The following is a 203,645-nucleotide window of genomic DNA, read 5'->3' as shown; positions in this document are numbered from 1 at the left end:
AACTACTGACGGCCTTGGAAGAGCCAGTCCTGACAAAACTCTACCATCTGGTGAGCAAGATGTATGAAACAGGCGAAATGCCCACAGACTTCAAGAAGAATATAATAATTCCAATCCCAAAGAAAGCAGGTGTTGACAGATGTGAGAATTACCAAACAATCAGTTTAATAAGCCATAGCTGCAAGATACTAAGACAAATTCTTTACCGACGAATGGAAAAACTGGTAGAAGCTGACCTCGGGGAGGATCAGTTTGGATTCCGTAGAAATACTGGAACACGTGAGGCAATACTGACCTTACGACTTATCTTAGAAGAAAGATTAAGGAAGGGCAGACCTACATTTCTAGCATTTGTGGACTTAGAGAAGGCTTTTGACAGTGTTGACTGGAGTGTTCTCTTTCAAATTCTAAAGGTGGCAGGGGTAAAATACAGGGAGCGAAAGGCTATTTACAATTTGTACAGAAACCAGATGGCAGTTATAAGAGTCGAGGGACATGAAAGGGAAGCAGTGATTGGGAAGGGAGTAAGACAGGGTTGTAGCCTCTGCCCAATGTTATTCAATCTGTATATTGAGCAAGCAGTAAAGGAAACAAAAGAAAAATTCTGAGTAGGTATTAAAATCCACGGAGAAGAAATAAAAACTTTGAGGTTTGCCGATGACATTGTAATTCTGTCAGAGACAGCAAAGGACTTGGAAGAGCAGTTGATCAGAATGGATGGTGTCTTGAAGGGAGGATATAAGATGAACATCAACAAAAGCAAAACGAGGATAACGGAATGTAGTCGAATTAAGTCGGGTGGTGTTGAGGGTATTAGATTAGGAAATGAGACACTTAAAGTAGTAAAGGAGTTTTGCTATTTGGGGAGCAAAATAACTGATGATGGTCGAAGTAGAGAGGATATAAAATGTAGACTGGCAATGGCAAGGAAAGCATTTCTGAAGAAGAGAAATTTGTTAACATCGAGTATAGATTTAAGTGTCAGGAAGTCATTTCTGAAAGTATTTGTATGGAGTGTAGCCATGTATGGAAGTGAAACATGGACGGTAAATAGTTTGGACAAGAAGAGAATAGAAGCTTTCGAAATGTGGTGCTACAGAAGAATGCTGAAGATTAGATGGGTAGATCACATAACTAATGAGGAGGTACTGAATAGGATTGGAGAGAAGAGGAGTTTGTGGCACAACTTGACCAGAAGAAGGGATCGGTTGGTAGGACATGTTCTGAGGCATCAAGGGATCACCAATTTAGTATTGGAGGGCAGCGTGGAGGGTAAAAATCGTAGGGGGAGACCAAGAGATGAATACACCAAGCAGATTCAGAAGGATGTAGGTTGCAGTAGGTACTGGGAAATGAAGAAGCTTGCACAGGATAGAGTAGCATGGAGAGCTGCATCAAACCAGTCTCAGGACTGAAGACCACAACAACAACAACAACTAACATTCCAGGATGCTTCAACAAATTTCACTGTACAGGATGCTTTAACAAATTTCACTTTAGCAGAACTGATAGAAAAGCAGGACACAGATACATTGGCTGTCGCAGTTTTTTTTTTTAATTTTTTTTAATGTGATACACTAAAAAGAATGTTTTGTAGGTAAATTGTGAAAGATGCCCCAGATAGGGTAAAGTTAAAATTTATTTTAAAAAATGAAAAGAGTGACAATGACAGGAGCAAGGACTGATCGTAAGTGTTGGCAAAGACATTAATTATGAATGCACGGCAAAGAGCAGACAAATGAATAAAACCCATCATTCACTTTTTTTTGTACATGATTTTGTTTCACTCTCTTGTATATAGAAAGATGGATAAAATGTATTGCTCAAAGTATGATGTGCTATGAGTGTTTTGTATTATATGTGATTCTGAATAACAGGAGACATAACAACAGTATTAAGAATTTTTATTGAAGTGAAGTGGAGCCAAGTTGGGAGGATTTCCTTCATCTTGAGAGGCACTGGCATCCTTGGAGTCGGCTGCCTGCATCCACAATTGAAATGTAGGAGAGGAAGTCCATGGTCCTATTTCATAAGATTAACAGACGTATAAGAGCTTTATCCTTTAATTTTTTTTTTTCCATTTCAATTATATATCATTTTTTTTATTGTTATAATACAATTGGTGACCTAAGTACCACGAATTCAGGGCACCAGTAGTAAGTAGGGTTTATTAACTACTGTTATGGTAAGAAATTTCTATGACATTGTTATTAGTCATAAAAACTAATTTTCTGTGTTTTCTGTTTGCATGAATCACAGCTAGGAGCAAATAAAGCAGAAAGGAAAAAAATTGAGGAGAAAAGTTTGGAAAGAAATAAGAATTGGACCGAGGTACATAAAATTTTTCATGGTAAGCTGTTTTGTTTGGCACAGCAAAGGTAGGATTGCTACGCAAGTTGCTTGCAGAGTTATGTTTGATAGCACCTCTTTTGATGTAGATAGAAACCTTTTCCTCGTTATTCCCTTCCTTGAATTTTATTGTTGAAAATTTACAGGAATTTTTCAGTGTGATACACATTGTCAGTAAAACATAAAGAAATGAGACACAATAGTTTGCGTATCATAACAGACATAAAACAGGCTTTGACATCGCATAAATTACAATTATCAAGTTTAACGATTAGCATACGAAAATTTTCCATTTTTTGTGAAATTATTATTTTTGCATATTCACACAACATGGCAGAAAAATATATGTCCATTGTTGATAGCAATAACAAAAATGCAATCAGCCAAGATGGTGTAGAACAATTGAAATTCAGTTGCCATGCATGCCTACTGCAGAAAGTTTAAGTAGGTCAGAGATGAGTGTTGTAGGTGTGACAAATGATAGTGACATTCCACAGCAGAATAACCTTGATGACACAATGTTTAGAATTGACAATACAATGTCACACATCTCCCAGAGTGATATACCACTCATGAATGAAACATTGGAGAGCGATACAAATATGAATCTTGACAACGTTACAAACACTACTTGTTCACAACACAAACATTAACTTGGAAAGTACAGCTGACAGCAACCACAGTAGTACAACTGATGCACTGCTATGACAGTTATTATCTAATATAAACACAAAATTAGATAATATGAACACCAATTTCAGTGACAGGAAACAAGACTTGAATACCAAAATTGATAATTTGACACAAGATATGAACACAGTAAAACAGCAATAAAACACTGTTACACAAGATCTAAATACAATGAAACAAGACCAGAAACAAGTATTCAAGGATTTGCAAGGCATGGTCTCACAGAAGTTCAATGACTTAGCCTAAAGTTTTTGCACTGAAATCGACAAAAAATTGAATGATATGAAAAAACAAGTAAAGCATGAAGTACTTTCTGAAATTAACAGTAACATTACAGAGTTAAAACAGAAGGTTGATTCTTTTAATGACCACCACGATCTAGTAGAGGAAGAGATAAAGAAAATCACAGGCGCGAACACAACTATTGAAGCCACACAAAACCAGTTGTGTTCGACAGTAAAAAAGCTAACCACTGTCATTAATAAACTAAACAAGGACTATGAAGGTGTACATCTACCTGTAGAGAAGCTTACTTTAAGGGCAGCAACATTAGAAGCTGACTCAGCATGTGCTGAGAAGGAGAGAGAGAAGATCAATGAAAATCTAAGTGATATCATTAGTCAAGCTGAAGTAGGTATGTTAGATAAGAGAAATACCAATGCAGAGAAGTTAGTAACCAATTGTAAGCTATGCACAGATACTAAAAGGTCTGCACTAGTAGAAAAAGCTATTCAGAAAAATGAAAATGAAATAGTGAACAAGGCAAACATCAACATACAAGCCGTGAAAGCTAGGATCTGCAATCTTTTAGAGGAAAATATTACTGGATCTCAAAACGTGCATGTAAATAAAACACAGGCAACAGTGAACAAACCACAGCCTGTCAGTATTTATCCATAAATTGTCATGAGTCCTACAGCAAGCACCAGCAACAGTTGTAGAGTTCAAAATGTAAACATACCCATAACTCTAACACCTGAGCAGTTACCAACTATACCACAGCAACAGATGAACAGTGATGCATTACTCAATTTACTATGAAAAAATAGGCCTTGGTTATAGGATTTTAAGTATCAGGAGGACTCTAATAACATTAAGCAGACATTAGTCAATGCAAACATTCTTAGCCACCCTGACATGTCCAAGGATTTTTGTCTATGCACAGATGCCTCATCTCAGAGTCTGGGGGGCGAGAGGAAGAAGGTACAGAAGTACCCAAGGTCATCAGTTTTGCTAGTTGAACATTATCAGAAGTAGAAAGACCTCACTCTGTGTCAGAATTGGAAAATTTAGCTGTAATATGGGCATTTAAAAAGTTTGAATATTTCTTATGTGGTAAGAATACCAAAGTTTAATGTGACCATCAGTCACTGTTATTTCTTTTAACATGTCAACTATTGCACTGTAGATTAGCTAGGTGGTGCCTATATTTACAAGAATTCAGTTTCAAGATCATTTATATTACAGAAAGTCAGAATGTTATTGCAGATGCCTTGTCTAAGTTACCACAAGTTTTAGAGGAACTTAGTGAATTAACAGAACAAGATGCAGAAATTAAAACATCATTAATACAAGGTAAAACACAACAGTCTGAGTACCATAAGTTTTGTATGTAAATGAAAATTATACAACAGCTAGATCACAGATGGAGAAAAGTCACGCAAAACCTTAAGCAAGATGAAGGTGGAAAGGTAAGTATATGGTATCAGGAGTACAAGGGCGTTTTGTTTTATAGGAAATATGAAAACTATGATCAGTGGTGTGTGTGTATTCCTGAAGATTATATCGATGAATTTATAAGACACACACATGAAGTATGGGGACATTATGGAGTAGGCAAATGTACTGAAAAAATTGAGGTATTAAGCAAGTGTGCAATATGTCAAAAATCAAAACAGTACAATGTGTCAAAAATAAACTGAGCTATGCCCAATACTCACAAAAAACCCTCTAGATATAGTATCCCTGGACATAGCTGGTCCATATCCAAGAAGTAAAGGAGGAGTAAGATACATAGTGGCACTATATGATATATTCACAAAACATACAAAAATGTAAGCCATTAAAAATGCAACAGCCACAAATATAAAAAAAGAATTAAGGAAGACTATCTGAGCAACATAGGTAAACCAAAGGTACTATTAACTGATAATGCTTCATGTTTCATTGGGCAAAAGTGAAAATAATTTATGACCTCACAGGGCATAAAACATGTGTTAGTAAGCTTTTTTTCACTCAGAAGCACACCCAGTAGAATGAGTCTTTAAAGAATTTAACCAGTTTATTAGGACAGACACCCCTCACAAACACACCCGATGGGTAGAATACGTAACTTCTTTCATGCAAGTTGTCAATAGCCTTCCACATTCTTCAACAGGTTTTACTCTTAGCAAACTGATGTTCTGGACAAAACAAACGAATGAGTGGGAGTCATCCATACCCAAGGAACCCACTAAAGAAATGACACTACAAGACAAAATCAAACAAGCTATGATTTCACTCGAAAACAGGGCCGAGTATAGACAGAAAATTTATAATAATAAACTGAAACATGTTACACAATTTTCTGAAAGGCAATGAGTTCTCTTATAGATGCACCCTAAATTGACAAAAACTGGCAAACTGAATAAGTGGCAATTACTCTATTCAGGACCATATATAATTTCCAAAATACCTTACCCTGGAACATACAGATTATTCTATGAGAAAACAGGGAGGGACAAGGTTCTACACCCTCACAAAGATATAAAAGCTTTTGTAGAATGATGAAGCAAGGTATCATTTTTCCTTCTATCACAAAATAGTGTATTTTAGGATAAAGTAATGTGTATAGGTATAAGTAATTCTTTTGATTTGTACATGTAGGCATAAAATTGACAGGAATGAGAAGTAATACACTGCTTCACAAGAAGCGAAAGTATAAACAAAATTAGCTTATGGCTCAGCTGTGTGCACTCAACAATATGTGCTGATGTCAGTAGTAGCAGAGGAGGCATTGACCTGGGTGCATGCACGACAGACTAGCAGAGGGGCAACCAAATAGGAATGCGATATGTACAAGTAACTTTAAATACAAAATAAACGGAAATACTAATCAATTACATCTACTGTCTAAGAACTAAGGAACCTATTGATATATGTACACACAGATTTAATTAAATACTAAGCTATATACAACATATTTACAAGCTAAAGGAAGCATTATGAAGAAAAATACGATATGTGTAAGCTAAGGAGAAATTATAAAATACTGTAGGAAATGTCAAATAGTTCTCTTTGAAGGGTAAATGATCATAAAGGGTAAGAGAATAAATGAATGTCTATGAATTTAAACAAAGTATGGAAATATCTGCAGACGGATGTAATGACCAAATGTATCAGTGGCCACTGAACTACATAATGCAATTAGATTTAAGTTAGATTTAAGTTTTCTTCTTTCAGCAACCAGTGCATCATCACAGCGTAGAAGAAGAGAATTACGTTGAGAGTAGCAGGTACCAAATGAAGAAATGGGCTGCACCTCAAGTAAACAATTTAGTTGTAAGGTTATTTATACCAAGATCATAAGACAATTAAAAATGAAACTATGCATTGTCACAGAATACTCCATGACATTTACCAGTACCTATTCACTGCAAAGTACACATAAACATTTAAGCATGTGATTATACAAAAACCAATTAATTTTTATTGTGTCACATGAAAGCATAAATAATGACATTTCCATGTATTAGAGAAAGATAAGTCTATGATGGTTGAAATTCTTTATAATTAACACTAAGCTGCATGTGAATTGCATGTGCTTGAAGAAACAACATGATAGTACATGAATGATTTGTCGGCACATATCATTTCCTTGAGATAAAAGTTCCTTGGCAACTAGTCCATGATTGTATGAGAACATTTCCACATCAATCCTTGAACAACTAGATGAGTATTTCCTCCCCCCCCCCCCTCCAAACAAAGGAGGCAGTGCCAAGTGTAGTTAGACCAGCAATGCGTAGTGTTTTGGTTTTGTTTTGAATGTTTTTCTTCCTCCTCTACCTAAGGAATAAATGAGCTCCCATAAGTGATAAAAGCCTACCTATAAAATGAAGTATAAATGTAGCATATGCTTGTAACATCCCATAATAATGCATTATGTAATTAATTTGTATATGTGATGTGAATGAAGATAAATTAAAACACACAAACTGTAGTAACAGAACCCAGTTAATGAAAAACTTATTACATTTTAAAACTTAAGAAATTTATGTTTGTAGTATAAGTGAAGGATGGAATGTCAGCCATAGGTATAATCTCTCATATTATATATTGTTGTAACTCAATACTTGTTTGAATTTTCATTGGAAACCAAACCATGTAAAGGAGTTAACTTTAAAGACAAGCAATTTATACAGTGTTTTGGAACTCTATATGTGTTTTGCAACAAAATGGACGGTGAATTATGGCGACATAAACATGCATGTGCAATGAAGTAATCTCTGAGTATTGTGTCTCACAACACTTGATACATTAATAAGTGTACTATAGTTGTTCAAGCCAGTACTTACCTTGTCAACAGATCCTGTTGGCCAGGGTTCTCTCTGCTGAAAATGTGAGTACGATGAGTAGTAACGATGCCCAGGCTGTAAGAATGGAGGTCTTCTGCCACAGCCCCAGATTTTGAACAATAAACACACACACATGGCACCCAGAATTAAGACATACGCCATGCCAATTATTTAATATGTAATACTCAGGTGAAAGTGTGACACTCAATATGAAATTACTCTAAGAAAATTAGTGCACACACATGCGATGGAAGCAACTAGTATGTTGACCTTTAGCAGCTCATGTTTAGCCACCAAACCTACTAGTGCCCAAGTGCAAAACCCAGCAGTGAGGCTGAAGCAAACTGAACATTATTGTCAGCATGCTAAATTCAAATATGTAGTTAACTATCATATTATGTATATAATCTTTCAATTTCTTGTAGAACTTTAATATACAGGGTGTCCCAGCTATCTTGTCCACCCAAAATATCTCTGGAACAATAACAGCTATTGGAAAACGACTTTCACCGGTATCAATGTAGGGCTGGGGCCCATGAATGTACATATTTGGAAACATTCTAAAACGAAAGCATATGTGTTTTTTAACACAAACTTATGTTTTTTTAAATAGACCTCCTATATTTTTACTTCAGCAATCCATAGCATGACAAAGCACATACACAATGGCATTGATTGCATCGCAATATTCCCATTACATCCTGAGATATTGAGACGTGAAGTTCACGCTTGAAACACCCGACATGCGCTTCTAGCGCACGTCCTGAGGCTCAAGCGTGAACCCCATGCTGCCCGTAATCGCGATGTGATTGACATGTGTAATCACACCTCCATACTTATCAAGAGGTCCGAAATGAATAATATGGTCTGCTGCCATCAACTCTCATAAGCACATAATGGTTTCCCTCTTGCACGTTTCACGTATCTACGTACACAATATGAACCAGTACCGATCGGTGTACACCCGTCAGGTTGCCTTATTTATCCTGCACACCCAATATAAGGTTTATCTAATGTGTTATATGACCCATTGTGCCTGTCGCGCAGGAATTGGTCTACCTAGTCAAGTGTCCAACGTAGTTCCCACTACTGCCACAGTTACCACTTCGCCTTGTTTATGATTTGCGACCCATGCAAACTCCTGTACTCCACCACCCTCCAAGCATCCCATTTGTTGTTGCTTTGGCGTGCAGTACACCGCTTGCCAGTGTAGTCATGCATCAGAGTAATTTAGTGACGGCTTGGAGGTAGTACACATTGTGAATAAACGTTGCGTTGTGGAACTTATACTGTACAGTATAATGTACACACATGAAGATATGGTAGAAATGCTGCTGATCTATGGAGAATGTACGATGGCGGGAAATACGTTATGAGATTGCTTGTTTGTTGATAGTAGTGTTAGCGAATATTATGATTATTAAGTTAATATGTCTGTTTTCTACCCTACTCTACATACCTGTACTGTACCCTGTTGTAGGTGGACGAAATGCTGTTCAGGCAGAATGACTGTACAGAAGACGATTCCCTGACAAGCCATCGCCTTCACGCTGGATGTTTGGTCATCTCACATCTCGTCTATGTGAAACGGGAATCTTAAATCCAAGACCTCGACATTGTCCTTGAACACGCACAGATGAATGTGCTGAAGTTTCTGTGCTCGCTACCATAGCTGTGAATCCTCAAATCAGCACACGTCAAATTGAATGTGAAGTTGTTGTGTCGAAATCAAGTGCACAGCATATTCTTAAACGTCATAAATTTCATCCTTACCATGTTCATGTACACCAGGACCTTCATAGAAATTACTTCCGCAATAGGGTAACATTTTGTCGGTGGGCTCAGCAAAAACTTCTGACTAATACAAATTTTTTTGCAGATGTTCTCTTTACTGACGAGGCATCATTCTCCGACAAAGGAATTGTCAATATGAGGAATATGCATTATTGGTCCGCAGACGATCCAAAATGGCTCCGTCAGGTAGAGCATCAACGTCCGTGGAAAGTTAATGTTTGGTGTGGGATTATTGGAGATACCATTATCGGACCTTTCTTTATAAATGGCATCCAAAATGGCAGGCAATACTCCAGATTTATACGACACAATCTTCCTGTTCTCTTGGACACCATACCTCTGAACCGGAGAATGGTCATGTGGTATCAGCATGACGGATGCCCTGCACATAACATCTTACGAGCACGACGACTTCTGAACCGTAAGTTCCCTGGTAGGTGGATTGGACAAGGTGGCCCAGTTAGGTGGCCTGCCCGATCTCCGGACCTTACACCGCTGGATTATTTTCTTTGGGGAGCAGTGAAGGATGCTGTTTACCAACATGAACCAACAACACCAGAGGACATGAAGCAACGCATTATTGATGCTTGTACAGCCATCAAAGAGGAAACAGTAGCACGAAGTAGGGCATCCTTCATCCGCAGAGTGACCCTATGTATGCAAGCCAATGGGCATCACTTTGAGCACTATGTTTAGTATGTAGTGCTGGTATCACAGTGGAAGTTTCTACAAAGGGCCATTTTACCCAGTGATGTCCAGAAACATTTGTTTGCAACAATTTGTCATTTAACGCATTAGATAAACATAACATTGATAATTATCTGATAATAAAACTAATTGGTTAAACATATTTACATTCATCTTCTATGTCCTACCTGAACTTCCCAAATCAAAACATTTTTACCTAAACAATGGTAAAACTTTTAGTCCACTTGCTCATTTCACTAAAACCATCAACATGAATTTTACTATTACAAGTGAATGATTAACTGTCACTTGCGCTAGATCTACAGTAAAGTAAAGTTTTAACGTTGAACGGCATTACCTTTTTAGTAACGGATTAACAATAGGCAAAGTTAACTTTGTGACTAACATTGCAGTACACAGATATGTTACAGAAACACATCACCCCTAGCCTATGGGATAAATACCTGCTGGAATGTACGACATTAATGCAGGATGGCAGCAGACCGTATTATTCGTTTCGGACCTCTTGATAAGTATGGAAGTGTGATTACACATGTCAATCACATCGCGATTACGGGCAGCATGGGGTTCACGCCTGAGCCTCAGGATGTGCACTAGCAGCGCATGTCGGGTGTTTCAAGCATCAACTTCGCGTCTTAATATCTTGGGATGTAATGGGAATATTGTGATGCAATCAATGCCATTGTGTATGTGCTTTGTCATGCTATGGATTGCTGAAGAAAAAATATAGGAGGTCCATTTAAAAAAACGTAAGTTTGTGTTAAAAACACATATGCTTTCATTTTAGAATGTTTCCAAATATGTACATTCATGGGCCTCAGCCCTACATTGATACCAGTGAAAGTCGTTTTCCAATAGCTGTTATTGTTCCAGAGATATTTTGGGTGGACAAGACACCCTGTATATATAGGGTAAGCTGACATATCCATTCCATTAAGTAAAAGAGAAGCCCACAAATAAAGGGCATCAACCCCTATCAGCAAATGTAAATAAGAATATGTACATGCAAAAACACTGTATGTCTCCATGCCATGTCAACATACAGTGTGGGGGCAATTGTGTAGGTACATGGTGAAAGACACCCTGATATGGTACAGTTAATATATATATATATATATATATATATATATATATATATATATATATATATATATATATATGTCTGCTTGTGAGATGTCTGCTTGTGTCTGTATATGTGTGGATGGATATGTGTGTGTGTGCGAGTGTATACCCGTCCTTTTTTCCCCCCTAGGGTAAGTCTTTCCGCTCCCGGGATTGGAATGACTCCTTACCCTCTCCCCTAAAACCCATATCCTTTCGTCTTTCCCTCTCCTTCCCTCTTTCCTGATGAGGCAACAGTTTGTTGCGAAAGCTTGAATTTTGTGTGTGTGTTTGTGTTTGTTTGTGTTTGTTTGTGTGTCTATCGACCTGCCAGCGCTTTCGTTCGGTAAGTCACATCATCTTTGTGACTTACCAAATGAAAGTGCTAGCAGGTCGACAGACACACAAACAAACACAAACATAGACACAAAATTCAAGCTTTCGCAACAAACTGTTGCCTCATCAGGAAAGAGGGAAGGAGAGGGAAAGACGAAAGGATGTGAGTTTTAAGGGAGATGGTAAGGAGTCATTCCAATCCCGGGAGCAGAAAGACTTACCTTAGGAGGAAAAAAGGATGGGTATACACTCGCACACACACACATATCCATCCCACACATATACAGACACAAGCAGACATTGGTCTTTAAATATGTCTGCTTGTGTCTGTATATGTGTGGGATGGATATGTGTGTGTGTGCGAGTGTATACCCGTCCTTTTTTCCCCCTAAGGTAAGTCTTTCCGCTCCCGGGACTGGAATGACTCCTTACCCTCTCCCTTAAAACTCACATCCTTTCGTCTTTCCCTCTCCTTCCCTCATTCCTGATGAGGCAACAGTTTGTTGCGAAAGCTTGAATTTTGTGTCTATGTTTGTGTTTGTTTGTGTGTCTGTTGACCTGCCAGCACTTTCATTTGGTAAGTCACATCATCTATGTTTTTGGATATATTTTTCCTACGTGGAATGTTTCCCTTTATTATAAACAGCAATAATAACAGAAGCAAGGACCAACGGTAAGTGTCAGCAAAGACGTTAATTATGCATCCGTGGTAAAGTGCACAGACAAATGAATAAAATCCATCATTCACTTTTCTTTGTACATGATTTTGTTTCACTCTCTTGCATGTAGAAGGATGGTTAAGATGTATTGCTCAAAGTATGGCATGCCACGACTGTTTTGTATTATATGTGATTCTGAATAACAGGAGATATAACAACAGTATTAAATATTTTTATTGAAGTGAAATGGAGCAAAGTTGGGAGGATTTCCTTCATCTTGAAAGGCACTGGTGTTCTTGGAGTCAGTTTCCTGCATCTACAATTGAAATGTAGGAGAGGAAGACCATGGTCCTATTTTGTAAGATTAACAGAAGTATAAGAGCTTTCAGAAGATGACAAAATAATATATATATTAGTGATGGGGACACACACACACACACACACACACACACACACACACACACACACACACACACATCCAGAAGTGACGCAAGGTAAAGTGAATGAAGAATAGCACAATCTAGTACATGCAGAACATTTAGTAATAATGCGATTGTACTATCCTCGACTACTTTGTTCCATTTTAATTAAATATCATTTTTTATTATTATAATACACATACAGCATGCAGACTGTTAACGATTGGTAGGGTACAGACCTCCTGTTATCATCCTCAATCGAATGGAGCATTGGAAAGGTCACACCAAACTATAAGAGAATTCCTGGGATACTATATCAACAGCGCTCAATCAAATTAGGATGTACAATACTACAACCCATATAGCCACAAATTATACACTTCATGAGTTATTTTTTGGTATAACATGTAGTATATTGGGTATATTGCAGAGAGATCCCACAGGTGTTCCTTATAACTATGTACTTGAACTAAAATAGAAAATGAGTCAGATGTATCAATGTGCCAGGGATTATAATAAACAGTGTACAGAGAAGAACAAAGAGTACTACACTGAAGCGCCAAACAAACTATTATAGGCATGCATATTCAAATACATAGACATGAAAACAGGCAGAATACAGCACGGTGGTCAGCAATGCTTATATAAGACAACAAGTGTCTGTCACAGTTGTTTCTGCTGCTACAGTGGCAAGTTATCAAGATTTAAGTGAATATAAATGTAGTGTTACAGTTGGTGCAAGAGCAATGAGGCACAGCATCTCTGAGGTAGTGATGAAGTGGGATTTTCCCTCACAACCACTTCAAGAGAAAACTGTGAATATCAGGAATCCAGTAAAACATCAGATCTCTGACATTGCTGCGGCTGGAAAAAGATCCTGCAAGAATGGGACCAATGATGACTGAAGAGAATCAATTAACATGACAGAAGTGAAACTCTTCAGAAAATTGCTGCAGATTTCAATCTTGGACCATCAACAAATATCAGTGTGTGAATTATTCAATGAAACATCATTGATATGGGCTTTTGGAGCCATAGGCCCACTCATGTACTCTTAATGACTGCACGACACAAAGCTTTATACCTCACCTGGGCCCGTCAACACCGAAATTGGATTGTTGATGACTCGAAACATGTTGCCTGGTCAGACGAGTCTCTTTTCATATTGTATCGAATGGATGGATGTGTACCAGTATGGAAACAACCTTGTGAATCCATGGACCCTGCATGTCAGCAGGGGACTGTTCAAGCTGGTGCCTAAGTTCCACAATCATACTGCAACCATTGGTGAAGACTTTAATCATTCAACAATTAATTGGGAAAATTAAAGTTCTGTTAGTGGTGGGCATGATAACACATCCTGTGAAACTTTACAAAACACCTTCTCTGAAAACTACCTACAACAGATAGTTAGAAACCTATATTGGATCTAATGGTAACAAACAGACCTGACCTCTTTGCTGACGTCCACATCCAAACTGGTATCAGTGACCATGACGTGGTTGTGGCAACAATGATTACCAAAGTATAAAGGATAATTAAAACAAGCAGATGTCCAGGAAACTGGGTGTCATATTTCAATGAGGAACTTGAAACTTTCAGAACAGGGCAGGAGCATGTAAAGGAACTCTGGCTCAAGTTTAAAAGAATTGTTGACCATGCCCTGGACAGATATGTACCCATAATGAGAGGGAACCTTCATGGTATACAGTCACTGTAAAAATTCTGAAGAAACAGAGATTACTGCATAATAGGTGTAAAACAAAGAATATGGCTATAGATAGAGAGATGCTGAATGAAATGCATTTGGCTGTCAAGAGGTCAATGTGTGATGCCTTCAGTGACTGCTGTAGCAGAGTATTGTCAAGTGATCTTTCACAGAACCCAAAGAAATTCTGGTCATATATAAGGACAGTTAGTGGCATCAAAGTTAGTCTCCAGTCCTGGTAAATGAGACAGGAACTGAAACTGAGGGCAGCAAAGCAGAGACTGAAATGCTCAACTTTTTCAAAAGTTCCTTTACAAAGGAAAACCTCAGAGAATTGCCTCAATTTAGAGCTGTACCACTGAACTGATAAATTAAATTAGGTATTAGTGTCAATGGTGTTGAGAAACAGCTGAAATCGTTAAAGTTGAACAAGGCTCTAGGTCCCAATGGAATCCCTCTCAGATTGTACATTGAATTTGTGGGAGTTAGCTCCTCTTCGAACTATAATCTACTGTAGATCCCTCAAACAAGAAACTGTACCTAGTTCTTGCTGTAAAATCTTAGAACATATTCTGAACTCAAACATAATGAGGTACCTTGAACAGAATTACCTCTTTAAAGCCAACCAGCATAGACTATGAAAATATTGATAATGTATTCTTGATTTCTGAAAGCATTTGACTCAGTATTGCACCTACACTTAGTGTCAAAAGTATGATCATGTGGGGTATCAAATGAAATTTGTTACTGGATTGAGGACTTTTTGGTAGGGAGGACACAGCATGTTATCTTGGATGGAGAGACATTGTCAGATGTAGAAGTAATTTCAGGTGTGCCCCTGGGAAGTGTGTTGGGATCCTTGCTATTCATATTCTATATTAATAACCGTTCAGACAATATTAATAGTACAACCAGGCTTTTTGCAGATGATGCAGTTATCTATAATGAAGTGCTATCTGAAAGAAACTTCATAAATATTCACTCAGATCTTGATAAGATTTCAACATGGACCAGACATTGGGAAATTGCTATAAATATCCATCATTTTGATTTGCAGCTCCTTGTATTGGCCATGTTTGCGGTTAAGGACGGTTTCTCAGTACTGAAAAAATGGTGTTTTGCATAACTGGTGGACCTCACATCCAACAATTGCTCTAAATGTTCAGAAATGTAAAATTTTGCACTTCACAAAACGAAAAAACATAGCATCCTACAACTATAATATAAACGATTCACTGTTGGAATCAGCCAATTCATACAAATACCTGGGTGTAACACTTTGAGGCATATAAAATGGAATGATCACATAGGTTCAGTTGTGGGTAAAGCAGGTGGTAGACTTTGGTTTATCAGTAGAATACTGGGGAAGTGCAATCACTCTACAAAAAAGACTACTTACAAATCACTCACGCAACCAGTTCAAGCATATTGCTCAAGTGTGTGGGTCCTGTACTAGATAGGACTAACAGGAGATATTGAACATATACACAGAAGGGCAGCATGAATGGTCACAGGTTTACTTAATATGTGGGAATGTGTCACAGAGATATTGAAGGAATTGAACTGGAAGACTCTTGAAGATAGACCTAAACTATCCGGAGAAAGTCTACTAACAAAGATTCAGGAATCTGTTTTCAATTATGGCTCTAGGAATTTACTACAACTGCCTATGTATCACTGACATAGGGATTATGAGCATAAGATAAGAATAACTGCTGCTTGCACAGAGGCATTCAAACAATCATTCTTCCCGTGGTCCATATGTGAATGGAACAGGAAGAAACTGTAATAACTGGTACAATGGGATGTACTCTATGCCACGCATCTCACAGTGGTTTGCAGAGCATATATATATATATATATATATATATATATATATATATATATATATATATAAAAAGAAAGATGATGAGACTTACCAAACAAAAGCGCTGGCAGGTCGATAGACACACAAACAAACACAAATATACACACAAAATTCAAGCTTTCGCAACAAACTGTTGCCTCATCAGGAAAGAGGGGAAGGAGAGGGAAAGACGAAAGGATGTGGGTTTTAAGGGAGAGGATAAGGAGTCATTCCAATCCCGGGAGTGGAAAGACTTACCTTAGGGGGAAAAAAGGACAGGTATACACTCGCACACACACACATATCCATCCACACATACAGACACAAGCAGACATATTTAAATATGTCTGCTTGTGTCTGTATGTGTGGATGGATATGTGTGTGTGTGCGAGTGTATACCTGTCCTTTTTTCCCCCTAAGGTAAGTCTTTCCACTCCCGGGATTGGAATGACTCCTTATCCTCTCCCTTAAAACCCACATCCTTTCGTCTTTCCCTCTCCTTCCCCTCTTTCCTGATGAGGCAACAGTTTGTTGCGAAAGCTTGAATTTTGTGTGTATATTTGTGTTTGTTTGTGTGTCTATCGACCTGCCAGCGCTTTTGTTTGGTAAGTCTCATCATCTTTCTTTTTAGATATATTTTTCCACGTGGAATGTTTCCCTCTGTTATATATATATATATATATATATATATATATATATATATATATATATATATATATATATATAGGGGAAAGCTGATGAGACAGAGAGACTGACACATTTATTGGTAGGATATTGTAAACAGAAGTTAACAAGCTTGGGAATAAGTGATTAAGAAGGTACAAATGTAGAGCAAGCTTTAATTGTCAACAAGAACCAGACTTTGCAAGGGCTAATTGGAGATTTAAGCAAACATGAGGTACAAAGGAAACGAAGTGCCTTAAATTTTGTGGGTGAAGTCAGTAAAATATTATTTGGGACATTAAATGAACAGGATGCCTCCTATTTCAAATCAAAGATTGAATTAACTGAAAATGAACAGAGGCAATTGCTTAAGTTGACCAAAGAGCAAATAACAGTAGTAAAAGCAACTTTCATGAGTTCCAATAATACAGCAGCTAAATTTGCACATTATGAGGAAATGACTCTTAAAAACATAGAAAAGCTCCATAGGTATGTGAATGAATGTGCTAAAAGTACTGATTAAAATATACAGCACTTAGCTGTGATCACTACAGTTAATCAATTATTCAAAATGACAGTCACAATTGCATTATTTATTTTGCCGCCAACTGGTTTCAACCCACAATGGGGTCATCTTCAGGGCAATTTATACCATTTGGTCGCTCGCTGGAGTCGCCACCCTGCCTGTGCACGGCTGGTACCAACCAAGAACACAAACTGTGCAAATCCAAGTAATGAAATACACACACTTTTAACAGGGCAATGTACAATGCAGCGCAGTTGTGTGTTTGTGAAATGAAAAATGCATCTTTCCATTCTATCTTGTGACAAGTAATAGTGATAGCGCCTGTGCTCAGAATGGTATCACAGACTTAAAAAATGTACATGCAAAGGTGAAAAAACACAGTTCCAGTAAAAAACATGTAAATGGTTTTAATGAATTTTTAGTGCTAGGGAAAGTGCACATTATGTGTCAAGTAGATAGTAATTACCACCTTAATGTAAAGATATACAACAAAAACATGCCAAACACTCGTATATCTGAGTAAACTAATAGACTGAATTAAATTTTACAGCAAATTCAAGCTTGCCTTAAGAGGTTTTGATGAAACAGAAAATTCCAAGACTCCAGGAAATCTAATTGATTTGATGTCAGAACTGGACTGCAACTAGAAGAAGCACATTAAAAAATTTAAAAACCAGGTTTTTTTAGTCTGTGCAAAGCAATTCAAAACAAACTGCTGGAATTAATTTGTGAGGTATGCTTCAATCTCATCAGGAGTGAACTACCAAACACAAATACCCAAACAATCAAAGTTGATGTAACCACTGACTGTGAAATTTGTCACAGCTGTTGTAATAATTCAGTATGAGCTACTGGGAAAAATAAATGAAAGATTTATTGCCTTTGTACGACCAAAAAGTCAGACTGCAGCTGTTCTCAGTGAGCTAGAGAAAATGAACATAAATGAACACCTGAGAAACTGTTAGCTCAGTGTTATAGTGGTTCTCCATAAATGGCCACAAAAGTGGAGTTCAAATCAGGATTAAAGAGGTGCATGAAAATGCTCACTTCATTCACTGTTACATGCACCAGTTAAATTTATTTATTGAATGTTATGTGAAAGGCGATAAGTAAGAGCAGATCTTTTTCAGAAACTCTCAAGAAATTTCTAACCTATTTTCCCCACTCTCTTGGCAGAATGGTGAAGAAACATATTCCCACCTCTCCTCAGGCCTTCAGATTCATTTTCAAACCAAAGAGCATGAACACTATATCTGAATACCAAAAGAAAATTATTGAATGTATGGAGTAAATGACTGATGATGATACTAATGATTACAGGACAATAAATAAGGCTAAGGGACTGAAGGGTTTCCTGCAAGATGACGACATCCTCTTCTGGTATTTTTATCTCTCTCTTTCTCTTTTTAATAAATTCATGCCTCATTGTGGCATTCTGTTCAGTCAACAACAGCATAGGAACACTGATACAGTGAAAGTCATTGAATATGTATCTCACTTTGCAGCTTCTGTCCTGCTTGTCAGTGCCTCACTTGACATGGCCATCAGTGGAAATAGGAATAACCAACTGCAAATTGGGGATGTTTCACTGAATCAGGCCGTGCGCGATTAGCCGAGCGGTCTAAGGCGCTGCAGTCCTGTACTGTGCGGCTGGTCCCGGCGGAGTTCGAGTCCTCCCTCGGGCATGGGTGTGTGTGTTTGTCCTTAGGATAATTTAGGTTAAGTAGTGTGTAAGCTTAGGGACTGATGACCTTAGCAGTTAAGTCCCATAAGATTTCACACACATTTAAACTTTTTTTTTTTTTTTTTTCACTGAATCAAGAATGGTGTGTGCACAAGATGTATGCAAATGCATCATGACTTAGATGAGTAATTGATTCAGTTTTAATGATCACTTGTCATTGTACAGCTATTTGAACCATCATTGTTTTCAAAACACAAAATTGTTTTCCCCAAAAATGAACAGAGAGGTGCTATTAATTTGTTTAAATTACAGTCCTCAGACTTATGTCATGAACAGAATGTGTCATACACCCAAAAGGATTCTATGTGAGTGCCAGGTGCTTTGACCATGTTGAATTTTCTTTATGAAAGTAATTTTCCTGAAAGTGTTAAACTTCTGCAGATAATAGTAACCTCCCCAGTGACAAGAGGGGTGGAAGAATGCTGCTGCTCTATGTTAAAGTGGGTGTCAACATTTGTGCATTATACTATGAATAAGGACAGACTTTGCACATTTACAACATTCAGAACTACTGAACCATCCAAATTTCAGTGAAAGAGTCATCTCCCATTTTGCAGTGCAGAAGGGGTGACAAGCTGATTTAATCTATAAACAAATCCATTAATGTAAGCATAGGTGTATTAATAGACAACAAGAAACAATTTTTTAGTTGTAACCATCAATTTAGCTTAACAAAGTGACTGAAAAAAAGGGTGATGACATATTTAGCCACTGATGTCACATTTTTCAAAATGCATCATTCTTACTATCGTTTTTTGTGTTAAAGTGTCATATTTTATGAGGCTTTAGCACAAGAAACCATACTAAAAATAACACATTTTGGAGAGATCTTTAGTGAACTGAACCACCTATAATGCATATTTTCACAATACATAAATATAAATATGTCAAATATGGTATGTAAATTAACATTTGGGTCATTCATGTCAACCAATCACAGCACAAGACCTGTAACATGACAGAAACATGACTGTTTCATCACACAAACTCATCAGCACCACAGTTTGAGCATACAAAACATTAAACATATGAAGCTTAGAAATGAAAACACCAAAAACATGAAGCATGCAGTGAAGCTAACATACACCACATTAAAGATCTTTCTGAAATGTGCCTTTTAGTACGATTAGTTGTTGTACACTGTCAAGAAATGTGATGTCGGGGGAATAATAAGTTACCTATAGATTTTATCTTGGAGTTAGCTTTTGATGATATTTAGTGGTTGATTCTGAAAGTCCAGTATGTAAACATTTGTTGTCCCCCTCCCCTTCCCCCTGAAATTTTGGTAGTGGTGACAAATTAATCTGTAGGGTAGCCTGAGGTCTAGGTTAGTTCCGATTGATAAATCTCGCAGCCTTCCCCAGTATGGAAACCACAAACCATGCCTGATTTAGGATGTATGCTGGCCACATCTGTGGCTCACCAGTCAGATCCTACTGCATCACATACCACATCCAGACCGTCAAGTCATCGCGATGGTATCAGATTCTGACCACTTCAGTGATTCCCTCTTAGGACACACCAGTATACTTAACTCAGTTACTGCAACTTGCATCAGTGGTACAGTTTGTACCTTCTAAGAAACTGTTACTGTATTAACTCAGGAGACTAGTACATTTCCATTTTCTTTGGCTACCCGAACACCTTCTTTCACTAGCTGTGTGCACACATCTACAGCATGACTTAACACTTTTAATAGAGAAAACCTGAACTCTTGAGTTTACCCCCAAAACATTGCTGCCATCATAACAGTGACAAGTGACTTGTAATAAGGAATGTAATAGACAGGTTATGAAAGTTTAGCAGATCAGAATACTGCCAAAGACAGAAATCAGAGCTGTGTACTAGTAACACTATCTGCATTTCTCAAGTTGTTTTTGATATCCAACTTTTTGAAAAATTGTAGAGTTTTCTGTGCCTTGAAGTCATTTAGTAAATTTTGTGCTTTAGTTTTCAGCTGATGTTTCTTCTTGTTTCTAGTGAAATATTTTAGTAAAATTTTCCTTCAGTGTTTCAACTTCATTGAGTGTTCCAGTGGCTGCTTGAATTTTTGGTTTTAGCTAATAATTTTGTGTAGTTTTGTTGATATTAGTTGTAGTTTAGTAGCATTAATATAAGTAGTTACTTTCTTAGTAGAGAGAGAGTGTTTTGAGATCACTATTGCTAGTTCTATAAATAGTTCTACCCGTGTTACTGAACTTAGGTAACGTAGACTTATAGTTTTTTCCAGTAACTGTAAAATTTCACCATGGGTGAGAAGTATGGGCTCTGTCATAGGTTTCTAAGAAGTGGGTTATAGTATGGGATTTGTTCAAAGTATTTTCATTGGTGGGAATTCAGTGGGGAAGCCAGTGGGCATTCTAATGAGATCCTCTCCTGGGAATCCAGAATCTGTAGTGGAAATAAGTTGACAGAGGAGCAGGAGCATAAGATCTGTGCCCTTCAGGTGCAGTTACAACACGCAAAGGAGGAACTACATAGGTTGAAGAGGGTGAATGGTGCTGGGGAATGGGAACTGGCAGTTGGCAAGAAGGCAGCTAGGAAGAGGAGGTATTCAGACAGTTGTACTTTGTGTGTATGCAATAGATTTGGCCAACTGTCAGAGTTGAGTGGAGATGTGCCTCTTGTAGCTGTAGGTGTACGAAACATCCAGCAGTCCTCTGCAGTTAGGAGGCCTAGGTTAGTTGCAAAGTCTAACAGAAAGAAGAAGGTTCTGCTGATAGGTAGTTCGCACAGTATAGCTATGACCCAGAAGTTGCAGGAAGTGTGGGGGAATGAGTACCTGGTCACCAGCATTGTGAAGCCTAGTGCAGGATTGGTTCAGGTGACTGATAGCATTGGGAGTTGTGTAGGAATTTTACAAAGGAGGATCAGGTAGTGATAATGGGTGAAGCAGGGAACAGTCTTCATAGGGCTGGGGAATATGATGTAGGTGCTGACTTGGTAAAGATAGCTACTCAAACTGCTGGCACTAATGTGTCATGATTGGCCTCATTTAATGCAACTGTTAGGTGCATTAACATGGAGCTGGAGAGGGCACTGATGGCAGAAGGCATGGGTAACATTTCAGTGGTGCCAGTTGAGTCTATCAGTAGATCGGGTTTCACTAGGCATGGCCTGCACCTAAATAGGTATGGGAAGGAGAGGCTAGCAAAGCTTATAGGTGACAGTGGTGGGTGGTGGTGGGATTACTCATGAAAAAATTCCTGCAGTAGTTGCAGTTAGAGCTGCATCTATTTTAGATTGAAGTCAGCTGATAGGTATACCTGCTTAAAGGAAGTCCCTCTAACTAATGTCTCACCTTAAGAGGACATAATGCTTCTATGTAGAGAAGGAATTAGCATATTTCATCAAAATATAAGAGGTATTAGAGATAAAGTTAGTGAACTGCTTATAGATGTTGATCCTGAAATTATTGGTATATCAGAGCACCATTTAAATAATTTGACAATTCAGAGGCTTCCTTTACCAGGCTACAGATTAGCTGGCTGTTTTTCAAGGAGTTCCTTGAGGGGTAGGGGAGTGGCCATGTATGTAAAGAACAGTATTCCATTTGAGTCCATAGGCGTATCACAGTGCTGCACTGAACAGGTATTTGTATGTTGTGCAGGGGCAGCTGAATTTAGTGAAACTAAACTTCTAATTGTTGTTCTTCATAGGTCCTCTAACTCTGACTTCAGAGCATTTCTGCTCAAGCTAGAGGGGATGTCTTGATTCACTTTATAGGAAGTATCAGAAATTAGTTATATGTGGTGACTTCAATATAAATTTTGTATATGATGGTGCAAGAAAGAAGATGTTGGTAGATCTCCTAAATTCATATGATCTGATGCAGACTGTGTTTCTCCCAACTAGGGTGCAGGGAAGCAGTATTTTTGTTCGTTCTTCATTACTAGATGGGCATTCTGATAGAAGAAGTGTGAATGGCCTTTCAGACCATGATGCACAAATTTTAACACTAAAAGGCTTTTGTACTCAAACAAGTGTCACATATAATTACAAACTATGTAGGTAAGTTAATCCAACAGTAACACAGAGTTTTTTAAACCTCATCAAGGAACGAGAGTGGCAGGATGTTTATAGTGCCGACAACATAGATGACAAGTATAATGTTTTCCTTAATACCTTTCTCATGCTCTTTGAGAGTTGCTTTCCATTAGAACATTCTAAATGGGGTACTAGCAGTAAAAGGCAGCCTGGCTGGCTGACTAGTGGAATAAAGATATGGTGTAGAACAAAATGGGAATTATATCAAAATGTTAGAAGTAGCCACAATCAAGCTACAGTAGCCCATTACAAACAGTACTGTAAGGTGCTTAAAAATTTTATTAGGAAGGCAAAGGGTACGTGGCATGAAAATAGAATAGCTAATTCACTGGATAAAATTAAAACATATGGTCAGTTGAGGAGGAAGTGTCTGGTCTGCAGTACAAGGTTGATGATATAAAGTCAGTTCATAGTAAAAATATTTCTGTTATTGATAGTCCACCTCCGTAGCGTAACGGTACAGTTACCACCTACCATGCAGGGGGCCCGGGTTTGATTCCCAGCAGGGGACTGGGTGTTGTGTGTACATCATTTTCATCATCATTGACTCACAAGTTGCCGATGTGCCGTGACCTAAGAAGGACTTGCAATATGGCGGCCGAACTCCCCCTGAATGGGGCCTCCCGACCAACAATGCCATATGATCTTTTTTTTTTTTTTTTTTTTTTTTTTTTTTACTGATAAGTGAGATTGATGTACAGTATTTAACACTCATTTTATAAGTATTGCTGGTGAATTAAATAAAAACTTAGTTTCTACAGGGAATCATACATCTCTCTTCGAAAATGCCTTTCCGAGATTGATGTCTGAAATACTCCTCTGTGATACAGACAAGAGGGAGATGGAGTCAATAATTAAATCACTGAAGACTAAGGACTCTCATGAATATAATGGAGTGCCTAGCAGAATATTAAAGTACTGAGCTGCACATGTTAGCCCTGTATTTAGCCATATTTGCTTTAGGAATGGTCAGTTTCCTGAATGATTAAAGTACTCAGTAGTAAAGCTGCTTTATAAAATGGGAGAAAGGGATAATGTAGACAATTTTAGACCTATTTCTATGCCATCAGTGTTTGATAAAGTTATTGAAAATGCTCTGTATGTAAGGATAATTGATCATTTTATATCACACAATTTGCTATCAAAAGTACAGTTTGGCTTTAGAAGTCGTTTAACAACTGAAAATGCTATATTCCCTTTTCTCTGTGAGGTAATGGATGGGTTAAACACAAGGTTTCAAATGCTAGGTGTACTTTTTGATGTAATTAAGGCATATAATTGTGTTGGTCACAAAAAAATATTGCTCCAGGAGTTGGACCAATACGGAATATGGGGAGCATCTCACAAATGGTTCACCTCTTACTTTAGCAACAGACAGCAAAAGGTCATTATTGACAGTGTTGGGAATGGCTATGATGTGGGGTCTGAGTGGGGTACGGTCAAGTGGGGAATGTGCCCTGGATCAGTGTTCGGGCCACTCCGGTTCCTTATTTATATAAATGATATGCCTTCTAGTATTATGGGTAACTCTGAAATATTTCTATTTGCTGATGACACTAGCTTGATAGTAAAGGATGTTGTGTGAAACATTGGCTTGGGTCCAAATATTTCAGTTCATAAGTTCATGGCTTGTAGAAAATAAACTAATGCTAAATCACAGTAAGACACAGTTTTCTACAGTTTCTAACACACAATTCAACAAAACCTGATGTCTTAATTTCACAGAATTGGCATATGATTAGTGAAACTGAATAGATCAAATTTATAACTGTTCAGATAGATAGTGAACTGTCATAGAAAGTCCACGTTCAGGATCTGCCATTTTTACTATTCGAATGGTGTCTGAAGTGAGTGATCATTCAACACAAAAAAAGTCTACTTTGCTTATTTTCATTCACTTATGTCATATGGTATTATATGTTGGGGTAACTCTTCCCATTCTAAAAGGATACTTTTGGCTCAGAAATGGGCTGTTCAGACAATAATTGGTGTAAGTCCATGAACCTCTTCTCGATCCCCTGTTCACAAGTCTGGTTTTTTTATGTAGGCCTCTCAATATATATATTCTTCACTGTTATTTCTTGTTAACAATATTGACTTATTCCCAAGAATAAGCAGCTTTAACTCAGTTAACACTCAGCAAAAATCAAGCCTGCATTTGGCTTAGACTTCCTTAACTCTTGTGCAGAAAGGTGTGCAGTATACTGCTGCATCCATTTTCAATAAGCTACCACTAGAATTCAAAAATCTTAGCAGTAACCCATGCACTTTCAAATTGATACTGAAGACTTTCCTCATGGGTGACTCCTTCTATTCTGTTGAGGAGTTCCTTGAAAAATTAAGCTGATTCTTGTTGTATTGTTGATTGTGTTTACTTAAACTTATGACTTGACTTTTTTTGGGTTCATAAACATTTTATTTTACTTGTTATTACTTTTATGTTGTAATTTCATGTACTGATATGTTCCATGACCTTGGATAATTGCTCCTCGGTTTGGTCCTACAGAACTTGATGTGTAAATAAATACATATACCAAATAACAAGCAAATTAGGCACAAAAGAGTTGATCAAAACAAAACTTTTGACCTGAACAAAGACCCTAGAGAATGAAAGTCACTGCTAAACATGAAGCAGTACTAACAAATTTTGAGTGCAGTCTCTTACTGTCTGCAAGAAGCCAGTATTCTTTTGGATTTCATGATCAATATTCATATGAAATTCATATAAAATCTGAACCTCTTATATATTATATGCATATATTTTTAAATTTTACTTTTATGCTTCAGTCTATCTATGACTATATTGCAATTAAAAAATGCACATTCCATACTTGTTCCACCATTTATTGGTGATTAAATATTTTCATTTCCATTCATGGTTTTATAAATTATACATTTGTGTCTACCACAGAAATTGCATTTATAATAGCAAAAGAACAAATCACTTCTCGTTCAGACACAGCGTCCAGGTTACCATCACATAAACAATCTTAAAGAACTACACACTCTCATCTTACAACAAATCTTTCCATGTATCTTAAAGCTATACAAGTACAAACATATAAAAGAATAATATAAAGGTAGAGATAAAATTAAATATATTGATTATAACGAAAATTATAAAATCTCTGAAATATATTCATAGAGTAAGAAGCTGAACACTCTAGATTATTTTTATCATTATTTAAGATATATGTTATTCAGTAATTGTTTTCATTTTTGTAATCTGTTTTTCTGCCTTATGAATGGTGTACATATGCCAATTTAAATATTTAAAATAAAACTCACATTAAAACAAATAACAAAGATCATAGCACTTTCTATTACTTAAACAGAGTTTAAAATTGACTATCAGGTACAGAGCATTAGCAAAATTATAACATATAAATAAGCTGAAAATACATTAGATCAGATTAATTTTAGAACTAAAGTGACAGTCCTAATATATTTTACAATCAAAACACTGAGAAATTATCTCTCTGAAGTTTTATGATATTTTTGTACTTGAAGCAAAGAATTATGTCTATAAATACAAAACAAACATTTTGTAATTATCAACGAGTGGCAAGACAGTCTTACAATACTGACTCCAGATCAAGAATTTTAAATTTACTTACAGCAGAAACAATAAAGAAGGGGAAAACACCATTCCAATGGCAAGAAAAGCACATATATAATTCAGGCATATAACATTCAGTTTATGCAGGACTAGCCCAACAATTGTACCAACAAGTAAAATTATATTGACAATCATGGCCACAAAGTACAGTAAAGTGAAAGTATAAAATATGAGTTTAAGATAACAGGTAAAGCAGATATAGTGATATGTAATGATAATGCCTGTAAAGTGGACAACAGTAAGAATTTAAGGTGTACTCGAATATGATATGAATTCAAACTATGAGGTCTCAATGAATTTTCAGGTGTAAGACAAGTTTGCCATAGAAAACAATGTAAGTAGAGGTCATTTATCTATAATAACAATCTTTGGTAGGCGTGTTGGAACCAACCAGAAAAATAAAAAGGAAGAATAATATATTCATCTTCCAACTAACATTTAAGATGCTTATATGCTTCCAAAAAGATAATTTGATCAAAGGAACAAAAATAGAACTACAAACACTCAATAGAAAGTGTACAAACTATTTACAAAATTTCAAAGCTGAGAATAATATTCTTATTAGTAGAAATATGGACTGGAATATCATTGGCTGATACTGCAGAATGTTAATATTAGTGCTTAAGTCAATTTGGATGCTTCAAAAAGTTCCTCTCACTGTGAAGAAGACATTGTAAAATAGCAGTTCTTTGAGATGTGTGGACTAAGAAATTGAACAACAGCAAGGTAATGATCAGAAAGTTAGAAATAGATCAAACAGTCATGTGGAAAAACAGAGTTAAGAAAAGAATCTACTAAGATTATTGAATAATTACATCCATACACTATTTGGCAAACATTACAAACAATGCAATGGACAAGCAAGACTGGAAATTACTGTTTGCCTAGAATGAGTTGATGGTCAAGTCATAATACTGTATATTGACCTGACAAAAGGATAACATAAGTTCAAGGAGAACAAAATTCATACTGATGTAAGCAAAAGACAGTCATAATAGTTTAATTCTTTGTTGATATCTGCATGAGTTGACTAAACCATTGTGACAAATTATCCACACAGACCTCATATACAAGTACAGTTACACCATGAAAATAATCTCCAGTACATAGTATTCAAATGCTATGAAAAAGACGTTGGTACTCTTAACAGCACAAAAAGCTGAAGTGCATGACTGATTGTCAAAAATGCAGTAAAACCCCAGTTTTATGTTCCTGGATTTATGTTTTACTACTTTTTATATTCATTTTTGTCAGTCCCAGCAGAAGTCCTATTCTCTCAATGCTTTTCCATCATTAATGATTCTGCGCTACAACATTTCCACCATTTTAAGTTTTTTGACATTATCATCAACATTGATTTTCATACATATTTCTGCAAAAAGTGCACCGTATTCCCATTCTTGAAACAAAGCAGAAAACATATGCTATATGCAGAGTTATTGATCATGTAATGTAGCACACATGTGGTAAGCCAGATTTTCACTGTCAGCATGCTCGGTCATGGCTGCCTGTATTATAGATTTGCAGTGTTTGGAAGGGTGGGAAATGCAGTAGCCACCAGAAAGATCGTTGGAGGCACACATTGCCACGGCGCATCATGGACAGTAGTTGCCACAAGTAAAGTCCCGTCCACCAGAGGGCACGTGAGAATTCGGCCGCGCCCTCTGCCGGCGGAACAACAACGACAACAACTCAGGCAGCACGGGCTGTGCCCAGTCAGTTTTACATTGGACGTGCCTAGCAGACAGTTCCCAGTCTACACTATGTGAAGTGTGACGGACAACGTGAATCGTGTTAATACAGGAAAGTATGCTCAGTCACTGGATTAACTTCAATCATGACGTAAACAGTTGCTCTAGTAGCAACCTTCCTTCTGCTCATTGCATTGTGTTACAACAGCTTTAAGTTAATTTACCAGCCATTTATACAAATAAACACCACTTCTGAAGATAGCTGTCTCTATAATGGGTTTTCATGAAAGGTTTTTGCTTCTGCATGAAGTACACTACTCCATACCAGATGCACAGTCTTAGGATGGTACAAATTGATGTCAGACATAGACATTCCTCCTCAAGATGCTACGCAGCATGACAACAATTTCTATCCTCTTTCTCACCAAAGACATCCCTAAACCGAGTGACCTCCTTGTTGGCAACAGGCTGTAGATTTCGTGCCTATTGTTCTCTATTTACAAAAACTGCTAACTTTATTGTTCTAACCAATATTGTGTTATAAGTTTTGTTTATCATAATTTTATAATGATTATCAGTACTACATCTCACATTAGAACACATATATCTTTTTACAGTGGTTTCATGAAAGACTTTTGCTTCCAAGTTGCTGATTTTTTAAATGAGCAAACTTTAAATTGTTTTAATTTCATAGTTTGAAAATATAAAGAGAATGACAGTAAGAGTAATTTATTCATTTTTCTCTTGTTGTGTTTCCCATGCTTTCCTGTATTTTACATTTTCCTATAGTTTACAATTTTCTGGGTCAGTCTGTTGGAAAGTTTAAAAGGGGAGTTTTACTGCAACTTAAATAATTCTGTTAACCATGGGTGATTGCCCCTCAAATTCCATACCTCCAAATAATCCTTAATGACTTTAATTGCATGACAATCACAATGATTTCAATGAAAGAGAAATTTTGTGGCAATAACTTCAAATTAGACTGCAGACTATTATTTGATGCAGTAAAGTAGTAAAGAGATGCTTGATTCAGTCAGCATCAATGTATGACTTGATATGCAAATAATTTTCCATCTATGACAATAAAGGAAACTGCGGGATGGAAAATTATATAAAATAATGGGAAGTATAGTGGACTGGTGTGTGGAGCACAGAAACATGTAATAGGAAACATTTAACACTAGCCTTACAACTCTTGCTCTTTTTCTAGCATGCTTGTTTGTGTAGATGTGTGTGCCCTTACTAAGAAAAGAGCTATAGCTCAAAACCTAGTGTTAACTGTTTTCTATGGTGTGTTTGTGTGTGCCTAGCTCCAGTCTGGTATGGGTAAGCTGTTGCCTTCCCCTCATTTTATGGAATTTTCTGTAGAGCAGTTCAAAAGCGAGAATGTAAGATATAAAAACTGATGATAGAACAATAGAGATAAAAATAAGAAAATTGTGTGGTAAGATTGTTCAAAGTAATTTCATGTATTGTGAAATCTTTATAACAAGAACTCTACGATGGATAGAATAATAAAAATTAAGAAAGACAACCACTCATATGAAAATAATAGATCAGAAAATCATATAACAAACCTATTTGGAGGGTGAAATGAATATATACCATAGTGTTACCTGATCAAGAATAGTTGACAATACATCCCTGCTTAGTGAGCTGTTTGATTCCTTTCATATTTTGTTGATTTTTTTTTTTTTAAATTGCATATCTTGTTTCCATTATAGGAGTTTTCAGTATCATAATGTTGTCTGGCAACCATAATTTGAAATTTCATTATTCTTAGGATTAGTTAATTGTTATTTCCTCCATAAAATATGTTTTTGTGTTGGTCATTGTTTTCCTTATAAACGTCATCTCAGAACTGCTGTTACATTATTTTACAAACTCTTTGGACCAATGAGGTCGGCTATCTTTGTTTCCCACAATATAACTTTTTTGAAAGAGTCTCTGCATTTGCTTTGAGGGGGACAGACGTGGGAAGCCAAGTCTGTGAATTTCTGTTTTATAAGATGTAAGCCATAACATCAAACTGTATCAGGAATGTTAATGTTTGTATTACATCAGAACTCCTCTCCATCTGAACAGGCCTTTGAAGGCCCAACGGTACTGACTGGCTGCCATGTCACCCTCAGCCCAGAGGCGTCACTGGATGTGGATATGGAGGGGCATGTGGTCAGCACACTGCTCTCCCAGCCATATGTCAGTTTACGAGACCGAAGCCACTACTTCTCAATCAAGTAGCTCCTCAGTTTGCCTCACAAGGGCTGAGCGCACCTCATTGCCAACAGTGCTCAGCAGACCAGATGGTCACCCACCCAAGTACTAGTCCAGCCTGAAAGTGCTTAACTTTGGTGATCTGGTGGGAACCAATGTTACCACTGCGGCTAGGTCATTGGCATTTTAAATAAGAGAGAGCAGTAAATATAAAATCAGTGAACCTTAAAAGCAGAGTCTGATTGGAAAGTCATCATTTTAACCAGTGTCATTTATTACATAAATGAGGAGAATCATATTATTATCCAAGTTTAATTCAAGAATATGATCGTCCAACATTAACAGATTTATGTTCTTTTCATAAATGTGTCAAAACCAGGAGCTCTGAAAGAATCATAATCTGAATTTCACAGGACAACAAGCTGAGTGAACAATTTCTATGAGAAATCAAGATGAGTATATTTATTGACTGCTGCTTACTGCCACAATCAACTTAGGTTGCCCTGTCTCCAACTCTGTTTTCCTACTTAAAATATTATAATTTTCTATGTTAATTGATGCTAACAAATATGTTGAAACTTGATTATCTTCATTTAATTATGATCATGGTTATTGAATTGAGGAAACAGAGTTTTACAAGGGCAACAGAAGTCTGCATTATTGTGGTTTGGTGTGTGAGTGTGTTTTGGATTTGATGCAGAGAAAAAGCATACTTATGCCGTAAAATAATAATATTGTAGCTCAAATGATATTGTGATTTTCTTGATCTGTTACACATTACACGTATCACATATTGATGTGCCACAGACTAATTACTTGCAGATGAATGGTTGCCTTTTGATATAATAATTTGTTCACAGAAGCTATAAAATTATTGGTAATGATTTCATTTATTTGACATTCTGAAGATGTTACTTAATAATAAGAAACAAGCAGCATCTACGACTTTCATAGAAGTTGGTAGGAAATTGAAAATAAAAGTAAACATCAATGCAACAAAATGTTCCTCATGAACGAACAAAAATGTAGGATGAAGGAAAACACAAGGAACCTCAAAAAATTCTCAAGAGAGCAGTACATTTGTGCTGATAAACATATGTACTCCTGGAGTGATGGACATGAAAAATACTGAAAAACACTTTTTCAAGAAGTTAGTGCACAGAATGTACACACAAAATTATAAATATCACTGGATAAATTTCCAATATGATGCCATCTTACATAAAATCAATAAATGTCTTATTATTTGATTATTTTTAATAAATTGTGGGAGCAGATGAGGTTCCATTTTGACAGGAACAACATTTCACACCAGAAGAAAGATGAGGAGGTTAAATTGGAAATTACAAGTTTTATTTATGGCAAGATGATTTTGTTTGTAGAACTAAAAGCATGAGTGGCTGATCACTTGAATGCAACAATATGAAAAGAAACAAGTCATTAGACACAAATATATTTTCCTTGGAAGTTAAATTAACAAAGAGAAAAAGAATGAAATGAAAAACATAATAAACTGTTAAGACCCAAACAAACTTCTTCCACTGGCAGCAAGGCAACATTATCTCACACAGCCCTTGTTTGGAGCCAGTTCCCTCCATCTGATTATTATCGATTTTTAAACAAAGGTATCAACAGAAATGTCTGAAGTGGAGAAAATAAAATAATGTAAAAAAGATACATTACCCCTATAATAGGTATTTTAAAATTTTGTGAAAGACTTTTTAAACCTCTAAGATCAATGCTTCGTCTTGCAGATAAAGCAAAACCGCTTCTAAAGGTAATATCACAACAAAGATACTATTTTAAAAATAAGCCTTTTAGTTTTCTATTATCATTATTATTATTATTATTATTATTATTTTCACAGACTGGGGATCCAAAACAATGATGTGTGGCTCCATTTATTGAGCCCACATTACTAATACAGCTAAGTAAATGTAGAGACTCACATCTACAAATCCAATAGCTGATGAAGACTGAGGAAAAGCTGCTTCCATTTCAGTTCTGCTCACAAAAGGAAAAGAACAGTTCTGATATACGGAGAAAATTCTACGAAATTCTTCCCGAAGGCCTATAACTATCCTGACACTGGAAGTGGCATTACTGGGGGCAGTCTCTTGAGAATTACTTGAATGTAACATTGAAATAATTTCAGCCTCTAAGCCAGCATTTACAGCCTCTTTTAAGTTTTCAGGAATATTCTGAAAGATATAAGAGAATCTTAATGTTGGTTCTTGTCTTGCAAGTGCAGCAGTATCTATTTGAGGAGCAGGTCCCCTCTTGTTAGTGGCAGTGCCATGCTTTCTTTGGTATATATTACCCAACAAATGTATAAAATGCCCAACAACTAGGTCAATGCTAGACCCTAGTTCAGAAGACATGCCAAAGAAGAAACAGTTGCTAATAATATGTGAAATATTTCTTGGTTCCAAAAATGTGTGGTTGTCTGCTATTGCTTCTGTTAATTCAACAAACTCACTCAAGTCTTTCTGCAAATCAGAAGTGGTGCATACATTACCATAGGTACAAAACCACTCTTGTAAAGGTGTTCCCACAACTTCAGGTGGTTGCTGACAAACTGGCCTTCCTGCCACTGCCTCTTCACGGACCAAAGTCCAGCCACTTAAAGGAATAATACTGCAGTTACAATTCCACTCGTTACCGCGTAGATCCAACCTATGATTAACATGGAAATTAAAAGCATTTGTCACATAGTAATAAGGTGTTTACATCAAACAGTTGAACATTACACAACCTTACAATTTAATAGAGGAATGGTACTGTACATGTGATATCTCACACATGATAGGAAAAACAAAATTAACTTTTGGGGGGGTAACACTGCTTTTGAGATTCATCAGTGCAAAACCAGTTTCATAAATTGCTTGTATGACATACTGCTACATGTCTCTTTGCAGACAATATTACAAACTGTAAATATATAATGATTAATAAAACTGAAATAACTTCAAGAGCAGAAACAAAATACTCCATAAAGCACAACAAATGAATCAAAATCAGTAAACTGTGACCTATATCAAGTATCTCATTTCAAATAAAATTTTGTCACAGTGCAAGTAATGAAAATTCTAAGATGGAATAACAACAATAGGGAAAGACCAGGATGGAATAATGACAATATTATGAAGTGGATAGTTGCTACTCAGCATATAGCAAGAAGGCTGAGTTGCAGACAGGCACAACAAAAAGACTCTCAAATAAGAAAGCATTGGATCTCCCTCAGAGTAGGAGAAAACACACATTTACACAAGAACAACTCACACACACACATGGGCACTGCCTCTGTGTGCGGAGGCCAGATGGTGACTGTGTCTGATGTGAACAGTAACCTATCTGTGGTGGGTAGCGAAGAAGTGCGGAGATAGGATGAGGAGGGATAGTAGGATAAGGGTGGGGAAAGATGTTAGTACTGCCTGTGGGAGCTTGAAGGAATGTAGTGAGGACAGGACAGGACTGCTAGATACAGCATCAGGAGGCAGTACAGGGGGGTAGGAGAGGGGCAGCAAGGTTTGCATGAGAGCTTCTGTGAAGTTTGGAAGGTAGGAGACAAGATACTGCCAGAAGTATGTGAGGATGGGTCGTGAGTCATGCTTGAGTAGCTCAGTTGGTAGAGCACTTGCCTGCGAAAGGAAAGGTCCCGAGTTCGAGTCTCAGTTCAGCACACAGTTTTAATCTGCCAGGAAGTTTCAAGGATATTATTTAGGTTGTGTGGGTAGTAGAATACCACTGTGGCATGGGTGGGGAGGTAGTCAGGAGAACATTTCTCATTTCGGGGTACAATGAGATGTAGTCAAAACTCTAGTGGAAAATTTGGCTTAGCTGATACAGTTCTAGTAGTACTAAATCATAATGTAGTTCTGCTTCGTGGCTGTACAATGGGTATAAGGGGGTTGTTAGATGATTGATGAGGTAAAGCAAGGGATACAAGGCTGGGATGGTAATTATGGACTATGAAGACCTTAGTGAAAACTATGGCATACTTGGAAACAGACTGCTCATCAACACATATGCAACTACCATGGGTGGCTACTCTGTATGGAAGCAACCTCTTGGTATGGAAAGGGTGGCAGCTTTAGAAGTGGAGGTACTGTTGGTGGTTGGTAGGATTCATGTGGGCAGAGATACAGATTTAGCAATCCTTAAGACTGACATCAAAGAAGGTGGCTTGTTAGGCTCAGGAGGACCAGATGAAGCAAATAGGAGACTAGGGATTGAGGTCATAGAGGAATGTGGATAGAGTATTCCCAGCCTTGGGCCAGATTACAAATCTGAACCAGGATGGTGTTTAGTATTGTGGGTTATTAGGAAGGGTTCCTCTAGATGGCCCTGAATAGGCTGGCATAGGATGGTGCCATTCGCACACTGTTCCACCAATTTGTTCGTAAGTTATACCTTCATGGGAGAAGTAATAGTCTGTGAAGATATAGTTGCTCATGGTGACCAGTGATGTGTTTGTAGATTTGGAGGAAAATTGGGCAATGGGAAAGGGCATCAGGTCCTAAAGGAACAGGAGCTGTTGAGAGTCGGTGGAGGAAGTAGTTGATGTTTTTTATATAGGAGGGTAGGTTAAAGGTAATAGGTTGAAGGTAAGATAAGATAAGATAAGATATTTTGCTGTCACATAACATGTTTTTATACAATCCTTTGATTGAGAACATTGGTGACTCATCAGTCTTTAACCTAAGTTGTTACAGTATTTTATATACTAGAGGAAATACGTCATACATACATTGCTTATTATAATAAAAATACAACATCATATTTTAAATCTTTTCGTAACTCATCGAATCATTACTATAGCCTTCACACACCTATATGAAGTATGGATGTACTGAACGGGATACAAACCGCCATATAATTCTATATATAAACATGAATGTACAGTGAACTTGTATACTTTGTATCTATATGGCTTCGAAAGTATACCATTTTTACTTGCATCTTTACTCCCTATTCCTATTTATAAATTCTTCTAGACTATAACATTGCTTTTTACTCATTTAGAAATTCTTCTAGACTATAATAACATTTGCTTTTTAGGTATGTGCCAATGGTCTCCAATGTGGATTCCCCAAATATTGACCTTACCTTATTTCTGATCTTCAGAGCCATGTAATATGGAGTATTTTCATATACTGTGAGTCGGTGACAAGGTAGCATGTATTTCAATTTATGTCTAGTTTCATAGGCATGTGTGAATGTATTTCCTACAAACAGATGTGAGTTTTTCTGTTCAAAGAGAAGTATTTCATATATGAAGATGGAAAGGATTGTCATGAAGTCCAGGCTTTTGAATAGTGGTTTGCATGAATGTCTACTATTGGTTCCTGTCATTGCTCTGATTATTATTATTATTTTTTTTTTTTTTTTTTTTTTTTTTTTTTTTTTTTTTTTTTTTTTTTGTAGTTTGAAGATTCAAAGGAGGTTTGTCTTTCCAGCACCCCAAAATATTATTCCATATCTTATAAGTGTTATGAAATATGCGTGGTATACAGTTTTCTTCACTGTTAAATCCATTAATTTGTGCATAAACTAAACTATTTAATCTCTTCAGTAAACTGTCCACATGGTCGGTCAATTGCAAGTTTTTATTTAAAGTTATCCCAAGAAATTTTACAGAATCAACTGTGGTCAGTTCTTTACCTGAATATTCTATTTGTGATATACATTCAGTAGTTTGTTTGGTCCTGAAGTGTATGATTTGGGTTTTTTCAAGATTTAATTTCATAGCATTATCTTTTATCCATTGTTCAAGTTCTTGTAGAGTTTGTTTCGTGGTCCTTACTAATTCATCAGCATTTTTGCAGCAGACTACAGCAGCTGAGTCATCTGCGTAAAGTATTGTATCTGTATTTACTTTGCTACGCATGTCATTTATGTGATATAAGAACAGAAGTGGTCCTAATATCGAGCCCTGGGGCATGCCTGCTTGAATTTCTTTCCAGCTAGAGCAAGTTTTCTCTCCCTTTTGATGTAACACCACCCTTTGGTATCTGCTTTTGAGATAAGATGAAAACCATCTTGTAGATTTTCCATGGAAGCCATAGGTACCCAATTTTTGGAGCAGTAGCTTATGGTTTACTGTGTCAAACTCCTTTGAGAGGTCACAAAAAATACCAGATACACTTTGTTTGTTGTCAAGGCATTTACTTACTTTGGAGATTAGTTCATTTACAGCTTGTAAAATGTTTCGTCCCTTCCTAAACCCATATTGGTTATTGAAAATAATATTACCTTCTTTATTGTACTTTTGTAATTGATTACATACTATTCGTTCAACTATTTTAGAGAAAACTGGGAGTATAGACACTGGGCGGAAATTTACTAAATCATCTTGTTTTCCCTTTTTGTAGATTGGACAGATGTCAGCATATTTCAGTCTGTCTGGAAAGCAGCCCTCATCAAATGATTGGTTTATTATTTTACAGAGTTGAGGTGCAATGCTGTCGCTTCCTGCCTTTATGATATTTGTTGGAATTTCATCCCAGCCCACAGATTTAAATTTTTAAGGAATTGTATGATGTTAGCTACTTCATGCCATGATACTGCAGTAAATTTAAACTCTCTTGATTCCTGCAGTACTGCATCAGGTCTTATTATTCTCTCTGTGGGGGCACAATATCCAACCACAGTATGTCTTACCTTATGTTGCTGGCCCTTATGCCAAATGTACATTGGTGGCATTAGGATCATCCTCAGTTAGCTTCTCTAAATTTCCTCAATAGTGTTCCTCTAAAAGAATGATGCCTTCCTACCAAGGATTCCCAACTGAGTTCTGGAAGCATCTCTGTAATACTTGAGTTGTGATCAAAGCTACTGGTAACAAATGTAGCAGCCCGCCACTACATTGCCTAGATGTCTTCCTCTAATCCTTACATGCTTGTTCCATTTCATATCACATTACAACAAGTAGCACACAACTAATGCTGTATTCATACATCACAGGATTGTTTATCATACTCATCTGATTAACTTACATTTTTCTAGATTTAAAGCTAGCTGCCTTTCATCACATCAACTAGAAATTTTGTCTAAGACACCTTGTATCTCCTATAGCCACTCAATGATGACACCTTACCATCATCACTGTGTTATCAACAAACAGAAGCAGATTGCTGCTCACCCTGTCCATCAGAATATTTATGTGTATAGAGAATAATAGTGGTCCTATCACACTTCCATGGAGCACTCCTGACAATACCATTGTCTCTGATGAACACTTGCCATTGAGGACAAGATGCTGTATTACTTAAGAAGTTTTCAAGCCACTAACATACCTGGGAATCTGTATGCTTGTACCATCTTTAACAGTCTTCAGTGGTGAAGTACGACAAATGCTTTTTGGAAATCTAGGGATATGGTATCCGCTTGTTGCCCTTCATCCATAATTCATAGGACATCATGTGAGAAAACGGCAAGCTGCATTTCACACAAGCAATGTTTTCTAAAACTGTGCTGATTTGTAGACAGGAGCATTTTCTTGTCAAGAAACATTATTGTATTCAAACTGAATGTTCAAGAGTTCTACAGCAAACAGATGTTGAGAATACTGGTCTGCAATCTAGGGAGTCATTTCTTTTACCCTCATTATAAACAGGAATTCCCTATGCTTCTTTTCAGTTAATTGGGATTTTGCACTGGGTGAGAGATTCACAATAAATGCAAGCTAAGTAAGGTGCCAGTGGCATAGTGTACTCATTGCAAAAGCAAACTGGGATTCCATCCAGACTTGGTGATGGTGACTTATTTGTTTTCAAATATTTCAGTTACTTCTCTACATGAGGGATGCCTATTACAATGTACTCAATACAGAAGTCTGTGTGATATTCAAACTTTTCCACTTGCAGCCTGTAGCTGAGAAAAATATTTCATATTCCTTAGAAGTAAGAGTAATTCAACCTTTTTTCAGTTCCTGGGCTTCACTTATGGTGATTGTTCCAAAGAAACCAGTAATGAAAAAAGGGCTTTTTGCTTCTGCATAGACACGAGTGTGCCCAATAGTGTCACAAAATTGGATACATATCTCCTCCAAGGATCAATGACATTTTGGATCACCTTGACAAATACAATTCTTCCAATTGTTACATTCCATCCTGGATTTTCGATTGTTTGAAAGATCAGGAAAAGGCATTATAAAGAGCTAAGTATGCCCTTTGGCCTCTGACACACTCCTCCAACTTTTAAACATTTTGCCGATACACTTTTAAAGGATGTAAGGCTGATCATGTGTCTAGTATACTTGGGTGATGTAACTGTCTTCTCATGTGCAATGAGAGAGAATACAGTACAACTGAGAAGTTTCCTAACTCATCTTACTGACACTAATCTAAATTAAAAATTGGAAAAGGGAGTTTTGCGCAGTAACAAGTGCACTACCTATGCCATGTATTTTCAGCAAATGGTGTAAGACCAGATCTGCAGTTAACAGAAGCAGTAGACAATTTTACAGTGCCAAGGAATGTTTAAAAACTGCAACTATTTCTGAGGTTAACACATTACTACAGATGTCATTACTTTATCTTCATAGAAATAGCAAGACTGTTTAGTAAAGTATAACATGAAGCACAAGGAACTTGTTGAACTGAAAAATGAAATATTAGGGTGAGAACTTGTGTAATTATGTTATTTAGCAGAAAATTAGAGTTTTTGGAACTAAATGTTTACATTTCATATTTTACAAAATTTGACTTTGGAAGACTTTACCTTTTACAAAACTATTTATGTAAAATATGTCTATGTTTCTCCTGAGCGTATTGTCATGCATAAATAATTCTGTAGAAGGTTTTTCAATTGTACATAACACAAAATATTAATTATCACAATACTGTAAGTATAGTGTATTGTTGAGATATTATATAAGTGACAGTGGCTGCAACCATAGTGGTAGTTGTAATAGTTAATATTATTTGAAGAAAATAGGTTAACACAATGCCAGTTGGTAATGGCAGTAGGCTGTATTGAATAAATGAAGAAGTTATGCACTATGTGGTGTCTGAATTTTTCATTCCAAAGAAGTTACCCTATGCGAATTGCAAAAATAATGAAGCATTTCCCAAAAGCAATGACAACAGAATTTTGCAATGAAGATATATAGACAGCAATATACACCCCAATTCCCAACTGGTGCTGACTCACATGCAATCTAAAATCAGGTATTTCTCTCCCTCTCTTTCTTTTAATTTAAGTTTTTTATAACATGCATGAGAACAGAAACACTACAAGCTCAGTGTCGGAAACTCAAAGATGATGAAGCATGGGTAGAGCTGCTAATAAACATTATTTCAACTGAAAATGTGAAATTTTTCAAGCACAAGATTTTGTAATGATTTTTATGTGAATGATGAACAGCAAAGTGAAATATTTACGAAATTTGAATTTTAATTTACATCAACATTAAGAAAAGCTGATTTCTTGCATTCTGGATATTTCACGAAAACTCCTAGGACTAGGGGAAAGAAAAGGAAGAAGGGAACTTGCACTGCAACACATCCTTTCATCCCGCCATCCCCCTGGACTGAACCTATGTTAAATATTTACTCTTCTCTTTCCCTTTCCTCTTTAGCCATTCATGCATCTTTTCATCCTACATAGTTGTGTTTATCTTTATACTATATACCTCTTTACTTCTGTATGCATCCTCTTTGGTTGGAAGCTGGCACAGTACTTACAGTAGAATATCTTTGGCTTCCCTCTGAGAACCACACCTCCATCCTTGCTTGATAACCTGGGTTGTGAGTAACTGAATCTACTTTCCCTTCTTCCCTTTCTTTCCCCTCTCTGCTCCCTGATGAAGGAACAAAGTTCTGAAAGCTAGGAACGTAAATTTTCTGTTCTGTTTTGTGTATCTATTGGCTGCACTGAGCTGAGGTAAGTACTGGCCAGCCCCTCTATCTCTTTGTTAGTGTTTGTTTCACATCTTTATATGAGATTTTCATTAATCAATAAGATACAGATGAACACATGCTGTAGAAATGTCTTTCCTCTTCTTTCATTTCACCCTCTTTGGGGTACACTGGATCAATCATTTCTTTGTGTGTTTTTCTTTTCTTAGGGCCCAGTATTTCTTCATTCTTTCTGTTCTTCTTTTCCTCTCTTCTTCCGAGATGAATGGTTTGGACTTTTGTGTAGATTTGTCTTGGAACCTTATGTTTTCATCTTTAGTAATTAATTTAGCTGTTTGATCGATAAGTGAATTTTCTGAAATCTTTAATTCTACTAGGTCTTTCTCAGTTTCTATTAAACCAGTTGGGTTTCATTTTGCGGTTATGAAAAAAGTCAAAGATTTGTTTGGTTAATCTGTTGGAATTCATTCTGAGAAGCTGACCATAAAAATTTATCCTCCTTTTTTGCATAGTATCTGAAAGTTTTTCAATTTTCTTGTAGAGAGTTTCATTTTTGATGTATATAATCTTATTGTCTAGAAATTTTGGTCCAATGATTTTTCTTAAAATTTTTCTTTCCTTTAGCTCAAGTTTCTCCATTTGGCCTTTGAAATTCATTTTTAGTGTTTCTGCTGCATGCAGTGCTTCTGGCTTAATCACTGTCTTGTAATGTGTAATTTTAGATCCCCATGAAAGTGATTTTTTGTTGTATGTATTTTTTGTTAGTCGAAAGGACAGTTCAACTTTATTTCTTCTGGATTCCATTGCTTTGCTTTCCCAAGCATTCCAACTAATACATTCTCCAAGATATTTGAATTCTTTTACTATTTCAACTTTTGTTCTTGAACTTTGATGTATTTACATGAGTGCTTGATGTTTGTCAATATCTTAGTTTTTTCAAACGAGGTGTGAAGACCTATTTTAGCTGCTTATTTCTTTAGTTCAAGGATTTGCTCTTGTGCTTCTTCCATTGTTTGAGCAAACAGGGCCACATCATCTGCAAAAGCAATGCAATTTACTTTAAGGTTCTTCTTTTTGCAACCCTGTCTCGTACCACTCTTAATATTTGTATTCCATTCCCTGACTACTTTCTCAAGTGCACAATTGAACAGCAGTGGTGAGAGCCCATCCCCTTGTTGCACTCACACTTTTATTTCAAAGGGTTCCAATAATTCGCCCATAAATTTAACTTTTGAAAATGTGTTTGTAAGGCTTGCATTTATGATACTAGTTGTTTTCTTATCCAAAATCCATTTCTTCCAGGACTGATAATATAGATTCTCTATCAATTGAATCATATACTTTTTTTGAAATCAATGAAGGAGATTATATATGTCTTTGCCCTTGATTTTTGGTATGCCATGATGTTTTTGAGGTTTAGTATTTGTTCTGAACACGATCTACCCTTTCTAAAACCTCCCGGATATTCCCCAATTTGTGGGTCCCATTGTGACTCTGCCCTGTTCAAAAGGACTTTAGAAAAAATCTTGTATGTTATATCAAGCAGTGGTATTCCTCTGTAATTGTTGGGGTCTGTCTTCAAACCTTTCTTGTGGATAGGGTGGATGAGAGCTGTTCTTCATTCTGTGGGGATCTCTTCTTCTTTCCAGATTTTATTGAAAACACACTGAAGGGATGTAATTGCATTTTTGTCAGCTTTTTCCTGTAGTTTGGCCACTATTTGGTTTTCTCCTGATGCTTCGTTGTTTTTAAGTTCTGAAATGACCTTCTGCAGTTCTTCAGCCATCAGTGGTTCTGAATCTGGCTTATCATGGTTATTTGGGTTGGATTAAAATTTTTCAAGAAGTTCTCAAAGTAGCCTGCTGATATTTTGCAATTTTCCATGTTATTGTGAGTGATGGTCCCATTTATATTTCGAAATTGGAGGGTGGGTGCTTTGTGTCTTGATAATCTTTGTTTGAAAGTTCTGTAGAAACTTCTTGTGTTGTTTTTAGTAAATTCTTCATCAATTTGGAGGAGAGTTTTGTTTTCATCTGTCTTCTTAATCCTTTTTATATTTTTATCTACCAGTTTTCTAACTCTAATGAAATTCAACCTGCTTTCCTCTGTTTTCTGTGATTGCCAGTTTTGCCATGATTTTTTTCTTTTTTCAATGAGGGCATCTCAATCCAACGACCACCAGGCATGTTTTTTACTTTTTATGTTAGGTGCTATCTGTTCGGCTGTAGTAATGAGGTTTTCCTTGATATCCTCCCAGCTTCATGTCTGAATGGTTTCTGCTGCTTTTGTGAACTCATCTGCTTTTAATATCTTTTCCGTGCTGTACTTCTGACCCTTAATTTGTTTCATGCTGCATTTCCTGTTTGTGATGACTTTGAACTTAATTTTAGAAAGGTTGTGGTCTGAATCCAAGTTTGCACCCCTGAGTACCCTAACATTCATGATTTCTTTGCAAGAAATCTTCTTGATTGCCACATGATCAAGTTGAAATTCCCCAAGGCTAGGATTTGGGAATATCCATGTCTTTTGTCTTTGTGGTAGTTTCTTGAAAGCTGTGGATTTAAGAATTAAATTGTGTGCTTGGCTAAGTTCTATTAGCCTCACATCATTTCTGTTTGTTCTCTCGTGTGCAGGATAGTCTCCAACTATTTTCTTATAGAGTTCTATAGAGTTTCTTATAGAGTTGTCTGGTATAAGTGTTATACTCAAGAAAAATTTATTTGAGGATTTAATCAAAACCATGTAAGTGTGAATTATCACAACATTTGATATGGAGGGAAAAAGAAGAAAAAAAAAGCAGTTGACCATGACAACCCGGTCAATGACCAGGATTATTTATGTACTGCAGTAACATCTCAGTGCATAAGTCACACGATAGCACTGACTGAGCTTTGTAGCTGCTAATACAATGCATTAAGTGATCTGTTCTATGCACCACAGCCAGAATATATGTAGTGCTCCAATTTGTGACACTTTGTCAAAATGCTTTTACTAAAATTGTGTGGCAGTGTAAATACATTTGTTCTACTAGGGAATCACTGCTGAGTGAAGTGATTGTTAGTTATACTCTATGCCAGTCACTACTCAACAGTACAAATACCAATACATTAGCAGAAATATAAGAAAAATTAAAACAATTAAGATAAATTAGACAAAATGTCTAACAATATAACAACACTTAAAACTATAGTGAATCTCAAAGTCAGATGATATAGCTGCTGAAGTCAATAACATTTCTAAAACAAGGGAATTTCAACCAATATACCAAAGGAGCTACAAACTGAAATACATTAACAATGGTTTTTGGTCTGGAAGGAGGTAATTGAGCAATTCAAAGAAGTGATGGTAAAATAAAAAAAATGGAAGTATCCATACAGAAATCCGACGATGTACATAATCAAATCGAAGAGGCACAAAATCAAGTAGTAGTACAAGAGCGGAGTAAAGATTTTGGTGAGGTAATTGGTGGCCAAAACGCTTTGACTAGTTTGGATGAGAATCTACATCAATTAATTGAATGGAAGGTACAAGAAAAGATTGTATTACATAGTGTTCAATTCTTTGAGTGACACTGTAGACCAGCAAAAGGAGATTCAGAAATTATGTAAAGCACTAGAAATTAACCAGAAAGAACTTAGTAAGAAAACAGTTCTAAACAAAACTGAGTTATCAAATGATGGAAGTAGTATAGATTTATCAATACAGTTTCCAAAGTTTAAACTTGATGAGGAAGGGTACTTATTTTGTGGGAGTATTTTCTAAATCATTACCTAAGAAGGCGGAATATCAGAAAAAAGAGACTTTGCCATTGATAATTTGGTAGCAGATTCTGCTGAACGGGGAACAGCACATGTGGAAGAATTCATATCTTGGGATGATATCCAAGAAAAATTTAAAAGAAAATATTGGTCAACTAGTACACAGGAGAAATTAACATTGAAATTGCTGGGCCCTAAGTACTGTAATAGTTTACTGGGTGCTTACAAAAACAGTGTATAGAATGGCATTTAACTAGATATAAATATTTAGACAACCCAACAGAGAAAACTTGTCTTGCTAAGATATTGGTACACTACACATCTACCTCATTATGAAAGAGAAGAACTTTGATGCAGAGGATGGATAAGTGTTAGTGATTTAATGATCTGTGCAAAGGATTAGACACTTTAAGGAAAAAGTGTAATGGAGATGTTCAAGTACACAATTGTGGAAATGCAAATTCAGAAAATTAACATTATCCTAACAATTTTGTAAGAAAGTGGGAAACTAATTTAGGTCAATTAAGAAACACTGGTTACAACAAAAATAATTTACAAAGGAGAAAATGAAGTAATACACAGTCACAATTGGTAGTATCAAGAGTAGATAATGACAGTACTAATCATGCAATACACATGAATATGCCCATAGCTAATAACAGAATAAAAATGGAAACTTTCCTGTTGTCATAATGGGAAACACAGAACATCCTGGGAAAGGAGCCAGGATCCAGGACATGGCAATACAACACTAGTAACATGTCCACATATAGAACACATCAGAGCAAGTACCCATAAAATAAAAATGGCTCTGAGCACTATGGGACTTAACATCTGAGGTCATTAGTCCTCTCCTTCCCTCTTTCCTGATGAAGCAACCATTTGTTGCGAAAGCTTGAATTTGTGTGTATGTTTGTGTTTGTTTGTGTGTCTATCAACCTGCAAGCACTTTCGTTTGGTAAGTCACATCATCTTCATTTTTGGATATATTTTAACCTAAGGACGTCATGCACATCCATGCCCGAGACAGGATTCGAACCTGTGACTGTAGCGGGCACGCAGTTCCAGAATGAAGCACCTAGAACCGCACGGCCATACCAGTTGGCCCATAAAATACCTACATGTGAGTGGTTGTTAGACAAAAATGAGGAAAGTGTTGAAAACTACACAAAACTGATAGTTGGGGAACTATATGGAAAGAAAGTAGATATTTATGTAGACTCAGGTAGTGAGGTTTCCCTGATTTCACAAGAATTTCTACAGATAGTTTGGAATAAAGACCTGTGTCCTATACTATCAACTGCTGGTGTGTATATTGTAGGTATTACTCTCAATAAAGGGAAACTCCACATAATGAAATCAACAGTGTAGGGAATGACAGGTTACTACTTACCGTGAATAAGAAGCATTAAGTTGCAGACTGGCACAATTGAAAAACACTTACATAATGCTTTTAGCCACAGCCTTCATCAATAAAAGACAGACACACTCCATTAATACACACAAACAATCACACTTCATGCACACATGGCCACCAACTCCAGCATCTTAAGCCAGAATGCAACTATCACATGGGATGCAAACAGTGATATCGAGGGGGTGGAGAAGAGGAAGGGATAGTAGTATACAGGCAGAAAGAGAGAAGAGTGCTGTCTGGTGGAGTGTGCAAGGAGTACAATGCCAATAGACACAGGGTCAGGAGGTTGTGGGGCAGGGAGGTGGGGAGAGAAAGAGCAAAAAATTGATAGGAGTGGGGAAAGACTAGTGGATGCATTGGCAGTGGGTGGCAAATAAACAGGGTGGGAGCTGAGAATGTGAAGGAGGTGATGTGACAAACTGTTGGTGGAGGGTGTGGGGACAGTACGTTACTGTAGGTTGAGGCCGGGATAATTACAGGGGTGGAGAATGTGTTGTAAGGGAAACTCCCATCTGTGCAGTTCACAGATGCTTGTGGTGGAGGAAAGGATCTACATGGCGCAGGTAGTGAAGCTGCCATCCATGTTGTACCAAAGGTTGGTCTACTTTCCTCATGGCCATAGTTTGATAGTGGCTGGTCATCCTGGTAAAAAGCTGGTTGGTAGTCATATCAATATAAAAAGTTGTGCTATGATTGCAGTAGAGTTGGTAAATGACATAGCTACTTTCGCAGGTGGCCTGGCCCCTGATTGGGTAGGATAAACATGTGACAGGACTAGAACAGCAAATGCTGTGTGGGTAGATTGGGAAAGTGTTGCATCTGAGCCTTCCACAGGGATATGATCCTTATGGCAAGAAGCTGGGATTGGGAGTGGCATAGGGATGGACTACAATGTTGTGGAGGTTGGATGGGTGAAGAAACACCACTTTAGGAGGGGTGGGAAGTATCTTGGGTAGGATGTCCCTCATTTCAGGTCATGATAATAGGCAATCAGAGCCCTGTAGTAGAAGGATGGGGTTCAGCTGTTCTCAAGTCCATGGTGGTACTGGGTGATGAAGGGGACACCCCTTCGTGGCTGGTTCTTGTGGTTGGTGGGAGGATTGGGGTACAGGGGAAATGGCATGGAAGATCTGTTTGCAGACTAGGTCAGGGGGATAGTACCTGTCTGTGAACACCTTGGTGAGATCCTCAACATAGTGAGCAATAGATATTTTGTCACAGCAGATACACTGTCACCAGTTGGCCAGGCAGTATTCCCTATCCGAGGGATATTTTGGTGTGAAAGGAATGACAGCTGTCAATATGCAGGTACTGTTGGTGGTTGCTGGGTTTAATGTGGACAAGGTGCAGATGGAGCCATCAGAGAGAAGGAGGTCGACATCTATGAAGGTGACTTGATGGGTTCAGAAGGACCATGTGAAACAGATGGGAGAGAAGGTGTTGCAGTTGTGAAGTGACAAAGATAGTATGTTCTGGCCCTGAGTCCAGATCATGAAGATACCATCAGTGAACCTGAACCAGGCTAGGGGTTTGGGTGTTTTGGGAGGCTAGGAATGATATAGTGAGTTTGGAGTCTGAAGAACATTGTGAAAGGTAGTGTTCAATAGCAATAAGACCATGGGCATGAGGGATGTCAGCATATATGGGGTGGCATCTACAGTGATGAGTATGGATCCAGGAGGTAAAGGGCTGGGTATGGTGGAGAGTTGGTGAAGTTAGTGGATGGTGTCTTTCATGTGGGATTCTCGATTACGGGCAACTGGTTGGAGATGTTGATCTGTCAGGGCAGAAATTCTTCCAGTGGGGGCATTATAGCCAGCCACAGAGGGTTTCCAGGGTTGTTCAATTTGTGGATTTTTGGGAGCATATAGAAGATGGGTGTGTGGTGTCTCATAGGGGTGAGGAGGGAAACTGATTCTGGGGGGACATTCCAGCAAGGGTCTAGGGCTTTAAGCAGGTATATGAGGCTGTTTTGGTCTTCTGGGGGAGGGGGGGGGGGAGATCCCTCTGGCAGAGTTTATAGTTGGAGGAGTCAGATAATTTGCAGAGCTCTTCAGGCAGGTGGTCACTGTGATTCATAACAACAATTGTGGAACATTTGTCTGCAGGTAGGATGATTAGGTCAGAATTTGTTTTGAGGTTGAGTATGACTGTTCTTTCTTCTACTGAAAGGTAGGTGTTTTGAGGAAGGGACCTAGGGAAGGAGGGTGAGGCTAAGTTGGAGGTAAGGAATTTCTGGAAGGTGATCAGTGAGTGGTTAGGTGGGAGGGGGGAAGATTACAGTTGGATGGTGGTATGTACTGGAAGAGGCAGGGTTCAATGTTGTAATTAGGTTGCTTATGGTAGGAGGGATTGGTGCCAAAGGAGTTTTTCCATTGCAGGGATCAGGAGAAGGAGAGTAGGTCTTTGAAAAGCCCAGCAGGGTTAATTTTGGGTGTAGGGCTAAATGTAAGGCCTTTGGATAGGACTGAAAGTTCTGTGGAGCTGGTCACCTTCCAGGAACTCCTTACCTCCAACTTAGTCTCACCATCCTTCTCCAGGTCCCTTTCTCAGAACATCAACCTTTCAGTAGACAAAAGAACAGCTGTACACAACCTCAAAACAAATTTGACCTAATCATCCTACCTGCAGACAAACATTCCACCAGTGTTGCTATGAATTACACTTACTACCAGGCAGAAGGCCTCTACCAATTATCTGACAACTCCATGTATAAAGTCTGCCAGTGTGATCCCATCCCAGAGGTTCAACACAAACCCCAGTCCCTCCTTAAAGTCCTAGGCCCTTCCCAGAACATCTCTCCTCTATCCACTTTCATCCTCACCCCTATGACACCTTGCACACCCACCTCCTACATGCTCCCCAAAATCCACAAACCCAACAATCCTGGACACTCCATTATGGCTGGTTATCATGCCTCCCACTGAAAGAATTTTGGCCCTGACAGACCAACATATCCAACCAGTTGCCCATAATCTAGAATCCCATGTCAAAGACACCAACCACTATCTTCACCAACTCTCCACCATCCCCAACACTTTACCTCCGGGATCCATACTTGTCACTGTTGATGCCACCTCCCTAATATGTCAATATCCCTCATGCCCATGGTCATATGGCTATTGAACACCACCTTTATCAATGTCCTTCAGACTCCAAACTCACTACCTCATTCCTCATACACCTTACTAACTTTATTCCAACCCACAACTACTTTTCCTTTGAGGGGAATGTACCGGGTGATCAAAAAGACAGTATAATTTTGAAAACATAATAAACCATGGAATAATGTAGATAGAGAGGTAAAAATTGACACACATGCTTGGAATGACATGGGGTTGATAGGTGTGACCTGAAGCCAAACTGTTGTTCATTTAAAATTTTGTTGGTTTCAAAATACCTGTATATCTGCTTACACACACAATTTTCTACTAACTTGGATATGATTGGTACTATTGAAATGGGTCTGTAGTTATTTGGGAGGTTTCTTTCGCCTTTTTTATGCACAGGCAAAGCAACTGTGAGCTTAAGACAGTCAGGGAATATTCCTTCATCAAGTACTCTGTTTGAGAGTGAGAGAAGTGGCATTTCAATTTCTTTTGCTATACATTTAATGATGAGATTACTGAGTCCATAATAATCTTCTGTTTTGGAATTACTTAATTTGTTTATTGACTTATGAATATCATTTAATGTGATTCGGGTCCAAGTGAACTTCTCACTTCTTGTCTGTTTTGCACAAGTGAGCAATGCTTATGCATCAGAGGCAGAATTGATGGGTGGGGTGGTGACGCTATTTACAAAATATTCATTGAGAATATTGTAGTCAATAGGGATACTCCTTTCTTTATTGGGATTATTAATTTCCCTTTCAATCACAGTCCAGGCAGCTTTACATTTATTTTTAGAATTTAAAATATATTCATCATTTGCACAGCACTTAGCATTTTTTATTTCCAATCTGTAAAGATTTCTCATTTTAATGTAATTTTCCTTGTCCCTATCACTGTTATGAGATTTGTCTTTCATAATCATCAGTAGTATTCTGAGTTTGTTAAGTTGTGGGGTGTACCACTTGTTGGTATTTTGTTGCTTATGAGTAATATTACTCTGGTACCTTTTGGTTACCAAGGGGCATGTCATTTCTACTATATGCTTGATCTCTGTCATGAAAATGGAAAAACATTTATTAATCGTTTTCTTGTTATCCATTACATGAGTCCAATCCATTTCTTTTAACTGGTTTATCATTTTGTTTACATGTTCCACTACTATAATCAGGCTGACAAAAGATGCTCATGATAGTAGGAATGTGTTATAGATAGTTAGTAGATAGCAAACACAGAACTGTGCATGTTTTGTGTTGATACATGTAGAAATGAAATAGAAAGCATGCAACAGGACATCACAAAGTGCAACAGCCACTGAGTATTTCCAGCTGCTGTGAAGGGGTCACTTATGCCTGGAAATTGTGGCTTAGCAATGTTTTGGATGGTGGAGAGAAAAGGGCACTGGGAGGAACAGGAGATGAATTTCATCACTGGAAGCCTCCTATGTCTCAAGAGTTCACACCTTGTGAGGGTAAAGTAAAAGACCACATTTTTATCCCTCATACCTAACCCTCTTTAACATCTGTGACATCACATTGTTGAAGCTGTGAATTTGATAACAAGAGACCAACTGCTTTGTGTGTGGCAGGAAATGAGCCACTGTTTTGATAGTTGTTGTGTAACACATGATGCTCATATTCAATGCATAAAAATTTGAAATTTTTCTCATTCCAGGAATATTGGAATTGTTTCTCTATGTTTTGTAGTTTGGAAGCAATAAATGTTCAAAATCTGTTCCATCTTTCTGAATAGCCCTGCAATTAAGAGTCTCCATAACATTAATGGTGTAGACACTGATTGTTTCAGAAATGTGTATCAGCAGGTCCTTATGTTGCGTAGTTGAAAAAGACTAAAAAACTTTTATGATATGCTTATATTGCCGACAGTTATGATGTAACACAATTGTCAACACAGTTATTTGATCATCAGTAAAATATCAGAAGGATCTTTACACTTAAAGATTACAAATGACTCATGAATAATCTGTGACATGTCAACATTTCTTTAACAGATTTAACAAATTATACAATTTTTCCTTACCTCTGAAGACCTATGTTATGCTGTAAAAGCAGCTCCACGTCAAGATTTTCCAGTCTGTTGCCTGTAATACCAAGACGGTTGAGCTTCTGACAGTTTTGAAGTGCAGCTGCAGGTAACTGCTTTAAGTAATTATCAGACAAATCAAGCCATCGTAGTTTTGTTGTACTTTCCAGCAAATTTACATTTAGCTCAGAAGATTGTGTGTCTTTCATCAGCAACACTCGAAGTTCTGCATTGTGGCTGTAACATTAAATTTTGTTTAAAATTATCACAATATGTGAATAATTAATTAAGCTTTATTTGTACATTATATTTAGCTGTTACATTTACAGTGGCTCTGTATTACTGGACAAGTTATCTTCTACATGAAAAATTAAAACATTGTTTGCTATAAACAATTAAATCTTCACCAACTGTACTCACAAATTTTTATTTGCGCATAATTTTATATAAGTAAAATCATTAAAGATCTTCACACTACATCTACAACTACACACATACTTCACAAACCACAATACAATGTATGACTGTAGGTACCTTGTACCACTATTAGTCATTCACTTTCCTGTTACACTCGCAAATGGGGCAAGGAAAAAAACTACTATCTAAATGCATCTGTATGAGACCTAATTTCTCTTATGTTGTCTTTTTGGTCCTTACATAAAATGTACATTAGTAACAGTAGAGTCATTACTCAGTCAGCTTAAAATGCCAGTTCTTGAAATTTTCTCAATATGCTCCTTGAAAAGAATGACATCTTTCCTCCAGGGATTACTATTTGAGTTCACAAAGCATCTCCATAGCATTCACTTGTGGACTGAATCTACCAGTAGCAAATCAAAAATCTAGCAACATACTTCTAACTGCTTCCTTTAAACTGACCTCCTGGGGATACCAAACACTTGAGCAGTACTCAAGAATGGGTTGTATCAGTGTTTCTACACATGGTCTCCTTTATAGATGATCTACATTTTCTTATTTCTACACATAGTCTCCTTCATAGATGAGCTACATTTTCTTAGAATTCTCTCAATAATCTGAGTCGACCATTTGCCTTCCCTAGCACCAACCTTACATACTTGTATCACTTCATATCACTTTGAACCATTACAATATTTTGAAAAGGATAGCAGCTACTCACCATATAGCAGAGATGCTGGGTAACAGATAGGTACAAAATAAGACTGTCAGAAATCTAACTTTCCTACAGTCTTTTTGTTGTGCATGTCTGCGACTCAGCATCTCCACTATATGGTGAGTAGCTACTATTCTTTTCATGATATTGTTATATTACATCCTGGATTTTTCATTATTTCGTTTTACACACTTACACCCAGGTATGTAATTGGTATGACTGTGTCAAGTAGCATACCGCTAATACTGTATAGGAACATTATAGGATTATTTTACCTCCTCATCTGCATCAGTTTCTATTTTCCCACATTTAAAACAATCTGCCATTCATCACATCAAATAGATATCCTAAATCATCCTGCATACTATGATGTGCGGCTGTTTGCTGATGATGCTGTGGTGTACGCGAACGTGTAGTCGTTGAGTGACTGTAGGAGGATACAAGATGACTTGGACAGGATTTGTGATTGGTGTAAAGAATGGCAGTCGATTAAATATTTGGGCGTAACATTGCAGAGCGATATGAAGTGGGACAAGCATGTAATGGCAGTTGCAGGGAAGGCGGATAGTTGTCTTTGGTTCATTGGTAGAATTTTGGGAAGATGTGGTTCATCTGTAAAGGAGACCGCTTATAAAACACTAATACGACCTTTTCTTGAGTACTGCTCAAGCGTTTAGGATCCCTATCAGATAGGATTGAGGGAGGACATAGAAGCAATTCAGAGGGGGGCTGCTAGATTTGTTACTGGTAGGTTTGATCATCACGCTAGTGTTACGGAAATGCTTCAGGAACTCAGGTGGAAGTCTCTGGAGGAAAGGAGGCATTCTTTTCGTGAATCACTACTAAGGAAATTTAGAGAACCAGCATTTGAGGCTTACTGCAGTACAATTTTACTGCCTGCCACCAACTTATATTTCATGGAAAGACCACAAAGATAAGATAAGATAAGAGAGATTAGGGCTCGTACAGAGGCATATAAGTAGTCATTTTTCCCTCGTTCTGTTTGGGAGTGGAACAGGGAGAGAAGATGCTAGTTGTGGTACGAGGTACCCTCCACCATGCACTGTATGGTGGATTGCAGAGTATGTATGTAGATGTAGATGTAGATGTAGATGAGCAGTCATTGTCTAAGAACAACTGCTTCTACAGCTTAAGAAGTATTTGAGCCACTCGCATATCTGGGAACCCATTCTTTATTCTTGGACCTTTATTAACTATCTGCAGTGGGGCACTGTGTTGAATGTTTTCCAAAAATCTAGGAATGTTGAATCTGCCTGTTGCCCTGCATCCATGGTTTTCAGGATACTGGGCATGAAAAGTACTAGAATAAGTATATACAGAATTTGAAGGAAATTTGCTTAAATAATGAGATAACATGAGAGGTGGGCTTTATATATCACATTCTTGGAGACATACACACATTCTTAATTTAAGTCATAATATTATACATATTTTTGACACAATACATTTATTGATTACCATGCAAAATAAGATGGCTGACCTGATATTTTGCTAATATTTAAGTTGGCATATCCCAATGGTATTTCCTTATTAATTAAGTTTAGCAGATGATAAAGTCTAAGTGACCTAGGTGCCTGAGGGAGGACATTCTTTGAAACATCCTCTTCAGTGATGACCACTACAGAATCTCCTGTTTTCTCATTATTCATTATGTTTCTTTTCCCCCTGCAAATTTTCCTGGCATGAAGGAGAAATATATCAGTCCTTTGCCTAAATCAACATTGGTTAACAAAAGATCACAACAAAATTCTTAGCAAATTAGAGATCTATGCTGTAGCCAGTAGCATCTGTATGTTGTGGTCTTCAGTCCAGAGATTGATTTGATGCAGCTCTCCATGCTAATCCATCCTGTGCAAGCCTCTTCATCTCCGAATAACTACTGCAACCTACATCCTTCTGAATCTGCTTACTGTATTCATCTGTTGGTCTCCCTCTACAATTTTTATCCACCATGCTTCCCTCCAGTACTAAATTTGTGATCCTTTGATGTCTCAGAACATGTTCTATGATCCCTTTTTCTGTTCAAGTTGTGCCACAAATTCCCCTTCTCCCCAATTCTATTCAGTACCTCCTCATTAGTTACATGTTCTACCCATCTAATCTTCAGCATTCTTCTGTAGAACCAGATTTTGAAAGCTTCTCTTCTCTTCTTGTCTAAACTGGTTATTGTTCATGTTTCACTTCCACACATTGTTACACTCCATACAAATAATTTCAGAGAAGATTTCTTGACACATAAATCAATACTCAATATTAACAAATTTCTCATCTTCCAAAATGATTTTCTTGCAATAGACAGTCTATATTTTATATCCTCTATACTTCGACCATAATCAATTATTTTGTTCCCCAAATAGCAAAACTCATTTACTACTTATGTGTCTCATTTCCTAATCTAATACCCTCAGCATCACCGGAAGTAATTCAACTGCGTTCCATAACCCTTGTTTTGCTTTGGTTGATGATCCTCCATTCAAGACACTTTCCATTAAGTTCAGCTGCTCTTCCAGCTCCTTTGTTGTCTCTGACAGAATTACAATGTCCATGGCAAACCTCAAAGTTTTTATTTCTTCTCCATGGATATTAATTCCTACTCCAAATTTTTCTTTTGTTTCTTTTACTGCTTGCTCAATATACAGATTGAATAACATCGGAGATAGGTTACAACCCTGTCTCACTCCCTTCTCAACCACTGTTTCCCCTTCATGCCCCTTGACTCTTATAACTGCCATCTGGTTTCTGTACAAATTGTAAATAGCCTTTTGCTCCCTGTATTTTACCCCTGCTACCGTCAGAATTTCCAAGGGAGTATACCAGTCAACATTGTAAAAAGCTTTCTCTACGTCTATAAATGCTAGAAACATAGATTTGCCTTTACTTAACATATCTTCTAAGATAAGTCATAGAGTCAGTAGTGCCTCTTGTGTTCCAACTTTGCTACAGAATCCAAACTGATCTTCCCAGTGGTCGGCTTCTACCAGTTTCTCCATTCATCTATAAAGAATGTGTGTTACTATTTTGCAACTGTGACTTATTAAACTGATGGTCCAGTAATTTTCAAATACGTTGACATCTGCTTTCTTTGGGATTGGAATTATTAAATTCATCTTGAAGTCTGAGGGTATTTCACCAGTCTCATACATTTTGCTCACCAGGTGGAAGAGTTTCGTCGTGGCTGGCTCTCCCAAGGCTTTCAGTAGTTCCATTGGAATGTTGTCCACTTCCACAGTCTTGTATTGACTTAGGTCTTTCAGTGCTCTGTCAAATTCTTAACACAGTATCATTTCTCCCATTTCATCTTCATCTATATCGACTTCCATTTCCATAATATTGCCCTCAAGTACATCGCCCTTGTATAGACCCTCTATATACTCCTTCCACCTTCCTACTTTCCCTTCTTGATATTCATAAAGGTGGTTCTCTTTTCTCCAAAGGTCTCTTTAATTTTCATGTAGGCAGTATCTATCTTACCCCTAGTGACACATGCTCCTACATCCTTACATTTGTCCTCTAGCCATCACTGCTTAGCCATTTTGCACTTCCTGTTGATCTCATTTTTGAGAAGTTTGTATTCCTTTTTGCCTGCTTCATTTACTGCATTTTTGTATTTTCTCCTTTCATCAATTAAATTCAATATCTCTTCTATTATCCAAAGATTTCTACTATCCCTTGTCTTTTTGCCTACTTGGTCCTCTGCTGCCTTCACTATTTCATCTCTCAAAGCTACCCATTCTTCTTCCACTGTATTTCTTTCCCCCATTCTTGTCAATCATTCCCTAATACCCACTCTGAATCTCTCTACAACCTCTGGTTCTTTCAGTTTATCTCGGTCCCATTCCTTAAATTCCTACCTTTTTGCTGTTTCTTCACTTTTAATCTACAGTTCATAACCAATAAATTGTGGTCAGAGTCCACATCTTCCCCAGGAAATGTCATACAATTTGAAACCTAGTTCCTAAATCTCTGTCTTACCATTATATAATGTATTTGAAACCTTCCAGTATCTCTAGGACTCTTCCATGTATACAACCTTCTTTCATGATTCTTAAACCAAGTGTTATCTATGAGTAAATTTTTCTCTGTGCAAAATGCTACCATGAGGCTTCCCTTTCATTCATTACCCTCAGTCCATATTCACCTATTACTTTTCCTTCTCTTCCTTTTCCTACAATTGCATTCCAGTCCCCCATGACTACTAAATTTTCATCTCCCTTCATTATCTAAATAACTTCTTTTATCGCATCATACATTTCCTCAATCTCTTCATCATCTACTGAGCTAGCTGGCATATAAATTTGTACTACTGTGGTAGGCCTGGGCTTGGTGTCTGTCTTGGCTACAATAATACATTCACTATGCTGTTTGTTGTAGCTTATCTATGTTCCCATTTTTTTATTCATTATTAAATCGACTTCTGTATTACCGTTATTTGATTTTGTATTTATAACCCCATATTCACCTGACCAGAAGTCTTTTCTTCCTGCCACCAAACTTCACTAATTCCCACTTTATCTACTTTAACCTATCCATTCCCCTTTTTAAATTTTCTAACCTACCTGCTGAATTAAGGGATCTGACATTCCACACTGCGATCCGTAGAATGCCAGTTTTGTTTCTTCTCATAATAATGCCCCCCTGAGTAGGCCCCACCTGGAGATCCAAATGGGGGACTATTTTATCTCTGGAATATTTTACACAAGATGACATCACCATCATTTAACCATTCAGTAAAGCTGCATGCCCTTAAGAAAAATTACGTTGTAGGTTCCCCTTGCTTTCAGCCATTCGCAGTACCAGCACAGCAAGGCCATTTTGGTTGATGTTACAAGGCCAGATCAGTCAATCATCCAGACTGTTGCCCCTGCAACTACTGAAAAGGCTGCTGCCCCTCTTCAGCAACCACAGGTTTGTCTTACAGATACCCCTCGATTGTGGTTGTGCCTACGGTATGGCTATCTGTATCACTGAGGCACACAAACCTCCCCACTGATGGCAAGGTCCATGGTTTATCGAGCGGAGCTTTTGTATAAGGAACAAAAACGTGGGGGTTCCTGCATACTAATTAAAAGTTCTTTAACAGATTATTTTCAATTTCTGTTTGATGAGGATGTATTTGAAAGTTGCTATATAGAATTTGAGAGACAAAATATTCTTATAATTTCAATATACAGAATCCTAGGTAAAGAAGTGACAAAAGAAACCAAAGAGTCACTGATAGTAACTAGAAAATAGCAAAAGAAAAGAATTATAATAGCTGCTGATTTTAACATTTTACTGTCCCTGCCATTGTACACCACAATAGGGGCATACAAGCTGGACATAGGTAGCACAGCAGGATAGTGTGGAATTATGCCATGTAGGGTGCACGCGACATGTAGTATGCACAGACCCATTGACAGAGATGCTTTCCTGTGCATGATAGTAGACTGGACAGGCTAATGGTTACTCGGAGTTTGACCCTACGGATCTCACCTAATGTGTCATACCATGTGTTGTGCCAAGGGCTTAGCTGTTGGTCACCCACACCAGCCACACACTGAATTCCTCCCACGCTCATCTCTATGAGTGTTTTTACTCTCTGCTTCCCCTAGATCAACTTGCACAATGCAAGTTTGTTTCTCTCTCATGGGGTTTAGTTCCTCAGCTATCAAGCCTGTGAAGTATCTGTGCCAATGGTGTAGTGAAGTGGTGTTTTCCTATTGTTCACTAGGGCCACCATGGACCTGGCATTTCTGCGATGCTGGCAGAAACAGTTGTGCCCCGAGAAGGAGCAGCAGTAGCAGCAACAATAGGAACAGATGCAGGTACTGATAGCCCAGAATGTAGAACTGCTTTGCACCTTTGTCTTCCTGGGGTGGGGCAGGGGAGGGTGGGGAGGGCAGGCATTCACTGTTCTATTTTCTATGTCACTGACACCATCCCCAAAGGCTTTGCCAGTTTTGATAAGTCGATGGAAAGGTAGGAGAATTACCTGTGCCAGTTCCTGCTGCAATGCCAGATAAGGTGTATTTTTCATCCAACTGATAATGGTGCCTTGTTGTTGTCCAGTATCACATGTTTATACAAAGCTGTCCAAAATCTGAAACCCACAACTGAGCCCAAGAAACTTCCCCTTGATAAACTCTGTTGGTTGCTTATGCAGTATTTTGGCTATCAAACCCATGCAGTGACAGTGCAGTTGTAGTTTAAACTGCACCACAAGCTCCCTCAGCAGTTGTATGTGGCCAGGATCGCCAATTTGCAAGGCTTCTACCACAGGTGTCATTTTGAGTATCCCAAATGTGCTACCTCTTATGCAAAGTTGCTAATTTAGGACATGATTGTCAGGTTAGCTTCTGAACACAAGGTTCAGACTAAGGCACTGACCTTATCCAACACTTTTTTAGCCAATGCTGTCCAAATTGCAGAATCGCATGGGATTACAGTGGCAATGGCAATGGATGCATTATGTGGCAGGTGGCACAACTGGGCACGCATTCTAACCAGCCCCTAGTGCCCTGCAGGATATCCCAGGTGGCCATGCCTCCCACCAAGTCACCATGTCTTGCTGCCATTGATAATTCCCATGCAGTAGCATCATGCTGCTGCCTGTCCTCACCCATGCCAAGCTTAGTAGGTTCACGCCACTTCCGGTGTTGTAATGCCCACCAGCACTGTTTTTGGGTACCCAGTATCATTCTCCCTCCACTCATCTGATAAGTCAGTGGTCCTACCTCAATTGTCATTTGTTGGGTGTTCACTGCGACTGCCCAAACTTGGAGGGTATGCCAGCAGATAGGTTATCCAGCAACTGTTTGTGACAATTTCTTTGCAGGGGCAATTCTGGTTCTCCATGTGTTATAAGAATGTAGAATGGCAACTCACCTTGTTAGTAGTCAATTCACTGTCGGCATAAAATATCATTGAGCTCAATATATTTTCTGTTTTTGGCTTTTGGACATTGATGAAGTGCATTTAATTACAAGCAGCAATAAATAAACCCCTATGGTAACATAGTGGCTGAGCCTATATAGCCAGACAAAATATCATGCAAAAGCAAATCAGTATCTGCACCAGCATACACAACATGTACACTTGTAAACAATCTAAGTACAGCACAGATTGATCAGAAATACGTAAATCAATCTGGAATTTTTTTCTACCATCAAATGAATAATTTGTCACTATGTTATCTATACAGGTTGAAGTTTGTCTACTCTCTCTCATGAATTGTGTGAAGTTTAGCATGAAACCAAATGCTTGAATCAGATCAATAAATTTTGTTAATTCACTAGATTTGTTTATTATTTTATGTTTTTTGTATCTGCACAGGCCTGACAATGCTGCTTCTGTACATAGTTAACACGGATGTTACACAGGATGATGGTGGTGTGATGGTAGCTGGGGAACAGACCCTGTGAGAGAGAAATGAAGTCATGCAAGTCAATGTACGGCAGTCCAAATGCATGTACAGGCAAGCACAGGGAGAATTCAGTATGTGGTTGGTGTGTATGACTAATGACAAAGCTCTCGGCACAACACATGACACGATACATTACGAGAGGTACACAGCAGTCAAACTCCAAGTAAGCACTGGCCCAACCGGTCTACTGCTGCCTGCAGGAAAAAATGTCCACCAGTGTGTTCAACCATACCATGTGTTGTGTGCACGCTCCATGCCAGGTTTCCACACTTTTCTGCTATGCTACCCACACTGGCTCATCTGCCTCCATTGTGATGCCCACTGTTGGGAATACCAAATCCTTCACCCCTGAAAGGGCCATATAGGACTGAAAATGACCAGCATTAACTGTGACATCCAGTGCATGTATCTGGGGAAACCAAGACCAGACCAATCACCAAGGAATACAATGCCAAGATCGCTCACTCAACCGCAGGAGTGCTGAGCTATCAAAAATAGATGAACCAGCCATCAGAAAAATGTGCATCACACAGTGCTTTAGTAATGAAAATACATTCTGAGACAAAAAAAAAGTGATTCGCCATGCAGGAGTTATGGAAATCGGCCACAAATTGATATTCATACAATTAGCAATGGGAAATTCAAAACTGTAAACTTTTGCGGCCGATGGATAAATGTGTGATGCTGCAGTGCAGTTTCACCACACAGCTGGCAAGGATAGTAAACAGGAGACATGTTCATACCAGGGCATAAAGTGTTTGCGGATTTCATTCCATGTTTTCAGTTGGATAGTAACTGTGCCTCACAGACAGGTGTGTGAACAATATACACAAATGTCAGCATTTGAGAGGGGTCATGTAGTTGGGCTCGAAGAAGCCAGCTGAAGTAACTGGCGAATCACTTGACATTTGAATATTAACAATGCCACTATTGAACATTGTTGGCAGGAATGGATGAACTGTGATGAAACACAGCATCAAGAAGGTTAGCAGACGACCTGGAGAGATGACAGCATGTGAGTGCCAAGCAATGGTCTAGGAGGCACTCAGAGCCCCAGATTCATCATTATGGTCTATCTGATGTGCAACTGGTGCTTCAGTGATCACAAGACTATTAACAGGCAACTAACAGAAAGGGTTCCGAGCTCACGGTGCCCCTTGCGCTGAATACCACTGATCTTTGTACACCGACAAGCCTGTTTGCAGTGGTGTTGGGTGTGTGCAGCCTGGAATCTCATTGACTGGAATAGAATTGTCTTCAGTGATGAGTCCCACTTTAGACTGAGTCCTGATGAACAAAGGAAGACATGTCTGGAAATGCCATGGACAGCTGTGGGATGCCAACCTGATTGTCACCTGGCATATGGGCCAACAAACAGGTGTGATGGTCTTGCGTGCTAGTTTCATTTCATAGCAGAACTCCTTTGTTTGTCATCTGCAGCAACATTACAGCACAGCAGTATGTCCACTTCCTGTTTTGTTGTCCTTCTCGGCAAGCCATCCTGGGGTTACATTTCAGCAAGATAATGCCTGCCTGCATACAGCAAGACTTTCTACTACTTCACCAGCTGGGAAGAATCTGGCACGATATCCCTAAGGAAGAAGTCCAACAATTCTGTCACGCTGAATAACTACTTGCATAAGGGCCTTATGTGGGCCAATGAGTAATTGCTCGCGTAAGGGCCACTGGTGGAGCAATGCTCAATTTGAGAAGCTCTCCTCTTGAATAAAATCATCCAATTTTTCTGAAACTGTCTGAATTGTTTGTCTGTACAAGTACATCACATCTACTGATTTCCATCCCATTCAGATAATTCCTTTGTGGTGTGTCTTTTTTTTCCTTAGAGTGTATAAACTTGTTTTATCATAGGCTTCATGAAAAATACTGGGCAGTGGACCATTCTACAAAAAATTCTAAAAATTTTGTCAGATGTCTTCAAAGAATATTGCATGTTTTTAATGAAATGTTGCCCCTACAGTCTGCCACAAAAAAGCAAGCAAGCAGAAATGGATACATAACTGTTGGTATAAAGGTGTCAAGTGCCAGGATATGCATAATTAACTAAGTAATGCAAATATAGATTTTATAAACTATGTAAAAAGGTCTAAAATTGTATTTGGAAGGAAGATTCTGAATCACACAAATAAATCAAAGCCAATATGAAACAATGGAAAGTCCAGGATAGAATAATGACAATATTGTGAAAAGGATAGATTACTACTCAGCACATAGTGGAGATACAGAGTCACAGATAGGAATGACAAAAAACTGTCAAACAAGTAAGCATTCAGCCAGAAAGGCCTTCATTGGAATCAGACAACCTCCTCCCCCCCCACACACACACACACACAAATGCAAAACACAAACACACATATGACCATAGACTGGCTCCTGAGGACAGAACTGGCCTCATGGAAACAGATTCTGTCTACCTCTTGGGGATATTTCTAGAAACAAATTATCCTTGTCTTCTCCTATAAGCTAAGTGGTGAACAAGCTAAACAGTCTTGCATTCACAATGACAATGTTGTCCTACAATAGTGACATGGGCACTAGGAAAGTTGTTTAGCACAACGATTTTGAATCCACTGTGAGATATTGAATAATCATTTGAGGGAATGCAAGTACAGCAAATAGGATATTGTAACTATAAAAAATTTAACTGGTATTAGAAATATGTTCATTACTAAGCCTAGGGATTCATACTGACTGTTATTTATGGATCTAGATATTTTAAGTATTCCGTATATTTACATTTATGAGCTGTTTACCTTTATATGTACCAATCCACAATTATTTATAGAAAACCATTCTCAATATGTGTATGACACAAAAAACAAAGATAATTTCATGTTACAATCACAAATTAAAATTCATCTCCCAAATTCCTCAAAACAGGACTATGAAAATTTATAACAAATTAAAAGTTAAAAACTTTCACAATATGTAACTAGGCTTATTGAAGATAAAATTACATGCCACACTAGTGCAAACATGTTATTATTCAATCATGGAATTTTTAAATGATGATAAACATTCCTTTGTGGAGTGGTGTAACAAATTAGTAATTATGATTTTAAATTAAGATCAATTACAGATTTTTTTGACACACTGAATGTTTAAATTATTTGTATTGATGAGTCTCCTGCACATTAAATCAATGGTTTAAATGATGGGAAGACCAGATTGGAATATCAATAATATTAGGAAAACTCATGCATGTCACCACAAATCACCAGCAGCTCAGACCGGAATGTAACTATCACAATGCACGAAAGCAACAATCTGGAATGGAGTGAGGAGGGAAAGCAGGAGGGATAGCAGCTTACGACAGGAGGTGAGAGGAACCACTGCTACCTGGCAGGGCATGCAGGGATTAGATGGTGGCATGATAAGACTGCCAAGTGCAGTAGTGGAAGGCTATGGGAAAGTGAGGCAGGGGGAAGAGGGGACAGTGTGCAGAAAAGGAGAGGTGCAGGGAAGGGGAAAGTATGGGTGGATGTGTTGGCAGAGAGCCACACACAATGAGGGGACGTGTAAAAATGGAGAAGGGGGCAGAAACTGTTGGGTGGAGGCCAGTGTAGCTTCAGGAGCACAGAGTGTGTTGTAAGGATAACTCCCATCAGTGCAGCTCAGAAAAGCTGGTGGTGGAGAGGAGGATCCAGATGGAGATGGCCCAGGTTGTGAAGCAGCCATTAAAATCAAGTATGTTATGTTTGGCTGCATATTGTGCCACAGGGTGTTCCACTTTGCTCTTGGCCACAGATTGGTGGTGGCCATTAATCCAAATCCTTGATCTGGACTTAGGGCCAAGACACTTATCCTCATTCTTTCACAACCTCACCACCTTCTCTCCCATCTGCTTCACCTGCTCCTCCTCAACCCAGTGAGCCACCTGCCTGGACACTGAACTCCTCCTCTCTGATACCTCCATCCACACCTCCATCCACATTAAACCCACTAATCACCAACAGCACCTGCATTTCAACAGCTGCCATCTCTTCCACACCAAAAATCCCTCCCGTGCAGCCTGGTTACCTGGGGATGGAATATCAGCAGTGACAAGAGCTCCCTTGCCCAGTATGCTCAAGGTCTCATCAAGCCCTTCAGACAGGCACTATTAACCAGACTTAGTCCACAAACAGATTTCCCATGCTGTTTCCCCAGACATTTCTAATCCTCCCACCAACTGCAAGAACCAGCTACAAAGGAACATACACGTCATTATTACCACACTGGACTGGAACACATCCTTCATCAGGGCTTTGATTATCTATCATCATGCTCAGAAATGAGGGACATCCCATCTAAGATTCTTGCCACCCCTTTTAAAATGAGATTCCATCACCTCCCAAACTCCACAACATTCTAGTCCATCTCTATCCCACTCCCACTTCCAGCCCCTTGCATTAGGGATCATATCTCTGTGGAACAACCCGTTGCAAGTCCTGCCCTATCCACCCACCCAGCACTTCCTATGCCAGTCCTGTCACATGCTTATCCTACACCATCAGAGGCCTGGCCACCTGTGAAACTAGCCAAGACATATACCAACTCTGCTGTGAATGCTGCACAGCTTTTTATGTCAATATGATTACCAACCACCTGACCACCAGGATAAATTGCTACAACTGTGAGCAAAGTGGACCACTCTGTGGCACAACATGCACTTAAACATAAAATGGCTGCTTCACAACTTGGGCCATTTGGATCCTCCCCTCTACCTTCAGCTTTTCTGAATGGTGCAGATGGGAGTTATAATTACAATACATTCTCCAATTTGGAAATGATCTTGGCCTCAACATACAGTAAGCTACTGCCCCACACCCTTCTCCCAACAGTTTCCACCCCCTATCTCCATCATCTCCTCTCTTTTATACTTCACATGTCCCCTCAGCCTCATTGTGTGCTGCCCTCTACTAACACATCCATCCACCTTTTCCCCTTCCCTGCTACTCTCCTTTTCCACTCCCTGTCTCTGCACTGGCTCCTCCCCCCCACCTGCACCATGCTATCCCCAGTCTAAATTGCTGCTTTCATCGAACATGACATTTGCATTTTGGTCTGAGCAGCCAGAGCTAGCAGTCATGTGTGCATGAGGAGTAATTGCTTTTCTGTAAGTGAGTGTATTTTTTTCTGTTTGGCCAGAAGCTAATTATGTAACCATCTTTTTGTAATGCCAGTCTGCAACTCAATGTGTCATTTTTATGGTGAGTAGCAATTTACCATTTTTCCAACATTGTTAAATCAATTATTTATTTATGTATGTTATGAGATAATAAAATTCTGATTCTGATTCCAACATAATCAAGTAAATGTCAAGTTACTAATAACAGATAAACAACAGATAAATAATAAATCTGAGGAGGCAACAGCTCTTTTCAATGAAGCAGCTTTCTTATTAATTTAATTCATTTAATTTAGATGACACAAGTGTGAAATGCATCAAGCAGTATAGCGATGGTTTATTATCAATATAGCACACATATTAATTCTCTATGATGTCTTCTTTGTCTCATGTTGATGTACACCTTAATGAATGAAGTTGTGCTGATGTACATTTAAAAAGAATACTACTTCTACAGAAAGGAGCAATAAGACACATACATGGGATGGGACATAGAGATTCATGTCATGAAGTGTTTGTGCAGCACAAATATCTGACAATATATTCTCTGTATGTCTTCAAAATAGTTGTATTTTTTATAAGTCAACCAACAGAAGCTACCAAGGGCAGTGATGTACATGATCACAACACTAGAACAAAGTGTAACTATTTCCATAACAGAACAACATTAAAAATGACTGATAAAAGTCCATACATCAGTGGTGTGATTTGGTATAACAAGCTACCAAACTCTCTAAGAATGTCCATGGGAAATGTTTTTAAAACAAAATTAAAATCTTTTCTAATAGAAAAATGTTTATATTCTTTCAACAAATTTTAAGATAGTGATAGTAACATGAGGCATTAGCATATCAGTTGCAATATGATAAATGTAAAAAACTGACATAAGAAGCAACAACTACAGAATAGAGTGTATTTTATAAGTGTAAATATAACCATAGTATTATGCCTGACGTTTGCAAAAGCCATCATTACAATGGCTCCACGCAAAGAAAATGTAAATAAATAAATAAATAAATAAAGAAGTTGTGTCATACTGGAGAGTAGACACAATGCAATGATTCACACTGAAAGGCTTTGCAGTAAATGTATAACTTTGTTTATTAGTATTAAATAGTTAAATGCTCCAATTAGATTGTTGATGTCATCCACACAGACAGGTTCCTAATCATGATTTCAGTAACTTCAAAATCAAGCTCAAATATTAATTAGAATTTTATGTAATGTTGTCAATAATTGGCTGACTAAACTGGCAAATTAGAAATGTGCCCTGCCCAGGCAGCTACAAAACAGTAACTAGTTTTCAAGCAGTCTAGAAGTAACTTTCACACTGGTACAACGTACTTACTGGAAGTCGATGTTGTTGTTGTTGTGGTCTTCAGTCCTGAGACTGGTTTGATGCAGCTCTCCATGCTACTCTATCCTGTGCAATCTTCTTCATCTCCCAGTACCTACTGCAGCCTACAACCTTCTGAATCTGCTTAGTGTATTCACCTCTTGGTCTCCCTCTATGATTTTTACCCTCCACGCTGCCCTCCAGTACTAAATTGGTGATCCCTTGATGACTCAGAACATGTTCTACCAACTGATCCCTTCTTCTAGTCAAGTTGTGCCACAAACTCCTCTTCTCCCCAATTCTATTCAATACCTCCTCATTAGTTATGTGATCTACCCATTTAATCTTCAGCAATCTTCTGTAGCGCCACATTTTGAAAGCTTCTATTCTCTTCTTGTCTAAACTATTTATCGCCCATGTTTCATTTCCATACATGGCTACACTCCATACAAATACTTTCAGTAACGACTTCCTGACACTTAAATCAATACTCGATGTTAACAAATTTCTCTTCTTTGGAAACGCTTCCCTTGCCATTGCCAGTCTACATTTTATATCCTCTCTACTTTGACCATCATCAGTTATTCTGCTCCCCAAATAGCAAAACTCCTTTACTACTTTAAGTGTCTCATTTCCTAATCTAATTCTCTCAGCATCACCCAACTTAATTCGACTACATTCCATTATCCTCGTTTTGCTTTTGTTGATGTTCATGTTATACCCTCCTTTCAAGACACTGTCCATTCCGTTCAACTGCTCTTCCAAGTCCTTTGCTGTCTCTGACAGAATGACATCATCATCGGCAAACCTCAAAGTTTTTATTACTTCTCCATGGATTTTAATACCTACTCCGAACTTTTCTTTTGTTTCATTTACTGCTTGCTCAATCTACAGATTGAATAGCATTGGGGAGAGGATACAACCCTGTCTCACTCCCTTCCCAACAACTGCTTCCCTTTCATGTCCCTCGACTCTTATAACTGCCATCTGCTTTCTGTGCAAATTGTAAATAGCCTTTCGCTCCCTGTATTTTACCCCTGCCACCATCAGAATTTGAAAGAGAGTATTCCAGTCAACATTGTCAAAAGCTTTCTCTAAGTCTACAAATGCTAGAAATGTAGTTCGCCTTTTCTTAATCTTTCTTCTAAGATAAGTCATAAGGTCAGTATTGCCTCACATTATCCAACATTTCTATGGAATCCAAACTGATCTTCCCCGAGGTCAGCTTCTACCAGTTTTTCCATTCGTCTGTAAAGAATTCGCGTTAGTATTTTGCAGCTGTGACTTATTAAACTGATAGTTCAGTAATTTTCACATCTGTCAACACCTGTTTTCTTTGGTATTGGAATTATCATATTCTTCTTGAACTCTGAGGGAATTTCACCTGTCTCATACATCTTGCTCACCAGATGGTAGAGTTTTGTCAGGACTGGCTCTCCCAAGGCTGTCAGTAGTTCTAATGGAATGTTGTCTACTCCCGGGGCCTTGATTTTGACTTAGGTCTTTCAGTGCTCTGACAAACTCTACACGCAGTATCATATCTCCCATTTCATCTTCATCTACCTCCTATTCCATTTCCATAATATTGTCCTCAAGAACATCACCCATGTATAGACCCTCTATATACTCCTTCCACCTATTTACTTTCCCTGCTTTGCTTAGAACTGGGTTTCCATCTGAGCTCTTGATATTCATGCAAGTGGTTCTCTTTTCTCCAAAGGTCTCTTTAATTTTCCTGTAGGCAGTATCTATCTTACTCCTTGTGAGATAAGCCTCTACATCCTTACATATGTCCTCTAGCCATCCCTGCTTAGCCATTTTGCACTTCGTGTCGATCTCATTTTTGAGACGTTTGTATTCCTTTTTGCCTGCTTCACTTACTGCATTTTTGTATTTTCTCCTTTCATCAATTAAATTCAGTATCTCTTCTGTTACCCAAGGATTTCTACTAGCCCTCGTCTTTTTACCTACTTGATCCTCTGCTGCCTTCACTCTTTCATTCCTCAAAGCTATCCATTCTTCTTCTACTGTATTTCTTTCCCCCATTCCTGTCAATTGTTTCCTTATGCTCTCCCTGAAACTCTGCACAACCTCTGGTTCTTTCAGTTTATCCAGGTCCCATCTCCTTAAATTCCCACCTTTTTGCAGTTTCTTCAGTTTAATCTACAGTTCATAACCAATAGAGTGTGATCAGAGTCCACATCTGCCCCTGGAAATGTCTTACAATTTAAAATCTGGTTCCTAAATCTCTGTCTTACCATTATATAATCTATCTGAAACCTTTTAGTATCTCCAGGGTTCTTCCATGTATACAACCTTCTTTCATGATTCTTGAACCAAGTGTTAGCTATGGTTAAGTTATGCTCTGTGCAAAATTCTACCAGGCGGCTCTCTCTTTCATTTCTTAGCCCCAATCCATATTCACCTACTACATTTCCTTCTCTTCCTTTTCCTACTGTCGAATTCCAGTCACCCATGACTATTAAATTTTCATCTCCCTTCACTACCTGAATAATTTCTTTCATCTCATCATACATTTCATCAATTTCTTCATCAGCTGCAGAACTAGCTGGCATATAAACTTGTACTACTGTAGTAGGTTTGGGCTTCGTGTCTATCTTGGCCACAATAATGCGTTCACTATGCTGTTTGTAGTAGCTTACCCGCACTCCTATTTCTTTATTCATTATTAAACCTACTCCTGCATTACCCCTATTTGGTTTTGTGTTTATAGCCCTGTAGTCACCTGACCATAAGTCTTGTTCCTCCTGCCACCGAACTTCACTAATTCCCACTGTATCTAACTTTAACCTATCCATTTACCTTTTTAAATTTTCTAACCTACCTGCCCGATTAAGGGATCTGACATTCCACACTCCGACCCGTAGAACGCCAGTTTTCTTTCTCCTGATAACGACATCCTCTTGAGTAGTCCCCGCCCGGAGATCCGAATGGGGGACTATTGTACCTCTGGAATATTTTACCCAAGAGGATGCCATCATCATTTAATCATACAGTAAAATTGCATGCCCTCAGGAAAAATTACAGCTGTAGTTTCCCCTTACTTTCAGCCGTTCACAGTACCACAACAGCGAGGCCGTTTTGGTTAGTGTTACAGGGCCTGATCAGTCAATCATCCAGACTGTTGCCCCTGCAACTACTGAAAAGGCTGCTGCCCCTCTTCAGGAACCACACATTTGTCTGGCCTCTCAACAGATACCCCTCCATTGCGGTTGCACCTTCGGTACGGCTATCTGTATCGTTGAGACACGCAAGCCTCCCCACCAACGGCAAGGTCCGTGGTTCATGGGGGAAGTCGATGTAATGTGTTATTTGACTTATGTGAAAGAAATGTTCAAAATCAAAAACATTTGTGTTTCATCTCGTATGGGAATTAAAGTCATGTGGAGCTTTTTGTAAATTTGCAATGGTGCTTAATGAGTGAAGATCAAAATTGTTGGATGTAAGGTCCACTAGTTATGCAAAACACCGTTTTTTCAAAGTTCCCAAACATGTTTCAACAGCTTTGTCCATCCCATCATCAGTGGGTTTCTGTTTTATTTAATCTTTACATTCAGTCTGCATGGTTTTGCAGGACCAATTGCATATTATTTCGTACTGGTAGCTTGTCGTGTTTTTGTGTGGCAACCCCTTTTTCCTCAGCATCCTGATGAGGTGTTGTGAAGCACTCATAAATATAATATATTTTCAAAAAATTGGTCATAATGAGCATTTTACACCTCACCAAAACACACTGTGCACAAAGCACAGAGGTGCTGAAACATGTTTGAGAACTTCGAAAAAACGATGTTTTGCATAACTGGTAGACCTTACATCCAACAGTTTTAAGTGAAAGTACAAAAAATGCAAGAACTGCAAATCCAAATGATGAAGTGAAGATTTGACTCTGTAAACTTACATTCAGGTATTGTCATTATATTGGCCCTAAAGACTATTTTTTCCTTATTTTACAATAAAATAGGGTGGCTTCTTCTTATTTTGAGATTTTCACTGTAGTGGCATCTACACTTTCATCAAGATCTATACTCTGAAACCACTGTGAGGTGCATGGAACAGGATACATCCCATTGTACCAGTTATTGGGGTTTTGTCCTGTACCATTCGTGTTTGGAGCATGGGAAGAATGATTGATTGATGCCTCTGTGCATACAGTAATTATTCTAATCTTATCCTTATGATCCATATGTGTGCTATACATAGAGGTTTGTGTATATACCTAGTGTAATCATTTAAAGGTAATTCCTGAAACTTTGTTAATAGACTTTCCCAGGATAATTTATAGCTGTCTTCAAGGGTCTACCATTTCAGTTTCTTCAGTATCTTTGTGACGCTCTTTACGTGGATTAAACAAACCTGTGACCATTCATGGTGCCCTTATCTCTATGCATTCATTATCCCCTGTTAGTCCTATCTGGTACAGGTCCCACAAACTTGAGCAATATTCTAGGTGATTTGTAAGCAATCTCTTTTGTAGACTGATTGCACTTCCCCAGTAGTCTACCAATATACTGAAGTCTACCATCAGCTTTACCCACAACTGAACCTATGTGATCATTCCATTTCATATTCCTACAAAGTGTTACACCCAGGTATTTGTATGAGTTGGCTAATTCCAACAGTGACTCACTGATATTATAGCCCTAGGATACTACATTCTTTTCATTTTAAGAAGTGCACAATTTTACATTTCTGAACATTTAGAGCAAGTTGCCAATCTCTGCACCATGTTGAAATCTTATCAAGATTTGACTGAATATTTATGCAGCTTCTCTCAGATAGTACTTAATTATAGATAACTGAATCATCTACAGAAAGCCTGATTTTATTATTAATACTGTGTGCAAGGTCATTAATACACAACATAAACAGCAAGGGTCCCAACACACTTCCCTGGGGCATACCCAAAGTTACATCTACATCTGACGATGACTCTCCACCCAAGATAACATGCTACGTCCTCCCCATCAAAAAGTCTTCAGTCCAGTCAAAGATTTCACTTGATATGTAATATGATCATACTTTTGACAATAAGCATAGGTGCAGTACTGAGTCAAATGCTTTTCAGAAATTATGAAACACTGCATCTATCTGGTTGCCCTGATCCAAAGCTTTCAGGCAAGTTGGGTTTCACACACTCGATGTTTTCAAAATCCATGCTATTGGCATTGAGAAGGTCATTCTGTTCAAGATACCTCATTATGTTTGAGCTCAGAATATGTTATAAGATTCTACAACAAATCAGTGTCAAGTATATTGAACAGTGGTTTTGTGGGTCACTTCTACTACCCTCTTGAGGCTTCCCACTTGCCATTCCATCACTCATTGTCAAATGCATGCAGTCTGCAACTGGCAGAGAAAAAAGCCAAGGGGACATTGAGACAGCTTCATAAGACACAAGGTAAGCAAATCTCCTCCTGTTGAGCCAGGAAAATTGCAAGAAGTTTGATGGGCACTCTCATTAACAGTTGACTGATGTAGCCCTCCACAAGCAACAATTTGCTAAGAACAACTTGTACTGTTGACATGTCTGACACAGTAATGTGTCACAGCAGGAACATTCCACATCTCATTATAATTAGTTAAGTATTTAGGAAGGGGAGGATGCACAACAAGGCCTCCTCTTGTACAAATCATCCCTTAAACACACTGAAATTCCCTGGCAGACCTCTTTGTTTGCTGTCTGACCAGGTGGTACAAATTTCTCACAGACAATGCCTTTGCAGCCAAAATACACATCTTGACCTCTGTCTAGTAAATGCGCACTTTTCTGTATGAGGAGACCCTTTGTCCAACCACTGTAACAATTGTGTTCATCAGTTGTTACAATGGTCTTAAGGAAGTGAACATTACCATTTGCAGTAGCAAGCAGTTCCTAGCTGTTTAAACACAGATCTGCTTCCTACTGTTAATCAACAAATGCAGAATGAATTTGTGCTGACATGATGATCACAAGTTTTTCACTCAAAATTTGATGGCATGATCCTACACTGATGCTCAGTCATCTGCAGCTTCTTGAGCAGTTAATTGATGATTTCTACAGATTACACCACAATCTTTCTGTCATAATCATCATCTGTTGACGTGGAAGGTTGTCCAGACCTGGGATCCTCACTGATCTTCATTCCACCCTGTTCAAAATGCTTACACCACTTATAGTACTGTGCAACTCATACCCTCCCCATATACACACACACTGATGGCAGGGTGACAGCAGCAAAGCAGCCAGAAGCATTTGCACCATGTATGAGGATAATTTCATTGGACAGAGCATTGCAAGAAAATCATTTTCTCATTTTAAGGATGGTTGTTTTGACATTAATGACCCTCCACATTCAAGAAGACCTTTGGGGTTTGATGAAAATCATTTAAATGCATTCAACCACAACTATCCACATCAGTGTACGGTACTCAAGAACCTGCAAATGCAATGAACTATGATCATTCCATTATCATGCAACATTTGCATGCAATGGGGAAGGTTAAAAAATCAGGTGTATGTGTAATGTATGCTCTAAGCTAAAATCACAAAAAGCAACAGGTGGCCATGTGCACCTCTGCTTGCTTGTCATCATTTGGCTCATGAACAACACCTTGCAGATGCAATCTAAGAACAATGACCAGGAAGACTGCATGAAATGATGTTACTCCACAATAATGCCTGCCTGCATTCTACTAGACTGACAAAAAATGCTACATGGGAGGTGAGTTGGGAAGTAATTCTGCACACATTTTATTCACCTGATCTTGCACCCTCAGATTTTCACTTCGTTCTCTATTGAACAACCTTCCAGGAACTTCCTTTCTGGATGAAAATGGGGACCAAAAATGGCTGGATGAGTACTTTGCCACAAAACCTTGTGATTTCTACAGTCATGGAATTGAAAAGTTACCCCAGGATTGGTAGACTGTTGTAAGTAGTGGAGGAGAATATATTATTGATGGCTAAATTCTCTGTTATGTTTATCTGTTGTGTCCATTAAACTTATGGAAAAATGCTATGAGCTTATGCACCAACCTAATAATTCACAAATAATAACTTTCTTTAAGAATAAATCATATGATTTGTAAGAGCACTTCATTCGATATTAAGTATTGATTAATGAAGATTATATGAAGTATGAAAATGTTTGCTACCACAGAAATGGAGGTTAGTTAGTTCACAGCCACTATGCAATTGAGATAAATTGTAATAGATGGCTCTTGGATTATATTCAACAAACAGTTTTGTGAACACTGGAGTTACACAAAACTAGTAATTGCCAAGGTATATGGACCTTTTCATAAAAATAAAAACTTAAATTTGTTCAACGGGGTTGTTCCAATATATTTTCTCACTGTAACACATTGTCTCATAAGTAGAGATATGATAATATTACTACACTTGTAATATTAATTTAGCTAATCTGAGCAGCAATTCAATAATGAGAGATTCCTCAAGTACAAAAATTACCTCAGATCTTTATTAATTTAGCTAATTGAGCAGCAATTCAATGATGAGATATCCCACAAAAACAACAATCACCTCAGACCTTCCAACCTTCTCTTAGTCCCAATCTGCCACTGGCTGTTTATTTGAGTGAGCAGCTGGCTGGTGATCATAGCCCCTTAAAAAGCTGTGCAGAAATAGCAGCAGATTTGATGTGTGACATGACTATTTTTGTGAGTAGTCCTGGTTATAATAGTGTAGGAGAATCCTGTGATGGTTGGAAGAGAATGTGCTGGGTGGGAACTTGGGACAGGTCTTATACCTGGCTCTTCCACACAGATATGACCCATGTGACAGGACACTGCAAAAGGGCATGGCATAAGGTCAAACTTTGATGTTTCGTAGATTTGGTGGGCGACAGATTACCCACTTTGAAAGAAGTAGGATGGATATTGGGGGAGGTACTTCACTTTTTAGGGCATCATGAAAAATAGCAGATACCCTGCTCAAAAATTTGATTAAGTTGTTCCAGTCCGCATCAGTATTGGATGACAACATGAGTGCTCCACTGGATCTGGCCAGAAGAGATAGGTGCATTATTGGGAACATGTGTGAATATGGTGGGATGATCCATTTGTGGACAAGATGTGAGCAGTTGCAACTGCCTCTGAGGCACATCAAGACCTTCAGAATATTGGCATAACTGTAGATATACCACCAATGACTGGGTTGATTGTTCTGAAGACACTTTTTGCTATCAAAGGACTGGCCTAGGGTTGAAATGGAGGTACTGTTGATGTTTGCTACACTTTATATGGACAGAGGATTTTAAAAAATCATTGTTTGACACTTGAGGAGGGTGATGTGATGAAGAGGACCACTTAAAAGTATCATCAGTTGACTTAAGCCAGACATGAGGCTTAGGTTTTTAGGGTGGTTATGAAGAACTCCCATAAGTGTTGCATAAAGAGATTCACATATGAGAATGCTACAATGATCATCTGAGGAATTTATTTCCACATATTCCCTACAAAGAAAAAGTAATTGTAAGGTTATAAGAAGTTAGGTTGCAGGCAATGGATTGGAAGTGTTGGGAAACTGGGGTAGAGATACATTCTGTTGGAATACAGGCACCAGCTACTATGAGGTGTTTAGTGTGGTTATGTTTGTGGACTTTAGGAAGTACATGTGAGGTCAGAGTGTGGAAGGTGGCTGACATGAGGAAAGAGTTGGACTTGAGGGTTGGATTGTGGGATATACTTTTGGATTTGAGTGAGAACTAGAGATCTTGTTGGTCTTCTAGCATCAGATAGCTCTGGAAAATCTTACAGTATATGTGGAAGAGTCAGATATCAAAAACTTTTTTTTTTTAATAATAATATCTCATCTGTTTTTCTAAAAGAATTTCATATGATTTTTTACACGATGTGTTATAATTCAAGCTAAAATCTGTAAAATGAAATTACTTTATTTTCTTTATTACAATCGATGTGTACTAGCTCTGAATGTATTTCAATTTGCTGATGATACGAGTGTTCTAATTACAGGAAACTCAGAAGAAACTCTTGTAAAAAACATAAAAGAAACCACTGACAGGCTAACATGTTACTTTGATGACAATGACTTAAAAATAAACACTGAAAAAACTGTAGCTATGGATATACACACAGCACAAACAAAAAATCTGATATCACCCAATCTAGAGCTATACGGACAGACAATTGCCAAAACAGCCTGTACCAAATTTCTTGGACTTCATCTACAAGACAACATGAAATGGAAAGCACATATTGAGCAAATGAACAAAAAATTAAGTACTGCTTGTTTTGTGCTGCGCACATTAAAAAACTGTACCAGCTACAACACCCTTCAGTGTGTATATTATGCAGTTGTATACTCTCACCTCCGGTATGGGATTATGTTCTGGGGAAATTCTGGAGATGCCATCAAAACGTTCAAAATTCAAAAAAAAAATTATAAGAATAATGGAATGGGTAGATAATCGCAAATCATGTAGACCATTGTTTCAAAAAAGGATGATCCTGCCACTTCCTTGTGTATATATACTTGAAAATATAATGTATTTAAAGCAAAATTTACATACAAAAAGACCACTCATCACTCAAAATCACACAATACACAGCTATGATATGAGACAAAAGTTGGATGTACATGTTCAAAGTTCCAACACAAAGTTATTTCAAAACAGCCTTAGCCATCCTAGTATCAAACTGTACAATGCCTTACCAGATACCATTAAACACATACAAAACATTAGTCACTTCAAATCTTCAGTCCTGAGACTGGTTTGATGCAGCTCTCCATGCTACTCTATCCTGTGCAAGCTGCTTCATCTCCCAGTACTAACTGCAACCTACATCCTTCTGAATCTGCTTAGTGTATTCATCTCTTGGTCTCCCTCTACAATTTTTACCCTCCATGCTGCCCTCCAATGCTAAATTGGTGATCCCTTGATGCCTCAGAACAAGTCCTACCATCCGATCCCTTCTTCTTGTCAAGTTGTACCACAAACTCCTCTTCTCCACAATTCTATTCAATACCTCCTCATTAGTTATGTGATCTACCCATCTAATCTTCAGCATTCTTCTGTAGCAACACATTTCGAAAGCTTCTATTCTCTTCTTGTCCAAACTATTTATCATCCATGTTTCACTTCCATACATGGGTACACTCCACACAAATACTTTCAGAAACGACTTCCTGACACTTAAATCTATACTCGATGTTAACAAAAAATTCTCTTCTTCATAAATGCTTTCCGTAAATGATTCAGATCAAAAAATTTCAGCAGTTCAGAAAAACTGCATTCACAAAAATCTGTATTCAAACAATGGTATTGCATGATCCAACACTCCAATCAAAAGTTTTCCATCAGAAAATTTACATCCAGTGGATTTTCTGCACCACTGTGGACATAGTTTTGTGTCATGCATGAATGACAATCAAAAAATTAAATTTGATAAAAGATGTCTTGAAGGTGAAGCTCTATTATGGGTAAATTTAAATTTAAGTCAGTGGGAAACATATCAAAGTTTTGAGAAAAGTTTTTTAAATAAATTTTGGTCAGAAGCTGGACAGGGGAGAATTACCAGTGATTTTTTGAATGGTCCTAATTACAGGAATAGGGACAGTACTTTGAAAGAGCTTCGTAAGGATAAACTTAAAAAATTAACACACCTTGACAAACCATTTGATGAGATGACCATGATTATCAGAAAGGTTGTAGTGGAATTTAGTGCATGGACCTGACAATTGTTTTGAACAATTTTTGTGATATGTTGACAGGCTGGATATGGCAGTAGAAAGGAGTATGTACCGTAATAATCAGAATGATAGATATCACAATGGGAATAATTACAGAAACAGAGATAATGGTAACTTATATCAGGATCAAAGTGGCAATAGAGAGAGAAATTTTGAACACCAGGAGGATAGGAATAATGGGGATAACCATGGGCATTTTAATAGGAGAATAATCATAGAAGTAACTACTCGGGAAACGGCAGTTCACTTCAGTGAAAGTGCGAGGAAACACAACAAGCAAAGGACCCTCAAGTTACATTTGCAATTAGACAATAATAACAGTGTTAATGATATGGAACATGCATCTGAAATTGAACAGGAGTAATATCAGATTTCTCATTTATGTTTTGATCAAAAGTTTTGACTGTCTTTAATTATGGTGATGTAGGTGCTAATCACAACCCAGAATGTGAGAGTAGTGAGAATTTTGATGTAGTGTGTACTGATGATTTCTTCTCTTGGTCAGAAAACAGTGTTATTGATGTATGTAAATCAGGTGATGACTGTATTGGATCTAAACTAGGTGGTATTTTTAATGTAGATGTGAATGAGAGTTGTGAAATAACTTAGGTTGGTAAGTCTGAGACTGGTAGCTTATTGCAAGTGTTGAAAGAACATGATGATGATGATGATGATGATGAGTATCAGGTATTTGTGGAGTATGAGAGTAACGAAGCTTCAGAGTTATTTGTGAATGATGTTGACAATAAGGGTAGGGTGAGTGATGTATTTGATGATGTAAATGAGAATCACAGAGAGTTATCTGCGAGCCCAGAGAAAAAACTTTTTGAAGTTTGGTTGAGACCAGATTGATGATAACATTGGGAAATGTGCATTCTGGAATAAGTTAGCTGTGGTTAGTCATTCCAGATTGGTGGAATGAAGTGAAAGAAGATCTTATCAGGAAGAGTAAATTTTGACAGCAATGTGTTTTGTGTTCCTTCTGTAACAAGTGATGTTAGTTGTGCCATGGAATCCATTCATTGTGTTCGATCTTTACCTGACAACATTGGGAACCAGAGTAATGCTATGATACCAGTAAAGTTGATAAAGCCCTGTAAACACAGTGTGGAGGTAGCATTTGATGAAACTGAAAGTGATCTTTTACATGAAGTGTCTAACAACAGAGGAGATGAATAGGATTTTGGGTATCCTTACATTAAAATTAAGCTTGATCAGTGGGAAGGTAACTGTTTGACTGAAACAGGGAGCCAAATTTGTGGTATATCTGAACAATTTAGAGACAAGATCCAGTATAGTAAGAATTTTGTGGAAATGTCCATTGCACATGTAAAGATAAGAGGAGCTACTGGTAAGCAACGCAAGTATGTAAAAGGTCAAGTACTGTTAACTTTTAACATAGAAAACAACACCTTGGAACATGGATGCATAATGATACCTAGTATGGAAGAAAATATAAACTTTTTGCAGATTCATACAACTATATAATTGTGTGTGTTTTTTTTTTTTTTTTTTTTTTTTTTTCCCCCAGGAATTTAGTATATAAGATGTGATTTCTAAAGTTCTGTCTTACATATTGACTGAGTTTAAATCAATGATACACTATATTTATAGGTTCATACAACTATATAATGATGTTTTGTAATAGATTTGTGGTTTATAACTTTATATATATATATATATATATATATATATATATATATATATATATATATATATATATATATATATATATATATATATATAAAAAGAAAGATGATGAGACTTACCAAACAAAAGCGCTGGCAGGTCGATAGACACACAAACAAACACAAATATACACACAAAATTCAAGCTTTCGCAACAAACTGTTGCCTCATCAGGAAAGAGGGAAGGAGAGGGAAAGACGAAAGGATGTGGGTTTTAAGGGAGAGGGTAAGGAGTCATTCCAATCCCGGGAGCGGAAAGACTTACCTTAGGGGGAAAAAAGGACAGGTATACACTCGCACACACACACATATCCATCCACACATACAGACACAAGCAGACATATTTAAAGACAAAGAGTTTGTCTTTGTCTTTAAATATGTCTGCTTGTGTCTGTATGTGTGGATGGATATGTGTGTGTGTGCGAGTGTATACCTGTCCTTTTTTCCCCCTAAGGTAAGTCTTTCCGCTCCCGGGATTGGAATGACTCCTTACCCTCTCCCTTAAAACCCACATCCTTTCGTCTTTCCCTCTCCTTCCCTCTTTCCTGATGAGGCAACAGTTTGTTGCGAAAGCTTGAATTTTGTGTGTATATTTGTGTTTGTTTGTGTGTCTATCGACCTGCCAGCGCTTTTGTTTGGTAAGTCTCATCATCTTTCTTTTTAGATATATTTTTTCTACGTGGAATGTTTCCCTCTGTTATATTCATATCATTAATTTGAACCCAACAATGACGTTTGTTATTGTCACTGTTACATTTTGAAGTCTTTTCTGTCGTCTTATTTCCTCCTTCTGTTGCCCAAACTCTTTGTCTTTAAATATGTCTGCTTGTGTCTGTATGTGTGGATGGATATGTGTGTGTGTGCGAGTGTATACCTGTCCTTTTTTCCCCCTAAGGTAAGTCTTTCCGCTCCCGGGATTGGAATGACTCCTTACCCTCTCCCTTAAAACCCACATCCTTTCGTCTTTCCCTCTCCTTCCCTCTTTCCTGATGAGGCAACAGTTTGTTGCGAAAGCTTGAATTTTGTGTGTATATTTGTGTTTGTTTGTGTGTCTATCGACCTGCCAGCGCTTTTGTTTGGTAAGTCTCATCATCTTTCTTTTTAGATATATTTTTTCTACGTGGAATGTTTCCCTCTGTTATATTCATATCATTAATTTGAACCCAACAATGACGTTTGTTATTGTCACTGTTACATTTTGAAGTCTTTTCTGTCGTCTTATTTCCTCCTTCTGTTGCCCAAACTCTTTGTCTTTAAATATGTCTGCTTGTGTCTGTATGTGTGGATGGATATGTGTGTGTGTGCGAGTGTATACCTGTCCTTTTTTCCCCCTAAGGTAAGTCTTTCCGCTCCCGGGATTGGAATGACTCCTTACCCTCTCCCTTAAAACCCACATCCTTTCGTCTTTCCCTCTCCTTCCCTCTTTCCTGATGAGGCAACAGTTTGTTGCGAAAGCTTGAATTTTGTGTGTATATTTGTGTTTGTTTGTGTGTCTATCGACCTGCCAGCGCTTTTGTTTGGTAAGTCTCATCATCTTTCTTTTTAGATATATTTTTTCCACGTGGAATGTTTCCCTCTGTTATATATATATATATATATATATATATATATATATATATATATATATATATATATATATATATATATATATATATACGCCATGAGACTAAATGCGTAGATCCTTCTACAATTTTGAAATGGTACAGTGCCATTAAATGTCTAGTAGTGAGTCCTCATTTCCCGTACTGTAAAAATTAGCAATAGTCTCTTAGTATATCTGTGTGTATCACCTTATCAGTTCAATTCTTTCATTGCATTTAACTCTGTTTATTAAAGTTTCATATGTGAACACTTTTTAATCCTATCTGACACAGATCCCAGATACTTGCTTTTGCAACATAAATAGGGCGAGCATATGCCGTGTGATGTGAGGAAGGTATTGAACAGCATATTTAGTACACAAAACAATGTTTCAGGATTTGATGTGAATAAAATGTCTTCTTCTGAAGTAGAAAATGCACAAACAATCACACACTCACAGCTGACACACACCTGATCGCTGTCTCTGGACACTGTGACCATACTGAATCATAAATGAGCCTGATGAGTATAGCAATCCAATGGTAGAGGTAAGAAGGTAGCATTAGGTTGGGGCAGGTGGGGGGAGGGAACAGCAAGGGGCGGCATTGAATGGTGTAGTGATGCTTATGGGAGCATGCAGCTCCATGCTGGGCACAGGGTAGGGCACTAAGGAGGTTTGGAAGCTAGGTCCAATTACATATATTTAGTCTCCTATTGTGTGTGCATGATGAAGTTTGCTGGTGGTCACTGACCAAAACAGGCAGCAAATTAATAAACTGTTCTAATACAGCCAAGTGTCATGAGTTTCCTGAAACATACATCCATTGCTGCCAGTTGCCTGAAGAAAATATTTAAAATATATTCAGAACCACACAACATGGCTTCATATCTAGACTTTTGAGTGAAATCAGGTGAGAACATTTTAAGGAACGTCTATAACTACTCTGTGAATAGATAAGCAATGATGCTACATTACATCTGCATCTACATCTACATCTATACGGATACTCTTCAAATCACATTTAAGTGCCTGGCAGAGGGTTGACCCCAAATAATGAAAAGTGTGAAGTCATCCACATGAGTGCTAAAAGGAATTTATTAAACTTTGGTTACATGATGAATTAGTCAAATCTAAAGGCTGTAAATTCTACTAAATACCTAGGAATTACAACTATGAACAACTTAAATTGGAAGGAACACATAGAAAAGGAAAGCGTTTCTGAAGAAGAGATATTTGTTAACATCGAGAATAGATTTAAGTGTCAGGAAGTCGTTTCTGAAAGTATTTGTGTGGAGTGTAGCCATGTATGGAAGTGAAACATGGATGATAAATAGTTTGGATAAGACCAACCAACCAAAGACTGCATTTTGTTGGCAGAACACTTAGAAAATATAACAGATCTACTAATGAGACTGCCTGTACTATGCTTGTCTGTCCTCTTTTAGAATACTGCTGCGTGGTGTGAGATCCTTACCAGATAGGAATGGTGGAGTACATCGAAAAAGTTTAAAGAAGGGCAGCACGTTTTGTAACATTAGTCACTTCAAATCTTCAGTCCTGAGACTGGTTTGATGCAGCTATCTATGCTACTCTATCCTGTGCAAGCTTCTTCATCTCCCAGTACTTACTGCAACCTACATCCTTCTGAATCTGCTTAGTGTATTCATCTCTTGGTCTCCCCCTACAAATTTTACCCTCCATGCTGCCCTCCAATGCTAAATTGGTGATCCCTTGATGCCTCAGAACAAGTCCTACCATCCGATCCCTTCTTCTTGTCAAGTTGTGCCACAAACTCCTCTTCTCCACAATTCTATTCAATACCTCCTCATTAGTTATGTGATCTACCCATCTAATCTTCAGCATTCTTCTGTAGCAACACATTTCGAAAGCTTCTATTCTCTTCTTGTCCAAGACCGAGAGCAGCGGTATCTGCATAGAGTTGTCAGTGTTAACAGACAAGCAACACTGCATGAAATAACTGCAGAAATCAATTTGGGGCATACAATAAACTTATCAGTTACGACAGTGTGGCAAAATTTGGTGTTAATAGGTTATGATAGTAGACAAGTGACACGAGTGTCTTTGCTAACAGATCATCATCATCTGCACTGCCTCTCCTGGGCTTGTGACCATATTGGTTGCAACCTATGTGGCTGGCAAACTGTTACTTGGTCAGATGAGCCCCATTTTCAGTAGGTATGAGGTGATACTAGGGTTTGAATGTGGCACAAATGCCACAAAGCCATGGACCCAAGTTATCAACAAGGCATAGTGCAAGTTGGTGGTGGCTCCATAATGGTGTAGGCTGTTTTTATGTGGAATCGGCTAGGTCCTCTGATCCACATGCTACTTGGAGACCATTTGCAGCCATTCATAGCCTTCATGTTGCCAAACAATGATGGAGTTTTTATGCGCCATGTCACCAGACCACAATTGTACATGACTGATTTGAAGAACACTCTGGACAATTCGAGCGAATGATTTGGCAAATCGACATGAATCACATCAGACATTAATGGGACATAATGGAGAGGTTATTCATCCACAAAATCCTCCATCAACAACACTTTCACAATTATGGATGGCTATAGAGGCAGTATGACTCAATATTTTGGCTGGGGACTTAGAACGAGTTGTTGGATCCATGCCATGTCAAGTTGCCCCACTACGCCAGGCAAAAGCAGTCCTGACATGAAATTGTGAGGTATTCCATGACTTTTGTCATCTCAGTGTATAGTATGCCAAGAACACAACAATAAGCCTGAAACTTCCTGGCAGATTAAAACTGTGTGCCCGACCGAGACTCGAACTCGGGACCTTTGCCTTTCGCGGGCAAGTTCTGCAAGGTTCGCAGGAGAGCTTCTGTAAAGTTTGGAAGGTAGGAGACGAGATACTGGCAGAAGTAGAGCTGTGAGGACCGGGCGTGAGTCGTGCTTCGGTAGCTCAGATGGTAGAGCACTTGCCCGCGAAAGGCAAAGGTCCCGAGTTCAAGTCTCGGTCGGGCACACAGTTTTAATCTGCCAGGAAGTTTCATATCAGCGCACACTCCGCTGCAGAGTGAAAATCTCATTCTGGAACAATAAGCCTGTTTGATTTGCAGTACAACAGGTCTACATTACTCAAGTATTAAAAATATTTTCCAGTGGACATTAGATGTATTACTGTATTTACACCAACAGAATTATAAAGGCATTACTTCAATGAGTTCGATGTAATGAAAATCTGTAGCTTAAAGAACTATGGGATTCCTAGACTATGCCATAGAAAATTACAATAGAAATTAAGTATAAGTGATAATACGTTAGCCTGCAGACAGAATAATTACAGAGAAGAGGTGAACAAACACATATACAAAGGCTCCTCTGTTGGGGTGAAACTACGTTTACAATGCTTCAGAAATGCACCCTGCACTAGCCGCATACATTTGGACCCTGACTGATGCTTGAAACGAGAAAACAAATTTTTCTGCAGTACTGAAATAAACTCTCAGTTGATAGTGCACAGGTAGGATAAGCAACTTATTACATGGAGTACTGAGACAACATTATGGCAACCATCAAGGACAATTCAGACAGTAGAATTAAACTTATACAGAACATAGTAAAACATGGGACAAAATGTCTATACTAATCTGGAGGGAACAATACCAAATATATAAACAATAATTTCTTAAATGCAGTGAACATAAATCACATCAAGTTGTTCATTAGAAAAATCGAAGTAGGATACTGATAAAGCAATTTAAACATCTGTAGCTCTCAACCTGAAATTCATAATATTAAAAATTCTTTAAAAAATGAAAGTTTATCTAAATTGATGGTATTTCCCATACACACTAAGAAGTAGTGTATGCAAATGATATAATCCTTTTTTAAAAAGGTTCTCACTAACTCTGTGTATTCTTCAAGAGAATATACAACTGTTGAACCCCTTTATAAAGAAAGGATAATTACCTAAGGTGACCTTTTTATATGATTTTAAATTTATTTCTCCTTTATTAAAGTGAATTAAATGCTATTTAACATAAGAAAGAGAGACATAAACAGGAAATGTATGACTTAGTAGCTGTGTGCATCATATTGAGAGCTGTGGGGTCTAGAACTTAACTCTACAACTTTCATTTGGTCATTCCCCTTTAACCAGTTAATAGTTCAACTATAGTAAGTCATTAGCTTGAATTCAACTAGATGTGATTGTGAAAGTTCAGTAATGTCTAGGTAGTGCCCAGATAAGCATAACATATGTACTGCTATTTCATTTTCTCTTTCATTTTCCCGTTTTGTTACTAGAAATTCATGGTATGTGAATGAGTGTTATTCCAGATTGACAGTGTTTTAAGTGGCAGCAGTTTGCCCTACTAACCCTTTCTTTAACCGTAAGCACAATTACTCTCATCCCCTGTCTCTAAGAAATATTGACTCCAAGAAAGGTATTGTGAAACCACTGAAAATGATTATAAGATGATGCATAAGCTACTTTTGTTACAACAGTTGCTTCTGGTAATTAGCTGTACAACTAACTTCTTATCACAGCCTATTATATGGAGACCACGCTGCATTTGATGCAAATGTGAGAGAGATGTCTTATTTATTACAGACATGTGCAAACATCCCTCTCTCCTAGATGGCTCCAATCTCTGGACTAACAAGTTATCTTAACCTAAAGCTCAATAGTTGCATATCCTCATTTTCTGTTTGTTGTTTCCACTGTGAAATTTCAAGTATCATAACATTTTTGGCAATGAGTCCCTGGAAAAGTGGTGCAATGAGAGAAATAATGGGAGAACAGTTCAAATTTGTTGGAAGATTATTGTTAAAACAGAAATTGTAATTATACAATCATATATATTTTATGGAAACATGAGACCAGACTAAAGTTTGGGTGATGAAGAGTTGTACTGAAAGTTGGAAAATTCTTTTTTTCTGTGTATCCACAAGTATCACAAAGCATATTGCATAATATGCAACAACTGATTGTTATTACCTTAGCAAGTGTGGATTGTAACGATTCTTCAAATGGTTTCCATTCAGTATAAGCTCACGTAGTTCCAAATTCTTGTCAAATATTCCTGTTGGCAGCCTTCGGAACTTATTATCAGCTAAGTTCAATAGTCGCAGCTTGGTCAGTGGTGCAAAAATATTAGGAGGGAGAAGCTGGATTCCATTGTTATACAAGTACAAGCTTTCCAATCCACCAAGTCCTTTAAACACATCTTCTGGCAACTCTGGCATGCTCCCATGGTCTTGTATTGCCAAATGTTTCAGTTTATTAAACTGCGAAAACATGTCAGCTGACAGTTGCTGTCGCAAACCCACTTTAGTTAAGTTTAGATATTCCAGATTTGGAGTGTATCTGTAACATATCACATAAAAATATCAGCTTACAATACAGAGTGACAGTCCCCCCCCAAAAAAATAAAAATAAAAAAGGCCACATTATTTTTGACAGATTTTCAGTATGTCACTACCTTCTGGCAATCAGGCATCTAGTAAATACAGATTGTATTTGTTTGATCATGAGTATGTTTCTAGTGATGCTTAAAAATGTGATTCTTGTGTCTTCTTCAGTTTCTTTATTAAATACTGAAAGTAATTTCAACTTAAAAATAAATTGTATAATCACACAATACCTCTTTTAATTATATAATATAAATATTATGATTAAATATTATGATTAAATATTATGATTTGTTTTCATTTAAAATAAAAGTATCATGAATTATCAAAAATTATTAATAAAAATTAAACAAAGCAAACCTTAGTAACTATCCCACACTGTATTTCTGAATTTCTTAGGTTCGCACATCCCGAGGAATCTTTTTACATTAGTCAAGAAGTTACAAAGGACACCTCTAGAAAACTGCTTACTGACTCACAAAAATAAGTAATGGAAGACCACACAGGAAAATAAGATATCATCAAACAGCAACACTATTACAGAGGAAAACATTAATTATTGCCTGATTTGATAGATAACTGGCACTGCACAGTAAATGAAGATGAGAAATGACAAAGAAGGTTAATGTTATGACTGCACTTTAGAAACTTCTGTAGTGACTGTCATTCTTTGTGTTACCTATTTGAAGCAAGGAAGTCAGTAGGTTTACTAATCTTTCATAGAGAAATTTGATTATATTGCTGATTAAAGTTTTATCAATATTATAAACACATAATGCAGCACTATATCCAAAATATTATTCACATTTCAGTTTCATAGACAATTTTCACTTTCATAAATGTATCACCACACCAGATGAAATGAAATGAAATGTTGTGTAGCTAGGGCCTCCAGTCGGGTAGACCGTTCGCCTGGTGCAGGTCTTTCGATTTGACGCCTGATGATTAGGACAACACAACACCCAGTCCCTGAGCGGAGAAAATCTCCGACCCAGCCGGGAATCGAACCCGGGCCCTTTAGGATTGACAGTCTGTCACGCTGACCATTCAGCTACCGGGGGCAGACACCACACCAGATGACATTCCACAGTTTATATTTAAAGCACAAATTTTCTCACATGGCATTAACAAGTGCAGAATGTAGCTTAAAAATTATCCCATTTAACTCAGTCTACAATGAAAATCATCATCATTTAACAGTTCCAGTTTCCCAGGTACTGGTAATGAGCCTCTTCCATTTCATCCTGTCCAAATACATCTGTTCACAGAGAACATCATCCGCTGTCCATCCTCTGGTCACTAGATCAGCCTTAATCAAGTCCATCCATTGGGTTTGAGGTCTTCCACCTGTCTTTCCAAATTTATTTTGGTTGTTTAGTTGGCTCCATTCTCATCACATGCTCGTACCATCGAAGTCTAGATGTGCCAGTTCAATCCAATAGGGATGTCCTTATTCCGGTTTCTTTCCTCATCTCCTCATTCCTTAACTTTCCATCTTGGTCTTCTGGATGGTGGATCTAAGAAATTTCTTCTCTGATGCTTGAAACCTTGATGATTCTCTTTTTGTGAGGGTACATGTTTCAATACCATAGGCCAATATTGGTGTGAAATAGCTATTAAACATCATCAGTTTGGTCAGTTTTGGAATCAAGTCATCCCATAAAAGTGATCTTACTTGTTGGTAAAATCCAGATCCTTATTGCACTCTGTTGATTTCATTTCTGACCAAATTATCACTAGAGATTACACTTCCAAGGTCAGGAAAACTGTCCACACACTCTAGATGGTTGTCTCTTAGTTTTACACTTGCTGGTTGTCCATCTCTGTTGACTGCCATCACCATTGTCTTGGTCTTGCTGATGTTGAGGTTATATTTCTGGAACTGACATTTCCATTCATCGAGTCTGATCTGTACTTCCTCTTCAGTTTTGCCCCATATCATGATGTCATCTGCAATGGCAAATGTATTCAGTTCACTTGACTTCTCCTTGATGTTCTTCATTATAGTATCCATAACAGTGATGAATAGTAGTGGGGACAGTGCACTTCCTTGCTGAACTCCACTATTGGTCTCAAACCATAACGATCATCCTTCCCCAATTTGTACACAGCTAGTACAGTCTTTGTACAACATCTGAATTTTTCTTATTCGTCCTTCAGGCACATTCTTTTTCCTCGGGCATTCCCAGATCTTATCTCTTATAATACTATCATAGGCTTCTTCCATAGCCAGGAATACAATGACCAGGTTCTTGCACTTCTCCCAACACTTTTCCATCAACATGTGGGTGCCAAAAATTAGATCTATTGTTGATCTGTTACTTCTGAAGCCATATTTTTTTTCTCCTCCAGCTGTGATTCTATTATAGTTCTCAGTCTCTTTTCTATAATCTTCTCAAGTATTTTCATCCCATGAGACAATAGGGTTTTCCACAGTGAAAATAAATATCCACTCAGCTTCAAGAAAAATTGCTGAATGCTACACATACATAGTTAATACATAGTTAACAGTAGAAATGACTGCATACTTATATGTTGGAGTGTAGGTGGTGGTGGTGGTGGTGGTAATGCGTTTGTTGGTGAACATGTCACCAAGGCCTTTACTGCTCATACTAAAATTATGTGAGGTGAGTGTGAATAAAAGCACTAAAAAATAAAATTTTAACAACAGTTGAAATACACTACCAGCCATTAAAATTGCTGCACCACAAAGATGACATGCTACAGACGCGAAATTTAACTGACAGGAAGAAGATGCTGTGATATGAAAATGATTAGCTTTTCAGAGCATTCACACAAGGTTGGACCTGTGGCAACACCTACAACGTGCTGACATGAGCAAAGTTTCCAACCGATTTCTCATATACAAACAGCAGTTGATTGGCACTGCCTGGTGAAACATTGTTGTGATGCCTCGTGTAAGGAGGAGAAATGCGTACCATCACATTTCTGACTTTGATAAAGGTCAGATTGTAGCCTATCATGATTGCGGTTTATCATATCATGACATTGCTGCTCGCATTGGTCGAGATCCAATGACTGTTAGCAGAATATGGAATCGGTGGGTTCAGGAGGGTAATACGGAACGCCATGCCGGATCCCAACAGCCTCGTATCACTAGCAGTCGAGATGACAGGCATCTTATCTGCATGGCTGTAACAGATCGTGCAGCCATGTCTCGATCCCTGAGTCAACAGATGGGGACATTTGCAGGACAACAACCATCTGCATGAACAGTTTGACGATGTTTGCAGCAGCATGGACTATCAGCTCGGAGACCATGGCTGCAATTACCCTTGACACTGCATCACAGACAGGAGCACCTGCGACTGTGCACTCAATGACGAACCTGGATGCACGAATGGCTAAACGTTATTTTTTCTGATGAATCCAGGTTCTGTTTACTGCATCATGATGGTCACATCTGTGTTTGGCGACATCACAGTGAACGCACATTGGAAGCGTGTATTCGTCATCACCATACTGGCGTATTACCCAGCATGATGGTATGGGGTGCCATTGGTTGCATGTCTCGGTCACCTCTTGTTCGCATTGATGGCACTTTGAACAGTCGACGTTACATTTCAGATATGTTACGACCTGTGGCTCTACCCTTCATTCGATTCCTGCGAAACCCTGCATTTCAGCAGGATAATGCACGACCGCATGTTGCAGGTCCTGTACGCGCCTTACATGTCTCGGTCACCTCTTGTTCGCATTGATGGCACTTTGAACAGTGGACGTTACATTTCAGATATGTTACGAGCTGTGGCTCTACCCTTCATTCAATCCCTGCGAAACCCTGAATTTCAGCAGGATAATGCATGACCACACATTGCAGGTCCTGTATGGGCCTTTCTGGATACAGAAAATGTTCAGCTGCTGCCCTGGCCAGCACATTCTCCAGATCTCTCACAAATTGGAAACATCTGGTCAATGGTGGCCGAGCAACTGGCTCGTCACAATACGCCAGTCACTACTCTTGATGAACTGTGGTATCGTGTTGAAGCTGCATGGGCAGCTGTACCTGTACACACCATCAAAGCTCTGTTTGACTCAATGCCCAGGTGTATCAAGGCTGTTATTATGGCCAGAGGTGGTTGTTCTGGGTATTGATTTCTCAGGATCTATGCACCCAAATTGCGTGAAAATGTAATCATGTAATCACATGTCAGTTCTAGTATAATATATTTGTCCAGTGAATGCAATTTTAATGGCAAGTAGTGTATAAAGGTGCCCTCCCCCCCCCCCCCCCACCATCCCACACACATGCACACATACACACGGAAATCATTTGTGTTAGATCTAAAACTTATAATAAAAAGTAAAAAAAAAGAGAAACAACTAAAAATTACAACAGGTGGCTGTGGGTTGCTCATTACTGGAACAAAAATTATGTCCCATCCGCCCTGCAATACACTACAATTTCCAGTCTAAATGCTTAGGATAGAATACAGACACCACACAAAATTTTCAAAAACTTTTGCACACTTGTTTCGTCTTCAACTAAAATAGAGGGTTGATCCTCAAATAGATGCTTCTACCCTCTTATCAAAATATAAAATGCACTCAGTTGAAATATGGCATATAGTGAGTTGTACACCGGAGGTATTAGAGATGTGTGTGTGTGTGTGAAGGGGGTCAGACAATCAGTTTCACTGACTACATCTTTATTGTCCCTCACAGGAAGCCACTCTTCCTCCCACAGTTGTGTGACTCCTTGAGTCAACAGCAAAACTGCAGCATGCAGAAGGATGGCACATTTTGTCATGCCATGTACCCTATAGGCCTCCTTGGCTGCTTGGTCTGCTTGCTCGTTTCCCCAGACTAGATTTCCATGTGCCCTGGTACCCAACAGAAAGATACACATTTTCCTCCATGTTGGAGGAGGAACAGGTGCATTTTGTGTCAATTCCTGTGCTGGGTACTCTGCTGCAATGCCAACAGAGCAATAAGGAACTGGAGCAGATGAGAAATTTTTTGCTTTGAAGATGTCTCATCTACCCCAGTGCCAGTAAATATGGTATATTCATTAGGAAGGCTAATCCTGAATACACGGATGAAAAGCCATAGGAAAACTTTTGCTTCAAGCCATCAATGTACATTATTATAAAACCGCAAAGCCTGTCTAAAACATTATAAAACATAGATTTAAATGTCGAATCTGGAGTGCAATCTTTCTTAAAATTTGCCAGATATAAAGTATTTCTGAGCCTCCTCAAGAGCCAAGGTTGAGATATACTCCAATCTTCATGTAAAATTCTAAAATGACCCATGTTCATCTCTAAAAGGCATTCCTTCATGCATATCCCATTGCATTCTGTCAGTTATTAAAAAGACTGTCCATTGGTGACTGAGCAACAGTGTGGTATGCAGGCATCTGTGGCAGTGACATTGTCTAATAGGTTTATCACACCATGAGGATTTCTGGCTGACATTAAGCAGTGGCTCACTAGTGCAGAGGCTCAGTTTGAGGCTGGTTCTAAAGGCCCAGTGGCCAGCATAATTCCTTCATGGAGTATAATGTTCAAAATTTTTAAAAATGCAGACCCATAAATCATGCACTCATGATCAAATCAATCACACATGAATATTCAGTAACACTGGAGCATGCAAATTTGATTGGCTCCCCATGAATTATGGTCAATAAATTTTAAAATATTCAATGCTTTTAACAAATGGGCTTTTAGATCACTAAGGTGTGGTAACCTAGTAAGCTAAAAATCAAATGTGAGGCAGAGAAACCAAACTGTGTCTTTAAAATTGACAATAGTGTCCCTTATTCTCAACTCAGGAAAGTTAAAACAGAATGTGAATTTTTAAAGTGGACAGAAATGAGATTCTCAGCTGGAACATTAAAACCTCTCTTCTCCACTCATTCCTCTGTCCTTCCGATAGATAGCTACAGCTAATTGGTTGCAACACTGGAGGAGGAACAAAAGACAGAGAAGCTGTCCATGAAAGAAAAACACTGGACAGGATTTTTAACCCTTAGTACTACATTATTAAGAGTTATGGCAAAGAAAACCACACTTAAAACACTGCCTATGTTGCAACAGTTCTCTTGTTCAAAGCAGACAGATAGGATATCACCACCTGTGTATTTATAATTAAGTGGGGAGAGGGAGGACTATATAAGGACGAGAAGTTGTCCCCAGAAGCCCCATTTGTAGAGAAGCCCAAGAAATTATGGCTCCAAGTAGGACCACAGGCATTCTTAATGTCCAAGAATATACCTGTTAAGAGGTACCCATGCAGGAAAGCCTATTATACAGCCAACCCCAGGAGGTCCAGGTATCAAAGGTGGAGTGATACTTCCTGAACCCAAACAGAAATTGACTAAAGACCTGTCTGGATTCTAACATCCAGAAAAGGCAGTGGTTAAACATTTGACCCAAGTTCATCTCCACACAGGTAGTGTGGGTAGCACTATAACTACTTGAGCATGTACAGCTCATTTCCATGTTTTAAGAGTGGAATTAAAATGGTTTGTCTGCATGAGTCGAGAAAGAGTGCTAAAAAGGGCAAGGTGGATTACTTTGCTTTGTCCCGTGAGGTGCAGTTACATGCTGTAGTGGATCGTATCATGATCAGACGATGTGTCACGTGCTGCAGATTATGAAAAATTCCAATCCTACATGTGAAAGGGGCAGCTGTACTCTTCATCATTGGTGAAACTGAAGTCTCAACTGCCTCTCAGAGACACTCTGCAGCACCAGAAGCTTGGATTGTGATTGGCAATGGTGATAACTCTGGCAAAATATTCTGCCACTGTCTGGGCAGTGTCTCATGCTATGGTCTGGAGATTCCATTCCACATTACAGTAGCCACCTCTCACCCCTCTCACAGACTTTCCTGATGGTTTCCCATACGCTTGTACTTGTAGTGGAATAGCTATGATATCTTCTTCCTCTCTCTGATGATTTGGTGGCATTTAGCCCTCACTAACTGAAAGGCTGCAAGGTTGTCTACATGGAGACATCTGCCTGCCCCTAAAAGGAGAGTGGTACTTGTTGATCCACCAAGCAACAGGTCACATTTTTAGTTGGCCTGAGGGCTGTGAAATGAATGCTTCAGTGGTGTGGTGGATTGTTATGGTAATGTGGTATTAATGTCTCTGTCAACTGAGCCCCACTCCCATCTCTGCAGGAGGAACACTTATATTGGCTGACATGAGCTGCTGCTATAGAGGCTTCACTAGACACTGCCAAGGGGTGCTACACATGCTACCAGAGGATGGTGAATTCAGATCATCTCACTGCCTCCAATTATGATTAGTCCACGGGGCCTTTTTAAGCTGCCTCACTCAGAGCTCCATCTCAGATTGTCCTCAGATTACTTTCAGATTATCATTGAAGTACTCTCTGATCACACTGAGCATACAGGTAGCACTGCAGTGAGATTTTACAAATGTAGCACAATGCCAGCAAGACTTTACAAACCTAGTTTGATGTTTCTGCTACTATAACTGCTAGTGAATAGTGATGACCAGGAATAGTGGAGCAGAGAAACTGGAGAGAGACTACAGGATAAAAGCTATATGAGCTTTATATTGAATATATTGTAAATCAATATATTTACTTTACAATCCTTCTATAATGTTTCAAGTATTGTAGAGTGTTCATGCACCTCATTACACTGATGGACACAACAAGCATTTCTGGTACTGATTTTGTGACGCATGACTACTTTGACACATGGAAGTTTTGTTATCTCTGCATACTTAACTAATCAGAAATCAATTTCTGGTGCAGGAGTCTGCAAATACTATGATAAATGCAACAACATTTCTCTTCAGAATGGTTTAATTTTAATGCATACTCGTAATGATCAAACATGAGTCATGATTCCCACATCTTTGCAGCAAAATATTTTGAAACTATTACACAGAGGATATTGGGGAGACATCAGAACTCAACTCAACAGCTAGCACACCAGCATTGCATATGGCTCAGGCTTAACAAGCAGATGACCAACCACTGTCATGCAGGCACAGACAATCAGGCAGCGCTATACCTCAAATTTTTCAATTGGCCTCTGCCTTACGGTGCTTGGCAACATATGCACATTGATCGTGCTGGACATTTCTGAATTATTGTCAACATGCACAGTAGACATCAATTTGTAATTCCAATGAATTTGACAGCTATCGCTACTACAATAAAAGCACGCACTTCTGTCTTTTGTTTAGAACGTTTGGACAAAATATCATTTCAGACAATGGTTCACATTTTTTTCATTGGAATTTCTGCAATTTTGCCAAGAGAATGAAGTTCATCATATCCAAATGACAGCATTCTCTCCTCAGTCGAACAGTGAAGCCAAATGTTTCGTTCATGCTTTCATGGGTTAGATACTCAACCTTCATATTTTGCACTAGAGAGCAAAATGCTTTGTTGTTGTTTTTCAGCAACTGCCACACTATACCTTTTCATAATTCTTTAGCAGCAGAATCTCTAATATCCTGATTCAGATGCCAACTTCACAACAAAGTTCTTCATGAAAGACAATGTTTGTATCATGTCTTTTTACAGGCCTCACAATCGGAAATCTGCCATTGTCACTCAGATGATTGGTCAAGCTCATTACACCATTCACGTCAAATCAGGCACCCACCAATGGCACAAAAATCAACTATGTTTTTTGTGATTATTATGATACTGCCATAGAATTTCATATTTCAGAAATGCTGTTTGCATCCCAGATAGTTGTCCTGGGCAGCCCTTGCGACTGCCTGACATTCGGGCACATTTGACTCTGATATAGAGGTTGATCTCTGCCTGACCATGAATCCACTGCACAGAACATATAGTGTGAGCATTAATAAAACCAGAAAACTGCAGGTGTGCATTGCTGACTGGTAATGGAGCAAAAAATAACCTATGAACATGTGGTCGGAAAGGGACGGCATGCTGCATGCAATGACAACAAATCATCCCACTGCTAATGAGACAGATCAACCCTTTCCCAGGGATTGTCTTAGCCCACAAATGACAATTATGCAGATTGGTGATGCCAGTTCTGCTAAAGGTTGCTTTGTTGCTAAAGAGGACTGGTGGCAAAAATCCCATAATTATGATGGTCTGGTGCAAAAGCCATCAAAAAAACCCTTCTTGTAGAGGGAAATCCACTGCTGATAATCCTTGCACTCACTGCAGGTGATATGGATAGTAGCAGTTGTCATATAGGATACACATAATCATGCTTTGGCTTACACCATGTTGGCAGGCTACTTGCCTGGTGCTTGTACCACAGTTCGACTCAATATCCTGTTGAATCCGGTTCTCCAAATCTGGTTACACACAGTCCACCACCTCTCTGCAGTTCATCTGTCTGAAATGATGCATGATCACACAAACACCCAAAAAGAGCTTTAAATGTTTTATGATGTGGCTCGTGTCTGTGAGGGTACTCGTTTTGATATAGCCATGCTGTCTCTCGACCATTACCTTATGCTTCGCCTTATACAAAAAACTACCTTGTTACCAACATGAATACTGTACCATTCTGCTGATTACAGTGCTGCAGCAATCACACAGCCTGCAACACTCGCAGAACACATGAAATGTGGTCAGAGAAACTTTCATTCATCAGTACCATATAATGTAGCAATGATGCATTTGCAGATACATCTTCACAGAACCTTTTTTTCCTCCATTTCCAGTCTAGATCAGTCCCTGCAGCTTGTCAGTTTTATTAATGTTCACCCTGCATACACACACACACACACACACACACACACACACACACACACACACACACACACACACACAAGCGTGCGTGCACTTGCACATCTGTAGTGTTTGCACTACCCTTGCAAACTTGGCAGTGAATTCTTAATAATAGAGATTTGGGTCTCTTAATACTTAATAAATGGTCTTTATTATGTGACTCACTGTATGGCAAATAATTTCAAGATTATCAGGTAATATGTGTATATGATACCCACTAAGCATAATTTAGAGTTATGGTGAGACATAAACAGTAGGAAGAAAATTCTGTTTTGATAACTCACTTAAATGTTTCTGCAGTAATTCCAGAAACCTTTCGTGATATGAGAATAACTGCTGCAGATTTATTCCCAACACATGAGGGTATCTGATTCAGGTGCAACTCATTACATAATGCTGTTTCATCTTTCACAGCACATGTGCAACCAGATATTGTCTTAAATATTGAGAAGTTTTCTATTACTTCTGGAATCTGGTACCTGCAATTATGCATTTAAAAATCAAATAAATGTTTGAACACTGTACACTTGTGTGTTACAAACAAATTAACAAGGTAAATCAAAACTTAAATAAAATTAAGTAACTTCACACAAGAATGACAATAAAATTACATACCACAATAATATCAAAATAACAGGACCTAATTAAAAAATATAATAACCACAATCCCAATAACAATCAGCTTCCTCATTCATTGACAGAGTCCTTCAGTATGTATCTAATCTGATATCTCACAAACAAAAATTACTTTAAAAGCAAATAAACTGCTGCCTGATAAGTAGTTATTACTACTTTAGAACCCTATTCAGAGAAAAGACCGTAGCTGAGAGTTAGGAAACTGGAATTACAAAATATTCCCAACATGTTTATTCTGTGAGACGTCAAAAGCATTTGATTGCACAGTTCACTGTGTTTTCATAGAAAAGCTCAAATATTATGGCATCACACAACCGGCTGGTGAATGGTTTTCATCATGTCTAACCAAAAAAATGGAGAGTATTGCATTAAGAAATGCAGAGAGTGTATGCTATGAAGCAGCTTCATAGTTTGTTTTTGAAAAGATAATATATCTGATCCAATAAGTCTCTCCTGACCCAGGGTTTTGGGCAACTTTTCTAAAATCTCCCCATTTCCTGAACCTCACCAGTCCTTTTTCATCAATCCTCTTCTCTCCCCCTCAACCCTTCTGCCAGAAGAAGCAGATACTGGCTCCAAAACCTTGCAAATTTCCTTAACATTTATATGTGTGTTCCCCTGTTGCTTCTGGGTGAATAGATTTTTGTGTATCCAATTTCTCTATAGTTCATTTGCTAAACTTCGGGAAGTGATTCCTCACAAAAAAAGGGAACAAAAACATTCACAACAATACATGCCTGAAAATGGATAATGAGTCTGCAGTGAAGGAATTAATACTGATACATTATGTTACACATTACATTGTAATAATGTATAATTTAATTAATGCAATTTGCCACCACTGATGGCACTGAGGAACAGTATTATTCTCCATGTTACAGGTTGTGTGATTCCAGTTAAGTCAAGAACATCGTCATCTATGTCTACACTCCTCAACCCACCATGAAGTGCATGGCAGAGAGTACGCCCCTTTGTACCAGTTATTAGGGGTTTTTCCTGTTCCATTCATGTATGGGATGTGGGAAGAATGTCTGTTTAAATGTCTCTGTGTGTGCTGTAGTTAATCTAATCTTGTCCTCATGATCCCATGGGAGAGATATGGAGAGGGTTGCAGTATAGTCCTAGAACCATAATTTAAAACTGCTCATTGAAACATTGCAAGTAGGCTTTCCAGAATACGCTATGTGTATTGCCAAGAGGATGGTTGGTTGGTTTGGGGTAGGGGACCAAACAACATGCTCATTGGTCCCATTGGTTTAGAGAAGGATAGCAAAGGAAGTCGGCCATGCAGTTTCAAAGGAACCATCCCAGCATTTGCCTGAAGTGATTTAGGAAAATCACAGAAAACCTAAATCAGGATGGCTGGACTCAGCTTTGAAATGTCATCCTGATGAATGTGAGTCCAACATGCTAACCACTGCACCACCTCGTTCAGTGTACCTTCAAGAGTGTGTCAGTTCAGTTTCTCCAGCATCTTTGTGATACTTTCCCATGGTTCACACAAAACTGCAACCATTCATGCTGCCCTTTACTGTATATGTGCAAAATGGTGCATTATACATTCCAAGAGCAAGCTAAGATGGTTTTCATTTATGGTCAAGTCAAGAGAGGGTTTGTCATGCCACTTACCCTGGAGAATACTTTTTACCCATTTTTTGCCATGTGTGAGGGCATGAGTCCTTTCAGAGAGATGAACTACACGGACAGCTGGTGGATGTTTGTGCATCAGCTTAGGAACATAATATTGATACCAACTCCAGTACAAACACCATGCATGTGGATTGCCAGTCTGGAGTAATCCAAAGAGCAGTCTTGTGCTTCCTGTGTGAAAATGATACTGTCTTGCAATACATGTAGGGATAAATGGTGGCAAATTTTCCTCCACAAGAAAGATTCTGTCACTAGCAAATGTGACAGATAACAATCAAAATGGAATATCTGTCATAAGTTCCTTTCACTGCTGCAGTAACCTTTGGGAGGGATGTCATCTTAAACATAACCAGTCATCATCCATGTTCTACAGAAAATCCCTGGAAATGGTTAAACTGCCACATCATTAACAATTTAGAATCAGTGTTTGGAAAGGGATTATTGGTGACCATCTACCAGAACATTTGTTTCACCACAACACCTTAAAGGACATTTGTATATGGAATTCCTTCCTCTTTTCATGGAGAATGTGTCTTAGGCAAGGTAAAATGGCTGATGCATGATGGAGCACCACTCCACTTCCACATCACCATCTGTCAACACTTCAACAACACCCTCCCCAGGATGAGGAAGTCATGTGCCTGGCCACCCTGATCACTGGAATTAAACCCTTATGATTTTTATTTATAGAGGTATCTAAAAAGTGTAGTGTACATTGAACCAGTTGTGAATGTGCAAACCCTTGAACAGTGTGTCCATGTGGCCAGCATCAGCAACCACATATAACAATCAAAAGAGTGAGACAGTCCATAATGTGACATGTGAATGCTTCAGTTGCTTCCCATGTGTGCAATTTGAACATGTTTTGTACCATGGAAGAAATTAATACCATGTTATGTATTGCAGCCCAATGTGTTAACTTTGAACATTTTCTGCACCATGGAAGAATTTATTACCATGTAAAGTACCAGTACTGATAACTTTATTGCTGACCTCTTTCTGGACATACTACATTGATATGAATATCTTTATTCCATTTGCTGTCAGAAATCATCTCATGAAATTTATCCCTTTACTTAATAAATAAATACATGACAGGGTGACTCTTCTTTTACAACATTCCCAAACTTCAGATTCCATGCCCTTATTGTGTTCCAGTCAAAAAGAAACAATCTGTACAAAATTTTGCCTCAATAAAATAACTGTGATGCAGCCCCCAATGACCATGAAGTTCTGACATTTTTATCCAGAAGGCTACCTGTTTTTAGACAAAAAATTTTGTTAGTTATTTCATTTGCAATCTCTTGAAGACTCCAGTAACAGAAATTAACATGAGTTTCATTGCTTTAATTAACATTATTTTCCTTGTTTCCTGTGGTTTGTGATTTCCTACTCAATAGTTTATACGACACTACACCAAATGTTTTCAGTGTGATTTATGTTGTGTGAATTTTCATAAATATTATTAGATAAATTTATACAGTTATTATTATATGTGCACTATTATTATTATTATTTAATGAATTTTTTTATAACATCTGTATTTTTATAATGTTATAGGATTGGCTTAGGCCTATGTATTTTGCAATCAAAAATGAAGTTGTGTTCCACAGATGGTGTTCTATGGATGATTTTTCAATTACTGTTTCAAACAATTTATGCCTCTGGTGCAAGGAGCTTCTGAAATTCCTGGATTTATAAACAAGCATCAGCTTCTTCCACTAGTTCCTTATACAAACTAAAATATCTTTTTCCTGTCTCTCTTTGTAGGATATGTTTCCAAACTACCCTGAAATCAAACAGCTTTAACTTTTTTTGTACAATTTAGTTTACAACAGAGGAATGGGCAACATTTTTCTTTTAGTGTTTCAAAACGATTCCATTTTTTCCTAAAAATGTTCGAATTCCTACTAGAAGAGCTGACCATGACAGTGATAAGTTATTCATATTCTATGACAAATGGAAAAGTTTACTGAAAAATTGACTAGAACTGCAGACATAGAATATATATGTTTTGGAGCACAATGAAAAAAGAAGAATATAACAGTTTCCTAATGTTCTAACCCCAAAAAGAATAGCGGGGCTCCATCTTTTGTGCTAATCACTATGTAACAACATTTTGCCCTGCATCAGATGCAGCAAAAATGAATGATTCAACATCAAGCAATTAGATCAACATCAAGCAATGAGAGCAGTGATGCTGGTGACACCACATAAATATTATCAGCCAATGTTCAGCAAAAATCAATTGCTGCAGGAATAGTTCCAACAAGGCAAGTACTTTGTTTTATTCATCATACTTGATGTTTTTGGAAACCCTGTGCCTATGTCATCAATGATTTAACTTTCAAATTAGATACACTGGACAGAAAATAAAATGAAATGATCGTGTGGCATTGCTGGGTGGGAGGACCTGTTCGGGAAGTTTGGCCACTGGGTGCAAGTCTTATATCAGGAGACACCACATTGGGTGACTTGTGCATCAGTGATGATGTGATGATGATGAGACAACACCCATTACATGGGTGGAGAAAATCCCCAACCCAGCCAGGAATCAAACTTGGGCCCGCTGCATGGTAGGCAAGCACATTACCACTCAGTTAAGCAGGTGGACTACACTGGAAAATCAAATGTTATACAGACAACCAATTTACAAAATCAGCAACAGCAAGATAAAAAAACCATTCAAAAAGATAGAACAAAATCTTAAGACACTCCACCATTTCCAAAACTAATAGGCAATGGATTTAATGGAGGAACCAAAATTTTTGTACACCACAAAAAGATACAACAAAAATTCTCAATAACAAACTAGATAGCAAATCGGTTAATTTTTTTTCCATTGTTTCTCCTGCATATGATAACTGTAGTAATTCCCATAAATATGTGCACTACACAGTAGACCTTACTCAACATCCACAACACGATAAGAACATAATTGAAAATTCAATAGCACAGAAAAATAAATTTTATAATTGACAACTTTATGTTTCTAATGTAATCCTCAGAAAACGCAACACCTCTGACTATACACAAACTCTTTCTGGAACAATACTGCCATAAAATCTCTGTAGCACATTTTCATTACAAAAACAAATAGTGTAAGTGATGATTTGCTTGTATGTGTAAGATTCTTTGTAATGGAGGAGGCACAATATTTGTAAGTAGAAAACAAAAATACTATCTCTAACACTAGCATAAAAAAACATTCCAAGATTCATTTGTCCAATTTTCTGATGGCACTTTAACCTCAAAAAGACACATGACAAACAGGAAATCACACATGGAAACATCACATAAAATATTAATGCACACAAATACACCTGAAAATAAGAACAAATTCTTGAAATGCATTGTGCTAAGCATGAAAAAATAAGTAACTGATGCAGATTTCCATTTTTAAATCAAGGCACTTTTCACTACTTTTTACTCCCAGTCTGCCTCGAGTTGCTGTTAGGTGAAGTATCAGTGATAGAAATGGGCTTTACACAGTAATGACAAAAGATCTGTTAGTAAGTCATACTTATTTCCCAAGTATTGGAAATCTTTTTTTAGAAAAATGAGACACGCAAAAAATTTATAAGTTAACCTTTATTAATGGCAAGAAATTACTGTAATGGAAAGATCCTTCCAGTAATCACAGGTGATGAACACATTAACAAACTGGGAATAACAGTAGCACATTAAGACAAGGAGCAATTTCTGTGAGACCATATAATCACAACATTATTAGGAGGAGAGTAAACCATGTGTTTACACATAATGCAGAAGTAATCTACAACTGACAAAATTCATGACAGAAAGAGACACAGATTAGTTAAATGAGGCCTGCACAGTTCTAGGAAAAACATTTAATTGTGACATTTAGCACATCCAAGGCCATTATTGTACTTTTGAGCTAACATTTTGAAACAATTTTGATTCACTTATAGGGCAACTTCTGGCCCAGGCATGACTATTTTCAAAAGCTTAAGGGAAAACTGAACAAAACTCATAAAAAGTTTACATGGCTAACAGCAGTCAAGTGCCTCATGATGTCTGCTCTAGTGCTGGATTTCTTGAACACTACCTCTCCACAAGGAAACAACAGTGAGATTACTACTTTAACTTTTGAGTTATCTGGTGGCATTCAGAAGAATAGGATACCATTTGGAATATTAGGAATGTAAGTAATACAAGATGGGTGACCATGGCTGTTTTCAAATTCAAACTACACATCTTTCAAGGTCAATTTCAGTTATTACATAGGGAGAGAAATTCTTATAAAAAGAATACATAATTTTCTTGGTTGAATGTACACATGAGCCTTTTGTAAACGAAGCCATTTCAGCACCTTATCATTATTTCCTAGTCATGTATCACCTGAAATATTATCAGAATACTGATCTAAAAATCACTAAGGCTAATATGAAAAAAATTCCCATGATGCCTGGCAGATAGTTTCTTAAACTCTAGCTACCATCTTATTGATGTTCCACTTAAGAGATCAATCTGCACCAAAGTGATTTTCCTTCCTTTACAAACAATGTTTCTATCTTTTGTTACTATTGGTAGAAGATTTTTTTATCAGCACTAATTTTATTGACAAAGACCTGTGAAAATGCAAGGAAGACACTGAGGTGGATGTTCGGGTCAGTTACACCAAACAACACCTTATTAACAGTAGTTCATTTATTCACCTCTTTACACAAGCAAGGCTTACAAAGAACTAGCTATGGTGGAAGAAAGCAAAGATAATCCTAGCTTAGCATCCAAAGACGATGCTCGGAGTTTAGAGAAAAACTTATATCGATGCTGGTGTCGACCTCATGGCGCCACATAGGAACCCCCCCCCCCCACACACACACACACACACACTCACACACACACTACGGAGTACTCTTGAGAGGCTGGGCGGGGAGGGTGGGGGGGGGGGGGGGAGGTGACCAAGGCATCGGCAGGGGTGGTCCCCAGGAGCCAGACAACAGTCAGCTCGACAGCGTCGTCAGGTAGCTGCATCAGTAGATGACGTGAAGGAAGGCTCGGCCACTGAACCTGGAAGTCGTTGAAGCACGCCGGGCGTCGTACTGGGCGCACTGGTCGTGCAGTGACAGGTGGGCCGGCGGCTTGCAAGTGGAACGGAGCGATGACGATGATGTCTCCGGTGGGCGTGGCGAACACACAAAGCATGTCCAGGTCGACATCGGGTGAGAGGGGAATGGCGGGGGTTGTGTCATGAGCACCAGATGAAGGGAAACACACAACAAACAGTGTATCATCGCATAGTATTATAGGGATGTTGTGGATAATGTCCAGGGGAACAGGCACAAACACCTCGAGCGAGGGCACATTCAAGATGGGGGGGGGGGGGGGGGGGGGGGGGGTTGTGAGAAACCTCAACAGGGAGAGGCAGGCGATGGGTGAGAGGTCAAAGGGACCATCGTAGGGCCCAGTGGCGAGGGTGTGATCATAGGTAAGCTCGACGTGGGGAGCATGGGGTCACTCGATGGAGTGCGTGAGACCGGAGTAGGGGGCAAGGTTGGAGGAGAGCTCAACGATTGGAGCTGGAAGTCACTTGATTGAGTGTGTAAGTCCGACCTGGAGGGAGTGGTTGGAGCGTCGTGAGCCACGACAGTGAGTGGCGTGGTTGCGGCCTGAAGGAGGGTAGAAGAAGGCTAGACATGAGCAGGCTTAAGTCTGTTGATAGAGACTGTGACAGCTGAATCTTTCATCTGGATGTCATAGGTGTTGGCTGAGCACCGGAGAACTCGGTACGGGCCGGTATAAGGAGGTTGGAGGGGAGCACAGACAGTGTCATCTCGGAGCATGATGTACTCACAATTGTCCAGAGATTTCAGGACGTGAACCTTAGGGCAGGAATGGCTGGTGGCGGAGTGATGTGGAGGTTGATGAAGTGGCGTCTGACGCGGTCCATGAAGGAAGGTAAGTCAGACTGAGGGAGAGAAGCAGCAGGGCTCACGAGTTCACCAGGGAGAGCAATGTTCTGGCCGTATACGAACTCAGCTATTGTGTCTTTGAGGTCTCCCTTATAGATCGAACACAATGGGAAGAGCCTCCATCCAAAGGGAGTTGTGGCTTCGAAGAGCTGCCTTGAAAGTGCAGTGCCAGTGCTCAACTACCCCGTTACTTTGTGGGTGATATGCTGTGGTATGGATTCACCAGATGCTGCAAATGTTACAAATCCTGTTGAGCAGGGCCGACTCAAATTGTCTGCCCTGGTCAGTCGTGATGATAGCTGGACATCTGAAACGTGATACCCATGACTCGACGAAAGCTCAAGCAACAGTTTCTGCTGTAATATTGGGGAGGGGGACAGCTTCGACCCAGCAAGTTGTTCAGTCAATAGATGAGAGAACATAACGAGAGCCATTAGAAGGGGGTAGAGGGCCAGCAATGTCAATATGAATGTACTGAAAACGCCCAGGAGGCATGGAAAAGGCACCGAGGGGGGCTGAAGTGTGCTTGTGTATTTTGCATCATTGGCACGTGATGCAGGAGCATGCCCATTGCTGGCACTCCTTGTTGACATTTCTCCACATAAAGCGCTCTGCTATGAGGCTGGAGGACGCACGAACACCAGGGTGGGCTAAATTATGCAATGCATTGAAGACAGCTCGACGGAGCATGCCCGTACTGTCGTCGCACAAGATCTCACCAGAAATGCCAGGGAAGGTGGTGTGGACGAAGAGTAGTGAAGAGGTAGAGTCTGAAATCAGGTTTTGTGTGTTCTCGTCGGCGGGTTGGAGGTTAGGCAGTTCAGAGAGGTCTAACAGCGAATGGACGGTGTGACTCGTGAAAGGAAATCAGCAACTATATTGTCAGCACCCTATATGTGTCTGACATCGGTGGTGAACTGAGATATGAAGTCCATGTATCTGAAGCGGCGAGGAGGCAGGTCCGCTGGCGGGTTTGTAATGGCTGCAGCCAGGGGTTTGTGGTCCGTTAAAATATAGAAAGGGCATCCCTCTACGTCAGTCTTAAAATGCTTGATTGCTTTGTAGACTGCGAGCGACTCCCTGTCAAACGCAGAACATTTCTGTTGTGCCTTGGTGAGCTTGCGCGAGAAGGACTGCAGAGGCGAAGTCTGGCCATCGATAGTCTGGCTAAGGACAGCGCCGATGGCAGTATCGCTCACGTCTGTGGTGATGAAAAGCTGCACATTGGGATGAGGATGCGTGATGGTGCAGGCCTCGGCAAGAAGATTCTTGAGGGTGGTGAAAGATCCAGAAGTGTGGGTGCCTGCCAAGGCATTCGTCAGTGGAGCCTGAATCTCCGCAGTATCTGAAGCGGCGAGGAGGCAGGTCCGCTGGCGGGTTTGTAATGGCTGCAGCCAGGGGTTTGTGGTCCGTTAAAACATAGAAAGGGTATCCCTCTACGTCAGTCTTAAAATGCTTGATTGCTTCGTAGACTGCGAGCGACTCCCTGTCAAACGCAGAACATTTCTGTTGTGCCTTGGTAAGCTTGCGCGAGAAGGACTGCAGAGGCGATGTCTGGCCATCGATAGTCTGGCTAAGGACAGCGCCGATGGCAGTATCGCTCACGTCTGTGGTGATGAAAAGCTGCGCATTGGGATAAGGATGCGTGATGGTGCAGGCCTTGGCAAGAAGATTCTTGAGGGTGGTGAAAGATCCAGAAGTGTGGGTGCCTGCCAAGGCCTTCGTCAGTGGAGCCTGAATCTCCGCAGCCCGAGGTAGATGTCAGTGATAATAATTAACTGCCCAGAAAGTGCCAGAGCCCTTTGAATGATGCAGGTCTGGGTAGGTTTAGTATTGTTTATACTTTCTCAGGGGGTGGTGAAATGCCGTCGGCAGAGACCCGAAAACCTAGAAAAGTAACAACGGGTTGATGTAGCTGCAATTTGTCCTGGTTGGTCTCGATACCTCCTGCTGCGAGAGTGTTAATCACAGTTTGCACATGTCAAATGTTGTCCTCGATGGAGAAGCTGAACACAAGAATGTCATTGAGATATGCAAAGCAGAATTTTGTGTCGAATAGCACTTCATTAATAAAGCATTGCCAGGTCCGGGTTGCGTTTTTCAGACCAAAGGGCATGAATCGAAACTGAAATAACCCGATTGGTGTGGTGATTGCTGTCTTCTCGATGTCTTCAGGTGCCATGGGGAGCTGGTGGTAGGCCCGTTTGCAATCAATGACAGAGAACGTGGTCGCACCTGCGAGGGAACTGGTAAAGTCGGCAATTTTGGGTATGGGGTTGTGTCCATAATTGTTCGTGCATTTAGTCGACAGTAGTCACCGCACATGTGCCAGGACCCGTCTTTCTTGCGTGTCATATGAATGGGCGTAGACCAGCTACTGGTGCTTGGGACAAAGTCGACGTGGTTTGTCCGCAGCTCGCGGTCGTGCGGTAGCGTTCTCGCTTCCCTCACCTGGGTTCCCGGGTTCGATTCCTGGCGGGGTCAGGGATTTTCTCTGCCTCGTGATGACTGGGTGTTGTGTGCTGTCCTTAGGTTAGTTAGGTTTAAGTAGTTCTAAGTTCTACGGGACTGATGACCATAGATGTTAAGTCCCATAGTGCTCAGAGCCATTTGAACCATCGACGTGGTTTACTGGAGATCGGGGGTCCTGGCACGAGGTGAAGTTTGTGAACCATGCCGTTGGTGATGACGGAAATGCTGCCGGCAGCACGGGAGATGGTTTGTTTACAATGCGTGGTGGGCAGGGCGGGCGAGGCGTGCTCGTGGTGTTGAGAGCCACTCAGCAGATCCGACGGGAGCTGAGGCGGCAAAGTGTCCCAGGAGTCAACGTGACAAGATGGCCGCTGGCCTGAAGCAGTGGCACCGTGGTCGGGTGAGCTCAGTAGAGCTCGTGAGCCGTTAGTGAGTCCATTGTCCGAGGGCATGGCCTATGGCAGCATGGTCGCGGGCAAAGCGCTAGACGCAAGTGCACTGTTTCTGTTGTCAGTGGCGGTCGCACGGCGGCGTGCAGGACCCTAAGTTGTATAGTTTGAGGTGTTGTCCACAAGGGGAGAGGTAGGAGCTGTCAGTTCGGGAACATGTGACGCTCGTTGCGCATGCGCACTTGTGTCTGGCCGAGTGTCAAATGGTGCCGTGTTAGGCGGGGGTGTGTGGCCCTGTGGAAATGTCAGTACACAGTTGTGAGGGGTAGCGGGAGGTAAGTACAGAGAGTCTCAATTTCTGGGATTACACGCAGATTCGGCACACTTACTGAACTTGCTGCAGTGTCTGCAATTCCTCTGCTGCGTCGGAGAGCTGGAGATGAGTTTCATGGAGCCAGAGGGAGAGCTCAAAGTTTTCATTGCATAGGCAAGCAATGTTTTCAAGCTCGACAAGGCACTTGTGGATTGTTTCTTGTAACGTCATCGACAGAGAGAAGCAAGTATGGATGAGATGAGCCCGGACCGATGTGTCACGGGGGGGTTTGCTCAACGGAGCACAGGGGAAGTGAGTCTTGGACAGGTGATAAAAGATGGTGTTTTGCATTAGGTCCAGTGAAAGTTTGTGGTTCCTCAATATCGCACATTAAAAAAGTCCACTCGAGTTTGCAGTTTGCAGAGAGTGAGACGATGTGAGAGGTTGAACCCGAGCATTGCAGTTTAGTTGAATTCACAGCTTGCAGTAAAGTATGATGAGGGCGGATGTTCAATGACACTAAGGACTTAGGCAGCAGCGAAACATGAGTGCCTGTGTCCACTAAGAAAAACTATCCCGACAAAATGTCTTTAATATAAAGTCATCAGTAATTATCCGTTTGTTCCCAGATAAAATGGAGCACTGGGGGGTGCCTGTCATGTTGTACACAGGAGGTGGCACCCAGACCTACCACCGATTGGCGTTAAGGAAGCAGCAGGGTGGTCTGCAGCTCCGTGCAGCCACACCAAACCGTTTGTGGAAGTAACTGTATGGGTAGTGCGTTTGCATTTCCTGCGGAAAGTTCATTGCCAGAGGTGGTGGCCGAGGTTTGGTGGCCGCAGCAGGTTCAGTTGCAGGAGAGCATGTGACTGTGGGTGGAGCTGGTGACACCCAGCTGCTTGTTTACTGCTTCCCGGAGTGAGCGGAACAGTGGGTACAGTGCGGCCTCGGCTGCGTCTGGCCACAGGACAAAGAGCCGGAACCTGAGACTTTCCAGGTAGGCAGTGGCTGCCAAAATAGAGCAGTGATGCATCATGTAGTTTGTCAACAATTGTAATTCATTGCTCGACAGGTTCAGGAGACCTCTGAGCCAAAGCAAAGCAGATGTGAGGAGATAGTTTATCTGACCAGATGGTGAGGAGAGCTGTGTCAGAGAGTAGATCAGCACTGACCAGGCATGTAGCCGTCTCCACAGCTGGGAAGGTTTGTCATTGCCTTGTTGCTCAACGTGGAGCAGTTGCCGTATTGCTGCCTCAGTTGAGCATGCAAGCCGACGTAGAACTGTCTTTTCGGCTAGAGAGTATCGGGTAGCTGAGTCTGGATCATCAACCAGGTCAGCAATCAAGTCCTCCTGGTCGTGCAGGTGGGTGATAAGTCACAGAAATCTGGTTGACTCGCCGAGTTTGTAATGGTTGAACACTTCGTCTACAATTCTGAACTAGGTTGTTGCCCTGTCGGGATTAAACAGCAGCAGCATCGGTAAGCGTTGTAGAATGTTCAGAAGAACAGGTTGAGTTGAATTCATCGGGGCACTGCCTGACGCGAATTGTTGCTGTTGCAGTATTCCAGGAGAGTGTGCGTGCAGGGGATGTGGCAATGAGAGTTGGTCGGGTGGCAGCGTGAAGGTGACGTGTTGAGGTTGAGCATGATCCGACGTCGCGCGGAAGGCCAACCCGGTAGAGGCACTGTAATGTGTCGATTGCGGTTGCACAAGCTCAACACATTGCGGGTGTGTTGGGATTGATGCATCGCAGAAGACCAATGTGCATTAGGCACCGAGATGTGCCGAGAACGGTGGCGGAAGCTCGACTGTAGTCAGCGCGGGGGCGACAGGTGAGAAAAAGTTCCAAGTTTGAAAACACGTGTTAGTCAGCGGAAAGCTCAGTGTACGATCAGAGCTGGAGCCACCTGCATTTCAGGGAGGCTGCGGAGGTCGGGCTGTCCAGAAGCGCAATGCAGAAAATGAAGTCAAACGTCGGATGGAATGTGTGAATGTTCACTGTTCATAGTCACTCCACTCAAAACGGTGTGCAGATGAGGTGAATGTCGTGGCACAAAACACTGAGGCATAGCAGTGGGACGGAGGTGGAGGTCAGGCACAGCTAACAAGCTACTGTTCCTGTTGCAGGCTGAGGTATCGAAGCAGGAAGGTATGTACTGATGCTGAACCAAGGCAGGTGCGGGCATGGTCGGATGCTGAGTAGGTTGACCTGTGAACGAAGCAGTTCCAGCCACGTGTCAGGTATCCGCATGGTACTGTATGGATTTTGGCGTGGCAAATCGTTGTCCTGGTGGTGGTAGGTTGTCCAACGAAGCATTTGCAGAAATCGGCATTGGTTCTGCACTGCATGGAGATCTGTAAGAGGTAACTGCACCGTTGATGAGGGAATACACATGTGGTGGGAACAAAGGCATCAGATAGGCGGAGTCATGCACACTCCTAACATCACTTATTGTTGCAGGCTCGAAAACTTCCGGCGTAATCGGCGTAATCGTCAAGTGAGAGGCATTGTGTTGCAGTCCTGGCGGGTGTACATCGCTCGCAACACGATGCATGTCGATCACAAAATCCGGCATTAGGCATTGGGCCAAAGTCATTGTCTGAATGATGTCTTGATGTAATACATGCGAAAATAACCAACGCAGAGGCTGCGGACACAGTAAAATGGCAAAAATGGAAGACGTTACAACTTGGGGTCACCAGTAAGGTGGATGTTCGGGTCAGTTACACCAAACAACACCTTATTAACAGTAGTTCATTTATTCACCTCTTTACACAAGCAAGGCTTACAAAGAACTAGCTATGGCGGAAGAAAGCAAAGATAATCCTAGCTTAGCATCCAAAGACGATGCTCGGAGTCTAGAGAAAAACGTATATCGATGCTGGTGTCGACCCCATCGGCACCACAACACTGTTAAAAAGGTTTAAAATGTTAAAAGCAAAAAATCAAAGTAAAATTGTGTGCAGAAAGAGGAATCAAACTCATTGAAGATTAAAATAACTTTTTTACAAAAAAATGGAACTTACATAATTTGCTTTAATGAGCATTGCTGGATACTATAAAAAATATCCAACAGTTTCTGAATCCTTTCTGAGGAAAAAAACAATGTTCAGTCTCTGTTCACTCACATCACGTTCTGGTACAATAGAATTCATAAACAGATACACTTTCCTCTTTATGTACATTATCAATGAAGGCAGTTTTTTAATTTCTTTCATTTTTCAGCAAATATTTGAAAATATTTTTTTAGGATATTTTGTTCAAACTACTTTATAACAAGTGCTGCTGTGGTACTATGTATTCACATACATTTCTTAATTAGAAAAATGCAAATGATACACGAAAAGCAAAGTATACCTCTTTTCAATGGAGTTAATCAATGAATGTACTATTATCAACATTATGAAAAGGATAGTTTCTTCATCTGCTATATTCTATCCTGGATTTTCCATTGCATGTACTATTTTCCAACTCCAAGGTTTGTTGGAGTCACATAACACAAATTGCAACCAACCGCAGTAAAATAATGTCATAATAATTTGTAATAAAATAGCCCCTTGGGCATACTTTGCAACCCCTAAAGAAACTACATTTATTTTATGCTTAATTAACTGTTTAATGCTACAATGCACCTATAACAATAATTAGTTTGTTTGGGACAACTTATGTAAAATCTCAGTCTGCTGTTGTATTCTGCACTCAGTAACAAGTTTGTGAACATGTGAGGAATATTGTGCTTTCAATAATCACAAAGTAATTGATGTAAACATGCTACATCAATGAGTACAAAGTGTATTTTGAAGCTTACAAATTTATTTTCAGCAAATCGGCTAGCTATTTTTTATAAACATATTATCTGAAATTCATACACATGGAATACTTTTCATTCTTTTCTTAGACTTTAATTAACTGAAATGCAATATGTATAATTATTTTCTGAAAAACTTTTAAGTTACTTTGGAATTCTTAACAAAATTATGTCCATGTCCATACAAAATTTTAAGGCATTATTTTTGTTATTTTTCTATGAATGTGAATTAATTTTGTTACACGCAAGCCGGTGTTGGTGAGAAGGATCCATTTGGGACAGGCTGTGAAGCAGTCATTGAAATGATGGATATCTTGTATGGCAGTGCATTCAGCAATAGGATGGTCCACTTGTTTCTTGGCCACAGTTTGTCGGTCACCCTTCATGTGGACAGACAACTTGTTGGTTGTCATGCCTACATAGAATGCAGCACAGTGGTAGACCACACGACTGGTTTCACATGTAGCCCTTCATTTGGTGGGGTAGGTGATGTTAATGACCGGACTGGAGTAGGTGGTGGTGGGAGGATGTATGGGACAGGTCTTGCATCTAGGTCTATTACAGAAGTATGGGCCATGAGGTAAAGGATTGGGAGCAGGGGTTGTGTAAGGATGGATGAGTATATTGGGTAGGTTTGGTGTACGGCAGAATACTACTGTGGGAGGGGTGGGAAGGATAGTGGGCAGGACATTTCTCATTTCAGGACACAAAAATCTGGCAGAGAATATAATTCAGTTGCTCCAGTCCCTGGTGGTATTGAGTTACGAGGGGGGTGCTCCTCTGTGGCTGGACAGTGGGACTTTGGGAGGTGGTGGGAGACTGGAAAGATAAGGCACGGGAGATTTGCTTTTGTACAAGGTTGGGAGAATAATTATGGTCAGTGAAGGCTTCAGTGAGATCCTTGGTATATTTCGAGAGGGACTGCTCCTCACTGTAGATGCGATGACCACTGGTGGCTAGGCTGTACGGAAGGGACTTCTCGGTATGGAATGGGTGGCATCTGTCAAAGTGGAGGTATTGCTGATGGTTAGTAGGTTTGATATGGATGTTGGTACTGATGTAACCATCTTTGAGGTGGAGGTCAACATCTAGGAAGATGGCTTACTGGGTAGATTGGGACCAGGTGAAGCAAATGGGGCAGAAGTTGTTAAGGTTCTGGAGGAATGTGGATAGGGTGTCCTCATCTTTGATCGAGATAGCAAAGATGTCATCAATGAATCTGAACCAGGAGAGGGGTTTAGGATTCTGGGTGTTTAGGAAGGATTCCTGTAGATGGCCCATGAACAGGTTAGCATAGGATGGTGCCATGCGGGTGCCCATAGCTGTACCCTATATTTGTTTGTAGGTAATTCCTTCAAAGGAGAAGTATTTGTGGATGAGAATATAGTTGTTCATGGTGACTAGGAAGGAGGTTGTTGGTGTGGAATCCATTGGGTGTTCGGAAAGGAGTGTTCAATAGCAGTCAGCCAATGGCCATTAGGAATGTTAGTGTATGGGGATGAACTATTTTCTTTCTCATTGATATGCTCAATGTCCATCCTCTTTCTCTTCCTACCTGTGTCTCTCTTGTTGCCTTACAAACTGCACTGCACGCTCTACTTATGAGCCACACTGTATCAACTGTCTTGGCCACACACAACAGACAGCTTCAAGACTACCCTGATTTTTGGTGCAGCACAATATTGTATTTCATCCTACCAAACCCTACCCACCCCCACACTTTCTCCATTCTATCCCAGTTCACAACCACTAATTCCACCACCCAGTCACATCTGACATCCCCCTTCTTCACACTTATCCACTCTCAGACCAGCTACCCACAATAATATAATAGAGGGAAACATTCCACGTGGGAAAAATATATCTAAAAACAAGATGCTGTAACTTACCAAACGAAAGCGTTGGTTTGTTGATAGAGACAATAAAAAACACACAAACACACACACAAATTTCAAGCTTTTGCAACCCAAGGTTGCTTTATCAGGAAAGAGGGAAGGAGGGAAGGAGAGGGAAAGACGAAAGGATGTGGGTTTTAAGGGAGAGGGTAAGGAGTCATTCCAATCCCGGGAATGGAAAGACTTACCTTAGGGGGAAAAAAGGTCAGGTATACACTCACACACACACACACATATCCATCCGCACATATACAGACACAGGCAGACATATGTAAATGCAAAGAGATTGGGCAGAGATGTCAGTCGAGGCGGAAGTACAGAGGCAAAGATGTTGTTGAATGACAGGTGAGGTACGAGTGACGGCAACTTGAAATTAGCAGAGGTTGAGGCCTGGTGCGTAACAGGAAGAGAGAATATATTGAAGGGCAAGTTCCCATCTCCGGAGTTCTGATAGGTTGGTGTCAGTGGGAAGTATCCAGATAACCCAGATGGTGTAACACTGTGCCAAGATGTGCTGGCCGTGCACTAAGGCATGTTTAGCCAAGGGTGATCCTCATTACCAACAAACACTGTCTGCCTGTGTCCATCCATGCGAATGGACAGTTTGTTGCTGGTCCTTTCCACATAGAAGGCTTCACAGTATAGGCATGTCAGTCGGTAAATTACATGGGTGTTTTCACACGTGGAACTGCCTTTGATCGTGTACACCTTCCGGGTTACAGGACTGGAGTAGGTGGTGGTGGGAGGGTGCATGTGCATGGGACAGGTCTTACACCGGGGTGGGGGGGGGGGGGGGTGGGGGGGGTGTTGCAAGGGTGGAGCCAGAGGGTAGGGAAGGTGGTGTGGGGATTTCATGGGGATGAACCAAGAGGTTACAAAGGTTAGGTGGACAGTGGATAGACACTCTTGGTGGAGTGGGGAGGATTTCATGAAGGATGGATCTCATTTCAGGGCAGGATTTGAGGAAGTCGTATCCCTGCTGGAGAGCCACATTCAGAGTCTGATCCAGTCCTGGAAAGTGTCCTGTTACAAGTGGGTCACTTTTGGGGTTCTTCTGTGGGAGGTTCTGGGTTTGAGGGGATGAGGAAGTGGCTCTAGCTATTTGCTACTGTACCAGGTCAGGAGGGTAGTTGCGGGATGCAAAAGCTGTTTTTAGGTTATTGGTGTAATGGTTCAGGGATTCAGGACTGGAGCAGATTCACTTGCCATGAAGACCTAAGCTGTAGGGAAGCGACTGTTTGATATGGAATGGGTGGACTTCAATATATTCTCTCTTCCCGTTACCCACCAGGCCTCAACTTCTGCTAATTTCAAGTTGCCGCCACTCGCACCTCACCTGTCATTCAACAACATCTTTGCCTCTGTATTTCCGCCTCGACTGACATCTCTGCCCAACCTCTTTGCATTTACATATGTCTGCCTGTGTCTGTATATGTGCGGATGGATATGTGTGTGTGTGGGAGTGTATACCTGTCCTTTTTCCCCCCTAAGGCAAGTCTTTCCATTCCCAGAATTGGAATGACTCCTTACCCTCTCCCTTAAAACCCACATCGTTTCATCTTTCCCTCTCCTTCCCTCTTTCCTGATGAAGCAACCTTGGGTTGTGAAAGCTTGAAAATATATATATTAGTTATTCTTTACTTTGATCCTTGTGATTTCTCGCCAATTTTAGTGACTTTTCACCTTTCTCTATTGTCAACTCCCTCAGATTTCATCTTGTTTCCCCTTTTGCATTCATTTCATCCGTTTGTGAATTTTCACATGTATTTGGGGGCATTACTGCAAAATTTTTTGGACGTAATTCTACATTATTTATGTAATTTTTCGCATTTTACCACCACCACGGATTCTTGCTCCTTCCATCTGTGTCAGTACAGAAAAGTTTCCTTATCCCTAGCCAGATCCCAGTCCCACAAACTGTTCCTATGTTGTTGCTTGGCTCATGGAATCTCCCCTACTGCCCTTACTATCAAATTACCCATCTCTGACTGCTACCTCTCCTCCACAATGACCTTGACCTGTTCAGAATCCGCCAATCCTTAGCTCTTACCAACATAGTCCTGCAAAACCATACCAATCAAGCCCAAACCTTCTTGCAGTACCTTCTCTCCATCCACAAAATTCTGCTATGAAATCCCAAATTCCTGGAACTCATAACACACAATGAAACTCTTGCCCTGCAGGAACTTGAGCAACATCCACAATGCCACCTCAAAAAGCTCTCCATCCTGCTCACTTCCTATTCCTGCCTTGGAGTACCACTGTCCACCACCTCTACAACAACCTCAGTCACGTCTCCCCCATAGCTGACAAACCCTGTCTCGCAGACCTACTACACTTACCCCACCCTCCAAAACTCCCTCCCACTAACACACACAACCCAGGACCTAAACAGACACGCAACACAGTCATGAACCTTTCCTCCAGAAGCCTTAGCCCCACAAAAATATCAGTCCTTTCCAAAGGCCCCACGTTTTGACCCACTTCAAAATCCAATAATGCAGGACTTGTTAAAAACCTTCTCTCCTTCTTCCGGCCCCTACAGTGGAAACACTTTTTCACCATCAACCCTACCAATCAGACTCAACCAAAGACCAATATTGAACCTTGCCTAACTCAGATCACTCTCCAATCCAACCATGATCCACCCCCAATACCCCCAAACCACCCCCTGTTAACTTTCCATAATTTCTTAAACTTGAACCTTGCCTCACTATCATTCCCCAAATCCCTCAACACGCAGACTAACCTTACATCTGCAGAAAGAACCACAGTCCACCATCTAAAAACTGATCCTGACCATATCCTACCTGCAGACAAAGGCTCCACCACTGTTGCTTTGAGCTGCAAGGATTAGCTGGCGGAAGGACTCCACCATCTGTCAGATACTTCCACCTAAAGCCTTGCCACAGTGACCCCATTTCAATAATCCAGCAGGATCTCCAGTCACTACTCAAATCCTTAAGCCCATCCCAGAACCTCTCCCTGGAGTCCATCTCTCTACTCACTCCTACCACTCCTCGCACTTCTATCCTCGATATGCTTCCTGAAGCCCATAAACCTAACCACCCAGGATGCTCCATTGTGGCTACTTAGTGAGAGGATCTCTGCTCTTGTAGGCCAACACCTTCAGCCTATTACCCAGAACCTAACCTCCTATATAAAAGATACCAACCATTTCCTCCACTGACTCTCCACAGTTCCTGTCCCTTTACCACACAGTGCCCTGCTCATCACTACTGCACTACTGATGCCACCCCCTGTACACTAACATTACTAATGGCCATGGCCTGACCGCTATTGAACACTACTTTCCCCAATGGCGAATGGATTCCAAACCAACAACCTCCTTCCTAGTCACCGTGAACAACTATATTATCTCCCACAATTACTACTCGTTTGAAGGCATTACCTACAAACAAATCCAGGGTACAGCTATGAGCACCTGCATGGCACCATCCCATGCTAACCTATTCATGGGCCATCTAAAGAAATCCTTCCTAAACACCCAGAATCCTAAACCCCTCTCCTGGTTCAGATTCATTGATGACATCTTTGATATCTGGATTGAAGGTGAGGACACCCTAGCCACATTCCTCCAGAACCTGAACAACTTCTCCCACATTTGCTTCACCTGGTCCAAGTCAACCCATAAAGCCACCTTCCTAGATGTTGACCTCCACCTCATAGATGGCTACATCAGTACCACCATCCATATCAAACCTAATAACCACCAGCAATACCTCCACTTTGACAGATGCCACCCATTCCATACCAAGAAGTCCCTTCTATACAGCCTAGCCACCAGTGGTGGAGGAGGAGGAGGAGATTAGTGTTTAACGTCCCGTCGACAACGAGGTCATTAGAGACGGAGCGCAAACTCGGGTTAGGGAAGGACGGGCAAGGAAATCGGCCGTGCCCTTTGAAAGGAACCATCCCGGCATTTGCCTGAAACGATTTAGGGAAATCACGGAAAACCTAAATCAGGATGGCCGGAGACGGGATTGAACCGTCGTCCTCCCGAATGCGAGTCCAGTGTGCTAACCACTGCGCCACCTCGCTCGGTGCCACCAGTGGTCATCACATCTGCAGTGAAGAGCAGACCCTTTCGAAATATACCGAGGGTCTCAATGAAGCATTCACTGACCATAATTATCCTCCCAACCTTATACAAAAGCAAATCTCCCAAGCCTTATCTTTCCAGTCTCCCACCACCTCCCAAAGTCCCACCGTCTGGCCACAGAGGAGCATTCCTCTCGTAGCTTAGTACCACCAAGGACTGAAGCAACTGAATTACATTCTCCGCCAGGGTTTAGATTACCCCTCATTGTGCCCTGAAATGAGAAATGTCCTCCCCACTATCCTTTCCAACCCTCCCACAGTGGTATTCTGCCATACACTGAACCTACACAATATACTCGTCCATCCTTACACAACCCCTGCTCCCAATCCCTTACCTCATGGCTCATACCCATATAATAGACCTAGATGCAAGACCTGTCCCATACATCCTCCCACCACCACCTACTCCAGTCCGGTCACTAGTATCACCTATGCCATCAAAGGCAGGGCTACCTGTGAAGCTGCAACCATTGTGCTGCATTCTATTTAGGCATGACAACCAACAAGCTGTCTGTCCACATGAATGGAGACCAACAAACTGTGGCCCAGAAAGAAGTGAACCACCCTGTTGCTGATTATGATGCCAAGCATGGCATCCTTCATATCAATGACTGCTTCACAGCCTGTACCAAATGGATTCCTCCCACCAACAACAGCTTTTCTGGATTTTGTTGTGCCTATCTGCGACTCAGCATCTCCGCTATATGGCGAGTAGCAATTATTCTTCTCCTAACATTGTTACAGTCCATCCTGGATTTTCCATTGTTTAAAATTAAAATCAGTGCTCCTTACAGAACAGATTTCTTCTGTTAACAATAAAGTTGATACTGTTGGTCAAAATCTTCAGTTAGCTCCAAAGTAGACAATTTGGAAACAAATATGTTTAGTAATGCCTATAGAAGTGCAGCATGTTTGTAAATAATTGTAATAATGTTATATTGAAATTTTTCTGGGAGATATGAAATTGCATCCCATGAGTTTTATATACCAGTGCAAGGACAGCTTCCCATCTGTTACGCCAGAACTGCTTAAAATTAAATTAACAGAAAATTTTCTGGATAAAAGAGCTTTGTCCTGGTCTAATCAGCATCTTAACCCAGAAATGACTTTTGCCAATTTTTAAATATTAAACTTGAACAAATTTTGGTCAGAAGGTAAACGGACCAGAATAAGACAGAATTTCTAAGTGGTAGCTGATACCTTGCAGGCAATATGAGGATGCCTGAATTTTACAAGAGACAGCTAGGGATATTAGAGCACCTAGACAAGCCACTGGATGAGCTCATAAAAATTGAGGGAATGAAATGGTGCTTGCCTACCCATGTTCGCAAGGATCTGGTCAACAGACCAGATGCTTCAGTAGAAGACATTCTTAAATATGTTGACAAACTGGATCATGCCTGGGAAAATACTGGCAGGTCAAATCAACAACATACCAACAACGGAAATAGGCATAATAATAATAACAATAATAATAACAATAATAATAACAATAATAATAATAATAATAATAACAATAATAATAATACTAATAATAAACCCCGTGGAGGCCCGGGAAAAGAATAGGCCTCCGGTATATTCTGCCAGTCGTAAAAGGCGATGAAAAGAACAAACCCCCCTTTTAGTGTGATTAGTTGGTTCAGGACAGAACTAATGAAGCCTCGGACAAGCGCTGTCATGGTCGGGGACGACGCTTGAACCCTATGCCCGTCCACAATGGTAACGACACTGCTAGCCAACTGGAAAATGATTTAAATCCAAATAGAGGTGTTTTGCAGGATATGCTTCCTGCAACCACTCTAGAAGGAAAACAAAGACAGAGGATGAGATGGTCAGATGAAGTTAACCGACACCTCATGTTCTGTTATTACCAAGCAACAAACCTAGGAACCAACACAACTGGATACAGATCACAAGTATACACAACATTTATTACCAGATACCCAGAATTAAAATTTTTGACAGAACAACGACAAGCTGATCAGATCCATGTAATAATCAAAAATAACAGGATACCCCAGTCAGAATTAGAAAACATCAAACAGCAAGTACAACAAATACTGGAACAAAATAATGTGCAATCAGAAGAAGAAGAAAATACAGTAATCAACTCAAACATCCCAGAGCAAACAAACAAAGAACAACACGCATCAATTAAACAATCAAAATCTTAAGACAGCAACCAGAACAGGCACAAATAGAACATGAAGTGACACACAAGCAGCGTAACTTTATATCTGAAACTTGCCTATATACATTTGTTTATAGGCCTAATTCTCGTAACGTTTTTGGAGAATCAAAGTTAAAGTACCTCGTTTAATTGTCATTTTTTTCATTCAATCAAGTGAAATATATAATAAATAGCGTATACCTTCATTGTTTAAATACAGATCTCAGAAAAACAGCGGAATTTTAAATCAGAAACTTGCTTATATACATTTGTGAATAGGCTTAATTCTTGTAACGTCTTTTTTGATTTTCGGTAATTTAATTGATTTATTCTAGCTAAAGTATTATTTTTGCCATGAGTGAGAAGTGCCTGACTTGCCATAGAATTGTTAGTTCCGGGGTTTGGTGTGATGGATGTAGTAGTTTTTTTCACTGGGAGGATTGCAGTGACGTGGGTGTTGGGAAAGTGGATCAGGCTCATCAGTGGTTATGTAGGATTTGCAGCAGAGATAGGAAGATAGTGGAACAGGAGGGGAAAATTGCTGCCCTTCAGGCTGAGCTAGATCAGGCTAGGGAAGATCTGGACAGGTTAAGGAGGGAGAAGGGCAAAGAGAGGTGGGAAGTGGCAACAGGTAGCAGAAGGAACAGGCCTAGAACTAAGTCTGACAGTTTTGTGGTGAATGTCAAAAATAAGTTTGACCTGTTGCTTCAGTTAGAAACTGATGAGCATCAAGCAGAGGTAGTTGTAGACAGGACACAACAAACTTTCAATAGGAAATTGAAAAAGAATGTAGGAAAGTCATCGAAAAGGAAGAAAGTTTTGTTGTTAGGCAGTTCTCATGCCAGAGGTGTAGGCCAACTTCTGCAGGAGGAATTAGGACCAGAATACCAGGTCACAAATTTTTTCAAACCAAGTGCTAGTCTGGATCAGGTGACAGAGGATTTAGGTTCACTCTGTAAAGGATTTACCAGGGAAGACACCGCGGTTATTGTGGGAGGGCCAGGGAACAGCATCGACAGAGATCCTGGGTACAGTATAGAGTGTGACCTGGTAAAGATTGCGTCGGCATCGAGACACACCAATGTTGAATTTGTATCTGTCCTGAGATGCCATGACCGGCCTCATTTGAACTCTTCTGTTGGGAGAGTTAATTTGGAGTTGGAACGGCTGCTTGGGTCGGGTGCGGGGGCTCATATTGGTGTGGTTCCTGTTGATTATCTCAGTAGGTGGGACTATACCAGGCACGGCCTACATCTCAACAGGAAAGGGAAGGGGAAACTGGCTGGGGTAATAGCAGGAAATTTAAGGGGGGGAGGCACTGCCATGAATGGTAAAATACCAGTGGTTACAGGTGTTGGAGCAGCACCTTTTTTAGGATAGGTAAGACAGAAAGATGTCAAGTTCTACGAGAGGTCAGGATTGAAACAAATCTTCAGTTTAGGAAAGAAATTAAACAGCACAATTCTAGCACATTGGATCACCAATCACAGCTATCAATTATAAATTTTCACCAATCACCAGAAATTTTATCTCCACCAAGTTGTATCTCAGTCCTAGGTAATTGCATTGATGAATTAAAGTCACCCAACCCAGTTGACATAATCTGCCTCTCTGAACACCGTGTGACCACTGGTATAGGAACTAGGCCTAAGCACAATGAGAAACTCAGACAGGAGAGTACTGCAAATGTTAGAATAAGGAAAGGTTCTCATAAAAGTATAATTAAAAATAATGTAAGTATATTTCATCAAAATATTGGGAGTTTAAAGAATAAAGTAGATGAGCTTCTGGTTTGTTTAGAAGATTTAGAAGCTGAGAATGAAATAGATATACTATGCCTGTCTGAGCATCACATTGTTACTGATATGGATAAGGTAAATGTAAGTGAATATAAGCTCTCTGCACATGTAATGAGAGAAAATATGGAGAAAGGAGGAGTTGCCATATATGTCAAAAGTTATCATTGTGCAAAAAGTATAGAAACAAAAAGTTTTGTGTAGAGAAACATATAGAAGCATGTGCCTGTGAGCTTAAATTAAATAAAGGTACATTTATAATTGTAACTGTATATAGGTCCCCATCAGGAAATTTTCATCTATTTCTGAAAAATTTGGACTCCTTGTTGTGCTATCTGTCAGACAGGGGGAAGCAAATTATTATTTGTGGGGACTTCAATGTAGATTCTCTGAAAGAGGGTAATAGGAAAAATGACCTTGAAGTATTACTTGGTTCTTTCAATTTGACACCCGTTATTGATTTTCCTACTCGGGTGGTAAAGGATAGCAGTTCACTGATAGATAACTTCTTTATAGACCAAGATAAGTTTAACCAGATAAATGCTCAGCCTGTTGAGAATGGTCTTTCTGATCATGGTGCACAGCTAGTTACAATATATGACATAGCTCCATTCAGCAATACTAAACAGTCCTCCAAAGTAGTACGTTCAGTCAACGATTTAACAATTGCAAATTTCAGGGAAAGCCTACAGCAGTTAGACTGGGATGAGGTGTACCGTGAACCTGATGCCAATTTAAAATATAATTTATTTCATGACATTTTTGTAAATGCATTTGAAAACTGCTTCCCCAAGAAAATAGTTAAATATACTCGTAAGAAACCTTGCTCCATTCAGCAATACTAAACAGTCCCCCAAAGTAGTACGTTCAGTCAACGATTTAACAATTGCAAATTTCAGGGAAAGCCTACAGCAGTTAGACTGGGATGAGGTGTACCGTGAACCTGATGCCAATTTAAAATATAATTTATTTCATGACATTTTTGTAAATGCATTTGAAAACTGCTTCCCCAAGAAAATAGTTAAATATACTCGTAAGAAACCTTGTAACAAACCATGGCTTACTAAGGGTATAAAAATATCTTGTAACTGGAAAAGGGAAATGTACCTGACAGCAAGAAAGAGTAGTGACCCAGAAACTATCAAAAATTATAAAAACTACTGTGTTATATTAAGAAAAGTTATTAAAAAATCCAGGAGTATGTGTATCATGTCTGAAATCAGCAACTCTGATAATAAAATTAAAACAATTTGGAATATTATTAAAAGAGAAACAGGTCAACCAAGAGCAGAGGAAGACAGTATTACCATCAAATTGAATGAAAACTTTACGAACAAAAAGTCAGAAGTTGAAAATATTTTTAATAATCATTTTCTAAATGTTGTGGATATAGTAGGATCCAGGTGTTCATTAGAAGATGCTAGGCTGTTAATGGAAGAGGCCATACCTATGCAATTTGATACAATTGAAATCTCACCCACTTCTCCCTCTGAAATTAGGAAAATAATAAACTTGCTTAAAAGCAAAAACTCACATGAAATTGATGGCATTTCCAGCAAAATACTAAAAGCTTGTTCTCAACAGATAAGTAAGATTCTCAGCCACCTGTGTAATAGCTCTCTGGAACAGGGCATTTTCCCTGATAGACTGAAATATGCTATTGTTATACCTTTGCATAAAAAGGGGGATAGATCTGATGTCAACAATTACCGTCCAATCTCCCTTCTAACAGCTTTATCCAAAATTTTTGAGAAAGTAATGTATTCAAGAGTAGCTTCACATATCTGTAAAAATGAAGTACTAACAAAATGTCAGTTTGGTTTCCAGAAAGGTTTTTCAACAGAAAATGCCATATATGCTTTCACCAGTCAAATTTTGAATGATCTGAATAACCGAACACCACCCATTGGGATTTTTTGTGATCTCTCAAAGGCTTTTGATTGTGTAAATCATGAAATTCTGCTAGACAAGCTCAAGTATTGTGGCATGAGTGGGACAGTGCACAAATGGTTTAATTCGTACCTAACTGGAAGAGTGCAGAAAGTTGAAATAAGTAGTTCTCGTAACATGCAAAGATCAGCACATTCCTCAAACTGGGGAACTATCAAGAATGGGGTTCCACAAGGGTCAGTCTTGGGTCCTTTGTTGTTCTTATTATATATTAATGACTTGCCATTCTATATTCATGAAGAGGCAAAGTTAGTTCTCTTTGCTGATGATACAAGTATAGTAATCACTACTGACAAACAAGAATTAACTGATGAAATTGTCAATACTGTCTTTCAGAAAATTACTAAGTGGTTCCTTGTAAACGGACTCTCACTGAATTTTGATAAGACACAGTACATACAGTTCCGTACAGTGAATGGTATGACGCCATTAATAAATATAGACCTTAATCAGAAGCATATAGCTAAGGTAGAATATTGCAAATTTTTAGGTGTGTCCATTGATGAGAGATTAAATTGGAAGAAACACATTGATGATCTGCTGAAACGTTTGAGTTCAGCTACTTATGCAATAAGGCTCATTGCAAATTTTGGTGATAAACATCTTAGTAAATTAGCTTACTACGCCTATTTTCACTCATTGCTTTCATATGGCATCATATTTTGGGGTAATTCATCACTGAGGAATAAAGTATTTATTGCACAAAAGCGTGTAATCAGAATAATAGCTGGAGTCCACCCAAGATCATCCTGCAGACATTTATTTAAGGATCTAGGGATATTCACAGTAGCTTCTCAGTATATATACTCTCTTATGAAATTTGTTATTAACAACCAAACCCAATTCAAAAGTAATAGCAGTGTGCATAACTACAATACTAGGAGAAAGGATGATCTTCACTATTCAAGATTAAATCTAACTTTGGCACAGAAAGGGGTGAATTATACTGGCACTAAAGTCTTTGGTCACTTACCAAATGGTATCAAAAGTCTGACAGATAACCAACAAGTATTTAAGAAGAAATTAAAAGAATTTCTGAATGACAACTCCTTCTACTCCATAGAGGAATTTTTAGATATAAATTAAGGAAAAAAAAATATTTAAAAAAATAAAAAAATAAAGAAAAACAAAAAAAACACAATAAAATAAAGTTGTTATATTAACTTAAGTATGTTGTTAAATTAACCTAATTATGTCATGTATTGGAAAATTCGACTCGTTCCACATCATTACGAAATATCGTATTCATGATCCATGGAACTAGTATTAATCTAATCTAATCTAATCTATATAGATGAAAAATTTCAGCAGACATATATAGAATACAAAGACACAAATACAGACATTAGACCATTCTTGCATAGACCACCAAATAACCCACAAGTCGAAACAACAATAACAACTATCAACACAATCATACACAACAAAATAAATGAAAACACAACTATGGAAGAGTTACAACTACTGGTTTATATAGGAGCACTCACTACACTAAATATACACACTAGGCAGAGATCAGAACCAACCAACACACAGAAGAAACCCACAAAACCAGCATGGCAACACAGGCTACAGATCAGAATAGAAAAACTGAGAAAAGACATCGGACAGCTAACACAATTTATAAGAAATGAAATATCAGACAAAAAACGAAAAAGGTTAGGTAAAATCTCACAACAAGAAGCGATAGAGCAATTAGATGAAAAGAAGCAGAAATTACAAGCATTGGCCAAGCAACTTAGGAGATACAAAAAAAGTGAAAATAGAAGGAAACAAAACCAAACATTCAACACAAACCAAAAGAAATTTTACCACACAATAGATAACACACACATTAAAATAGACAATCCACTTCTGGAGCAACATATGGTCAAACCCGGTACAACATAACAGGCATGCACGGTGGATACAAGCAGAAACAGACACATACAAGATGATACCACAAATGCCTGAAGTGATAATTTTGCAACATGAAGTCACCCCAGCAATTAATTCTACGCACAATTGGAAAGCCCCTGGGAAAGATAAAATAGCAAATTTCTGGCTAAAAATGTTCACCTCAACACATTCACATCTAACTAAATTATTTAACAGTTACATTGCAGACCCATACACATTCCCTCATACACTCACACATGGAATAACTTATCTGAAACCTAAAGATCAAGCAGACACAGCAAACCCAGCTAAATATCTCCCCATAACATGCCTACCAACAATATACAAAATATTAACTTCAGTAATTACACAGAAATTAATGACACATACAACACAGAACAAAATTATAAATGAAGAACAAAAAGGCTGTTGCAAAGGAGCACGAGGATGTAAAGAGCAACTGGTAATAGATGCAGAGGTGACATACCAAGCTAAAACTAAACAAAGGTCGCTACACTACGCATACATTGATTACTGAAAAGCTTTTGATAGTGTACCCCACTCATGGTTACTACAAATACTGGAAATATACAAAGTAGATCCTAAATTGATACAGTTCCTAAACATAGTAATGAAAAATTGGAAAACCACACTTAATATCCAAACAAATTCAAATAATATCACATCACAGCCAATACAGATTAAGCGTGGAATATACCAAGGAGACTCATTAAGTCCTTTCTGGTTCTGCCTTGCTCTGAACCCACTATCCAACATGCTAAATAATACAAATTATGGATATAATATTACTGGAACATACCCACACAAAATCACACATTTGCTATACATGGATGATCTAAAATTACTGGCAGCATCAAATCAACAACTCAACCAATTACTAAAGATAACAGAAGTATTCAGCAATGATATAAAAATGGCTTTTGGAACAGACAAATGTAAGAAAAATAGCATAGTCAAGGGAAAACACACTAAACAAAAAGATTACATATTGGATAACCACAGCGACTGCATAGCAGCAATGGAAAAAACAGATGCCTATAAATATCTAGGATACAGACAAAAAATAAGAAGAGATAACACAAATATTAAAGAAGAACTAAAAGAAAAATATAGACAAAGACTAACAAAAATACTGAAAACAGAATTGACAGCAAGAAACAAGACAAAAGCTATAAATACTTATGCTATACCAATATTGACCTACTCATTTGGAGTAGTGAAATGGAGTAACACAGACCTAGAAGCTCTCAATACACTTACACGATCACAATGCCAAAAATATAGAATACATCACATACATTCAGCAACAGAAAGATTCACATTAAGCAGAAAGGAAGGAGGAAGGGGATTTATCGACACAAAAAACCTACATTATGGACAGGTAGACAATTTAAGAAAATCCTTTATAGAACGAGCAGAAACTAGCAAAATACACAAAGCAATCACTCATATAAATACACTGGCTACACCACTGCAATTTCATAACCACTTCTACAACCCTTTAGATCACATAACATCAACAGATACAAAGAAAGTAAATTGGAAAAAGAAAACACTACATGGCAACACAGCCACACATCAATCAAGATGCATCCAACACTTGGCTAAGAAAAGGCAATATATACAGTGAGATGGAAGGATTCATGATTGCAATACAGGATCAAACAATAATCACCAGCTATTACAGCAAGCATATTATTAAAGGTCCCAGTACCACAACAGATAAATGCAGACTTTGCAAACAACAAATAGAAACAGTAGATCACACCACAAGTGGATGTACAATACTAGCAAATACAGAATACCCCAGAAGACATGACAATGTAGCAAAAATAATACATCAACAACTTGCCATACAACATGAACTAATAAAACAACACGTTCCCACATACAATTATGCACCACAAAATGTGCTGGAGAATGATGAATACAAATTATACTGGAACAGAACCATTATAACAGATAAAACAACACCACATAACAAACCTGACATCATACTCACCAATAAATAGAAGAAATTAACACAACTAATCGAAATATCAATACCCAATACAGCAAATATACAGAAGAAAACAGGTGAAAAAATTGAAAAATACATCCAACTGGCTGAGGAAGTCAAGGACATGTGGCATCAGGATAAAGTTGACATTATACCAATTATACTTTCAACTACAGGAGTCATACCATGCAATATCCACCAGTACATCAATGCAATACAGCTAAATCCAAACTTATTTATACAACTACAGAAATCTGTAATTATTGATACATGTTCAATTACCCGAAAGTTCCTAAATGCAACGTAACATATACCGTACAGTTAAAAGGAAGTCACGCTTGATCAAGGTCCACGTCACTTTCCATTTTTAACCAGAAATAATGTCTGAGAAAAGGATAATAATAATAATAATAATAATAATAATAATAATAGAGGAAATAACAGTTATGGTAATAACCATGACAATCAGAATAGAAATAATGACAATATTAATAACATTCACAGAAAAATAGAGAGTTTCAGGGAGAGCATCAGGGAACAATTGACAGGAATGGGGGAAAGAACTACAGTAGAAGAAGAATGGGTAGCTTTGAGGGATGAAGTAGCGAAGGCAGCAGAGGATCAAGTAGGTAAAAAGACGAGGGCTAGTAGAAATCCTTGGGTAACACAAGAAATATTGAATTTAATTGATGAAAGGAGAAAATATAAATATGCAGTAAATGAAGCAGGCAAAAAGGAATACAAACATCTCAAAAATGAGATCGACATGAAGTGCAAAATGGCTAAGCAGGGATGGCTAGTGGACAAATGTAAGGATGTAGAGGCCTATCTCACTAGGGGTAAGATAGATACTGCCTACAGGAAAATTAAAGAGACCTTTGGAGATAAGAGAATGACTTGTATGAATATCAAGAGCTCAGATGGAAACCCAGTTCTAAGCAAAGAAGGGAAAGCAGAAAGGTGGAAGGAGTCTATAGAGGGTCTATACAAGGGCGATGTACTTGAGGACAATATTATGGAAATGGAAGAGGATGTAGATGAAGATGAAATGGGAGATATGATACTGCGTGAAGAGTTTGACAGAGCACTGAAAGACCTGAGTCGAAACAAGGCCCCCGGAGTAGACAACATTCCATTGGAACTACTGACGGCCTTGGGAGAGCCAGTCCTGACAAAACTCTACCATCTGGTGAGCAAGATGTATGAAACAGGTGAAATACCCTCAGATTTCAAGAAGAATATAATAATTCCAATCCCAAAGAAAGCAGGTGTTGACAGATGTGAAAATTACCGAACTATCAGTTTAATAAGTCACAGCTGCAAAATACTAACGCGAATTCTTTACAGACGAATGGAAAAACTGGTAGAAACTAACCTCGGGGAAGATCAGTTTGGATTCCGTAGAAATATTGGAACACGTGAGGCAATACTGACCTTACGACTTATCTTAGAAGAAAGATTAAGGAAAGGCAAACCTACGTTTCTAGCATTTGTAGACTTAGAGAAAGCTTTTGACAATGTTAACTGGAATACTCTCTTTCAAATTCTAAAGGTGGCAGGGGTAAAATACAGGGAGCGAAAGGCTATTTACAATTTGTACAGAAACCAGATGGCAGTTATAAGAGTCGAGGGACATGAAAGGGAAGCAGTGGTTGGGAAGGGAGTAAGACAGGGTTGTAGCCTCTCCCCGATGTTATTCAATCTGTATATTGAGCAAGCAGTAAAGGAAACAAAAGAAAAATTCGGAGTAGGTATTAAAATTCATGGAGAAGAAATAAAAACTTTGAGGTTCGCCGATGACATTGTAATTCTTTCAGAGACAGCAAAGGACTTGGAAGAGCAGTTGAATGGAATGGACAGTGTCTTGAAAGGAGGATATAAGATGAACATCAACAAAAGCAAAACAAGGATAATGGAATGTAGTCTAATGAAGTCGGGTGATGCTGAGGGAATTAGATTAGGTAATGAGACACTTAAAGTAGTAAAGGAGGTTTGCTATTTGGGGAGCAAAATAACTGATGATGGTCGAAGTAGAGAGGATATAAAATGTAGACTGGCAATGGCAAGGAAAGCGTTTCTGAAGAAGAGAAATTTGTTAACATTGAGTATAGATTTAAGTGTCAGGAAGTCATTTCTGAAAGTATTTGTATGGAGTGTAGCCATGTATGGAAGTGAAACATGGGCGATAAATAGTTTGGACAAGAAGAGAATAGAAGCTTTCGAAATGTGGTGCTACAGAAGAATGCTGAAGATTAGATGGGTAGATCACATAACTAATGAGGAAGTATTGAATAGGATTGGGGAGAAGAGAAGTTTGTGGCACAACTTGACCAGAAGAAGAGATCGGTTGGTAGGACATGTTCTGAGGCATCAAGTGATCACCAATTTAGTATTGGAGGGCAGCGTGGAGGGTAAAAATCATAGAGAGAGACCAAGAGATGAATACACTAAGCAGATTCAGAAGGATGTAGGTTGCAGTAGGTACTGGGAGATGAAAAAACTTGCACAGGATAGAGTAGCATGGAGAGCTGCATCAAACCAGTCTCAGGACTGAAGACCACAACAACAACAACAACAGAAACACCCACAGTAGTAATAGTGACATGAGAAATGATAATAGATCAAATGAGAACAGGAATAATAATCAGGAAAACAGGTAACCACCTCACTGTGAGCCTGTCAGTTTGACTGAGAAGAAACCAGGTAAACACAGCTAACTTTGGGAGTGAATTTTGGGACTTCATGCCACCAGAGATGAGCAAAGATGACAGAAAGGTAGAAAATCAGTTTTAACTTAATGGTGATGAGCTGAATAGTTGTTCTGATGATCAATGTGTGTTTAGTAGTGAAGCTACGTGTAATGATTTTGATGAATATGGTTTAGCGAGTTTGTTGTCTGATGATGCAGTGTCATCCTTATGTGAGGCAGATGTGGCAGAAATTGGTAATATTGTATCTAAGGAGGATAATGATTTGATAATTGATTCTATCTGTATGCCTGCTGCCACAAATACAAGTGATACTGATGATAATTCAACTCTGCAAGTGCTGGTCCCAAACCCTGGGCGTCACCTTGCAAGTGGTGAGGAAGGAAGAGGGGAAGGAGTAACAACCTCATCAAAAAAACATGTGTCTATCTGGCTCTGGATGGTAGTACCCTGTAAGGGCCCCTCACCAGGGTAACAGGTGAAAACAGACAATGGTTGGAAAGCGGAAGAGGATTTTACACTCCCAATGGTGGAAAAGCAGAAGAACTGTCTTCATATCTTACTTCCCACAGCATCTGTACTCCAGAGGGGTGGCTACAAACGATGTCTGTTCTCCATGTTAGGAGTGGCCTAAACATATTCTGGCAGCAGCTCTAAAATGCCTTTGGGAGTGGCGACCCCATCGTAATACTAGCCTATATATGAAACGGTACTTCAAAAACAACCTCAGAAAAGGTTAGGGTGTTCCCTGCAGGAAACACGAAGTTCTTGGGATGCTGGAGGAACTGTGAGAAGTGGGCTACTAGGCGCCAACACAATGAAGGTGGGTATCATAAATGGGAAGGCAGAAGAGTTGATAGACTTCATGGAAAAGGAGATCACAGAACTGATGGGACTTAGTGAAGTTAGATGGAAGGGAAAGGAAGGAGGAAAATGAGGAAAGGCTACACACACTATTGGAGTGGTGTACAAGAAGCCAAAAATGGAGTAGGTATCATAGTAAAACCAAACCTATATGATTATGTGGAAGCATTAGAATACACAAGTGATAGGATGATGAGGATTCGGCTGAGGACAAGGAATGTAGTGAAGGACATCATCCAAGTATATGCACACAAACAGGAAATAAAGAAGAGAACATAGAGGCTTTTCTAGAGGTACTAGAGAGTATAATTACAGATGTGGAAGCAATACTAATGGATGTCCTAAATGCACAGGTAGGCAAAGAAATGCTAGGGAAGAAGGAGATAATTAGCCCATATGAATACGGGAGGAAAAATGAGGAAGGAGAGAAACTGGTTGATTTCTGTGAAAGAAACAGGTTGATTGTGGACAACACATTGTTCCGTAAAAAGAATAGCCAAAAGATAATGAGATATGGATGAAGACGGTCATTGATTACTTTTTGGTGGAAAAGAAAAATCAGAGACAGTTGATGGATGTAGCTGCATTCCCAGGAGAGGCTTTTGATGGAGACCATTGAGTGGTGGTGGCAAAGATGAGTTTCGATGAATTGAAAGACATAAAGGAAGAAAGGGAAAGGAAAATAAAAGTGTGGAAACTAAAGGATGGCATGGTACGAGAAAAGTTTAAGGAGTTACTTAAGCATGAAATCCGTAACACCGAGTATGGCAATGTGGAAGAGGAATGGGGTAAGTTCAAAGAAGCGTTTGTAAGCTCTGCTGAGAAGACCTGTGGCAGAGTGTCCAGAAGGATAAAGGAAAAGGAGACACCATGGTGGAATGAGTGGGTGAAGGAGGCAGTAAAAGAAAAGAAGAAAGCCTGGCATGAATGGAACAGAGACTGGACAGCTGAAAGTAAAAGGAAATACCAGGATAGTAAAAATAAATGTAAGAAAATGGTAGCAGAAGAAAAGAGGAAAATCTGGGAGAAATTCACCTGAGAGTTGGAAAAAGATGTTACTAGTAGTAAGTGGATGATACATGGAATTACAAAGAGTTTGAGGAAGGAAAATACATACACAAAAGTAGTGAAAGGGGAAAGCAGAGAGCTATTAATGCAACCAGAGGAGATAAGGAAAAGATGGAAAGAGTACTTTGATAAATTACTAAATGTGACAACTATTGAGGGATCACACTCATACCCCAAGTAGCAAAAATAATGGAGTGGATACTGAATGAAATAGTCAAAAAGACAAAAGAAGCCCATAGAGGAAGGGAGATGAAGCCATTACTATTTGAGGATGATACTTTGGTGTGGGGAACAAGCAGTAAGGAGGTACAAAAACAAATAGACATCCTAAATGATAAGGCCAAGAAAAATGGAATGAAATTTAGTGTGGAGAAAAGCAAGACCATGGTGGTAAACAGAGGGGATAGAGAGGTCAAGGGACAACTTCATATTAAGGGACAGGGTATTGAAATAGTGGACAACTTTAAGAATTTTGGAAGGGTATTAATGGGGAATTCTCATTTGGAGACAGAAATCAGCAAAAGAATACAAGTAGTACATTTTACCAGTGAGTGAGGGGCTTGGTGTGGGGAAGGGAAGTGCCAATGAGGTGCAAGCTGGGCATGTAAAGAGCATGGGAGAGGGAAGAATATCAATAAAAATGATGGAGTACAAGATTGAAGGCAAGAGGCCAAGAGGAAGACTGAGAACAAGATGGATTGATACAATAAAGATGAGTTTAAGGAGGAGAAACCTGCTATGGAACCAAATTGTGGAAGAAGAATGGTGGAAAGACTGAGTATAGTGGTGAACTATCATTGATACCCCAACCCAGGTGTTGGATAGAGGGGAAATGAAGATGATGATGATAATGACTGATGATGATTCAGTTGTAGAGAGTTTTGAAGCAGAAGCAGATTTTCATATTGATGCTATTGATACTATTGATAATTTTGATGATGATTTTAGTAAATGTGATGATATTGTTGATGTTGATGCTGGTGAATTGCTCTATGATGAATTAAATGGTATGATTTTTGTTAAAGTGTTGGATGATGAAGTAAGTAGTAAGATTATAGGATTTGATGATGATGCTTTAATCTTAGTGGAGAAGGTACATGAAAGTCAACTAATCCCCATTCTTGTCAGTGAGATCTTGATCAGGTGTAGCAATAAAGATGAACAAACTAGGCAGATTAGTAACAAGATACTTGAAGTTTTGAACAGATCAAATGATGTTGAAGTTAGCTGTAATAGAGTTTGTAATACAGATTTTAATTTTCATGCTAATTTTAAGCACATACAGACAACTTATACTTTGGATATAGATAGATACTTCCACTTAGTCAACACACATCCATATTTTTGGATTTGTCAGTTTTAGAAGATATACAGTCTAGTTGTGAGTAGCCATTGAGTGTGTTACAGCTTACAGCAGCTAGTGAACTACAGTTGAACACTGATTTAAAATTTAAGGAGATTGAAGATGATTTACTACCAGAAGATGAAAACATTGATAAGCATGAAATACCTGGTAGTCGACATACTGAGTTTTCTATTGGTACTTGGGAAGGAATTTGTTTAGTAGACACTGGTAGTCCTATTTGTGGCACTTCCAGTAAGATAAGATATAGAGTGAGGAGCACAGTGTATTGTTCAGAATTTTCTTATCATTGGTGTTAGAACTAAAGGAGCTACAGGAAAATTTAGTAAACTGATTAGCAGACAAGCTCTGATTTCATTCACAGTTGATAATTATATGTATGAACAGGGAGAGGGAGAAGGGGAGGGGAGGAGGAGGGGAGCGGGAGGGAGAGGGAGACAGAAAAACTAACCATTCTCCTTATGCTGTGGTAAATTGAGTAAGCAGTTATCTCGGCAATGGTGGGTATTGCGAATGGCAAGTAGCTAACGCAGGGAGAGGGAGACGAAGGGGGCGGGGGGCGCAGTGGGGTGGTGAGGAGGGGGGCGGCAGGGGGTGGCCAGGGGCGGGGCAGATAGGCGGGAGCGGGAGCGGGAGCGGGAGCGGGAGCGGGAGCGGGAGCGGGAGCGGGAGCGGGAGCGGGAGCGGGAGCGGGAGCGGGAGGGGGAGTGGGAGTGGGAGGGGGAGGTGGAGTGGGATGGGGAGGGGGAGGGGGAGGGTGGGGGAGGGGGATGGGGAGGGGGAGGGGCAAGGGGTGTGTGAGGGGGAGGGGAGACGGAGGGAGGGAGGGAGGGAGAGCGGGGGGTGTAGAGGAGAGAAGGAGGTGGAGGGGGAGGGAGATGGGAGGGGGAGGGGGATGGGGAAGATGAGGGGGAGTTGGAGGGGGTGGGGGAGGGGGGACGGTGGATGGGGGTTGGGGGATGGACGACGGGTGATGGGTGACGGGTGACGGGGGAGCCGGAGCCGGAGCCGGAGCCGGAGCCGGAGCCGGAGAGGGAGAGGGAGAGGGAGAGGGAGAGGGAGAGGGAGAGGGAGAGGGAGAGGGAGAGGGAGAGGGAGAGGGAGAGGGAGAGGGAGAGGGAGAGGGAGAGGGAGAGGGGGAGGGGGAGGGGGAGGGGGAGGGGGAGGGGGAGGTGAGGGGGAGGTGAGGGGGAGGGGGAGGGAGAGGGAGAGGGAGAGGGAGAGGGAGAGGGAGAGGGAGAGGGAGAGGGAGAGGGAGAGGGAGAGGGAGAGGGAGAGGGAGAGGGAGAGGGAGAGGGAGAGGGAGAGGGAGAGGGAGAGGGAGAGGGAGAGGGAGAGGGAGAGGGAGAGGGAGAGGGAGAGGGAGAGGGAGAGGGAGAGGGAGAGGGAGAGGGAGAGGGAGAGGGAGAGGGAGAGGGAGAGGGAGAGGGAGAGGGAGAGGGGGAGGGGGAGGGGGAGGGGGAGGGGGAGGTGAGGGGGAGGTGAGGGGGAGGGGGAGGGAGAGGGAGAGGGAGAGGGAGAGGGAGAGGGAGAGGGAGAGGGAGAGGGAGAGGGAGACAGACAGACTAACCATTCTCGTTATGCTGTGGCCAAAATTGAGTAAGCAGTTGTCTCGGCAATGGTGGGTGTTGGAGACATGTGAGAGGAGTTGGGACAGGGAGAGGGAAGAAAAGGAACTTAAGATCTGTAAAATCATATTAGATGTGGAACGTATAGGTGTGGACAGGGGAAGCAGCTTACACTAATGCAGGGAAGAAAGGAGCACAATGGAGGACACCTTTAAAAATTAGTACACCATGCAAGAAAAGTCATAATGGTAAGACAATTGTAGTCTACAGAGAATGACATTTTTTCCACTTAGAATAATACTTATTTTCAGTTTACTTACGATGAGACGTGAAAGAGTTTGTCAAGTGAGATTGCACTTGGGTCCAGAGATGGCACCATGTCCCCATGCTTGTCAGAATATGATACTATGTTCCAGTCTTGTTTTGGTGGCACATTACAATAAGCTGGTATCTCTGTATCAAGTTTGGATGTCCAGGCTGAGGCAGCTTCTCCATTACCAACTTTTGCCTGTGTTCTCACAACTGAGACCACCAAAAATAAAAATGTCACTTGCACACCCATTATTCTCAGTGCCAACACAGATTACTAGAAATAAACAGGTAAGTGTATCAAAATGAAGCACAGATAACAAAAAACTGTACAACTTAAAAGTCCAGCTTACTTGTTTTACAAATTCAGTTTATTGTACACATTAACACCAACACATCTGTACTGCATACTGAAAAAAAGAGTAATTATAGTTAACAGACATGCAGATGAAAAAAAGAAGACAAAACTGTGCTGAACCTTTTGCGTTGTTCTTTCATTGGAAGAAAGAGGCAGATAAAAATTAAACTGTAGACCAGGAGGGATAATAGGTGTAGGAAAGGAATCAGAAGTAACGGTAGTTGTAACCATGATTCAGCATCTAAAATATGTATTCCAACCACAGATACTAGTCCATTGTTAACTTCTCACAACTTATTTTGTACATATGTTTCCTGTATTCTATCAGCATTAATTTTCCATATCTTCAGCACCTACACACACTGTTTATACTTCCTTTAAGGCTACTTTACCCATTAAGAACTGCTTTCACAATAGCTACAAATCTGAGTTTACACCTTAATGTCAGCAAGACTTGCACCAATTTCTCCAGCTTCAGCAGTAGGTAATAAATATTCTTTTCTATAATACTATGAAAAGGACAGATTGCTACTCACCATACAGAGAAAATGTTGACTCACAGACAGACACAACAGAAATACTGCTATATGTTTAAGGTTTCGGCTAAAAGGCCTTCTTCTAAAGTAGAAAACACAAACACATTTACACAAGCATGATTCTCACACACATGAACACCAATGACCAAGAGTGGTCACAAGTGTGTCAGATGCACTTGTGTGAAGGTGTTTGTGTTTTCTACGTTAGAAGAAGGCCTTTGGCCAAAAGCTTCAATGTATAGCACTCATTTTGTTGTGCCTGTCTGTGACTCAACATACTCTTCATACAGTGAGTAGCAATCTATCCTTTTAATAAAATTATCATTATTGCATCCAGGATTTTCCATTGTTTAATATGTCTTTTCTTTCGGGCATAATGTTAATACTTTCAGCTCATGATGAACTTCAAACTCACTGTAGTCATATAATCTGCTACTATGTTTGGCCTGATTCCCATTACATAAAGGAGACAAAGAAAAGCTATTTACTGGAATAAAATCAAACAATGGAAATTCAGGATCCAATAACAACACACGCACAGGCACTATCCCCCAGGCCTAATCCACAAACAGATCTCCAGTGCCATTTCCTCTCACATCCGCAATCCTCCCACCACCCCAAAAAACCAGCCACAAAGGCGTGTCCCCTTCATCACCCAGTATCACCATGTCTTTCACAAGGGCTCTGATTACCTACCATTGTGCCCTGAAAAGAGGGATGTCATATCCAGTATACTTCTCACACCTCCTAAAGTGGTGTCCCATCACCCACACAACCTCCACAACTTCTTAGTCCATCCCTATGTCACTCCCATGCCCAACCCCTTGCCACAAGGATCGTATCTCTGTGGAATACCAAGGTGTAAAACCTGCCCAATCCACCCACCCTGCACTTCCTATTCCAGTCCTGTCACAGGTTTATCCTACCCCATCATGGGCCAGGCCACCTGTGAAAGCAGCCATGTCATTTACCAACTCTGCCGTAATCGTTGCACAGCTTTTTATTTTGGTATGGTTACCAAACAGCTGTCCACCAAGATGAAAGCCATCACCAAACTGTGACCAAGACCAAAGTAGACCATCCTGTTGCACAACATGCATCTGAACATAACACACTTGATTTCAATGGCTGCTTCACTAACCAAGCCATCTGGATCCTTCCCTCCACTGCCAGTTTTTCTGAACTGCGCAGATGGGAGTTATTCTTACAACACATTCTCCACTCCTGTAATTATCCTGGCTTCAACTTAGTAACATATTGTCCCCACACCCTCCACCCAACAGTTTCTACCCCCTTTGTCCTATCATCTCCTCCCACCCTGTTTATATGCAGCCCTCTGCCAATGCATCCACTCATCTTTCCCTGCTACTCTTTCCGTTTTGTTCTTTTTTCCCCACCTCCCTGGCCCACAACCTCACAACCTCCTGACGCTGCACCTGTTGGCTGTCTAGTCCCTGCCCACTCCACCAGAAGTGTTCATCTCTCTCCCCACCAGTGCGCTGCTATCCCTTCCCCTTCCCCACCCCCTCCAGATTTCTGCTTGCATCCCACATAATGTTGAATTCTGACCCGAGATGTTGGAGTTGGCAGTCTGTGTGTGTGTGTGTGTGTGTGTGTGTGTGTGTGTGTGTGTGTGTGTGTGTACGCGCACACTTGTCTCTTTTTACTGATGAGGGCTGTGGCTGAAAGCTATGTGTGAGTGTTTGTTAACTGTGTCTGTCTGCAGCTTGATGTGTCTACTTTACAGTAAGTAGCAATCCATCTTTTCATACTTTATTGACTTCCTGCCCGGAGTTTCCATTGTTTGATTTAAAATTTAGAATGAAAGACATTAGCCATTGTCCTTACCCACCCATCCCCTTCCCTGTTCCCATTCCATCACTACACAGCCCTCATTCCATGATCACACCAGTCTTTTTACCTATCTCCTTTTCTGCTACACCCCCACCCAGTCACCTCTCCCATCATGCACTGGTGCTGCTGCTCGCAGTGGGGCCTCAGTTGCCTGAGACAGCAGTCATGGTCATGTATGTGTGTGAGAGTTGTGTTTGCATGAGTGTGTATGTGTGTCTGTTGTCTACTTTTGACAAAGGCCTTACTGACTGACAGCTTTATTTGTGACAGTCTTTTTGTTGTGTCTATCTGTAACTCAGTATCTCCAGTATATGGTGAGTAGCAACTTTCCTATTCATAATATTGCTACATTCCATCCTGGCTTTTCCATTGTTTGAATGAAAGGATATAAATGAAATGTTTCACTGATGCATTGTATCCTCAATGAAAGCAAGGAAGAAATGCAGGACATGTTGAATGGCATGAACAGTTTAATGAGCACACACTCTGGATTGAGAGCAAACCAAAGAAAGACACAAGTAACGAGAAGCTGTAGAAACATGAACATCAAAATTGGGGGCCACGAAGTAGACAAAGCAAAAGAATTCTGCTACCTTGGCAGCAAAATGACACCTAACACATAAAGCAAGGAGTACATAAAAAGAAGACTATGCAGGCAAAGACAACACTGCTACCCAAAAGAAGTCTGGTAGAATCAAATATCAATCTTAATTCGAGGACGAAATTTCTGAGAATGCACATTTGGAGCACAGAATTGTATGGTAGTGAAATATGGTCAATGGTAAAAATGGAAAAGAAGAGAGCTGAATCATTTGACATGTGATGCTATTGAAAGATGTTGAAAATCATATGGCCTGATAAGATAAGAAATGATGAGGTTCTCCGCAGAATCAGTGAGGAAAGGAACATGTGGAAGACATTGACAGAAAGAACAGTGAGGAATGATAAGACATGTGTTGTTACATCAAGGAATAACTTGCATGGTACTACAGGGAACTGCAGACTGTAAAAACTGTTGAGAAAGACAGGGATTGGAATACATCCAACAAATAATTGAGGTCATTCGGAGAAAGTCCTATTGTGAGATGAAGAGGTTGGCAGAGGAGAGGAATTCAGAGAAGGCTGCATCAAACCACCCGGAAGACTGATGTCCCCAAAAACATCTGCCAGTAAGTGTACTGTCCGAAAAAGGCATCTGGATGCTTGCCAGTGGGTCTCAACTGATACGTAGAGAAAGTTCTGATGGAGGCTATGTGGTGGACTGGGTGCAGCTGGCTGCAAATGACTCATATCAGCTTGTATGAAGCCTGCCACCTGGGTTCAGAGGCAATCTTCAGTTACTACAGGTGGCTTGTAGCTTTGGTGAAGACAGCTAGCCTCACATGCAGGCTGAAAGCCACGGTAGTGTTTTGCATATTTCATGCTGATCATGGTCCACTTGTTTGGAGACAAGTGGAAGGCATAAACCAGAGGCCCAAACAATTATTTGATGATCTCAGGTGCCAATCTTTCGACCTTTACTATTGGGTGTGGAACTGTAGGACCCCTCTTAATAGGTTGGGCATGCCCTACATTCAGTAAGTGGTTTCTAGGGTAGAAAAGTATGTGTGGCACACACATGTGGGTTTTTCAGGATGGAGAAGTATTTCCACAGTTATTAGAGAACGAGCACAAGCTCAGATTACAAAAAGATGGGGAAGGGAATCAGCCACACCCTTTTCAAAGGAACCATCCTGGCATTTGCCTGGAGCAGTTTAGAGAAATCACAGAAAATCTAGGTCTAGATTGCTAGACAGGGAGTTTAACTGCTTTCCTCCCCACTGTGAGTCAAGTGTAATAACCACTGTTCACATCTTGCCTGGTTGGAGATTTTTGACTCAGATAACTTGTGACAGGGAATCAGCGATAACAAGACCATTATAGTATAACTGATTAATGGAGTAAATAGGAATGTAGAATGGTAGGAAGTTATTTCTGCTTTGTAAGTGTGATAAGAACAGATTTCAAATCAGCTGAGTAGTCCAAATGAAACATTCATACACGAGGCTGAAAATGTTTTGTATAAAAGGACAAAGTACAATATTCATCAGACAGACATTTGCTAAAAGAAGTTATGAGGGATGGAAAATACCACCCATTGTTCAACAGCTGTGTTAGATCACTCCCCCAGAACCAAAGCCTCCTAGACAAATAGAAACTGAAAACAATCAAAATTAGCAAAGAGAGAACTAAGGATGAAGCATCCCATGAATTTGAAAGTAAAATTCTCTCTTCCAATCTGACAGTAAATCCTAAGAAGTTCAATTATTATGTTAAATCAGTGAATGGATCAAAGCCATCTCTCCAGACATTCAGTAACCATAATGGTATCAAATCAGAGGATGACAGAGAGAAGGCCAAAACATTAAATTACTTTTTCAAAAATTGTCTCATTGAGGAAGATCATACTGAGGGTTCTCCAATTGCAACAAAACATCAGAATGACAGACTGCAAAATAAGAAACTGCAACATAGAAAATCAACTATAATTGCTCAAATGAGGAAAGGTAAGTGCGCCGGATGGTACACTTGTATAATGCAAAAGAATTGTTCCTCTTCTTGCAGCAGTCTACCATAGGTTGCAGGAGAAGTGATGTGTGTTCATAGTGACTGGAAATATGTGTAAGTCATTTCCATTTTTAAGAAGTATCATTCAACAGATGCACATAACTATAGGCCGATACACCCAATGTCTGTCTGTTGTTACATTTTAAACACATTTTATGCCATTGTTTTACGACCTTTCTGTGCACCAACAGTCGCCTGGCTGCACTGGAAATGCTGACATGGATAAAACTGCTAAATTATGATATTTCAGTGATTAAAATGCTGCTGTCGAAGTGATAGATCTTTAGTTTTAGTACATCTGTGGTTGTAGACATGTTAGCATATATGTGTCAAATAGTGACAGCAGTTAGAGTTGTAAGGGCAACAAAGTTAAGTACTTACTGTAGTATTGTCATAAATAACAGACTGTATTATATGAAGTGATACAGAAATTCAATCCACAAATATGGAACAAGGATACCTATCAAAATCCATATCATGTACATTATTAGTGATGAATAAATAAATTAATATTATTTATTTACATAGAACAGCTGCAATATTTTTACCACTTTAGAGGATGAAAATAACAAATTGTGTTACTATGTTTTACTAAAAGCTTTGTTCACTTTATACTTGTGTACTGAACACAACTTAATCTGATGTCAGTCTCTGCTCTACTAGTAGTTCATTCACATACACAAAACATCATATTTTACAGTAAATATCTAGCAACATAATATTAAGCTCTACAGTAGCATTAGTAAACAATATACACAGGTTCCTTCTATAGATTATGTACTGGCCTCATATGTCAACTGCTTTTATTAAATAAAACTGTGAAAAGACACATAATTGCAATTTTTTATTTAGCATCATAAGTGTGAAAACTGCCACAGAGTAGTGAGGAACAGTCGCAGTGTGAAAACTGTGTACACTTTTCTCATATTGACTGCTGTGGAGTCACCAGCTTGGATGAATATGTGGCCAGCCATTGGCACTGAATTCATCATCATAAGTCATTGCACTCATTGCTGAGTATCATGACCCCATGAACCAAGCATCTCCATCCCAGATGGTTACCAGCTTCTCTTGGTGCCTACTGAAGAGGTAGACTGGAGATCTTCTTGATTTGATCTATCCATCTGCTTGCTGCTCTTCCTCTTGGTCTTGTGCCCTTGATCTTTCCCTGCCAGATTATTTTCTCTAGATTTTCTCCATCTCTTCTGACAATATGGCCAAAGAACTGGAGAATTTTTTTTGGTGACTCAAGATGAAAGGCATCTGGAGATATCGAGTTGTTCAATAATGGACTTATTTGTTCTTCTGTCAGTCCATTTTATGCAAAGCATCCTACACCAGCACCAAAGCTCAAACACATCATTGCACTGTTTGTCTATGGCCTTGAGTGCCCATGTTTTGCAACCATAAAAGAAGACAGAAAACACTAGCCCACTACTTGACGCTGAATTAGTTGTGCCTATTGTTCCATGAATACAGATAAAGAGCAGCTGATCTTGAAATGCAATGTTGATTTGGCCACAGCACAGGCAGAATTAAAACAACTGAGAGCTGCAAATGGCATAAGTGAAATTAGGAACAAGGTAAGTGACTGGACTGTATTCAAACCAGTCAGATCGGGCAAAAGATACTCCTAAATGTGTAGTTCAAGAACACTCTGACAACACGGAGAGAAAAATGCAAGTTAAGGTTATTAGCCAGATGGTTAAAAAATCAAGAAGATCCTTCTGCTAGGAAGTCGTTCTGACAGGGAAATGTCTGAATTAGAACTGAACTCTATGGGTAGTGATTATCAGATAACTAGTGTTTTTAAGTCATGTGGATGACTCAGCAATGTTACGTATGATTTTCAAACAATGGAAAATCCAGGATGAAATGTAATAATATTAGAGAAGGAAAGTTGCTACTTACCATATAGCAGAGATTCTGAGTTGCGATAGGCACAACAAAAAGATTCACACAATTATAGCTTTCGGTCATTAAGGCCTTTGTCAGCAACACACACACACACACACACACACACACACACACACACACTCAGGCAAACGCAACTTGCACACACATCTGCTGTCTCAGACAACTGAAACCACACACAGTTTTTAGCTGAAAGCTAAGAGTGTAACAGTCTTTTTGTTGTGCCTGTCAGCAACTCAAGGTATCACCTTTACAGCAAATAGCAAACCATCCTTTTTGTGACACTTTTGATATTCCAACCTGGAGTTTCCACTGTTTGAAAACACACACACTTCCACATAAGCACAGCTCACACACACATGACCAGGTGTTTGAGCTCTAGAGCCCTGAGGCAGTGGCCGTATGTGTGTGAGTTGTGCTTTTGTGAATGTGAGTATGTTTGCTATTGCAGAAGAAGTATTTTGTCCAAAAGCTTTAATATTTTAACAGTCTGTCCCATCGTGACTGTCTGTGACCCAGCACCTGTGTATCTACATCTACATCTACATTTATACTCCACAAGCCACCCAACGGTGTGTGGCGGAGGGCACTTTACGTGCCACTGTCATTACCTCCCTTTCCTGTTCCAGTCGCGTATGGTTCGCGGGAAGAACGACTGTCTGAAAGCCTCCGTGCGCACTCTAATCTCTCTAATTTTACATTCGTGATCTCCTCGGGAGGTATAAGTAGGGGGACGCAATATATTTGATACCTCATCCAGAAATGCACCCTCTCAAAACCTGGCGAGCAAGCTACACCGCGATTCAGAGCGCCTCTCTTGCAGAGTCAGCCACTTGAGTTTGTTAAACATCTCCGTAACACTATCATGGTTACCAAATAACCCTGTGACGAAACGCGCCGCTCTTCTTTGGATCTTCTCTATCTCCTCCGTCAACCCGATCTGGTAGTGAGTAGCAATCTATCCTTTCCACAATGTTTTCAAAGAATAAAAATCATAATACATATGAACATTATGAACATTCCCACTGAAATATGAGCAGCTCATTTTATAAGAAAAAATATCTTCTTCTATCAATGTCTAGTCCCTAATGCTAATAGTTGGACAGTGTTTTATTTGTTTGATGGTAGAGCAAATATAACATTGGACAGTACTAACAAAATGGAGGACAAAGTGGTCCACTGATAAGAAAAAGTTATGTTCTCACATAGTATCATGCCGAGTGCTGTCATATTAAAGGCAGGCCAAAATTCCCATATTAACTCCCTCCTGTATTGTGACATCTCCTGTCTTGAAGCAAGGGACTGTTGAAGAACTCCAAAACTGGCTACTCTTTGCCAACAGCTGCTTTTTGGGTAGGTGACTGCAAGATGACCTCAGATGGCAGTATATCTCCATCACTCCAGCAGGTCCATGAATCTGCCCTTCTCAGTCTTGTGCAATAACCCTGAACACCCAATTTTGGAGAGGGGAAGGCATGTCCACTCTCAACCAGGTGGGCAGCAATGTTGAATTTCTCAACTACATCCTCCTTGTCCAAAGCTACATGATCACCAAACCTTATCTGAAGTCTTCTACCTGTATGTCCCAAGTAGCAGCCATCACAGTCTGGACATTTTATCCTATACACATCTGATCTGTGGTAAGAAAAGAAAACCTTTATGTTTTGTTTTTTGTAAACTGATCCTGTCTTTGTACTAAACGTGCTATAGTATCCTCCTGGAGAGATGGAGATATACTGACATCTGAGGTCATCTGGCATTCACCTGCTCAATGCGCAGGTGTTGGTGAAGAGCAGACAGTTTGGGAGCTCTTAAACAGTCTCCTGCTTCAAGACAGGAGATGTCACAATCCAGGAAGGAATTAATATGGAAATTTTGGCCTGCCTTTAATACGACAACACTAGGCATTATAGCACATGAGAACATTACTTCGTTTTATCAGTGGATCATTTTGTCTTCCATTTTGTTAGTACTGTCCGATGTTATATTTGCTTTACCATCAAAAAAAATAAAACTCTGTTCAACCATTAGCCTCAGTGGCTAGATATAAGGCAATTTGTTGTATCATACTTTGTAAGCAGTGTACCACGAATGGAGCTACACCATATGTTATGTAGGAAATTCATGTGAGTAGAGGATGTTTGTATGTTTTTGTTAAAATACCTGGTTAAATTACCCTAGTTGATCTTCAGTATTTTACTATGATGTTAACAGAAAAGCATCACCTATCCCATCCATGGCACGGATACCTGTGAAACCAGTCATGTGTGATCTACAAGCTGCACTGCAACTTCTGTGCTGCATTCTATGCAGGCATGACAACCAACAAGCCATCTGCCCGCATGACCGTCCACCAACAAACTGCGACCAAGAAACAGCTGGACCATCCAGTTGCTGAGCATGCTGCCCAACACAACATTCTTGATTTTAATGACTGATTCACAGCCTGTGCCATCTGGATACCTCCTAGCAACACCAGCTTTTCTGAATTGTGTACGTGGGGACTCTCCCTGCAATATATCCAACATTCCCATAACCCCCCTGGTGTTAACATTGGTTAGTCATTGTCCTTCACTCACCTATCCGCTTTCCTGTTCCCACTCCAGCACTACACAGCACTCTACTCCATCAATACACCCACAGACATTTTACTTCTACCTTCTCAGCTGCTCTACCCTCTCTCCAGCTCATCCTTGTATGCTTCCACAAGCAGCACCTTAATATCCCTCACCCCTACCCTGCTATCCCACCCCCTCCCTGCCCCATCCTCCTCCTTACCATAGTCAACCAAATTGTTGCTCACAGTCTCGTCTTGGCAGCCAGAGACAGAGGTCAAAATGGGGAGTCTTTCAGGAAAACCTGGCAGTGGATGAAATGATTGAGAGATACTATGGATATCACCCTATAAATCAATTTGTCAGACTGAAGCCCATATGCTTTGGATATAAATTTTGGGCTTTATGTGGTATTGATGGTAACTGTTACAATTTCTTATTGGATTATGAGAAGGACCAGGATGATGACAATGCAAACCTTCCACTGGGTTCCAAAGTAGTTTTGAAAATGCTCATTATTGATTAACTGAACAGTTACAACAATTTTTTGACACCTATTCATTCATCTGAAGGAACTGGGATTCCATGCAAGTGGTACTGTAAGAGAAAGCAGAAAAGGAAGTGCCCCCTACCATCAGATAGTGTTATGGAAAAGAAAGAAAGGGGATATTTTGAGCTCAAATTTTATAAAAAGAAGGAAGTTTCAATCAGCAAATGGAATGACAACAAGTGTGTCACATTACCAACTAATTTCGACACTGTGTTTCCTACCGTAAAAGTCCAACATTGGAATTCATCCGAAAAAGAAAATGTCAGTGTTCCACAACCACATGCATTGAATATATACAAGAATTTCAGTGAGGGGGGGGGGGGGGGGTGTCGATCTTCAGTGTGGTAAAAAGTCGCTCTGATGCCTTTTTACAAGGGTGGTAAATATGACTGTCATGAATGCATTCTTGGCTTTCAAGAGATGCAATGAAGGAACTTTCAGTGAAAGAACACAGATTATGAAAACATACTTGAAGAAAGGTCTCAAAATGAGGTAGCTAAGGGAAGACCAACAAAACTCATTTCACCTTTCAGGAGTACAGGAGTAATATACCAGGTATGGGTATGATGAGAAACTGCATACCATCCAGAAGCATAAAAAGCAAAGACAGTGCCAGTATGAGAACTGCAAAGGATAGCTGAAAACATATTGTGTAAAGTGTAATGTTACCGTCAGTATGGAATGCTTTTCCGAATATCATATCAGGTCTTAACGCAATTTCAGTTTTGGAGAATTTTTAAGTTAAAAGATTTGTAAATGTTACTTATTGTAAAATAAGTAATTGTTTTTAAATGTTATTTTAAGTTTATTACTAGCAATTTCTTTATCCCTTATCATTTTCCCTAGTAAGCAGTGTAATAACAAAACAATAGCCAAGTGCCAAGCGTCCACAAATAAGGACAGCCAAAAATTTTACATTTTGGCAACAAGTGAACAAAAATTTCTTCATAGTTCCATAAATTGGGTTGCCAAGACACCGTTTCCCAGAACTACAGAATATATATTTACTAAAAATAAATAGGGTGCTAATGGGTTAGCAGGCCTACAACCACCTCAAATACTGAACTTCCAAAAATAGATTATAGAAATCCCATATTTTATGACTGAAAAAGGATTTGATTTTCTACTTTCAAAATACTTGTGTCTGATGGGATTCAAGATCATTCACTAACAGCATTTTCACCTCTTCTTTGGTTCTGGAGTATCTGGCTCGTAAAGTTCTTCCTCAGGATTCTTACTGTCACTGACTTGAGGATCTGGTTCCATTTCTGGTTCTACTTCAGGATACAGAATGTCTTTGTATTCATCTTTGAAATAGATCCTGATGTTCATAATAAGTTAATTTTTTATTGGAATTATTGCACCAGGAAACCCAACTGGTCCATTTCTTCTGGAAAAGATGCACTGGACAAACTCATTTCCATCAATGCCCATTTTTGCAATGTACCCTAGCTTTATAGCTAGTGATGAACTCAAAGTGGATATATTTCATTATGTGAGGCACTGTGTTTGCATTACTGGTCTTCGCGACATTTAGTCATTCCTATGCATTCACAGCAACTTCACCTTTTTCATTTCTAGCAGCAAAAGCGGAGTTAACATGTGTTGTATGTATGGGTTTTTGTTGTTATAGTAACATCAGCTGTCATCCAGCATTTAGGGTTCTTCCAACTGCAAATTGGTAACTTCTGCAGGCATTTATAACTCTCTTACAAAAAGAGACCACTTGTCTTGTTTGGCATTATGGTATTCATGAAACTTTCTTCTTTTATACAAAGTTACTATGAGCTTCTTAAAATGCCTATAAGATTTAGGAGATACTATTTTGTTAATCACAGCATACACAGCTGTGAGATTTCTCATGACAACAAGAGATCCTTCTTCAGAAGACTGATATCAGCTGCTTTTAATGATATTAGTGACACCTGTTTGATTCAAACAACTTTCAAATTGGTATGAGCGTGTACAGAATGAAATAAATTACTACAATATACTTGTACAAAAAAATTAAAATAGATATTTTACACATTACTGAACATTTCTGCTTGTATTGAAAATTCTACTTTCCCAACAAGAGGTCCCTTTTCACTTTCCATCTTAGATATTGCTTCTTCCTACATATATCTTGTGAAAAGACCATGAAGGTATAATTTCTGAGCTCACGAAGAGGCTTACAGTTATTCTTCCCACAAACCATTTGTGATCAGAACAGAAAAAAGGGGGACATGACATAGGTACACAAAGCACACTATAAGATGGCTTGTGGAGTAGGGATGTAGGTGTAGACATTGGTTCTTCATTTGAGTTCTGGTCCAGTACTTATTTATAATCTGTCAGGAAGTTTCAGACATACTGCAGACTGAAAGATTCATTCTGTAGACAGTAACCAAAGCTGTGGCTAGCCCATTCCTCTGCAGTACTCTTTCTTCCTGGAGTGCTAGTCCAGAAGACAACTTCCAAGAAGTTTGGAGGATAGGAGACAGGTACTGTGGAAGTTAAGCTGTGAGGTACAGTTTTGAGTCATGCTTGGATAGCTCAGCCTGTAAGATTATTGCCCTCAAAAGGCAATGTTTTGGACTGAAGTCCCAGTATAGCACACAGTTTTCATCTGCCATGAATTTTGAGGAATGGTGTTAGTAACATCTTCTACAAAGCACTAAATCAAACTGATAATGAGGTGGTCATAATTGGTCAACATGGGGAAAGACATACATACTTTTAACGTGGATACTGATCTAGGATATATTGTACTTTTAGACTGGACACCAGTTTTGTAGCTTACACTTGCTACTTCTCAGATATGAATATGTAAATTGTTGATGACAATGATTGCTTATACAGAGTAAATTGTGTTTGTTAAGGTTCTCGCAAAGTGCAGAGCTCCAAAAAATAGGGAAGAAGTCTGTGGCAGGTACAAGTCTTGAGTCACTCTGTGAGACATGCTCATATATTCCAATTGGTGGTGCACCGCCTGCGGAAACAAGGATCTGGGTTTGAATATCAGAGTGACACACAGTTTTAACTCATCGTACATAACCAACAGATATATATTTTGTAAACATAAAAGTTAAAAAGCACGCACACAAATTTCTTAGTCTAAGACTTGAAGACAATTTTACCACCCACTGTTTCTACCCCACATTTGTCAGCTATAAGTGATGTGTCAACATAGAGAGACTGAAGGAAAAGCAAAAGAATAGAAAAATCCTTTACAAAGAAGGGTCATTGCATAGGCTCTCTTTTGATGAACACTGATTGAAAGACTGATTTGTCTGCGGATAACTGATGCATTATGTAATGCAGTTTTAAGAAAGTAAGTGTAGAATGAACATGAGATGCCTCCAGAAGCTTCTTTCATGGAGTTGTTCTAGGATACTATGACTCTGGTTAGTATCATAATACTATTCAAAATTAAGACAAGACAGTAAACCCACTTCCAGTGGGACCACGTTATCAAGTGTGGAATGATATTTCCTGAGCTTACCACAAAGTAGCTTTCTAGACTCCAATATCCAGGCAAGATGATAGTTAACAATACTTTCTTCAGTGCCTTCTCTGTGCAGACACTGATGACAAAATTACTGAACAATACAGTGTGGTACATCCCTGAATGCATATGAAGGAAAGAAAGAGAGAGTATAATATCAGCCAACATTATATAGTGTCAGAAGTTCCATGCGGATGATGCTGTAGTATACAGAGAAGTTGCAGCATTAGAAAATTGCAGTGAAATGCAGGAAGATCTGCAGCGGATAGGCACTTGGTGCAGGGAATGGCAACTGACCCTTAACATAAACAAATATAATGCACTGCGAATACATAGAAAGAAGGATCCTTTATTGTATGATTATATGATAGCACAACAAACACTGGTAGCAGTTACTTCTGTAAAATATCTGGGAGTATGCGTGCAGAATGATTTGAAGTGGAATGATCATATAAAATTAATTGTTGGTAAGGCGGGTGCCAGGTTGAGACTCATTGGGAGAGTCCTTAGAAAATGTAGTCCATCAAGAAAGGAGGTGGCTTACAAAACACTCGTTCGACCTATACTTGAGTACTGCTCATCAGTGTGGGATCTGTACCAGGTCAGGTTGACAGGGGAGATACTGAAGATCAAAGAAGAGTGGCGCTTTTCATCACAGGATTATTTGGTAAGCATGATAGCGTTATGGAGATGATTAGCAAACAAACTCAAGTGGCAGACTCTGCAAGAGAGGAGCTCTGATCGCAGTGTAGCTTGCTGTCCAGGTTTTGAGAGGGTGCGTTTCTGGATGAGGTATCGAATATATTGCTTCCCCCTACTTATACCTCCCGAGGAGATCACGAACGTAAAATTAGAGTGTGCATGGAGGCTTTCCGGCAGTTGTTCTTCCTGCGAACCACATGCGACTGGAACAGTAAAGGGAGGTAATGACAGTGGCATGTATAGTGTCCTCCGTCACACACCATTGGGTGGCTTGCGGAGTATAAATGTAGATGTAGATGTAGATGTACAGATGGAGAACAATTTCAGACTCAGTAATGATGGAGAAGGAAACTGATTGTACCTTCTGTAAGGAAGCATCCCAGCATGCACCTCATGTGCTTAAGGAAAGCCTGAAAGACCTAAATCAGGATGGAACTAGAGGGATTTGAAAACTTCATCTCCCAGGTATAAGTAGTACAGCTAAAAGTTCTCTTTCTGCAGCATGAAAAATAGCTCCACTTCACATATTAAGTCCAAAAGGTATATGAACATTTCCTTATCAGGCTGTCAGGTGTCACAAGTCATAATGAATTTTGGCATTGCCTGTTGCAGTGTAATGTGCTGTAGACAACCTAGAATCTAGATCTCAGGAGGTATGGTACATGGATGTGTCCAGACAATTGTAAATTTCATCATTAGTGAAAGTGATGTAAAACTAACCCTTGTATCACAGTGAAAGGCATTCCACTGGTGCTTGTGTGTCAATTCTGGACCCGGTTCGAAGATTGCCACTCTTCATCACTGCAGCTGTACAGTATCTTCAATCTCTCCCTGAAATCAGCTTGATAGTTCCCCATAGATGTGTAGATTTTCTGATACAGCAACTTACATATGTTTTTTATCTGGGGAACAGGGAGATATTGAAAAGTGCGCCACTACAGAATACTGCACCTTGTCTTTTAAGCACTACTATAAGAGAAAAAAAGTTAGAAGTGGCTGCCAGAAGTAATGCTGTTCATAAACTGACAGTAACAACTTGGGGAACACAAGCAGAAACTGTGGACACTTCTGCATTAGCTTTGTGCTGTTCTACCACTGAATAAACATGCCCAGTATGGTGTAGACCGCACCATAGCACAGCAGTGGATATAGCTATGAACAACATGGTGATCATCACTGGTTGTCTATAGCCTACTCTTCTGGAGAAGTCATGTTGTCTCCCTGGAATTGCACCCCCTGACATTCAATAATATGTAAAGCAAAATAGAGAGGACCAAAGTAACAATATCCGAAGCTTATCCTTTGTTTCCTTTGTTCAATTACCAGCAAGAACATTCACAGTTATTCCAGCAACAGTAACAGTGTTCATTGTAAAGATGCATCCAAAGAAGCAATGTACTGTAAACATGACTCAAGCATTTAAAGATATGGGTAACTATAGTCTTTCTAAAGTACAATTTAGTCAAGTAAATACTAAGTTAGCAATAGAAGATAAAGAGCAGTTATGTAGCATAATTCTGGAGGCTGTTTTCAAAGTAGCAGCTTTCTTTCCAGTTCACTTGTTTAAATTTAGCAGGCATAGTCACAAATAGTATTAAGCAGTGTAGTTACGGTTCATTAATAATACAAATATAGAGATTAAATTTCTAGGGAGCAAAGATGAATGGATTAACTGGAAGTCATCCAACTGATTCTGTTCTGATGTCACAAAGAACAAAACTAATCTCCAGAGATGGGGTCTCCATATGAAGTCCATGTTCTGACTATATGGGGTTAAACATATCTCAGTCTACTACTTGCAGTGTTGCCTCAGCCCAGTTTTGTGAACATGGAATACTTTGTCAATGCAATGTACTTGAGGTTGCCAAGCTCCAGGTCTGTAGTTATTTAACATTTGCAATGTTTACACAATTTTTTGGGTTACATTGTGCATCCATGTGTTGCATGTTGTATGCTTATGACACAACGAATAAATACAAAGCACAGTCTTTAAATGCTTCCTATACAATACAGAGCCTGTCTGACTTTGCAGTGTAAAGGTTTTTAGGAGTTGGTCAGTACCCAAACCATCGTAGTAGCACATGCCTGTTTCTTGTTGCTGATCAACACTTCTCAATCCAACAGAGAACAAGCCATTTTTTGTTGACCTGAAGATTTTGGTGTGGATACATCAGGATATCCACAGATTACAATCATAATATGGTCCACCCAATCTCAGATTTGTCACTGTGTCCAAACGGCCAGTTAGTTATACAGTGCACAGTTTGGCTTAACGAACAACAACTATGATAATTTCCTTTTGAACCTATGTTCAGAGGACATAGGTCATTCCTGATTTAGATGGCACCAGTACCTACAAAACATTATGTAATCTTACATTTTTCCACAAGGCACACCCACAGTAGCAGCAACAACATGCTTGTCAATGATAAGGGGAGAAATATGGAATATAATATGCCACTGATAAAGACAGCTCCCCATTTCTCACTATATCTGACCCTTCAGACAAGACCAATATGAAACACCTTAGTACCCGTTCTTTTAGCATTGTTCTGTTCCTAGCTGCATGATTCGCTGCTAAAGAAACTATTAAAGTACATACTATTTTGCTTCTCTTTGGCTGGCTGATTAGGGACAGCAATCACAGCTTATATCATTTTTGAGGCACCTTTAAGTTTATTTGGGAGCACAATCCTGCAACAGTATGTGCAAGTACTGGGTTTCCGTGCTCTGAGCTATTTTTCTTATCTGTTGACTAATTCTGGTCCACTATTAAGGCAAATGATTTTAATTTTAAATACCTTTCTCATCTCAGAGTACATTATACATGCTATAGCTCATTTCCCAAATCATGTTTTCATCAAAATAGACCACACACACTCTACTACAGACTGCATGCTATACTGAGCACATGAGACATATGTAAATGAATCAGAACATGAAGTACTTAAGCGAAATTCACCAGACAACACTTAATATGTTCAATATGGAAAGGACAGATTGCTATTCACCACATAGAGGAAGCATTTGAGTCACAGACAGGCACAACGTAAAAGACTGCTTAAATATTGAACATTCTCACAAAGTAGAAAAAAGTAGTAAAAAGCACACACACATTTTCACAGCCACAACTCACACACAAATGGTCACTGTCTCTGGGTACTGGGACTGACTGGGACTGGGTCTGATGTGAGCAGCAATCTGCTGGAGTGAGTGGTGAAGTGAGGAGGGGATGGGATAGAAGGTTAGGGATAGCTGTACTCGAGGGGATGTGGGTTGGTGGTTGAGTGGAATAGGGAGGAGAAAGGGTGAAAGGATGAGGCGAGGGGAAAGGATGAGGGAAGAAGAGAGAAACAGAGAATGGGAAAAGACAGAGAAACAGAGAATGGGAAAAGAATAGTAGCTGTGTAGTGCTGGAATGAGATCAAGGAAGGGGATAGAGAGTTGGAGGATAGGGAATAGCAAAGGTGGTGACCTGGGGTAAGAATCCAGATGGTCCAGGCTGTGAAGTAATTATTAAAGTGAAGCACATCATGTGCAGCATATTGAGCAACTGGGTGTTCAGCTGTCTCTTGGCCAGTGTTGAATGGTGGCCATTCATGCGGGCAGACAGCTTGTCAGCTGTCACGCCCACATAGAAAGCAGTACTTGGTTGCATCTTGGCTGGTAGGTCACACGGGTGCTTTCACACCTGGCTCTGCTCTGATGGATAGGAGATGCCTGGGACAGAACTGGGATAAACGATAGTGGCAGGATGTACGGGTAGGTCTGGCATGTAGGGCTATTGCAGGGATATGAGCCATGAGGCAAGGGATTTGGAGAAAGGGTGGAGTAGGGTTGGACAAGTATATTGGGTAGGTTTGGAAAACGGCAGGAAACCACTGTGAGGCATTGGGATGACAGTGGGGAAGATATTTATAATTTCAGGGCACAACAAGAGGTAGCTGAAACCCTGGCCAATAATGTGATTCAGTCAGTACTGAGTCAGGAGAGGAGTGCTCCTTTGTGGTTGGACAGTGTATATGTTGGAATCGGTAAGTGAGAGGAGAGACAAGGTACAAGATATCAACTTCTGGGCAAGATTGGGAGGATTATTTTGGTCTGTGCAGGCCTCATTGAGATCCATGGTATATTTGGAGAGTGAGTGCTCGTCACTAGAGACATCACAACCATGGGTGGCTAGCCTATAAGGAGGGGACCTTTTGGTATAGAATGGAAAGGCAGCTGTCAAAGTGGTGGTATTCTTGATAGTTGTTACGTTTGATGTCAATGAAGGTTCTGAGGTTGGCATCCTTGAGGTGCTGGTTAACATCAAGGAAGTTGGCTTGTTGGGCTGACAAGGATCAGGTGAAGTGAATAGGGAGAAGCTGTTGAGGTTCTGGAGGAATATGGATAGGGTGTCCTCACCTTCAGTGCCAATCATAAAAATGCCATTAATGAATTTGAACCAGATGAGGGATTTGAGATTCTGAGTGGTTAAGAAGGATTCCTCTAGATGGCCCATGGGCATTGGGGATATTGGTTTTCTACTTTGCAATGACTATGTGTGGTCGATACCCCCATGCTAGAGTTCTACAATTGGTAACAGAATTGCAAGTTTCCATTAGACATTGACAGCAGTTGCACAATATCTGACCCAACATGTGCAGCAGCTGATCCACACCTCCAGCAGCCCTGTACCATGAGTGCCCTCTGCTGCCACAATACAGGACAGCCAGTGGCAACCACTGAGCCCACTTACGCTCAGAGCCACTTCAGCACATGACACTACGCAGACGGCATTTAGTCACAGTTCCAGCACCATAGTCCTTGCTTAGTACAGCGAGACTCCTCCTTGTTGACACTGTTGAGCTGGTTTCTGCTTCTTGATGCAGTATTTGTAATGATTCTTCGTTCACTTGAAGAAAAATAAGTTAAGTAAATCTTCTGTTTGCCGGCCAGTGTGGCCGAGCAGTTCTAGGCGTTGCAGTCTGGAACCGCGCGACTGCTACGGTCGCAGGTTCGAATCCTGCCTCGGGCATGGATGTGTGTGATGTCCTTAGGTTAGTTAGGTTTAAGTGGTTCTAAGTTCTAGGGGACTGATGACCTTAGAAGTTAAGTCCCATAGTGCTCAGAGCCATTTGGACCATTTGAACCACATCTTCTGTTTATTATGTTAACTTGTTCACTAATCACTTCTGCTCCTATCCAGCTTTCCTATGACAGTTACTGCACCCCTCTGTAACTCACTGCTCCTTATCATTGTGTATGAAATCTTACACACCATACTATTTCTGAAAGTTCAATATTTCAACAGTGTTTTTGATCATAACTGTCTGTGACTCAACACCTTCTCTGTGTGGTGAGCAGCAAACTACCCTTCACATACTATTACTTTTCATACTAGACTTTCCATTGTTAGACAGTACTTCATAGAGTGTGTGTGTGTGTGTGTGTGTGTGTGTGTGTGTGTGTGTGTGGGTGGGTGGGTGTCAGGGAGGGGGAAAGGGGGAGAGGGGGAGAGGCGGAGAGGGGGAGGGGTGGGGGAGGGAGGAGGGGGAGGGAGGAGGGGGAGGGAGGAGGGGAAGGGGGAGGGGGAGGGGTTATGGGGAGGGGGAGGGGAGAGGGAGAGGGAGAGCACACTTGTTTACACATTATTTTGCTTCTCTTTGGCTGACTGATACACATACATTTTGAACAGATGCTTACAAACATGTACAAAGAGCTGCAGAAACTGGTAAATGACAACAAATGTCAATCAAAATTATAATTGCGATTATTAATGCAGGAGTGAAACAAAAACTAAAGAATTGTTAATCAGTAAGAAACTGGGGATATGGCACTATACACAACAGATGACAGAGGTTGTACATTAGGAAAATATACCAAAAAGAACAACACGTGTTCCCCCACACATCCTTGCAGGAAGAAGTGAGAAAGCAAATAGAATAAACTCTTTGTGAGAACCAAATGAGGCTAAAGATGAATTTGATTATTTTATCAATAAGCACTGTATATGATGCGGTGATCCTAACCACTTTTGCATTTTTGTTTGAAATCCTATGTGACCTGACTCAGTACACAGTTTGAATTTGTGGAGGTGATCTAGTAGGAACTATGCAAGGTACTAGGCAACTAAAGAAGAAAAATCATTTGGGTGCGATGAAATATCAAATTCAATTAGTAAGGTGTGCCTAAAAGAAATCTCTTACCTACATGATTAACTGCAGCAATAGAGAAAACATGTAAACAGTTGTAAAAAATGAGTGTTGTGAAACCACTGAATAAAAAGAAAAGTTAGGAAGGTGTCTCCAAATATAGCCAATATCACTAATTCATACATATAGTAAGGCATACAGAAGTACACACATCAAAAAAAGTTTTGCGTCACCCTGGTTCCCAGAACTCCTGGAGATGGACATTGACTGTAGATATTGCATCACACACACAGTCCGTTTGACTGTTCAGAGATGTCACTAAACCCACCCAAAGATGTAAACAACCAAGCATCAGTAGCACCTATTAGATGGAGGGGGTCCAACAGCCAATCAGTTCCAGTCATTCCACCAGGAAGAAGGGACACGGCTCATGTTGTCTGCAGTCCAGCTATGCCTAGACAGACAATATCGCAGTTCGATCGTGTTGTTTGTGCCAGTAAGGGCTCTCAATAAGGGAAGTGTCCAGGCATCTTGGAGTGAACCAAAGCGATGTTGTTCAGACATGGAGGAGATACAGAGAGACAGGAACTGCCCATGACATGCCTCGCTCAGACCAACCAAGGGCTACTGCTGCAGTGGATGACTGCTACCTACAGATTATGGTTCAGAGGAACCCTGACAGCTATGCCACACGGCAGCGTGTTACGACTCAAACTGTACGCAATAGGCTGCATGATGCGCAACTTCACTCCCAAAGTCCACGGCAAGGTCCATCTTTGCAACCACGAAACCATGCAGCACGGTACAGATGGGCCCAACAACCGCTCAGGATTGGCATTATGTTCTCTTCACCAATGAGTGTCACATATGCCTTCAACCAGACAGACAATTGACAGAGATGTGTTCAAAGGCAACCCAGCACATTGTCCAGGGAGTGCAATGAGGTGGAGGTGTGGAGGTTCCTTGCTGTTTTGGGGCGGCATTATGTGGGGCCAACGTACACCACTTGTGGTCATGGAAGGCGCCGTAACAGATGTACAATACGTGAATGCCATCCCCCAACCAATAGTGCAACCATATCAGCAGCACATTGGCTAGGTATTCATCTTCATGGACCACAATTCATGCATCCATTGTGCACATATTGTGAATGACTCCCTTCATGATAACAACATTGCTCTACTAGAGTGGCCAGCATGTTCTCCAGACTTAAACCCAATCAAAGATGCCTGGGATAGATGGAAAAGGGCTGTTTATGGACGACTTAATCCACCAACCACTCTGTGGGATCTACACCGAATCACCATTGAGGAGTGGGACAATCTGGACCAACAGTGCCTTTATGAACTTGTGGATAGTATGCCATGATGAATACAGGCATGCATCAATGCAAGAGGAAATGCTACTGGGCATTAGAGGTACCAGTGTGTACAGCAATCTGGACCAGCACCATCGAAGGTCTCGCTGTATGTTGGTACAAGATGCAATGTTTGGTTTTCATGAGCAATAAAAAGGGCGGAAATGATGTTTATGCTGATCTCTATTCCAATATTCTGTACATGCTCTGTAACTCTCGGAACCGAGGTGATGCAAAACTTTTTTTGGTGTATGTATTATCCTTTCCCAGCCTAATGCTTTTTCAAGAAACACAAGCTGCTTACACAAGGGTCATTCAATAAGTAATGCCCCACATTTTTTTTTCTCAGAACATGTTTATTGTTAAGAGTCAGAATTTGGTGACAATATACATCAAATGTCTTGTCCATGTCCAATTTTTCTACATAGTCTCCATCACATTCTATGGCTGTATGCCAACATTGTGGAAGAGCATGTATTCCCTGCTGGTAAAAGCTCTTATCCTGTAGGCATAGCCATATTTTCACTGTATGACTAACACTCTCACCGTCTTCAAAGTGTGTTCCCGTAGAGTATCTTTAAGCGGCCCAAAGAGATGCAAGTCCGATGGTGCCGAGGGTGCCAGGTCTGGACTACAGGGTGGATGAGGCAATGATGTCCAACCCAATTTGGTGATGTGTTCATAGTTTCTCAGACTTGTGTGTGGGCATGCTTTATCATGTTGCAACAAGATTTCTGCTGGATTCTTGTCCGATCAAACATGTCAGAAACGGTTCTGGAGTTCATTCTGAGTCTTCACGTATGCCTCTGAGTTGATGGTTGACCCTCTTGGCATCACATCCATGAGAATGACACCATCACAATCCCAGAAGACTGTCACCATGACATTGCTGGCGGAGTGAGTTGTCTTGAATTTCTTACTTTGTGCTGAATGATGATGATGCCACTCCATGGACTGCCTTCTTGTTTCCTGTGCAAAGTGGTGCAACCTGTTTTCATCCCCCATAATGATCTGTGACAGAAAGGCCTCTCCATTGGTCTCAAAATGCTACAACAATTCAGATGAAATGGTCCTTCTTTGAATCTTGTGGTCCACTGTGAGCATTTGTGGAACCCACTGTGAGCACCTCTTCGAACATCCGAGTCTCGATCATTGCAGACGCACTTTCAATGCTGACCGACACCTATAGAGCCAATTGTCAAGTTGTGATGTGATGATCAGTACAAATAATGGATCTGCACGATTCAGCATGTCTGGAGCAATGGTTGTGACAGGACATCTCGAGTGTGGCTGATCATGGAGCTCTGTTTCTGCATTTCCTGAAGCTGTAATTTTCTTTACCCACCGCCCAACTGTACTCTTATCAACTGCAGCATTGTCATACCCTGCACATGGATGTTGACCACAGTTTCTTTTTCTGCACACAAGAATCCAATAACAGCATGCTGCTTATAATGTGAGTCGTGTGTAGATGTCATTTTGACGCTGTACTGTGGCTCTGCCATCTGCCAGAAGAGTTCGAAACCACAGGTGCACAGAACAAACGTCAAATGTGAAGCACCAACAAGGACGTTTGTATATGTACATTACTGGCATTACTTATTGAATGTCCCTTGTAGATTCTCAGCATGGCTTTAGGGAAGGAACTCTATAGGTGTCGGTCAGCATTGAAAGTGCATCTGCAATGATCGAGACTCGGATGTTCGAAGAGGTGCTCACAGTGGGTTCCACAGCAGTTACACAGTTCTTCCATGAAGTGTACTGTCTGTTGGACCACAGGATGCAAACTGCAAAAGCATTTGGCACAGAAAGCCATATGACACTTCTAAAAAAAAAAAAAATAAAGTCGTATTGTAATGGGGATCCATTTGTGCATGTTATAGCAAGAGACACCTGTTGAATCTTAAGCAGTGCACTAATCTGACAAACAAATAAGATGAAACAAGTGAAACAGTAACAGTAGATATGACTCAAGGCTCAATCCTCGGTCCTTTCTCTTTCTCATACATATTGCACATTCCAGTATTACTCTACAGCAGAGAATATAAGAAGATAGAATCTTTTGGGGTAACAGAATTACAAAAAACCTTGACAATCAGGGCTTCAAGGTGAAAGTCACCAACCCTTCCTCATATATATTAATAACACTGAGCATCTCTTAATTCTCTTATCATAAACTACACAAATGATACCTCAATATTATTCTATGGCAGAGAATATAAGAAGCTAGAATCTAGTGGGGTAACAAAATTAACAAAGTACCCAACAATCAGGGCCTCAAGCCAAATTTTCCTCATGTATATTAACAACACTGCACAAATCATTAAATCCCACATGATAAACCACACAAATGAGATCTCAATATTATTCTATGGTAGAGAATACAAGAAACTAGAATCTAGTGGGGTAACAGAGGTAACAGAACACCTCCACGATCAGAGCCTCAAGGTGAAAGTCTCAAAATCTCAATTGTGGTCACTTAAAACAGGCATATTTCATCACACCCATGTAAATATGTACATAATATATTTGCAGCTATAAATTTCTGTGTATGACTGCTGATGAAAATCTGCAGTGATCAAACAACATTAACTTTGTATGTGGGAAAGTCAGTAGTGGCTTATATCTCCTTCACCAGCTCCCAAAGACAGTTCCCAACCAAACTTAAAAATAATTTACTGTGGAATGATTTACCCCTTCCTCAATTTGGGACTGAATTATGGGGCTGTGCAATGGATGCCCACTATTGCTGCTACAACAAGCAATAAGACTTAAACATTTTGTGAAGTGTTTGTGCAGCGCAAATGCTTAAAAAGATATATACACATTTAAATCACACTCCTGGAAATTGAAATAAGAACACCGTGAATTCATTGTCCCAGGAAGGGGAAACTTTATTGACACATTCCTGGGGTCAGATACATCACATGATCACACTGACAGAACCACAGGCACATAGACACAGGCAACAGAGCATGCACAATGTCGGCACTAGTACAGTGTATGTCCACCTTTCGCAGCAATCCAGGCTGCTATTCTCCCATGGAGACGATCGTAGAGATGCTGGATGTAGTCCTGTGGAACGGCTTGCCATGCCATTTCCACCTGGCGCCTCAGTTGGACCAGCGTTCGTGCTGGACGTGCAGACCGCGCGAGACGACGCTTCATCCAGTCCCAAACATGCTCAATGGGGGACAGATCCAGAGATTTTGCTGGCCAGGGTAGTTGACTTACACCTTCTAGAGCACGTTGGGTGGCACGGGATACATGCGGACGTGCATTGTCCTGTTGGAACAGCAAGTTCCCTTGCCGGTCTAGGAATGGTAGAACGATGGGTTCGATGACGGTTTGGATGTACCGTGCACTATTCAGTGTCCCATCGACGATCACCAGTGGTGTACGGCCAGTGTAGGAGATCACTCCCCACACCATGATGCCGGGTGTTGGCCCTGTGTGCCTCGGTCGTATGCAGTCCTGATTGTGGCGCTCACCTGCACGGCGCCAAATACGCATACGACCATCGTTGGCACCAAGGCAGAAGCAACTCTCATCGCTGAAGACGACACGTCTCCATTCATCCCTCCATTCACGCCTGTCGCGACACCACTGGAGGCGGGCTGCACGATGTTGGGGCGTGAGCGGAAGACGGCCTAACGGTGTGTGGGACTGTAGCCCAGCTTCATGGAGACAGTTGCGAATGGTCCTCGCCGATACCCCAGGAGCAACAGTGTCCCTAATTTGCTGGGAAGTGGCGGTGCGGTCCCCTACGGCACTGCGTAGGATCCTACGGTCTTGGCGTGCATCCATGCGTCGCTGCGGTCCGGTCCCAGGTCGACGGGCACGTGCACCTTCCGCCGACCACTGGTGACAACATCAATGTACTGTGGAGACCTCACGCCCCACATGTTGAGCAATTTGGCAGTACGTCCATCCGGCCTCCCGCATGCCCACTATACGCCCTCGCTCAAAGTCCGTCAACTGCACATACGGTTCACGTCCACGCTGTCGCGGCATGCTACCAGTGTTAAAGACTGCGATGGAGCTCCGTACGCCACGGCAAACTGGCTGACACTGACGGCGGCGGTGCACAAATGCTGCGCAGCTAGCGCCATTCGACGGCCAACACCGCGGTTCCTGGTGTGTCTGCTGTGCCGTGCGTGTGATCATTGCTTGTACAGCCCTCTCGCAGTGTCCGGAGCAAGTATGGTGGGTCTGACACACCGGTGTCAATGTGTTCTTTTTTCCATTTCCAGGAGTGTATTTACATTTTGTATGAGTCAAGAAACTGAAGGTATCAAAATTGTTTATATTCATTGAGTTAATTCTAGGACAATACTTGTGTTGTGAACCAGTTGTATATCATCCATAAATATATAAATGGATGAGTTGCAACAATTGTAGTTTGCAACCTCCTCTATGCCAAACATCACAGATTCAACACACACCAACCACGCACAACCAAGCTTGCAATTTTCTCACAACATTCTGAAAACTATAAACTGAGGAAGATGGGGAAATGCAATATTTGTTGACTTCTGCAAAGCATTTGACTCAATACCACAAAAAACAATTATCAACCAAATTAGTGACTGGATTGAAAACTTCTTCATAGGAAGGAGACAGGATATTATCTTCAATGGACTGTCATCAACAGACAGAGAAGTTACTTCAGGCATCAACAGTGAATTGTGTTGGGACCCTTGTTGTTCATATTGTACATTAATGGCCTGGCACACTATATTAATGGTAACCTCAGACTTTTTGCAGTTGATAAGTTACCTATAATGAAGTGGTATGTGAAAAAGCTGCACAAATATGCAACCAGATATTGATAAGACTGTACTGTAAAGATTGGCATCTTTTTTTAAATGTTCACAAATGTAAAAGTGTGTACTCCACACTACACTACAGAAAGTATCGCATGACTTCACCAAGTCACAACTGGAATCAGTTGACTCATACAAATACCTGGGTGTAAGAATTGGTAAGTGTATGAAATGGAATGACCACTACTGCTCCATTGTAGGTAAGGCATCTGTCAGACTTCCAGCTCATTGATAGGATACTGGGAATATGTAGTACGTCTAAAAAGGAGGCTGCTTACAAAAACTTTTATGTTCCATATTAGAACATTGTTCAAATGTGTGGAACCCATACCAAATGTGCATAACAAGACACATTTAAGGTATACAGAAAAAGGGAGCATGGATGGTCACAGCTTTGTCTACTCACAGGAAAGTGTCAGAGAAATGTAAAATACCTGACTTTGCTGACAACAGTTATCCCACAAAAGCCTCTTGAACCAGTATTACATGATGAACCTTGACACATTCTTCAACTCCCTAAGCATCGCTTCCACAGAGACCATAAAGGTGTGGAAGTTGCCAGCAGAAAATCCATAGACGCACAGTGAAGGATAGCATTATTCTGTGGCGGCGCGCACAAGGGACAGATTGTTTATTCTTTGATTATATATAATAGTTCTGTTGTTATTGATTCAATGTTATTATGAGCTTTTCGTTGCAATAAAAAAAAAAATATTATAGCCTAACTGCTTCGTGAGTCTTTCTGAAGATTGTAATAAGTAGTACGTGGCTAAAGTGGTGACCCCGTATAAAGAATTTCGTTGTAGACGAACAAATGCAGCCCAGTTCAATTTCGTCTACCAGGAGATCAGCGAGTCTGCGCAGCACACAGAGTGTTACGGATCAGCACGACGTTATGCTAAAGAACATTGAGGAATAACGACGCGACATTGAAGAACAAGAAAACGTTGTGTTGAATTTTTCTGCGCCATCAAGTAACGGCCTTTCGACAGAGAACAGTAGCAAAATGAAATTATGCCCACTGCAGTTCATACCTGATGAACCTGAACTGTGGCTTGCAATGCTTGATCTGATTTTCCATCATCATGGCATTGTAATCGAAGAGACAAAATTTATGATCGCCGTTAGTGCGCTTGACAATAAAACAGCAATAATCAGCGCACATATAATACTTAAGCCGCTCGCCGTGCAAAAGTACATGCGTTTTAAGCAGTTACTCATTGAGCGACTACATCGGCCGGTGGAACAACGTATCCAGCAAGTATTGGACAGTGAAAAGAGAGGAGACAAGTCACCTTCGGAATTTTGGCAGCACCTGCGAAGCTTAGTCAACGACACCAAGTTGCCAGTTACGACACTGCAACATGTATGGCAAGTGCAGTTGCCAGAGGTAGTTAGAACAGCTGTGGTGCTCTTAGATGCACAAGATATGTCATCGTTGATCTCATTAGCCAACAAGGTCTACACCTCAGATGCAGTGCATATGTTGACGGTGATGTTCTGACACAACAGTACAGACTCACAGGAAACGGCGGTGATACGACAACGGCAACAGCCGGACGTTTCTCAACAACTGGATGACCTACGAAAAACAAGTTGACGGATTGAAGCAGCAGATATCAATGTTGCTTGGAGACAAGACAGGCACAAACAAGAAGAGCAAGGAAGATGACATTGTGTCTAAGGAGCATATCTGCTGGTACCATCGACGATTCGGAAGCGAGGCGACACGCTACACATCACCCTGCAATCACCCAAATGGCGACAGCGGCCAGCGTTAGTTGCCGCCAGTCGCGAGTTCGAGCACCGGCGCCTACTGTTACGAGGTGAGGTCAACGAGGAGCAGCTATGGGTGAGTAACCTTTCTTCTTTACCTTCACTGTCCCATCAGCTGTTTGTTACAGACGTTAAGTCCGGCCATGCTTATCTAGTCGACTCAGGTTCGGACGTTAGTGAATTGCCTGTCAAAAACTGTTTTTTTATTTATTTATTTATTTATTTATTTATTTATTGTTCCGTGGGACCACATTTAGGAGAAGTATCCATGGTCATGGAACGAGTCAATACATGAAATTATAACACGATTGTAGAAACAGATAAAATGAAATATAAGAAACATATTCAGGCGACAAGTCGTTAGTTTAAATAAAGAAAATCAAGAATGTAACACTGGAATTTGCTTAATTTTTTAGCTCTTCCAGGAGCTCCTCGACAGAATAGAAGGAGTGAGCCATGAGGAAACTCTTCAGTTTAGACTTAAAAGTGTTTGGGCTACTGCTAAGATTTTTGAGTTCTTGTGGTAGCTTATTGAAAATGGATGCAGCAGAATACTGCACTCCTTTCTGCACAAGAGTCAAGGAAGTGCATTCGACATGCAGACTTGATTTCTGCCTAGTATTAACTGAGTGAAAGCTGCTAACTCTTGGGAATAAGCTAATATTGCTAACAACAAACGACATTAAAGAAAATACATACTGTGAGGGCAATGTCAAAATTCCCAGACTATTGAATAGGGGTCGACAAGAGGTTTTCGAACTTACACCATACATAGCTCGAACAGCCCGTTTTTTGAGCCAAAAATACCCTTTTTGAATCAGAAGAATTACCCCAAAAAATAATACCATATGACATAAGCGTATGAAAATATGCGAAGTATACTACTTTTCGTGTTGAAATGTCACTTATTTCAGATACTGTTCTAATGGTAAATAAAGCGGTATTTAGTTTCTGAACAAGATCCTGAACATGGGCTTTCCACAACAGCTTACTATCTATCCGTACGCCTAGGAACTTTAACTGTTCCGTCTCGCTTATAACATGCCCATTATGTCTGATTAAAATGTCAGTTCTTGTTGAATTGTGAGTTAGAAACTGTAAAAACTGAGTCTTACTGTGATTTAGCATCAAATTATTTTCCACAAGCCACGAACTTATATCATGAACTACATTATTTGATAATGTTTCAATATTACACACAAGATCCTTCACTACCAAGGTGGTGTCATCAGCAAACAGAAATATTTTTGAATCACCTGTAATACTAGAAGGCATATCATTTATATAAACAAGAAACAGCAGTGGCCCCAGTACCGACCCCTGGGGAACGCCCCATTTAACAGTGCCCCATTGGGACTGAACATCATTACCACTCTCAATATTGCGGAGGATTACCTTCTGCTTTCTGTTCTTAAAGTAGGAGGCGAACCAATTGTAAGCTACTCCCCTTACTCCATAATGTTCCAACTTCTGCAGTAATATTTTGTGGTCAACACAGTCAAAAGCCTTCGTTAAATCAAAGAAAACACCTAACGTTCGCAACCTTTTATTTAATCCGTCCAAAACCTCACAGAGAAAAGAGACTATAGCATTTTCAGTTGTTAAGCCATTTCTAAAACCAAACTGTACATTTGACAGCAAATTATGTGAATTTAAATGCTGCAGTAACCTTGTATATACAACCCTCTCGATAACTTTAGCAAACACCGATGGCATAGAAATAGGTCTATAATTGTCAACATTATCCCTGTCTCCCTTTTTATAAAGTGGCTTCACTACCGAGTACTTTAATCGGTCAGGAAACCGACCACTCCTAAAGGAAAAGTTACTGATATGGCTAAGTACTGAGCTAACATACGTGGAACAATACTTCAGTATTCTGCTAGATACCCCGTCATATCCATGAGAGTTCTTGGTCATTAGTGATTTAATTATTAACTCAATCTCCCTCTTGTCAGTATCATGGAGGAGCATTTCAGGTAACAGTCTCGGAACACTTTTTTCTAAGAGCGCTATATGATTCCCTGTTGGGACTAGGTTTCTATTTAGTTCACCTGCTATATTCAGAAAGTGATTATTAAGTACTGTACATATATGCGACTTATCAGTAACACGGACATCCCCACTACGCACTGATTCTATATTCTCGACCTGTCTCTGCAGACCAGCCACTTCCTTTACGACTGACCATATGGTTTTAATTTTATCCTGAGACTTAGCTATTCTATCTGCATACCACATACTTTTTGCCTTCCTAATAACTTTTTTAAGCACCTTACAATACTGTTTGTAATGGGCTGCTGCATTCAGATTTTGACTGTTTCTAACGTTTTGATATAATTGCCACTTTGTTCTACAAGATATTCTTATCCCATTAGTCAGCCACCCAGGCTGCCTGTTTGTGCTAGTACCCTGTTTTGAACGTTCTAATGGAAAGCAACTTTCAAAGAGCACGAGAAAAGTCTTGAGGAAAGCATTATATTTATCGTCTACTGTATCAGCACTATAAACATCTTGCCACTCTTGTTCCTCGATAAGGTTTACAAAAGTCTGTACAGCAACTGGATCAGCTTTCCTAAAAAGTTGGTAACTATATTTAACATGTGTTGCAGCACAAAAATATTTTAGACTTAAAATTTGTCCATCATGATCTGAAAGGCCATTCACCTTTTTGCTAACAGAATGCCCTTCTAATAATGACGAATGAACAAAAATATTGTCTATGGTTGTTCTACTGTTCCATTGCACTCTCGTTGGAAAGAATACGGTTTGCATAAGATTAAATGAATTAAGGAGGTCTACCAGCATCCTTTTCCTTGCACAATCACTTATACAATTAATATTGAAGTCACCACATATAACTAACTTTTTGTATTTCCTATAAGGTGAACCAAGAACCTCCTCTAGCTTTAGCAAAAATGTTGTGAAATCGGAGTCTGGGGATCTATAAATAACAACAGTAAGAAGTTTAGCTCCACTAAATTTAACCACACCTGCACAACATTCGAACACCTTTTCAGTGCAGTACTTCGAAACATCAATTGACTCAAATGGGATACCGTTTTTCACATACATGGCTACTCCCCCACACCGCAAAGAGCTTCTAGAAAAGCTGCCAGCCAACCTGTATCCTGGTAAAGGAAGCCTCTGAATTATCTCCTTATTTAAGAAGTGTTCAGATATACCAATAATTTCAGAGTCAACATCTATAAGCAGTTCACTAACTTTATCTCTAATACCTTGTATATTTTGATGAAATATACTAATTCCCTCATTAATCATATACCCAAGCTTTGTAGAAAGTGGTTTCTTTGTTAGAGAGACTTCCCTTAAGCAGGAATACTTATCAGCTGACTTCAATCTAAAAAAGGTACAGCTCTAACACCCACAACTACCGGAATTTTCCCATGAGTGATCCCACCACCCCCACCTATGCTGTCACCTATAAGTTTTGCCAACCTCCCCTTCCCATACCTGTTGAGGTGCAGGCCATGTCTAGTGAAACCCGTCCTGCTGATAGACTCCACCGACACCACTGAAATGTGACTCATGCCTTCTGTCATCAGCGCACCCCCAAGTCTCATGTTATTACGCCTGACGGCTGTATTAAGATGAGGATGATCGTGACGCTGAAACACTTCCACGAAATGCACATTCGTGTTGCCAGTCTGAGTGGCTATCTTTTCCAGGTCACCATCTATGTCATACTCCCCATCCCTATCAATACTATTACCAGCCCCACCCACAATCACTACCTGATCCTCTTTAGTAAAATCCCTACATAACCCCCCTATGTTAAAAGTCACCTGAGCCAATCCTGCATTAGGCTTCACAATGCTGGTGACCTGGTACTCACTCCCCAAAACTTCCTGCAACTGCTGGCCTACACCTCTACCATGAGAACTACCTAACAGCAGAACCTTCTTCTTTCTCTTAGACTTTGCAACTGAAACTCACAGCAGCAAACCAGACATCGATAGCGACTTATGGAAAATGTCAGATAGAGGTAGACCTTGGGTTCCATGAAAGTTTACCATGGACTTTCGTAATTGCTGATGTGTCAGACGCAATATTGGATGCAGATTTCTTGTTTCATTATGCACTTGAGGTATCTATTAGCTCAGTGAGCATTCAACGGGGGACACAGTGCATTAGAGGCACCCTAGGACGAAGCCCTATGTCCACGTCTGATTGCAGACAAGTAGCAAACTACGAATCCATGTCTGGTGGGCAGACAATAAAGCACATCACATCAGGACTACACCCGGTAAACCAGTGTCTCAATGCCCACACCGGTTAGCCCTGGATCGTTTTGCTGCAACGAGGCAGAGTTCGAAGAATTATTACGCTCGGGAATTGTCCGTAGATCCGACAGTCCGTGGTCATCGCCACTTCACCTCGTAAAGAAGAAAGATGGAACTTTGAGATCATGCGGAGATTACAGGGCACTAAATACTCGTACCATCCCCAATCGTTATCCAATACCACATATCAGGGATTTTATGCACGCACTTGCAGGCGCAACCATTTTTAGTGTCATTGATTGCAAAAAAGTGTATCACCAGATACCGATCGCACCTGCTAATATACCGAAGACAGCTGTCATGACACCATTCGGTTTATTCGAATACCTCCATATGCTGTTTGGGTTAAAAGATGCGGCACAAACTTGGCAGTGTTTCATTGATGAAGTCCTCAAAGGTTTACCATATTGCTTCGCGTACCTCGACAACATCTTGGTTTTTATTGATTGGCGACTCCATGTTGTCCTGTGCACCACGACCAGATAACAGGTTTACTTGAAAAAAAGAGACAGCATTGGTCGTATATTTTTTACTATTGCAAAATCGATTTTCTGTCACTGAGTGACCATCTTCAGTGCTATATTGTATAACTTAAATTGGGATGCACTGTTGTCACTAAGCTTACGGCAATCACATAGATCTTGGTTTTTCGTTGTCTGAGGAACTGCACGAACTACATCAAAGGACTGTTTACCAACGTATTGAGGCATATGGCATTTCAGTCAATGAATCAAAGTGTGTACTATGACAATGTCAGGTGCCATTCTTGGGCTACTCAGTGACAGCAGCCGGTATCAGCCCACTACAAGACAAACTCGACCTTATCAAAGAGATGACTCGCCCCATCGACTATCGCCAACTACGCCGGTTTCTTGGAGCAGTTAACTTCTACAGACAACATCTGCCTAACACGGCGGCCATTCAAGCACCTTAGACATCAGCACTAGTCGGCAAGGATGCAGTAGGCAAACGACCTATACAGTGGACATCACAGATGCAGATGGCATTCGACAAGATCAAAACCTGTCTACGTCAGGCAATAATGTTGGCACATCCGGTTTCTCAAGCTCGACTGGCAATTGTTGTGGATGCGAGCCAGCAGGCAATACGTGCAGCTCTACACCAGAAGGTGGGAAACAATTGGCAGCCCCTAGGTTTCTTCTCCCGCAAGCTTACATCATCACAAGTAAAATGGAGTGCCTACGATAGGGAGCTACTGGCAATTTATGAAGCCATCAGACATTTCCGACCGCAAGTAGAAGGAGGCAAACTATTCACTGTTTTCACAGACCACAAGCAAATTACCTTCGCCTTCAGTAAGAACAAGGATGGTTGCTCACCATGACAATTTAGACAACTCGAGTTTATTGCCCAGTTTACGACAGACATAAAAGGAGCTGAGAACGTTGTGGCAGATTTCCTGTCTAGGTTGGAAACAATCTCTCAGACTATTGACTACAAGGAAACAGCTGCAGCACAGGAAACAGACCAGCAACTTGCTAAATTCTCTCATGATAGTACGTCCAGGTTATGCTTGCAACAAATACAACCTACGGGAGAACACTTCCGAGTTTAGTGAGATGTAACGCAAGGAAAACTGAGACTGTTCGTACCTGAGAGATTGTGATGACAATCATTTGATAGCATCCATGGACTGGCTCATCCAGGAATTGGCCAACTTCTGTGGGTTCCAACATCATTGCACAACATTGTACCACCCAGCAAGCAATGGGATGGTGGAACACTGGCTTAGAACACTAAAAGCTGCATTAATGTGCCATGCACAACCTTTGTCGTCAGCATTACCACTAGTTTTGTTGGGCCTACGCACAGCATTGAAAATGGATTTAGGGGCATCCACCGCAGAATTGGTTTATGGTGAACTCTTACGACTGCCTGCAGAATTCTTCACTGATAAAGAAGGGGCACGACAGACCAAATTGCTGTTTACATTGCAAATGGTACGCGAGCATATGGCCAGACTTTGCCCATCTCCTGTCTCGAGACATGGAGCGGTAAATACGTTTGTGCACAAAGATCTACGCTCATGTACACATGTGATGCTACGGACGGACGCTGTCAAGTCACCGCTGCAGCCTTCATATTCTGGACCTTACAGAGTGCTCTCACAGGATGAACATACTATGCAGATAGATCTAAATGAAAAGAGTCAAGTGGTATCATTGTAACGGCTCAAACCTGCACATATGTTACCGACTGAAGAGGACACAGAGGTCAGGCACCAAGTGCCACCTTCCACACCACTGGACCAGGATGACACCACCTCACCACTACAAGAGGAAGCGGTACCGTCACTACCAGCAACAGAAGCTGAAAAAGTTCAACCAATGCCTTCATTACACACAAGAGCTGGGCGTCGGGTGAAATATAAATACTCCTACATTCCCGGAGCTCCGCTCTATCGGAGGGGGGCTGTGTGGGAGTCGCCAGCAGAACATCCATAGACGCACAGTGAAGGATAGCATTATTCTGTGGCGGCGCGCACAAGGGACAGATTGTTTATTCTTTGATTATATATAATAGTTCTGTTGTTATTGATTCAATGTTATTATGAGCTTTTTGTTGCAATAAAAAAATAAGATATTATAGCCTCACTACTTCGTGAATCTTTCTGAAGATTGTAATAAGTAGTACATGGCTAAAAAGCCAAGATTAGATTCCTTACAGAATGCACACAGGTATTTCAGCAGTTATTCTTTCCATGTTCCATACACGATTAGTAAAGGAAACATCTCGAACACGTGGTACCAGGCTAAGTGTTGTGTCCCACACCACTACTTCTGCAGGGGAGTTCACCCTACTGTCACTGTAGTGTGCTGGTGTGGCCTGCATCGTGGTGAAGCCAGTGCAGAAAGAATTTCAGCCACCTTCCACAGAGGCCACCGGAAACAGCCGTACTACTTTGATATGCCTCGGCACATGTATCAGTCAGAAAGAGGGATAACATCACTCCATCTGAGGAGCCGATGACTGGAAAGGGTGTTATCACCTGGCAGCCACAGCTGATCATGCAGATTCCCAGTATCAATTGACATGTCTGTTTAACTCGTACCCTGGCAAGTCAATGCAGTTCAGCTCGAGTTCAGATACAGTTTGTATCCGGACCATTAGTGGAACAGCAATATGAAGGTAGTGGGAGTAAATGAGGACAGCTGCCACCACTGCCATTATCTCTAAGAGCTGCCACCACTGCCATTACCTCTCAGTGACATCGGTAAATGACTTAGCTCTGCCTACTTATCAGAAGTGGCTACGTTGTGTATAGGACATACTCTGAGCCAAGACAGATCCACATTTGTGTTTAACCTGAACTGGATGTTATGATTTGGCTGTGTTGCAACAAATAAGTGTTCATGTGCATTGCACTAATTAATTTGGTAGTGGTGTTACAGAACCTCCATACATTTGTGGCACAATAACAGGAAACAAACTGCAACATTTCACTAAGTACCCTTTGCAGTGCACTTCACAATGGTTTGAGAAGAAGGTGTGGAAGATTTATTACCATGTTTATATAGGAGAAGAGATGGTCAGAATGTCATATTAATAATGAAAGAAAATGATATGCTGGGAATCGTGCCAGATAAGACATACATAGCCAAGCCAAGTATAATGAAAGGTAAATAAGGCTGATACAAAGGTATTCAAATAGATTTCTACTCACCGAATAAAGGAGGTGTTGAGTGTCAGACAGGCACAATGGAAAAAAACTGCTAAAATATTAAAGCTTTCAGACAACATTTTTTTCTTCCACAAGTATAGTGGCATGTGTTTGTTTCCTACTGCAAAATAAGGACTTTGTCCGAGAGCTTTAATATTTTAGCAGTCTTTTTCATTTTGCCTGTCTGTGACTCAGAGCCTCCTCTACATGGTGAGTAGCAGTCTATCCCTTCAACATTGTTTAATGAAATTGGATAGGTAAAAAAACATACTACCTAAGCAGCAGCAGGAGAAAAAACATATAAAGGTACTGAAATTTGCCAGTTTTCAGAGCCAATGGCTTCTCCTCCTCCTCCTCCTCCTCCTGCCAGAAGGGTTGAAGGGGAAGGAAGAGGAATGAAGGAAGAGGACTGGAGAGGTTTAGGAAAGGGAGAGAGTTACAGAAAAATTGCCCAGAATCCCAGGTCAGGGAAGACTTCCCGGATGGAAAGAGAAAACTGAGGCAATATTATGTTTGTATCTAGTTCAGACAAACTATAAAAAAGATTACTATTAAGTATTACAGGCCATGAATGATCTTCATTGTTGTTGTTGTGGTCTTCAGTCATGAGACTGGTTTAATGCAGCTCTCCATGCTACTCTATCCTGTGCAAGCTTCTTCATCTCCCAGTACCTACTGCAACCTACATCCTTCTGAATCTGCTTAGTGTATTCATCTCTTGGTCTCCCCCTACGATTTTTACCCTCCACGCTGCCCTCCAATACTAAATTGGTGGTCCTTTGATGCCTCAGAACATGTCCTACCAACCGATCCCTTCTTCTGGTCAAGTTGTGCCACAAACTCCTCTTCTCCCCAATCCAGTACCTCCTCATTAGTTATGTGATCTACCCATCTAATCTTCAGCATTCTTCTGTAGCACCACATTTCGAAAGCTTCTATTCTCTTCTTGTCCAAACTATTTACCGTCCATGTTTCACTTCCATACATGGCTACACTCCATACAAATACTTTCAGAAATGACTTCCTGACACTTAAATCTATATTCGATGTTAACAAATTTCTCTTCTTCAGAAACGCTTTCCTTGCCATTGCCAGTCTACATTTTATATCCTCTCTACTTCTACCATCGTCAGTTATTTTGCTCCCCATATAGCAAAACTCCTTTACTACTTTAAGTGTCTCATTTCCTAATCTAATACCCTCAACATCACCCGACTTAATTCGACTACATTCTATTATCCTCGTTTTGCTTTTGTTGATGTTCATCTTATATCCTCCCTTCAAGACACCATCCATTCCGTTCAACTGCTCTTCCAAGTCCTTTGCTGTCTCTGAAAGAATTACAATGTCATCGGCGAACCTCAAGGTTTCTATTTCTTCTCCATGGATTTTAATACCTATTCTGAATTTTTCTTTTGTTTCCTTTACTGCTTGCTCAATATACAGATTGAATAACATCGGGGAGAGGCTACAACCCTGTCTTACTCCCTTCCCAATCACTGCTTCCCTTTCATGTCCCTCGACTCTTATAACTGCCATCTGGTTTCTGTACAAATTGTAAATAGCCTTTCGCTCCCTGTATTTTACCTCAGCCACCTTTAGAATTTGAAAGAGAGTATTCCAGTCAACATTGTCAAAAGCTTTCTCTAAATCTACAAGTGCTAGAAATGTAGGTTTGCCTTTCCTTAATCTTTCTTGTAAGATAAGTCGTAAGGTCAGTATTGCCTCATGTGTTCCAGTATTTCTACGGAATCCAAACTGATCTTCCCCGAGGTCGGCTTCTACTAGTTTTTCCATTCGTCTGTAAAGAATTCGTGTTAGTATTTTGCAGCTGTGGCTTATTAAACTGATTGTTCGGTAATTCTCACATCTGTCAACACCTGCTTTCTTTGGGATTGGAATTATTATATTCTTCTTGAAGTGTGAGGGTATTTCGCCTGTTTCATACATCTTGCTCACCAGATGGTAGAGTTTTGTCAGGACTGGCTCTCCCAAGGCCGTCAGTAGTTCCAATGGAATGTTGTCTACTCCGGGGGCCTTGTTTCGACTCAGGTCTTTCAGTGCTCTGTCAAACTCTTCACGCAGTATCATATCTCCCATTTCATCTTCATCTACATCCTCTTCCATTTCCATAATATTGTCCTCAAGTACATCGCCCCTGTATAGACCCTCTGTATACTCCTTCCACCTTTCTGCTTTCCGTTCTTTGCTTAGAACTGGGTTTCCATCTGAGCTCTTGATGTTCATACAAGTGGTTCTCTTATCTCCAAGGTCTCTATAATTTTCCTGTAGGCAGTATCTATCTTACCCCTAGTGAGATAAGCCTCTACATCCTTACATTTGTCCTCTAGCCATCCCTGCTTAGCCATTTTGCACTTCCTGTCAATCTCATTTTTGAGACATTTGTATTCCTTTTTGCCTGCTTCATTTACTGCATTTTTATATTTTCTCCTTTCATCAATTAAATTCAATATTTCTTCTGTTACCCAAGGATTTCTACTAGCCCTCGTCTTTTTACCTACTTGATCCTCTGCTGCCTTCACTACTTCACCCCTCAAAGCTACCCATTCTTCTTCTACTGTATTTCTTTCCCCCATTCCTGTCAATTGTTCCCTTATGCTCTCCCTGAAACTCTGTACAACCTCTGGTTCTTTCAGTTTATCCAGGTCCCATCTCCTTAAATTCCCACCTTTTTGCAGTTTCTTCAGTTTTAATCTACAGGTCATAACCAATAGATTGTGGTCAGAGTTCACATCTGCCCCTGGATATATCTTACAATTTAAAACCTGGTTCCTAAATCTCTGTCTTACCATTATATAATCTATCTGATACCTTTTAGTATCTCCAGGGTTCTTCCATGTATACAACCTTCTATCATGATTCTTAAACCAAGTGTTAGCTATGATTAAGTTGTGCTCTGTACAAAATTCTTCCAGGCGGCTTCCTCTTTCATTTCTTAGCCCCAATCCATATTCACCTACTACGTTTCCTTCTCTCCCTTTTCCTACACTCGAATTCCAGTCACCCATGACTATTAAATTTTCGTCTCCCTTCACTATCTGAATAATTTCTTTTATTTCATCATACATTTCTTCAATTTCTTCGTCATCTGCAGAGCTAGTTGGCATATAAACTTGGACTACTGTAGTAGGTGTGCGCTTCATATCAATCTTGGCCACAATAATGCGTTCACTAAGCTGTTTGTAGTAGCTTACCCGCCTTCCTATTTTCCTATTCATTATTAAACCTACTCCTGCATTACCCCTATTTGACTTTGTGTTTATAACCCTGCAGTCACCTGACCAGAAGTCTTGTTCCTCCTGCCACCAAACTTCACTAATTCCCACTATATCTAACTTTAACCTATCCATTTCCCTTTTCAAATTTTCTAACATACCTGCCCGATTAAGGGACCTGACATTCCACGCTCTGATCCATAGAACGCCAGTTTTCTTTCTCCTGATAACGACATCCTCTTGAGTAGTCCCCGCCCGGAGATCCGAATGGGGGACTATTTTACCTCCAGAATATTTTACCCAAGAGGACGCCATCATCATTTAATCATACAGTAAAGCTGCATGCCCTCGGGAAAAATTACGGCCGTAGTTTCCCCTTGCTTTCAGCCGTTCGCAGTACCAGCACAGCAAGGCCGTTTTGGTTATTGTTACAAGGCCAGATCAGTCAATCATCCAGACTGTTGCCCTTGCAACTACTGAAAAGGCTGCTGCCCCTCTTCAGGAACCACACGTTTGTCTGGCCTCTCAACAGATACCCCTCCGTTGTGGTTGTACCTACAGTACGGCTATCTGTATCGCTGAGGCACGCAAGCCTCCCCACCAACGGCAAGGTCCATGGTTCATGGGGGGGGGGGGGGGGGGGGAGGGATGATCTTCATAGCAATACTAATAACTTTGCTTGATCTCGTATATAATTTTCAAGTTCTGCCCTACTCTAATTTTTTTCCAAATTACTTCAAATGTAGACCAGTATCCAAGGGGTCATCTTTCACTATGAAATTCTTCTGACATTCTCGTGACTTCCATCCTTGGTACCTGGTACTGTCATACTCTATTCATTTCAGCTATTTTTGGCCATAGTGTCGGAAACTACATGTGGCTCTTTCAAACAGTAATATTCTCCAAATATCAGTGATGCCTCTTTTTGATCACAATATTTTTATTAAGATTCAGGTAACCTCAATGTATATTATTCTTTTTGTGAAAGCTCAGGTTTCAGATGTTTACATTAAAACTGGTGCAGTTGATTTGTATAATATGTGCAGTTTATATTCCTAAGAATGAGAGACTACAACCAAAAATTTGAAAGTAGGCCTGAAGATCTAGTGTAATACAACTAATATAATGTATAATTAGCAATGTAAATAAAACTGTATAAATTAACAATGGATCCATACAACCAGTTGGTGGGTTTTTGCGTCTAGGACAGCTGAAGACAATAACTGGATGGACAGGAAAAGATACAAACAGAAGAGTAAAAATGAGTACTTTCGGTAAATTAAATATGGTTTTCAAAACTAAGCTTATAGTTTGTACAAACAGGAAAGTTTACATTCAATGTGTACTACTAGTTTTGACTTGTGCAATGAGAACTAGCCTTTTAATACAAAAACTGAAGCTCACTTAGTGAACAATGGAAAGATGTGTACTGAGTAGTACTATAATTACAGAAAGTACCACCGTGATCATGCCCAGAAGCCCTGTGACGCCAACCAGCCACTCTTATTATCTTCTGCAATATGGCATCACTTTGATGCATTATGCAGGGGCATGGGGTTAACATACTGCTCTCACTGCTGCTGTATGCTTTCCAGACCTCGAAGGTGCTAGTTATCATTTGAGGAGCTCCGCAACTGGCTTCACAAGCTGAGTGTACTCTGTTCAAGACCTGCCACGAAGAAAATCCCTGACAGTAATGGGAATTGTACCCTAGTCTTCTACATGGCAGTCAAATGTGCTGACTGCTCACCAATGGAGACAGACAGTATTAATGGACAGAAAAATTAATAAATGGACTGTGGAACAAACCAGTGCAGACATGAAAAAGAACTGGAGGCGGTCAGGACATGCTGCCAGGCAAAGAGATGGTAGATGGACCAAGCAAGTTCCCTGTTGGGTTCCAAGAGATACAAGTAGACTGAGATGATGACGTAATAGAAGGTTGGTAAATAATATCGGAAAACATGAGAGGCAGCATGGACACAAATAGCTGTACACCAGGAGTAAACTGTAAAAATGCAAGGAGACAGTATTTACTTTAAAGAGGTGAAATTCCAAGTATTACCAACAGACAAATTTGAAACTAGGAAGAACTATACCTAGCTTGCAAAACTGTCTGTTTAGAAGAGAAGAAGGCAGGAAATTGGGGTTATGTAATGTATACTGTACTGCAAGATGAAGATAGTATTTAATGCCAAAGTCTGAGTGTGGTTAGTAGTTCCATAGTTACAACGAACTCCCAACACATTTATGCACGTATGTGGTTACTCTCTTGGAGATGTCTCACAAGCTTGACGAAGAGTGCTCTCCTGTCAGATTTCTTTAGAACATAAATAGTGCTTTGGTTGTATGTGAGTTAGTGGTACTGCAATGGTATGAAAAATGAAGCTTTCGCAAAACTGGGATAAGTAACAACTTTAGGACACTGGTAGAAAAATAAGTATTCAAAAACATCATCTGTCTAGTTGGAATCTTTCTTATGAAACAGATGAAATTTTCTGAGAGAGATATGCTAACCAAACTATTCAATAACATATGTAGGTCATAAAGTGGAAACCTTAGATAATTAAGAGAGACAATAAAAGCCCTCTACAATGCCACCTATTGAAATGTTTTCCACCACAGGGACTAAAACAGCATGTATACCGAAAATAAATTTTGAGCAGTCTGAGAGTTCCCTACAGTATAGTTCTGATACAAATGGCTTTTGACAGAGCATTCAGTATTCTTCTATAAAAATATTAAAGAGATAAATGTTTATGAATATACCAATAACAACAGGAATATTTATACCATTATTTCGACTACATGTGATATGTTCTATTCTAGGTACCATGAAAGGGATTCACTAATGCTTAAACATTAAATTCATTTCCTTTGCCCCTTTGGTACTGGGCAGATATGAATCAAATGTTTCTCTCACATTGCTGGGTTGGGTTGTTTAGGGGGAAGAGACCAAACAGCGAGGTCATCGGTCTCATCGGATTAGGGAAGGATGGGAAAGGAAGTTGGCCATGCCCTTTCAAAGGAACCATCCTGGCATCTGCCTGGAGCGATTTAGGGAAATCACGGAAAACCTAAATCAGGATGGTCGTACGCGTCACATTGCTGGAAAACTTAATTCACATAATTATCTTAGGATATGTGAAGAGCTATCTTACTGATGCATTTACAGCAGTACAGCAAATGCAAACACACACACACACACACACACACACACACACACACACACACACACACACACACACACACACACACACACACACGTGAAAGACACCCTAAACTCCAGAAAATTTTAACATTTGGGACCTCCTTTTGTAGGCAGAGACAAAGAGTGAAAAAAAGTGTTAGAGAGTTTGGAAGTCACATGATGTAGAATAAAAAAAATGTAATACTGACTAAACTGGAAATGAACAATGGAGAGTGCAACTCCAGTTGCAAATAATGTAGTCAACATGGGAGGATAAATTTACAAAAAACAAACACATATTAGAGGAAAAAGAATGGGGCAAAAATAGAGACAGGAAGATATATTGTTCTTTAACACACTTTTTAAATTAACTGTGGCAATATCGCAAGAACACAGACTGATTAAAATACATTGTTGGAGTTTTTGTAGTGAACAAAGATACAGGAAAATGGATTAATGGAAATTTATTCTAGGTAGCTAACTAGTGAAAGATGATACAAAAAAACTAAAAAGTAAAAGATTATGAAAATACTGTTGTTTCAGAACTGTCTAACCTCAAAAAATTGTCCATTCTTTGACATCCTAAAACCTAACTAACTTTAAGAAATAGATGATTAACCTATTCTGTCTAACAGTTGTAAAACTATATAAAACACACACACCCATCAAGTAATTAGTTCTAACTTAGGCTGTCTCACAATTTTAAACATTTCTTGCATATGCAGTTAGGTACTCTTGACTGAGTTACCATACAGGTCAGTTTTTGTTAGGTGTTCCTAGATACAGGTGGCTCTGACTGGATTGCTGCCAACTTGCACATTCTCTTCCATTTCTCCAGAGCCATAAATGGATACTGTTGACTCAGGAATGTGGGCAGCTCAGTGCTCCATTTATTCTTTGTTGACGATAGCATATGCCAATTTGTGAGTCTGAGCCAGTTCATGAGTTTCATATGGCTTGTGTACACTCTAAATGTTGATGAAACTGTCCTAAAAAAAATCTGGTTCTCATTATTACATGTCAGATAAAGAATGTTTGTTTCAATATCTGACTTATAATTCATTTGGTATACCCCCTACATTACAGCCACCCAAGCCTTGAAAAACTTAGCCACATCCTTAGCCAGCATTTTCACTGTCTCTCATCAAGACCTGAAATGAGGAATATTCTACCAAAAATCCTATTCTAACACCCAACCAATGCATAATAGCATACTCCGTCCTTGTGATAATTCTACTCGCAACTCTGCACATGAATCAATCCTCCTATGGATAACCCAGATGAAAGATCTCTCCTATACACTCATCAAGTACCTCCAGTTACAGACAAGACCCATAAAAGGCATGACCACGTGCAAAAGCAGTCACATTTTTATCAGTAGTTACATATTACTAGTGCTCTATTTGGCAATAAAAACCAACTGTAGTGTACCAACTTAAATGGCCTCTACCAAACTGTGGCTTATTGTACATATCCAGTTGCTGAACCTGCTGGAAATAACATAAATGACTTCTGTAGCTGCTTCACTATCCATGGTATTTGGATGTTCCACCCCCATCTCTCCGCAAACACAAGCTTCACTGCCCTACATATGTGGAAGCTGATCCCCTCATTCTAAATCTCGATTAGCCTTTTACCTGTACTGTACCTTCTGATTTTCTGACTTTTTACTTTAGACTCAACTACTCCTTTATCCAAATCTTGCTCTCCCCACCCTCACTCTGTTTTGCAATTATATCATTTTCAGTAATTTTGCTACTTCCTTTGAGAGATACAGTTCTACTTTAACGTACCTTCCACGACCTCACCATCCTTGCCACATGCTGCTCGTTTTCCCCACAGCAATCAATCTGAGCAGTTACTTGAACAGTCAGTGTCACTGTGGCTCCTCTGTGCAGGAGTGGCAGTGGTAGGGGGATGGGGTGGGTAGAGGCTGCATCCATGATTGTGTGAATGAGTATGTGTCCACTACAAAAAGACTGGTATCTCTAAAGGTAGTTAAGTCTGTGTGTTGCTGCGTTCTATGCACCAAACGACAGTCATCTACAGGTAAGTGGCTGCCTTTCTTTAATGCGATTTTTAATCTTACAAAATAGTTTTTTTCCTGTTAATCAAACTCCTTCTGTGGAAGGAGAAATATTTCTTAATAAAACAACTGATGTCCTTGTAACACAATAATCAAATTATGAAAAATAAATTCAATCACCTGTAGACTATAGCAGTAATGTAAGTGCAATTATTTTGTAATCTGTTCTGAATATTTCAGCAAACTACATCCATATAAATGAATGTAGCTTACAGGAGTCAATGAAAAATGTTCCATGTTTACAAGAGCTTATACATAAATTTTTCTGTATCCTCAAAGGCTTACCTAGAAATGTAAAAAAGCCATTCCATTTAATTCTAGGCTGTGTAATATACTACTTTTCAAAAAATCTTGCATCACACCATAATAAGTGGTAGTATTGTCCATTACCAAAAACAAGTTTAGCAAAAGAACATTTACAACAAATCAAGAAGCTGGCATGCACACCAGAACTTACTCCAGCAGGCACTTACATTAGTATGACAACACCACATTGAATTTATGTTAGTAAACTGTTACATATGTAAGTAGAATTTAATACACGAGTCTGCAGAAAGTGAAAGGCAGGTTTATACAGTTAATATAGACTATCAGCCATTAGTCAAAGGTTTCACACTAATATAAAAATGTTATGTAAATGGTTTTGGGAAAAATGTTACAGTTCCACCATATTGCAGAAACATTACAAATCTCAAGATTGACTTTCAAACAAGTGTGGTTACCCACCCCTTTTTTGTTTTGTGTAGTCAGTAAGTAGAGGCAAATTAAAGTCATCTCGCTGTTCTTTCAGGAACATTCAAGGAATTTGGATGGAAGCAATAACAGATTGTTAGATTTAGTTTGATTTATTTATTGTTCATTTAAAGTTGTACAACACACTGTTAGTCACAAAAGAAGTAAATAAGACACAAATAAATGTAGATATACTGACTGACAAGAAGAATAATTAGAAACTTATATTTACCAATAACAGACATAACAATTAAATTTCTAGCAACACAGTACTGTATCCACGTACATAATATGTATGAGAACTGTTTGGCACATTGAAATGATTTTCTGTATATAGATGCTAAGTATTTACTTGTTTGCTTCTGTTATTTCTTCCCCTCTTTTGTTTTAGAATTCTCAGTGTGTCATACTGTCTTATACTATACTGTGCACAAAAAAAGTTGAAATAGATGTCAGGTTGATAGTTAATTTCCCTTCCTAATGTTAGTTAAATGGAATTTCCTGCTTATAAAATTAGGAGAAGACGGACTGGCTAGCCAATACTTACCATTAGGAGGTGAAATTCCAGTGATGCTTAAAAAATCACTATTCCCAGTTTTCTGAACTTCCCTTCTTGATATGGAACTAACAGTTCCAAAAACTAGGAATAGTTAGTTGCTACTTTTAAATGTGTATATCAGTAGCACTGGGATTTCATCTACTCGTGGTAAGACATGACAGTCATTCAGTCATCTCATCATTTTATAGTTTTCTCAAGTGAATTTTCCTTTTAGTGCAATTTTTTCCTTTTAGAACAACAAGTATTTCTGGCACTACTAAATCAATTTTTTAGCTCCCACTGGGTATATGGTTAAAGTAAACATAACATTACAGTGCAAAATGTTAAATCCACCAAATAATAAAACTTATCAAACAAAAATAAAATATACTTAGTTTACCATTTAAATTAACATAATGAAATATATTCTTTTTTTTCTAAAAGATACATTACCTCATTCTGTAATTACTGAATTCATAAATACCAAAGAAAATTCTTGCACATAAGACACCATATTTCCTCCTTTATCTGTTTCTTATTTTTTGTTATACTTTATAATTTATGAAATAATGACATATTTTAGTAACAATACTTGCTGCATGATGCACCATGATGACTACTTTAAGAACAGACAGTAATAATTAGTTGAATTCAAAAATGAATACAATACAATACTTTTCTATATTTTACAGTGGGTTATGTAAGAATAGCTAATCTAACAAATGTAGGCCCCTACTTCAATAGCAATGAAGCATAAGAACTACAGAAAATCTCAGCTTTAAGAAAGTAAATTCCCTTCCACAGAATCCAGTGAAGAAAGGGCAGAAAAGAAAACAAGGGGAATATAATAACGCAGCTGTTCAGTTTCTATGCAACAGAGATCATTATGCAGTAAATGAGAATTGGTACCACAGAAGGAAACAAAAACTCGAAAGTTCAAAATTAAGAAAGAGAAGAGACCAAAGCAATAAAATATTAAATGCTGGAAAGAACAATAAGCAAAAGCACCTGGGAGGCTAAAAAGGGAGCGCCCAAGGTGCCCCAGAAAATAAATTTTCTATGAGCAGCTTGATATTTTTTGAATCTGGAGTAGTGTATAATAGCCAGAGATTTGTCAGAAAAAAAAATTACACTTGAAATAAAAATAAAGAAAATTATGCAAAAGTTGTTATTCATATTGTGCTGGATACTGTTGAGTTACAACTGGAATGTCACAGACCTCATAACACTTTAATTATGGATACAGCTCAAGAGGAAGAGGGTCTTGCAAACCATATTTAAGGTGAAAGAGGCAGCCTCGAGGAAAAACATTACGCACATAAAATTCTTAGCTGTTTCATTTCTCGTAATGAATGATTTTGAAAACATGAGGTCCTTCAATTATTACACATTTACTGCCTTCAGCACTAATCATTCCTATGTTTTATACCATTTGCAGAAAAAACATTGGTTATTGTTGTTACTTGTTTGGGTTCTTTTTACTATTTATTTTTATTGTCCTAATGTACTGTTGTTAGTTCCTTAAACTTGATACAGGGGCATGATCTACTGTTATATGAATAAATTGTTTGTATAACACTATTTTCAATTAAATTTGTTTTAGTACCATTCATCTACTTTTTAATATATTTTATTTTGCTACTGTAACAACTTATGACATGTTTTAGTTCCAGAATAGATTTTTACTCAATTGTACATTTTTACTGATCTGTAGGTACATAATTGTGATATGAATTCATCAGGTGTTGCTACTTCATATATATTTGACAAACATGTTTTCATATAGCAACTGGACCCCAGTTTACCGTTAACAGCAATACCATTCACATCATGAGTCTGCTGGTACAGTGACCTGACCTGCACTGCATTATTATAGCTTTCCAATGATGATGCCACAATGACTTAATTACATTAGGAAATTATACGGCTTCTTCTGTTTTGTTCAGGTACTTGATTAAAAAGCTCACATTTGCTTTGTATATGAAATTAGTAGATTTATTATGAAAAGTATAGTTGCTACTCACCATACAGTGGAGATGCTGAGCCGCAGATAGGCACAACAAAAAGCCTATCAGAAAAAAGAGCTTTTGGCCAACAAGGCCTCTGTCAGAAATAAATACACACACACACACACACACACACACACACACACACACACACACACGTGCGACCACAGTCTCTGGCTGCCGAGGCCAGACTGGCCTCAGCACCCAAAGACTGTGGTCGTTCGTGCGTGCGTGTGTGTGTGTGTGTGTGTGTGTGTGTGTGTGTGTGTGGTTTATTTATTTCTGATGAATGCCTTATTGGCTGAAAGATCACTTTCTGACAGTCTTTTCGTTGTGCCTATCTGCGATGCAACATTTCCGCTATATGGCGAATAGCAACTATCCTTTTCATAATATTGTTACATTCCATCCTGTATTTTACATTGTTTAAATTAGTAAATTTCTAGTATTTTACAATTTATTGTTTACGCAGTGTATGTATTAAGGCCACACATTCACCAAATAAGGGCAGAAGAGGTTACAGTGGTCTGTCCATAATTTTTTGAGATGAGGGATCCCTCGCATACCACGTCCCTTTCTCGATCTGCTCGAATATGCCCTAGGAGACATCCAAGAACACAGTGGAAGGATTGAGTACTAACAATACTTAAACAAGTGAAGGCAACAGCAGTGGAAGACGAAGCTAGAGACTGGCAGTGATTGACTACCATCTGCAATAGATATCTCCTTCATTGTGATTGACAGACTTCCTTTTTTGCTGTGGATAGCATGCTCTTTTATAATTTTTTATAGTGTGCTACTTTTTTCCGTTTGTATTGTGGTTTTTTCATTTTGTTTTTTACTGTGGGCCTTAAAGGCCTGTTAATGCAACAGATGGTGATGGTGGCGGTGGTGGTGGTGATTTATATCACCCTGCAGTTGTATTTGGTTTCTCTTTTCCTTATACATCTGAATATGGCCATGGACCAAAATCAATAGTCTGATGACAATTTGTTGGCGATGATTGACAAATTACAGAAAGAAATGTTCTCTGTTTCCTCAGATGGGAACCCATCGCCTGGCAGGCATTTCCAGAATGATGGTGTCATTCGTCACTGGGAAAAATGTGTTTCACTTCACTGTGGATATGCAGGGTAGGACCAGAAAAGTTCCAGGCCACAGACTGTTGTTGTTTTCTTTTTCTTCTTTTTTCCCAATTTCAATCTGGTAAATATATCTTGTACATATACAAAAATAGACTACAAATAATGCAAGTACAACATTGTTCAAGTATGTGTATAACTTCTTGGTTGTATGTATAAACTGTAATATGGAAGGCATAAAGATTGGTAATTAACAGCTGCTAAGATATGCTAACATGATTTTGCTTTTTGTAAGCTGAACAACAAGAGAAACTCCTATCAAAACAGAGATATATTTCTCACCATGTACAACTAAGTTATTTAAAAGAAAATTTCACAAAAAATACACGTGACCTCTATATTTTGTAATGAAAGGACAATACTTCATAATACCAGATCCCAAGCAGATACAAATTGTTTGTAATCTCACATTTGTGATACACAAAAGTCTTTTCTGCAACAAAGCAATAAAAGTTGGTATTGTAGCCTACTAAACTAATTTAAACCCGCATTAACAATAAAAGATGGTACTGCAGCCTACTAAACTAATTTGAGCAATATTATGAGAAGCCAAGTTGCTACTCCTCATATAGCAGAGATGCTGAGTCACAGACAGGGAACTTGCGTGAGACAGCAGTTGTGTGTGTGAGTTGTGTTAGCGTGGGAGTGTGCATATGTCTGTCTCTAGCTGATGAAGGCCTTAACGGCTGAAAGCTATAATTGTGAGTCTTTTTGTTGTGCCTATCGGCGACTCAGCATCTCCGTTAAATGGTGAGTAGCAACTTTCCTTCTCATAATATTGTTACATTCCATCCTGGATTTTCCATTGTTTGATTAAACTAAGTTAAACTCGCATTAAATTATTGGCAGTCAAAATACAGGATGTCTCAAAATGAATATATGGGTTTTAAGACTTTATAGCATTTATTACATTCAACTTACGATTATAAATAATACCTCAGATGAAAGAGCAACTCAAATAATTTTTTTGTATACTTGTGCACAAAGGGAAGGTTATGGAACGATCAAGAGTGACTGAAGAATGTGTTGAACGAGTGAGAGTCATTCATGCATAGCCCCAAGAAATCAGTTCGGAAGGCTGGTAATGAAGTAGCAGTTATAGTGACGTCCGTTTGGAGACTTTTAAGTATATGCTTATAACTGCGTTCTTATTGCCTGCAGTTTTTACAAGGTCTAAAGCCTACAGACTATGGTTCATGTGCCAACTTTGCAAATGAAATGATGCTGCATGGTGAAGATTTTCTGGATTATGTCACCTTCAGTGATGAATTGACATTTCACCTACATGGAAATGTGAACACACAATGTGTGCACCTGAGGGTCGGCAAATCCATATATGATGTTACACATGTAACGAAACTCCCCTAAGCTGAATGTTTTTGTGCCATATTCTGGCAAAAAGTTTATACGCCTTTCTTTTTGGGTGAAGGGACTTCAACTGGTGTCCTCAATCCAGAGTGACACTTTCCTAGATATTGACCACCTCCTCTCAGATGGCTCCATCTGCACCTCTGTCCACATTAAACCCATCCACCTCCAACAGTACCTGCATTTTGACAGCTGTTATTCCTTTCACACCAAAAAATCCCTCCCATACAGTCTGGCCACCTAGGAACGGCATATCTGAATTGACAAGAACTCCCTCGCTCAGTATGCTAAGGGTCTCACCAAGGGCAGGCACCAAGGACAGGCACTGTCCCCCAGACCTATTCTGCAAGATGATTTCCCTTGCCATGTCCTCTCACACCCCCAATCCTCCCACCACCCCGAAAAGCCACAAAGGAGTGTCTCCTTCATCACCCAGTACCACTCCAGACTGGAACAACTGAACCACATCTTTTGCCAGGGCCTTAATTACCTATCATCATGCCCTGTAATGAGGGATATCCCACCCCTTCTAAATCGGTGTTCTGCCACCCATCCAACCTCCACAACATCCTAGTCCATCCCTTCACTGCTAACCCCAACCCCTTGCCGCAAGGATCATATCCCTGTGGAAGATCCAGGTGCAAAATCTGCCCAATCCACCCACCGAGCCCTGCCACAGGTTTATCCTATCCCATTACGTGTTGGGCCACTTGTGAAAGCAGCCATTTCATTTACCAGCTCTGCTGTAATCTTTGCACAGTTTTTTATAATGGTATGACTACCATGCAACTGTCCACCAGGATGAACGGCCACTGCCAAACTGTGCCCAAGAGCAAAGTAGACCACCCTGTGGAACAACATGCAGCTGAACATGACATGCTTGTCTTCAATGGTTGCTTCACTGCCTGAGCCATCTGGATCCTTCCCTCCACCACCAGGTTTTCTGAACTGTGCAGATGGGAGTTATCCTTACAACACATTCTCCGCTCCTGTAATTACCCTAACCTCAACCTAGGGGAACATACTGTACCCGTACATACCACCCAACAGTTTCCCTCTGTCCTATCATCTCCTCCCCATTCTCATCTCCAACCTTATTTATTTGCAACCTTCTGCCAATGCATCCCCCCCCCCTCCCCAATCTTTCCCTGATCCTCTTTCTTTTTTCCTCCCGTTTTCCCCACCTCCCAACCCCACTAACTCCCAACACTGCACCTGTTGGCAGTCTAGTTCCTCCACACTCCACCAGACAGAATTTCTCTCTCTCCCAACCTGTACACTACTGTCCTTTCCCCACCCCGTCCAGATTGCTGCTTGCATCCTACATGATAGTTGCGTTGCATTCCATCCCATGATTCTGGAGCTGGCGGTCGTGTGTGGGTGAGGTATGCTTGCGTGTGTCTATGAATGGTATGTGAGTCTCTCTTTTATTGATGAAAGCTTTGGCCAAAAGCTTACATAAGTGTCTTAATTGTGCCTGTATGCAACTTGACGTTTCTTCTGTATTTTCATTACGGTAAGTAGCAATTTGTCTTTTCCTACAATGTTGTAACTGGTGTTCCTTATGTTGCTGCAGTAGAACTACAGTTCTTTCCTCAATTTGAAGAACTTGAAGCACAATTCATTTAGCAACAGGTTTGTGCACCACCTCACTGGCATAACTCCATACATGATTTGTTAAGTGACATTGTATCCAAACACTGGACTGGCCTCAAGTGGGTGGATGACAGAGCTCGTTTTGCATGACCTCCATGTTTACCCAATCTGAAGCTGTGCGAGTTTTACCTTTGCAGGTTCATAAGCTCCTGAACTATGGACCGTGCAGTTGGTGGGGTGGCTTGTGTACCTCAGCAATACACAGAGCCATACCGTAGGTGCAACAGCATAGTAGGGGTATCTGTTGAGAAGCCAGACACGCGCATGGCTCCTGAAGAGGGACAAGCAGCTTTTTCTGTAGTTGCAGGGGCAACGGTCTGGATGACTGACTGATCTGGCCTTGTAACATCAACCAAAATGGACTTGCTGTTCCAGTACAGTGAATGGCTGTAAGCAAGAGGAAACTACAGCCATAATTTTTCCCGAGGGCATGCAGCTCCACTGTATAGTTAAATGATGATGGCACCCTCTTAGGTAAAATATTTCAGAAGTAAATTGTCCCCCATTCAGAACACAAGGCGGGGACTATCTCAGTGGGGGTGTCATCATCATGTAAAACAAAACGGGCATTCTATGCGTCAGGGAGTGGAACATTAGACCTCTTAATTGGCCATGTAGGTTAGAAAATTTAAAAAGCGAAGTGAATAGGTTGAAGATAGATATAGTGAGAATTATGAAGTTCAGTGGCAGCATGAACAGGACTTATGGTCAGGTGAATACAGGGTTATAAATACAAAATCAAATGGGGTAATGCAGGAGTATGTTTAATAATGAATACAAAAATAGGAATGCAGTTAAGCTACTATAATAGCATAGCGAACTCATTATCATAGCCAAGAACAGACATGAAGCCCACACCCATCGCAGTAGTACAAGTTTATATGCTTAGTAGCTCTGCAGATGAGGAAAATATTGAAATACATGATGAGATAAAAGAAATTATTCAGATAGTTAATGTAGATAAATATTTAACTGTGATACACTGGAATTCAATAGCAGGAAAAAGAAGAGAAGGAAAAACTTTGTAGGTGAATACGCACCAGTGGAAAGGAATGAAAGAGGAAGCCGCCTGGTAGAATTTTGCACAGAGCCTAATTTAATCATTTAATTTAAGAATCATGGAATAAGGTTCTATATGTGGAAGAGACCTGGAGACACTGGAAGGTTTCAGACTGATTATATAATGGTAAGACAGAGATTTCGGAACTAGATTTTACATATAAGATGTTTCCAGGGGCAGATGGGGATTCTGGCCACAGTTTATTGGTTGTGAACTGTAGATTAAGACTAAAGAGTTTTTCCAAAAAGGTAGGACATTAAAGAGATGGAATCAGGATAAGTTGAAAGAACTGGAGGTGAGTGTGAGTTTCAGAGAAAGCAATGGGCAATGATTGACTAGAACACGGGAAAGGGTCACAGTAGAAGATGAACGGGTAGCTCTGAGAGATGAAGTAGTGAAGGCAGCAGCTGATGATCAAATAGGTAACAAGGCAAGGGCTAGTAAAGCTCCTTGAATAACATGTGAGTTACTGAATTTATGTGATGAAATGAGAAAACATAAAAATGCAGCAAATGAAGCAGGCAAAAGGGAATACAAATGTTTAAAAATGAGATTGACAGGAGGTGCAAAATAGCTAAGTACAAATAGCTATAGGATAAATGTAAGGGTTCAGATGCATACATCATTAGGGAAGAATAGATACTGCCTACACGAAAATTAAAGAGGCCCTTGGAGAAAAGAAAAGCAGCCGTATGAATATCAAGAGCAAAGATGAAAAACCAGTCCTAAGCAAAGACAGGAAAACTGAAAGTGGAAGGAGTTCACAATGTGTCTATACAAGGGAGATGAACTTGCTGGCAATATTATAGAAATGGAAGAGGACATCAATGAAGAGAAGATGGGAGACACGATACTGTGAGAAGAATTTCACAGAGCAAGGGAAGACCTAAGTCAAAACAAGGCCCCGGGAGTAGACGACATTCCAACAGACATACTGACAGCATTGGGAGAGCCAGCCATGACGAAACTCTGCCATCTGCAGTGCAAGATATATAAGACAGGGGAAATACCCACAGACTTCAAGGAGAATGTTTAATTCCAAACCCAAAGAAAGCAGGTGCTTACAGGTGTGAATATTACTGAACCATAAGTTTAATAAGTCATGGTTGCAAATTACTAACATCAATTCTTTACAGAAGATTGGAAAAACTGGACGAAACTGACTGCAGGGTAGATCAATTTGGATTCCAGATAAATGTGGGTACACACGAAGCAATATTGACCCTACGACTAATCTTAGAAGCCAGGTTAAGTAAGGGCGAACCTACGTTTAAAGCATTTGTAGATTTAGAGGAAGCTTTTTACATTGCTGATGTGAATACTCTCTTTAAATTCTGAAGGCTGCAGGGGTAACATGTTGTTGTTTTTATGGTTTTCAGTCCAGAGACTGGTTTGCTGCAGCTCTCCATGATACTCTAACCTGTGCAAGCCTCTTCATCTCCAAGTAAGTACTGCAACTTACAGCCTTCTGAATCTGCTTAGTGTATTCATCCCTTGGTCTCCCTCCATGCTTCCCTCAAATACTCAATTAGTGATCCCTTGATGTCTCGGAACATGTCCTACCAAATGATCCCTTCTTCTAGTCAAGTTGTGCCACAGATTCCTCTTCTCCAGAGTTCTATTCAGTACCTACTTATTAGTTGTGTGATCTACCCATCTAATCTTCAGCATTCTTCTGTAGCACCACATTTTGAAAGCTTCTATTCTCTTCTTGTCTAAACTATTTATCGTCCATGTTTTACTTTCATACATGGGTACACTCCATACAAATACTTCCAGAAAAAAGCTTCCAGACACTTAAACTACACTTGACATTAACAAATTTCTCTCCCTCAGAAACGCTTTGCTTGCCATTGCCAGTCTACATTTTATATCCTCTCTATTTCGAGCATCATCAGTTATTTTGCTCCCCAAATAGCAAAACCCATCTACTACTTTAAATGTCTCGTTTCCTAATCTAATTCACTCAGCATCACCTGATTTATTTGACTACATTCCACTATCTTCATTTTGCTTATGCTGATGTTCATCTTATATCCTCCTTTCAAGACACTGTCCATTCCAGGTCCTTTGCTGTCTCTGACAGAATTACAATGTCACTGGCTAACCTCAAGGTTTTTATTTCTTCTCCATGGATCTTAATTCCCAGTCCAAATTTTTTGTTTCCTTTACTGCTTGCCCAATATACAGATTGAATAACATCAGGGATAGGCTACAACCCTGTCTCACTCCCTTCACAATCACTGCTTCCCTTTCGTGCCCCTTGACTCTTATCTGGTTTCTGTACAAATTGTAGATAGCATTTTTGTGCCCCTCCATTCTTATAACTGCCATCTGGTTTCTGTACAAATTGTACATAGCCTTTTGCTCTGTGTATTTGACCCCTTCCATCTTCAGATTTCAAAGACAGTATTCCAGTCAACATCGTCCAAAGCTTTCTCTAAGTTTACAAATGCTAGATACGTAGGTTTGCTTTTTCTTAATCTATCTTCTAAGGTAAGTAGTTGTAGGGTCAGTATTGCCTCACGTGTTCCAACATTTCTACGGAATCCAAACTGATCTTCCCCGAGGTCGGCTTTTACCAGTTTTTCCATTCGTCTGTAAAGAATTCATGTTAGTATTTTGCAGCCTTGACTTATTAAACTCACAGTTCGGTAATATTCACAACTGTCAGCACTTGCTTTCTTTGGGATTGGAATTATTATATTCTTCTTGAAGTCTGAGGGAATTTCGCTTGTCTCATACACCTTGCTCACCAGATGGTAGAGTTTTGTCAGGGCTGGCTCTTCCAAGGCTATCTGTAGTTCTAATGTAATGTTGTCTACTCCCAGGGCCTTGTTTTGACTTAAGTCTTTCACTGCTATGTCAAGCTCTTTACTCAGTATCATACCTCCCATTTCATATTCATTTATGTCCTCTTGCATTTCCTTAATATTGCCCTGAAGTACATCGCCCTTGTATAGACCCTCTATATACTCCTTCCACCTTTCTGCTTTCCCTTCTTTGCTTAGAACTGGGTTTCCATCTGAGCTCTTGATGTTCATGCAAGTGGTTCTCCTTTCTCCAAAGGTCTCTTTAATTTTCCTGTAGGCAGTATCTATCTTACCCCTAGTGAGATAAGCCTCTACATCCTTACATTTGTCCTCTAGCCATCCCTGCTTAGCCATTTTGCACTTCCTGTCAATCTGTTGGTCTCATTTTTTAGATGTTTGTATTCCTCTTTTCCTGCTTCATTTACTGCATTTTTTATATTTTCTCCTGTCATCAACTAAATTCAATAGCTCTTCTGTTACCCAAGGATTTCTACTAACCCTCATCTTTTTACCTACTTGATCCTCTGCTGCCTTCACTATTTAATCTCTCAAAGCTTACAATTCTTCTTCTATTGTATTTCTTTCCCCCATTCTTGTCAATCATTCCCTAATGCTCTCTCTGAAATTCTCTACAAACTCTGGTTCTTTCAGTTTATCCAGGTCCCATCTCCTGGAATTCCCACCTTGCAGTTTCTTCATTTTCAATATACAGTTCATAACCAACAGATTGTGGTCAGAGTCCACATCTGCCCCTGGAAATGTCTTACAATTCGAAACTTGGTTCCTAAATCTCTGTCCTGCCATTACATAATCTATCTGAAACCTCCAGGCTTCTTCCATGTATACAACCTCCTTTCATGATTCTTAAATCAAGTGTTAGCTATGATGCTCTGAGTAAAACTCTACCAGAAGGTTTCATCTTTCATTCCTCACTCCCATTCCATATTCACCAACTACTTTTCCTTCTCTTCCTTTTCCTACTATCGAATTCCAGTCTCTCATGATTATTAAACTGTCGTCTCCCTTCATTATCTGAACAATTTTTTTCAGCGCATCATACATTTCTTCAATCTCTTCATCATCTGTGGAGCTAGTTGGTTAATAAATTTGTACTATTGTGGTAGGCATGGGCTTTGCATCTTGGCTACAATAATGCATTCACTATGTTGTTCATAGTAGGTTACCTGCACTCCTATTTTTCCATTCATTATTAAACCTACTCCTCCATTACCCCTACTTGATTTTGTATTTATTACTCTGTATTCACCTGACCAGAAGTCTTGTTCCTCCTGCCACCAAATTTCACTAATTCGTACTATATCTAACTTTAAGCTATCCACTTTCCTTTTTAAATTTTCTAACCTACCTGCCCAATTAAGGGATCTGACATTTCATGCTCCGATCCATAGAATACCGGTTTTCTTTTTCCTGATAACGACATCCTGAGTAGTCCCCGGCCTGAGATCCGAAATATTTTACCCAAGAGGACATCATCATTATTTAACCATACAGTAGAGCTGCATGCCCTCAGGAAAAATTATGGCTGTAGTTTCCCCTTGCTTTCAGCTGATTGCAGTACCAGCACAGCAAGGCCATTTTGGTTAATGTTACAAGGCCTGATCAGTCAATTATCCACACTGTTGCTCCTGCAACTACTGAAAAGGTTTGCTGCCCTTCTTCAGGGACCACGTTTGTCTGGCCTCCCAACAGATACCCCTCAATTGTGGTTGCACCTATGGAATGGCTATCTGTATCGCCGAGGCACGCAAGCCTACCCACCAACGGCGAGGTCCATGGTTCACGGAGTAACATATAGGGACGAAAAAGCTATTTACAACTTGTACAGAAATCAGACAGTAGTTATAAGAGTCGAATGGCATGGAAAGGAAGCAATAACTGAGAAGGAGTGGGACAGGTTTGAAGCCTATCACCAATGTTATTCAATCTGTACAATGAGCAAGCAGTAAAAGAAATGAAAGAAAAATTTGGAGAAGGAATTAAAATTCAGAGAGAATAAATAAAAACTTTGAGGTTTGCCACTGACATTGTCATTGTGTCAGGGTCAGCAAAGGTCTTGGAAGAGCATTTGAATGGAATGGACAGTACCTTGGAAGGATAACATAAGATGAATGTCAACATAAGCAGAACAAGGATAATAGAATGTTGTCAAATTATGTCAGGTGATGCTGAGGGAATTAGATTAGGGAACCAGACACTTAAAGTAGGAGATGAGTTTTCCTATTTGGGCAGTAACATAACTGACAATGGATGAAGTAGAGAGGATACAAAAATGTAGATTGGCAAGAAAATTATTTCTGAAGAAGAGAAATTTGTTAACATCAAGTATAGATTTACGAGTTTGGAAGTCTTCTGTGAAATTATCTGTCTGGAGTGTAGCTATGTACAGAAGTAAAACTTGGCCAATAAACAGTGTATACCAGGAGAGCATAGAAGCTTTTGAAATGTAGTGCTACAGAAGAATGTTGAGGAGCAGATGGAAAGATCACCTAACAAATGAACAGAATTGGGGAGACAAGAAATTTGTGGCACAACCTGACTAGAAGAGGGGATCGGTTGACAGGAAGCATTGTGAGACATCAAGGGACCAATTTAGTATTTGGTGGAAGTGTGAGAGGTAAAAATCGTAGAGGCAGACCAAGAAATGACTACAGCAAGCAGATTCAGAAGTATGTAAGTTGCAGTAGTTATTCGGAGATGATGAGACTTGCACAGGATAGAGCATGGAGAGTTGAACCAAACTAGTCCTCAGACTGAAGGCTGCAACAACAACAACAACAACAACAACAACAAAGGATCAGCTACCAGCTGATGTACCAAAATTTAGCAACAGCATTGTTGCAACAATTACTCTTGACAAGATGATCAAGGTTTGAGAAGAACTCACCTATCGACAAGATGTGTGACTAATAGTGCTCACACTGAACACTTGTAAGTAAAAGTTCAGCTTTCCAATACTACAGAGTGGCTGCTGGGAGAGGCAGTTGGGATTTCAGTTCCACCAGTGATGAAGAATGCATCTGTCCCTTCTCCATGTGGGAACTGTATTCTGCATTAGCTACAGCCTGTTACACATCACCCTGTCATGATACGGTCCACTAAAGTACATTATAGCAGCTCACAGGGTGTTTCTCTTTCATTTGAGGTACTATTTTTAATTGGGTGGGACGCCTTAAAATCCATACTGAAGCACAGCACATGTCATATAGCATTCATTTGACCACTACATACATGAGTTATCATCTGAATGAAGACGTATTAAACTAAAGTTAAACTGGGAATAGACACATAAAATGGGATTATAATCAGAGTAATTGCTTGGCATTTTCCTGCTTATTGTCTGAAAGGATATGGAATAGCCTATATATATAATTATAGCACGACAAAAATGGAGTAGGCTTACAGATGATAACTTCACCATTAAATTTATATTCAAAGTTGCAAAATTCTCTATGCCCACAGCTGGTACGAATAATGGGAAATTAAGTCACCTGTGGAGTTATTTGCTCTATAACGCATTTGTTGTTCAAGTGACTGTAATTCTATGTATAACAAGGATACAGAAGACAAGATTAATTACAGTGTACTTGAAAGCAAGCACATAAACATTAATTATAGCTTTATGACAAAGTGGGGCCAGGTATTCAAAAATTATTTTGTGTCTTTTTAAACAGTATGGAGTAAAAAGTTACTTTTGAGTGAAATAAAGCAGGCAGTGCATAATTATTAATGCAGTCGCTAACAGCTGCTTCCTTTTGTTAATGAACATGTTGCCCTGTCTGACATCTCTGAAGGTTCTTCTTTACGATGGGATCTAAAGAATGTGAATAAACAAAGAAATTTATAAATTGAGTCATTATCACAAGACAAACATGCTATTAATATGTTATGTATCTATTATTTGTGTATGATTACATAGCAATAAATGTAATAGAAGTCTTAAGCATACATTCTTAGTTTAAAGAATAAGCGGTATACAGTATTTATTAAGAATATGCAGTGAACATGAACAACTGAGAAAGATGTGCACTGAAGAAAATCGGTAGGTACACAGTCTACAACAAGCAACGTGATCCTGTGTTATAATAAATGGGAATATATTCAATGCTGGATCTAACCAATATTGATATTCTAGAGCCTGACTCTGGAGCTAAATAATAAACTGAATTTTAAGTAAAGCAGCAAATTTCAATTCAATATATGAAGTCTCTCAAACCTAATCACTGAAAATATTTTCTCATTCAACAAATTGGAAGTTTATACCACATATTGCTTTTACAAGTTATTTATTTCCTTGATAAATTAATGATAAGTGTGTGATGATAGGCCTACTACTGCTTCGAAAGGTTAAGTTTCCGGTGAGTTCCAACATGTAGTAGCCTAATTCATCACTGTACTAGAAATCAGAATCCCAAACAGGTTACTCCATAACAATGAAACCACGTATTATATTCCAGTGGACACAGAGCTATCCTGATTTGGATTTTCTAAATTGTTATTTACCTGCCGTATACTGTTCAATCATAACTACAAATTATGGGGCATTTTTCCCTGTGTGGGGAAACTCGGGAATATCTTAAGAATTTCCCAATACCTACAATTTATTCATTGCGCCTTGATGGGACTTTATTAATTATACCGTTACGCCTATTCGTTTGGCATCCGCACTATCACAATTTGCACAAATAAAATATAACCACAAATCGAAAATTTAATCTGTTTAATATGCTGAGGCACACCGCTGTTAAATTCATCATATAAGGTATACTTTGCTAATTCTCTAGTTGTTATTCAGAATCTCTCAATCCACATTATTTTGCTATCGTTGCCCTCGCCAGCAGTTAATTCACTTCTTAATTTCTCATAGATTTCAACAGCGCCAAACTACACTGAACCATACTGTACACATTGTCATAAAATAGTGTTTGCATTAGATATCGAGCGCGGCAGTAACGAAAATCTGCACTTCGTTGGCAAAGTTAACATTGAAATACAAAGCCACAACCAGTTCCAACAAAGACTGTTTGATTTATCAATCTTCAACTATTTCTACGTACACTTTCGTGTGTTTCGTAATACTGTTTGGTCCTGCAGTATTATATACCTCAAAAGCGCGTCACTTTCGTTTAGACATGTATGGTCCTAATACTTTGTTAAGTTGTAAAAGTGAAATGGTTCGTTGCGCTTCCGCCTCTTGTTTTACATTTACATTTTCAGTATATTAGTGGCTTCCGTGTTGCAAGTAGAGTTCACATTAAGTCTTTCAGTCTGACAACATGCCTACGAACAATATTACAATGTACCTACTTTGTTACTACGTTTCTGGTGTGTCATCAAATAAGAGCTGAAATCTTCTAAACAGAATGTTTCTATGAAGCTCATTTCATGCTTTACATATAATCGAATTTCATTTCAGCCAATAACTGCTACAGGCTTCACCGGGACCACATTCGTAGCTTCATTATAAACAAACAACCAAGGAACATAGAATAAAACAACTAATCTTGTACACTACTGGTGATCACGTGATGAGTGTTGACGTCATTTTCCTCGGGCACACTGCATAAAACACGTGACTAGCCTCGGCAAGATACATTTTTTTTCTGTTTAACTTTCAGCATGCGCTTGTGTTTTCAACAGTGCAACCACGCATGCGTAATTTGTCCGAATTGAAGAGTGTGCGTCATAACGCGTTTCTTCTCTGCATCGGTAGCAATCTCTTGCGCTATTTAGCAGACGACAAGCAGCTGTAGCCAATGTAGGGATGTGCCTGACGATTTTGTGCACTGATATCTAAATCGAAAATTACAAAGAAAGAACTTTATGGAGGAATACAAACGAAGAGATGTCATATGGAAAGCAAATAGTATGAATTATTCAAATAAAAATTTGGAGTATGAAACGTTTTTTACTGATTACAAGTATTGCTTTGATTTGGCATTTGCCATTAAAAAGAATTAAGGTCATTGGGAAGTCAAATACCTGCATAACACACGGGATTTAAAAAAAAAATGAGCTATCACCTTACAAAACCTAAGCAGACATGCCAAAATGAACACTACAACAAAAGCGTACCGGCCCAATGAAAATAATCAATGATAAAGTTTCACAGGTAGCAAAAAAGCCAAGTAATGATTCACATATCAACAAGGGGAGCAATAATTCGAAAACGATCTGGAAGGTTATAAAGATAGGAAAATGTAAAACTCTAACCTACAGCTTCAAAATCAAAACTGAGGGTAAAGTGATAGAAGATGCGCATCAGACTCCCAATATATTCAATGAACGTTGTGTGAGCATAGCACCAATCGTAATTAAAGTACGTACAATCATACAAATAAGAAACATAAAAGTACCAACTTGTGAAACGATAATGTTTCTATACCCAGTAACAGAATCTGAGGAGAGAAATGCTATTAACAGGCCTAAATTAAAAAATAAAATATCCGGCGGTATTGACAGAATTCCAGATAAAGAACTCAAATATAGCTATACCAGTATAGATTCTCTTTATTAATACTTCCTTCAGGACAAGGGTATTCCCATCCAAATATAGTTACCATAATAAAGCCTCTTTACGAAAAGGATAGTGCAGCTGACGTAAATAATTACAGAGCAGTGTCATTGCTGACAGTGTTTTCTAAAGTAATTGAAAGAGTAATGTATAAAAAGGATGGCTGCCTTTCTGAATGAAGGATACAATATTGAATAATGCACAACATGGGTTTAGGAAGATCAGCAGCCTTTAAATCTTCAATTTATGAAAATGGTCCTAAATGCCTTCGATGTGATCCTCAAACAGCGTTAACCATCCCTGCATTGCCCAACCAAATGCAACAGGCATGGAAATCTATCCCACAAACTGACATCTGGCACATGTCCAACACAATGCATGCACATGTGCATAGTTGTATTCAACATTCTGGCGGTTACACCAGTTATTGATGTACCAGAATTTCAAATTTGCAATGACTTACCTTGTGCTGACATTAACCTGTGATCTTGCAATGTTATCATTTAAACATGTTACCTAGACAAATCTATTCCTGAAATTTCGTTAATCTAATTTAATTAATTTTGGTGTTGTGATTTTTTTTCTGTCAGTGTACATTGTTGTGGGATCTGTTTGCTGGCCTTCAAAAGCTTTAAGTCATACCTCTCCAACAGATAACATAAGGTACAAATATGTCAAGAAGGCAAGGAATGTCTTTCAGATTGTTGTTGTTGTGGTCTTCAGTCCTGATACAGGTTTGATGCAGCTATCCATTCTACTCTATCCTGTGCAAGCTTCTTCATCTCCCAGTACTTACTGCAACCTAGATCCTTCTGAATCTGCTTAGTGTATTCATGTCTTGGTCTCTCTCTACGATTTTTAGCCTCCACACTGCCCTCCAATGCTAAATTTATGATCCCTTGATGTCTCAGAACATGTCCTACCAACCGGTCCCTTCTTCTTGTCAAGTTCTGCCACAAACTCTTCTTCTTCCCAATTCAAATTACAAAAAAAAAAAAGAAAAAAATAGCTGTAGAGTGCCCCCAGAGATCTGTGTTAGGCCTTCTGTGGTTCCTCATATATGTACATGATTTGTCAAACCATCTGAGGGCCACAGACACAGTAATGTTTGCCAACAACACAAGTATTTTTATAAAAGGATGCAATGAGGATTATCTGTAACAGAATTTCTCAAAGATATTAAGTGAGATAGGAAAATGGGTTGGCGCAATACTTTGGTTACAAATAGGGACAAAATAGTATGGATGAATTTCAGTAATATTAGAAGTACAGCTAGAATCAACATAAAAGCTTCATACACTAAATTTCTAGACATTGTAGTGTAACGTCGTAAGTTTTGTATAAATGATTTTCTTTTGACATATGACCATGTGCAGACTTCGTCATCAACGTCAGTTACAAAACACTTCAAAATTATTTAAACTCTTTTTAAAGTTGTCTCTTAATGGTTCTTGAACGAAACTGTAATTAAAACATCATCATTTGAGTCATATGCGCAGAATTACGTCACTCAGTCCAATTGGTTTGCGCAAACTTTTTTCAATTTAGATGTCGTTTGTTTCTTCTCAGAAATTATATTAATGCAAGTTATCTGCTTTAATAAATATTAAAACCACATTGAATAAACTTTCAAGACTCAAACTCGCGATGAACGTTTTCAAAAATTAATAATCTTGTCAAATAAATCAGTAATACTTCTTCCTTAACATAATTCTTCATAAATAAATTCTCGGAACACGTATTTAAACTTTTGTAGTATACACTAGTTTGTTATCTTCATATATACTATATGTAAACGTGAACATGAGTCTTGACAAGATAGGACTGAACATTTATAGCATGATTAAACTTTCTATGACGTCATTGTCGTAGAAACATTACAAATTCTTATTTTTTCAGTTTTTAGAAGCACGACGCAACTACTCGGTTTCAGGATTTTCTGTTACTCTTTGGCTGTCGACCCGCGACGTATAGTGGCCAGCAATTTTCTCTCTGCTCCCGGCAGTGAAGCTGCTGCCTCCGTTCGTTGCGCCGCCCTCTCCGTACATGAAACGTAAAAATAAATACAAAACTTTAGATAATTCACAACCATTACAAATATTACAAAATACATAAACAAAACACTAAATTAAACTTATATTCACCTGCAAACTGGGCTGACACTGGTGGATGGGTGACACTTTAATTTCACGTCCCACTACATACCCCACCCACAAGCTCAGTTTGTCAGGTTTTAACCGAAAAAAAACTTCTTCTATATACAATATTTAACTGTTAATATTATACATTTTTCTCACATTTTCCGTAATCTAAAGTCCTTGCTCTTAGATAGATTCAATCCTTTTATGACGATATTGTTGTGACTATTTGTCATTTACTTTTAATTGTGCTATTATGGTAATTCATAACTGAATATATGGAGATTACTCCTTTTCATTTAATAGTTGCTAGTAAATAATAATTTAGTACATTCTTTAATGTTGTTACATTAGGACAGAGCGTTCAAATTGTGATAGGTTAGTTTCAGTTTTATTCATTTACTAGAGTTATTCTTTCCAAAATATATATTACTATAAGTTTCTCACAATAACTAATAGTACTATTTACTTTATGTCGATCTTTTCCATAATGCTTTATTTATGCCTGAGGTCAAGAAGAAATCAAGTATGCTTTCTTTATAATCTCGGCACGGCTTTCTTTACCTTCGGACACTTTGTTGGGTAATGGCAATTTATTTAGGAGAAACAAACGAGAGAGCCCTGTTTGGTGTGTTCTATATTAACACTATTACAAATCTCTATTAAAGGCACTCTGCTATGTTCTCGTTAGCCATATAGCTCTGGGCGCCCATGGTCCCTAAAATTATTAACCATCCCATTTGGTTCCTACTATCCGAGTAAATATAAAATATACAAAATTCCTTCTGACCTAATAACAAAAATTCTTCCATATAAATCCCTTTTTAGTTATCTTTCCCTTTTTGAAGTACCAGTAGATTATTGTAGAACACTTGTTTAAACTTCCTGTCATTTCTTTAAAATAACATGTAACTATCACGAAAAACTTCACACGAATAAACTATGAACGCTCATCCGTATGTAACATATACTAAATATTAACTTATTTAGGAATGAAGGGTTCAATTTGATCGACACTATATAATCCTTTAATTACACCTGATGGTTCCATAAGAAGTAACGCTTTGGGATGTACAATCTTATGAACAACATATGGACCTTCAAAGATACAGAAGAGTTTATTGATCTTCGAACTTTTAGGATTAGATTGTACTAATACAAGGTCTCCTACCTGAAATGAGGACTCTATAGCATGTTGATTATAACTTTTAATTCTCCTTTCAGCATTTTTACAATCTGTTCGCGAATTTTGCGGCTTGGAATGCATTGTTGGATCTCATTTACTGGTGATCAAGGTAGAGGAGCTAGTACAGGCTCACCTATAATTCATTTGCCTAAAATTTCTATAGTTGATAATCCCATCGTTAGATGAGGCAATTCATTTAATATCTTTTCGAATTCAAGCATTAGTTTGGCCCACCGAGTATGTTTATATGCACAATAAGTTCTACATAATCGTCCTAATTCTTTCATGACTCTTTCCACTAAATTACTTTGAGGGTGATATTTCGAAATTAAGATATGTTTGATTCCATATTGTTTTATCATATCTTGAAACTTTTGACTAATAAAAGCACTACCGTTGTCAGACATAAGTCGTTTAGGAATGCCCCAGTTAACAAAGTAATTTCGAGTAAGACAGCGTATAACGCTTGCTGTATTCGCTCATTTCAAAGTATATAGTTTCACATGTTTGGACCAACATTCCATTACAACAAACACATAAGTAAATCCTCCTGAACTACGAGGCAGAGGGCCAAAAAAATCTGATGATAGTAGATACCATAGACCTCGAGGAATTACAGCATATAATTTATAGCGCTTAGATTTGTTATTAACTTTAACCTTTTGACAGGTTTCACAAGTCCTAATAATACTTCTCACAATATGGGACATATTTTTGAAATAATACTACTACATTAGATGTTTAATACATTTATGAATTCCAAAATGACCGTAACCTTCATGAATATAAGTAATAAATTAGCACACAACAGTTTTCGGAATGTAGATTTTCCATCTCTGGTGTTCCCTCTGTGCTTTCCAATACAACAAGTCGTTGAAATATAACCACACACCCCAGGTGTTAACTGTTTCTTCCCCATTATTAAGGTTTCGTATAAGTTCCCTATATTGATCGTCATTTCTTTGAATGCATCTAATAGTAGTTACTATCTGTTTAACCTCACGTTCGTTCTCTTGAGTTAAAAGGAAATACACATGGTAATTTGTTCCTGGTTCTTCCGCAATGTTAATATTCTCCATTCTTACTGGAAATCTCGACAAAGCATCGGAAACTACGTTTTGAGATCCTTTTATATACCTAATTTCGTACTGAAATTCTTGCAAGCATAATACCCAACGTAATAATCTATGGTGAAGTAACCAGCAATTGTTTAAAAATGTTAAAGCCTGATGATCAGTATATAAAATTGTTTTTCTTCCAATTAATAATCCTCTTAATCTTTGAAAACGCCATACCACTGTGAGAGCTTCCTTCTCAGTTCCAAAATAATTTTTTTCATATTTATTTAAAGTTCTACTAGCGAATCCAATAGGCTGATATAATCCCTTTTCATTGGTCAGATCACCTTGGAATATTACGCAAGACACACCATAATCAGCGGCATCCGTACACACACAAAAGTCCTGATTGAAATCTGGATGGTATAACATTTTAGCTTCTGTTAATGCTCCTTTTATCTTATTAAAAGCTTCCTCTTCCTCTTTCCCCCAGAGCCATACTGATTTCTCTTTTAATAAATCGAGTAATTTAGGATTAACAATATCTTCTCAGAAATCCTACCATTCCTAAGAATGATTTCAGTTGTTCCCGATTTCTAGGACTCGGGCATTGAGCAATAGCTTCAATACATGCTGGGTCTGGCCTAATACCTTTACTGTCCACTATATGCCCCAAAAATCTCACTTCTTCCTTTCTGAAGTAAGACTTAGATAATTTTTAAGTAATTCCTCTGTCAATTAAACGGTCAAACAATTCCCGTAATATCTTTATGTGTTCTTCCCACGTTTTAGTGGCTACCAAAATATCATCTACATATAAAATAATCTTTTGTAATAATTGCTGACCTAAAGCAGAATCTAACGCCCCAATGAAAGTTGACACTGGTATATTAAGCCCAAAAGGTAAAACTTGGAACTGATATGATCTGCCTTCAAAAAGAAAAGCCGTATATTGCCGTGAATCCGGGTGTAATATGACTTGATGATAGCCAGCAGTTAAATCCATTGTACTCATATAACAAGAACAAGCAATCTTAAGAAGTACTTCCTCCATAGGAATAGGTCTGTCTCTTTCCATCTCTATAATTTTGTTTAATTCACGAGCATCCAGAACCAGTTGTACACCACCAGTAGCTTTCTTAACTACCCACAAAGGACAGTTAAAAGCACTATCAGATCGTTCAATAATATTTTGTTCTAGCATCTTACTTATTTCTCTACTAGCCGGTTCTTTGAATTGTAGTGGAATAGGATAAGGTTCGTTAAAGAATGGTTTTTGATCTTTAATCTTAAGTTTACAAACATAATCTTTGATTCTCCCCAGTTCATCCGAGAAGACGGCTCTAAATTATAACAATAAAAATTTCAACTCTTCCTTTTCTTGTTCGGATAGACAATTTGTAGAATAACATTTTTCTTTCACTTCGGTTTCGATATTATTACTAGCCTCACATTGGTATACTTTATATTCAAGATCACTAGAATCTATTAATAGGTTCATGGTCTGTGTGTACTTAATCTGTAAGGATTCATAGCAATTTTTAGGTACTTGATTATTAGAAAACCTCACTTTAGAAGCACATGCCTCCTTATGGATGGTTAAGGAAGAGTCTTTAAAATCTAATATACCTTTATATTTACACAACCTATCTATATCTAAAATTATGGCCACATTTAAGTTGGCTACGACAAGTACAGAGTGAGAAATTAATTGTTAAGAAGTTTCAAAAGTTAAATAAACTTCCTCAGTAATATTTTGACTTCTTTTACCAGTAACTCCTATAATTTTCGCCCCAGTTACAGGTAAGGTTGGGAAATTCCAATATTTCCTTTTAAGCTGAAATAATTCTTTAGATAAAATACTTACTTAGCTACCCAAATCGATTATAATATTTACTTCGTTATCTTTAATATAACCTTTAACAATGGGTTTATAAGTTATATTCTCCCTTATCTGATTGCCTTCATGAAGTAAATCTTGTTGCCAATCACCTTCCTCTTGGCAGCTTAATGATAAATTGCAATTGGGTCTTGTATAATTTTGACTAACAGTTCCCTTTAGTCGAGCTGTACTAAAGGACTTTTCTAGTTTTCCGAACATTCTATGATAACGTCACCTACAACTTGACCTTCATTAATTACTTGAGGATGATTTATCTCATTATCGTTGTTGTGTAATTTCTGCATTTTAGAGTTATTAACCGGATTTTATTGGCTCTCTTTATCTTTAGATTAGCATTTTATTTAACAAAACTGACTATGATTGTTGTTGTTAAATTTTCGTGGTTCTAATTTATTATTATTTCGAGAATTGTCATTTCTCCCAAATCTAAATT

The 203,645-nt window shown here is 39.5% G+C and overlaps 2 protein-coding genes and 1 long non-coding RNA gene across 6 annotated transcripts; 2 read left to right on the top strand and 1 right to left on the bottom strand.

Moving 5' to 3' along the window:
- Positions 1–1,693: 1,693 nt before the first annotated feature.
- On the bottom strand, positions 1,694–195,924 carry LOC126198902 (leucine-rich repeat-containing protein 15-like). Of its 4 annotated transcripts, XM_049935529.1 has the most exons (8): positions 195,721–195,919; positions 194,106–194,227; positions 133,935–134,200; positions 95,291–95,485; positions 84,863–85,231; positions 50,856–51,095; positions 33,186–33,343; positions 1,694–2,022 (listed from the first exon to the last, which is right to left on the bottom strand). In XM_049935529.1, exons 3-8 carry the CDS (start codon positions 134,174–134,176, stop codon positions 1,895–1,897), a joined length of 1,332 nt encoding a protein of 443 aa, XP_049791486.1. In that variant the 5' UTR covers positions 134,177–134,200; positions 194,106–194,227; positions 195,721–195,919; the 3' UTR covers positions 1,694–1,894. The 4 variants fall into 4 exon arrangements, with proteins under 4 accessions (XP_049791486.1, XP_049791481.1, XP_049791483.1 ...); XM_049935524.1 differs by lacking the exon at positions 1,694–2,022 and having other exon boundaries at positions 32,536–33,343; positions 195,721–195,924; XM_049935526.1 differs by lacking the exons at positions 1,694–2,022; positions 194,106–194,227 and adding an exon at positions 149,207–149,317 and having other exon boundaries at positions 32,536–33,343; positions 195,721–195,924.
- On the top strand, positions 70,793–98,357 carry LOC126198903 (uncharacterized). The gene is made up of 3 exons (XR_007540110.1): positions 70,793–72,599; positions 72,690–72,808; positions 96,524–98,357. It is a non-coding gene; the product is annotated as an uncharacterized LOC126198903 (long non-coding RNA).
- Positions 161,813–162,310, top strand: LOC126199388 (uncharacterized). The gene has a single exon (XM_049936307.1). It carries the CDS (start codon positions 161,813–161,815, stop codon positions 162,308–162,310), a length of 498 nt encoding a protein of 165 aa, XP_049792264.1.
- Positions 195,925–203,645: the final 7,721 nt, after the last annotated feature.

This window comes from Schistocerca nitens, chromosome 8, assembly GCF_023898315.1.
Source record: "Schistocerca nitens isolate TAMUIC-IGC-003100 chromosome 8, iqSchNite1.1, whole genome shotgun sequence".
NCBI lineage: Eukaryota > Metazoa > Arthropoda > Insecta > Orthoptera > Acrididae > Schistocerca > Schistocerca nitens.
Note: the sequence above shows the minus strand (reverse complement) of the source record. Positions and strands in the feature narration are given on the sequence as shown.

Coding starts and splice junctions, on each gene's coding strand:
- LOC126198902 (XM_049935524.1), bottom strand. CDS start 134,176: ATGGGTGTGCAAGTGACATTTTTATTTTTGGTGGTCTCAGTTGTGAGA. Junction 51,096..84,862: donor TACAATCCACACTTGCTAAG/GTAATAACAATC, acceptor TTAATGTTACAG/CCACAATGCAGAACTTCGAG. Junction 33,344..50,855: donor CATAACATAGGTCTTCAGAG/GTAAGGAAAAAT, acceptor TGTTAATCATAG/GTTGGATCTACGCGGTAACG.
- LOC126199388 (XM_049936307.1), top strand. CDS start 161,813: ATGAAATTATGCCCACTGCAGTTCATACCTGATGAACCTGAACTGTGG.